This window comes from Mytilus trossulus, chromosome 6 (assembly GCF_036588685.1).
Source record: "Mytilus trossulus isolate FHL-02 chromosome 6, PNRI_Mtr1.1.1.hap1, whole genome shotgun sequence".
Lineage (NCBI taxonomy): Eukaryota > Metazoa > Mollusca > Bivalvia > Mytilida > Mytilidae > Mytilus > Mytilus trossulus.
Genome location: NC_086378.1, coordinates 20,596,678 through 20,819,530, shown reverse-complemented (window position 1 = coordinate 20,819,530; position 222,853 = coordinate 20,596,678). Strand labels below are relative to the sequence as shown.

Genomic DNA, 222,853 nt, shown 5'->3' with positions numbered 1-222,853 from the left:
GATACCCATGATTTGACGTACGTTCAGCCAAGAGGTAATTACTATTTTAAAAATTCAGATACTTTTCATAAATTAAAGCCATGTTGCGTTAATATTTTCGACTGTTTGAATACAAATGCTACAAGTGAATCAACACCTATCATTGCTTCTTGAAAACACAACAAAAGGAAAAAGGAGCATGTGTATGACATGTAATATGTTAATCACGACGCCTGATTTCACCAGTAATTTAACAGGGGCCAGCTGAAGGACGCCTCCGGGTGCTGGAATTTCTCGCTACATTGAAGACCTGTTGGTGACCTTCTGCTTTTGTTTTTTTCTTTGGTCGGGTTGTTGTCTCTTTGACACATTCCCCATTTCCATTCTCAATTTTATACTAAATCTTTCGAGCCTCTGGACTGTTTCACGGACAATGTTGTCGTGTACGGAATCGAATGTACTTTGTGTGGACTACTTTATATTGGTGAAACTCGACAAACTTTACGTAAAAGGATGAATCAACACCGGTCTGATAATAAAGATCCGCAAATCAGGGTTCTTTATAACCATTTTAATCAACCGGACCATGATCCTTCTTTATCTATGAAAGTACGCATCATCGAGAAAATTTATCACCACACAAATAGCCCTGTACTTAGTACTCCTTTCCGAAAAGATATTGAAAATTTCTGAATAAGGGAACTAGGTACAGCCATGCCATATGGCTGCAATGATAATGTCAAAGGAGTAGGAAATTTGTCAAGTCCAGCCTACAGTGATATTAATGTAATGAGTTTATTTAATACTACCTTACGAAACCAACGTAGTCTTGGGCAAAAATGTTACCATCGGCCTAATGTAAAAAAGTCTTCCAAATCTAGATCGCCTTCTGGAACCTTTAATGACATTCTTTCTCATCTTCATCATCCGTTAGGGTTACATTACATTAGAACTATTCTTTTCTCACTGCCTGTTAATTTTCTAAAATGTTTGAGAGATTATGCACTTGACAAAGGAGGCACCAATACATTTTCTCCAATATACAGACTTGTCGATATAATTTGTGAGGTAGCTCTTTTCCGTCTATTTAAACCAGTAAGATCGGAACCTTAACATGAGGATAAGGGGAAATTCCTTCCTGTTTACTTTACCAATAGAGGAATTGATGCAATCAACATCAGCAACGTTCTACATCACAAAGAGGTAACATCTAAAATTCCTATTTATTTTCAAAACTAGTCTGTTTCTATTGTATCCTACAGTTACACTTAAACCATTGCACCCAAAATATTTAACTATAAACAAGTATTACAGGACCTTGATTAGAACAATATCTTAAAAAAAAACCTGACATGTGACTGTTCGCACTCGCCTTACAATTACAGCCCCTTGGCCATGTTATTACTGGGGATCTAAACATAACTCAACATTAAAATATCCGAAAGGTGATTTCTCATGGTCTTAAGTTTAGAGAACCCCAACACATCAATTGGAACCATAACTTCAAAATAATAATGGATTCCATTGAGGACTACGCCAGAGAATGGGCTAAACGAGAAGAAGTTCAACTGGATATTTGTCAGAATGGGTCAAAACAATCAGGTCTCTGGTAAATTGTCGCATTCAGAAGTTGAAAAACTGCGTGATTGATCGATCTTAAGTCCGTTTTCAGTGACAAAGAGGCTGTAAAATGTCTATCATATCTTCAAGATAAGTATGATGTTGTTCCTGCGGACAAAGCTTCAAATAATATTGTCTTTATATGTAAATCGTATTACTACGAGTGTCTTATAAAAGAATAAGGAATAAATGAGCACTCAGGTAATCCCACATACAAAGACATATCATTTGACAAGGATGTGATTTTGGCGAATCATAAGTCGTTCATGGCTTCAATGAACATTGCATTTAACAACAAATCGAAGGACTTATCTTGTTTGTATTGGATACCTAAACTTCACAAAATTCCGTACAAACAACGATACATTACCGGCTGATATGCATGTTCTACTAAAGAATTGTCCATTAGATTGACTAAAATTCTGTCCGCCGTGAAAGAGGGTCTTTAGATATACTGTGAAACTGTTTACTCGCGTAGTGGTATTAACCATATATGAATTCTTAAAAACTCTAAAGAACTTCTGGATAATTTTAAATCTCGGTCTTTTTCTGAAATAAGTTCTATCAAAACTTTTGATTTTTCAACCTTGTATAAACCCATGTGAAATTGAAAAACTGTCTAAAAGAAATAATCGACAATGCTTTTCATCATAAAAATGGTAGCATACGCTATAAATTTATCACTTTGGGATACCATAAAGCATATTTTGTTAATAGGGAACAAAAGGGTAAAACATACTACACAGAGGAACAAGTGATCAGTTTGTTGGAGTTTCTTATTGACAACATATTTGTTGAATTTATAGGTAGACTTTTTCAAAAAATTGTCGGCATTTCTATGAGAACAAACTGTGAGCCTCTCCTTGCCGACCTATTCTTATTTTCATATGAATCGGAGTTCCTTTAGACACTTGTCAAAAACAAGAGAGATCAAAGAAGCCAGGTTATTGAATTTCACTTACAGATATATTGATGATGTTCTTTCCTTGAACAATTTGAACTTTTCTGATTGGGTTCCATTAGTATATACACCAGAACTAGAAATTAAAGAGACAACAGACACGGCTTCCTCCGCCTCAGTTTTAGGCTAATACCTCTAATTTGACATACACAGTCATCTCAGTACCAGAATCTATGACGAAGGACGATTTTAATTTTGATATTATCAATTTCCCCCCACCATAGTAGCATTATACCAACTTCACCTGCATATGGAATATACATTTCCCAACTTATTCGGCATTCAAGAGCCTGCAGCTCCTACTCAGACTTTGTAAAACGTCACCAGTGTCTGATTAGAAAGTTGATGAACCAGGGGTTTGTCTCGTCGTTTTTCTAAAATAAATTCATCGGAAGGTACCAAGAACTTTTTGATAAATATTCCGTATCAACTTCACAAATAATACAAGATGGTCTTGAAGTATAGATTTTGTGTTCTGACATTGGTTATCATCTTAAAAACGTGTTATTGTATCTGTCTTTAATTATATTACTTTTACTTTTAGGTCAGGTTTTTTTAGATATTCATTTGACGTGACTCTGTGCTAATCTGTAATCTGTAATATATATTCTGCCAATGTAGGCACACCTCTTCCGAGTATTGGTTTTTCACATCATGAATAAAAATATCTTCCACCAATATCACTATACACTATTTACATTGTTCATCATATTCTTGACGATAAAATTTGACTTAATGTCAATATCATCAAATCATTAAATATTTTAAAATCTAAAATATTTATCTAAAGATATCACTGTTTAAGAGTAGACAACCAATTGACACTTAGGATTCATAAAATGTTACTTTCTTTTCTTTTTCTTTATATCATCTAATTGCAACAGTCTATATCTTTCACAATGGAGATTGTAACATAATCGCCTACATTTTGGATCTATAATGTTCTGTATCACTTTAAAAACTTTTTCATTTCTTAACATTGTCATGTAATTAAAGGGATCTATGATCAGTTGTAAAATGTCAAAATGTTCACCTTTCATATTAAAAGCAGCTAGTTCTTCACTACAGGAATTAATTAAATCTTCCAAAATTGGTTTTCTGATATCTTCTAAACTTTTACACGTTAATAAGAAATGTGGTAAAGTTTCTTCTGTTTCATTACACAGTTTTCATATAGACAGTTCTGTATTACTTTTAAACTTGGCTCTAACTGTTTGCAGAATGTAACTCCCAGTAGCTATTTTCAATTTTGTAGGAATTCTAATAATTTCCCTTGAATTCATAGTATTTGTATTTGCAATAGGATGACATTGTCCTGGTTTATATATCAACGATAAGTATCTTAAACTGGTATAAAGTTTTGCTTGATTCAGTATCTTCTCAATCCAGAATTTTTGAACTTTGGAAGTTATTTCCCTTTTCCATTGGTATTTACTAATTGGATTAACTAAGTATTGTGCAGGATCATTAAGTTCATATTTCAAAAATATTTTCCTCAGTAAACTAAACCAACTATTACTATTAATAGATTTAACATTTAATTGTCTTTCCGCTAGTTGCCATTCAATAGAATTTTTTCCTTGTCTAGTAATATTTCCATAAAAAGTTAAAATTTTTACATCTATTTGAGCTTCTACAGGTAACATCCCAGAAATCATATATATAGCAGGATCTGCTACTGTTTTTGGTAAAGATAACAATTGTTTCAAGAACTTCTTAAATTGGATATTTAAAGTTTCTAAACATCTTCCTCTAGGGATTACTATTTCCAATCCATAAAACATTATCGGTATAATATAAGTATTCATTATTGACATTGAAGTTTGTGGATCTAGTCCATTTTCGCCATAAAGTCCAACCCCCATTAAACTATATAGTGTCCTTCTTGCTTTCTTTAAATTCTCATCTATTGTTGCTTTACATGAATCATCGTCTGTACGACATATTCCTATATGTGTTGCTTTATTAGAAGTTGGAAGAACAGACTTGCCTAAATTCCAAAAATTTTCATTTACTTTCTCATGGTGACGTGATTTAGACTGTATAACACAACTTTTTGCTGGTTGTAGTAAGTATGCCTCACGTTTACTAAAATCAAAGGCCATATCAATTAAAATTTGCGTTTCATTCGGACAGTTACTAAGAATGGCTAAATCTTCTGCGCAAGTAGGAGCACAACAAGAAATCGATCCAATTTTGCCTCCATATCCTGAATCAGCTAAAATGTCTAAAAGTGTATTTATATAGATTTTGTACAAGTCTGCACTAAGAGCCCCTCCTTGTCTTACGCCTTGTTCTATTCTAAAAGTGTCCGATATTTGATTATTCCATTTAACACAAGAAACAGCATTTTTATATAGATTATCAATAATTAAAATAGATTGTTCCGGAATTTTCATTTGATATAATCTTCTGATAAGCCCAGCATGTCTATCAGCATCGAATGCAGATTTTGCATCAAGCATAGTTATTATTATTTGATCATTTAACTCGATACATTCCTTGTGATATTCTTCTATAATAAAAGAGCAGTTTAATGGTGCTGTTCTTTTAGTAAAGCCACGTTGTAATGGATTTTGATATTTTATAATGTCAGGATTAATTCTGATCTTTAAAACAGCCTCAATGAGTTTGGATAATGTTGGAGTAATTGTTATTCCACGATAATTTTTACTGTCTTTACAACTTCCTTTATTCTTAAAGAACGGAATTACTATCCCTAATTTCTGTTCGTCTGGTATATAACAAAGTCTAAAAGTACTATCCAAGAGTTCTTTAAGGTGATAAATAAGAGATTGTCCTCCATATAATAAGTTTTCAGTTGAAACTCCAAATATATCTGGTGATTTATTTAAATTTAATAACTTCAAAGCTTCTACTATTTCATTTTCAGTAATACTTTGGTGCTGAAACATAGCTCTACAAATGTCAATTATATCAATATATTCTTGTTCGATCTTTTGTTGATATTTGTTATCAAAATGTTCATGAATAGAATTTTTTGTTAAATTTTCAAAATGATGTTTCCATCCACTTAGAATGTTGTTTTCTGTACTATACACTGTGTCTCCTACAGATAGTTTATCTATATGATTACTTAATCTTCCCCTCTGTTTTTTAATAAGTCTATAAAATGAATTTTTGTTTTTGATATTTGCTTCCATTATTTTTTCTCTTTCATCGATTCTATTCATCGCAACTGCCTTGCGACAGTGTTTACGTAAATTATAAGTTGTCTCTTTTTTCTGAATATAAAGTTCATTCCTTGGATCTTCCGACCGCCCATTAATCTTCCATTGATAAAAAGCCTTTTTTTTCATTGCAATTGCGCCAGAAATATCTTCATTCATTACTTTTAATTTTGGTTTTCTATATCTTTTTCGAGGAGTTGGACAACAACTTTTTGCTGAATTGAAGAGTAAACTGTTCATATTTTGAAAAGCAATATCCACTTCATATTTATTTTCTAAAGATGATGAAAAATTATCTAATCCATTTTCAACTAAAGTTTTATATGCGTCTTTATCTATTTTTTTCCATGGAGTTTTTCCAGAGGGTAAAATATTTGAATTTGAACATTTCAGTTTTTCTTTAGCATTGATGATATATTTCAATTTTGCTTTAACAGGAAAATGATCAGACACGTTAGTAGCTACATTGTCCATTGTTTCCATACTGATCACATTCTCTTTAAAATCTTGTTTAAAAAGTAAAAAGTCAATAGTTGAAGTTCCTTTACCACTACAATTTACAAAAGTAATACCATTTTCTTCAGTATATAAACTATTTTCATTCAAAAAGTCTACTAAATATTTGTTTCTTCTCGTATCTATTTTACTTAAAATATTTTCGTTAAAATCGCCACCAATTATAATAGAGTGAGAGTCGCTATAACTTTGAATGATTTCATGTAGTTGGTCTATACAGTTATAAAATTCTAATGAGTCAGATGGTGTTCCTTTACATGGTAAATAAACAGATACTAGGAGTAGCTTTGAAGATCCTAAAAGTTCAACACAGCAAATTCTATCGTTTCCAATATCTAACGGATTAATAAAATTGTCAAGGTCTTTTCTCCATAAAATTCCTGTTCCCCCATAACCACGAGGTAAATTGGTTGGATTTATTGGATCTTTATCATCGACCGCTTTTCCAATTCCACAAATATTTTGATGAAGTTCATTAAGTAAATTCAGTTGAAAATTAAACAGCCAATGTTCTTGAATTAAAAATATATCTGTTGATTTAAAAAGTTCATCAAAAAACATACCGCATGTTTGTATATTTTTACAATTAAAAGTTAAAATATTAAGTTCTTTCTTTTTATCATCCTCTCTACTTTCATGATTTAATTGTTCCATTATGTCGGTTGGACACTGAGGCTTGTTTTCCATAAAAAATTATTTCCATGTAAAGTTTTGGCAATGTTATTACTTTGGAAATATAAATTTTGTCCCAAATAGTTCCTAGGTTGATTACTTTGTGAATCACAATTTGTCCTTACTTGGTTGTCTGACGCTAATACATCAATAAGATTCGAATGAGTAACAGTTTGAGTATTGTCCGGAGACGTATCTTGAAACCATTGATTTTCATAATCACATCTACTTTCTGAATCACTATGACTCTCATTTACAGTTCCATAATTATTTATATAATATGAGTTGTGATGATCATAATAATATGGATATTGATGATAATAATTTTGGTAATCCCAATTATGTTGAGAATATTGATTTTCTGAGTTATCTTTCACATTTTGTTGATAAACATGATTTTGTGTATCCTTTAATTTATCATTGCTTTCAGTAATATTGTCAGATAATTTATCCAATTCATTTTCAATCTTGTCCACAATAAATTTTGTGACTTTATTCCTTACTTGTACCAGTAAATCTTCACTATTATCCCTATGACTATTTAAATTTCCAGATTCTGATTTTTCATTACGCAGGGAAGAGTTATTTTGATTTTCTTCCAATATAATAATTTTCCTATTCATTGTTTTTATGGTTTGTTCTAACTCTAAATTTCGGGCTTCAAGTTGGTGAAGATAATCAAGAAGCTTGGTTTTCTCTTTAAGTTTTTTATTCACTGACAACTCTTTTAATTTCAGACTTTCTTCTTTTTTCTTTAATTTTAGTTCTAATTGACGCAATTCTTTCTGTTTCAACACACTATTTTCATTATCCTTATCTTGATTTTCTTTAGATTTATCAGTAATGTTTTTGTCTACACAGACTAAAGTTGGACGAGGTGAATTAACCTTCTTTACTGAAGTTTCAATATTCAAATGCAAATTTTCAGAATTTTGACTATGTGTTGCTTCACATCCTAGACATATTTTATTTTCTTTTCCCATACATTTTATGTGATAAGATTGATCACAGAATTCACAAATTTGTTCATCAGTATTTAACAACTCTAAACATAAGGCACAAGACCTTGGAAATTCCTCCAATAAAAGAGATTGAGCAAAAGTTACTTTGGGTATTACTTGATCTTTATCTATATGTTTTACTGAAGTATCGGATTCTATTTCATTTCCTTCTAAAAAAGATTCTTCATTAATCATGTTGACCAAAGGTAAGTTGATACTATCACATACTTAAGTATGAGTGGGAGAATTCACAGATGATACTTGTTTATCATCTATGGAGTCTATATCACAAATTGAACATATATAATGGTTTGTATCAGAATTATTCTCTAAAATGTTAATCATTTCACTTTTTAGTTTTTCGCAATTATAGTGTATCCAATGTTCACCCCTATTACACCAGACACTTCTAGATAAGCAATTTCTAGTACATTTAGGGCATACTTTAGGGTCCTTAATGTCATTACTACCAGCGGCAGCATTTGTAACAGCTTTAGATTGACTAATCTTTGTATTATCCACTACAACTGACGGATTATGACCGTTATTAATTGATGATAATAAAAAATCACATTGCTCTTTAATTTTGGTGTTGAGATGTTTATAGTCTACATCATTACTCATATGCGATGCAATTTTAGAAAGTTCATCTATGAATGACATAAATTGTTTCCCATTCACTTCAATACGACATGTTGTATTAAAAATGTTCACCCTATACAACTGCTTTGACGGATTACTAACGTCGGCAAATGAAATTGACCTCTCTGATAATTTCTTTGATAAATCGAACCTTTCATGTACTGTTAGTTTTAAACTTTGGTTTGAGCTAAAATACTGGTCGAAGCATGTATTGAATTGCAAAAATGCAGCCGATTAAAAATGTATGATTAAATTCCCCCTTTTCAAAGTTGCTTGAATATCAATGTCTCTATTTGCAGCTTCCTTAATTTTATTCAAAGTTCTTTTCTCATTTAATACATAATTCTTAGTAGTTTGAATACTCTTGCTGGGTGTATATATTTTAGTTGGAACTAATTCTCTACTTGACCTTCTCGACATTTTGAATTTACTGTTGGTTGTATCTACTCAAAAACAGTGATTTGGAAAAAATGTTTAAATAAAACAATTGTCTTTCTTAAAACTGTTCACTATATATTAAAAGTGTTCTATGTTTAAAAGGTAAAAGGACTGTTAATTAAAAACTTCTTTAAAATTTCTTCATAAAACCAAGATGGCGACTATGAATCGGCTATTTCTTTGTCTCGTGTATCTCATTTTCTTTCGAGAAATGGCAGTAAATGTATTTTCACTTTGCTAAAACATCATTCAGGGTTCTCATTGGCAATACAGGAAATAAAAGTTCACATTAAAACACTATCAAGTCTGTAAAAATCTGTAAAATCTGTAAAACTGGCTCTCAATAAATTACACAACCACCACCTTCAACCACCACACGTTTGTTTTTTTAAACGTTTGTTTGTAGAATTAATGCATACCATCATACTTTGAACGACAATATCATTTTATTTATTAATACTAATTATTCTGTTAAGTCTGTTTTTTGTGATATACTTTTGACGTGACTCTGTACTTATGTCCCGTCGAACCAAACAATTATTTTATTTATTATTATTACTTTTACTGTTAAGTCTGTTTTTTGTTATATCTACTTTATGTGACTCTTCGTTTATGTATGCCGTCATACATTGAACGACAAAATTATTTAATGTCTACCTGTGCGATTTTCAAACGCGCAATTTTACACCAGAACTGAAAACCTCCCATCCTTTATGGATAGATTTTACTTAGATAAATAAAATCGTATAATATAAGCAAAATGAGGATGTTAAATTTGATGCATGCCTTTTTTTTGTGCTTTCTCGTAACATTTGTTGTTTTTATAATGATTAAGATGATAACACAATGTTGACTGCTTTACCCCTATTTTTAACATTTTTACTTTTTGTGTCTGCTTGTTTTGTTCACGTATCGTTGACAATATAATGGAATTTGATGCGACTGTCATACAAGTGAGAGGTTTAGCTAGCTATAAAACAAGGTTTAATCCACCATTTTCTACATAAGAAAATGCCTGTACTAAGTCAGGAATATGACAGTTGTTATCCATTCGTTTGATGTGTTTAAACTTTTGATTTTGCCATTTAATTTGGGACTTTCTTTTTTGAATTTTCCTCGGAGTTCAATATTTTTGTGTTTTTACTTTTTCTACTAAGATTTCATGGTCTTTTACCTATGTAATAATGCATTTGTTCTGGTAGGTAGAATTAATGGTATGTGAAATGTCCTATGGTAAATACTATACTCTTACTACGTGTGTATTATGTCGGAAATAAACTCAAGAAATAAGCTGACATAATATTTTTCAAGTACAATGTAGTGAATTTACTCCAAAATAATAACAGATAACAATACTGGAAAAAAAACTATACCATCGGAACCAAAACTAAAGTATACTTGTGAAATTATAAACTAATACAAGCGAAAATCTTGGTTCACTTACTTAGGGAAATGGAAACATACAGTTGAATCTTCAGGTAAATTTAATTTCAGATATTTTAGTCTATCAAACTTTACTAAACTATCTTATCCTCATAAATACTCATGAATACATGTGTTTTTGTTGAATATACTTGGTTTTCTACATCAAACTTTTAATTGCTTTAGCATTATTGCATGAAGCACTATTTGTAATTTTGGAGATTTTTCAGGTTAGAATGTACACAGTATTATTTAGTTAGACCTTATTATTATTAAGATTCGGACTCACTCACTGGTATTAAAGAGATAATCGTAACTGCATTTACGATTATCCCAATATGGCGACGGCAGATATAGGTAAAATCTTTACAGTCATTTTTCTCAAATGTAGCATGTTTTTGTCAATAGTTTCTCAGCTGTAAGGTTTTTCTATACCATTACGTCATATTTGAATCGTAACGGTCGGTGCACTGGAATTGGCTAAGCGCTTTGAAAATTGCCGTTGAAAAATTCGGGATGATAATCTATGGATTTTTTCTTGTTTGATAATCGTCATTCCTTTATTGGATAATAGTAACTGAAAATGATTAATGTGTCTTTCAGCATTTCAATGGTATTTTGTGTGTTAGAATGCAAACGTCCAGTTAAATGATGACATTAACGGAAAATAAAAATAAATGAAGAAACTTTCAGTTTAATATCGAAGACAAATTTACTTATAAATCTCAATTTTGGACGTTTGTCAACAAAACCGTGATTTTTTATCCCAGCCACTTTAAAAAAAGTGTGTTAGATCTTTACAAGTGAGTTTTTGTACAGTCAGTACATGCATTTACATTTAACATTTTTAAGCAAAGAAACATACTATTTTAAGAGGGACTAATAAGCTGTTGATTCCTGAAGGATTCAAAATAACCAAAAATATCATGTCCCTAAACGCCTTATTCAACATTCATTCTCAATGTTTGCAAGAGATACAAACATAAGGGTGTTACAAAAGATTTTAGGCTTTCATAACGGCAGTTTAAATGTTGGAAAAAAAGAGCACATCATATGGACCAGAGTGATACCGTATTTTTGTTAATGTCCACTACGAAACGGTTCAAATCTGTTTGAGTATCTAGTTTTAAAATTATGAAAAAAATACCAGTATACAGCTTAGTACGTGCGTTAATGAATATACTCATTCTTGTTACTATTGCAATTTAGGGATTGTGGGGGGAAAATTAAAACATGTGAAAATGTCCACTGACTACAAAACGGTCACATACGAAACAAGTATTGGTGATTTTGTATTTGTTCAATTATATTCGTGCAAAACAAATAACAAGGTTTAGTTTCATGTAAGTTTCAGTATGTTTTCAACATATAATATGATCAAACTGTCTATGGCGAATACTTAACCTCCTGCAATAAATGATTTAAATCAATATTTTCTACATTTACTATGTTTTTATTCAGGATAAATCAATGTTTTTTAACAGTCTTAACCACAAATCTGATGTAGGGTGACACATGCGTTTCGCCCGACAATTATTGCCATATATCATAACTTCCTCTAAAACTGCCTTATCGCTCATTCCCATATTTTGTGAGATTCCTAGTTTTTTAACATAGTTCGTGTTTTTCCCATTTCCAAATTCCTCGAAGCTTGTGGAACCTTCCAATTTTATGATATTATAGTATGGAGCTATTTTCATTAGAACTATTATTAATATATGCTTAAAAAGAAATGTCATAAGATGTTGAAACGTGATTAATCCATCACCATAATACAATCATGTGCTATCATATATACGTTTTTAGTGTCACTTACAATAAAACACTATCCAGTTACGATTATTTTCTAAATTTTCAATACCATAATTACGATTATCTTTTTTTCCGAGTTACGATTATCATCCCGAATTTTTCAACGGCAGTTACGATTATCTCTTTAATACCAGTGTCACTTGAGAAACTTGTGTAGACTTAAAAAACACGTATTTTTTAATAAAAACAAATTTTCATCGAAAAAAAAAACCAAGATTATCACAATTTCAAGGTGAAAATTGGAAAAGATACGTGCAAGGAAAAAATAAGCCGAGTATGGCAAGCTATAGGATATCTAAAAGTTTAAACATAGACATGGTAGACGCGCTCTGTTGGATGGATCATGTTTCAGCAATGTGAGAGGCGTCTTTTGTCCCGAAGGTGAAAAATGAAGATTCAAGCAACCTGATTTTTAAATAACCACAATAGTTTTGTGTGTAGATGTATTCCATTAATGTAATGTTACCTGAAACTACTTTAGTTTAGCATTTAAATAACTAAGTGCCATATATTGGAGGAATCGCATAGTTACTTAATTTGAATTGAAACAACACCGGATAATCAATCATAAGAGTAAAACGATTAAATGCCCAAGAAGGAAAAATGAAATTTCGACGAAAATAAGCTTGTCAAAAAAAGCGCGTCAGACGCATTCGATAAAAAACGTGTTTTTCCCTCATTTTTTAGCAGCGGTACTACCGGAAATAAATATCCAACATCAGCATACCTATGATTTTCAATTGTCACAATGACAGAAATCATCATTCAATTCCATACGTACTTGAATGCATAATGATTGTTATCACTTTTTCCAAGCGTTTTGCCTGTTTGGTTTTTTTTTTTTAATTTTAAGCCATGGCGTTGTCAATTTATATTTAATATATGAGTTTTACTGTCCTTCTGGTATCTTTCGTCCCTCTTTTATGAAAAGTTTTTCTTGCATTTGTTCAGTTTGGCAGACAACTGACATTTAAGACTCTAGTCAACTATAAATTGTTCTATTTATATTCGCTCTCATTTTCATGAGCGACATTTTAACAATTAAATGATAAATCATACAATTCACATTTAACTCGGATTGGGCAGTTTAAAACAAAATTTTATCATTTGCAAGTGTGTTATGCACTATTTGTAAGGTCCTATGAATTGCAGATAAGGTGATTGATGTATTTTTACATTATAAAACTGATAACCAGATAATATCAAACAAAACAATCGTTGGGTCACGAAGTGTTCACATGTCTAACAACGTAACAGGGTGAGGGAAGAAGGGAATTAGGGAAGTAATTTGTGCCAAATTGGGAAAAGCTACAAGTAAATGAGATATCAGACTGTAAATTTGTTATAAATTATGGGATTCCAATATTCGCGGAAGTCTTGGGTGAAGTTATTCCACGAGAAATCATAGATATAAAGACTATTATATTTTTGAGTTGTAACAAAATCAGTAAACGAGGTCTGTGTCGTCAAATGTCCAGCACTTCGGTTTTATGAAGGTAAGTAAAATTATGATATTTTATGATCTTTCATTAGAAAATGATATGAGGTTAATAGACAGAAGCTAACATTTTCCCGAGATTTTATTTTGTTATCGTTTCTGTTATCAAGCTATCGTTACTTCGCCTATATTTTTGCAAAAATTCTTCGGTTGTTTTAAATTTTTCAAATTCAAATGATTGCATAACTTAAATATGATCCGTAAAATGTGCTGAGTTTCAAATATCTTTTTGATGTTTATTCTATATATAGTCCTGTCCCTGGAAAACTTTTATGGTGGCATTTTTTCAAATATAATCTATAAATGCTATTTCTATTTCATTTGAGTACTAGAATCATAAATTAAATGACTGGCTGCTGCTTGATATGTATTTATTATAGACTCTGCTCAAAAGTTTAGACGAGGAGGGCTCAAGATGACCGCCCTTCTGGTATCTTTCGTCCCTTTTTTATACCAGTACAAACAGGAATTGACGTTCGTTACTCAAATCGATGTCCGAATTTGATATCACAATAAAATAACTTCCAATTCGACGTCCAATGTGTTGGCTTCTGTAATCGACGTCAATTTTATTGATTTGCCGCAACGACTCCATAACGCTAGTAAATAACGTCGTTGATGTTTTTAACAATGCACCATGACAGTGTTACATAATGAAGGCTATGTTTTGGAGAGAAGAAAGTAATAAGAGATTCAAACGCCGATACATTTCGGCCGATATGTAATTAGTGATATTCTTTTATGGAAATGTCGTTTTACATTGTTTTGGTTGATTCTTTGGAAAGATATGTAATTAACTTTGTTGTTCCCTCTGATACGTTATTAAGTCATTTTTATTCGAAATGTATAAGAACGATTAGGTTCTTAAACCAGCAAAAATTAAAATCACTGATCACAAAAATACTGAACTCCGAGGAAAATTCAAAACGGAAAGTCCCTAATCAAATGCAAAGTCGAAATCTCAAACACATCAAACGAATGGACAATAACTGCTTTAGTCCTGACTTTGTCCAGAAATTTTCTCAGGTGAAAAATGGGGGTTAAACCTTATTTTAAAGGTAGCTTAACCTCTCGCTTGTATTACAGTCGTATCTGATTCTATTATATTCCCAACGATGTGTGAACAAAACAAAACTACATAACAGGTTAAAAGTCAACTTTGTGTTATTATCTTAATCCCTATAAAACAATCAAATATGTAAACAAACATTTATCATGGCCCAATTGCGGGATAAATAAGTACAGATCCACGTCATATGTAACAATGTAACAAAAAGGCAAATAGACTCAGCGTTTTGACAAACGATAGAAATGATATGAATGAAGATCAATTTAATCGTAATTATGCTGCGTCGGATATAAATCAACCTTCTGCAAATGAATATTAATAGATCTGTTACCTGTTCCTTTATATCTTTAGCTGTTTGTAAATTGCATTCAAACCAGACTAAAATTCAACTTTTATTTCGAATTTCAATATTTTAAAATCAATCAAAATGTTTCTATTCTATTTGCACGATGCAATGTAATAATAAACAAATCTTTCAATTGTTCAAATAGATGGATCTGCATGTTTCATATCTCTATCAAAAATTGAAACTATTTTCCGGTCCTTTGGAACAATTAATTCTAGTTTTAAAATATAAAAAAAAAGTTTGGGGTCTTTAGTAAGTTTTCAGGTGTTTAAATTATAAGACATACATAATTATGCCCCGGACCATATGAGTATTTGGACCATATGCGTATGGTCATGAACATGGTCGGGGTAATTTAAACTTTTACAGTTTATTTTTAATACTTCTAAACTCTTCATGTGGTATGACCATTTATTAAAAAGACGATACCATATGGGTAATGTTATTATAATATTATAATAAAAAGATTAGCTAAATAAAAATATTAGTTTCAAATAGTTAATTTTACTTACTCATCAAAACTATATTAAACACATTTTTAAACAGATGTTCATTACTGATTGTCATTATCAATTTGTTATTACGAGAGAATGGCAATTAATATGTCGACTTTAAGTAATAAATTCCAAAAATGACTTAATGAACTGCGACACAGCTGAGAAGTCACTGGAAAGTACCATAGTTTATTTCATTTGTTTTGTGAATATGGTGTGTTGCAGTCATATTGTAGTACGATATTTGAAATCTAGAGCTTCTTAAAAACATATCGGAATGTCCTAGACCTCGGTATCACTGTACGCAGCTACAAAAAGGCTAGCTTTTCACTCGCATACAAAAGGTGTTTTGAATAAAAAGGATCGTGCACAACCAAAACTTGTAAATGCAAAAAAGCTATGATACCGTGTGGAAGTAAATGTCACCCAAGCGTAAATGCAAGAATGTTATTAGCGATGAAAACTAACTATGACATCAATATTTAATTTTAACGTCACGGTAGTATTCGAATGACATAAAAATAAAACATCGAGTGTATTACCATCATTGTTTTTTTAGATACAGTTTTTTTTATTTTTGAAACTTTCATAATGTAATTTAAAACAAAATACTTATATGGTCCAAATACTCATATGGTCCGGCCCGTTAATAACCAAACGAGTATTATACTCATATGGTCCGACCATACGCGTACGGTCGGTCCATACGCATATGGTCGGACCATATGAGTATACGCATATGGTCATGACCATACGCGTATGGTTCAAATACTCATATGGTCCGGAACAAATACATTGTTTGACAAATTCTAAAGCGTCGCTTCTGTTATTGCATGTCATTCAAATAATTTTTGTTTAATTAAAAATGGATAGCTATGTCTTTTTTCGATTAAATTCAATACTGCATAAAGAATAATTGAGAGTTGTACATGTGCTGACCTAATGTTCAATATTTTTTTTCAATGAAAAGACGTATATAGTTTTTTTCTATCTTGTTTCAAGAATGATGCATTGAATAACGCATAAATAAGTCATGTAAAAAAAGAGTGACCAAAGATACCAGAGAGACAGTCAAATTCATAAATTGAAAATAAACTGACAACGTCTGGCTTAAAATAAAGGAAGAAAAACAGCCAAACACTTAAACAATAGAACACATAACACAACATAGAAAACAAGAGAATAAGCAAATCAAACCCAACCAAAAACAAGGGGTGATCTCAGGTGCTCTGGATGGTTAAGCAGATCCTGCTCCACATGTGGCACCTGTCGTGTTGCTTATGTTATAACAAATCCGGTAAAGTCTTATTCGGTAGGTCACATTCATGAAAGGGAAGGGGATTGTAGTTACGACGTATGGAACATATCCGATATCATCAGTGAAACCGTTATTGCATAACGGTAAGCCAACTCGTGATTGCGTTCGTACAATATACTTACGGGTAATTTCAACTTCACCATTTGGAACTCTGGGTTTAATTTCTTGTGAGCAGCAATCCCCTATAAAGAAAATCATGATAGGAAATGCAAGCACGGGAATATCGTATCAATAAGGAGATATATCCTCCGTATGCAGGCGCTGCTGGAATGTTGCTAAACAAAAATGGAAAGTTCACAATTCGGAAGCTAAAATCATCTCTTTTGTCGTTAAAATTTTGTTTTCAACCGAACCTCATTGTCACTTTCTAGATGAAAGTCAAGATATGAGGCAGACATGAGTGTATCTGTAGTATCCTTTATCTAAGGATATTATTAACTTATCGTCTTTTTCTTAAGAAGTTCCCGTATGAAGACAGCCTTATTAAAGAAACAAGTCGGCAAGTAGAGTGGCACAATTTGTGCCCATTGGTATTCCGACAGTCTGTTGAAAAACGCGTCCTCCAAACGTAACAAATATGCTGTCAAGTAAAAAATCTAGCAACTCGATAATGTAAGTTTTACAGAATTTTTAGTTTGAATCAGAGTGATTCTCTACAAAGTAGGATTTATCTCTCCCCAAGACAAGATACTTCGACTTTCGCCATTCCTTTTAATAAAACAAAGTACAAATATAATACCAGTTCTTTCAATTTGTCTTTTAGTTTGGAATGAGGAACCCTTGAGTAAAGTAAAATGTATTGCAACTATTCTGTTTATTTGGGTCGCAATGGTTGGCAGAATATAATATTTGTTTGGTTTTTCGGTTGTTTGGTTTGTAAAGTGTAGACATAAATAACGTTTTGTTCGCTTGCCTTGTCTCTCTCTCTCTCTCTCTCTCTCTCTCTCTCTCTCTCTCTCTCTCTTTGTGATTACCTTTGAAGCCTGTTCGGTAAAAAAAATTCAAAGCCAAAATAATAAAACATTATTAACTGAAGAATTTCGGTAAACTTAAAGAATTAAAAGTGAATATTTCAATTCTTTTTGAAACTTGAATTCAGATCAAATCTGATTTCTGCATAAGTGAAATGATACATTTTGAACATATTTTATATAAAAAAAAAACAAGTAGTAGTAGCATTCAGCAATTTCAAAGTTATATAGCTTACACAACAATAATTGAGATTTATTCCCTGAAATTGTTTTAATCCATTGTTAACCAATTTGGTGAAGAGAAGAGTCTTATCTTTTTATAGTTGATTTGATTTTATATGCGTTTAAACGTGTTTTTAACTTGGTATGTACGAATTTGTGTATATCTTTTAACATGTAAAGCGCCTAAAGCAATTTTAATGTTATATAATGTGCTATAACATGCGTTATAATATTAATAATAATAAAAATTTGAAACTTTTTTTTGACAGTTTTCTATCAACTCATGATGTTTCGTGTGACTAAAGAAGACAGAGCAGCCGGGATGAGTATCCTTCAGAGAGAAAGAGAGAAAAAACGGCAAAGAATAACGAATAAACAAGAATCTAGATTAAATAAATTAAGAAAAAATAATGAGCGTATTGATAGCGAAGACAGTGATGACAAAATAAAATATAAACACACCATGAGACGTAAGCGTAGAAGGGCGTTGGTAGTTAGTGATAGTGAAAGTGAAAATGATATATCAAAAACCAAAAGAAACAAAAGAAACAAAGATCAAAATAATAAATATGGTAGTGGTAAATATAGTACTAGAGGTAGTAAAAAAGAAGAAGAAGAAGAAGAAGAAGAAAAAGAAGAAGAAAAAGAAGAAGAACAAGAACAAGAACAAGAAGAACAAGAAGAACAAGAACAAGAACAAGAACAAGAAGGAGAAGAAGAACAAGAAGAAGAAGAACAAGAACAAGAACAAGAACAAGAGCAAGAACGAGAAGAACGAGAAGAACAAGAAGAACAAGAACAAGAACAACAACAACAAGAACAACAAGAACAACATGTAAAAGAAAAAGATTTTCCAGTGGAGATGTCAATTTTTAAATTAAATGTACATAAGATTAATGGGCTTTCACATATTAAGTCAGAGAAACAGTTACTGAAGAAACTTGTCAAAGCAGTAACTAAAATGGGATGTGTCGACCACAAACCAGTGATTTACAATAAGTGTAAACCTTTTTTAAGAACTTATTTCTACTACAAAACAGAGAGTGCGAAAAATTATACAGCATTTTCAATCAATAGAGATTGCAAGTTGAAAGACAGTTTAGCGTTTTTGCCTGGTTCTCGGAACCCCGGAAATATTCTTACTTATTATAGGTTAAAGATGGAAAACAATGCACTTCCAGAAGTGTATTTTCTTTGCAATGGCTATGGATATCATGCAATTCTGCATTTATGTGACACTACATTTAGGGCAAAAATAGCAAAAAAATACATAGATGGCAAAAGAATTAAAGAAATCGAGACTACTAACATAGCAGGACCTGATGTTACTACAAAAATTACATATAAAAGTAATTTCAACATCGATTGTCATTCTGAGTCATTTCTAGAAAAAGTTGTGAATTCTCTTGCAGGATATTTAAAGACAGACACAGATCTTTATAAAGTAATTCAGTCAAAAGATGGCCAAGATGTATTGATGAAAATAGGACTGAATTATGTCAGAGTGTGTTAACGAATGACAGTCGTTACATATGCGAAAATCCTTGAATTGTTTTCTAGACAAACAGCGCTAGACAGTAGTGAGAACAATGCATATGCTTTAGAAGCTTTAGACTATGTGCAACGTGTATCCAATCAAACAGAAACTGGGGAATTAAACGAACGGTTCGATAGGGAAATTGTAAATATGATAGCAGACAAAACCCTATCAGATAGACATTATCTAAGTCATCGATTTGCAAGAGACTGGGAAATAGCCTCAAAGGTCACTTTAAATGAACAATTTTTTGATAGTTCTGTTAAGGATGACCCAGAAGACTGTGAAAAAATGAATGAAATAGAAACATGGAACAGTGCACCGACTCTTCAGATGGTAATACAGGCTCTTTATCGACACTTTCCACATATTAATAAATTAATGGAAGCGTTGCGTCTTAAAAGAATAAAGCTTGAATTCTTCAATCAAAATTGGCAGAAACAGAAACATAATTTGCAAGATTTTGTACATGGTTACATGGCTAATAAAAATGTAAAATATTATAAAATTTCTCAAAAATGGTTTTTCCTATCAGGAAAGTATAGTCAAATTATAGACAAAATCTTTCAAAGATTCTTAAAATGCAATCCCCTAATGGAATTTAATTTCGAAAATCAGTACACAGGATCAGACATTCTGATGTTTCCATGGTGTTTGTCAAATGAAATTGCCCACTTTGAACTAACTGATTTGACAACTGTATTTGCCATAGATGAAGAAAGCGCCGAACGAATTGCCGACATTCTTTGTTGTTCTTTGGCAGCTGTTGACAAGAATAGTTTTCAACTGACTCGAGGCAGTTGTCGTTTGTCCTGTTTATCACCTTTTCATGAAAAACTAAGCAGACAGTTATTAAAAACACGTTCAGGAAAAAGAAAAAGAAAAACATTGTCTACACCGGACGATGATGAGTCTACTACAGTTTCCAGAATTCTTTTTCAGCTGTATAACAAAGAAGAGATACCTGGAAATTTAAAAGACATTCTAACAGAAAAAATCATTTGTTGTGAACGAGAGGATGAACAGGAAGGAACTTTCAATATCATGAATCCAGTCCTCACAAAGAAAATGCTCGGTAAGATTAAAAGAATAGAATTGAACTTATCAGAAAGAAAATTAGTGAATTTCTTAATAAGTAAGTGCCCATTGAGAGAGGAGGAATACAATGACCTTTACCTTCAAGGCGAACAGTTTTCTAAACTTGGCTTGACATATTTACCTGGAGATAGAATATTATGTAACAATACAAAATTATTTGACGTTTTAGCTTTTGATGGAAATAATTCACAGACTTTTCTGTTTCATATCAAAAAAGATCTTGACTATCAAACTAGGGAGGCATGTTCACAGATACGAAATGCAGCTGAACTATTATGGCATGATTTTATAAGAGGCCAAGATAATAGCGTGCAGTTGTTTTGGGATAAAGCATCTACTTCATCAACTAGCGACAACCCATCTTTGATATTTTTAAAAGAAAAAATGGAAAAACTTGGCAAAGATAAATATATACAAATGTTTTCTGAAGATATGAAAATCACTTTTGTATTTGCATTCATGACACTGAGAGGAAAAACAAAGAAAGAAATGATTGTCAGAAAAGTGGTGACTAAAAAAGATTGCGAAGATAATGATTTTCCTGTTCGCGTTCTTCGATATTTAAAGAAAAAAAATATATTGGAAACTAATGGTTGTATTTCTGAACATTTCACTAGAATGACACCAAAAGAGTTTCAAAATTTAGCCATGCACATACCAAAGGTTGACGAAGAAAAAGCCCGACAGCTTTACAGTTTTTTGTTAGAATATGAATACAACTTATCAACAAATACAAAACTAGAGCTACTAACCCTCGATTCTCACTTTTCACGATATCAGATTGGAGGAACAAGGCATTTTGATCTTAAGATAATGCAACTACCTTCAAAGTAGAAAAAACAGTCAGAGACTGCATGTTATATTAGTTTTGATAGATCGACTTACTTTTCCTGAAATTTTCCTTTACATGTAAAATTTGTAATACATTTGTTATACCCATTTTGTTTTTTTTTAGTTTTAAAAGGGAAAACTCAAATGTTTTACTGAAATTTAACATGCACACAGGCAGATTTTTTACCTTTCCCAAAAATAATTATGTCCAATATCATAATTTTGGTCTGGAATAGATTTCCACCATGGATACTGAATAATGCGTGTAACGGTGGCATTTGTTGTTTCATTTATTGCTCCAAACGGATACAAAATTCGTTTACAGTAGATTTTGATCACTCAAGTTTGAAAAACATTGAATATACAAATACAATTTCAAATTTTAGTTCTACACCCGTTAAACGTTGTCTACCAATTATTTTTGTTTCAATTAAAACCAAATTTTATAACAAATGCAGCTGATGTGAAACGAATCCAACACATCCGTGCATATGACAAGCATAAAATGCATTTTTTTCTATATTATGATTTCGGTTACTAGAATAAAATTTAGAATGGAAATGGGAAATGTGTCAAAGAGACAACAACCCGACCATAGAAAAAACAAAAGCAGAAGGTCAACAACAGGTCTTTAATGTAGCGAGAAATTCCCGCACCCGGAGGCGTCCATCAGCTGGCCCCCAAACAAATATATACTAGTTCAGTGATAATGAACACCATACTAATTTCTAAATTGTACACAAGAAACTAAAATTAAAATAATACAAGACTAACAAAGGCCAGAGGCTCCTGGCTCGGGGTTAAACATGTTTATTAGATCTCAACCCTCCCCCTATACATCTAGCCAATGTAGAAAAGATAACGCATAACAATACGCACATTAAAAAAATCAGTTCAAGAGAAGTCCAAGTCTGATGTTAGAAGATGTAACTAAAGAAAATAAACAAAATGACAATAATACATAAATAACAACAGACTACTAGCAGTTACCTGACATGCCAGCTCCAGACTTCAATTAAACTGATTGAAGGATTATGATTTCATCATATGAATATCAGGCACAATCCTTCCCGTTAGTTAGCTATATATAGAAGCCTATATCAAAAATGGAGTTTGCAGTCATCATGTGAAAGTTAGAAATTAAAATATTATGTTGTGGACATACGTGTTTGAATTTAATAAAAATTATTACAGACACTTGCAATTTCTGGAGATTTGTGTTACATAATTTAACGCTCAATTCAAATAGCAAGGCGAAAACTCTAATAAACAAGTATCCTTTAGTGTCCACTAAGACTTCCAAAATCTATAAGCCTGGTGAACATTTTAACTATAATATATACAATTGAGAATAAAAATGGGTAATATGTCAAATAGAGACCACCCACACAAAGTCCAGACAACAGCCAAAGGTCACTGTCTAATGGGTCTTCAACGCAGCGAGAAAATCTCGCATCCAGAGTTGGTCCTAAGCTGGCCCCTAAATAAAATTATGTACTAGTTCAGTGAAAATGAACGCTACAAAACATATAACTGAACTTAAATTTAAAAACATACAAGACTAACAAAGGCCAGAAAATTTTGACTTTGGATAGTCGCCAAAATCCGGCGGGGTTAAATAACGTTCCTCTAGCCAATGTAGAATAAAGAAACATATAGCAATGATCACTGTAAAACTCAGTTCAAAAGAAGTCCTTGACCTATGTCAGAATAGGTAACAAACGAAAATAAACAAAATGACAATGATACAATAAATTAATAAAGGATGTTAGCTCTAGACCTCAATTAGAGCTCAATTTATGTCTCTGTTGTGTCGTAGTTCTCTTATATTTGATACGTATCCCTCAGTTTTAGTTTGCAACCCTGATTTGTTTTTCGATATCGACTTATGAATTTTGAACAGCGGTATACTACTTTTGCCTTTATTTAAACTGATTGTAAGATTATGAATGAAAATCAAGTACAATCCCTCCTGTTAGGTGTTTATTATTATACCATCATAGAACATAACCCTCTGGTTTTAGAATAAATGCGTTTATTTCCGATGCAAAACCCTATTTAAAGTCATCAATAGTGTATCCTTGTTCAAATGTTCAAAACTCATAAATCGATTGAGAGAAAAATAAGTCAGGGTTACAAACTCAATACGCAATCCTTAATGACCTGACAACTGTATCGTAACGTTATATCCCTTCTGAATATGTTGGTAGGTTTTGAAGGTGAAAGCCGACATATTTGTACTTTGTTAAGAATATTCCATTAAATGTTTTTTTCTGAAAATTTAACATAGAGATTAATATGTTGTATTCTAAGCTTTGCCCACGTAAATCTTATGGTTTACTTGATGCAAATTGAGCAAATGATTGTAGCGGTTGCCATACTATTTTTTGAATTACAACTTCATCCTGACAATACCTGACTTCTGTACAATCCAGGTATCCTAACTTTAGATAAAGGCACACATGCACAAGAGTGGAGGGGTTATACCAGGTTAATGTGCTTACAATCTATCCCCACTTGTGTAACTAGATGTACTATCTATAAAGTAAACCTACACGTTTTAGATACTACCAGACTATTCATAAATCGAAGAAAGAAAGAAAAAACGACAAGAAGTTGGAATGTAGGTTCAAAATGTAAGGGAAGTGAAAGGTTAGAAGTTCATGGGTTTGGTTCCATGCTATATTTAAATTTATCAAGCGTCTTTATGATTGCCATTATGTACGATAAACTAGAAATCACATTTCTTCCGAATGTACTTAATCATTTTTCAAATTTAAGCAGTGCTGAATATCAAATATAAAATTCATATTTGTCGTATGATTCGTGCAATTTAGCATTATATTTTTTTCAACCACTTGCTCAACATAGGAACAGAAGTGACGACGCCTCTTAACGCACGAATGATGTTATTAATTTTAAAAAAAACCATCCGCTAGTGTATTGTTTATATTCTAGTTCTTTTTTACAAAGCATTATTTGCTCGTTCATAAAACAAACAAAAATTGTATCTACCATTTTTCATTTTATGAAACAAAGTTGAAATTACTCGTTTAATTTGTTTAAACGTAAGTAGTAAGAAACGTGCGTCATTAAAGGTTATTAAGTCAAGTATTTGGAAGTTTATTCGCTCTATACTTTAACTCTTAAAAACATTTTTATTGTTTGCATTTGTCTTTCATCTTTATCAATGTTAACCTTTGGTAAAGGAGGTTTCGCCACAGCTAATGGGTAGGGGCAGTCACTGCTTACCTTTATGGATCGCTTGCGAATATCTCACATTTGTTTGATTTTGGTTTAAACATTTAATTCAGTGTTTTGTGTTTTTGTCATTCATAGTCGGTTCCGACATGTATGACATGTATCGCGCTGATTTGACTAGAGATTTAAAATGTTGTTATTTTCTAAATCACAGTGTTTATAGGACTTTACATATAAGTTTTATATGTATATTGGGGTTTTTTTTATTGTTAAACCACATGTGTCAGATGGATTTTCTTGTGACAAAGCCTTACTTTTACTTTTAGTGAGGCAAATTATTTGAGGCATCGTAGTCGACACCTCAATGCGGTTCAAAGATCGCGGTGCAAATATAAAGACGTTAAGTGAAAATTATTCATACAGTTAAAATTGAAAATGGAAAGTGGATAATGTGAAACAGACAACAACCCGACCAAAGAGCAGATAACAGCCGAAGTGCCCAGCACCCGGAGGTGGGCCTCAGTATATTCAAGACATTAACAAATTAACAATAATCCAATAGATATTTTCTGTAGAGTAGTTTGACCAGAAGAAGAGCACGAACTTTAACTCTAACTGAAATGTTATTCAGTTTAGTGAATGTCTACTTTTTTTGTTTAAATGCTTTTTGATCGAGTTAATCCATTTCAATTATTTTTTAATGTAGAAATGTTACAGTAATGTTTCATTTAGGGATAAATGTTGGTGCTAGTTACAATGCGTAAACCCGCTGGTTTATTGTGCACCTGTCCAAAGGCAGGAACTTGTTGTTCAGTGGTTGTAATATGTTGGCGTGGTTCAAAGTCGTTCTCCTTTTTCTATATAGCTTAAACCGTTGGGTTTTCCGATTTAAATTGGTTTACATAAGTAATTTTGATACCCGTTATAGATTGCTGTTTGGTGTAACCCATATATCAGTGTCCTAAATGCCTATTATTGTTAACTTTTTATACATTATTTATTGGATTGAGAGTTGTCTCATTGACACTGATACTACATCTATTATATATAAAGTTATTTATATATGACTTTATTTATATAAAAGGGTAACAATGCTGTATTGCAATGTGTCCACTATGGATGAAATTGTTTTCCAAAATTCAGAACAAGCAAAAGGCTGATGATTGCAATCTCCCTACATCGGATTTAATGCTGTGAATTCATTATACAACAAGACGAAAGCCAATTCAAACCAACAATTTAAACAAATTTGAGAGAGAAAAGAAAAGTTTAAAAAAAACTGAACTCCGAAGAAAATCAATACAGAAAGTCCCTTATATGGAAAAATCAAAAATAACTCAAACTCATCAAATGAATGGACAACAACTGTCATATTCCTGACTTTGTACAGTCATTATCTTTTAGTATAAAATGATGGATTAAATTTGATTTCATAGTCAGCTAAACCTCTCAATTTCATGACAGTCGAATCAAATTCCATGATATTGACAACGCTGTGTGAATAAAACAAACAGACATACATGTAATAGGTTTTAATATCAGCAATAGCGGTTAGCAGTATACATTGTGTTAATATCTTAATCACTATAAAAACAAGCAAATATGTAAACAAGCATTGGCAACATTAAACAATGACGGGATTTATAAGTACAGAGTCACGCCATATGTATCAAAGAAACACAAAATGGCACATAGACAAAGCATATTACCAAAATTAAATATAACAATACAAAATTATCATAGAACAATAACACAATGACGGAATGTATAAGAACAGAGCCACGTCATACGTATCAAAGAATCACAAAGAGGCATACTTTTCTAACCCCGCCGCATTTTTGCGAGTCAGGAGCCTCTGGCCTTTGTTAGTCTTGTATTATTTTAATTTTAGTTTCTTGTGTACAATTTGGAAATTAGTATGGCGTTCATTATCACTGAACAAGCTGAAGGACGCCTCCGGTGCGGGAATTTCTCGCTACATTGAAGACATGTTGGTGACCTTCTGCTGTTATTTTTTTATTTGGTCGGGTTGTTGTCTCTTTGACACATTCCCCATTTCCATTCTCAATTTTTATATCGTAAACAAGGCATAATTAGCAAAAATGAAATATAACTATACAAAATTATCATAGAACAGTAACACACTGACGGGATGCATCAGTACAGAACCACATCATATGTGAATAAGAAACACATAAAGGAGGTATAGTAAAAGCAGTATTTATATAGATAATGAATAAATTTTAAAGTCTAGACGATATTTAGTCAAAACTAATATTCTCGTTTTAATCGAATATAAAGATTGAATGTGTAGTTATGTAGTTATTTCCCTTCTATAGCTCACATATAAAATATGCAAATATTGTATACCATTTCAAAGATTAAATTCACGTTTATCTACCTTTATATAGATTTGAAACGTGTAACCTGATATGCCTGCCTGGTCCGGAAGAGTTGGTTTATCCTATATTGAATATCACTATTTCTACTTCCAGCTCAGAATTTGACCAAGTCAATTTATTTTTTAATATTACTTATTGTGCATCATGGATCGGTTTGATTTTCGAGGTTTCTTTTATATCTTAGTTGGAAAAAGACTGTTAAAAATCGAAACGACTGCACCATATCATGATATATAAAAAACAGGTAGTAAACGCTTCAAAATGCTTGGCCTTATTGTGAAACGTTCAAATTGAATGCAGGCACTTAGGAGCAGTGTGACACCTTTATTACTTTCTGTGTTACGGATAATTTCAATTGAATTTGTTTCAGGATTCTGTCAGCCATTTCTTTTGACTCTTCATATAACTGTATAACAAGAAAGGCATATCTGTAAAAGTATAAATGACGTCGTTTGTGGTACCATGAAGAAATGTGTTGACGTTAAGCAGGGTGAATCAAATCATTTGTTGAGAAATATTTGAACTATAAAGATTTGCATAAATTAGCGCCTGATGATATTTCCGGTAGTTATTTTGATTTTTTTTTTAAATAATTTAATTCTGGCAGATACTTTTATCTTGGGAGAAGGCGAATGTAAAAGGTCACTGGAACAGTATATATTTTGTATGAGCATTGTTAAATGGTGTGCACACATATACAGGGTAAAGTAATAATATATTTTGTAAGAAAATGGTCATAAAGTCACAAATACAAAAGGTCACATAGATATATTCGAAACACATTCAAATGTTGGATGTATGATTTTACTCAATCATATTTTGTAACTTTTATCATTTGACTTTTTTTCTTGTGTGTTTTTTTTTCTGTTTAATTATAGCGTAGATATCCAAAAGAGGCAAGTATAAATCTATATTCTATTCGAACGAATCCATGCTGAGTGGGATGTAAAAGTAAAATGAAATCGGTTCCACGTCCGGGAAATGGGGACGTTTAAATCCAGTAAGATATAAAAGTTGATTCCAACCCTCTATATGCGCGTAATACAGTGCATTAACTTTCTAATGCTTCTGTAGTTTTTCTGTTACAAGGTTAAATATATGTTCATTTTCAACCTTTCCTCTATTTCCAGGGGCAACTGAATTCCCCATCCACCATTGCATCTATGTGACTGCCATACAAGGGAGAGATTAGGCTAGCTATAAAACCTGGTTTATAGCTTGCTGTCAGATGTGAGCGAAGGCTCAGTGTTGAAGACCGTTCTTTGACCTATTGTGGTTTTCTTTTACAAATTGTGACGGAGAGTTGTCTCATTTGCACTGAAACCACATCTTCTCATATCTAATTAATCCACCATTTCCCACATCAGGAAATTTCTTTACCAAATGAAGAATATGACAGTTGTTTTCCTTTTATTCGATGTTTTTCACTTTTGATTTTGCCGTTTGATAAAGGACTTTCCGTTTTGAATTTTCCTTAAAGTTCGATATTGTTTGATGCTCCTTTTGTTCAAGACTGCACAATCGGCAATCCTCGGATCAATCTGTAACTCTTCGTTCCTCCGTTAGATACGGAATCGGCCGAGTTATGACGAATACAACACTTTATCTTACCTTCTATCAATTTTTATGAATATGATTGGTTAAAAGCGTCCTCGTGGAAACTGTATATATTTGATATTAGGTTAGTTGGGAGGCGGGGCTTATTTCATACACGGTTAATAGTGGAGTTACGTGCCTTTATATTCCATATAAGGTAATAAGGAGGCGGGGCTTATTTCATACACGGTAAGTAGTGGTGTTAAGTTCCTTTAGAAAAAACAAAAGAGTGCTGAGAAAAAAATATTAAACGTTTCGACAGACGAAGAAAGTAATGATAAAGTGAAATAAATTCATAGAACACATTTAAATCTAACAAGTTGTCATTGTTGGCATCTGTTTTTGTAGGATCGAAGGAAGTAGTTGCTAAATCATGTTAATGCTAATTGTACTGGATACTTGCTTATTTTGATATGTCACTAGTCTAAATTTTACACTTTAAGATAGTCGGTAAGATAAATTCGTTACATAGTGTGCTAGTGACGTAATTCGGTATATATGGGGTCAGTAAATTCCATATGGGATGGGAGCGAAGTACTGTATTAGGTCACTAGCACACTATGTAAATAATAGTACTAGTCATGCCAATAAAAAACACAACGTTATATCGAGCATTCAATTAGGTTTCCAAGATAAAGGTTTATGAAAAAGAGTCGAACAATAAAAAGACGCAAAAAGACAGGTGCATGGTTCTAGAAGTATGAAACATTTAAAAAAAAACTGATACAAATAGATTTATCTTCTTTATATATAAATTAAGTGTATACTGTGGATTCATTTATTTTCGTGAGTATCAATTTTCGTGGATAGAGGAAAACTTGCATTTTCCTGGATATTTGAGTTCGTGGTTTAGCAGTCTCTGTATACAAAGCCTATATGATATTTGTAATTCGTTGAATATTTGATTTCGTGCTTAACCTGTACCAACGAAACCCACGAAAAGTGGTATCCAACGAATAAAAATGAATCCACAGTTTTTCTACTCGTTTTTGTCGTATACAAAATTGAATGTTTACCTGCACAAAATGTTATATTGTTATTTCCCTTTAATATGCAAATATCGTATACCATTGCATAGATTAACTTCGCATTTATCTACCTTTATATAGATTGAAAACGTGTAACATGATATGCCTGGTCCGGAAGAGTTGGGTTATCCAATATTGAATATTACTATATCTACTTCCAGCTCAAAATTTGACCAAGCCCATTCTTTTTGTTCTTTGAATATACAATCATCCTCTCATGAAATGCAATCTTGTTTCAATAGCTCTATATTTGTGTAATCTATGAATAGACTTAAGATTTTCAATATTATACACATTAAATACTTTTTGAGACCGGGAGATGGGGTTAAAATATATTCAATAGTTTTGTAAAATTTTCTTTTATCATATTTCAACATATTTCCCCTTATATTTATTGCATCTTCCATTTCCTTAGTAAACATTGACATTGTAATCGACAACATGGATAAATTACGTTTAATTTAAAAAAAAAACAACAAAAAACAAACAAACAAAAAAAACATTTGACACAGTATTTTTTATTTGTTTCAAAATCAACAAAATATTGTGTAGCAAACATATAGGAAAAACAATACAAAATCTAACGATTTTATGTAACACGTTGAATATAGTTTATAGTTTTTTAATAACGAATCCTTTACCCTAGTACTAAATAGATATACGAAGATGTGGTATGAGAACCAATGAAAAGACGCTCCATTCAAGTCACAATTTATACAAGTAAACAATTAGAGGTCAAAATATAGTCTTCACCGCGGAGCCTTGTCTCAGACCGAGCAGCAAGCTATACAGGTCCAAATGATGACTAGTATAAAACCAATGAAACGGGAAAACGGAAAAACACGTATGAACAACATCAACAAAAGACAACTACTGAACATCATATTGCTGAATTAGGATGGGTGCAAACAAATGCAATGTTTCTGATAAGAGTACCAACCTGCACCCTTATCAGAAACAATAGTGAAACATCACAACATAGAAAGACACACTATAAGATAGCATTTGAAATGACTCGACTCAATAAAAAGATACATTAAAAAAGTGAACATACACTGAACGAATACATTTAAGCTATGATACAATGTAAATTCAAAATCAATAAAATAATGATGAATAAATACAGGCAACAGTAGTATACCGCTGTGAGATGTTAAACAATTTAAAAATTGTTCAACAATAACCTCAAACAAAAAGCCTCCAAATACAAAAATATACACAGGTAAATGAAAATAATTGTGTCCGTTTTTGGTGATATCCATTTGACGTGACTCTGTAGTTATTCATCTTGTCATTGTGTTATTGCTCTATGATAATGTTTGTATTCTTGTCATACATTTTGCTAATGTAATTTGTCTTTATGCTCTTTTGTGTTTCTATGATACCAATGATGCGGCTCTGTACTTTAATATCCCGCCATTGTGGGATTGTGCCATGGTTAAATTTTCATATTTAGTCTCTTGATTGGCCACAGTTGATTCTGAATAAATCCTGCAATTATTTATTTTCTGCAGTTTTGTATGATATTACTTATATATTGTGTAAGAGGATACTTTACATATTATTTAATTACACACATAAGTCCTTAAAATGAATAATTATGAGATGAGTGCAGTTGTAAATTTCAATTTTAATTGTTGAAAAGTTGAAATGTCTCGGTTTTCTGTCTTATGATCACCTACTGATGGTCTGTGCAGGGAAAAAGTAAATTAAGAAAATACTGAACTCCGAGGAATATTCAATCGGAAAGTCCCCAATAACATTGCAAAATCAAATGACAAAACACATCAAACGAATGGATAACAACTGTCATTTTCCTGACATGGTACAGGCATTTTCAAATGTAAAAATTTAATGTAGGATTGAACCTGGGTTTATAGCGCTAAACCTCTCAATGCTTAGTCCGTTTCTGTGTGTGTTACATTTTAATGTTGTGTCGTTGTTCTCCTCTTATATTTAATACGTTTCCCTCAGTTTTGGTTTGTTGCCCCGATTTGGTTTTTGTCCATGAATATATGAGTTTTGAACAGCGGTATACTACTGTTGCCTTTATTTATTGTACGACAGTTGCTTCAAATTCCATTATGTTGACAAAGATGCGTGAACAAAATGTCACAAATATGGACACAACAACAACAAGAACCCCACCAAAAACAGGGGTGATCTTAGGTTCTGCTCTACATATGGCACCTGTCGTGTTGCGTTGGAAATAGAGATCATATTTCCTGGAAGGAACATGTCAAACATTTAGCAGTCAGGTTCTGCTCTTCATATGCACCTGTCGTGTTGCGTTGGAAATTAAGATCATTTTTCCTGTCCTGGAAGGAACATGTCAAACATTTAGCAATAAGGTTCTGCTTTACATATGCACCTGTAGTGTTGCGTTTGAAATATAGATCATTTTTCCTGTCCTGGAAGGAACATGTTAAACATTTAGCAGTCAGGTTCTGCTCTTCATATGCACCTGTCGTGTTGCGTTTGAAATATAGATCATTTTTCCTGTCCTGGAAGGAACATGTCAAACATTTAGCAGTCAGGTTCTGCTTTACATATGGTACCTGTCGTGTTACGTTTGAAATATAGATCATTTTTCCTGTCCTGGAATTGTTAAACATTTAGCAGTTACGTTCTGCTCTGGTTTGAAAATTAAAACAAAATCTTTACAGTTTTCTACATAAGAAAATGCCTGTACCAAGTCAGGCATATGAGATTTTTTGTAAAATTAAGAATGGAAATAGGGAATGTGTCAAAGAGACAACAACACCCAACCATAGAACGGACAACAGCAGAAGATCACCAATATGTCTTTAATGCAGCAAATATGTATAATACTAGTTCAGTTATAATGTCCATTTGTTTGATGTGTTTAAGCTTTCAGTTTTGATTTTTCCTTGGAGTTCAGTTTTTTTGCGATTTTACATTTTACTGAAGGAAGACCATGTTTTTGTTTAGCTTAATTTTTAAAATCTGGGGCTCTCACATGTAATGGTCCCTGTTGATAAATAATCATTTGAATTGCTATGGTGTTTTCTCCCGTCTTGGATGATTTAAAAGTGGGTTTATTAAACAACATTAAAGGGAAACTTCGCAAAAAAATCAAAAATTGATATTATGTCCATTCTGTATAAAAAGGCTCAAATTTATAGATATTAAAGTTTTATTCCGCTAGATAAGAGATCAACATCGATTTTAAATTTTGAGTATCAATTTTCTACGCTCCGCCATTTTGTAACCTTCTACGATTATAATCACGATATGTCTATAAAACACAAAGGACCAAAACTACAGTAACCGATGTAGTCGTAATTGCGTGTCGATATCTTGTCAATCGTACGATTGTTTTATCTGACTAACTATAACTTGATACGGAAAATGTTCTTATTTTGTTTAAATCAGTGACCATTATTATATATCTGTTATTTTTAAACTGTTAATATTGGAATTAGTTAAACAGTCAAAGTTCAAATAATAAATAAGTGTTCCGTGAAAATTGTTTTCAAAAATCTAATTCGTTCATAATTCTTTAAAGTAATAAACTTTATTCAAATAAATTCGGATCTTTCCTCATCTGATCACCAGCATGGCTAAAGGTATTACTCCCAAAGGTATTGTGAGGGGTGTGAGGACTCAGGTGACACGTCCAGGTATTCAAGCGATTTCCTGTCGGGCTTGCAAGTTCATGCATCGTTTCACTTCTGTAGGTATTGATCAGTGTACACGGCAGACTTATAACTTTCAATTTTGAACTATCAGGTGTATAATACACATCTCTGTCTTGTGTCTCCGAAAGTGATATGATGCCAATAACTTAACTCGTACGCTTGTTTATAAATAACATTTCTGGTGTAAAGAATATTATTTATGAAAATATAAAAAATACCACAAAAAAAAAGATTTGAAGAAATAAAAATCTATATACATATTTTTTCCGAGGGTTAATTTGGGGAAATGTAATTTGTCAATAGTAAAGGACAGACTGGAACATACCAAAAATATTGATTTAAAAAATGTACGCACTTGTCGATGTTGGCTTATACGCCTGGATAGAAAGTTACGGAACTATAGTGCAATAATGAATTTAAAATATATACATGTATCAGACTATATTGTATACCAAGAGAACCAGTTTGATTTAAATACAGGTCGATATATATCTTGCTTTGGTTCATCGAAGTTATGAACATAGTAAAATCCCAGTTTTAAATATCAATTAGATTGTTCTCGAATAAAGGAAGAAATTCGTCATCATCACAATTGTACTTTATATACATGGCTATCTTGAAAAATTAACTGAAAAAACACCAAACATATGTTTATGTATATTTAGTATAAGTTTATTATTATTACTTATATATTTATAGCTAACAGCTACAAGCTTATGAATAATTATTGTAAACATACTATTATTATGTTTCCTGTTCGCGTAAGTCATTATTCCCCTATCGTACCTCATTATTATTTTTTTGTTGTACAAATTACGAAGATTTGTATCCTATCATGTTTTACAAGTAGTCTTATATAAACCATAATGGTTTTTTTACTACTGTTTGTTTTTGTGTCGTTTTTCATTGGTGTCGCCTGGGATTTTTTCCCAACTTTTTGTTTTGCTAGGTCCCTTGGTAGTTACGACTACGATTTCCTTTTATCATGAATGATATGTAATACACAATATATGTTTGAAGAAATATAAAGTGTGTTTTGCATCTCATCAAATGTTTTGACAAAAAGCAACATGCAATCAATCTTATGTTACAGTGTGTTGAGAATGCCACTATCTGCATGATAAAATTATATATTACTATGAAGAAAAGTAACGAAAGGATAATTTAAAAGATAGTTACGTTCCCACCGATTAAATATATAAATTGTTTGCAATGCTTTCGTTAGAAGTGGAGTATATATTCTATCAAAATATTTTCATTCAATGCTGGAAGTTGAGTTAGTACAATAATTTGCTCATATTTGAAAACTTTTCAATGAATCCAAATTGTTCTTTCAAATATTTAGAAACCAGAAAAACAAGTCAGATACTCTCATCTTTACATGTAAACTAAGTTGATTACAAGTTAAGATATCCTTTTTTCATTTAACCATACAGCTATAATTGACAATATATACGGGGAATGTGTCACAGGGCTGAAAATATTCCAAGGCCACCAATGGGTGTTCAACGCAACAAGAAAATCCAGCAACCGTAGACGGGCTCCGGCTGGCCTCTATACAATAATAAATACAAGTTCAGCCTCCGAACTGTATGTTCTTACGATTTTAATAACTTATATTCAACACTGAGAATAAACTCATAAAAAATAAGAATGTGATATTATTCGAGATAAAATATATAACAATACAGTAGAAGAGAGGGGCAAATGATATCAAAGGGACATTTAATCTCATAGCTCGAAAATAAGCTGACAACTCCATGGATAGAAAATTATTTTTTTTAAAAACCAGACAAACAACATTACACAAGACACAACATAGAAAACTAAAGACTAAGCAACATAAAAACACTACAATTTTTGTGACAACATATCATTTACAAAAAAAATATGTATTTACAAAAACATCAGACGAATCTTAATTGCTTTAGCAACAACATTGCTTATAATAATATAAGAAGGTATATAAAGATTATATATGCATAGCCCATGAAAATTTCAAGGTTAAACATTATCTCTTATACTTTGGTTTTATTTATTTTTGTGGATACCAATTTTCGTGGATGATGGACAATTCGTGGACATTTAATTTTGTGGTTTAGCCGAAGTATGCATACAAGCTTTTAACAAAATTACATTGTTGAACATTTAATTTTTTGGTTCACCTGTACACACGGTATCCACGAAAATTGGTATCGAATGCATAATAATGAATCCACGTTGCTACAAATTCGCTATGACATGTACGAGACAATTACAATTTAATCTAAAGAAGAAAAAAATTAATTATGCAGATATTATGTTTTATGACGCATACTTTTGTACAACATTTAAACTGATACATAATTGATGATCTCAATTTCAATGCCGCCTTTGAATATTTATACATAGTTATTGGATAAGTTTTTTGATTCAGCTCAGTGAAAAAGAAAAATGCCTTCGTGCATTTTGACATGAATAATAATCTTTTGGCAATACAATCTAAGTGTGTATAACAAGACACATCTGCACAAACACACAATTATCTTCAATATTGTTCCTTTTACAAAACTGACAAACACAGGCATATTCAGGCATTGACTTTCGAAATAAGATATACTCAGTTACGGGCACCCAACTTTTTCGAAAGATAACAACATTTCTTTTGTCCGTATTTACAGATAAGTTTAGCTAACACTTTTTGCAAAGCATCGGGATACTTTAGTGTCATAACGGTTTCGTTAACAAAATATATCAAATATATGAAATAACCAGTATCCACTTGCGGATCACCAATTACATCGTTAATGAATAATAAGAATAAGAGCGGAGAGCGGAGTTGTCCTGTTTCACACCAAGAAAATTATCACAGAAACACATCAGATAAAACTATTGCATTGAAAGATTATCATTAAACTATGCTAATGTATATCCATTACTTTTAGATTCATTACGTCCTACCACAAGATCAGGTACAATCTGACTCAACGTAATCACCGAGTCGTCATGCAGAGGTCTGGATGTCTCTAATCGAAGCGTTACATCCTTCTCCGATGAAGAAAATACAGTGTTGTTAAAGCCTTCCGAAGATGTATTTGTGTTAATGGATTTCTTTTCTTTCCTCCCTTTATGTGACATTGCAAATATTAATCGATCTTTGAAAATTGAATCGTCTCTTCTTATATATGTAAATGTTTTGAGACATCGTTTCAAATCGGTTGGAAGTTCTCCCTCGGGAATATTTTCCATTAAAACGACCACCATGTGCCGTTTTCGTTCTATAATACTTTGCTGAAAAGCTTCATGAAATTCATACATGCAAAAGTGGCTTTGTAAGAAATGTTTTGATAAAATAATCACTGTATGCCTGCTTGATTCCACACTGTCTATAACATTGTCAAAAATTGTCTTCCCAGGAACAAAGTCTCTATGGTGAAGACAAAACATGAACTGATGGTAACCGTCGGATTGTGATGATGCCTCTAGTTCTTTAAACGTCTTAGAAACCCATTCTTCGTCTTGACTACTGTACGATACAAATGCATCATAAGTTTTGTTCTCCGAAACTTCTGCTGGTTGACACGGAAGTATGATATGAAATCTGGTATACGTCAAAATAAATATTTCTTTTCTGAATTTTGTCAAAAGTATAATGATAACAATAAGAATTAGTATGCAAATGCTTAGAACTATTATAGGGGCTGGTGATGATGCACTGAACATTGGGCATGATATATCAGACTTAGTTATCTCTGAAAGTTTTCTACCTGTCAGTATGTCCGGTAAGTTGCAGGTCATATTTTTAAGATAATCATATCGATGCAGTCCCATTGATTCCCATTTTGTATCATCATGTATTATTTCCAACAATTCAATCATATGATCTGAACATTCACAATGTATCGGATTATATCTAATATCGACGTCTACATTCGGTAGGCTACCGAGGAGTTCCAAATCTTCTTGTGATAATTCGGTTATGTTATTGTATCTTAAATCTATTTTTATTTTGAAAGAACTCCACGTGTAGGCTGACGGATCCAAGTCAAGGGTTGATATGAAATTGTAAGAGAGATCTAATAATTTCATCTCTGGAAAGAATCTCCACCAAATTTTAAATTCTTTGGCGATTTCACTTTGTCCAGTGTTTGACAAATTATAAAATGTCAGCTTCGGAAATGTTGACAGTTCAGTTTGAATAGAGAGAAGATACCTTGACTTAGTGCTGCTTGTACTCAGATCAATTTGTTCAAGCTCACTGAACGTACATCTGTGGTCAAGCTCGCGAGTCTTTGCAATCATGTTACTTCCGGCTCCTATGACATCATCATTTGAATTTTCCGAATGACCATCTTTTAGCAATTTTATTTCTTCAAGATTATATTCCAAAGTAACATTTGTATATATAAGAGTTTGTAAAGTTTTATCATTGCCGCAATTGTAATCTTCAGTAACCTCTCTGAAATTGAATAATAATGACATCAAATCTTTAAGTCCACAAAGAATTATAGATTCGGATATGTCCATGACCCGAAGATGATCCGGAATTGTTTCGATATAGGGATTTCCATAGTCCGTAAAAAATCCAGTTATAGTACAACTTTTTACCCTGACAAAATCGATATTCTTCGCTTTGAGTGGCCAAGGCAATACAATCTTTGAAAAGTTAACACATTTCAAATCAAATTGGAATTCATAATTCGAGTTTACGATCCATCTCCTAATGGCAGCGAAGTCCCATAATCCAGAATGTTTCTTGTCAATTAAACAATAACAAAAGTAAATTCCATTCGTCTCTGTTATTGAACAAGTATCATTCAAACTTTCGGGTAGAATACTTGTTCCACTATTTCCAACCGTTTCAGTTTCATTCATAACATCTAGGTTTAGGAAATCAATCAGCGAATCTTGTCCAAGTAAATTATCTGTGATATTTTCCTGAGAGAGTCCATTGCAAATTAGAAAGACAGTAAATACTAAACAAACAATCATTACCGTCCCCATTTTGAACACTTATGTTAATGTGTACGATAGATGTTAATTGTGATTTATTATTTCCCATTATTACAATATACTCTAGTCATAACGGGACCGCAAATACAAAAATATGAATCATACCTGTTTCGTGTAGATCAGAATTCATATTGATGATTGCATTATTTAATCACATGACATGTAATGAATTAGTTAACTCGGTTTCGATGAAATAAATTAAATACTAAATTCCGTTTTGATAGCTGTGCATGTAATTCCGAAATGTTTCTATATAACAAATATAAAAAAGAAGTTATCGTATGTTTGTCAATGAGACAGCTCTCCACAAGAGACCAAATAACACAGAAATGAACAGTTATAGGTAACTGTACGTCACAAAAACATCGTGTATATCATGACATTGTAATTCGTCCACCTACACGAAAACGACAAACACAAATACTAGAATAGATAAAGGCAACAGTATTTTATCGATGTTCAAAAGTCATAAATCGATTGAGAGAAAACTTATAACACAGTATTTTGGAAATAAATTGCACTTTTGACTGTGATTGAAAATAAATAGTAAGGATAGATAGATATAGAAAAATTAAAATAAATAACTTCCAAAAAATTGCTCTGGATACTGTTTTTTTTTTCATAAACAGGCTTCGGTCAAAATTTCATAAAATTCCATGAAAGTTTGACAGAGTTTTTTGTGATTGACTGATTCTGAATGTTAATTGTAAAAAAAAAAAGTAACCACAGACTGAACCAGAATGTCATCTGTAATTGGTCATAAACAAGCTTATGTTCGAATTTCAAAACATTCCATGAAAGTTTGACAAATTTATTTGTGTCTAAAAAAATCTTTGACCGCAGCATGTACTTTAATGTTGGTGACGCCGAAAGACTATGATCATTTAATACATCATTTCCAAAAACATAATACTGACAGATTATACAGTCAAGTGTGTCAGAGATCCGTTTACCTGTCTTACTTTCCGTATACCTGTCTTACTAAGTCTATAAATATTACAAACATTAAGTCAACATGAAAAATAATTTAATACTTTTTTACTTTCATTTTTATTCTCTTTTTTTTTTCTACATTAGTCAAACATAGTGGGAGACAAAGATACAGCCAAATATGTATGTAATTTTAAAGAATTGAAAAAGGGAGGCGAAGGATACCAAAGGGAAAGTTTAAACTCATAAGACGAAAACATGCTTGAAACGGAATAGCTTATTAAATGATAAAAAAAAAAAACAGTAAACAAATCAACATAGAAAACCAAAGATCGAGTAACACAGACCCCACCAAAAACAAGGGGTGATCTCAGGTGCTCCGAAGTATATACAGATCCTGCTATACATTTGAAACTGCAGATTTCAGGGGGAAAAATATAACTAAAAAAATCAAGTGTTTGCTTTATCATTTTTCGGTTTGCAGGAGACGGTCAGAACCTTGATATATTTTACAATTCAATATAACAATTAATCTGTTGTATAGTTGTCAATGGTTCATACTTTCATATAAATATAATCCTGGTACTTTTGTTAACTATGTCCTTATAAATATATATGTAATTATTTCTGTGTATCTTACATTAATTTGTAAGATCCTTGACTATAGATAATTTAGCTGATCTGTAAAAATAACATCTGCATGTCTTATATATCATGTACTGTAGTACGATACTAGATTAAAACTGACTTGGAAAGGTAACACCCGGTCACCGAAATCTTCATTTTCATGAAGCCCAGGTGGTCGTATGGTCTAGCGCGCCGGTTACAGTACAGGCGATTTGGCGTCACGACATCTCAGTATCATTGGTTCGAATCCCGGCGACTGGAACAAAAGATTTGCGAAATCAAATTTACAGATCTAACATTTTGGAAAGTACATAACGTTAAAAGGCTTTTTATAAAATGCCAAAACATACCTAGTCGTTTTCTAAAATGACCGAAATTCTAATGAAAAATCAACAAACTGCCTTTTCCTTTTTAGGCAAACTGTACGAATATGCAATACATGAATAGATGATAAAAAAAATATCATGTAGAGCAAATAAATTGAGTAAAATAAAGTTTATTCTTACTGCAAATGTAGCCTGCAGTTAAATTTTGATATTTTTAATGTTCACTATATATAAATGCGTTTTGTTTAAATATAATTTTTTCACATTTTTGGTCTTTTGGAAAATGTTGATTGTGCTGTTTTTAGACCCTTCTACAACGAAATTTGTTTGACATGCACACGTATAAAAATTGCGGTTTTTATCCAACGCAATCATAGGTTTGAACGTAGTTTTCAATTTAGACTCGAATATATTTTTTGTTTGGGCATGTATCATATTTTCCCTCCGGTTTATATGATCCGTTCATCCTATATTGTCTCTTAACATTCAAGAGTCAATCTTAAATTGAAAGTAAATTATATGGCCTTCCAAATACTGTTTCGATCCCTAACATCACTGAAGAGACATATATTGTCGAAATCTAGATCTGGTGTACTAAAGAAATATTGACACCGAATGTTTGTGGCACAACATCGTAGCCACAAGTTAACAAAAAAAAATTTCTGTGACGTATTAAATTTATATTCAGATCCATTTTGTTACATCTTGTGATCAATTTTATTTGGCAATCGTCAATGGCAGTCAGCAGGGTTTAAGAACATCAGTTGTTCGACCTGTTAGTCAAATGCGTTTTGTTTAAATATACTTTTTTCACATTTTTGGTCTTTTGGAAAATGTTGTTTGTGCTTTTTTTAGACCCTTCTACAACGAAATTTGTTTGACATGCACACGTATAAAAATTGCGGTTTTTATCCAATGCAATCATAGGTTTGAACGTAGTTTTCAATTTAGACTCGTATATATATATATATATATATTTATAAGTACGTCTGAGTCAGTGACAACTCTACAACAGGTAAGCAGCTAGATTAAAACTGACGTGGAAAGGTAACACATGCCCACCGGAAGCTTTACTTTTGTGAAGCCCAGGTGGTCGTGTGGTCTAGCGGGACGGCTGCAGTGCAGGCGATTTGGTGTCACGATATCACAGTAGCATGGGTTCGAATCCCGGCGAGGGAAGAACCAAAAATTTTCGAAAGCAAATTTACAGATCTTACATTGTTGGGTTGATGTTTAGACGAGTTGTATATATATATTTATATAAAAAAAAAAAAAATTTGCCAAAGCAAATTTACAGATCTAACATTGTTGGGTTGATGTTTAGACGAGTTGTATATACATTATGTACACAGCCATGTATCACCATCATTGATGGCGATCCGATGGATACATCTGTTGTAGGGTTGTCACTGACTCAGACGTACTTATGAATATAATTATTTTCTGTGACTGTATCTTACATTAATTTGTAGGATCCTTTACTATAGATAATTTAGCTGATCTGTAACAATAACATCTTCATGCCTTATATATCATGTACTGTAGTACGCAGCTAGATTAAAACTGACGTGGAAAGGTAACACATGCCCACCAAAAGCTCTTTTTTGAGAGCCAAGGTGGTCGTGTGGTCTAGCGGGACGGCTGCAGTGCAGGCGATTTGGTGTCATGATATCACAGTAGCATGGGTTCGAATCCCGGCGAGGGAAGAACCAAAAATTTGCGAAAGCAAATTTACAGATCTAACATTGTTGGGTTGATGTTTAGACGAGTTGTATATTTATATATATATATATATATACAACTAGAATTCCGTATAGAAAAAAACAACTGTGCTCTGTATTTCCGAGAGACATTAAATGACCTTCTCTTTACAAGGACAGAAAGGCACATTGTTCTTATTGTTATGTTTATTGAAAATGTTGATTCTAATGAAAAATATGTAATTTTGAACAGAGAAAAACCTGAAACTATTTTGAACGAAATCACAAGATTAAAAGAAAAGAACGTCCTTTGGATATTTGACATATGCAAATAAAAAAAAAGGTTTCAAGCAGCCTGAATCTTTCAGTTTGCAATATATGCAAAAGTAAAAAATCTAATGCACCCAAGGAAAAGTATTATAAGGAGGTTGAGTAAAATAACTACAATATCACATTCTGCAATCAATCGACAATGCATTATTATTCTTGTTCCGTTTTTTTGCATTTTATTATATATTTTGTAAAGGTGTGACGGTTGTCCTCTGGACATTGAATGTAACAACAAATAAACGTCAGCTTCAGTGCTTATGTTAACTATGAATAATACAATATCAGTACCTTTAACCGTTAAATTGAATTCTTATCAATTATAAAATAAACTTATCTGTTTGCCATGTCCACTCGTTTTATTTGTGTGTATATTTCTTTCTGTTTTATTCTTTGATGCGTTTTGTAAAATACACTACAATTTTATCAGACATTGTATAGATTGCCTGGGAAAAATTAGTCAATTCATAATATGCCTGAATCACGCAGACATTTTTTTCTTCTTAGTTAAACAAGGAAGCTATAAACAAAGAGTTACAAATGGTAAATGTAAAGTCATTTACGGATGCCATTACGTGACAGTCTTGGTATCTGTGCCACATATGACAACACATATGTTCCCATCGTCATAAACACGATCCCGTACTCTTAACCCCGCTGGTGATATCACAATAAGTTGTATGTGATATCACCACATTCTATGTTGTGTCATGTGTACTATTGTTTTTCTGTTTGTCTTTTTCATTTTTAGCCATGGCGTTGTCAGTTTGTTTTAGATTTACGAGTTTGACTGTCCCTTTGGTATCTTTCGTCCCTTTTTTTGTACTTATCACGAGCTACATCATGAATGCCATTAGTAAAACAACTTACCCTTCCAGAATACCTCCTGATAACACCTCCAGTTTTGGGGAATTATTTGTTGAGTCTTTGTATTGTCATCGACTTTTAAGTTTTAAATGTCACATTGGTATCTTATGTCTGTTCTTATTGAAATACGAACAATAATGTCATATCATATTTAGATTATAACATTGACGATTGATAATGGAACTACCATGTGTCATTAAAATTAAAGGAGGGGTAACGTTTTATCCTGAAAAAAATATTCTGATCCACAATTTCAGGGAACAAAAATATTGTGGTTAAGCAGATGACAACATAAAATATATAATGAATCCAGATTTTCCACTTTACCTAATGGTTTTAAATATTTTTATAATAAACTACTAAAACATTGTTGCTCCTTCAAATAGTTTGTCCACGAGCATCACTGAAGAGACATGAATTGTCGAAATGCGCATCTGGTGCAAGAAAATTGGTACCGTTAATTTTATTACTACCACTGGGTCGATGCCTCTGCTGGTGGACTATTAGTCCACGAGGGTATCACCAGCCCAGTAGCCAGTACTTCGGTACTGGCATGAAAATACGGATTTTTGGCGTTAATAAAATTTGCTGTTACAAAATATTAGAAATGGTTATAAATTAAGGAATGTATCTCCCTCATGCAAAGCTCTGATTCCTTTCACGGATTTGGCTATACTTTTCAGACCTTTTGGATTATAGCTCTTCATCTTTTATATAAGCTTTGGATTTCAAATATTTTGGCCACGAGCATCACTGAAGAGACATGTATTGTCGAAATGCGCATCTGGTGCAAGAAAATTGGTACCGTTAATTTTATTACAACAAAGCATCTTTTTGATTTTTCTGTAGGTGACTTCTTCGACAGCAAAGAACCATAATCCACCTAAGAAGACGATATGATAAACTAATTAAGTTATACTTAATATTGCTTCTCTGAGTGTCTCTGAATATATGAATATATGATTATCTTCAACTTGTTTTGTTTCTATTTTATTTCAATAAATTCACGTGGTTTCTAAAGTTTGATTATATTTTATGTGCAGTGTTTCTTTCAATCAAAGATATGAACGAACAATGACCTTCCCCCAGCTGATTTATGATTTTATGTATGTTGGAATCAACCTCGTGCTATTAATCAAACCTCTCATGTAAACAGACCAAGAACGACTGATGAAGAAATTTCAATTAAAATAGAAATAATAATTATAATTATTATTCAATGTCAAAAATCAAAATAAATAAAAAATGAAAATATTTAAAATATACATCGCAAAATAAAAACACAATAAAATTAAAATACAAACATAAATATTGTAAAAAAAATGGCGTGGTTTCAACAGTTTAATTATATTTTATAAAAGGGATGGGCGATTAAAAACTATAGACATAGACAAACATACTTTATTTTGATAAAAAAGAAACTGAAAAAAAACACACTCAACACTAGTAAGGATTATACAGTATATGTTGCGCGTCTGGCGTACTAAATTATAATCCTGGTATCTTTGATAACTACAAATCTATATAGAAACCTGCAAGGACAAGCTAAAAAAGTATAAAGTTCACTGATCATCCTCATCATAAAAACTAATACAAGGTTCTGTTTATTCATATTTAGAGAGCGAAAACATAACAAATACAGAAAGTAAAAAAAATGTGCATAATGATGTATTGTCTTGTAATACGTCAATTATAAAATCTTATAAAACTAAATCAATGTGTTATTTAAGATAAAAGAAATTACGAAAAATAATTTCCAGATCTTATTATTATTTTGTAACATATTTGATAATGTCTGAGAAATGCAAAAAAATATATAGTTGAAAGGTGTAATGCTTATCAAGTTAAGGAAAATCATGATATTCTCATATGTTGTCGCAGAGACACGTATCTATATGTCTATGGTTGTCGTTATTTTATTATTATTTTTTTTTTTTTTTTTTTTTTTGGGGGGGGGGGGGTAAATAATGGTTATAGTGTATAACGGCATTAATGCCCCTGTCTTATCAGTAGAAAAGTTGTATCGAAGACCAATAAGTCTCATAACCATCAGTGCTTGAATTGTGCGTCGTGTGAAAGTTTCATAAAATAACTCAAAATAGACATTATGCATTATTGAAAATAAAATTCTATTTTTCCCCCACTCCTGTTTTATTTCAAACTATCCAAAGGCTTCTGTCAAATGATATATCATAGGTTTTTTTTGTGACATTCTTTACCTGTGGTAATATTCATGTACTGTGTGACGTGCATTTTTATGAGTAAGTAATTATTTTCTCGGAATTTAAACAGGATTTTAAAAGAACTTTGACTCTAAAATACGAAGTTAAATAGCACAGAGAATGTAAAATACCGGAACTATTTGCCAAATACAGCTAATGTAATCTATTCGCGAGGTGGAAAATCCTTCGAATTTCGAAATTTTCATATTTTGTAACCAATTAATTTATAATTATGACCATATCAATGATAATTCATGCCAACACAAAAGTGCTGACTACTTGGCTGATACTACTTGCACAGTGCATTTTATCTATTAGTTTATTATACAAGGTTTAAACTTAGTGTCCCCTCTATTGCGATGGGGGCATACAAAAGAATATCACAATCAAAAATTATATTCACTTGCGAGAGCGCGTTGTTAAATATTATTATTTTAGCGATATCATCATAATAGGTACAATTTTAGATTCACAAAAATTATACATTTAGTTTTATTTTGCCATTTTATACTAGAACAGTGCATGTTTTCTCAGTGCTCCAACTATTGATTAAGTGGTCAATTATTAGCATTGGTCAGTTCAAAGTCAGTTGTTTATATTTAGCATAATAAATTGCAACACATACGTTAAATCTTGTTGGTTGTTTGTTTGATGTACAGTTGCAAATAGTTCATGCAAATTAATAGGATACATAAAGATATGAATAGATCATTTTGTTCAGTTGAATTCATTGTTTACAGAGTAATAACATAAACGGTACCATTTTTTCTGCTCCAGATGCGAATTTCGACAATACATGTCTCTTCAGTGATGCTCACGGCCAAAATATGTGAAATCCAAAGCTTATATAAAAGATGAAGACCTATAATCCAAAAGTTCCAAAAAGTATAGCCAAATCCGTGAAAGGAATCAGAGCTTTGCATGAGGGAGATACATTACTTAATTTAAAATAATTTCTAACATTTTGTAACAGCAAATTTAATAACACAAAAAATCCGTATTTTCAGTAAATTATTCTTTTGCAGTAATAAATTGCAGTGATGACTATATGTTTTAATAATGTATCAGGGATTCGGATTAATATTTATTTAACATGTGATATATTGTCTAAAAACTGAAACCCCCCTCCTTCATGATCCAAAACGTTAAAACTGAAATTTCTAAAAATCGAGAGGGAGCATACATCCAAAGATATTTTAAACAATTCACCAAAGTTTTATGGAAAATCGTGAAATCAGATTGTAGTTAATGTTTGGCATGTTTACGACTACATACGGTCAGACAACAGTATACCATAATTCGGCCCGTCTAAGACACAGGAGTTTAGAAAATTAAAGCTGAAATCTTGAATCTTTTCTTTTTAAGTTTGTCTGATGTTTTTTTGAGAGTTAAAAAGTACTACTGTAAATGAAAATGTTAATCTGGCCGGGGTAAAGTAATTGCAGGAAACATTAAAAAAAAAAGAATTCTTTGATTAATTAAGTGACTTAATACACTGACGACTGCAATTGAAGGGATGAACAAGGGGGTATTCCCACTTGCCTACCCCTTACCATCTTTTGGGAGGTTGAATCATTAATTAGAGAAGTTCTCGGGTTTCAATTTTCCTTTGTTTACCACCCTCGTCATCTGGTCCCGCTCAACTCTCAATTCCCTCGTCAGCTGGTCCCCGCTCAACTCTCAATTCCCTCCAATCTAACTCTCACTCCTTCCCAGACTTCAATTCCATGATCGTGTAGACAAATCTGAAATCGTCAATCGTTATTTTTAAAGTTTGTCTGATGTTTGGTTGAGATGTTAAAGTAGTCAATGAAACTGTTAGTCTGGCCGGGCTAAAGTTAGTGCAGGAAATCTGAAAAATAAATAATAAAGTGACTTTGAAATCTTTGACGGAACGGGGGTTTTGGGGAATGGAAACCTACTTTTTCATGGACGATCAATGCATTTAAATGAGACATATGGTTGGACCCCATACCCCCTCCCCCCCAAAAAAAAGAACCCCACTATTTCCTGGGTTGGGAAAAATTGTCTCATAATGTACCATGATATTTGTATTCTTAAATTTTCAAAACTTTTAGGAATTTTGGTCCTTAATGCTCTTCAATTTCGTACTTTATTTGGCCTTTTTTACTTTATTGGATTCGAGCATCACTGATGAGTCTTTTAGTGTAAACATATTTTATTAATTATATTCAGGTACATACATAGGCATTTACATAATAATACATGTGAAATAATTAATAGGATCCAGAAACAAGCGCTTAGCTTATATTAATCCGTTTCCTAATAAGAACATTTCATATTGTAATACTCAAGGAGTAAAATGTTATAAAAAATAACAATGTTACACTAGATGGAAAGAAAAAACATATAATAAGGTTGTGACACACAAGAAAGAAGAAAAAAATAAACATAGGAAATTCAATAATAAAGTGTATGTTTCTGAACGGACACAATTATTTAAGATATAAGTATTACTTGTTGAACAAGATGTGTGCTATCATATGACAAATCTTTTACTACGGAGTATAAATGTTTGAACTGCCAATAATATTTCAATGTTTTGTTCGTAGCTGAAGTCCGTTGAACCGTGTAGTAAGATTTTTTCCAACAAAAAATGTATTATATTGATATTATAAAAACGCTGTTCACGCATAATGTGAAAACGGGGGCAGTGCAACAAGTAGTGCGCTGTCGTTTCTATAGCACCACATAAACAAAGTGACGAATCCACTATATTTTTAACAAACAGATGATAATTTAGAGAACTTCATTCCATACGAAGTCTTGAGTGATAAATTTGACCCAATCGCTTACCAATGTAAAAATAATTTGGAGGTTTAATCGCCCGAGACTGGACACAGTTCCTGAATGCCCCCACAGAAGTGCTGGTCTTAGCATTCTCAGGGAGGAGATTCCATGAACGAACAGTTGCCAGTAAAAAATAATTTGAATGCAGGGCTGTTCTTGTTCGAACAGGGGGGATTAGGGACGAGTTTCTCGTATTATGACTATGTATGGTTGCATGGGACTATGGATAAATTAACCTGTGGGCCTCCCTTCGATCTTTAAGCCTTTCCCAACCCATTTCGAGATATAATCTCTCTAGGGATACCAACCTAGTACCCCCAGTTACGATCCTGGTAGCCTCTGTTTGCACTTTTTCAATCTTATCAATCAAAAGTTGATGAGTCTTTTGTAGACGAAACGCGCGTCTGGCGTTTACTAAATTTAGTCCTGGTATCTATGATGAGTTTATATACAGAAAATATATACTGGTAAAATTCATGGCCAAAGATTGTTTTGAATATAAATATGAATACCAGGATGGAAAGCTTATATAAAGAAGATGTGGTGATTCTCAAATTGAGGGGGTAATGTGTGAAAATCGTGTCTGCATATGTCATAGGAAAGTTTCGAAAAATGTTTTCAGAACTGGAGAGAAACCCTATTGCAGCTTATATTTAAAACCATTCCATATTAATGGTTAAAAATTGTGCACAAGTTGAAACCATTTCCAAGCAATATTTTGTACATGTTAAAATTTGTACAATGCAAAAATACAAGTTATAACATGTACAAAATATTGCTTGGACATGTTTTTAGCTTGTACAAAATTTTAAACCAAAAATGATTTTATCATCACAACACATGCCATTAACATCAATAATATTCAATCATTTTGTTTTTGTTATTGTCCATTCATGTTAGTCTGATATCTTTTTGATACAGTTAATGACCAGTTTAATAGGATATTTTTATAATTACTTCATACCTTAACGACTTTTAAAATACACATGTAGTAAATAAACATTATTCGGTATTCTTACCTGGAAATTAAACAGAAGGAGACTTAGAAGCAATAGTTGAAGCAAGTTCTGTATCCAATAATAATGATCGTGAAGACCATTTTACCGAAACAGAACATAATACCGACACAGAAATTGAAACTGACAAAATAAGGTCAGAGACGGACATTAATACTGACACAAACACTAAAACTGATGGTGAATTAAATCGTCAAAATTCAGCAGACAACAATGAACAACAATTGAATAAGAAACAGAAACAATGGTAATTGAATGAATTGATGTGATGCTAACATGGTTGGTGAGGAAGTTTCAGGATGACATCTACTGGTAAACTACCCCGAAAGAGGGCACTTCCTGGTGGGGATATCATTGCTGTCAATACCAGTGAGGGTTTTATTTAAAATAGTAAATATTGACATCAAGTGTGCACGAAAGACGGACCTTTCTGGGCAGCAGTTACAGGCTGATGCCTTGCATGATAAAAACTGAAAAATTCTCTCCCAAGGTGATAACGTAAACATTCCTATTCCGTCCATTGATATGGGTCATGCCGATGAGATAAACAGAACAGGCGTTGTGATGAATATGAATGAAAAAAATTTTTTTCGTTCATTTTTTTACATAAATAAGGCCGTTAGTTTTCTCGCTTGAATTGTTTAACATTGTCTTATCGGGGCCTTTTATAGCTGACTATATGCGGGATGGGCTCTGTTCATTGTTGAAGGCCGTACGGTGACCTATAATTGTTAATGTTTGTGTCATTTTGGTCTTTTGTGGATAGTTGTCTCATTGGCAATCATACCACATCTTCTTTTGTATATGGCAACTATAAAATAAGGACTAAAGACTTAGTTTGACAAATAACAAGATACTTGAGTAGAAACCAGGTTTAATTTCTTGCAAATACAACTTGAAATTTTATTATAAAAAAATAGTTTACATCAATAAACTATACAACTTTGTGTTCTAATGATTTGGATTCCATTACTTTAACAACGAGATCAATATCAGAAAAAGAATAAGATTTGGTCGAATTCAAGATTTATAATAATACAGTACATGTTCTGTCGGACATTCGACCATTACAAAAATATATATACCATTAACTATGCTAATGTATTTCCATTACTTTTAGATTCATTATGTCCAACAACGAGATCTGGAACAATCTGGCTCAACGTTATCACTGAGTCGTCATGCCGAGGTCTGGATGTCTCTAATCGAAGTGTTACATCCTTCTCAGATGAAGAAAATACAGGGTTGTCAAGGCCGTCGGTAACTGTATTTTTATTATTGGATTTCGCTTTTCCCCTCCCTTTATGCGACATTGCAAATATCAATCGATCTTTGAAAATCGAATCGTCTCTTCTAATATATGTAAATGTTTTGAGACATCTTTTTAAATCGGTTGGAAGTTCTCCCTCAGGAATATTTTCCATTAAAACGACCACCATGTGACGTTTTCGTTCTATAATACTTTGCTGAAAAGCTTCATGAAATTCATACATGCAATAGTGGCTTTGTAAGAAATGTTTTGATAAAATAATCACTGTATGTCTACTTGATTCCACACTGTCTATGACATTGTCAAAAATTGTCTTCCCAGGAACAAAGTCTCTATGGTGCAGACAAAACCGGAACTGATGGTAACCGTCGGACTGAGATGAGACCTCTAATTCGTTAAACGTCTTAGAAACCCATTCTTCGTCTTGACTACTGTAAGACACAAATGCATCGTAAGTTTTGTTCTCCGAAACTTCTGCTGGTTGACAAGGAAGTATGATATGAAATCTGGTATACGTCAAAATAAATATTTCTTTTCTGAATTTTGTCAAAAGTATAATGATAACAATAAGGATTAGTATACAGATGCTCAGAACTATTATAAGGGCTGGTGATGATGCACTAAACATTGGGCATAATATATCAGACTTAGTTATATCTGAAAGTTTTCTACCTTTCAGTATATCCGGTAAGTTGCAGGTCATATTTTTAAGATAATCATATCGATGCAGTCCCATTGCTTCCCACTTTGTATCATCGTGTATTATTTCCAACAATTCAATCATATGATCTGAACATTCACAATGTATCGGATTATATCTAATATCGACGTTTACATTCGATAAGCTACCGAGAAGTTCCAAATCTTCTTGTGCTAATTCGGTTATGTTATTGTATCTTAAATCTATTTTTATTTTGAAAGAACTCCACGTGAAGGCTGATGGATCCAAATCTATGGTTGATATGATATTGTAAGACAGATCTAATAATTCCATTTTTGGAAAGAATCTCCACCACATTTTAAATTCTTTCGTGATTTCAGTTTGTCCGGTGTTTGACAAATTAAAAAATGTCACTTTCGGAAATGTTGATAGTTCAATCAGAATTGAGAGGAAATATCTTGACCTAGTAGTGCTCGAACTGATGTCAATTCCTATAAGCTCGTTGTACGAGCATCTGTGGTCAAGCTCGCGAATATTCGCAATCATATTACTTCCGGCGTCTATGATTTCGTCTTCTGAATTTTTCTGATTTACCGTCTTCAAGAAAAGTCATTTCGTCCATATCATATATATCAGTAACATTGGTATATATGAGAGTTTGTAAAGTTTTGTCATTGCCGCAGTTGTAATCTTCTGTAACCTCTCTGAAATTGGTTACCACTGACACAACATGAGAACGATGGAGTTGGATATGTCCATGACTCGTAGATGATCCGAAATGGTTTCGATATAGGGATTTCCATAGTCCGTAAAAAATCCAGTTATAGTACAACTTTTTACCCTGACAAAATCGATATTCTTGGCTTTGATTGGCCACGGCAATGCAATCTTTGAGAAGTTAACGCATTTCAAATCAAATTGGAATTCATAATTCGAGTTTACGATCCATTTTCTGATGGCAGCGAAGTCCCATAATCCAGAATGTTTCTTGTCAATTAAACAATAACAATAATAAGTCCCAATCGTCTCTGTTATTGTACAAGTTTCATTCAAACTTTCGGGTAGAATACTATTTCCATTATTTCCAACCGTTTCATTTTCATTCACGAAATCTTGTTTTGAGAATTCAATCATCGAATCTTGTCCAAGTAAATCATCTGTACTATTTTCCTGAGAGTGTCCATGGTAAATTAGATAGACAGTAAATACAAAACAAACAATTATTACCGTCCTCATGTTGAACACTTATGTTAATGCGTACGATATATGTTAATTGTGATGTATTATTTCCCATTATAAAAATAATAGTCATGATGGGACCACAAACAAATATGAATCACTCTTGTTTCGTTGAAATAAATAAAATTTTAAATTCCGATATATTATAACTGTGCATGGTATTTCCTAAATTTATCTTACAAAAACTCCTTAAAGAATATCGTGGTATATCGTGACCCTTTAATTCGACCACCTACACAAAAACGTCGAACAAAGACTCATTTTTACTAGTATAACACTATACAATTATTGACTTTTGATAAGGTTGATTCAATGATTTAACAATCCAAGAGATATGACATTAACCGATGTTGAATGTCATATCTCTTTGGTTGTTAAATCATAGTATCAACCGAAATCAAAAGTCAACAGTTATTTTTCTCATTTGAATTGTTTTATATTGTCATTTCGAGGCCTTTTATAGCAGACTATGCGCTATAAGCTTTGCTCATTGTCGAACGCTGTACGGTGACCTGTAGTTGTTAATTTTTGTGTCTTGTGGAGAGTTGTCTCATTGGCATTCATACCACATCTCTTTTTTTTTATAATTGGTTTATTATATGACTTTTTATCCTTTACGAATTATCTAGTATTTGCTCAGATACACACTGCATTTAAAACTAATCCTGATTAATTTACTAAATATATCATCTGCTTTTGCCAATTTTCTAAATTTGAATATTTTATTAAATTTACTAAAAAAAAAATACACAAAAACAAAAAGAGGATAAAAATTAGACCGAAAACAAGAAGAAGAAAAAATCGAGAATTTACATGGCGGAGAAAAAAAAACATCTTTGGCGTTGCCCTGGAACATCTGCATTTTGGTACAAGGACGTTGTTCCAAATCTTATATTAACCTCTCGTGAGTCTGCGGTGAATATAATGATTAATCAAAGAGGATTTCTGATGCTTTTAGACAATTAGAATACAGAAAATTAATAGTCACATAATATAATGTTTTAGAAATAGAGTGCACTTTCCACTTCGATTTGAAAGAAAACGTAAGTTTAAATGTACATCCTTGGAAACAATTATCAATGTTGTCGTTATTTTTATCAAGAATTGAGGGAATACCCATTTAACTTCAAGGAGGGGGTACGTTTTTTTTTGGTTTTTTTTTGTATCGGAGTCCGATTTTTTCGCGCAGACTTTTATTTACAATTATTTTACAATGCCTGGAATCATAACATTGTTATTTTCATCTGCTTGAAACAAGTTATTAAATAAAACTGGAAATCAACATCAAGATTAGAAAACTTGCACTATTTCTTACCGCTTAATTTCATAAGGCAGGCTTTGGTCAAAATTTCATAAAATTCCAGGATCGTCTGACAGAGTTATTCATGATTTAAAAACTTTAACATTGGAATGAATTTGAATGTAGACTGTTAAAAAAAGAAAAAAATCTTTTACCTCAGACTGAACCAGAAATTTTTCCTTCATTCTTTTACTTAAATAATGCCGTTAATTTTTGTTTTACATTGTCATTTGTTGGCCCTGTATAGCTGACTTTGTGTTATGTGCTTTGATCATTGTTGGAGGCCGTATGGTGAAATATAGTTGTTAATTTTTGTGTCAAGTCGGTCCCTGGTGGAGAGTTGTCTCATTGACAATCATACCACATCTTCTTTTTTATATTATGTTCGAATTTCCGTGAAAGTTTGACAGAGTTATTGGTGTCTAAAACAATTTAACCACAGCATGTACCTAAAGCATGTTCTTAAAAACCAAAAACATCATTCTGACAGATTATATTGTTAAGTGTGTCAGAGATCTGTATACCTGGTTTACTTAGTCTTTGAATATCAAAAACATTACATCTAAAGGCAAAAGGCAAAAAGATAATTATACCTTTTACTTTGATTTTAATTTGTTTAATCTTTTTAAATTAGGTGGGACAAATAGTAGGATATACGGATAGAGTCATCGTGTATGTCCTTTCATACAATTGGAAAAGTCGAAAATATTCTGACAATGCCATAACTAATTAAAAGATGAGACAAAAAAACAAACAACAGTAAACAAATCAACATAGAAAACAACAAGCACCACGAAGTCCACTAAAAACTAGAGGTGATCTTAGATGATCTGGAAGGATATATAATAGATCATGTTTCTCATGTGAAACTGCATATTTTAGGAATAAAATAAATACAAAAAAATCAAACATTTTTCTTATCTTTTTCGGTTTGCTTGAAAGTTTTAAAATCTTGATACATTCTACAATTAAATATGTATATGCTATAGACATTTCCTAAAATTAAGGCATTTTTTACACTGCCTTTAGCTGACAGGCGTTTTATAAAATGTCTAAAAATATCAAGTCATTTTCATAAATGACTGAAATTTAAATAAAAATTCCACAAATTGCCTGTTCCGTTTCAGGCAAAATGTATAAATATGAAAGTCATGAAAGCATGACAAAAATATCGTGCAGAGCAAAAATACGTTGAGTAAAATAAAGCTTATTCTTAATGACAATGTGGCATGCTGTGACATTTTAAGTTTTTATAGTTTAAATGTCGACTTTACATATGTAACACTCCCAAACGTATCCGCCCCCAAAGAAACGTGTCTGACTCCCCCAAACGTGTCCGTAATATTAAATATCCCCCAAGCGTGTCCGTAATATTAAATATCCCCCAAGCGTGTCCGTAATATTAAATATCCCCCAAGCGTGTCCGTAATTGTTATTCGCCAAAGCGTGTCCACTATAAAACGCCAGAATGTCTCAGGTCTTTTAGCTCTAATGTAGTCATACACAGCTTAGTACTGATTTTATAAAAAACATAAAATGTATAAGAACATCAAGAATATTTTTACATGTTACATGTGCTATTTTCTGTTTGACTCTCCGTACTTTCATAGCTAGACCGGCCAACGATCCAGAAAAAGGTACGACTTCAAGCGATTGAAATTCTACTTTTGGCCAAATTTCGGGGGAAAATGTGACATCTTTTCCCATCTTTTTGCAATATTTTATAACCAAATAAATGCAGATTGCTGCATTGCTGCCATCGATACACCCAAAAGATATTATATTTTCCATTTTATATATTGGATATAAAATCTATGGAAGATTCTCATTACATACATATGCTCATAAATGACAAAAACATTAAGCTTAATATTGCAAGAGAGCAATGAAAATTGGATGGTAAAATTTATGACAGAAAATTTTAATATTTTTTTCTAACTGTTTCTTGCTACGCAATACATGTATGTCCTAAATGAAATCGAAAACGTATGCGGAAGTGGACACAGGTGATAAAGTGGTCATTAATTAGCATTAGCTAGTTCAATGCCGGTGTCCTATAGCCATTCTTCCCCCATGCCAATTTTTCCGGGGGGAAAAACTGGATCGATCCAATATTTCCCCGCGGAAAAATTGGCATGATCCAACTTTTCCCCCTGAACGTTATAAGGTGTACTTGTTCTGGCCATATTTATATTTGTTTTAACCAATAACTACATTTTTAAACTTGTTTTAATGACTGCATGCAATAATACTATATCTATCAGTCATCAAATTACCAAATATGAGAGTACAAGGATAAAGGCTGTGGATTTTCTATAAAAATCTTGATTTATTTGCCACAAAGTCCTCTTTTTCTATTAAATGCAATGGAACAGTAAACAATAATGCTTTGCATCAACTTTCCCCTTGGAATATGTACAAAATGGTCTATCTCTATTATTCATTATATCTGTAGTTTTGATACAATTAAGGTTTGAAAAATTCGTACAAAATGGCTACAGAAGGGTACATAAACCTTAAAATATTATTATAACTATCAAAATACAAATAGCTAACAGCTAAACCCATTTGAATAATTATTCTAAATAGATTATGTTTGCTGTTTATGTAAGTCTATAATCTTTTATTGCATCTCATAAATTGTGTGTTGTACTAAATATTTGGATAATAACATGTTCCCATGTAGTTCTGAGCACATGAGTTTTTTTTAGAACTGTTGTTTTTCTTTTTGTCAAATTGGTTGTTCTGCTTTTTTCGACTTACGTTTTTGATAGTTGGCGGCATTTAGTTTGGTAATACGTACTCCCTCGTTTTTATGTACAACGATTTCCTTTACTAAAAAGTATATGCAAAATAAAAATTAAGAAACTGTGTACTTTACATCTCATTAACAATATCGCAATCTGCATCATATAGTTTTGTTTGTACTGTATTCCTGTCACGTAATGTTGTCATTTAAGCTGTAGCCTTAATATTGCCCTAAAAGCAGGAGGTCTAGCTTGTCAAATAACCAGATTTAACACACTATTTTTCCGTAAAATTAATGTCCTGTATCAAGTAAAGAATATGGCTGTTTTTATCTCTTAGTTCGTTTGTATGTGTGTTGCATTGTCGTCTGTTTTGTTACAGTTCAGTGTTTCTGTTGTTCCATTATTTTCTGATTATAATTGATGTGATTCCCTCGGTTTTAGTTTGTAACCCGGATTTTCTCGATCGATTTATATCTTCTTTTTAACAGCGGTATACAACTGTTGATGATATGGTAAAAAAAAAAGAAAGGTAAAAATGTCGGTTATTTTTCATATTCAAACTAATATTATAACAATATAAGTTCAGGTATATTATATTTTTATTACAAAAAAATATATATACATCAATAAACTATACAACTTTGTGTTCTTATGATTTGGATTCCATAATTTTTTTAAACGAGATCAATATCTGAAAAGAATAAGATTTGATCGAATTCAAGATTTATAACAATACTGAAAAAGTTTTGTAGGTCATAATATCATTTACAAAAATATGTATATGTTGTGTACAAGATGTCAATTTGTATAAATTATAATTTGTACAGGGTTTTTGTACAAGTTATAACTTTTATGACACACACCTTCTTGCACCAGGTGATACAGGTTTAACTAAAATGTACCAGTTTAATTTTTCAACTTAATATGTTTATTAATTTTTCTCTTTATACCATATTCATATCCATAAAAAATCTTTATGTGGTCTCTTAATGTTTTTGTATCAATGCTCAGTATTAGACTGTATCATGTAGTTGTGAAATATGACAGAAAATGCAAAACAATAAACAGTGCGCTTGTATCATCCATTTGTGTTAAATTCATAAAACACTGATAAATTGTACAAAAAATATTTACCAATTATAATTTGTACAATATTACAACTTGTACACAACATATACACCATTAAACTATGCTATTGTGTATCCATTACTTTTAGATTCATTATGTCCCACCACGAGATCAGGTACGATCTGACTCAACGTTATCACTGAGTCGTCATGCCGAGGTCTGGATGTCTCTAATCGAAGTGTTACATCCTTCTCAGATGAAGAAAATACAGGGTTGTCAAGGCCGTCGGTAACTTTATTTTTATTATGGGATTTCGCGTCTTTTCTCCCTTTATGCGACATTGCAAATATTAATCGATCTTTGAAAATCGAATCGTCTCTTCTAATATATGTAAATGTTTTGAGACATCGTTTTAAATCGGTTGGAAGTTCTCCCTCGGGAATATTTTCCATTAAAACGACCACCATGTGACGTTTTCGTTCTATAATACTTTGCTGAAAAGCTTCATGAAATTCATACATGCAATAGTGGCTTTGTAAGAAATGTTTTGATAAAATAATCACTGTATGCCTGCTTGATTCCACACTGTCTATAACATTGTCAAAGATTGTCTTCCCAGGAACAAAGTCTCTATGGTGAAGACAAAAGCGGAACTGATGGTAACCGTCGGATTGTGATGATGCCTCTAATTCTTTAAATGTCTTAGAAACCCATTCTTCGTCTTGACTACTGTACGATACAAATGCATCATAAGTTTTGTTCTCCGAAACTTCGGCTGGTTGACACGGAAGTATGATATGAAATCTCGTATACGTCAAAATAAATATTTCTTTTCTGAATTTTGTCAAAAGTATAATGATAACAATAAGAATTAGTATGCAGATGCTTAGAACTATTATAGGGACCGGTGATGATGCACCGAACATTGGGCATAATATATCATATTTAGTTATCTCTGAAAGTTTTTTACCTTTCAGTATATCCGGTAAGTTGCAGGTCATATTTTTAAGATAATTATATCGATGCAGTCCCATTGCTTCCCATTTTGTATCATCATGTATTATTTCCAACAATTCAATCATATGATCTGAACATTCACAATGTATCGGATTATATCTAATATCGACGTTTACATTCGATAAGCTACCGAGGAGTTCCAAATCTTCTTGTGCTAATTCGGTTATGTTATTGTATCTTAAATCTATTTTTATTTTAAAAGTACTCCACGTGTAGGCTGATGGATCCAAATCTATGGTTGATATGATATTGTAAGAGAGATCTAATAATTCCAATTTTGGAAAGAATCTCCACCAAGTTTGGAATTCTTTCGTGATTTGATCTTGTCCGGTATTAGACAAATTATAAAATGTCAGCTTTGGAAATGTTGATAGTTCAGTTTGAATGGAGAGGAAATATCTTGACTTAGTAGTGCTTATACTCTGGTCAATTTCTTTAAGCTCGTTGAACGAACATCTGTGGTCAAGCTCGCGAGTATTCGCAATCATGTTACTTCCGGCGCCTATGATTTCGTCTTCTGATTTTTCTGATTTACCTTCTTCAAGGAAATTTATTTCGTCCATATTATATATGTAAGTAACATTTGTGTATATGAGAGTTTGTAAAGTTTTGTCATTGCCGCAGTTGTAATCTTCGGTAACTTCTTTGAAATTGGTTACCAATGTCACCAAGTCTTGTAGTCCAATCAGAACGATGGAGTTGGATATGTCCATGACTCGAAGATGATCCGGAATGGTTTCGATATAGGGATTTCCATAGTCCGTAAAAAATCCAGTTATAGTACAACTTTTCACTCTGACAAAATCGATATTCTTGGCTTTGATTGGCCAAGGCAATGCAATCTTTGAGAAGTTAACACATATCAAATCAAATTGGAATTCATAACTCGAGTTTAAGACCCATTTCCTAATGGCAGTGAAGTCCCATAATCCAGAATGGTTATTGTCAATTAAACAATAACAATGATAAGTCCCATTCATCTCTGTTATTGTACAAGTCTCATTCATACTTTCGGGTAGAATACTATTCCCATTATTTCCAACCGTTTCATTTTCGCTTGTGAAATCTTGTTTTAAGATATCCATCATCGCATCTTGTAACGTTTCTGTACTATTTTCCTGAGAGTGTCCATGGTTAATTAAATAGACAGTAAACAAAAAACAAACAAGCATTAAAGTCCTCATTTTGAATTGTTATGTTAATGTGTACGATAGATTATATATTATTTTCTATTTTAACAGTTTACTCCTGTCATGATAGGACCACAAAACAATATGAATCATTACTTTTTGTTTAGATCGGAATCCATATTTATGTTTGTATGATTTAATCACATCACACACATGTTATGAATTAGTTAACTCGGTTTCGACGAGTTAAATACAAAAAAATAATTCCGTTCGCATTACAACTGTTTATGTAGATTCCAAATGTTCCCATTTAACAGATAGTCCTCAAAGAACATAGTTTATGTTATGACACTTTAATTCGACCGCATACCACAAAACGGTAAAACAATCGTACATTTTTACTAGAATAACACAATGTTTTAGAGATTAAATGCATTTTTCCACTGCGATTTGAAAGAAAAAGTAAGGATAAATGTACATCCTTGGAAACAATTATCCATATTGTCGTCACGTAGTTTGTGTTCTGCCTTAGTGTGACATTATTTTGTAGCCGGAGGTTAATGTACGAGGGCCTTGACGGGATTACAGAAAAGTGAATACTGGCCATCAAAGAAAAAATAGACAAGAATGGGCAGAACGAATTAAAGAATGGAGAACAATAATGAGCTAAAGTATAAAAAAGAAGAAGTAATTTACCATAATATTTGAGAATGACAAAAATAGCGTGAAGGTTTCAGTTTATTGACATGAAGACCCCCAAATCCACACCCTCATGTAATACATCATGTCCAAAACATAACTATGACAGATTTTATAGATAAGTATGTCAGAGATCCGTCTACCTTTTCCTTGTTTACCTGGTCTTTCAAAAATTAAAATGATAAAAACCAAAAGGCAAAATAATTTTATACTTTTAACCTTGATTTTAATTTGTAAAATCTTTTTAAAATACTTTTACTTAGAATAGTACTTAAACTATATATTTATATATGTCATGTATGTTTACAAGGTCTAAATTGAAAACAACGTTCAAACCTAGGATTGCTTTGGATAAAAACAACAATTTTATTATGTGTGCATGCAAAACAAATTTCTTGGTAGAGGGGTTTAAATACAGCACAAACAACATTTTTCAAATGACAAAAAAAGTGAAATAGTATATTGTAACAAAACGCATCAATATTGACAAGCAGGTCGAATAACTGGTGTTCATAAACCCAACTGACAAGCATTGACAATTGCTAAATAAACTATGTATATATATATACATTGATACCACACGACTTGCGCCATCCTACAGTTGAAGAGCTTTTAGAGGAGACCGCATGATCAGCTCTCACAAAATAGTATTTTAATTTTAGTTTCTTGTGTACAATTTGGAAATTAGTATGGCGTTCATTATCACTGAACTAGTATATATTTGTTTAGGGGCCAGCTGAAGGACGCCTCTGGGTGCGGGAATTTCTCGCTACATTGATAGAATAGAATAGAATAGAATATTTTTATTACCAAATTAGGGCCCCAGGAGGGCATATGATACAGACAATATTATTATAAACAATAACATATGCAATACACACACAGTAAAAGATATATAACAAGTGTTATGAAAATAATAAAATAAAATAATATACCACAGAAAATACACTCAACAAAATAGTAGCAATGTATTATTATTCAATGAATTCTATGTTGAAATTGACTCAAGTGCACCCGGTAAGTGTAATGGTCACTATCTTCACTTTAAAAAGACAAACATGAGGCATTAGTAGTTTGTGCGGAGAAATGTCAATATAAAAAAATACAATACAAAAAGAACCCAATAAAAAACAAAGCAATTAAGCATTCCCACATTTGACTATGAGGTATACTGCAAATAACAAAGTATATTTAATAAAGGATATTTAATATGACTTATCTGCAGAAAGCACCAAGAGTCGGTGCTTAAAGGGGAGTCCCTACTTGTACTTTATGCAGATGAGTCAAGCTCCTTAATTATTGAAAATATATTTTAAAAACATATTTCTAAGATTATAGATTCTGTGTCCAGCCAGCAAAGATCATCAAGGGACGGTGCCAAAGAATTTGAAATTCTTCTTATGATCTGTGCAGGCTTAACAGGGTATCCAAATTCATATTAAAGAGTTATAATGAATTAGTTATTGCAGATTAAGTTTTACTTTAATTCTTAGTATCTTCTATATATTTGTAAAATGCAAATAGTACATTGGGATCCTCATTATTCATTATCCAAATTAATTTGTTATCAATATTTAAATTTTGAAACTTTGGACATGATTTTAATATATATTTTGCATCAATTCCTCTCTTTTTAAAAAATTTGTAAGGGTTCCGCGGAACCCAGTGTCTCGCCTACTTTTGCTGTAAATCACAGACTCAACAAAAATGAGGAAAAAAATCAATAAAATTATCCTCTTGATACTATCTTATGATTGTAAGAAGCTTCTGTCCAAGTTTGTTAAAAATCTAGGATAGTTAATGAATGTAATAAATGTTTTGAAAACTTTAATTGCAGACTGTATGTAATGTTAACTGGAAGAAAATCTAAGTCCATTTAAAAGTAAAATACGAAAAAAATGGATTTATTTTTTTACAAAATTTACTTCTGGATAATATCTTATGATCATAAACAAGCTTCTGTCCAAGTTTGGTACAAACCAAGGATAGTTTAAGAAAGTTATTAAAATTTTAAAAACTTTAACCACAGAGTGAATGTAATGTTTCCCCGCAGAAAAAAACTAAGTCCATTTATAAGTAAAATACGGAAAAATGGAATTTTATTTTTACAAAATTTACTTCTGGATACTATCTTATGATTATAAACAAGCTTCTGTCCAAGTTTGGTAGAAATCCAGTATAGTTTAAGAAAGCTATTAAAATTTCAAAAACTTTTACCACAGAGTGAATATTTGTGGACGCCGCCGACGACGACGACACCGACGACGACGGAAAGTATGATCGCTTAGTCTCGCTTTTTCGACTTAAGTCGAAGGCTCGACAATAAATGAGTGTAACATTTAAATAAAAAATGAACTTCATCCTCAACCTCACCTGAGGTGCACCTGAAACAAATTCGGTTTTGTAGAAGAGTACCCTGGTATCTACCAGATTCAATTTGCAATTTGTGAGCAGATATTCTTAATATAGTAATACATTTCCTTTGCTCAAAAATATGATATAAATATAGTTGCGACCTATTCTAATATCGAACTTGGACTTCTTTTAAATTGAGTTTTAAGGTGCGTATCACTGTGTGCTTGTATATTCCATATTAGCACGAGGTATAGGAAGTGGATTGATATCTCACAAAACATGTTAAACCCCGCAGCATGTATGCGTCCATCTTAAGTCAGAAACCTCTATATAACCTTTGATAGTCTTGTATGTCTTTATTTTCATGTTTAGTTCATTGATATGTTTCGGAGTGTAGAGTGGCTTCCTTTTTGCTGACTTAGAACACATAATTTTTCAGTGGCAAGCTAAAGCTGATGTACCATTGGTGGCAATGTACTCCTTTTCTGTCCTTTGTTCGGGTCATTGTCTCTTTGGTACATTCCCCGTTTCCATTCTCAATTCTTTGCGATAGACACATTGGAACAAAATAATAACATCAGATATTACGAAGCTTAGTCAGGAGGACAAACATAATCATTTACACATTTGATATAGAGTGGGGTGCTCATTTTCGCCATATCTTTCCATGTTTTCTATATATATGTTCAGGTCTATATGTTTTTGAAGTATACTGATATTTCTATATAAAGATAACTTCAAATGCAAAACATTCATAAGCTTGAAAACATGTTTGTTTGAAAATAATCATCTGTAAAATTAGATTAAAGGGTGCTTGAAATTTCCTGAAGTTTTGTCAATGGGTGGCACATATTCGCCGTTTTTACACATCTATTTAAAACCAAATAAATGCAGCTTTTTATAATATTTATCAAATAAATTTCATTAAAGATGAACAGCAGACATTTCAAAGGTGTAAAAAAAAACAGAAATATAGGCCAATCAGTCAAAAAATTACTAAGAAAAAAATCTTTGAAAATCCTGCTTTACATTCAGAAAATTGACAGAAAATTGGTGTCCGATTTTCGCACTTTTGCAGTTAGTGCTATAATTTTGTTAACGTTTAAAAAATAACCATATTTGTTATAAAATTATAATTTCTTCCATTTCAGCCATCCTTTGAAGTGTTTTTACCTCAAAATCATAAAACGGCGAAAGTGTGTCCCCGGAGAATATGGGCCTCCCACTCTACATAGAAAGTCAGAAGTTCTTAAGAACATGTTTACAATTGCAGGACATAGATGTGTTTGCGTAATTTTTTTTATATATATCCTGTGTTCTTGTTAGGGTTTATATTTTTAAAAACATACTGACATTTTTAAGTGGATGCGTCAATTTTAAAGAAAATGAAAATGAAAATAAGAAAGCTAAGGGGCAATACAAAACCAGTCGAAGATATGGATAATATTATTGCAAAAATAAAACGAAAAAAGACATAAGTGCAAATGTTTGCATCTGTCCTAAGTCAGGAATCTGATGTACAGTAGTTGTCGTTTGTTTATGTTATTTATACGTGTTTCTCACTTCTTATTTTCATATAGATTAGACCGTTGGTTTTCCCGGTTTACATGTAGTAATTTTGGGGCCCTTTATAGCTTTTTGTTCGGTGTGAGCAAAGGCTCCGTGTTGAAGGCCGTACATTGACCTATATAATGGTTTACTTTTATAAATTGTTATTTGTATGGAGAGTTGTCTCATTGGCACTCACACCATATCTTCCTATATCTGTATACAGTCAATAAATAGATATAGAAATAGTCCATGTCCTCAAAGACTTTGTAGTAACTGCAAAGTTCTCGATGATGAATCCCATTTCTTGTTGATATGTAAAATAAATGATGATTTAAAACATAGATATAGGAAGATGTGGTTTGAGTGCCAATGAGACGTACAATTCTCCATCCAAGACACAATTTGAAAAAGTAAACCTTTATAGGTCAAGGTATGTCTTTTTTAATGATTTAAAAACTCAATACATTTTTTTTTTATATATAATAAAATGAAATATATACCAAATCCAACCACTAGTGAGCAAGTGAAATATTTAGGATCCTTATCAAACGGTATATGGAACTGAGGACAGGGGGTATTTGAGGTCATTTGTTGTGTTGTTTTGTTTTATTTTATTTTTTATGTTTATGTAAATGTAAATGTCGTCATTATATTGTTGTTATCACATGTCATTGTCATGCCTTTGGCCCTCTTATGGGTGTAATTTGTGCTAAATAAAGTAAAGAAAACACATGAGAGAAATCCAAAGACGAAGATTCGAAATGCCGATGCTGATATATAAATGAAGGATACATTCAGGGTAAATAACCAATATTGCATATCTATCTTAAAATGCAATATTGAAAAATATATGACACCATCATGCTAATTACGACGACACATTCGATCACTACATATATCATAAAATTGATGTTTATAACGTTCGTAACAAGGAAATGTTATAAACAACGTTATGTCTGTAATAGAAAAACAAAGGATGTGCCTTTCAAAATAATTTCATCCGTCATACATAATGAAATCCATTGAAATAATTGATTATTTATACATTGATTACGTTGAACTTCATAGAAATCGAAATTGTAGGAATGATTAACTGTGGGAAAACACACCGGTAAAAAGTATTAGCCACACACGGATCTTTTTGCAAGGTACAGGTTGTGCAAACTTGTTTGAATTTGTATAAATTATATACATGTACCTGGTAAATCCGATTTTGTGTGAAAAGAAAGGAAACCAATAGTTATATTCATTCAACAAGTTAAAAAAAAATAAGACACTGTAGATCTTAAGAGTGAGCTTATAATGTTGTTTAAAAAGGAGTGAGCTTTCCAAAATAAACTAAGGAAATTTCAACGGGGGTTACATAATTAAAGAGGATAATTTTAATATTACCCGCATTCCTTTATAATTTGGATAATTGGATTTTTCTTCCCTTTCTTTTTGGTACCTTTAATGACTAAGTTGAAAGAAATTGTGACAAACAAAACGTGTTGTGTTTTCGAGGATTTATATAGTTAGTATACAAATCCTTGGGTTTTTTCATTCTATAAAAAAACCAGTCAGGCTAAAATAAGACAGAACCCTCTGACAACCTTTGTGTGTATTAAAATAAAAAATGCAAAGAAATGGCTGCAGTCTTTAAGATTATCATATTTCAATAAACATCAGACCGACTGTAGTTAATTTCGTAACCAGGCGGAAAATAATTTAGTTTCTTAACCGGACGTAGAAATGGCTATTTTGCCGGAACAGCTTGAGCAATATACTGAATATTTATTTTGTCGTTTCTTTGCAAAGAGTGAAATTTGATATATTTACTTTTGAAAAGCACTACGAAAATTTGCACTGTCAATATATACATCCGGAATCAAATAATTAAAGATATATCAGTAGTTAAATAAGAAAAAGTAAGTAAGTAAAACTTTATTTGGATTCGGCATATTGACAAACAATACAAACATAAGCTCTAATGAGCTTTTCATCGAATATAAAAACATATGCAATAACAAATAAAACAAGGCATGCAGCATGCAATAAATAATAATAGCTAGTTGAAGCACATACAATAATTATTATCAATCGTTTGACAGCATTTATTAGTCAAAGTGTAAATAGCTATTAAGAATTTATACCCAGAAAAAAAATATTGAGTATCCATTTGTTGCAATGAAATTATATCTAAAAGAGTAAACAGATTGGTTTTTTAACTGTATGCAGGAAGCAGTATATCTTACAATAGTTTTGCCCTTTTGCTGGTTTGAACTGAGCTCACGGTTTTAATCAGAGCCGGCGAAACCATTTTGCTATTTTGCCGTCGGCAAAATAGCAACTGCTTTAAATTCATCACCCATAGGTTATGATGACATCAGTAACGTTAGAATTTCTTTCCCGAAGGAAGATATGACAAAAATCAACATCTAGTTCAATTCATTTGTATGAAATATTGTTTTAAACTAAAAATCAACATCCGACCCATTGGTTTAATGCAAATTTAAAAAAAATTAAAAAATTGTATGACGTATAGTTGTAAATATGTGTAAACATTTTATTTGACATCGATCGTTTCATGACCTTTCATCTTCTAACATGGCCGTTTCTGTGAAATATCGTTCTTATTTATTTTCGGTTATAAGATGGATTTGTCAAGAAAATTACCTTCAACAAAAAGAGCGACGTAATGCGGAAGGAAATTTTAATCAAAACAAAAAGTTGATTTCCTCCTAGAATAAGCTGTTTCAATCAAATCTTAAGGGATTAATTGGATGTATTTATAAAAATCTAACATGGACATTTCAGAACCAACCAAAAACCTTCCAACCGTGTTAGCAGATAAACTTTCAAGTCATCTTACCTGTCCGATTTGTGGGCGATTATACTCAGAACCTGTAATAAGCATTAAATGTGGTCATACGTTTTGTAAGAAATGCGCTTTCTCTGCTTCAAATTGCCCTGTCGATGGTAACCAATGTGACACCACACAGCTTGTAGTAAACAGGTTTGTATATATTTTCCAGCGTTGGGACAACGGCCAAATGCCTCGAAATTGCCCTTTTGTGGGGACGATATCTTATAATAATAGAGGCAGGCATTACCTGCGAATGGGGACGAAGTCTGCATTATTTGTTTTTTATTCAAACATGTTGATAAAAGAAACGTAAATACCATAACATTTCTGATATCAGTTCTGTTGTAAGGGAGTTAGTTGTGACGTTATTTAAGTTATGACGTCATATTCAATGTAAACAAAGAAACGCTGTTATCAGGTAACATTTTTTTGTTCATTTCAAACAATTATTAAAATGATTGGGTGTTGAATTCCTTCCTATATTTCATGTATTTGATGATATGTTGATAAATATATACATTTTATTTAAAGTCTCATGCCAACAAGACCGGAACAGGAAGTAGATCTGAGTAAAAAAGTTAATGATTTTGAGTTCATTAGTAGAATGAAAATTTCGGGAAAATTTTCCCAGATTTTTTTTTAACATGTTTAATTATATTTTTTTTTATTGATTTTTCTACCGTAATTGGGGACTTTGTCCCCACATAACTCTGATAAAATAAACAACAGATTTGCAGTTTGGCATTTACTAGTTACTAACAAAATATAAAGTGACGCAGTGTGAAGTCAAACTTGGATACAATGTTACTTCCGAGACGTTGCTGGTCCCGCGGTCTTCTCGACAACCTTATTGATCTCACTCATACACTTCATTGCTATTTGGACATCTGTGCTGCTTGACCCCAGTTGGAGATTACTCTTACGTCCCAGGACCCAAGTTTCCCTTGGTCACTGTGTAAACAGTTTTTAACACTGTTTAAACTTCTTAAATATGAGGGAAAAAAGTGTACATGTACATTTGATGTACATGTAGGTTAAATTTACGTAAATGAAGAGCTTATGATAGTGAAAACTTGAGGTCCAATTTATAAGGGATTGTGCTGGGCTTGGCCAAAGTCGCAAATTAAGATTACTAATTTCTTATGGCGAAAAAATTACAGCTGCAGGCAATATTTCTAGGGCCAAAATTTTTATTTCTTGACGAAAACAGTAGTACATGTATCTGAACTAGTATATATTTGTTTAGGGGCCAGCTGAAGGACACCCCCGGGTGAGGGAATTTCTCGCTACATTGAAGACCTGTTAGTGACCTTCTGCTGTTGTTTTTTCTATGGTCGGGTTGTTGTCTCTTTGACACATTCCCGATTTCCATTCTCAATTTTATATACATGTACGGTATACATGTATATTGCTTCATAAAAATTGGTAATAGTAGACTAAAAGAGGTACACAATTTTACCTGTCAATAAGTTTATGACTTTGTTTATTTCCAAAATTAGGTAATTAACAGTTTATTATTACAGGGTTCTAACTAAGGCAAGTCCATGAGTCCTGGACTCATCAAAATCTGTCTGGACTCACCATTTTCAGAACTGGTTAGTCCACATATGTATTAAGATTGAAATATTTTGTTTAAACTCAACACAGTCAAACACAAATATCCTCATTTTATAGCAAAAGTTAAAAGTAATCTGAATGTAATGTCATTTCATTGCTCTGTTAGGCCATGGAGACTTACATTAAATTGCAATAAAATATCTTATTCTTGCTGTTGGACTCACGATGGCCAAACATGAGGAGTCCCTGGACTTGCCTTCAAAAATCCTTAGCGAGAACCCTGAGTTACAACAGGTGTCATAATCTGTTGTTACAGGTTACCTGTTTATTGGATTTGTCATTCATGATTTTCAACATTAATTCTTTCAAATAGAGACAGTCAGTCGGCATTTGCCAGTTCATATGAAGCAATTTTCATACAACAGCACAATTTTCAACATTTACCATACATGCCATACATGTTGTTTCATGAAGAAAATGTAATTGACAAAAAATCAATACACTAATAAACTAAAACAAAAATCTTTTACTTGTATTCCTCATAAGTAGTAAATTTAGAGACATGTAATTAATTCGTATTTTCTTGCCCTCACTTTTTACTGAATATGCAATCTATTTTTCTGACATCATACATGTACATGTTAAAAGATGTGATGATAAGGTAAATTCCACCCTGTTATGCCGTAATGAACAGATTTTTATTCAAGAAGGTTTATAATTCTTTACATATACCGTAAATTAGAAAATTTTGGCGTCAGGATATTTTGGCGTTTTTCTCTCTAAAAGCATGTGTTTTATTTTGGTGTGTGTAATTTTGGTGCTTTTATAGAAATTCACTAAACCAAATCTCAATGAAAATAAAATTCTTCCTCAATCAAAGAAAAAATTATGTTACCCTTGAAAATTAATAAATCCACAAAATTAATAAAAAAAAGTATTCATTTACTCAATTGCAAGAATTGTTCCTTGTGTTTTTTTAACTAATATAATTTAATCATTTGGCAATAGCCTTCATATGAAATTAATATATTTGGGAAAATAGTTAGAGCTTTCTTATTTCTGGAAAAAAAGTACATGATGCATAAACTGAAAATGTAATTTCCAGGCCTGAAAAATTACACATTTTATGTAAACAAGTTTATCCGGTTTACCTATCTAAAGTACATGTACATGTAACATTATTTTTGCAACAGTCAACACTGCATGCCACAATTAAATAAAAAAAGTTGTTTTGACAGGTAATTTGACAGCGAACTAATATGATTATTTTTGTAATAAATCATTGACACAAAATTGAAATATTCTGTAGTCATTCTTCTCTATGCTATTGTCATTAATAGTTTTTATGTTACATCTGAGTATGAAATATATGTATTTTATTAATGTCATTTATAAATTAGAAAATTGTTGACTAAGAGTTAATTTTCAAAAATCGTTAGTCTGCTTTATATCAAATTTTAAAACATCAATTATTATTTTTGTAATCTTTGGTAGATAAAATCATATTTTAGAACAAATCACTAACATTTAAGGATAAGGAGAAATAGTTTTGAACTTTTTTTATATTGATAGATCGATAATATAAAATAGAAGATGTGGTATGATTGCCAATGAGACAACTGTCTACAAGAAACCAAAATGACACAGACATTAACAACTATAGGTCACGGTATGGCCTTTAATCATGAGCAAAGCCCATTCCGCATAGTCAGCTATAAAAGGCCCCAATAAGACAATGTAAAACAATTCAAACGAGAAAACTAACGCCCTTATTTATATAAAGATAAGACAATTAAATACCATCAGTCTAACTTATTAAAGAAAGACAGACTGGGCCTAAAATAAAATATTGTTTGTTCCTAATCCCGACCGACCCTGCAAAAACAGTGCTACATATACTCATAAAATTTTATTGTCAAAACTAAGTCGAAAATTGTTTATTCATTTCTGATTTTCAGGCTTGCAGCATCATCCAATACTATGATACTATTCAGGCTTTTTGGAAAAAATTAAATTATTTCCCTACCTACTGTACCTACCCACACCTTGCTTGGCAGGGTCGGGATTGGGGAAACAAACAATATATTAATTTAGGCCCTGCACCATGGTACTAAGAAAAAGTCAAATAGTCAAACAACAATCATGAAAAAGCTGCAGGGAAAATTAAAGATTGTGCAACACCCAAACCCACATTAAGGTGGTACCTAACACTACAGGGAGATAACTCTGTAAAATCAGCAGAACGTTTTAATGACGTCGTGTTGTTAGGGGAATATTAAGCTTCTCAATGACCAAAATAAGTTTTTGTCAAACTGCTATATAACCAGTGTAATTTTTCTGATTAAACGGTTGGTTCAATTTTTTTTAAATTCTTATATTTTTGTCAAAAGTTCAAAGTAAGTACTTTGTCAAAATTTTAAGAAAATTAAACGAGCCAAATTAATTTTAGTTCAGGTGTTAGGTACCACCTTAAACAAAGTGAACTAAGCTTGATATGCGGTATGGGCTGTGCTCATTGTTGAAGGCCTTACAGTGACCTATAGTTGTTAATTTCTGTGTCATTTTGGACTCTTGTGGAGAGTTGTCTCATTGGCAATCATATCACATCTTTTTTATAAGGTGCTATGAAAGCGTAAACAATTCCTGCTACACTAGTCATGCTAGTGGCACCAGTCTTGTTTTACTTATATTCCAGTTTTAGGGTGAAGATTTTTAAATTTATGTTCTTGTGTATATTAGACAGTCAGCTTTGAAATATTGTGATTATTGTTTTAGATAAAAGATTATGATAGGGAAGTTAAGTTAATAACTGTTTTCACATTTTAGATTAGTTGTTGGCCAGATAGAAGACCTACTGATTTTTTGTCAATATGGAGTAATGAAACAAAATGGAGACTTTGTTTCTGATCCAAGTGGATGCCAAGAAAAAATCCAAATTGGTAATGTATAATTTTTATGAAATTTTATGACAGTCAAATTTGATTTATATTAATAAAATGATAATTGTATCACTATGCCTTTGATATTTACATGTGTTCCAGCATGTTTATATTGTAAGCATTTTTTGCACATGTGTATTAATCATGCAACGTATAATGCATAAGTATACAGTAAAAACAGAAGTGTAAGAACATTTACTGTGTTTTATGGTTCTGAAAAGGAGAGGGGTTTTTAGGAGGTGTGCTCATTAATGAAAGACTTAAATTCAGCGTACCTTTCATTGAAGTACTGAAACTTATATTAATTTTCAAAGATAGAGTTTCGATTATGAATCACAATCTTACCAGTATAACATGTACTGGGAACATTTCTCAAAAGTACAATCAGAAGGATAATAGAGGCTGTGGAGGGAGATCATCATTCATTTCTATATTTGATCATTTTTATGCCATTTTTCTCTCTATTCATTATACATGTATTTTGTTGCCTAGTATTCTGTAATTTTACCCAATATTCTCAATTTTTGTCCATTTTTTTCTATTCTTTTGCCCTTTGATTTGAACTTTTTGCCCATTGTTCTCTGATCTGTAAACCCCAATGAGACCCTCATAATACATGTATCTTTTTGAAGGTAATGTAGATATATTGACCATGAATTACTTTCTATTCATTTACAGGTAAGAGAAGTGAACATGAATCTCAATGTTCATTTGCACCTTTACCCTGCCCTAATAGTGAGGTTCACTGTGGGAGATTTCGTAAATCAGAGTTAGAATCTCATACAGAAGTTTGTCCTTATCTACCTTGTAGTCATGGAATCAAAGGTAAGAATTTATTATTAAGTTTTCAATGAAAAAGAAAAAATCAGTTCTGAAACTTCAGTTGCAGTTTCTTTTGAAATTTCTGTCGAATTACAATCCTTTCAGTAGCTAGTTTTTGTAGATGTATACAATATTTGGTGATAGATATAGGAAGATGTGGTGTGAGTGCCAATGAGACAACTCTCCATCCAAGTAACAATTTAAAAAGTAAACCATTATAGGTTAAAGTACGGCCTTCAACACGGAGCCTTGGCTCACACCAAACAACAAGCTATAAAGGGCCCCAAATTTACTAGTGTAAAACCATTCAAACGGGAAAACCAACGGTTTAATTTATATAAACAAAACGATAGGCATGGCACTTTTAGAAAAATACGAAAAAGGGGTAAGTGTACATGTGGAGGAAACCAAAGTCTTCAGGAGGTTTAACAACAACCTAAGACTAGTAAATAACTATGTCATGAAAATGAAGTCCCAAATACTTTCTTTTGTATTTAGATTTTGTCAGTTGACTAACAGACAGCCTCTTATCTTTGCAAATTACAAATTTTCTTGGTGTAGTGAAGGGAAGACCAAGACAAAAATCAGTTGGTTAGCAAATAGCAATAGATATACAATATAACAATTATGAATAGAAAATACAAATCTTTTCCAAAATAAACTTTGCTTGCTTGCCTACTGTTCTGACTTAATGATTAAAGGGCTGATTGTACACATATACGAATAATATATTGTAGATCAATTATCATTTACCCAAATTTACTAGTGTAAAACCATTCAAACGGGAAAACCAACGGTCTAATTTATATAAACAAAACGATAGACATGGCACTTTTAGAAAAATACGAAAAAGGGGTAAGTGTACATGTGGAGGAAACCAAAGTCTTCAGGGGGTTTAACAACAACCTAAGACTAGTAAATAACTATGTCATGAAAATGAAGTCCCAAATACTTTCTTTTGTATTTAGATTTTGTCAGTTGACTAACAGACAGCCTCTTATCTTTGCAAATTATAAATTTTCTAGGTGTAATGAAGGGAAGACCAAGACAAAAATCAGTTGGTTAGCAAATAGCAATAGATATACAATATAACAATTATGAATAGAAAATACAAATCTTTTCCAAAATTAACTTTGCTTGCTTGCCTACTGTTCTGACTTAATGATTAAAGGGCTGATTGTACACATATACGAATAATATATTGTAGATCAATTATCATTTACCAACTTTTAACTCTGTGTTTTATTTCAGGATGTGAGTTTACGGGTACAAAAGACCAAATATCAGAACACTTGAATCACTGTGGTTATAGAGGATTACAGAATAGTGTTAGCATTAAAGATTTTAATCTACAGGTATGAATTTGAGAAATATACAGGTCTATTCCTGTTTAGACCACAAACTCACTGTAACAAAACAAATATACATGTGAAACTTTGTATGCTTACACATTTTGGAGTGAGCAAGCTACATGTACCTTGGGGTCAGGTGTAGTTTTATTAGGATTGATAGACATTTTATTTTTTTCTAACACCATTCTTAAATTTGATCTAAACCATTTTCAATGCTGTCCTTGATGGTATTTAGACATAATAAAATGGGCATATATGAAAAACATAAACATTTTTAGCCTTACCACTATCGTTGACAGTCTTCACGCTGAGTGGCAGCCCTGGCAGCCCATGCTTGTAAAATTGCTCACGAGCCTGTAAAAATTATATCTACAGGCCAACAGAATTTAACTACAAAATTTCAAAAATTGAGCTCTGGACCTGTAGATTTAAAAGTTCATCGTGAAGACTGTCGTTGTGTGCCTGGCCCAAGTCAACTATATAGTTGTTGAAGGCCATAGTGTTGTCTATATTTGCTAACTCCCACCTCATTTGAACTCTAGTGTCTCATTGTATTGGCAATTATACCACATCTATAGCATAATCAAATATTACAGTTGCATAATTTTATTTTCAGACCAGACTTTTAGAAGAAAATAATAAGGAACTAAGAGATCATGTAAATGTATTAGAGAACAAAGTGGTACTGTTAGAGGGAAGTAAAACATCTATACAAACACAGCTAGAAACTTGTGTCAGGTAACTTTTACAATATGACACCTTTAATGTATATGTTGTACTGTTAGAGGGAAGTAAAACATCTATACAAACACAGCTAGAAACTTGTGTCAGGTAACTTTTACAATAGGACACCTTTAATGTAAATATTGATATGTTTCAAACTCAAAAAAATTTTGGGACCCTATTATGCAGAAATTTTTTGGGGGTTTTCGGTCATAGGACAGTTAAAAGAGGAGTTATATGTAGATAGAACTTATGAAAAATTTATGAATGTAAATCTATTGATAAATCTTCTGAATAGAGTAATACATAAACAACACATATTTCGATACAGAATGTACTCAAAATTGTCCAAAATCTTCTCTTCGGGTCTAGGCAGAAACAAACTTCTCTATTAGTTTGTCAATATTCGCTGTGAAATCCCGATGAATATGCAGTAATGCTAGTAACTGTCGTTGTTTATTGTTGATCATACATTTGTTTTCAACATATGTAGTACACTGAAAGATCCCCATGGTAGCACTCGCGAGATGTTATAAGCCATCGTACGTGTTCGGCATCGAACGACCTCCCAATTGAATTCGTTAAAATAACATACCAGGTCAGTTTTGTATGTCTCAGACAATGTTGAGATTTGTTCGTTTGTTATATTTCTAACCTATTGCCTACAACAATAACAAGCAGATACACATGTACAGCGCAAAGAAGCAGTTTTCTGATAATACTAGACGCGACTCCACTCTCCAGTTCCCATTATCATATGGTCTATGAACTCAAAAATTAATGTGACTTTCCAATACTGTTTTGGCGTGTTTGCAGGGTGATTGGCCCCCGGTAGTCTGATGACCACATCGCCTCGGTATATTTTCAACGATATCGAAAGGTTCTGATAATTCTAATAAAATTGAGAAAGGAAATGGTGAATGTGTCAAAGTGACAACCACCTGATCATAGAGCAGACATCAGCCGAAAGCCACCAATGGGTCTTCAATGTAGCGAGAATTCCGGCACCCGTAGGTGTCCTTCAGCTGGCCACTAAAAATATGCATACTAGTACAGTGATAATCGACCTCATAATAAACTCCAAATTATACACAAGAAACTAAAATTAAAAATCATACAAGACTAACAAAGGCCAGGGGCTCCTGACTTGGGACAGGCGCAAAATTGCGGCGAGGTTAAACATGTTTATGAGATCTCAACCCTCCCCCTATACCTCTAGCCAATGTATAAAAGTAAACGCATAACAATACGCAATTTGTACATCTCATTCCAAACTGAGGAACAGTTCACTGTAAAATGTGCTCCAAAACTACATGTCTATTCCAAATTCAAATCTTCTAAAAGATACAAGTTATATCGGATATGTTCCTTACGTCGTAACTACAATCCCTTTCCCTTTCATGAATGTGACCTACCAAATTAGACTATTTACCGGATTTGTAATCACAACAGCAACACGACGGGTGCCACTTGTGGAGCAGGATCTGCTTACCCTTCCGGAGCACCTGAGATCACCCCTAGTTTTTGGTGGGGTTCGTGTTGTTTATTCTTTAGTTTTCTATGTTGTGTCATGTGTACTATCGTTTTTCTGTTTGTCTTTTTCATTTTTAGCCATGGCGTTGTCAGTTTGTTTTAGATTTATGAGTTTGACTGTCCCTTTGGTATCTTTTGTCCCTCTTTTACTGTCTGATTTTGTCATAATCTCCAATAAAACATTAATTTTGAAATCAAATGCCGTTAATTAATGATATTTCATCAATTAAAAAAGTGACAACATACAATGTAGGTGTTTCCTTTAACATTCAATATATAAATTTTTATTTTGCAATTTTTTTTTTGGCATGTCGAATCAATGTGCACGCAACTGCGTGTTAGCCTATAGGGAGCTACGCGCCTGTATGTTATATACTTATACTTACATGCATGACACGGATTATGTTCTTCTAATATATGTGTTGATGGTATGATACTAAACCCCTAACGGGAAGGATTGTGCCTGATGAAATCATAATCTTTCAGTCAGTTTAATTGAAGTCTGGAGCTGGCATGTCAGTTAACTGCTAGTAGTCTGTTGTTGTTTATGTATTATTGTCATTTTGTTTATTTTCTTTGGTTACATCTTCTGACATCAGACTCGGACTTCTCTTGAACTGAATTTTAATGTGCATGTTGTTATGCGTTTACTTTTCTACATTGGTTAGAGGTATTAGGGGACGGTTGAGATCTCACAAACATGTTTATCCCCGCGGCATTTTTGCGCCTGTCCCAAGTCAGGAGCCTCTGGCCTTTGTTAGTCTTGTATTATTTTAATTTTAGTTTCTTGTGTACAATTTGGAAATTAGTATGGCGTTCATTATCACTGAACTAGTATATATTTGTTTAGGGGCCAGCTGAAGGACGGCTCTGGGTGCGGGAATTTCTTGCTACATTGAAGACCTGTTGGTGACCCTCTGCTGTTGTTTTTTTATTTGGTCGGGTTGTTGTCTCTTTGACACATTCCCCATTTCCATTCTCAATTTTATAAGATTCACAGAGGAGGGTAAAGTCTTCTAAGTTCATATTTTTGTTTCTTTTTTTCAGAGAAATTACATCATTACAATCAAAATATGACAACCTACAGTCCACTCTTGACCAGCTGATGTCTGGAAGGAATAGAAGATCAATAACTTCCCCGGGAAATACAGGAGATTACAGTCTTAGGTCAAGGTCAAACAGTTCTAGTAATTTAAGTAAGTCATTTTATATACAAGACTTAGTAAATCAAATAAGTAATGTCATAAATTTTCTATTTTTATTTTTGATTTCTTTGATTATATACAAAACACCAACATGTTTTGCCTGAAAATACTCTTTTCATCAAATTTGATTCAATGCTAAAGTGATTGAAAAGCTTGAAAAGGCCTAATCTGATTGACACCACACACTTAAACTTTGTAGGGGCAAAAGACAAGAACGATGCTTAGTTGACTTTTCTCTTTTGCACAAAGATTATTTTTATCAGGAGAGAAACTGGTTTAACCCTTTCCTCCATGGATACTTTTTATTAAAATACTTGATTTGCATAGGATTTTTTCAATAAAAAAAAAATCAGCAGGTTTAAATTATTAATGCATTGCCAAAATAAATATTTCATCAATGAAATTCCAGTCATAGATTCTCATGAATATCCTCTTGCTATTAAATACAACTTTTATTAAGTCTGATGAAGTTTTTTCATAGGTGAGACGTTTCAAGCGAGGGACTACGCAGGCGTCAAAAGGCGTCATTATGGAGTAAAGGGGGTGGCGTCAAAAGGCGTCATTATGGAGGAAAGGGTTAACAAAATTGGATATTGCTTGATATCAACTCTTAGTATTTGATTTCAGAGATAATTATAAACTTGACAAAGGCAAATTTTTTAAAAATTAAATAACTAGAAAAGTTGATATCAAGTGTAATCCACTAAAATATTCAATCTTGTTATGGAACCTGTATATTTTTGCTCAATCAATTTTTATACGCCCGGGACGGGACGAATTATGGTATATCGTTGTCCGTCCGTCTTTCGTACCGTCCGTCCGTCCGTCCGTCCGTCCGTCTGTCCGTCTGTCGTCCACACTTTGGACAATAACTCAAAAACACTTTCATCAATTTCCATGAAACTTAAGTGAATTGTTTATATCTATTGAAGTAAACTCCCTTTCAGTTTTTTTTAATTTCAGATTTTAAGTTTTGGATTTATGGGGCTTTATTCATAAAAAAGAGGGGATTTTCAACACTTCAGACAATAACTCAAAAAGGATTTCACCAATGTCCATGGAACTTTGGTGAATTGTTTATATCTATTGACGTAAGCTCCCTTTCGTTTATTTTAAATTTCAGATTTTAAGTTTTGGATTTATAGGGCTTTATTTATAAAAAAGGGGGGATTTTCAACACTTCGGACAATAACTCAAAAAGGCTTTCACCAATGTCCATGAAACTTTGGTGAATTGTTTATATCTATTGATGTAAGCTCCCTTTCAATTTTTATAAATTTCAGATTTTAAGTTTTAGATTTATGGGGCTTTATTCATAAAAAAAGAGGGATTTTTAACACTTTGGACAATAACTCTAAAAGGCTTTCACCAATGTCCATGAAACTTTGGTGAATTGTTTATATCTATTGATGTAACAAATAATACTTAATAAATTCTGATGAAGACATTAAATTTGTAAAATCTTTAGTTCAATTTAAAACATTAAATTTCTTGTAAAAATAGGTTCCATGAATTTTTATGGTATACCAAAGCGCAGCCCTTTATTGTCTTATAATCTTATTCATGTTTTGTGATAGTTGAAATAAAATGGTCATACATTTGCAAATATTTTTTTAAAAATTAAGTTTTGACACATTTACATTTTTGACACATACATTTGTACATTTTCATTTGTAAGTTTATGTGGTTTGAATGTTCCAAAATCACTTTACATAAAAATCTTTTTTCATATATAGTTGTTTTCCATTTAACTCATGTGACATCCAACTACATCATTCTATTGCAAAATCACTATTTTATTTGCAAGTTTGACCTTCTCAGTTTAATAAACAAAGGGAGATAACTTGAAGCTACAAATTCTTAATGTAAGTTTGTTTTTCACTGCTGAAATAGCTCAAAGACAGAAAGGTGAGCTGTCCATTGTGTTTCAGTATATTATGATGTATGCTTTAATTTTTGTCGAGCCTTCGACTTAAGTCGAAAAAGCGAGACTAAGCGATCCTACTTTCCGTCGGCGTCGGCGTCGTCGTCGGCGGCGTCCACAAATATTCACTCTGTGGTTAAAGTTTTTGAAATTTTAATAACTTTCTTAAACTACACTGGATTTCTACCAAACTTGGACAGAAGCTTGTGTATGATCATAAGATAGTATCCAGAAGAAAAGTTGTAAAAATAAAATTCCATTTTTTCCGTATTTTACTTATAAATGGACTTAGTTTTTTCTGCGGGGAAACATTACATTCACTCTGTGGTTAAAGTTTTTAGAATTTTAATAACTTTCTTAAACTATCCTTTGTTTGAACCAAACTTGGACAAAAGCTTGTTTATGATCATAAGATAGTATCCAGAAGTAAATTTTGTAAAAAAATAAATCCATTATTTCCGTATTTTACTTTTAAATGGACTTAGTTTTTCTACAGAGAAACATCACATTTACTCTGTGGTTAAAGTTTTAAAAAATTTAATAACTTTCTTAAACTAGCTGGGTTTGTACCAAACTTGGACAGAAGCTTATTTATGATCATAAGATAGTATCCAGAAGTAAATTTTGTTAAAAGATATTTCCATTTTTTCTGTATTTTACTTTTAAAGGGACTTACATTTTCTTCCAGTTAACATAACATACAGTCTGCAGTTTAAGTTTTCAAAACATTAATTAGATTCATTAACTATCCTACATTTTTACCAAACTTGGACAGATGCTTCTTACAATCAAAAGGAATATTTTTAATGATTTTTTTTCCTCCTTTATGTTGAGCCTGCGATTTACAGCAAAAGTAGGCCAGACACTGGGTTCCGCGGAACCCTTACAAATTTTTTATACAATTTTTGATCATTCTAGGATATGAAAGGCCTAGTTCATTTGGTAATTTACTGAATTTGTTATAAGCCTTTCTTTCGCAATGTTTAAATACTTTAAATACTTTATTTCTCAGAATATATATTTATGTATCTTTTTTGAAAAATTGTCACGAGTCAAATAAGCATGAACTTTTTAAAACTCTGGGTATTCATTTGATACTATATTTGTTTCATTCAGAATTTTGCTATATGTATATTTTCAATTCTTTATTTCAAGAAATACTACATATAGCTGATACTGCTTGGACTTTCTCTAAATTTACTTAGTCAAGTTCTGTTGCATGATGTTAAAGTGTGAATAAGATAATACAAAGCATAAAAGTGAAAATAGTCAGCATTATTGATAAATAATATATTGGCATTTGAATGATACCCTTCCAAAAAATGTAAAAATAATTAAAATTCAAAGAATAAAACATCCTCCTAGTCTACTACTTTAATGTGAGCATGGATAAAAGATATTTGGAGACTAATCTAGCAAATTTCCCTACATTTTATCAGTGGCATGTGATGAATGATGGTATTATTTTCTTCTTCAGGTGGCACTAAACGAAGTCCCTCCAGTTCTATCAGAGAAGAACACTGGCAGATGCCCTTTGTATTTAAATGTATAGGTACTTTGAAGTAAGTCTAAAGATAACTGTATAACTTGGACATATGTTGTGATGAATTTGTTCATTAAAAACAACAACAAATAAATTGTCCCATATGAATATGAAATACTTCCACAGTATTAAAGATATAATCAAATAAATGTGGTATTCTTGCAAATGAGACAATAACTATCCACTATAATCAAATAGAACACTTTCATATGACCATCGTTGGACTCCTAGATCACAATTATTAGACACATCCTCTGTGGTTGGACATCCTGGCACTCTGTCAATTACGAGTGACCATAAGAAGTTAAATCAAATAAATGATCGGTGCAATTTAGGGGGAAATTTACTATTTTACGATGATCTAGTCATGTATAGAAAGCATTTAAACAAATCACTTTTCATAAAAATTGTAATGAATAAAATCTTGAATTTACTTATTTACATTGCTCTTGCTTGTCTGAGTACCAGAATGTCTAACCACAGAGAGGGTAATCTGTCAAAAATATAAATTCAGAAGTCAAAAGTAGTAATATGAAAATGGACTTATTAACATGATGTAAGCAACTATAGACCACCAAAAGGCATTCAGAAATGAGCAAAACCCATACTGTATCGTCAGATATTATAACACAGTGACCTAGAATGGGGATGACTTGCCAGACTTTAGATTTTCTAGTGAGAAATATAAAAATAAGAAGATGTGGTATGATTACCAATGAGAAAACACTCCTCAAGAGACCTAATGACACAAAAACTACAGGTCATAACTGAATAGAAGTTATAAGAAACAAGAATGTGTCCATAGTACATGGATGCCCCACTCACACTATCGTTTTCTATGTTCAGTGGACTGTAAGATGGGGCATAAAAATGATAAGATAATGAAAGGATTTGATAATGGTTAAGTTTTGTTTTCATTTTTGACAGAGGTCATAAAGATATAGTATGGTGCCTTGCTACTAAACGATATAAAGTATTTAGCTCTGGATCTGATAGTACTATTAAAGTTTGGGACATGGAAAACTTAGCTAAAGGTTGTATCAAAACCATGGAAGGCCATACAGGAACAGTGAGTATTTGTCTTAAAGACGTCTCTAATTACTGACTACTGCAGATTCAATACGTTGTATTATTTATTGGAATATAAGTTTTGGGGGATTTCAAAGGTAAACCTGAAACACAGGATTACTGGTATGTGCAATTTGTCAAAATCATACAATCAACTATACACTGAAATAGAGAAATCCTTTAATCCATAAAAATGTAATTCTCTTTAAAATCAAATTATCATATGTCTTTCCTTCGTATGTTTTAAAGACAAGCTAGATCATTTTAGAGTATATATTTATTCTTCTATGCCATTGCATTGTTTGGGTAACATTTGTTATATATACATCGAAATATCATAGTTGTCTTTGTTATTTAAGGTACATTCAATGGCAGTTCATGAAGACAGTTTATATTCAGCTGGAGACGATAGATCTATTAGGGTGTGGAATGCTAAGACATTTGAGGAAGAAAAATGTGTTGAAGTATGGAATATACATAGATTACCAAACTTTAAATAAATATAAGTGTCCACCTTGTTTTTCATAGAGCCAAAATTTAGCGAAAAATATTGATTTGAATAGATTTTCACTTTATAGAAATTCAACTGCAGTTTTCCATTTTGAATCAACACTACAGTAAAGGGACACCACCCATTAGTTCTAATTTAGATATCAATTTAGCAGTTATGTCATGAAATATGTGTCATTCAATTCAACCTTTGTTAAAACAGTGGTTTCTGCGGAAAGCCAAAACATGCTCTCTATTAATCTTATTAAGATATCTATTTACTGAATGCTGTATTATTAAAAGATCCAAATCAAATCATTTTATTGGTGTAACATCCAAATATTGGATTATCTACATTCAAGGCTTGAGTTATCTTTAACTAACATATTTAGAGCCCATATCCATGAGAATGATTGTAGGAACTGATCTGATTTGTTTATTTTCAGAATGCTCATGATAATATTATAAGTGCTATGATAGTAGCCGGAGAGTATTTATTCACCTCAACATTTTCATTAATAAAGGTAATTATTATAAACTATAATTCTACTTATTACCTTATGCTTAGAATGGTGTGTTGGTTGATGTTATAGTATTTGTGACTATTTCTGAATATTTGAAGCCCTCAGGTAGGACGGTCTCATTCATTAGCAGTTCTTACTGCTGATTCATTATTTTTGTTTGGTATAAATTTGGTGTGTCTGAATCTCGACCATTAAGAATCAGTGGCGGATCCAGGAATTTTCATAAGTGGGGGCCCACTGACTGACCTAAGAGGGGGCCCGCTCCAGTCAGGCTTCAGTGATTTTCTATATAAGCAACCAAATTTTTTCCGAAAAAGGGGGGCCTCTGGGAATGTCTAACAAAAACATTTGAAAGTCAAGGATGTATAAAAAACTGAATAAGATTTGAGCTAAATGAGACCAAAAGGGATGTAAAAAGAATAGCCATTATAAAAATAAGAAGATTGAGTATAGTTGCCAATGAGACAACTCTTTACCTGAGAGCACATGACTTAAAAGATAACAACTATAGGTCAATGTATGATCTTCAACAATAAACAAACCAATATTCATCATTCTTTTAGCCCATAAAAACTCTTATTTCTTATGCAGCAAAAATACTGCAATCTGATTGGTTGACTATCCCGGTGTAAATAACACCCCACCCTCGTTCACCCGGGTATAAATAAAATTTTGACAAAATTAAAAAAAAAAAAAAATTTGACAAAAAAATTTAAAAAATAAAATTTTGCAAAAATAAAGAGAACAAATGAAATTAAGACTAAAAATAAAGAGAAGAAAATGTTAAAAAAAAACAAAAAAATTTTTTTTTGGAAATGCAAAAGAACAGAAAAAAATTCTGAAAAAATAAAGTAAAAAAGTATTTGACAATGTGCAGCAACATGGACATTGAAAAAATATTAAGCTGGAAATTTTTCATTACCATTTTGATAATTTTACATCCTGGTTTCAAAATGAGTAAAGGAATTGTTCATAAGAAATCAATTCGTTATCTAAGTGTAATCAGGGGTGTACGGAATTTTACATCGTTGTTGAAATTCATACACCCATTCGGCTGCGCCTCAGGGTGTATGAATTTTCAACAACGGTGTAAAATTCTGTACACCCCTGATTACACCAAGATAATATTCTCTTTTTGAGAGATGTATTTAACCTCTGCTGTTATACATGTTATACTTATATTATTATAAATTTCATGTTTTTCTCTCATTTATTGTTGTAAATGAAAGATTGGAAGATTTTAAAGTATATTATGCTTATTTAAATAAACTTGTTTAGTTAAATCTTTTTTTATACACTTTTAATGCAAATACAATCGAATAAATGGTAATGACGGTATAAATTGTATGTAGAAGAAAGAAGGCTGATCTGCAGATTAAGATTACCCAAAAATCATACATTTGTCTTTCAATAGGTCTGGGAAATCAGAAGTCTAACATTTAAAACAGTTATATCTGGATTACACCATTGGGTTAGAGCTCTAGCTTTATCTATGTCTAAGGTAAGAAAACATCATAGATATAAAAAAGAAAATGTGGTTTGATGGCCAATGAGACAATTCTCTATAAAAAAGAAGATGTGGTTGGCCAATGAGACAATTCTCTATAAAAAAGAAGATGTGGTTGGCCAATGAGACAATTCTCCACAAGATACCGAATGACACAGAAATTAACAACTGTAGTTCTTTGTATGGCCTAATTTATCTACAAAAAATGAACAAAACATATATGTTACACATCAGTCAACAACATCCATGAATTTCAGACTCCTGACATGTTTGAGCAAAACAATTTCTATAAGTATTTAGTTCAATAATTATGCAGGTTGAACATAAGGCATTTAACTTATTTGGAGATTTTTCCTGTGTTTTTATTTTTTGTGAATTCCTTTGTCTCAATGTAATTTTCAGCAACAGATTTTTCTAGGTCTTACTTTCTGAAATGTTTGAATCAAGATTACAACGATAATATAGAAATCCAAATTAAGTCTATTTTCTAGACTATATTCAAAAAGAACAAATGGGGAAACGTTATGCCAATGAAACAGCAAGCAAATAACAAAAATGTCTCAGAATTAGAAGAGGGGCGTTAAAGAAGGGGGGAGGTATCTGCATGGAAAAACTCAAAATAAAATTGCCATTTCACAATGAACGAGCAATCAATTTTTTTTTCGACACCATGATCATTTTTCAAAATTCATGAAACATGGTGAATAAGAACCTTTTCACGACTGCACGTGAAATAAAAATAGCCAAACATGTTGCACGAAAATAGCCCTTTACCACCTACATATAAAGGGCAACATACAGTCTTCAAAAAATTTACCAGTATGTATATAATATGTCATGATCTAAATCATTTCTGGTCTATAAAAATTGTGAATAAATTAAACAGAAAATGTCTTTCAATTTTCAGTTTTAATTCCTTATTATATGTATTCTTTGTATTGTTTTAGGACAGTTTATTTAGTGGATCTCATACACTATTGACATATGGAATACAGTAGAACCATTTAATCTGAGTATTCTTTGTATTGTTTTAGGACAGTTTATTTAGTGGATCTCATAACACTATAGATATATGGAATACAGTAGAACCATTTAATCTGAAGGGGAAAATTGACCATACATTTGGATCAGTCTATTCCATTACTGTAACACCAAAATATGTTGTGGCTGGTAAGATTAAAGATTGAAATTTATATTATATAATTTTTGTGTTAGTTAAATAAAAGACTTTAAAGGAATTTTATACATTAAAGACCATACTTGAAATTTACAAGTCAAACTTGAGGTCTGTATTTATCTTTATGTTGAAAATAAACAATTTTATAACAAAATATTGCAGTTTAAAATTCACATGAACCTATGCTGTAATGAAATTTAATCTTCGTCTATTTTTTTTTCAAAGTTGTATATTAAACTTAAAGATAAATGTCTTCAAATGGTTATGATATAATAATTATTGAATTGATGCTGTCTGTTTGCAATTTTATCAAATATTGTTAGAAAAAATTAAAACTATGATTAAGTGTTGTTAATAACCAAAAATAATGTTTATGAAAGATAATATTAATCAAGGGGAGATAATGAGATCACTTGGAAAGTTGTTTCCCTTGCTATCACTTGGAAATAGGGATTTGATCATGTTGAAAAATCTCCACAATGCTAGGGATTGGGGTATGTATATTTGATTGTACTTGTCAGACATCATCAAGGGGAGATAATCGAAATTGTTAAATTTAAAATATTATGTGGATGAAGTGGAGTTTAGATAATTATGTGAAACTTGATAGTGTTCAAATACTTGTAAATTAATATGTGCTGCATCTCCACAAGGCTAGGGATTGTAACTGTATTTGATTGTACTTGTCAGACATCATCAAGGGGAGATAATCGAAATTGTTTAATTTTAAAATATTTTGTGGATGAAGTGGAGTTAAATAATTACAGTTAACTCTCGTTGTCTCGAACTCGGTTGACTCGAAATTTCGGATGAGTCAAAGTTTTCGCGTGGTCCAGAACTTTGTTATATATAAATGTATGTATTTCGACTCCTGATGAGTCGAAATTGGATGAGTCGAAATTTCGGTTGAGTCCAACTAAATTTACAGTCCCAAGGTTATCAAAAGCATTCAAAATTCATTATTTATCTCAAACTGATACAAATATGTCAAAACATGACCTCCGGGATTTAAATAGATTTAAGAGTTAATCTGACAATACATGTGTAATTATATTGCCGGTCACTGTAATTGATTTATGACATGCTATTTCATCGAGTGTTTACCTTAGATTATCTTTTATAGAATTTTCATAAATAATTAATGATACATGTAATGTTCATGAAAAGGTATTTAAAATGTTTACAAAACAATTAATCGTGATTTACACTAATGAGAGATTTGGGGTGTATAAAGTGAGGATTAAGACTTTCGTAGATGATCACCTAAACTACTCAATCGGCGTCTTTAATCTTGTTGTATTTTCTATTGAAAAGAAAGAGAAATCTTAATTTTCTAAAACCTCTTCTATCGAGAATAAACATTTTTGTCAATTTTTAATGACCTAGTAAATTACTCTAAGATCGATTGGAAATTACTCTTTCCAATAAAGGCCATAGGAAAAATTGGAAACTGAAACACTAAATAAGAAAAGATAATTTTATTATAATAATGAAAGACCATCGATCTGATACCAGAACATGAACCCGGATTTATTTTAGCTTTACCAAGCTAAGCAAGAGTTGTGTCCCTTTGTATATGAAACTTCCGATTCTCTTTTGAGTCGAACTAAGTGTATCTCGAAATAATTCTTTGAACCGACTGACTTCAGGATAACGGGAGTCGACTGCCTGTGAAATTTATACTGTTTAAAAATTTATCATTGGGTAATTAATGTTTTTTACATAGTTGAATTTTTGAATATAAAAATTGTCTGATTAAAACTGAAGTTTTTAGCTGGATAGGGTTATCCTTAAAGTGTTACAAATAAGATAAAAAGGAAGATTATAACTTTATTTCAATATTATTTCTATACAGGGACATACAATAGATTAATTCAAGTTTTTGATGTACCCACGTACGAACATGTATCCACATTAAAGGGCCATATATCTACCGTAACCAGTTTGGCCATTTCCTACTCGGGAAGATTTCTTATCTCTGGTTCTGCTGATTTGAAAGTTATGGTGAGAGGTCAAAAATAAATGTTGTTAAAGGCGTATGAAAGAAATGCTACAGCTTTAGGTTACATAACAGACATTTTTCTTTGCCTGGTTTTGCCTATTATGTATGGATGTTGAAAAAACTTCGGTTGCTAACTGTTATTTTCACCAATTGTTCTGCATTAATGGACCAATATAAGATTATAATATTTTTGAGTCATTGAGGACAATTTTGAATGAAAATTTTAATCAAAAATCTGTTGGACAACAGTTATTGGCAAAACAGAATCTATTTCGTTATGAGATTGTAAGCTGTAGCAATTCTTTCATGCATAAGTTGACCACTAGTAAGATACTTAGTTTTACAACACCTACTAGAAATGTAGCAATCTTTGATTTTTTTCCCAAAGTTTCATTTTGGAAGACTTTTTGAAATGCCAAAAAAATTTCAACAACTTTTCTATAGGTGTTAAAACTAGATATCAGATTGTTGTGGTCTTTTAATTTATTAAGTAGCTATATAAATATTTATATTGTATTTTTGTATTTTTGGTTTTTCCCAAGGCACATATAACCAGAGTATACAGCTGTTTTGTTGTGATAGTTATCAGCATATGCAGACTTTGTCAGGACACATAGGAACCATTCACAGCCTAATTACCTCCCTTTCTGGGCGCTTCCTTTTCTCGGCATCTGTTGATAAAAGCATACAGGTGAATGTTTATTCTATATATAGATATACCAACAGGTTATTTATGTAATATGCTTTTTCACAACAGAATAATTTTAGAATTTCTATCTCTTTTTCATCATCAGTCCAAGAGAATTCAAAATTGTCCTTTCTCAAAGCTGCATGTGTTAATAATTTAACAGCTTATTCAATCAGCTTGTGCTAGATTTAAAAAAAATTGTCGACTACTATTACAGAGCAAATTTTCTTTGCTTTAATACCAAGCAACAACAAAATATTAACAAATGATCATTTAATGAAATTCAAAAGAAAAGATGAAAATTTTAGTGTTTTTAATCTAGGAATCATATAAAATGAGGAAAAGATGATTCTTCTACTGTTGATTCTGTATTATTTATATGATGCCAATTTTTGTGGATGAGATGAATAATGAAATTATATTTTCAATGAAGTGCAAGTTTTCTATTAGTTTACATGTACACATTGGCAAGACCATGTAATCCAAAGTTCCAAACATCCTCAAAAATTGGTTTCAATGAAGAAATCCACAATAATCATATAATCATTAATTTTGATATGAATAATCAAACAACCACTTTTACTTTTCTACATTGGTTAGAGGTATAGGGGGAGGGTTGAGATCTCACAAAAATGTTTAACCCTGCCGCAATTTTGCACCTGTCCCAAGTCAGGAGCCTCTAGCCTTTGTTAGTCTTGTATTATTTTAATTTTAGTTTCTTGTGTACAATTTGGAAATTAGTATGGCGTTCATTATCACTGGACTAGTATATATTTCTTTAGGGGCCAGCTGAAGGACGCCTCCGGGTGCGGGAATTTCTCGCTACATTGAAGACCTGTTGGTGACCTTCTGCTGTTGTTTTTTCTATGGTCGGGTTGTTGTCTCTTTGACACATTCCCCATTTCCATTCTCAATTTTACTCCTAATATAAAGCATGTCAATCTTGCAAAGCCTCAATTTTAATGATGCTGTTATAAAAGAGTACCTGTAAATGTATTTTTTTCATGATTTGGGGAGGGATGAAAGAGGATGCATGTTATACATAAATGCGTAGTATACACTGCCAAATACAGTAAATCATTTTGCAATGTTCATTTGTTTTCGCTTGATGTTGTTTATTATGTTATTCACTATAATAGCAATGTACGTTGCAATATCATGACACCAAGGAAAGAGTATAGAGTATGGATAAGGAATGAGATTTTAGATTTATATTTTATTAGGATATATTTTGAGACATTGTTTATTTAATCAGATATTTATTGTATTAATTCTACAATGAAGATTTATGTTTCTTGTAATGGAATAAAATGTCTTTGAATATTATGATATTTGAAAGAGCTTTATCCTGTTTAATGCTGTCATTGTAACACATTAATTCACGATTGGAGGTAGCATCATCGATGTTTGGATGCAACATCATCGATAATGACTTGAAAACACCTATTGTTGTATGATGTCAGAGGAGTGAAATAATTTCTTTATTACACCTCTGAAAGTATTTATTCTTAAAACAAACTTATAACATGTGATAATGTGACTGAAATGATAAATCCCTGTTTTATAAGCACATTTAAGATTTAAAGTTTTCCTTATTTTAGGTTTGGGATTTAGAGAACATGCTTCCTATACAGACATTACAGCGACATGATGGTAGTGTTAATACAGTGATAGTAGTAGGAGATTTTATGTTATCAGGGTCAGAGGATAAAGAAATAAAGGTATCAGTCAAATGACTATTTTCTAATTATTGACCTTTGAGTCTGCAGTATATATTTCAACATCAAGTAAGAGCAACGGAAATCAGTAAAATGTAGCTTATAATTTCTTATAATTTCTACTGTAATCTGATGATTTTATTGTTGATATGAAATATAAAACACCCAAAAGTGCACTAACTGTAAGCTTCATTTTATTTCTTTTAGTAGCTCTTACTGGACAGAGTTCTAGAATGTCCTACTACAGGGTAGATAATCTGTCGAAAAATTACATACTCCAGATTTAAAAGTCGTTAGTGTGAAAATTGTCTATTAGACAGTCATCTACATTACCCATCTGTTTAAAACTAGTTTTCTTGTTATTTGTTTATGGCTAATACAAGACAACTAGATATTATACCTGCAATCATTAGTTTGATTTGCCCCACTGAGTTCCTCATCTGTCACACATGCATCCTTCCCTAATTCTGAAATATGCAGGTTTGTCTGGCTTTGTTATGCTTGTAGATATTGAGAAGATTTTTTTTGTTTTTAGTGATGTACAAAAGTATCAGATCAAGTATCACTGTATCACATACAGTTTATGTGAGTTTATACATGTATTTCAATCAACAGAGAAGATATTTTTTTGGTCAGGCAAATTAATCAATGAGTGATAGATTTCTCCTAGAAGAAATTTAAATGTCCAAGTGAATAAACTACACAGAAAACAATAGCTATTGTATTGATTAAATGGGACAGGTAAACTTGCAAAAGTTTAAATACCTTGGTAAAGAGCAGACAACTCTGTGGAAAACTTTCATTTGGTTCGCTATAAGTTTTATATTTTTATTACAGGTTTACAGATACTTCCAGATGCAGATGGGATTTGCATTGCAGGGTGTTACATAAGGGATGTTTGGAATATAACCTTATGTTTGGTGCTGTGATATTGTTCTTTGTATGATAGTATATTGAGTATCACATGACAGATTGGATCTTAATAAAGTTACTAGTCATTACGATTATGCAATAAAAAATTATAGTCACATGACTTTGACTTCTAAAGAACAACAAAAAAATTGATGCAAGGGCTGTATAGTCAGTCATGGTCGTTAAATACTTCCATCGTCATCATGGTTGCATTTGTTGTAATATCACTGAAAAAAAATGTTTCCATTTGCAATTATAGTTTGAATGGTGTGTGTTTTAAATTGAAAATCCTTTTTAAAACTTAGTCATCATCATAAATTAGAAAAAATTTCCTAAATTTATTGTTGGAAAAATTACCAATGAAGACTAAAAACTTATTTTGGTTGTTATCAGTTTTGCCTTGGCATTGTCAGTTTGTGTTTTTCGCTTATGAATTTTATATTCCTTTTTTATTTTTTATGCTTTTTTAAAAACTCTTCAAAACAGAAGTATATATCTTATTAGGATTTGGTTACAGCATATTGATTGAATTATAATTGAAAAATGATTATTTATAGATTAACATTCAATCTATCTATCAAAACTTATATCAGATACTAGTGCTAGTGTATGGAGGCAAGTTTAAGAATTTTTATGTCCTTGCCATGTTGTAGGGCATTATTTTTTTCTGGTCTGTGCATCTGTCTCTTTAGCCATTTGTTTTCCATTCGTCCATCATATATCGTTTAGATTTTTATCAATGCAGTTAACCATGAAAATGTGGTCAAGTCAACTTGAAACTCAGTTCACATGTTCATTTATATGATAATGATATGAAATTATAAAATTGAATGCCAAAAACAGTATTGACCCTAATTTCCATGTTAACGGAAGAAAGACATGTGATAGTAAGAAACCAGTACATTCTCAAGTTAAAGTTATTGATTTCAACTTGAGGCTTAGTACACATATGCAATATAATGGGAACTTTTTTTGTGCAAAATTATAGATTATAGAAATTATAGATTTTGCCCAGATTTCATAGGTTAATGAACAAAGAAAATGATGGAGGACAGTTGGGCATGGTACCCTATAGCTATAGACACCAGCTCAATAAGAAGCATTATCGCGTGGTGACCCCCTATGAGACCGTAGGGGGTTAGTAAGTTTCATAGAGGGTTTGTGACGCGGTAATGGTGACGTCATCTATTAATATTGTTGTGTTTCGTTGTTTATTTTACAACAAAACGCAGCAGAAAAAGTCTAGCGTGCCATAAATTTGTTATACGGTTAACTACTGACCCCCTACGGATCCATAAAGGGTGAATAAAATCCATGTGGGACTTGGCCTCCAGCCTCACCCCCTATGGATTTTACTTACCCTCTATGAATCTGTAGGGGGTCAGTAACGAACCATATAACTTATATTGGAATGTTGGGCATTTACCACATAACTGTTGCAAATAATGATATACAGATTGTGACCAATATTTTTGCAAGTGGTTAGTTCATTTAATATGTTTGCTTAGAGCTATTTAACTTTAATTCTGATACCACTTCAAAGAATTTTTATTATGAGGCATTACATTCTGTGTTCATATAGAAGTGCAGACAAATCAATGAGTTGTGTGCTTTTTAATTTTTTGTTAAATACTGTATACAGTATTTGAAATAAAAAATTGAATAAAGTCAGAGAGAAATAGTATTTTTTATTTTAATTTCTAAAGAAATAAAAGGATGATCCTAGCATTGTTTTTAGATTGGTTTTAGATAATAGGAACATGTTGACATGGACCCTGTGAATTTTATAACATTATATAAATATATATATAAATGATTTTTAAAATGATCTTGACAATGCTTTTAGTGATTGAATAATTGAATTGTGTGAATTATATTCCTTTGCTCAACCATGCCCAGTATTTAGTGTTAGTAAATACAAATGTATAAAACAAAGTTGTCTCATATACATTGATATAGAAAATACAACAAAGGAGATAAACAGATCATCCATTTAGTCCCAACTTATCAATTTGTTATTAGCCTGAATATGCATGCCTTATTCTCCACTATATTTCACCACTTAAAAAATACAAGTGTAATTTTCTTCCATTTCATAGAGTTTTTCAAAGTAGTATTTCGCTTCCAAGCCTTTTTTAAAAATCTATTTAGAACGACTCAGTTGTTAACAGTTTCATAGGTAGTAAATTTATTTTTTAATATTTTCTAATTAAATTTCTACCTTTGAAGTAATTTATTTGTTGTCCCATAAGGCAATCTTTCTGCAACAGTTTTTAGGAATTATACAATTATTTTTCATAAGATGCTCAATCATGTTTAGAAAGTGATTACTTGTTATGCAGTTTTGTATAAATAATTATTTGTACATATTGATGTACTTTGAGGTTCCTATTTGGTGAATAATTTATACTATATACATGTATCTAGTTTTAGAATCTTCATATGACATTATATTTTTTTGTTTGACCAATTATTTGTAATTGCAAGGCAATTCATTTTTATCATGTATTATTAAGCTTTTATATATTATGAAGTTTAACATTGTTATCAATAAAACTGTTTATTTGACTTATGGTATTATCAAGTCTGCCAACTGAAAATGCTAACACAACAGAATTTTAGGTCTTGGGCACAAGATTTCTGAAATGAGTGAAAACCATACATTAGTATTGGTTCATCCATGAAGCTTTTATTTTCTCTTACTCAAAGTTTCTTATTAGATTCAACATATCCATTAAGGAACTATATATATCACTAAGAAAACAAGTGTCCCAGAATGCAAGACATAAGGATTACAACCCAGCTGCTACAGCAGCATTAAATATATGTATAAAGCTATATATTTCAGGAGAAAGAAGACTAGAATGCTTCATAATCTGTATGGTATGAGGTTTCTGTCTGTCATTGAAGCATATATCAATTATCCTGGACTTCATTTTCATGGTTAAATAAAAGTGTTTTGTCTTGTGAAAAACTCAATTATATTGAGTAATAGGATAATTACAATGTCTATTTGGTAAATTGTATCGTTGCAAGGTCTACTTGCTAGACAGGAATCACCTAACCTTTATCTGATTTCATATGGTCACGTCTGTAAAACTCGATAGCTTATTATAGCATTACAGCAATAGGTCAATTATACTTGGTGTGTGTAAAATTGTCCTTGACCCCATTTTCATTGTTGAGGGTAAATTTTATGTGGTTCGGACCATTTTTCATATACATTAAGCAATAGGTCAACTCTATTTGGTATGTGAAAACGTTTTGACCTAATTTTCATAGTCCATGAACATGTCCAACTGGCAGGTGGCTTCTGACTTTGGCTCACTGGTCAGTGTTAGTTTTCATTATCTAGCTCTTGCTTATAGTATACAGGGGCAGATCCAGCCATTTTAAAAAGGGGGGGTCCCAACCCAGAGTAAAGGGGGGGTCCAACTATATGCTCCCATTCAAATGCATTGATCGTCCAAAAAAAAAGGGAGGGTTTCAACCCCAGACCCCCCCTCCCCTGGATCCGCTAATGGTATATGAGCAATAGCTAGACTATATTTCGTGTATAGAATGATTACAAGATGAACTAGCCAGATGCGTAAGTGTTGTCTTACCTTGACTTTGTTTTCACATTTCATTGGTCAAGTTCATTTTTGTGGTTCCTAGTCATAAGAACATGTGGCATGAGTGCCTATGTTTTTATGATACCATAAGCAATAGATCAGCTGTACTTGGTGTGAGGCATGATTGCTGTTTTAATCTGACCATAATTTGTACATTTAACAATTTTAATTTATTGAAGCTTGGTTTTTGGGCAATGGCAGGAGTGTTCATGTGTTCTGGAAGGGTTCATCGAACCTTATTTTTATGGTTTGGTCTATGATCAATTTTCATTAATAGGTGTATACTTTCAAATAGGCAATGTGTACATGTGATTATGGTATGAAGTTCAATCAGAATATATGTAAAGCAGACTACACTTTGGCTCGTGTACTCTGGTCTTAAGACAAATATCTCAGTTTATTACACTGACACAAGTTTCCGTATCAGCAATTTGGTAATCCTACACATCTTGTCCTTAGATATGGTTGTAGGGTTGTTTTTATTGTTACACCATTTTTTGGTTGTACCTGAAGACATAGCGATCCTACATTCCTTCATCGGCATCCAAAAATATTCACTCTGTGGTTAAATTGTTCTAATAACTTTCTATAACTATCCCGGATTTCTATTTAACTTGGAAAGAAGCTTGTTTATGATGATAAAATAATAATCAGAAGTAAATTTTGTAACAAAATAAATTCTGTTTATCGGTATTTTACTTATAAATTGACTTATTTTTATCAAACTTGGACAGAAGCTTCTGACAATCAAAAGGAAGTATCTAGAGAATTTTTTTGTGTATATTTTCCCCCTTTTTAGCTCACCTGGCCCGAAGGGCCAAGTGAGCTTTTCTCATCACTTGGCGTCCGTCGTCCGTCGTCGTCCGTCGTCGTCCGTCGTCGTCCGTCGTCGTTAACTTTTACAAAGATCTTCTCCTCTGAAACTACTTGGCCAAATTAATCCAAACTTGGCCACAATCATCATTGGGGTATCTAGTTTAAAAAATGTGTGGCGTGACCCGGTCAACCAACCAAGATGGCCGCCACGGCTAAAAATAGAACATAGGGGTAAAATGCAGTTTTTGGCTTATAACTCAAAAACCAAAGCATTTAGAGCAAATCTGACATGGGGTAAAAATGTTTATCAGGTCAAGATCTATCTGCCCTGAAATTTTCAGATGAATCGGTCAATCGGTTGTTGGGTTGCTGCCCCTGAATTGGTAATTTTGAAGAAATTTTGCTGTTTTTGGTTATTATCTTGAATATTATTATAGTTAGAGATAAACTGTAAACAGCAATAATGTTCAGCAAAGTAAGATCTACAAATAAGTCAACATGACCAAAATGGTCAGTTGACCCGTTTAGGAGTTATTGCCCTTTATAGTCAATTTTTAACCATTTTTCGTTAATTAAAGTAATCTTTTACAAAAATCTTCTCCTCTGAAACTACTTGGCCAAATTAATCCAAACTTGGCCACAATCATCTTTGGGGTATCTAGTTTAAAAAATGTGTGGCGTGACCTGGTCAACCAACCAAGATGGCCGCCACGGCTAAAAATAGAACAAAGGGGTAAAATGCAGTTTTTGGCTTATAACTTAAAAACCAAAGCATTTTGAGGAAATCTGACACGGGATAAAAATGTTTATCAGGTCAAGAACTATCTGCCCTGAAATTTTCAGATGAATCGGTCAATCGGTTGTTGGGTTGCTGCCCCTGAATTGGTAATTTTGAGGAAATTTTGCTGTTTTTGGTTATTATCTTGAATATTATTATAGATAGAGATAAATTGTAACCAGCAATAATGTTCAGCAAAGTAAGATCTACAAATAAGTCAACATGACCAAAATGGTCAGTTGACCCCTTTAGGAGTTATTGCCCTTTATAGTCAATCTTTAACCATTTTTCATAAATCTAAGTAATCTTTTACAAAATCTCCACTGAAACTACTAGGCCACAATCATCTTTGGGGTATCTAGTTTGAAAAATGTGTCCGATGACCTGGCCATTCAACCAAGATGGCCGCCACGGCTAAAAATAGAACATAGGGGTAAAATGCAGTTTTTTACTTATAACTATGAAACCAAAGCATCTAGAGCAAATCTGACAAGAAGTTAAATTGTTAATCAAGTCAATATCTATCTGCCCTGAATTTTTCAGATGAATTGGACAACTGGTTGTTGGGTTGCTGCCCTCCAATTGGTAATTTTTAAAGAAATTTTGCCGTTTTTGGTTATCATGAATACTATTATAGATAGAGATAAACTGTAAACAGCAATAATGTTCAGCAAAGTAAGATCTACAAATAAGTCAACATGACCTAAATGGTCAATTGACCCCTTAAGGAGTTATTGCCCTTTATAGTCAATTTTTAACAATTTTCATTAATGTGGTAAATTTATGTAAATTTTTACCAAATATAGTTCTCTGTTACTAATGGGCAAAGTTCATGATAGATATAATTGTAAGAAGCAAAATCGTTCAGTAAAGTAAGAACTTCAAACACATCACCATCACCAAAATACAATTTTGTCATGAATCCATTTGTGTCCTTTGTTTAATATGCACATAGACAAAGGTGAGCGACACAGGCTCTTTAGAGCCTCTAGTTTGTTGAGCCTGTGACAACCAGGAATACCAGCAAGTCGGAACTCTTACAAATTTTTATATATTATGGCAGCCAGTTTTTACTGTTAGAGGAAGCTGTAATTCCACCCTAGATCTACTTACCTTCTGCAGATCAGGTGCCTTCCACAGTCAGGGGCGTTACTTTAACAAGTTATTTTTTTAAATTACTTATATAAGTAATTTTTTATTTTAAAAATAATAAAATTACTTAATAGAGTTATTTTAATTTGCAATAGAAACATAGACTAAATTTAGTTTTAATGATTTTAAACAACATTTTATATCATAAAATAGAGACTTTTTCAGATTTGAGAGGAGTATAGAGATAAAAGGTTACTTTGAAAATAATGACAAAAATATTACTTGAATAAGTTATTTTAAACATTTTTGAAAAAAATTGAAATTACACTTATCTAAGGCACATATGTAATTGATTTAGGTTACAAATTATAAATAACTTCAGGTCTTAATTAATTCACAAGTATCTATCTATTTATATCAGTCTACCTTCAAGATTTTAGAGGAAAATGATAATTTAATAGTCCCAAGAGACCAATCTTTGACCCAGAAGCGTCGGTATGAAAGATAAGTGCGTCGGAAAGTTAATTAGTGTTTCTGAAGAATTAGTTTTTATATATCAAGGGAAAAATAACAAGATAACTGTGAAAATTATTTAAAGCTAGTAAAATCTGTATTCTTGGACACCTATAAAAATAATATTTTGAAAAAATAACTTATATACGTTATATTTAAATTAGCCTCGTTTTCAACATTACTTGTATAGGTAATTTAAATTGTTACTTGTTTAAGTAATGCCCCCGACTGTTCCAGATGCTGAATTCGTAAAGCTAAATTAGATGCATCTTAGTAAATCTTGTATTGATAATTTTTAGTTTTAGTACCAACATGACCAATCTTTTGAAGTTTCAGAACATGTTATGAGCAAGAGGCTGTTGAGTGAAAGCAAACATTTTTTGTTTTTTATATTTATTTTTGTCCTGGCATTTTTCAATATCACAAGGACCATAACTCTTGAATGGGAAAGTGAAAATTGTCAACATCAAAGTTAACCTCCATTTTGTCATGTCAGATCGGTAACAACAAAGTAAAATTTAAAAGGATTTGGTTTAGTGGTTCTTGAGAAATGAAGACAGTGTTTGGCAACCTCCAACCTGTTATACATCCTAAAATCAATAACTGATTTTTTTCCTTTGAAAATCTGGTTAAAAATTATATTAGCATTTACCTAAAAAAGCCAAGTTCTTTTTTTGGGTTTTTTAAAACAATTATGACACTGTATTTGGATGCTGTCTCAGTGAAATAACTCAAATCTTTGTAGTATATTGTAAGCTTAAAGAAAGAATTAAAGAATTGTTTGTGTATTTCCTTTTTTTAATTGTCCATAAAATTTATACATCTTTGGTATAAAATCAAAACAATTATAAACATCTTAAGTCAGTTTTTCCTCAATAAAAACATCTTTCTTTTAAAAGATAAAATGAAACTAATCAGTTATCTTCTTTTTCACATGATAACAAACTTATTGAAACAGAAATATCCATCTTAACATGAAAAACCCTCATCCTAGTTCATATTTCCTTGCGATTGGTTAGTTCTTCTTATTCTATGAAAAGATTATAAAAATGATTATGTTGAAAGAAAATTTTTAGATGCTGACATAAAATTATCACAGAAATAAGCTCTTACATTTGAAACCTGAGCTATTTCAAAAAGGTCTTGATAAAATGAAGTTATAAATTTCATGTGCAAGGAAATATGGATAAGGAACTAGCTTTTTCTCTTTAAACATATGATATTTAACATCACAATTTTGATTGAGGTATCACATATACATGTATTTTGGATTTCTTTATCAGACACAACCAAGACATAAAATAACATATTTCATTTGGAAAAAAAACAACAAACAAAAATGTTAAAAAAAAAGCACACATGTTTATGTATAAAAAAAATGCATGAAGTTTGATTTAATGGCATCAAAAGGAACCATCAATGGGCAAGATGTATCTTATCTTAACTATTTTCTAAACCAATCTGAAGGCTAAAAAAATTTTAAATAAAATTGTGCAAAAATCCTATGACCCAAATCATAAATTCATCTTAGTTGTACAGTATAATATAAACAACATCCAGAAATAGAATCGAGACAATAAAATAAATCAATTTACAATATACTGAGAGTTTAAAAGTGAGCTACGAATTAGACTAAATCTACATTATACTAACACTACACAACAGAGGTTTTCTACAATACTGCATTATACCCTAGCATCTAAAATTTTTTCAATTAAGTATCTTTTATACATTTATAAAACAAACATTAGTAGCTTCCGCTAGTCTTGAATCACATTGAATACTAGCAACTTATAATTTTTTCAATTAAGTATCTTTTATACATTTATAAAACAAACATTAGTAGCTTCGACTAGTCTTGAATCACATTGAATTCTAAACAAAAAAATATTTCTTTCAACAAATCACAACCTAAGTAATCTTCCTACCTCTCTTATTCACATGATCATATCATTCTATTTATTGAATAATTGTGACTTGACAAACACTGGAATAACTTTTATTCAATAATAATGAAACGCATCTTAGCACCACACAAGTTTTGCATCTATTAAGTATCCTTTAAACATTCATAAAACATGCAATATTAATTTCTACTCTAAAAATAAGATTTACTAGTCTTGGATCACATTGAAGAAAAGATGAGCAGTCTTCATGATTATTTTTTATTGCTAACAAAAGTCTTGACCAATTTTTTGAGAATGCTCCAAACAGGTCCCTGATTAAGTGAAATCAATATGAAAGTTTAAAATATCCCCTTGCCTCAACAGGTTCTAAAAGAGAAGTTAATATTCCATGACATTCAGACAATAAAAAAAACTTGACAAAAAACATGCACACCCAATTAGTAGTAGATATCACATAACAGTAGCAATGATTAAGACTAGATGCTACTGGTTAAAACACACTTTTTGGAACATAATAATTCTTTATATTTTCAAAGCACTAATGGTTATTACAAAATGATTTGAACACAATCTGTGGACTAGAAAACATTGTTTATATATAAAGCACCGGTTACATAATATAGTTTTAGAAAAAGATCTGATTTTGATCAAATGTATATATCCTTATGTATGACATCCAGGTACTTATGGTATTTTTCATACTCATAACATACATAAAATATATTCATTCATACTTTTTAAAAAAAATCCCAAATAATGAAAATGGTAAAATTTTCATTCTTAGATTTTCAGCACTGAATTGTAAGCACAAGATAAATATCCTTTAACTGCACTATTGGTTTACAATAAAAAGGTACACAACTTGCATGACTTGTAAATTGTTACAATACAAAAACATGACTTATTTAATTGTTTCCGTACAAAACCATGACTTGTATAATTGTAACCATACAAAAACCATGACTTGTTTAATTGTTACCATACAAAACCATGACTTGTGTAATTGTTTCCACACAAAACCATATCATTCATTTTCAGTTGTTACCATACAAACAATCATATGTTAAGTTTTAAGCATTCTTGTCCCAAGCTTCTGTGTACTTATGACAACACAACATTCAATCCGAGTGATTTGACAAACTTCAGTGTACATTTTTCTGACAACACAACTTTCAGTCAGAGTCGGAATCACTTATCGTTATCACGACTGGTTTGTCTGAAATAGATATTAACAAAATATCAATACAGCAAAGTATGACCTCAGTCAAAATTAACATTTAATAGTACTACACAATTGTTTGATACCAAATTTATGCACAACTAGTTAAAATAAATAATTTGACTCTCTTGCTAAAACTTCTTAAAAATATTTTGTTGAGGCCCAGATTCATATTCTACATAATTTGTTGCAGTCTTTTATTCCATTGTTCAAATAAGTGGACATTGGGTCGGTAACTGCACTGTGCAGGATTTTTTCCCTATGTTCTATTCATACAATATATTGTTTGCCCATTGGTGGCCTTTGCTTGTTTTTTCTTTTTTTACTCTTTGGTCGGCTTGTTGTCTCTTGACACATTCCCCATTTCCATTCTCTATTTTACATGAAGAAAATGAGGAGGTTTCTACACACAAAGAAATGGTTTAACACCATCATGTATGGTGCGTACACCAAGTCAGTCAATCAACATCTCTTTTTGTTTGTTGCTTTTTTCTTTAAAGAAATGGTGGTTGTTGTTGCCTTTGTGGCTTTCCAACATTCATAATGGCCTTTTAAAGTATAATATAATATCAATAATAAAATAAAACTTTTAATCAAGTGTGGCCTTCCAATTGTTTTACTACCCTTGTGTAGACAAAACATGTGTTTGGCTCATGAAAAGCCCAAAACAGGCTATAATTTGAACTTGGAATTATTTTTAATTATGGAATTTGCATAATTTCTTGTGTTTAATTTTTTTTTAATTAATTCCATGTTTATTTGGTATTATAATCTTTTGAGTGGTTAATAACACTTTCCATACAATATATTTTGATTAGATTGTGTTGTGTGAGGCACAGTACATTCTATTGATAATATACTATTTTCTTTGTAATAGAAAGTGTTGTGCGCAGCACAGAACATTTCAGTACAGAATAAACATGGAATTTATTAAAAATTTCAATAAGGGCTATTCCAGAAAAAAATGTATGGGGGGGTTGGAAGGCACATTGTATTAATAATACATGGGTGATGGGTATCAGAGCAACTTTTCACACGATAATGCACTCTAATTCTCAATTACAATTGTCTGGGTGGTGGGTGCTGACAAAAACTGCCTTCCAACCCACCCATACATTTTTTTCTGGAAAAGCCCGAACAAGAAATCAAGCAAATTCCATAATTAAAAATAATTCCAAGTTCAAATAATAGCCTGTTCCAGCATCTTGATGATTTTTTTTTACATATCTATTAGTCAATAGATCTTTTCCCTGTAAAAATATTTGACACATTAGTTAAAACTATTACCCTAGAAACTATTTGTTATATAAGCCTATGCCAATAATTTGCACATGTGCTAAGATATAGCTTTTAAAAAATAAGAGAAAAGAGAAAAGTGGTCCGACAGCATTCATATGTTTTGGAGATTTAGTGTGACAACCAATTTCACTGAACTAGTACACAATTTTATTAAGGGGCCAGCTAAGGACCACCTTCAGGTACAGGATTTTCTGCTTTGAAGCCCCATTGGTGGCCTTCAGCTATTGTTTGCTCTTTGGTCAGGTTGTTGTCTTTTTAACATATTCCATATTTCCATTCTCAATTTTATAGTTTGGAGATTGATCAAAACCTAATTTTTTCACCTTTCTGCCTTACCTTTTTGAGGTCTTCTTCTCTTTGGAGGTCCCGATTCCTCACTTGCTTCAGTCTTTATCCGTATAGGGGTACTAAAGACAACAGATGTTGAGATATTAGGATTTAAAGATGACCTTGAACCTTGACTACCGTCACTCTGCTTTCTTTTCCCCAGTCTCCAAACATTTCCTCTTATGTCATTAATTGCCTTTTCATGTGAGGAAATGTATTCTTGGGATTGTGTTGTATGTAAAAGTTTGTCATGGTTTGTTTCATGTAATCGTGAGTTTTGTGAACTTCCAACAGCAGATGTGGCTGGATTCACATTTCTAGAAGTCTTTAAATTTGTGACATTGGTTGTAGATGGTAATTTATTAATACCAGAACTCACTTGAGAAGTCTTTTGAGAACTGTATGACTTTGGCACAGCAGACGACGGAATCATATTTTTTTTTTGACACGTTCTTGTTGTCTGCACTGATGGAGTTAGTGGTCTTTGCCCACTTACCGTGACAGGAATTTCTGAAGTATTTGCACCAGTTGAATGATCAGTATATTTCACAAACTTTTGTGATGTTGACCTTGACATATGTTGACCAGTATGTAAAGGCTGTGTACTCATTTGAGCTGGAACCATAAGTCTTGGAACATTAGTACTCAGATAAGGACGACCTTGAACAGGAGGCAAGGACACACTAGTTGTCACAGGTGCATCATTTCCAGGAATTAATGGATGACGAGATGAAATGCATGAAGGTACAAAATCAGATGGTTGAGAGGCACTGTGAAAAGGGAAAGTGGGTGAATTAATGCACGATGTTGGTACAACAGGCTGTCCAATAGATGGTTGTGACACAAGATTAGTACCAGCATGTTGTTGTCCACTCTCAGGTGATTGAAATGAGCTAGGATGTCTTGGCCTATGTGTTTGTGAGACTGATGATACAGGTATAGATTTCGGTGTCCTGTGTCCAGTAACATGATTTTCTCCAAGATTTCTTAATCTAACAACTGTAGAAGACAATACTGGAAGTGTTGATTCTGTACAAAGAGAAGTCATATTTAGAAGTTGTAAGCAGTGTATACAGACATATTGAGGCAAAAGCTTTTTTTTCTTCTCATATACATGTATGTAAAATGTGTATTATCTTCACATAATTGCTATATACTTATTTGCCTTACAATGCTTATTCAATTATTTATGTATTTCTTGTGCATTGTGTAGAAATTCATTGTATGAAGAAATTGGTTAATATGTGTCTCAATTTCTTTCTTGATGGTTTATATCATGACACTCACTAATAAAATAAAAGTTTACATGAAAGTATAGAAAGAACAAAATTATCACTGGCTGACCTTTATAGAGATAATTATTCTATCAAATCTTGCAAAAAACATGTATAAATTTGATCATCACAAGTTTGTGCATTTTTCCTTTGATCTTTTTTTGTGATAATTTTTCATATCATTCTATTCGCTTGAGATGGAAAATTATCGCTAAGCAGGAACCTGGCGTTGCTAATGAAATTGACATCATAGGTAAAGTAGCAATAAACAGATTATCATTGGTCATCTCAACTCAATCGCCTTTCTCGCTTTTGCCGTTCCTGCTCAAGTCAGAAAATCAATCAAGTTGAGATGATCAACGATAATCTATAATTATTTTCTGTATCAACATATCATTCAGTATTAATATAACCAACCTAATTATATTTAATATCTCCCAATTTCTGAGGAAGCCCAGAATCAGTTCCTCCATTTCAAACAGAATACAAAGATTTAAAGCAATCCACTCTTGAATTTACAGTATTATAACAAAGTCAATGTAGAACGTTCTTTGAGATATTATTGTGTCTGGGAGACAAAAACGATGCCCCTACAGATTTAAAGTGTTATCTTAAAATATTAAATGTATGCTTAATGTTTATTTTAACAGGAATCACCAATTAAAAGGTCAACACATTTTTTACTTAAATAGTGGTAGTGTGCTTTTTTCCTTTGAAATATTATAACATTTAACCCACAGTTAGGAGTCTTAAAAATGTGCCTCTTGGTTTCTTAATGCAAATTTACCTGCAATAACCTTTGCCAATGAAATAAGTAGCAATAATTACCTGCTATCTGAGGTACCAATGAAACTGGTCCATGTCCTCCATCAACAGACCTTCTTCCAGGTGTAGGGACTAATGGCACTTCACTCACGCTGTTGCTTCCTGGTTTACATTTTCTCCCTTGTGTGTAAGTATTGGTTGGGTTCTGGTTACCTGTTTGCTTCCTGTAGGTCACATGACCATGCTTCCCAGGTAAAACAGAAACAAACTTAGGTGTCTTATTTCCTGACTGCTGATTCTGTACAATGGTCCCATGCTTTTGTGCAACTGGGGTATTTGGCTGTTCAACAACTACTTGTGTTGGTCTTGAATTTGATGTATTCATCATGAAATTATAAGATTCATTCCCATGAGTAAGTTTATCCTTGCTATTATGCTGAACTTGATTATTTTGAGAAATATTTGCCCGAGAAATAGAGCTATTTTGTGGTAATCCAAACCGACTTCCTACAGAAGAACATGCTTGTTTGTCAACATTAGTAGTTCTTGTAACTGTACTTGTTATTGGAATTCTATGTATTGCCCTTCTATCACAATCTGGTATTTCTACTGCAGAATTACGTCTCACTGTTTTCCCTGGTATACCAGTACTCATAGCTGGACTGGTAATATTCATTACTTGACCTAGTTGTTGCCCTGGACCACTTCTTTTAGATGCTATATTTGTCCCAGAACACCCAGGTAATTCTACAACTCTGTTGGCATAAGGTGATTGTTGACTTTCTGAAGGTACCATCCTATTAACATCTGTCATTATTGAAGATCCATGAATTGTCTCCCTTGTGCTAGCTGCTGACCTGACAGGCAACTGTACACCAGCAGTCCGACATAAACTTGACATTACTAAAGAGGCCTCAGTGATTTCTACAAAAATATTTTAAAAGCACTGTTATTCATCTATATAAACATCTGAAACAACTTTTTAAAAGATTTTAAAAAATGATAAAAGTTGTGCAAGTTTATTAATTGCATTATAAACTAGAGGCTCTAAAGAGCCTGTGTCGCTCACCTTGGTCTATGTGCATATCAAACAAAGGACACAGATGGATTCATGACAAAATTGTGTTTGGTGTTGGTTATGTGTTTGTAGATCTTATTTTAATGAACAATCTTGCTGCTTACGATTATCTCCATCTATAATCAGTGGCGGATCCAGCACTTTCCATAAGGGTGGCCCTCTGACTGACCTAAGGGGCCAGTCATGCTTCCATGATTCCCTATATAAGTAACCAAAAAATTTTACCCACAAAAGGGGGGGGGGGGGCCCGGGCCCCTCACTGGATTCGCCTATGATAATAAACTTTGCCCAGTAGTTACAGTGGAAAATGTTAGTAAAAATTTACAAATTTTATGAAAATTGATAAAAGTTTACTATGAGTCTATGAAGGACAATAAACTCATTACGGGGTCAAATGACCATTCCGGTAATGTTGACTTATTTGTAAATCTTACTTTGCTGAACATTATTGCTGTTTACAGTTTATCTCTATCTATAATAATATTCAAGATAATAACCAAAAACAGCAAATTTCCTTAAAATTACCAATTCAGGGGCAGCAACCCAACAACGGGTTGTCTGATTCATCTGAAAATTTCAGGGCAGATAGATTTTGACCTCATAAACAATTTTACTCCATTCCAGATTTGCTCTAAATGCTTTGGTTTTTAAGTTAAAAGCCAAAACCTACATTTTAACCCCTCTGTTCAATTTTTTGCCATGGTGGCCACTTTGGTTGGTTGGCCGGGTCACCGGACACATTTTTTAAACTAGATACCCAAATGATGATTTTGGCCAAGTAGTTTAAAAGGAGAAGATTTTTTTAATAAGTAACAATGTCAGACGACGGATGCAAAGTGATGAGAAAAACTCACTTGGCCCTTTATGAAATAATCTGTGAAATTATTATCTATAACACAACTTAATATATGTACTGGTACAGTCAACAATGAATTTACACAACTTAATATATATAATGGTACGGTCAGCAATGAATTTGCACAACTTAATATATATAATGGTACAGTCAGCAATGAATTTACACAACTTAATATATATAATGGTACGGTCAGCAATGAATTTACACAACTTAATATATATAATGGTACAGTCAGCAATGAATTTACACAACTTAATATATATAATGGAACGGTCAGCAATGAATTTGCACAACTTAATATATGTAATGGTACGGTCAGCAATGAATTTACACAACTTATTCGCACAACTTAATATATATAATGGTACGGTCAGAAATGAATTTGCACAACTTAATATATGTAATGGGACTGTCAGCAATGAATTTACACAACTTAATATATGTAATGGTACGGTCAGCAATGAATTTACACAACTTAATATATATAATGGTACGGTCAGCAATGAATTTACACAACTTAATATATGTAATGGTACGGTCAGCAATGAATTTACACAACTTAATATATATAATGGTACGGTCAGCAATGAATTTACACAACTTATTCGCACAACTTAATATATATAATGGTACGGTCAGAAATGAATTTGCACAACTTAATATATGTAATGGTACGGTCAGCAATGAATTTACACAACTTATTCGCACAACTTAATATATATAATGGTACGGTCAGAAATGAATTTGCACAACTTAATATATGTAATGGTACGGTCAGCAATGAATTTACACAACTTAATATATATAATGGTACGGTCAGCAATGAATTTACACAACTTAATATATGTAATGGTACGGTCAGCAATGAATTTACACAACTTAATATATGTAATGGTACGGTCAGCAATGAATTTACACAACTTAATATATATAATGGTACGGTCAGCAATGAATTTACACAACTTAATATATATAATGGTACGGTCAGCAATGAATTTACACAACTTAATATATATAATGGTACGGTCAGCAATGAATTTACACAACTTAATATATGTAATGGTACTGTCAGCAATGAATTTACACAACTTATTCGCACAACTTAATATATATAATGGTACGGTCAGCAATGAATTTACACAACTTAATATATATAATGGTACAGTCAGCAATGAATTTACACAACTTAATATATATAATGGTACGGTCAGCAATGAATTTACACAACTTAATATATATAATGGTACGGTCAGCAATGAATTTACACAACTTAATATATATAATGGTACGGTCAGCAATGAATTTACACAACTTAATATATGTAATGGTACTGTCAGCAATGAATTTACACAACTTATTCGCACAACTTAATATATATAATGGTACGGTCAGCAATGAATTTACACAACTTAATATATGTAATGGTACTGTCAGCAATGAATTTACACAACTTATTCGCACAACTTAATATATATAATGGTACGGTCAGCAATGAATTTACACAACTTAATATATATAATGGTACAGTCAGCAATGAATTTACACAACTTAATATATGTAATGGTACGGTCAGCAATGAATTTACACAACTTAATATATATAATGGTACGGTCAGCAATGAATTTACACAACTTAATATATGTAATGGTACGGTCAGCAATGAATTTACACAACTTAATATATGTAATGGTACGGTCAGCAATGAATTTACACAACTTAATATATGTAATGGTACGGTCAGCAATGAATTTACACAACTTAATATATGTAATGGTACGGTCAGCAATGAATTTACACAACTTAATATATATAATGGTACGGTCAGCAATGAATTTACACAACTTAATATATGTAATGGTACGGTCAGCAATGAATTTACACAACTTAATATATGTAATGGTACGGTCAGCAATGAATTTACACAACTTAATATATGTAATGGTACGGTCAGCAATGAATTTACACAACTTAATATATATAATGGTACGGTCAGCAATGAATTTACACAACTTAATATATGTAATGGTACGGTCAGCAATGAATTTACACAACTTAATATATGTAATGGTACGGTCAGCAATGAATTTACACAACTTAATATATATAATGGTACTGTCAGCAATGAATTTACACAACTTAATATATGTAATGGTAATGTCAGCAAACAATGAATTTACACAACTTAATATATATAATGGTACTGTCAGCAATGAATTTACACAACTTAATATATGTAATGGTACGGTCAGCAATGAATTTACACAACTTAATATATGTAATGGTACGGTCAGCAATGAATTTACACAACTTAATATATGTAATGGTACGGTCAGCAATGAATTTACACAACTTAATATATGTAATGGTACGGTCAGCAATGAATTTACACAACTTAATATATGTAATGGTACTGTCAGCAATGAATTTACACAACTTAATATATGTAATGGTACGGTCAGCAATGAATTTACACAACTTAATATATGTAATGGTACGGTCAGCAATGAATTTACACAACTTAATATATGTAATGGTACGGTCAGCAATGAATTTACACAACTTAATATATATAATGGTACGGTCAGCAATGAATTTACACAACTTAATATATGTAATGGTACGGTCAGCAATGAATTTACACAACTTAATATATATAATGGTACGGTCAGCAATGAATTTACACAACTTAATATATGTACTGGTACAGTCAGCAATGAATTTACACAACTTAATATATATAATGGTACGGTCAGCAATGAATTTACACAACTTATTCGCACAACTTAATATATATAATGGTACGGTCAGCAATGAATTTACACAACTTAATATATGTAATGGTACGGTCAGCAATGAATTTACACAACTTAATATATATAATGGTACGGTCAGCAATGAATTTACACAACTTATTCGCACAACTTAATATATATAATGGTACGGTCAGAAATGAATTTGCACAACTTAATATATGTAATGGGACTGTCAGCAATGAACTTGCACAACTTAATATATATAATGGGACGGTCAGCAATGAATTTGCACAACTTAATATATGTAATGGGACTGTCAGCAATGAATTTGCACAACTTAATATATGTAATGGGACTGTCAGCAATGAATTTGCACAACTTAATATATGTAATGGGACTGTCAGCAAGAATTTGCACAACTTAATATATGTAATGGGACTGTCAGCAATGAATTTGCACAACTTAATATATGTAATGGGACTGTCAGCAATGAATTTGCACAACTTAATATATGTAATGGGACTGTCAGCAAGAATTTGCACAACTTAATATATGTAATGGGACTGTCAGCAATGAATTTGCACAACTCAATATATATAATGGTACGGTCAGCAATGAATTAGCTGATTTACATTTGGCTAAAGATGCCTCATCACCTCCTATTTTTCATAACATATTTTTACATTTATTTGTACTAGATTTTTAGTAACATTTATAACATACTTTCAATTGCAAAAAACAGTGAAAACACAGCTATAAATGTGAAAATCAATGACTAACCTTTAAATAGAGTACTTTTGAGCTGTTTGGAGGCCTCACAAGAATTCCACAGGGGTTCAAACACTGCTTGTAAGTTTAAACACAATGTAGAACATACTTCTTTGACCTTGCCAATTACATCATTCTAATAAAAGACAAGAAAAAAGTACCAATTACTGAACTTTGATCTTCCAATGTTTCTTCCAGTTAACTTACCAATTTAGGCCACACCAATTTGATTCCTTGTTCGACGGACCCGCCCGCACCTACTTTTTTCAAAACAGATTTTTTTAATTTTTATTATATTCCCGCTTCCCGCATCCGGAAATGAAATCATGTCCATTTCCCGCACCGTTGTTTTGTTAATATTATAAAGAGATCTCAACATTTGTTTTATAAAATCACAGTCCAGCCTTTATGTAATGATTTTAAACCTATCAGCACCCCACAACACTGTAAATATCTGCGAGAATATTTGTTTCAGCATGAAACCAATTTATTCTATATAAATAGAAATACCAGTACAGAACAAAACGTTGGTTTCTTTCCCCCTAACTTATATTCCCTATAAATAAAATGTTCGTTGTTAAAATAAAGTACAAAGAACTTCTGAAGGATTTGCCTTCAACTGCAATTATAATGTATGGTGACGGTCATACCCGCTGCAGGTTTGTGCACCTGTCCTGGTTGATTGAGAGACCTGTCGTGCAGCAGTTATCGTTTGTTGATGTGGTTCATTTGACATTTTCCCGTTTGGAAATATAATTTAGATCGTTGGTTTCTCTGTTCGAATTGTGTACAATACTAAGTTGTGGTCCCTATAGCTTGCTGGTTGGTCTTGATCAAAGCACTGTGTAAAAGGCCGTATTTGACCTATGTTTGTTATTATCAGGTTGGGACCAACCCTCCCTCAGACAAGGGCCTTGAAGGGGTAATTTTACCATGTTTACTGTTCAGTCTGTTGTAGAAAAGAAAATAGAAATACTAAGGATTTGTACAGTGCTACTATACAAACCTTTGACAACTTAGAATTTTTTACTCAAAAAGAGGAGAAATACATTATATTTTAATCAACTTTTCTGAAAGAGGGATGGGTCCACTTATTTTGAATAATATTAAACTGTTAAAGACAAAGTAAATGTGTTAACATGGTTAAAGTTCAGGAATATTACAAAATTCTTGAACATGTTTTGACTATTTAATACCAAATATTATAGTTCTTTGGGAAAATATAAGCCCTTTTGTACTTAAAGTGTTTTTACAAAAAAAATATATTTCATTAAACTTTAATATTTTGACCCCTCAGAAAAGGGATATTCATTATATTAAGGGGTCATATAAGGGGTTGTTCTGAACCTGATAATGACTTGGATGGAGAATTGTCTCATTGTCAGTCACACATATATAGACCAGATTTAATTATTCAATTATTTCTTGTTGAACAGGGGAAAAAATACTTCATAAATTGAAGAAATGTCAAGGTACAAGTGATAAATCAAGTTTTAATATAGTCAAAACCTAATATTTTATATTTACCAAAAAAAATTATAATTGCTCGCCTTTACTTTTTAAGCTTCGCCTTAAAAATTTGCAAATTAAATATTTTTTTATTAAAATTTTCAAATCGCTCGCTCGCCCCAATTTTTGGAGTCCAAAAATCCGTAGAACAAGAAATTAAATTGGTGTGGCCTTATCATTAGTTTTTTTTTTTTATCAACTATAGATGTATTTAATTGAGGTTTAGCAATTTGTGATTTTACTCCTTGATTTTTTTTTTACTTCAATACAGGTTAAAATATTTTGCCCCATTAGACCCATTTTTCTTTTCACATCAGACTTCATTAGCTTACAAAACATTTTTGCAAAAGGTCGTTTATCAAAATTTTAGCAGATTGTTAATTTCGTTTCCTTAGATTTGAGACCAAAATGATACCAATGTAAATATAAGGTAAACGTTCCTAGTTGATCTTTTCCTTCCTTTTAGCCTATTTTGTTCTTTAACTAATGCTCTTCTGACTTAAAGTATCAATTTGAAATTCTAGATTTTTTTAATAGCAACAAAGTACATCCTTAAATACATTACCATTATTTTTCGTTCACCTAAATATGACAATTTCATGAAATCTATTCATATGTATGAGATATAGTTTAAGCTGGTAAATTGATAAATAAACAACCGAAAACAGAAATTTTATTAAATAATTTCTAAATTAAGCTTTACATAAATATCTAGCAGCAAAGGCGTTATTCTATAAGCAGTTTGGCTGTTTTCTGTATACCCCATCAATTCTATCATTTACATACAGAAACATTAATTACATATACCTCATATGTTCTTCTAAAGACATATACTGTGGATTCATATATTTTCGTGGGTACCAATTTTCGTGGACTGAGGAAAGCTAGCATGTTCATGGATATTAATTTTGTGGTTCTATCACAATCCTATGAAAAGTTTGTCATTCGTGGACATTTAATTTCATGGTTAACCTGTACCCACGAAATCCACGAAAATTGGTATCCAATGACTAATAATGAATCCACAGTATAGCTGTTAACAAGAGTGCACCAGCTGAAATGCCTTGCTTTACAACTCTTAATCAAATTTAATATTCAATGTCTTAAAGGTAAAGGTTTCAAAACTGGGATCAAATATATCATAAATTCCACAATATCAATGTTAAAAGAGGTACCAAAGTCACCGTCTGATATTTTCCATAATGATACTTTGGCGTATGTCCAGTTCACTGTGACATAGTAAATCAGACACAGACTTAAATCAAGAAATACTTAACATAAGACACACTGACTCATGAAAAGTCAGGTGAACTTATAGATTGAATATTAAGATTTTAGTATAAAAGAACTGAAAATCTTCTGGATTTCAACCACATCAGTTTAAGACAGAAACTTGGTGCACACAAGGGTCAGATACATGTTGTAGGTTATTTGTTAAAACAAACTTTTGCGGGATTCCCTTTCCTATCCAGTCTTTGTTTTTAACTATAATTCATTGGCATAATGATGATTTAAGCTAGTAATAGAGATTCACACTGAACGTACTCCTTTTGATAGAGCAGCACTTACCATTAACTGTTCCAATTGAGCTAGTAATGTACTTGAAGCACTCTGGAACATGTTAGGTCGTTCATTATCAACTCCACCCTCCATTTTGTTCTTCATACGTTGGAAAAGTCCTTTCCCACTGTCATTCTTACAATCTTCATATGTTGTTTTAAGGTGATCCTATAAATATAACATTTTCCCAATTTATATATAACAATTAACTCGATCCTTTGTCATATTTTGAAAATTTCACTCCATGGTGTCCAGTTATTTTTCAAAAAGTTTATAGTGGATATTTCTATTCTTACAACAAAATGGAGCCAACAAAAGAAGTACTCCACCTTTTATCATTTATCCAGTCATACATTGTGCTATCACTTTTGTGCTTTTGTACATGTGCTATCAATTTTGTGTGTTAAGTATGTGAATGGTGTTTTATTGGGGATAATAAATAGTTTCATCTTTTATTTTACATTTCAGCTTGTATACAAAAAACATATAAGGTTTCATTGTACTGCTAAGAACAATTTTGTGGATTCAATCATTTTATATGTAGGCCTCTTTCCTTTCTGTTTAGTCAAAAGCAAACCTTTGAAGATCATTCTTGTTGTTTGCACTGAATTTGATTCATATACATACTTAGTATAAACATTATTTTACCTGAATTGTTGGTGGAAACATCCTGTTCATATCTCTCTGTCTTTCTATAACAAACTCTCTTACCTGAATAGTTGGTGGAAACATCCTGTTCATATCTCTCTGTCTTTCTATAACAAACTCTCTTACCTGAATAGTTGGTGGAAACATCCTGTTCATATCCCTCTGTCTTCCTATTACAAACTCTCTTACCTGAATAGTTGGTGGAAACATCCTGTTCATATCTCTCTGTCTTTCTATTACAAACTCTCTTACCTGAATAGTTGGTGGAAACATCCTGTTCATATCCCTCTGTCTTTCTATTACAAACTCTCTTACCTGAATAGTTGGTGGAAACATCCTGTTCATATCTCTCTGCCTTTCTATTACAAACTCTCTTACCTGAATAGTTGGTGGAAACATCCTGTTCATATCTCTCTGTCTTTCTATAACAAACTCTCTTACCTGAATAGTTGGTGGAAACATCCTGTTCATATCTCTCTGCCTTTCTATGACAAACTCTCTTACCTGAATAGTTGGAGAAAACATCCTGTTCATATCTCTCTGTCTTTCTATGACATACTCTCTTACCTGAATAGTTGGTGGAAACATCCTGTTCATATTTCTCTGTCTTTCTATAACAAACTCTCTTACCTGAATAGTTGGTGGAAACATCCTGTTCATATCTCTCTGTCTTTCTATTACAAACTCTCTTACCTGAATAGTTGGTGGAAACATCCTGTTCATATCCCTCTGTCTTTCTATTACAAACTCTCTTACCTGAATAGTTGGTGGAAACATCCTGTTCATATCTCTCTGCCTTTCTATTACAAACTCTCTTACCTGAATAGTTGGTGGAAACATCCTGTTCATATCTCTCTGTCTTTCTATAACAAACTCTCTTACCTGAATAGTTGGAGGAAACATCCTGTTCATATCTCTCTGTCTTTCTATAACAAACTCTCTTACCTGAATAGTTGGTGGAAACATCCTGTTCATATCTCTCTGTCTTTCTATAACAAACTCTCTTACCTCAATAGTTGGTGGAAACATCCTGTTCATATCTCTCTGCCTTTCTATAACAAACTCTCTTACCTGAATAGTTGGTGGAAACATCCTGTTCATATCTCTCTGTCTTTCTATAACAAACTCTCTTACCTGAACAGTTGGTGGAAACATCCTGTTCATATCTCTCTGTCTTTCTATAGCAAACTCTCTTACCTGAATAGTTGGTGGAAACATCCTGTTCATATCCCTCTGTCTTTCTATAACAAACTCTCTTACCTGAATAGTTGGTGGAAACATCCTGTTCATATCTCTCTGTCTTTCTATAACAAACTCTCTTACCTGAATAGTTGGTGGAAACATCCTGTTCATATCTCTCTGTCTTTCTATAACAAACTCTCTTACCTGAATAGTTGGTGGAAACATCCTGTTCATATCTCTCTGTCTTTCTATAACAAACTCTCTTACCTGAATAGTTGGTGGAAACATCCTGTTCATATCCCTCTGTCTTTCTATAACAAACTCTCTTACCTGAATAGTTGGTGGAAACATCCTGCTCATATCTCTCTGCCTTTCTATTACAAACTCTCTTACCTGAATAGTTGGTGGAAACATCCTGTTCATATTCCTCTGTCTTTCTATAACAAACTCTCTTACCTGATTAGTTGGTGGAAACATCCTGTTCATATCCCTCTGTCTTTCTATAACAAACTCTCTTACCTGAATAGTTGGTTGAAACATCCTGTTCATATCCCTCTGTCTTTCTATAACAAACTCTCTTACCTGAATAGTTGGTGGAAACATCCTGTTCATATCTCTCTGTCTTTCTATAACAAACTCTCTTACCTGAATAGTTGGTGGAAACATCCTGTTCATATCTCTCTGTCTTTCTATAACAAACTCTCTTACCTGAATAGTTGGTGGAAACATCCTGTTCATATCCCTCTGTCTTTCTATAACAAACTCTTTTACCTGAATAGTTGGTGGAAACATCCTGTTCATATCCCTGTCTTTCTATAACAAACTCTCTTACCTGAATAGTTAGTGGAAACATCCTGTTCATATCTCTCTGTCTTTCTATAACAAACTCTCTTACCTGAATAGTTGGTGGAAACATCCTGTTCATATCTCTCTGCCTTTCTATAACAAACTCTCTTACCTGAATAGTTGGTGGAAACATCCTGTTCATATCCCTCTGCCTTTCTATAACAAACTCTCTTACCTGAATAGTTGGTGGAAACATCCTGTTCATATCTCTCTGTCTTTCTATTACAAACTCTCTTACCTGAATAGTTGGTGGAAACATCCTGTTCATATCTCTCTGCCTTTCTATAACAAACTCTCTTACCTGAATAGTTGGTGGAAACATCCTGTTCATATCCCTCTGTCTTTCTATAACAAACTCTCTTACCTGAATAGTTGGTGGAAACATCCTGTTCATATCCCTCTGCCTTTCTATTACAAACTCTCTTACCTGAATAGTTGGAGGAAACATCCTGTTCATATCTCTCTGTCTTTCTATAACAAACTCTCTTACCTGAATAGTTGGTGGAAACATCCTGTTCATATCTCTCTGTCTTTCTATTACAAACTCTCTTACCTGAATAGTTGGTGGAAACATCCTGTTCATATCTCTCTGTCTTTCTATTACAAACTCTCTTACCTGAATAGTTGGTGGAAACATCCTGTTCATATCTCTCTGTCTTTCTATTACAAACTCTCTTACCTGAATAGTTGGTGGAAACATCCTGTTCATATCTCTCTGTCTTTCTATAACAAACTCTCTTACCTGAATAGTTGGTGGAAACATCCTGTTCATATCTCTCTGCCTTTCTATAACAAACTCTCTTACCTGAATAGTTGGTGGAAACATCCTGTTCATATCTCTCTGCCTTTCTATAACAAACTCTCTTACCTGAATAGTTGGAGAAAACATCCTGTTCATATCTCTCTGTCTTTCTATTACAAACTCTCTTACCTGAATTGTTGGTGGAAACATCCTGTTCATATCTCTCTGCCTTTCTATTACAAACTCTCTTACCTGAATAGTTGGTGGAAACATCCTGTTCATATCTCTCTGTCTTTCTATTACAAACTCTCTTACCTGAATAGTTGGTGGAAACATCCTGTTCATATCTCTCTGCCTTTCTATAACAAACTCTCTTACCTGAATAGTTGGTGGAAACATCCTGTTCATATCTCTCTGTCTTTCTATAACAAACTCTCTTACCTGAATAGTTGGTGGAAACATCCTGTTCATATCTCTCTGCCTTTCTATAACAAACTCTCTTACCTGAATAGTTGGTGGAAACATCCTGTTCATATCTCTCTGTCTTTCTATAACAAACTCTCTTACCTGAATAGTTGGTGGAAACATCCTGTTCATATCCCTCTGTCTTTCTATAACAAACTCTCTTACCTGAATAGTTGGTGGAAACATCCTGATCATATCTCTCTGTCTTTCTATAACAAACTCTCTTACCTGAATAGTTGGTGGAAACATCCTCTTCATATCCCTCTGTCTTTCTATAACAAACTCTCTTACCTGAATAGTTGGTGGAAACATCCTGTTCATATCTCTCTGCCTTTCTATTACAAACTCTCTTACCTGAATAGTTGGTGGAAACATCCTGTTCATATCCCTCTGTCTTTCTATAACAAACTCTCTTACCTGAATAGTTGGTGGAAACATCCTGTTCATATCCCTCTGTCTTTCTATAACAAACTCTCTTACCTGAATAGTTGGTGGAAACATCCTGTTCATATCCCTCTGTCTTTCTATAACAAACTCTCTTACCTGAATAGTTGGTGGAAACATCCTGTTCATATCTCTCTGTCTTTCTATAACAAACTCTGTTACCTGAATAGTTGGTGGAAACACCCTGTTCATATCTCTCTGCCTTTCTTTAACAAACTCACTTACCTGAATAGTTGGTGGAAACATCCTGTTCATATCCCTCTGTCTTTCTATAACAAACTCTCTTACCTGAATAGTTGGTGGAAACATCCTGTTCATATCCCTCTGTCTTTCTATAACAAACTCTCTTACCTGAATAGTTGGTGGAAACATCCTGTTCATATCTCTCTGCCTTTCTATAACAAACTCTCTTACCTGAATTGTTGGTGGAAACATCCTGTTCATATCTCTCTGCCTTTCTATTACAAACTCTCTTACCTGAATAGTTGGTGGAAACATCCTGTTCATATCTGTCTGCCTTTCTATAACAAACTCTCTTACCTGAATTGTTGGTGGAAACATCCTGTTCATATCTCTCTGCCTTTCTATAACAAACTCTCTTACCTGAATAGTTGGTGGAAACATCCTGTTCATATCTCTCTGCCTTTCTATTACAAACTCTCTTACCTGAATAGTTGGTGGAAACATCCTGTTCATATCCCTCTGTCTTTCTATAACAAACTCTCTTACATGAATAGTTGGTGGAAACATCCTGTTCATATCTCTCTGTCTTTCTATTACAAACTCTCTTACCTGAATAGTTGGAGGAAACATCCTGTTCATATCTCTCTGTCTTTCTATAACAAACTCTTTTACCTGAATAGTTGGTGGAAACATCCTGTTCATATCTCTCTGTCTTTCTATTACAAACTCTCTTACCTGAATAGTTGGTGGAAACATCCTGTTCATATCTCTCTGCCTTTCTATAACAAACTCTCTTACCTGAATAGTTGGTGGAAACATCCTGTTCATATCTCTCTGTCTTTCTATAACAAACTCTCTTACCTGAATAGTTGGTGGAAACATCCTGTTCATATCTCTCTGTCTTTCTATAGCAAACTCTCTTACCTGAATAGTTGGTGGAAACATCCTGGTCATATCCCTCTGTCTTTCTTTAACAAACTCTCTTACCTGAATAGTTGGTGGAAACATCCTGTTCATATCCCTCTGTCTTTCTATAACAAACTCTCTTACCTGAATAGTTGGTGGAAACATCCTGTTCATATCTCTCTGTCTTTCTATAACAAACTCTCTTACCTCAATAGTTGGTGGAAACATCCTGTTCATATCCCTCTGTCTTTCTATAACAAACTCTCTTACCTGAATAGTTGGTGGAAACATCCTGTTCATATCTCTCTGCCTTTCTATTACAAACTCTCTTACCTGAATAGTTGGTGGAAACATCCTGTTCATATCCCTCTGTCTTTCTATAACAAACTCTTTTACCTCAATAGTTGGTGGAAACATCCTGTTCATATCCCTCTGTCTTTCTATAACAAACTCTCTTACCTGAATAGTTGGTGGAAACATCCTGTTCATATCCCTCTGTATTTCTATAACAAACTCTCTTACCTGAATATTTGGTGGAAACATCCTGTTCATATCTCTCTGCCTTTCTATTACAAACTCTCTTACCTGAATAGTTGGTGGAAACATCCTGTTCATATCTCTCTGTCTTTCTATTACAAACTCTCTTACCTGAATAGTTGGTGGAAACATCCTGTTCATATCCCTCTGTCTTTCTATAACAAACTCTCTTACCTGAATAGTTGGTGGAAACATCCTGTTCATATCTCTCTGCCTTTCTATTACAAACTCTCTTACCTGAATAGTTGGTGGAAACATCCTGTTCATATCTCTCTGCCTTTCTATAACAAACTCTCTTACCTGAATTGTTGGTGGAAACATCCTGTTCATATCTCTCTGCCTTTTTATAACAAACTCTCTTACCTGAATAGTTGGTGGAAACATCCTGTTCATATCTCTCTGCCTTTCTATTACAAACTCTCTTACCTGAATAGTTGGTGGAAACATCCTGTTCATATCCCTCTGTCTTTCTATAACAAACTCTCTTACCTGAATAGTTGGTGGAAACATCCTGTTCATATCTCTCTGCCTTTCTATTACAAACTCTCTTACCTGAATAGTTGGAGGAAACATCCTGTTCATATCTCTCTGTCTTTCTATAACAAACTCTTTTACCTGAATAGTTGGTGGAAACATCCTGTTCATATCTCTCTGTCTTTCTATTACAAACTCTCTTACCTGAATAGTTGGTTGAAACATCCTGTTCATATCTCTCTGCCTTTCTATAACAAACTCTCTTACCTGAATAGTTGGTGGAAACATCCTGTTCATATCTCTCTGTCTTTCTATAACAAACTCTCTTACCTGAATAGTTGGTGGAAACATCCTGTTCATATCTCTCTGTCTTTCTATAGCAAACTCTCTTACCTGAATAGTTGGTGGAAACATCCTGGTCATATCCCTCTGTCTTTCTTTAACAAACTCTCTTACCTGAATAGTTGGTGGAAACATCCTGTTCATATCCCTCTGTCTTTCTATAACAAACTCTCTTACCTGAATAGTTGGTGGAAACATCCTGTTCATATCTCTCTGCCTTTCTATTACAAACTCTCTTACCTGAATAGTTGGTGGAAACATCCTGTTCATATCCCTCGGTCTTTCTATAACAAACTCTTTTACCTCAATAGTTGGTGGAAACATCCTGTTCATATCCCTCTGTCTTTCTATAACAAACTCTCTTACCTGAATAGTTGGTGGAAACATCCTGTTCATATCCCTCTGTATTTCTATAACAAACTCTCTTACCTGAATAGTTGGTGGAAACATCCTGTTCATATCCCTCTGTATTTCTATAACAAACTCTCTTTACCTGAATATTTGGTGGAAACATCCTGTTCATATCTCTCTGCCTTTCTATTACAAACTCTCTTACCTGAATAGTTGGTGGAAACATCCTGTTCATATCTCTCTGTCTTTCTATTACAAACTCTCTTACCTGAATAGTTGGTGGAAACATCCTGTTCATATCTTTTTGTCTTTCTATTACAAACTCTCTTACCTGAATAGTTGGTGGAAACATCCTGTTCATATCTCTCTGTCTTTCTATTACAAACTCTCTTACCTGAATAGTTGGTGGAAACATCCTGTTCATATCTCTCTGTCTTTCTATTACAAACTCTCTTACCTGAATAGTTGGTGGAAACATCCTGTTCATATCTCTCTGTCTTTCTATTACAAACTCTCTTACCTGAATAGTTGGTGGAAACATCCTGTTCATATCTCTCTGTCTTTCTATTACAAACTCTCTTACCTGAATAGTTGGTGGAAACATCCTGTTCATATCTCTCTGTCTTTCTATTACAAACTCTCTTACCTGAATATTTGGTGGAAACATCCTGTTCATATCTCTCCGTCTTTCTATAACAAACTCTCTTACCTTAATAGTTGGAGGAAATATCCTGTTCATATCTCTCTGTCTTTCTATAACAAACTCTTGTAAATTCCTAATCATTTCTGTCAACTAAAATGAAAGATTATTCATAAAGAAAAAATATACATTTGCAATTCTATTAATTAAAATAGAAGAGTATTTGTAAATAAAATTAAAAAAAACTTACCAAAATATTTCCTAGATATGATACCTGCTAATTTGATACAACTGCACACACAATATCATTGATTTACCATGACCGATCCCCTAGGACCTAATTATCAGAAACTGACATTTTTAACTAAGCAAAAAGTTTCAAAAAGAGGGGTTGGTATCAAGCCATCATAAGGCATCCTAGATAACAATATGAACAAGTGAAACTGCGAGCTACTGCTCACTGATGATACCCCCGCCGCATGTGGATAATATTAATAGTGTAAAAATATGCAAGTGTTCGGTAAACAGGAAGTTGTCGAGTGATGAATCTGAAAACGCATCACACGGTAAAGCTGACTTATATAAATCTTGAAACCAAATTTCAGAAATCCTTGTATTGTAGTTCCTGAGAAAAATGTGACGAAAATTTTCAACTTGGCTATCATGTGTAAAATCATACAAGTGTTCGGTAAACAGGAAGTTGTCAAGTGATTAATCTGAAAACGGATCACACGGTATAGCTGACTTAGATAAACCCTGAAACCAAATTTCAGAAATCCTTGTATTGTAGTTCCTGAGAAAAATGCGACAAAAATATTCATGGGACGGACGGACTGACAGAGGTAAAACAGTACCCCCCCTTTTTTAAAGCGGGGGTATAATAATAATAAATCCTTCCTAACTGAAATGGATTTAGTGCACTGACAGATATATATATATCAACAAGTCTAAATTGAAAACAATGTTCAAAGCTAAGCTAAATCTGCAATTTTTATATGTGTGCATGCAAAACAAATTTCTTGGTAGAGGGGTTTAAATACAGCACAAACAAAATTTTCCAAAAGACAAAAAAAGGGAAAAAGAATATTTTAACAAATTACATTCTACTAGCAGGTCAAACAAAGGATGTTCTCAAACCCTGCTGACTGGCGATTGCCAAATAAACAAATCACCAGACATGACAAAATGAATCTTAATTGTTAATTGTACATGTATATGTTCCCTCCGTGGATATATTGGTACTATTAATTGTACATTCAGCTGTTGATTGGGTTAATAGTATTGTTCTTAGTTATGCTTAACCCTTTCCTCCATAATGACGCTCTTTGACGCCACCCCCTTTCCTCCATAATGACGCCTTTTGACACCTGTGTAGTACCTCAGTTGAAACGCTTTGAATACAAAATGTCTTCATCAAACTTAAAAAAATTAGTATCCAATATGAAAAGGACTTTCATAAGAATATCTGACTTGAATTTCATTGATGAAATATTCGTTTTCACAATGCATTTATACTTCAAACTTGATGAATTGTTTTTATTGAAAAAATCCTATGTGAATCAAGTAAGTGAGAAAAAAAATTCCATGGAGGAGACGTTAAAAGAAAAAATATACTATTATATAAATACTTTTTAATAATACTGAAATGCTAATAAAGCAGTATTTGTAAATATTACCTTTGTTCCAGAAATCAAATGGAATTGTCTTTGTGCTGTATCCAATTGATTTCTTGATACATTACAAGACATCAGTTCTACACAAAGTTTGCCAGTGAAGGACCGTAATGTACTCAGTATTCTCAGCTTGTATCTCTCAAGAAGGTTCCACAAATCAACACTAAAATTGGATAAAACTTAACATAAAAACGCACAATGGTGACCTCATGCCAACTACAGCCTTGAATTTCAACTTTAACATAAAATTTCAAGTTGGCCTTAATTTGGTTTTTATATCATGCTAATGAATCAATTTCAAAAGCCTTAGTTCTTTTCCAACATAAAGCTCTTCATTAAGAGAACACTTGTTGCTTCAAAATCAGCATATTTTGGATAAATTGTCAAAATACAAGGATTTTATGCATTTTTTTCTCATCGTAAAGGATGAGGAAACCTTTGACCGCAACCTATGATCCAAAATGTTCCATAACCATAAACTGGCAATGATGATATTGAATCTGCACACAAAAAAATGCATTCTTAAGAATAAAATATTTCATCATTTTTATGTGAAATGTGCAAAAAATTAAGTTTTTTTGGCTTGCTCAAAAATAATTAATGAAACAACTAGATTGAGATGAGTACAAGCTTCCAGAAAGGGGTGATAAAAAATTGAGAATCCTCTGTTAGTCTATACTGAAAAAGCAGAAATTTTGAATGAGGTTTTACATTCGTTTATTTCGTGGAAAGAATATATCGACAAATAAAAAAAAACATCAAATTTTCACCTGCATATAATTATCACTTCAATTTTTTGGAAACCACGAAATAAAAAAAAAAACATGAAAATTTCACCTACATACAATTAATCACTTCAATTTTTTGGAAACCACGAAATTAAATCCCCATGAAAGTTAAAGTTTCTACAGTATCTATGACTTAAATTTAAAATACCAACGTTATGTTTTGTTTTTAAATAAACAATAGAAGCATCTTCAAACATAATAATTACACTTATTTGATATGGTTCTCACCTAAAGAATTTGGTCCATACTATACTTATGCTCGTAGTTAGTGGTTCTGCTAAATTTTCGTTGAAGTCGATCAAGCCTGCAGTGGGTGATTGAAAATTACCATATCTACGTACTGTTGCTTTGTAAGTAGAGAAACATAACCCTCCTTTGTTTTTATCTTCTTTTTTTACCTAAAATAAATATTTAAAACTAGAAAAAGACAAAGGTTAGCCTTATTATCATTGAAATCTTATGTCCAGTATTTGTCGTTTGTTCATATGGTTCTCGTTTTTTGTTTGTTTATAAAGATGCAAGTCAAGAATACATCAGCAATATTTTATACTCACTGCACATAACTAAAAATTATTCTTATATTCCATTGTTATTATTAACAATAGAAACAAATGTTTTAATTTCATTATCAAAATTGTAGCTCAAATCCCTCTTTAAAAGTTCATGCATTTGAAATTGAAATCTTTATTCAAATGATATGCATTTTCTGTCTATATATCATGGTAAACTTACAGCTGAGCCCCAACCTTTACAGGTTTCTATTGCACTGTTGACAGCAACCTCTACACCTCTGTTTAATCGTGCTGCTATACTACTGTCTAGTTCATGGCCAACATCTTGTTGTAGGCTTTCTAGTATGGGAGATAACTCTTCATGTAACCTTGAGGAAAAATCTTCTACTGCTGATTGTACTGTAAACCTGTCGTTTTTGTTCTAAAAAACACATAAATAAAATCGTAGTTATACATTGTATCAAGCCCTATTGGAAAAATTACAGGAATAGAAAAAATTCAAAAGCATATCAAAAACTTAAATGGGAAGTGGTATATGAATATTTTTTTTTTCTATACTAAAAGCAAAAGGTAAGCCATTCATTGTTACGACGACCCATCATACATACATTACATACACTGAAATTTTTAAATATCACCAAAAACATTGTCATTATGGCTTACTTGTGTCCAATCCATTTTACTTTGAGTAAATAAAATATGTTCAAACAAAACACTGTCATAACAAACTATTTTAGAAATACAGATTATATATACTGAAATCTAAAACATCATCAAAGACACTGTCATAGCAAACTAGTTTATAATTATTTACAGTTTAATAAAAAGAATACATACTGTAAGACCATTTTCTGTTAAGTAGTTTTGTATGTCATAGATAAAAACTGCCAGATTCTGTATGAGTCTTTTTGTGGCTTCTTCTCTCTTCTGATTAGAGATCTGTCTAATGAACTGTCTGACTGCTGGGATCTCTGTATCCTCAGCATCATCAAATACCTGAAATCATAATCATGATTAGAAATGGGTCTAATGAACTGTCTGACTGCTGGAATCTCTGTATCCTCAGCATCATCAAATACCTGAAATCATAATCATGATTAGAAATCTGTCTAATGAACTGTCTGACTGCTGGGATCTCTGTATCCTCAGCATCATTAAATACCTGAAATCATAATCATGATTAGAAATCTGTCTAATGATCTGTCTGACTGCTGGGATCTCTGTATCCTCAGCATCATTAAATACCTGAAATCAAAATCATGATTAGAAATCTGTCTAATGAACTGTCTGACTGCTGGGATCTCTGTATCCTCAGCATCATTAAATACCTGAAATCAAAATCATGATTAGAAATCTGTCTAATGAACTGTCTGACTGCTGGGATCTCTGTATCCTCAGCATCATTAAATACCTGAAATCAAAATCATGATTAGAAATCTGTCTAATGAACTGTCTGACTGCTGGGATCTCTGTATCCTCAGCATCATTAAATACCTGAAATCAAAATCATGATTAGAAATCTGTCTAATGAACTGTCTGACTGCTTGGATCTCTGTATCCTCAGCATCATTAAATACCTGAAATCAAAATCATGATTAGAACTGTCTGACTGCTTGGATCTCTGTATCCTCAGCATCATCAAATACCTGAAATCATAATCATGATTAGAAATCTGTCTAATGAACTGTCTGACTGCTGGAACCTCTGTATCCTCAGCATCATCAAATACCTGAAATCATAATCATGATTAGAAATCTGTCTAATGAACTGTCGGACTGCTGGGATCTCTGTATCCTTAGCATCATTAAATACCTGAAATCATAATCATGAATAGAAATCTGTCTGATGAATTGTCTGACTGCTGGAATCTCTGTATTCTCAGCATCGTCTATTACATATATATATATATATATTTGCATACCTGTCAACCTGTGATGATGAAAATGCAGGTCATTACCTGCATTGAAGAATCAAATCTCAGGTCATAACGGGTACAAACTTTTTCGAGCAGAATTTCAGTATTAATGGTACATTTTCTTATAATGTATATCAAAGATACCAAAACAACAATGCATGTTCGCTTGGTTAAGTCATTTTAAATTCTATTAATTATTATTTTATTGCACTTTTAAAGATTTGTTATACATTTGAATAACACAGTATTATGTTGTTTCCTTTTTGAGATTATGAAACACATCAATTTATTATTCAAATTTAATTTCAAAAGGTTTGACACTACTGACTATGTAGATTTCAAATATACCATCTTTCAGTTTAAAATATATATATGGAAGTGTTTAACGACCTTGACTGGCCTTTCAGCCCTCGCACGGTCGGCTCGGTGCCCGAAGGCGTTTGGTGAGCTTTAAATGATTTGATGCCATGGGTCAGGAACAAGTAGTGGAGGTCGCAATATGTAGGCCGCCATCTTGGTTTTGGTGAGTTGATTTTTCTTTGTTTACTATTTTGATGTTTTTCTTCACTAACGGCTGCTTTCAGGGCCAGTTTGGTCAGCTTGGCAGCCCGCTAGCCTCGATGAAGGAGTACTGGCAGATGAATCGTGGACGTAGTTTTAAAGATGACAGGAAGCGTTATCAGGACCAAAGCCGTGAGGCAGTAAAATGAAGGTCGTATCACCCAACAGCCTAGGATACAGCCCTCGGACGTTAATAGGCATGACACTCCCCATAATAGACAATGGTTTTGGAGGCATGTTAACGCGGGTACGCCAACTACTACGTCTCTCTGTACGGCATGGATTGGTTTCTGTCATCTTAGTAGTATGTCGTTGACCATCTAGCAATAAACCCTCATCGAAGATAGCGGGTAAAGGAGAGCTGACCCAGCACGTCCGTTCAGCTGTAAGGACTGAGACGTGACTGTATTCATGATGGATTGTCAGTTTAAAAGGAAATTAGACTATGATAAAATATAGTACATGTAATACAGTTAAAGGAAGTATAAATGTAAAATATAATTTTCAACTTTTTTTTTTTAAATTGTATAAAGGTATAAAAATAATGATAAGTTATTTTTCAATATGTATTTGAATTTAATATTTTGATTATTAAATCTTTTTCACCCATAAAACGTAAATATAAGGAATAATTTTGAATGGTGACAAATAAGGGGAAGTAAATCTTGGTTGAAATATTTTTGCAAACCAATAGTGCAATTTATTTACGACCTAAAGCTAGGGTAATTGGTGTTAATTAACAGTGTGTTTGACACCAAAGCTGTCAAGTGAAGCCATGCACTTAATGGGTCACTTAACTTGACAGTTTACATAGCTAGATGAACTTTCTGTTTATGGAAGAATTACGAATTTGCTGGTATTTCGACTATATTACTTATAAAATCAATCTCAAGGCTAAGAAATAAGGGTCATTTTTGGAATCCCCGGGTTATTTCAATGACCCAGCGGGTGATCCGGGTGATCCCTCAGAATTGTGAAAATCTCGGGTCACATCCACAGAATACGGGTCAATTGACAGCTATGTATTTGATGGTTGCATAGAATCTGCTGAACTCACTTTGGACAAATATGTCCTTTGCTGCAAGGAGCATTTCTATGATGTTAATCCAAACGTTTTCCAAACAAGTAAAAATATTATTGCAAAGTTGCGCACTTAAATACTTCTTATAACTAATATTTTATGATCCTTTAAATTCAAACGTGTAAGGGTATAACATCATAATGTCAGATTCCATGTCAGACGCAATTTTCTGCACAGTTTATATTAGAGCCGACATCAAAAGATCGATGTAGGATAAAAAACTTCAATCAAATAGTTTGGGGGTGGGGGGTTAAAATTCTGCAAGTTTTGATTGTCTAAAATCGATTTTTACATATATCCCTATTGGTAAATCAATTTTTCCCAAATTAAATTAGGAAGGGGGGTGTGGGGGTCAGTGAAAAAACTATGTGAATTAAGTTTTTTATCCTACATTGAACTTTTGATGTTGTCCCTTACCAAATCTTCATTTCAGATTGCTACCATCAAAAGGTGACGGCTATTTTCAATTTAAAATGATGTAGAAATACCTAAACATACATTCTGCTGTCTATGTAGACAGAATTATAATTTGATTGGAATTGGTCATATTCAGACTTCACCATTTCATGATATTACTGAAATAGAATCTAAATACTACTAACTTTCTAATTTTTTTTCTTCTTTATTTTGAATAAAGCAGATTTCCATATTTGCATTTATCAAATTTAAAAAAAAAAAAAACATACCGTAGGTGGTCCATCATCTGTTAGTCTGTTGTTTAATTTTTGGTATTCAGATGAGCTGACACAGAAGACCTGTAGATTGTCACATGACCTTGTTAAATCATTATCATCTTCATCACTGACATAGTCATCCTCCTCATCTTCCTCTATTTCTTCTTGGGTCATCTTGGCTTTTCTCTTCATTTCCTGAATTTACCAACAAAAAAAAGTACACTTGTACAACTTGATATGAACAAGGGATGAGCAAAAAATAGTCAAATTACTGTGGATTCATTTATTTTCGTGGGTATCAATTTTCGTGGATTGCTAAAAACTTGCATATTCGTGGATATTTGTTTTCATGGTTTTGCCAATCTCTGTATACAAGGTCTATTAAAAATATGATATTCGTTGAACATTTTCATTCATGGTTCACCTGTACCAACGAAACCCACGAAAATTGGTATCCAACGAATAATAATGAATCCACAGTAATCCAATATCAATTAATTTTCATTGGAACAACCACAAATTATTTGTTGACGATTGAGACAAGAATAGGGCATAATGGGATACCTATTTCTTAAAGGAGAAGGAAACCCAAATTTTTTTTTTAGCTCAGTTGAAAGAATTATTGTTAATAATAAGGTTTACTGTTTAAAGTTATTCAAAATTATGCTCAGAAACGTCAAACCCGTTAGTTTAAATATAAAAATTTTAAATTTCCCGCCAATTACTGGAGATCGACATTTTGAGGAGCTCTTCTGTATTGGAGAGTACAGAAGTTGAAATTTGCCACGTCATCCCTACTGTTCCGGTCTAACCAGAAGCAACCATATTCATCAAATTTTTCTTTCAACAATACGATATTATGCCGTCTTGTCAAGCTATCAATTGTGTAAATGAAAGAGGAAAGTGTGGGAAGAGCTTTTTTGAAATACCAGATCCGTTAAAATCTAGCGAGAAACGTAAACTCTGCAAACTTTGGATAGATCATTTGCGCAATGATAAACTGAAAATCGAAACTTTTGTGTGGAGTAAAGGCAGAGTTGTTTGTGAGGAACATTTTGAACAAGATTGTTTTGAAAGGAATCTGATGGCTGAATCCCTGGGGTTTAAATCTGGAAGACTCACACTGAAGCCTGGAGCAGTTCCAACCTTAGTAAAACCTGGCCCTGGTGTAGCTGATCGTCAAAAGGAAAGGACTTCTACCAAAATATTTCAGGAGAAGAGACGGAAGGCACAGGTAATTATGAGAATTTACTTGTTTTTCTGTCAGTCTTGTTTCACATGCTTATGGTCCTACAGATAAAATATAGCATTATAGGGGAAAGACTATAGTGCACACAGGACACATGAACACATATGTGGAGGATACAAAAAAGGGGGAGGCTGAGTACTGAATTTCTACACTCGGGATGTTGTACTTTAGGGGATATTTGTAAGCATATCACATAACTTTGTAACTGTACATATATATATATACACCAATTATGAATTATTTTTTATGACCCAATGATGTCACCTGAAAGTTAAAGAGGGGCGAAAGATACCAAAGGGACATTCAAACTCATAAGTAAAAATAAACTGACAAAGCCATGCCTAAAAAGGAAACAGACAAAGAGTACACTAAACACAACATAGAAAACTAAACGAATCCCACCAAAAAGTGGGGGTGATCTCGTGAAAGGGCAGGGGCGGATCCAGCCATTTTAAAAAGAGGGTTCCTAACCCCAGACAAAGGGGCGGTTCCAACTATATGTCCCCATTCAAATTCATTGATCATCCTGAAAAAAGGGGGGTTCCAACCCCCGGACAACCCCCCCCCCCCCCCCCCCCCCTGGATCCGCCATCGAAGTTCACACTTAAAATTTTCATAAAATCCTGTGTCACACACAACACATTATTTAGCGTCTCTCTCAGGGGCGGATGCAGGAATTTTCGAAAGGGGGGTGCTAACCCAGGGCACCCAGGGCAAAGGGGGGGTGCGCACCCCCCCCTGGATCCGCCACTGTCTTTGACGGACAGAGTGGAGCGGTTATAGACCTGCTTTCCCCGTTGGTGACACAGTTACAAAGATTTCTTAACCCTCTTGCTGCCACACGGACATATGTGTCCATCACTGATAGCTTGCCACACGATCACATATGTCCTTTTCAATGACAAAATCACTGGTTTTAATTTTTATGATTACAAAGCTGTTTCTGAAATAAACTTCCTCATAAATGATATAAAGTAAAATTTGAATATGTAATGTAGCAATTTCTTAATTTGTGTACTTTTTTAAAACAAATCAAATTGTCTGAATTGTAATTTTAAAGACGTCACATTGTGCATTTTGAATTTTGAAAATGAAACAAAATACTGTGAACGTCCTAAACTACATGTATTGTGGCGTACGTAACGTTGTTTGAAATTTGAATCTGGCAAAAAGAGGGTTAAACACAGAAAAATGTGATGCTGACTATATGTTTACATTCTTTGTTTATTTATGATTCGGTTAAAACTAGCTACATTTTGTAGTTAAGACAGGTTTCACTGTAAAATGCAGTAAACACAACATGTTTTGGGGCTCACAATATCTACTCAATGCTATGTGAAGCATTGAAACACATTGTAAATCAGGTACAATGTATCTTGGTGAAAAAAAATAATTTGTGAAATACATGTGATGCATCTAATTAGCTTTTATTGATTTCTATCATGTTTTGTATATATATGTTAAAAAAAGTTGTTTCATGTACTGTACATAAAGTCGTAAGTGTACACTGCATGAAGTGTTAAGTACAGGAACACTTTTTCTTTATTTTTGTAAAAAAAAAAGCTTTTTGATTATTTCAGCTCAGAAGTAGTGTAACTGCCTTTGTAAACACCAAGGAAAAAAGTTCCAACAAAAGGACATTGTCAGAAAGTACAGACAGTAAAGCAACAAAACCAAAGAAGTTCAAAAGTTCAACTGCAGTTCATCCTCAACAGTCAGATGATATTTCATTTGAGGTAATTTGTGTATATTTTATTAATATTTTCATCGCGGCCTACTTATCGTCCAACTGGGGTTAGTATAGTCTGTTGAGTTTACTCGACTGACAATCAAACCCCTCGAGTTTTACCTTTTGAACCTACCCGAGTTAATTCGACATCAACCCTGGGTTGTGGTACAGTGGCGGATCCAGGGGGGGTTCCGGAGGTGCGCACCCCCCCTTTATTTTTGTCGATCAATGCATTTGTATCGGGACATATGTTTTGCACCCCCCCCTTTGCCCTGGGTTAGCACCCCCCCTTTCAAAAATTCCTGCATCCGCCCCTGTGGTAGGATTAGTAGAGTTTCAAAAGGGTGTCAAAAATAAAAATAAAGAAGATTATGCTACAATGACAGACTTTGTTTTTAAATGCAGCATAAAAAAACGGTTAGTAAAAGAAATTTATTTTTCAACTGTATTTTGTCATTTATAGACATTTTTCATGTGTAAAGACTGTCAGTAATGACTTTGTTTAATAATATAAAAAAAAACTAAATTTGGTTACTTCGTTTAGTTTTCTAAGAATGAAATGAAAATTTATTACGAAATGTCATATATACGACAACTAATGCAGTAATGGATAGGCTTTTCGTGAATTTATTACTACCGTACATGAAATATGTTGCTAATTTAAATTAAACGCTTGATAAAAATCGAAAATCTACAGACCGGTTCACTGAGTTTCTGTGAAATTTAATGCAGGAACAATTTAAGAAGGGTAAATTCTAATTAGTTCCTGAGTTATGTTATAATTATATATGTGCATAGTTGTTAATACAACGAAAATTATTATTTAGCGTCCATTTTTAGAGTTAACTCGATGAAAGTTTTCACTTCGATTCGGTAGAGGTACGCACATGCGCATTAACACTTTGCTACCTGAGTTGGGCGAATCAAAGTAGGCCCTGGACATCTAAATATATCAACCAAGAGCTCCTGTCTCCCTTCATGATAAAGGAGATTTATGTTCACAAACTGATTTCAATAATTGTAGAGTCACCTATATGACTAAATAATTAAAATATAATATCGACTCAAAAACAACAGTATTTTTTGTGAGAGGAGGTTAATGAATTATCATAACTTCTTGTGGTAACATGAACATGTAGTCATATACATTTGTACTTGTATATATTTTCTGGGTCAAATATCATTTCTTTTAATCATGTTATATGGCATATATTTAATCATATATGACAGTATACATGTAACAGCAATTGTATTCTGTCTTGTCTCACAATGATTATGATTTGGGCCTATAATTGCTATAAGTACTGATAAATAAAAAAGACAATAAAATATTTGCTACATTTATATGAGTAACATTGCATTATATGTAACTCTGTGAATTATGCCTTTGATACAACAAATCACAAACAGCAATTAATTCAAACCATTCAAATAGCCTAAGATTGTAGGGTAATATAGGTTTATAATATATATTAAATTTAAGGGTAAGGTAGCTTTAGTGATTAAATGTATCTACTGTAACTTCTTACAATGAAGATACATGTAATATATGACATATACATGTATTTTTTAACAGTTAAAGTCTTCTTCAGGTAATCATGGCTAAGAAAATTTTAATCAGTACATAGTATAAATTAATGTTTCGTGGTCTGCTGAAGCCTGCCTCTGGATGCTGGATTTCTCACGTTGAAGACCCATTGGTGGCATTGAGTTGTTATGTAAATTTTGGTCGGGTTGTTGTCTCTTTGACACATTCTCTGTTTCCATCCTTTATTCTATGTATGTCAATATTGCAATTTGGCCAAATATTAATATAATATGTATGTTTCCTATTACATGCTGAAAATAAATTTTATTTTAAAAAACTTTTTTACATCGTCATAATCTGGGAAAATCCCATTTCCATTATTATCAAGATTCCTACCAGAATTATGCCATAAAAAACCTGTAATTTAATCATTATAGTTCAGATTCCATAAAATCCAAGAATTAAAATATGATAAAATATTCAATACATAACTGAAAAACACTGATAATTTACTCATGCACTATAGCCATTAGTGAATTCATGTGTTGTTTGGTCCCCCATTGCATATTTTTCTATCTGAATCCTTGCAAGGTTCTCATTTCTGTCAGTTTTCATATTGACCTCAAACTCATTTCATGGGTCAGTGAACAAGGTGAAGTTTTCTAGGTCAAGTCTATCTCAGATACTATAAGCAATAGGTCTTTTATATTTGGCATGTTTGGTGTATGGAATGATTGTAAGGTGTACATGTCCAACTGACATGTGTCATCTGGCCTTGAACTTATTGTCATGGTTCATTGCAATTGGTCAATGCTTAATTTCTCTGATTTGTACTATTTGTGGTGTATGGAATATTGTATGGTGTGTATGTCTGTCTGGTAGGTGTCAGTTGAACTTTCATGGTTCATTGGTCAAATTTCAATTTCTTTATGAGGTCTGTTTCTGAGATACTTTTAGCAATAGGTTAACTAAATGGTGTATGGAATGATTGTATGGCCTACATATAAAAAAGAAGATATGGTATGATTGCCAATGAGACAACTCTCCACAAGAGACCAAAATGACACAGAAATTAACAACCATAGGTCACCGTAAAGCCTTCAACCATGAGCACAGCTCATACCGCATAGTCAGCTATAAAAGGCCCTGAAATGACAATGTAAAACAATTCAAACAAGAAAACTAACGGCCTTATTTATATAAAAAAAGGAAAGAAAAACAAATATGTAACACATAAACAAACGACAACCACGTACATGTCTGTCTGAAAGAGTTTATCTCACATTGAACTCGTGTAAAAAGTGTGTCAACTCTAGTTTTTCTGTAGGGGCATTAAATGTATGCTGATTAAAAAAAATAACATGATTTTATTTTATTTATTGTAGAATGTTCCTGTTCATGCTGAACAACATGATAAATTACCTTTATTGACCATACCAGAAATTCTTCCTTGTGGACATCCATGTGAAGTATGCAGAAAAATTAAAGGAGATGAAAATGTATTGGTTTTTGATCATAGCTACTCAAAATCTAAAGCAGAGGTAGATACGTCTTCAGAAATTCAACATGCCAGTTCTAGTGAAACACCTGCTAAAAAAGACAAACCAATCTTCATTTCTTCTACTCCTTTAAAAACTGATTTTCAAAAATGTGCAGTAGAACCAATTTTTACTCCTGTACATATTTTGGATGAGTCATTTGTAAGTTTGACACAAGAGGATGATCCAGAAGATGTTGATTACAGTCTAAGTGTTGACCAGGTAGAGTCCGATTCAGACAATTTTGAAAATGACATTTCAACATGCTACACCGAAGAGCAGAAGTTAATTAAAGAAAACAAATTTATTGTATTTGAAAGTGCAATTGACACTTTAATCAACAAATTAAAATGCAACATTTGTGAATGTCCGGTTGATCCAGATGACATTGTTAAAGACTTGTCCAATGGAACTGTAATAACCATCACTGCCAATTGTACCAGTGGACACATAGTTGTAAAATGGAGTTCACAACCATTCCTTGGCAAGATGCCAGTTGGAAATTTATTAGTTAGTGCTGCAACATTATTCTGTGGTCAAACATACAGCCACATATCACAGTTTGCAGAATTTTGTAACTTACAATATATTTCACACACCACCTACAACAAAATTCAAAGACAATATTTAATGCCTGTTGTTCAACACACGTGGTCCTTACTGCAAGAAGTAGAGTTAAAGAAAATCAAAGAACAAAATCGCCAGATACGGCTAGCAGGTGATGGAAGGTGTGATTCACCAGGTTTTAGTGCAAAGTATTGCACTTATTCTCTACTTGATATTGAAACCCAACGCATTATTACATTTGTTGTTGTCAAGGTTACTGAAACTGGGTCATCTTCAAAAATGGAAGTTGAAGGTTTTCGAAGATGCATGACTCTTCTGCTTGACATGGGGTTCAGGATTGAGGTGTTAGCTACGGATCGGCATGTTCAGATAAGAAGCATCATGAAGAAGGAATTTCCGGAAGTGCAACATCAGTTTGATGTTTGGCACTTGTGCAAATCGATTAAAAAAAAGCTAACATTGAAGGCTAAAGGGAAAGGTTGCGAAGATTTAAACCATTGGATGAAATCTATTTGTAATCATTTGTGGTGGTGTGCCAGTAATTGTGGTGGAGATAAGGACATTTTGGAAGAAAGCTGGATTTCCATTGTAAATCATACTGTTGATATACACTCTTTTGAGGGTAAATTCTTCAAGCAATGTGCTCACACACCAATTGAACCTGAAGTGTCTGACACTAAAAAATGGCTTGTAAAAGATTCAAAAGCCCATAAGGCATTAAAGGAAGTAGTGTTGGACAAGCGTTTGAGAAAGGACATTCGTCAGCTAAATGAATTTTGTCATACAGGAAATTTAGAAGTTTTTCACAGTCTGTTGCTGAAATATACACCAAAACGCCAGGAATTCGATAATGATCAAATGTGGACACGTACTGCTTTGGCGGTAATTGATCATAATCTTAACCAAAATCGTGGTCAAAAGGTCAACAAAGATGGTGAAAAAGCATACAAATTGGTTTGTCCAAAGGCAACTGGGCAATGGGTGGCAAAGCCAGTGTTTAATAACAAAAATTATCAGTGGGTATTTGCTATGATCGAAAACGTGTTGGTTCAAAAAGAAACAATGACACTGCCAGTAAAGGAAAGGGCACAGGAAGGAAATATTGCTCCTTTGCCTGTTCCCTCAAAATCTGCATTGATTCAGAAACATTTTTCTCGATTTGAAAAATCCAGTTGAATATTTTTCTTGATATAAATATGAAACAACCATTTTACTGGGGGTATTTTTTTGTATCATGCAAGCATCTTTTTTCCCAGCACTGTACATTTGTACAAACATGATAAATTTGTCATTCAGTTCATACATGCAGCATGGTATGAAATCATATAATGTTCTGGTGAGGGTTTTTTTTTTTGGAATGATTGATTTAATTTTTGGTGTTTAATGTCACTTTCAACAATGAATAATGAATATTTCAGTTTTATTATGAATATAAGGATTAACTTGACCTTGAGTTTCATACCAGAGGGTTTGGTTAAAGTAATTTGATAATAGATATATACTGTTCATGTACATGATGTATGTTAATGTGATTACAATGATCATTATATACATGTTTTTCTTTAAAAAAATAAATTTATGCCTTCCCAAATGACATACATACATTTTGTACTTACGAATTTCCATATTTTCTATTTCATTTTGGCTTTATCAAATACTTGCATATAATTTAAGCAGAACATGATTTGCAGTACAGGATGCAACCCTCTGGCGCACCTTGAAAAGTCGTAAGGTTGTAAGTCCCTGGCGTGGATGTAATATGCTCGTAAACTTGGCCTGCTGCAAATCATATCTTGCATATAGTTTGGTTGTTAGGTGAAAGGGGGGGGGGGGGGGAGTTTGATTGTATGTATGTTTTTTGGTGAATTATATCATTAGTATATTCAGTTGTTTTCTTCAATCTCTACACAGCTTAAAGGATAACTACATTTTGTTTATGTAATGATTATGATGATTGTTTGGTGTACATAGTGATCCGGCGGCGGCATTAGCTAACTTCTTAAAAGCTTTATATTTTAGAAGGCGGAAGACTTCATACTTTGTATATAGATGCCTCATGTTACGAACTTTCTGTCAGTCACATGTCCAATGTCCTTGACCTCATTTTCATGGTTCAGTGACTACTTGAAAAAAAAGTTAAGATTTTTTGTAATGTTAAATTCTCTCTTATTATAAGTAATAGGATAACTATATTTGGTATGTGCGTACCTTGCAAGGTCCTCATGCCTGTCAGACAGTTTTCACTGGACCTCGACCTCATTTCATGGATCAGTGAACAAGGTTAAGTTTTGGTGTTCAAGTCCATATTTCAGATACTGTAAGCAGTAGGTCTAGTATATTCAGTGTATGGAAGGACTGTGAGGTGTACATGTCCAACTGGCAGGTGTCATCTGACCTTGACCTCATTTTCATGGTTCAGTGGTTATAGTTAAGTTTTTGTGTTTTGGTCGGTTTTTCTTATACTACATTTGTACTATATGCAATAGGTCTACTATATTTGGTGAATGGAATGATTGTAAGGTGTACATGTCTAGCTGACAGGTGTCATCTGACCTTGACCTCATTTTTATGGTTCAGGGGTCAAAGTTAAGTTTTTGAGTTTTTGGTCTTTTTTTCTAATACTATATGCAATAGGTCAACTATATTTGGTGTATGGAAATATTTTATTATCTATATGTCAGTCATGCAGGTTTTATTTGACCTTGACCTCATTGTCATTGCTCAGAGTAATAAAGCTTTATATTTAGGACTCAACATAATATCAATGATAAGTAAAGAAGGCGAGACATTTCAGCGTGTGCACTCTTGTATGAATAGAGACATTGGTTTTAGACCACTAAAAGTAAAAAAACACATATGAACTACACCAACAAAAGACTACCACTAAACAACAGGCTCCGGACAGGTGCATATATAAATGCAGTAGTTTTTAATAATTATTCAAAGGCAACAGTTTATACAAGTTTATATAATTAACAATATATTATTAGCTTCATACAAAACTATCACATTCATGTATAATTTTTGTGTTTCTTTGCAAATCCTTTGTCATTATGATTTTAAAACATTTCAACAAAACAGTTCTCTCACATCTATAGCAGCTTGAAATCCTGTATAATCATTGTTGTTCTCTGGGAAGGAATCTCTAATGTCTTTGACAACACAAGAAGGAATTACCACCCTTCTTCCTTTTCCAAGTTTTTCTCCTTTAAGCATCCAACAAATGAATTGTCTGTAAGCAACAAGACGGGATTGTCTGTAATAAAATATACAAATGAAAATGAAAGCATCAAATATATGATAGATTTTGGAAAAAATGGATTTATCCAAATTTCAACAGAACTGACAATAATGCATGTAGTTTAATTTATTTCACATGGTCACCAAAGATGAGAAAAGATATATATAGTAACCACTTTACTTCATCTGTCATTCTATCTGTCCAAAAGACATTGGGCATTAATTATGAAAAAGTCTCCCAACATTGAGCATTTGACGACTAGGCAAACAGCAGTCCTCAAAATAAAACATTGAAAACAAGACTGCAACCAGAAACCACTTAACTCGGGGAAAGGCAGGCTGATTCTGCTCAAGAGGTGGTGCTTGATATATGTCTTATATATTAGTACAAATTTGTTGATTTCAGGAAGTCATATTCAAAGAAGAATAGAAAGGGATTGTGGTTATGACATTCAAAAATACATTTTATTAATTTCTGTGTCATTTTGGTCTCTTGTGGAGAGTTGTCTCATGGCAGTCATACAGCATCTTTTTTATATAGTATCATTCCACTTAAAGACACTCGAAAAATCGGAGCAAATATTATATTTTCTTTTCAATAGAATGAAAGTTATGCTGACATTAATAATAGTCACATTCGGTGTATACAGTTCCAAGTTCAGTTGACCCACTCTGACTCATGGTTCCTGTTAAAGTTTGCATTTGTTGGTGAAAACTTTGAAAAAAAAAAGAAAAAAAAAATAGATTTTTTTGTAATTCACTTTTTTTTTTGTCTCATAGTGAGAGAACAATTTCAATTTATAGTAGGCAGTGTTCAAACTCATTATTAATCGACGTGTACTTAATGGGAAATGACAATATTAAAATTTTTGAAGGACCACCTCACCCTACCCCCCCCCCCCCCCCCCCAATATTTTTTTAAATAAATTGTCTCTGTGTCTATTATTTGTGCAGACAACCAGATATAAGTTAGTTTGAAAGGAAACCTTTTTATTTAATTCTGGTTAATAAAACTTTTAAAATGTCCAAAAATTCACCTGTTGCTCAATTCTTCCGGCGCTCGGCCTTGCTGTCCCTTGTACATCATCATCTGAATGTAAGCCAGTGCTAATACATCGGAATTTAAAATTAAGGTGTCATAACTATGGTGCATGGTAATGCAGTTGTGGTCTTCCAAGTTCGGTAGCACCAAATCTGATACCCTACAACAAACATTTTCTTCAAGGGACGGCATTTCCTGACAGTTCCCACACTCGCACCATTCATCCAATGTCTGAACTACAGCTTCAGAAGATGCTAATGCAGCTCTATTTCGATCTTCAAGTTCTTGAACAGTGAGCTCAGGTTCGAAGTTGTAAGCAACAAGACCCATCTGATTTTGGATATTTCCGTTTTCCATCGCGGTACGTGTGTAAATAGAATTAGTTTTGCAAAGTTTCAGATGCTGGAACAGGTAAACCGGAACCGTAGGAGTGACGTCAGGGCTAAAACAATAATGGCTGCCTACATGGAGGCGGGAATTTCAAAATTGATAATTGTAAAATATTGATTTATTTCATAACGGTACACTTTTTTAATACAAACGTTGTTAAAAATATATTTATATAATAATTTTCTATTAATTTATCCAAATTTTTTTTTTTGGTTTCCTTCTCCTTTAAGTAAATATTTTCAAACAGAAAGGGTCTATTCAGCAGATATGAAAATCCCTCACATTGTAAAACTTAACAGTTTAAATTTCCAGACAACCATTCTAACACTCCTTTGTACAGAAGTTTAGTAAAGTGTAATTACTTATTTAAAAGCACATTGGGTCTAATAAAAATAAAACATCACTTTAATACATGGTACAACTCAACATTATAAACCACTATACCAAATATCAAAATCATTCCTTCAGCAGCTAAGTAACATATAACTTATTACCAAATATCAAAATCATTCCTTCAGCAGCTAAGTAACATATAACTTATTACCAAGTATCAAAATCATTCCTTCAGCAGCTAAGTAACGTATTTATAACACTTATGTCCAAACATGTTCGGGCCTAAAATAAAATATTGTTTGTTTCCCCAATCCCGACCAACCCGGAAAAATCGCAGCGACCGGATTAATTTTATTGCCGATTTTGTGTAGAATTTTTTTTTATCAAAATTCATGTGGTGGTGCGGTGCTCCTATGAAATGGAAAAATCAAAACATAAGACATAAGAAGGAGACGCTGTTCTTCAAAGCGCCTTTGAAATCGGCATTGTTGAAAACTCCTTGATGACGCGACTTGGCTTTCTTCTTCCACGTGGTCTCGGGTCTTTACGATATTCAGAACAATATTCTCTAGACTGTTCTTATATTACCATGGACGCCGTTCTGTCAGTTTTTGTTGCCGTTTATTATTAATAAATACAGAATTCGGCTGGAAACTTTAAGAAAGACTTGGTAACAAATGTATTGCGCACATTTTCGAAGAAGGAAAGGTTCGAAAACATATGTGAGGACGTGATAGCCGATTTAAAATTGACTGAGGAGGAGGAGGATGCTCGTGACAAAAAACACATCTGTGTATCTAAAAAAGTGGTTCTACAGAAATATTTAGTCCACACTACGATGATGACATGAAACTGGCACTAGACTTTAATAAAGACTTTTTGTTTATGTAATTTATACAGGTTTCTCGTTTTTTTATATAGATTAGACCGTTGGTTTTCCCCTTTGAATGGTTTTACACATGTAATTTTGGGGCCCTTTATTCAACAATTCAACATTCGTTTGATGTGTTTGGACTTTTGATTTTGCCTTTTGTTTTTGGATTTTCCTTTTTGAATTTTCCTCGGAGTTCAGTATTTTTGTGTTTTTACTTTTTATACAAGCCTTTATATATATAGCTTGCTAGGTGTGAGCCATTAGGCTCCATGTTGAAGGCTGTACCTTGACCTACAACTGTTTACCTTTATAAATTGTTATTTGGATAGAGAGTTGCCTCATTGGCACTCATACCACATCTTCCTATACATATTTAAAATTTTGAAATTTTGCATTGACATTAATATTGATGGGACCTCTAAAGAAAAAGAAGCCTCCTCCTCAAATGTTGTCAACACCTTTGACAAAATTATGGGAGCCAGTCAAGCTGTCAACAAACTTTCTAAGGGAAAAGAAGAAGCTATTAACAAGTTAACAGGTATGTATAATAAGTGACCGTCCCAACATCTATTTCTTGCAAGCAAAGGTAGACTTTTTTAGGATAAGGAGAGTCTCCCCACCTTTGTTTGCATTCTTTTTCTTGCAATTTTTTAAACCCTTTACCTAAATTCCCTAATGATTTCCTTATGCCCTTAATAATTTAACCTGAGGCCTGAAAGCAATTGATTTAAATTAATCATTTGGTCCCTAATAAAAGCAGATCACTCCACACTAGTCTTGTTAAAGCAGACAGTCCATGCATACTTCTCTAAATAGAAGGCTGCCACAATGGTAACTGTTCGAGAATCAAGAGCATTCGACAGACTGCTAACCAAGTATGACTACTGTTGTTGATCTGTTATCACACCTGAAGGAATGCTTTTATAGTATTCCCAAAAGATTTTCTTATCATTTTTAATGTATAATAACATGGTCTTGCATAGCATGATTTTGTTACCCAACATTGAATGAAATTTCCACATCGAACATACACTCTCAGTTGATTATATTTTATATTCATGTTCCATTGAGTTATTCAGTGTTTGATATGGGTTCAATGTTCAAATCCTTTTTCAGTGGAAAATTGCATACTTCAATGAACGGTATAAACTTCATTCTACTAGAACACTCTGATGTTGAACTTGGACAGATTTCTGACAGATTATACTGCTTAATATAATAAACAGAAGGCTCAGTATTTTAGACATTTCCTTCATCGAAAATTCCCAATATATATATATATATATACAAAGTACTCTAGGATATTATTTTTTTATTTATTAAAGATCTCTTGTTCTTTATTTCAGGTGATGCTGTTGAAGGCGTGTTGAATGTGCACCTACAGATAGACTGTGACGAACACATGTTGAATTCACGTATTATGACTACTGTGGCACAGCCCAATTTATGTACCTTCTGTGCAGCTGTGGGGGCAACAAAGACTGTGTCATTATTGGAAAATTACCACCCAAAAGAAACCCAATTAAATAAACTATTTCAAATTATACATAGAGTTTTATTTGATAAATCTGACATGAGGAAACTGATAGCTTAATACACCCTAGAATTTAAAATACAGCCCTATAATGATGGTTTGTAATTTCCTATTTACAAGTACAAAAAAAAAAAATTACCAAAAAAATAAAATAATTTACCTACCTACCTACCCTCACCTGACTTGATAGGGTCGGGTTTGGGGAAACAAACAATTATTTATTTTTGGCCTCAGTGTTGCTTTTTTTCCAAGGACATAATCCCAGGTAAAAAGTTTATTTTTATTGTCATGTTGAAAAAGGTCTTTTTTTCTCTTTGTTCATAAATGCAAAAAATGTGCCAAAATTATATTAGAGGAATGATACACAAGTTAATACTAAAATGTTTCAAGATATAAATTATTTAAGGAATGACTGTAATATTTTTTCTGTCTATGAAGAAATAACATAAAAAATTTGGTGCACACTGAATAACACGTGTAGCGGGTTATTTAACAGTATGCACCAATTTTTTTATGTTATTTCGAATAGACAGAAAAAATATTACAGTCATTTCTTATAATTTAATTCTAAATTCCTTTTTAAACCGTAGAAAAGCATGAAAAAACATTGATGACGTCACGGTCAAATGCTCATAACAAAATAACGTCAGCCAATCAGAAGAAGCGTTACATCAAAATTAAATTTTTAATATAAATATGCACATTTCCAAACATTTATATTGATAGATCTGTGGTATATACAGTATTAAACTATTGATACATACCCTTGATAGATCTGTGGTATATACAATATTAAACTATTGATACATACCCTAACTCCAGCTTTATATACAGTATTAAACTATTGATACATACCCTAACTCCAGCTTTATAATCCTTCTTAATGGCATTCCTTGCAAAGATAGTTCTAGCTTTAGCACAGATCATATTAATCATTTTTCTTTTGTGGTTCATCTCAATTATCAATTGATTATTTTGTGACTGGATGTTGTCCACTTTCATTCTCTTAGCATCCACAGCCTGCTGTTTCAATGATAACTTTACACTTTTTCTCTGTAGATCTGACGTCAATTCTTCTAACTGTTCATTTTCTTCCTATGAAAAAATAAACTCCTATTCATTTGCAAAAAGAAAGCATTTATCTTACATTGTAATATTTATCTTACATTGTAATATTTATCTTACATTGAAATATTTATCTTACTATGTAATATTTATCTCACAATGTAATATTTATCTTACATTGTAATATTTATCTAACAATGTAATATTTATCTTACAATGTAATATTTATCTCACATTGTAACATATATCTTAAATTGTAACATAAATTTATTTTACATTGTAACATTTATCTTGAATTGTTAAAATGATCTTTCTTTACAACATTTATCTTATGTTGTATCATGGATAACTACTTACTTTATATCAGATATTTGTTTCAAAATAGTATTATTAGAGTGGAAATTCTGGGGTTTGCTGAGGGTGGTAAAGGGGGGTGCTTGCACGAAAATAACGTAAAATAAGATATAATTTCATGTTGAACGTGAAAAAAATTCTGTAATGAACATTGCACGAAAAATAAATATTTTTATGTGAAATTTTTGTGACTGAGTCACTGTCTTCTTGTATATATTAACTCTTTGTTTTACTTGATATTCCCCATTTAGTATACACATTTATAATATAATTGATTTACAGCTTTTAAAAAAGTATTTATCATCGATCCCTGCCAAGTGTTCGAATTTTATTTGAAAAATACCGAGCACGCAAAATAAGACTTTGAAAATTTCGATGCACGTAAAATTAAATAAGCAGAACACGTTGAATGAGGCACCCGTCTTGCATGACTGAACGCCAAATAAATCAAAGCCTGAAAGGCTGTAAAAGCAATTGCTGTCATGTTTATGTTTTGGGGACCTTTTTTTTTCATCCACATATATTTAAGAATTAAACATGACAGGAGTGTTGTCTAGTGAGAATTAAGAAGGTTTTAACTTTATATCAATTAAAGACTTTAGCAGAAAGTCATTTTTAATATGTTTTATATTTCACAAGGAGACAACACATTTACCAGGCTAAAGTTGGGGTCAAATATACATGTGCTGAAACATATAACTCCAAGAGAAATTATTATGGATTATCCCCTAGTAGTGTTTGTAACAATAATTTCCTTTATTGATTTAATTTTCATAATTAATTTAAATTTAACACTTCAGTTAAAACATTACAACTTTCCAGACGCAAATGTTGAAAAACGGGAAAGAAACAAAATATTTTACGCATCATGTAAATGTAACGGAATTTGATGAGACTGTTATTAAAGTGAGAGGGTTAGCGCTATAGAACCAGGTTTAATCCACCATTTTCTACATTTGAAAATGCCTGTACCAAGTCATGAATATGACAGTTCTTGTCCATTCGTTTTTGATGCGTTTTGTTTTTTGATTTTGCCATGTGATTATGGACTTTCCAAATTGATTTTCCTCTGAGTTCAGTATTTTTGTGATTTTACTTTTTACAAGACATAAACATGTAAAAAATAAATATATATTTCAGCTGACTAAAAATATTTTCATAATGTTACTTTGTCATCATTTCTTAAAAACTAAGTCCCAAACATTATTGCTCAGTTGATATGTGTCATCCTCATGTGGTACGAGATTACTATAATTCTCATGCAATCCCGAAAAGAGGGGCCATCACAGACAAACATGACATAAAATCGTCATTATACAAACAAGAACAAACAGCTCTAAGTTGCTTTGATATTTATCCAATTTTCAGGAAACATTGTGAAAATGATCTTCAATATTTAGAAAACATGTGAAATAAAATTGCAAACACGGTGGACCGTCGAGGGTCAACAAACGTAGTAGACTCATCCATTGGAAAGACCAGGATAATGGTTTCATCATTTGTCATTCATACCCAGTTTTGAATATGATATCCAAAAAGGTTGTACTTTTTTTAATCTATGAAACTAGAAAATTCCAAATTGTAAATATCTCTTCATCTGGACTTGGCATCTATCACGTTTGGACGGGTCCATTTCATTAGTAAGGTGATCGATAAATCTTACGGAATTATGACAAAAAAGGAAAACAAACTTATTGTTATGTGTTTTTAACAAGGGTTTCGTTCCTCTAAATTATTTGCGCAAACAAATCAACAAAATAGGTCAGTTAACTTTGTCTATTTTTAGATTACAGGTAATCATTTGACACTACGTATAACCTGATAACCTGTGTAGTGATTTTGATTTTACGATAAATTTATGAATGAACGACAATTTTATGAATGAACAAGAGCACCTGACCTCTTTCTTAAAAAACACCAATTAAACATATAAAACCATATATTATAAAAGATAATTCAGTCAAATTTTCAATACTAAATCAACAACTGAAATGATTCCATATTTTGTTGAAACATCGTACGAACGGAAAACGGAATCGCAGGTATAAAAATGCATTTTTTTCACTCGGACGTCTATGTTTTTTGATAGTCAAACGGTTGTCCCCCTAAATACAAAAATACATCTACAAGAACGTATGCTGAAACTTCTTAAATCCACTAACGTTTTTCAAAAGTTTCAAGCTATGTATTGCATTAGAAAACATACATAGGTGTTTAAGAATGACAGACCAGGAGCCTGTTTAACAAAATACTATGGCTTGATCTGGGCGGAGTCTCTGATCTGGGTCACAAAGATGGCCATACGCGACGGCATGAAAGCAATTGCTTTAAAAAGTAAAAACACGTTGAACCACCCACTTAGCAGTATTTTTAATTTAATCTTATGACATTTTGTCTAGCTGTTAATAATCATGCTACATTTTACACTGTCTACAGGAAAATGACTACTTTCAACTTGGAAATGTTCTTTAATAAAAAAAAAAAGAAAGTTGCCAATTTACTTCCCATTCAATTTAAAGGGGTGAAAAATATTAAGTTCTACATTAAATAAATTTTCCATTCCTTAAGCTTAGAACCATTCAGAGCTGCCACAATTCAGATTGAGAAAAAAGCATACATGGTTTTTCAAAATTGACAGGGTAACAATACTTATTCTTCTCATTTCTATAACTTGTGACAATAAATTCATTTTGATTGGGGTTTTTTTTGCACTTGATCATGATATTATTTTACTTACTTGTGTATCAACAAGTGAAACTAGCTCTGTTATCTCACTGATATCTTTCTCTAGTTCATCAACAGCATTGGTCAGTGTACTAATGTCCACCAATAACCATTGTATTTCTTCCTTTAAACTTCTCTCTGTCTGTTTTAACTCGTCCATCTTGATCATCATCAAATTCAAATTCTCCTCAATAGAGTCAGTTTGTTCATCCAATTCCAACTCTCTATAAGAAGATAAGATAAAGGTAAATAAATGATTCATTATATATATATAATTAAGATTATATGTAGCATTCTGAAAACTCCTCTACAAGATCTCTTGTTTTGGGTTGTGTTATGTAGTGTTATGTAATGTTTTGTGCTTGTTTGGGAAAGAGAGGTTGTATTGTTAAATTTGAGGCTTATTTGATAATTTTCCATTGACCCCATCCACATATGTTAGTCTTATAATAAGTTCTGAAATGCACATCCCCCTAGAAACCCAAAATTATGCTAACTTTTCATTGTTGATATAAATTACACATTTGTCTAAATAACATAAATAGTTAGGACAATATCAACACTGGATCAACCCCTAATTGGTCTGGCACTTATAGGATTATTGTCTACCATATACATGGTTTGGGTATAATTTTTACCTTATGAGTTCTGAAGGCTGCAGTACATCATTCTTGGTACATATAAATGCTACGTTTCCATATTGTCCATCCATGAGTAGCTGTCGACGGAAGTTGTCCCCTAGTAATTCTTTGGCTGTTTTACTTGTGGAAGCTCTATGGACCTCAGCCACCACCAGAATTACAGAACAGTTTTTCAAGTACTACAAAAACAAGAATGTGTCCACAGTACTCAGATGCCCCACTCGCACTATCATTTTATATGTTTAGTGGATCGTGAAATTGGAGTAAATTCTCTAATTTGGCATTAAAATTAGAATGATCTTATCAAAGGGAACATGTATACTATGTTTCAAGTTGATTTGACTTCTACTTCATCAAAAACTACCTTGACCAAAAACTTTAACCTGAACTTCGCACTATCATTTTCTATGTTCAGTGGACCATGAAGTTGGGTAAAAACTATAATTTGGCATTTAAATTAGAAAGATCATATCATAGGGTAAATGTATACTAAGTTTCAAGTTGATTGGACTTCAACTTCATCAAAAACTACCTCGACCAAAAACTTTAACCTGGAGCGGGACAGACGGATGAACGAACGGACAGACCGACGAACGAACGGACAGACAGACAAACAAACAGATGCACAGACCAGAAAACATAATGCCCCTCTACTATTGTAGGTGGGGCATAAAAAATAGCAATTTTTAGTTTGTGAATCTTATCCATATTATTAAGTTATTTTAGAACAACAAGTGTCAATTTCTAACCGTACAAACTGACAAAGTTGAGTGTGTGATTGGCTGGCTGTAAGGAAACTATATATATAAACATGTAATACTACAGGGAAGCTCATTTCAAGAATGATTTCAGATAGAAATTCTGAAAATGAATGAAATGTGTCCGTGTCCATGGGACACAGACACTACAGGGAGGGTATAAGTAATCCCAACTTCAATGATATTCATTATGTCAATTTTCTAAGATGAGAATTCATCAGTTATTACTTACACAGAAAACTACAGTAAAACTGGTTTATAAAGAATTTCTGGGGACAAGAAGTATAACTTCGCTTGTATAAACCTAATTCCTGATATTGATTTAACAAATAAGTTTATACAATGTAAACTTATTTATTCATCTTTGCCAAAAATGTTAAAAATCGCAAAAATTGTATAAAACAGTAATATGAATCAACAGTATTCAAATGTATATTAAATTGAGAATGGAAATGAGGAATGTGTCAAAAAGACAATAACCAAACCAAAGAGCAATTAACAGGCAAAAGCCAACAGTTGGTATATAACTGTCCTCTTGGCATGGATACCTGAGAAAATAGACAGTCTAAGAAAGGTATCATTTGAGTTGAGGATATATTTACAGGTACTATGTACAGTAGTGGAGTAGGAAGAGAGTGACTTGACCACAGTTTTTTTCCTTTTAAAATGGAGGTTACCAGTATAATAGGTTTGACTGTAGTTATAACTTACATCTTTAGCTATCCTATCTCTGGCAGCATTAGAATCCCTAACACCTGGCAAGTCTGCCAATGTAATAATAGAAGTTATAACTTACATCTTTAGCTATCCTATCTCTGGCAGCATTAGAATCCCTGACACCTGGCAAGTCTACCAATGTAATAATAGAAGTTATAACTTACATCTTTAGCTATCCTATCTCTGGCAGCATTAGAATCCCTAACACCTGGCAAGTCTACCAATGTAATAATAGAAGTTACAACTTACATCTTTAGCTATCCTATCTCTGGCAGCATTAGAATCCCTAACACCTGGCAGGTCTACCAATGTAATAATAGAAGTTACAACTTACATCTTTAGCTATCCTATCTCTGGCAGCATTAGAATCCCTGACACCTGGTAAGTCTACCAATGTAATAATAGAAGTTACAACTTACATCTTTAGCTATCCTATCTCTGGCAGCATTAGAATCCCTGACACCTGGCAAGTCTACCAATGTAATAATAGAAGTTACAACTTACATCTTTAGCTATCCTATCTCTGGCAGCATTAGAATCCCTGACACCTGGCAAGTCTACCAATGTAATAATAGAAGTTACAACTTACATCTTTAGCTATCCTATCTCTGGCAGCATTAGAATCCCTAACACCTGGCAAGTCTACCAATGTAATAATAGAAGTTACAACTTACATCTTTAGCTATCCTATCTCTGGCAGCATTAGAATCCCTGACACCTGGTAAGTCTACCAATGTAATAATAGAAGTTATAACTTACATCTTTAGCTATCCTATCTCTGGCAGCATTAGAATCCCTAACACCTGGCAAGTCTACCAATGTAATAATAGAAGTTACAACTTACATCTTTAGCTATCCTATCTCTGGCAGCATTAGAATCCCTGACACCTGGCAAGTCTACCAATGTAATAATAGAAGTTACAACTTACATCTTTAGCTATCCTATCTCTGGCAGCATTAGAATCCCTAACACCTGGCAAGTCTACCAATGTAATAATAGAAGTGACAACTTACATCTTTAGCTATCCTATCTCTGGCAGCATTAGAATCCCTAACACCTGGCAAGTCTACCAATGTAATAATAGAAGTTACAACTTACATCTTTAGCTATCCTATCTCTGGCAGCATTAGAATCCCTAACACCTGGCAAGTCTACCAATGTAATAATAGAAGTTACAACTTACATCTTTAGCTATCCTATCTCTGGCAGCATTAGAATCCCTGACACCTGGCAAGTCTACCAATGTAATAATAGAAGTTACAACTTACATCTTTAGCTATCCTATCTCTGGCAGCATTAGAATCCCTAACACCTGGCAAGTCTACCAATGTAATAATAGAAGTTACAACTTACATCTTTAGCTATCCTATCTCTGGCAGCATTAGAATCCCTAACACCTGGCAAGTCTACCAATGTAATAATAGAAGTTACAACTTACATCTTTAGCTATCCTATCTCTGGCAGCATTAGAATCCCTAACACCTGGCAAGTCTACCAATGTAATAATAGAAGTTACAACTTAAATCTTTAGCTATCCTATCTCTGGCAGCATTAGAATCCCTAACACCTGGCAAGTCTACCAATGTAATAATAGAAGTTACAACTTACATCTTTAGCTATCCTATCTCTGGCAGCATTAGAATCCCTAACACCTGGCAAGTCTACCAATGTAATAATAGAAGTTACAACTTACATCTTTAGCTATCCTATCTCTGGCAGCATTAGAATCCCTGACACCTGGCAAGTCTACCAATGTAATAATAGAAGTTACAACTTACATCTTTAGCTATCCTATCTCTGGCAGCATTAGAATCCCTAACACCTGGCAAGTCTACCAATGTAATAATAGAAGTTATAACTTACATCTTTAGCAATCCTATCTCTGGCAGCATTAGAGTCCCTAACACCTGGCAAGTCTACCAATGTAATAATAGAAGTTACAACTTACATCTTTAGCTATCCTATCTCTGGCAGCATTAGAATCCCTAACACCTGGCAAGTCTACCAATGTAATAGTAGAAGTTACAACTTACATCTTTAGCTATCCTATCTCTGGCAGCATTAGAATCCCTGACACCTGGCAAGTCTACCAATGTAATAATAGAAGTTACAACTTACATCTTTAGCTATCCTATCTCTGGCAGCATTAGAATCCCTAACACCTGGCAAGTCTGCCAATGTAATAATAGAAGTTACAACTTACATCTTTAGCTATCCTATCTCTGGCAGCATTAGAATCCCTAACACCTGGCAAAAGTCTACCAATGTAATAATAGAAGTTACAACTTACATCTTTAGCTATCCTATCTCTGGCAGCATTAGAATCCCTAACACCTGGCAAGTCTACCAATGTAATAATAGAAGTTACAACTTACATCTTTAGCTATCCTATCTCTGGCAGCATTAGAATCCCTAACACCTGGCAAGTCTACCAATGTAATAATAGAAGTTACAACTTACATCTTTAGCTATCCTATCTCTGGCAGCATTAGAATCCCTAACACCTGGCAAGTCTACCAATGTAATAATAGAAGTTACAACTTACATCTTTAGCTATCCTATCTCTGGCAGCATTAGAATCCCTAACACCTGGCAAGTCTACCAATGTAATAATAGAAGTTACAACTTACATCTTTAACTATCCTATCTCTGGCAGCATTAGAATCCCTGACACCTGGCAAGTCTGCCAATGTAATAATAGAAGTTACAACTTACATCTTTAGCTATCCTATCTCTGGCAGCATTAGAATCCCTAACACCTGGCAAGTCTACCAATGTAATAATAGAAGTTACAACTTACATCTTTAGCTATCCTATCTCTGGCAGCATTAGAATCCCTAACACCTGGCAAGTCTACCAATGTAATAATAGAAGTTACAACTTACATCTTTAGCTATCCTATCTCTGGCAGCATTAGAATCCCTAACACCTGGCAAGTCTACCAATGTAATAATAGAAGTTACAACTTACATCTTTAGCTATCCTATCTCTGGCAGCATTAGAATCCCTAACACCTGGCAAGTCTACCAATGTAATAATAGAAGTTACAACTTACATCTTTAGCTATCCTATCTCTGGCAGCATTAGAATCCCTGACACCTGGTAAGTCTACCAATGTAATAATAGAAGTTACAACTTACATCTTTAGCTATCCTATCTCTGGCAGCATTAGAATCCCTAACACCTGGTAAGTCTACCAATGTAATAATAGAAGTTATAACTTACATCTTTAGCTATCCTATCTCTGGCAGCATTAGAATCCCTAACACCTGGCAAGTCTACCAATGTAATAATAGAAGTTACAACTTACATCTTTAGCTATCCTGTCTCTGGCAGCATTAGAATCCCTGACACCTGGCAAGTCTACCGATGTAATAATAGAAGTTATAACTTACATCTTTAGCTATCCTATCTCTGGCAGCATTAGAATCCCTAACACCTGGCAAGTCTACCAATGTAATAATAGAAGTTACAACTTACATCTTTAGCTAAATAATCTCTGGCAGCATTAGAATCCCTAACACCTGGCAAGTCTACCAATGTAATAATAGAAGTTACAACTTACATCTTTAGCTAAATAATCTCTGGCAGCATTAGAATCCCTAACACCTGGTAAGTCTACCAATGTAATAATAGAAGTTATAACTTACATCTTTAGCTATCCTATCTCTGGCAGCATTAGAATCCCTAACACCTGGCAAGTCTACCAATGTAATAATAGAAGTTACAACTTACATCTTTAGCTAAATAATCTCTGGCAGCATTAGAATCCCTAACACCTGGCAAGTCTACCAATGTAATAATAGAAGTTACAACTTACATCTTTAGCTATCCTATCTCTGGCAGCATTAGAATCCCTAACACCTGGCAAGTCTACCAATGTAATAATAGAAGTTACAACTTACATCTTTAGCTATCCTATCTCTGGCAGCATTAGAATCCCTAACACCTGGCAAGTCTACCAATGTAATAATAGAAGTTACAACTTACATCTTTAGCTATCCTATCTCTGGCAGCATTAGAATCCCTAACACCTGGCAAGTCTACCAATGTAATAATAGAAGTTACAACTTACATCTTTAGCTATCCTATCTCTGGCAGCATAAGAATCCCTAACACCTGGCAAGTCTACCAATGTAATAATAGAAGTTACAACTTACATCTTTAGCTATCCTATCTCTGGCAGCATTAGAATCCCTAACACCTGGCAAGTCTACCAATGTAATAATAGAAGTTACAACTTACATCTTTAGCTATCCTATCTCTGGCAGCATTAGAATCCCTAACACCTGGCAAGTCTACCAATGTAATAATAGAAGTTACAACTTACATCTTTAGCTATCCTATCTCTGGCAGCATTAGAATCCCTAACACCTGGCAAGTCTACCAATGTAATAATAGAAGTTACAACTTACATCTTTAGCTATCCTATCTCTGGCAGCATTAGAATCCCTGACACCTGGCAAGTCTGCCAATGTAATAATAGAAGTTACAACTTACATCTTTAGCTATCCTATCTCTGGCAGCATTAGAATCCCTAACACCTGGCAAGTCTACCAATGTAATAATAGAAGTTACAACTTACATCTTTAGCTATCCTATCTCTGGCAGCATTAGAATCCCTAACACCTGGCAAGTCTACCAATGTAATAATAGAAGTTACAACTTACATCTTTAGCTATCCTATCTCTGGCAGCATTAGAATCCCTAACACCTGGCAAGTCTACCAATGTAATAATAGAAGTTACAACTTACATCTTTAGCTATCCTATCTCTGGCAGCATTAGAATCCCTAACACCTGGCAAGTCTACCAATGTAATAATAGAAGTTACAACTTACATCTTTAGCTATCCTATCTCTGGCAGCATTAGAATCCCTGACACCTGGTAAGTCTACCAATGTAATAATAGAAGTTACAACTTACATCTTTAGCTATCCTATCTCTGGCAGCATTAGAATCCCTAACACCTGGTAAGTCTACCAATGTAATAATAGAAGTTATAACTTACATCTTTAGCTATCCTATCTCTGGCAGCATTAGAATCCCTAACACCTGGCAAGTCTACCAATGTAATAATAGAAGTTATAACTTACATCTTTAGCTATCCTATCTCTGGCAGCATTAGAATCCCTAACACCTGGCAAGTCTACCAATGTAATAATAGAAGTTACAACTTACATCTTTAGCTATCCTATCTCTGGCAGCATTAGAATCCCTAACACCTGGCAAGTCTACCAATGTAATAATAGAAGTTACAACTTACATCTTTAGCTATCCTGTCTCTGGCAGCATTAGAATCCCTGACACCTGGCAAGTCTACCGATGTAATAATAGAAGTTATAACTTACATCTTTAGCTATCCTATCTCTGGCAGCATTAGAATCCCTAACACCTGGCAAGTCTACCAATGTAATAATAGAAGTTACAACTTACATCTTTAGCTAAATAATCTCTGGCAGCATTAGAATCCCTAACACCTGGCAAGTCTACCAATGTAATAATAGAAGTTACAACTTACATCTTTAGCTAAATAATCTCTGGCAGCATTAGAATCCCTAACACCTGGTAAGTCTACCAATGTAATAATAGAAGTTACAACTTACATCTTTAGCTATCCTATCTCTGGCAGCATTAGAATCCCTAACACCTGGCAAGTCTACCAATGTAATAATAGAAGTTACAACTTACATCTTTAGCTATCCTATCTCTGGCAGCATTAGAATCCCTAACACCTGGCAAGTCTACCAATGTAATAATAGAAGTTACAACTTACATCTTTAGCTATCCTATCTCTGGCAGCATTAGAATCCCTAACACCTGGCAAGTCTACCAATGTAATAATAGAAGTTACAACTTACATCTTTAGCTATCCTATCTCTGGCAGCATTAGAATCCCTGACACCTGGTAAGTCTACCAATGTAATAATAGAAGTTACAACTTACATCTTTAGCTATCCTATCTCTGGCAGCATTAGAATCCCTAACACCTGGTAAGTCTACCAATGTAATAATAGAAGTTATAACTTACATCTTTAGCTATCCTATCTCTGGCAGCATTAGAATCCCTAACACCTGGCAAGTCTACCAATGTAATAATAGAAGTTATAACTTACATCTTTAGCTATCCTATCTCTGGCAGCATTAGAATCCCTAACACCTGGCAAGTCTACCAATGTAATAATAGAAGTTACAACTTACATCTTTAGCTATCCTATCTCTGGCAGCATTAGAATCCCTAACACCTGGCAAGTCTACCAATGTAATAATAGAAGTTACAACTTACATCTTTAGCTATCCTGTCTCTGGCAGCATTAGAATCCCTGACACCTGGCAAGTCTACCGATGTAATAATAGAAGTTATAACTTACATCTTTAGCTATCCTATCTCTGGCAGCATTAGAATCCCTAACACCTGGCAAGTCTACCAATGTAATAATAGAAGTTACAACTTACATCTTTAGCTAAATAATCTCTGGCAGCATTAGAATCCCTAACACCTGGCAAGTCTACCAATGTAATAATAGAAGTTACAACTTACATCTTTAGCTAAATAATCTCTGGCAGCATTAGAATCCCTAACACCTGGTAAGTCTACCAATGTAATAATAGAAGTTACAACTTACATCTTTAGCTATCCTATCTCTGGCAGCATTAGAATCCCTAACACCTGGCAAGTCTACCAATGTAATAATAGAAGTTACAACTTACATCTTTAGCTATCCTATCTCTGGCAGCATTAGAATCCCTAACACCTGGCAAGTCTACCAATGTAATAATAGAAGTTACAACTTACATCTTTAGCTATCCTATCTCTGGCAGCATTAGAATCCCTGACACCTGGCAAGTCTGCCAATGTAATAATAGAAGTTACAACTTACATCTTTAGCTATCCTATCTCTGGCAGCATTAGAATCCCTAACACCTGGCAAGTCTACCAATGTAATAATAGAAGTTACAACTTACATCTTTAGCTATCCTATCTCTGGCAGCATTAGAATCCCTAACACCTGGCAAGTCTACCAATGTAATAATAGAAGTTACAACTTACATCTTTAGCTATCCTATCTCTGGCAGCATTAGAATCCCTAACACCTGGCAAGTCTACCAATGTAATAATAGAAGTTACAACTTACATCTTTAGCTATCCTATCTCTGGCAGCATTAGAATCCCTAACACCTGGCAAGTCTACCAATGTAATAATAGAAGTTACAACTTACATCTTTAGCTATCCTATCTCTGGCAGCATTAGAATCCCTGACACCTGGTAAGTCTACCAATGTAATAATAGAAGTTACAACTTACATCTTTAGCTATCCTATCTCTGGCAGCATTAGAATCCCTAACACCTGGCAAGTCTACCAATGTAATAATAGAAGTTACAACTTACATCTTTAGCTATCCTATCTCTGACAGCATTAGAATCCCTAACACCTGGCAAGTCTACCAATGTAATAATAGAAGTTATAACTTTCATCTTTAGCTATCCTATCTCTGGCAGCATTAGAATCCCTAACACCTGGCAAGTCTACCAATGTAATAATAGAAGTTACAACTTACATCTTTAGCTAAATAATCTCTGGCAGCATTAGAATCCCTAACACCTGGCAAGTCTACCAATGTAATAATAGAAGTTACAACTTACATCTTTAGCTATCCTGTCTCTGGCAGCATTAGAATCCCTAACACCTGGCAAGTCTACCAATGTAATAATAGAAGTTACAACTTACATCTTAAGCTATCCTATCTCTGGCAGCATTAGAATCCCTAACACCTGGCAAGTCTACCGATGTAATAATAGAAGTTACAACTTACATCTTTAGCTAAATAATCTCTGGCAGCATTAGAATCCCTAACACCTGGCAAGTCTACCGATGTAATAATAGAAGTTACAACTTACATCTTTAGCTATCCTATCTCTGGCAGCATTAGAATCCCTGACACCTGGCAAGTCTACCAATGTAATAATAGAAGTTACAACTTACATCTTTAGCTATCCTATCTCTGGCAGCATTAGAATCCCTAACACCTGGCAAGTCTACCAATGTAATAATAGAAGTTATAACTTACATCTTTAACTATCCTATCTCTGGCAGCATTAGAATCCCTAACACCTGGCAAGTCTACCAATGTAATAATAGAAGTTACAACTTACATCTTTAGCTATCCTATCTCTGGCAGCATTAGAATCCCTGACACCTGGCAAGTCTACCAATGTAATAATAGAAGTTACAACTTACATCTTTAGCTATCCTATCTCTGGCAGCATTAGAATCCCTAACACCTGGCAAGTCTACCAATGTAATAATAGAAGTTACAACTTATATCTTTAGCTATCCTATCTCTGGCAGCATTAGAATCCCTGACACCTGGCAAGTCTACCAATGTAATAATAGAAGTTACAACTTACATCTTTAGCTATCCTATCTCTGGCAGCATTAGAATCCCTGACACCTGGCAAGTCTACCAATGTAATAATAGAAGTTACAACTTACATCTTTAGCTATCCTATCTCTGGCAGCATTAGAATCCCTGACACCTGGCAAGTCTACCAATGTAATAATAGAAGTTACAACTTACATCTTTAGCTATCCTATCTCTGGCAGCATTAGAATCCCTGACACCTGGCAAGTCTACCAATGTAATAATAGAAGTTACAACTTACATCTTTAGCTATCCTATCTCTGGCAGCATTAGAATCCCTGACACCTGGCAAGTCTACCAATGTAATAATAGAAGTTACAACTTACATCTTTAGCTATCCTATCTCTGGCAGCATTAGAATCCCTAACACCTGGCAAGTCTACCAATGTAATAATAGAAGTTATAACTTACATCTTTAGCTATCCTATCTCTGGCAGCATTAGAATCCCTAACACCTGGCAAGTCTACCAATGTACAACCATTACTACAGACTGAACAATGTGGTATACGTATCGTTACCGATTTAATAATAGGCCAGTACTGTCCGCCGTTCTTTGATGATGTATTCTCTATATATTTGTCAATCTTATTTCGGAAAGTTGATGACTGAAAAGTGAAATAGTAGATAAATTATTCTTTAACAAATCTGGCTTTTATAACACTTTCTTTTTTTCTTTTTTTTGGAAGTATATGTATAAATACTTTGAATTTTGAAGTGAAAAATTTGTGACGATTTTCTCAACAAAAAAGTTCATATTGTGTTCAAATTAAATATATTGTGGATTATCGATTTTGTGTGTAAAGATAAACCACAAATTTAAATATATCAATTTTTCACGGTTTTTTAGATCTACATAAAATAATACCAATGAAAATAAATAAATCCACAGTAAGTTTATTGAAAATAATGAAAATTTAAAATATTAGTAACAAAAAGTAAGTTTCAGACTGAACTGCAATGTGCTCACTACAACTTACGACTGAAAAGTACTACAACTTAACAAAACATCACTATCAAGTAGCTTACCAAATACATAGTCAATCCATTTAGAAGTACTTCAGAAAATTGTGAAAGAAATATATATTTTGGAAGAACAGATGGAACGCATAGATGCCAACCCCCTTTTGACCCATTGAAGGCATTCAGTAACAAACTATCAAATTTTCCGTATTATTGAAAAGTTTTCAGTAATCTTTCAAAAACATGCATTTACCAATAAAAAATACTAACAAGTGATTGCAAACAGATGTGCACTAACATGTTTCATTAAACATGTTATCTGTAGTTTGTATTCTATTCATTAATTGTTTAAATGTTCTCGACTCGTACATTTTCATTTTGTCAAGGAGAATTAGAGAAAGGGGGAAAGCTACTCATAAAATGCAAGTTTCCCTCTTTGGAAGTCAGTTAGTTAAACAACAATAGGTCGATAACTCCCGAGAAACCGGAAGCATTACATTGGCATTTACTAAATACTGGACCAAGACGAAAAAGCAATGATAAAAATCCGCATTTTACACAATTGAACGGCGATGATTGGGAATCCGTAACTATTCGACTTTGACCGTAATAGCGTAGTTTTGATAGCAAAATCGGAAAAATTACGGGAAAATGGTAATGGTTGGCATCTATGGGAACGATGCACAAGATGAATGCAATATAGTCACTCACTATAGCCTTGAGTGGGGTCTAACGTTTCAAAAAGTATAACTTCGTTGCAATGTTTTTATCATTGCCAAAAATGTCACAGGGTTATGATCACAATAATTCAAACTTGCATTTTTGAAATTTTTTATGTAAATTAAATAGGGTTTTTCTCAATATCGCAAAATTAACAATAGTATAACTTACACATCTTGACTTAACAGTTTCAATCTTCCCTAGACATCTTGTCACAGGAGTTGGTCTGGACAACTGTTCAAAAGTTTCAAACTTTCCATACACAGCTCTCATCTTCAGAAAAGCTACTCCTGCTTCTGTTTCTGGGTCAGGTTTGACTTTCTTTATTTTTCCATTTTTATCTGTCAAGTCTTTTTTCAATAGTTGGAGTTCATTCTCCCATTCCTAAAATTGAATATTAATATTTTCAAAAACCTTAAAGTATTAGAAGTTCACTTTTTATATAAAAAAACTGCAAATTTCTCCACTTCGTTTGTTCCTCATTTCATTACCTACTTGTATCTATCGTTTATGTCAGTTATCCAACTGTACAGTAGTAACTGGTTGGATGGATTCAACAATATGGTTTGAGTTTTTGGTAAACCTTAAATAATTTAACCATCAAAGCAAGAATACATTGTGATTTTTTTATTATTTTTTTACCTACTTAAAGAATCCAATATCTATTTAAAGTGAAAATAATATATCTTTTTAAATTTCAAGATCATTTGAAATAAGAAGAGCTTAATGTTAAAGAAGAAAGAATAAGAATGTGTCCATAGTACACAGATGTCCCACTCACATGATAATTTTCTATGTCCAGTGAACCGCCATATTGGATCTTAAACTTCAGTTTTGCATAAAAATAGAAAGACCATATCATAGTGAACATGTGTACTATGTTTCAAGTTGATTGAATTTTAACTTAATCAAAATCTAACTTGACCAAAAACTATAAAACTTTATCCTAAAGTGGGACAGACAGACACACAGACCAAAAAACACTTTTTAAAGGGAAAATGTTTACCTCTATAGAGAGAAATTCAATATCAGCTTCAAACAGATCACTGTCATTGTTACTCTCTATCTTGACAACCACAGCTGTACAGGCCTGTGTACCTGATGTAGGTAATACATTGTAATGGTCTATAATGGCATTCATCAGACTGGACTTCCCTGCACCCGTTGTTCCTACCACAGCCACTGTAACCTTGGGCAAACATAGCCTACTCTCAAGCTCAGTTAATTCTTGCCTAAAATAAATAAGCATTTGAAATAACACTATTTCAATAAGCACTTTAGAGTGAGACACTTTTATCTTAGACAAACAAAGTTAACTCTAAAATTAAAAGCAAACTAAATATTATTGTTGTATACATATACACATTCATGGATCTACAATCTGTCGATACCTGTTTATGACGTCCTAACAATAAATCCATTGGATGTTGGATATGTACAGATTAATAATTTAGTCTTCGATGCATGACTTTTTTTAATAGTTGTAAGTAGCTTTGAACTAGCTTTCGGTAACTGGGAGTACTCTTAGATCAGTACTTAGTGTCTTTTTTTTTGTGAGAATATACCTTAACCAGCCACATCCACTTTGCGTTTTTGTTAGATGTATTTCTATTTGTTACTGTCTGATGAGCTAAGCCTTTTTCAACTGATTTTTATAGTTCGTTCTTCTGTTGTACTGTTACCCCACTGTCCCAGGTTAGGGGGAGGATTGGGATCCCGCTAACTTGTTAACCCCACCCCCCCCTCACATTATGTATGTATGTGTCTGCCAAGTCAGGAGCCTGTAATTCAAGGTTGTTGTTTGTTGATGTATTACACATTTGTTTTTCCTCCATTTTCTGTACATAGATAAGGCGGTTATTTTCTCTTTTTCTCTTTTGACTTGCTTTACATTTGTCATTTAGGGGCCTTTTATAGCCGGCAATGTGGTATGGGCTTTGCTCATTGTTGAAGGCAGTAAAGTGACCTATAGTTGTTAATTTCTGTGTCATTTGGTCTCTTGTGGATAGTTGTCTCATTGGCAATCGACCACATCTTCTTTTTTATATCTCAAGATCTTTCAGTTCTTGCCTAAAATTTATATGCATTTGAAATTCAATTTATATTTTAATCAGCACTGTACAACAGACTTTAAAACAGTGTTGTTTAACTGGTATTGTTGTAAAAGATTAAACAACAAACAAGAATGTGTCCCCAGTACACAAATGCCCCACTTGGACTATCATTTTCTATGTTCAGTGGACCTTGCAATTGGGGTCAGAACTCTAATTTGGCATTAAAATTAGAAAGATCACATCATAAGGAACATGTATAATAAGTTTCAGGTTGATTGGACTTCAACTTCATCAAAAACTACTTCTACAAAAAACTTCAACCTGAAGCGGACCAACAAATGAAAGAACGGGCAGACGAACAGACGGACGAATGAACAGACCAGAAAACATAATGCCCCTCTACTATTGTAGGTCAGGCATAAAAACAAGAATTATTGACTGTTAACATAGAGATATGTCTTGCATACATGTAATATTGATTGTAAATGTTTTAATTAAAAACTTAACATGAAAACTATGCAAAACTTTCAAAGTAAATCAACCAGGATTGAAGTTGCATGGCCAAATAATAATGTGGAAAGAAGAAATGCTAATGCTAAGGCAACTGTATACCAAATATTATTGATTTAATATTATTTGGCGGTTCATCTTACAGTTTTTTTTTTAAGCCGGACGGCCATTAAAACATCATCAGGGAAAGATCACGGTGCTTTTTTTTTTTTTTAAATTTCCACGCAAACTGATATAGCTCCGAAGATTTTACACATTGATATAATCCCAAACCTAAACCTGCAAGCTTTGCAAATATTTCAAAGTAGACATCAAACCAAAACCATGCAATTCTAGTAAATCTGTGTATGTATCATAAAAATACAAGTACTTTCACGGTGAACTTCAAAGTATACTTACTTCCAAACTTCAACTCTTTGTTGGTTTTTCATTTTCTTCTCCTTTGACAAAGATTTCCTCAACTTTAATACTACTTCCTTGCACCTGTATAGAAAAAACAAACATTAATAGTATATAAATGGTTTTTTTTAATTTCTGAAAAAAAAATCGGATATCTCTAAAATACTTGCTAGTGTACCATATGCTAATTTTGTTCTTATATCTTAATTTTTTCAGAATGATTACAGATTTGTGTGTACCAATTTTCCTGGATTTTGCAAAAAAAAAAAAAATTTTAATTTGTTGTTTTAAACAGTTTTGCATTAATGAACCTTTTACTTTGTTCAACACTTTAACATGTGGTTCTCTTTTAACTACAAACATTAGAAACCCATGGAAAATCATAATGCATTTTGCAGTAAATACAAAACAATTATTTTTTTCCTATTTATTTTAGCAATTTAATAGTTTGTTTATCATTGTTTATATTATATATATATGGTGTAGCATTCTATTGTTTTCATTGGATATGACGATCATGTGTTTCATTAGTTATTTTACATATATGAAGCCTTGTCTCTATTTTTACGTATATTGACACTATGTTTCTTTTTATTGGTGGTCAATATAAAGAAATCTGTTGCTAAATTTAGATTTATGACGTCATAACAACCATGGAACATGCTGCTGCAGTTTTAAAAAAATGCAATTTTATCATAAGAAGATATCAAGAATTTTATGTTAAATGCAGCCTCTGAGAATACAAGGAAGCTAACGCAACAAGCTATAAAGTTGTTCAAAAAATATTGGTATTTCTAATTTGCAAAATACAATTTAAGAATACACAGAAGGAACATTAAGCTCCATTTTCCTTATACATAATTTACATATATGTAATATAAAAATTAAGGACTTTCACTCAGTTAATAAGTGATATATGGACCTGTTTGATTATATTGACACTCGGACAAGTCTTTGGTCAATTTAATCTGAACAGGTCCTTATATAATGTATTAACCTCGCCAACAGTCCATAATTGATAAATATTGACCATACATATATTAGGCCACTCCCATCCCAAAACAGTATTTCCATTTATCCCTTTTTTTACTCCTTAAAATATTTTATTTATATTTTAATGGTCATTATCAAATTTTTGAAGAAATATTAGTGATAACCCATAGAGGAAATATCCAGAACATATCATACCTATCTAAATCCCCAGACATGGCAGGTGTTGGAGGTCTTATTCGACTTGGACCAGCTTCTTGTCCATCATTTTCGTTCACTTTTAATGGCATTGCTGCTTTTGGAAGTGATAACCTCATCTTCTTGGCCCTAAGTTTTTCTAGTAAATCTTTAGCTTTTCTTTTAGGCATAATCTCTTCTGGTGATTTTATTTCCTCTTTAATATTTTGTGGGTATGAAGAAGTCAATGAGTTTCTATTCCTTTCATATAAAACATCAATACTTTTGTCATTATAACCCTCATTTTGGCCTTGTTGGAAATTTCCCTCATCTTCTTGGTAATCTATAGAGCTACCTTCCCAACTTTGACCATAATTTATCCTGTTGGAGATGTCTTGGCTTGTCCTATGATGTCCAAGTACATTTTCTTTATTTGCAGCACTATAATTGGTAGAGTCTTCCATTCTCTCCTCTACATGGTATGGATCCCTTACTTCATCATCAATAGTAGGCATGGTCAAACTATTACTACCATCCATTCTCTCTTCTACATGGTATGGATCATTATCCCTAACTTCATCATCAAGAGCAGGCATGGTCAAACTATTACTACCATCCATTCTCTCTTCTACATGGTATGGATCATTATCCCTTACTTCATCATTAAGAGCAGGCATGGTCAAACTATTACTACTAAACTGTAATGACAGGGGAGTTCCACTGTCAATATCATTGTCCTCTTCATCTGAACTTGGATTGAAATCACCAGCAAAATTTCCCCTCACATTTTCTATATGAACTGTTGGACCACTTTCATCATCATAATACAATACCGTTTCATCACTTCTTGAAATATTGGGAGTACCAGTCTCTATACTTGTCACATGTTGATGATTCAATGATTTCTCTTGTAATTTCCTCTCCAAGTTTTGCAGCCTCCTCAATGAATCCTTTTCAAACTCATTTGGTGTGGACGTTTCCATTCCATTTTTTAAATAATCACATTCAGAATTATTGTGTAGATTATCTGTGCTCTTTTCTTCTGGTTCTGACAGGAAACCATACTTTACACCTGGGACTGGTTCCCTTTCCATTTCATAAGTAGGAGATAGTTGTCTATCAACAGATGGATAATCATCCCCAGTGTGAGACTGTCCACTGAGTGACCTCTGATCTTCATGAAGGTCACTATAACAAACAGTTTCATTTTCAAGAAAATTAACAATATTACCAATGTCTTGATTGTCCTCATCGTCAGTAGCGACATCTTCAAATGTACATTGTATATCGAGCTGATCAATTTCCTTCACAGGAGATATTTCTCCATCGGTATGGTCATCGTCTATGCCAGCCTCATTTTCATCATAAGATGTTGCAGAAGTTGGTGTCTGATCTGATGGAACCAGGCCTGGTAATCTTTCCAAACAGATGCTCTCATCTTCAGTCACTGAATCGGTTACGACAGTATTTGAAAATGAGAGTTCAGATATTTGGTCGTCTGGTAGTATCATTTGTTGACACGGTTGTGTATTACAGTCTGTACTCTCCTCACTATGAATGTTATCTATGTCACTAATACTTGACTGTGTTCCCTGTACTGTATCCTGTTGTTAAAATAAATAAAATAATAAAACACAATATTCAACGGAGGAAATTACAAAAACCTAGCAAACAGTGTTTTCCTTAGCTTATGGCACAAAATATAATGTTACTTTTTAATATTTGTCATTTTTATCCTCTGTTGGGATGGAAGGGGACTGCCTCAATAAGGATTATCAGTATCTCTTTCAATTACATTTTTTGTGAATCAAATTGAGATGTTAAACCAGAACGAATAAAAAGGTTTACAGTGCAAATTCTCATCTAGTTAATTGAGATTAAAACTATTTATGTTATAATTTTTTTTAAAAGGAGATATGTTATGAGTGCCAATAAGATAACTATCTAATAGCATGAATAGAGAAGAACAGGATCATGCATTATTACCTGGGTTTTTTTTCGGTTTGTATCATGATTTTGTTTTACTATCAACAGACAGACAGACAGACAGACAGACAGACAGAGACAGAGACAGAGACAGACAGACAGACAGACAGACAGCACCTAATGAAACAAGAGGCTCTCAAGAGCCTGAATCGCTCACCTTAATTCTTTTGGTTAAATCTCTCATCAATGATTATTTTGGCTTTTCAATTTATTTAAATGTTCTTTGGATCGTCCTATTTTCTTCAAAAGCAAAAAAAACCTCATGTTCTCCTATGTTCTATTTTAGTCATAGGAGCTATGTTTCTTTACATACAAGGAAATAAAATATAAAATTTATACTAGATACTCTGAAACTCATTTAGCCTAAGTTTGGCTGAAATTGATACAGCAGTTTCAAAGGAGAAGATTTTTTAAAGTAAGTCAACATGATGAACTAATTGTAAAAAAGAGTTTAAAGGGCAATAACTCCTTAAGGGTCAACTGACAATTTTGGTCAAGTTGACTTATTTGTAGATCTTACTTTGTTGAACATTATTGCTGTTTACAGTTTATCTCTATCTATAATAATATTCAAGATAATAACCAAAAACAGCAAAATTTTCTTAAAATTATCAATTCAGGGGCAGCAACCCAACAACAGAATGACTGATTCATCTGAAAATTTCAGGGCAGATAGATCTTGACCTGATAAACAATATAACCCCATGTCAGATTTGCTCTAAATTATATGGTTTTTGAGTTATAAGCCAAAAACTGCATTTGACCCCTATGTTCTATTTTTAGCAATGGCCACCAGGTTTGTTGATAGATCAAAACTTCGGATACAATTTATAAACTAGATCCCTAAGGAACATTCAGTTAAACTTTGAAGTATTTGGCCTAGTAGTTTCAGGAGAAGATTTTTGTAAAAGATTACTAAGATTTACGAAAAATGGTTAAAAATTGACTATAAAGGGCAATAACTCCTAAAGGGGTCAACTGACCATTTCGGTCGTGTTGACTTATTTGTAAATCTTACTTTGCTGAACATTATTGCTGTTTACAGTTTATCTCTATCTATAATAATATTCAAGATAATAACCAAAAACAGCAAAATTTCCTTAAAATTACCAATTCAGGGGCAGCAACCCAACAACGGATTGTCTGATTCATCTGAAAATTTCAGGGCAGATAGATCTTGACCTGATAAACAATATTACCCCATGTCAGATTTGCTCTAAATGCTTTGGTTTTTGAGTTATAAGCCAAAAACTGAATTTGACCCCTATGTTCTATTTTTAGCAATGGCTACCATGTTTGTAGATAGATCAAAACTTCGGATACAATTTATAAACTAGATACCCTAAGGAACATTCAGTTAAAGTTTGGAAGTATTTGGCCCAGTAGTTTCAGAGAAGATTCTTGAAATAGTTTACGACGACAGACGACGGCGGACGCAAAGTGATGGCATAAGCTCACTTGGCCCTTCGGGCCGGGTGAGCTAAAAACCTGATGTTTGTTGATGTCGTTCACAAGTGTTTCCTCGTTTCTTTTTTTTTTAAGATTAGACCTTTGGTTTTCCTGTTTAATTGGTTTTACACTAGTCATTTATTGGGTCCTTTAAATCTTGCTGTTCAGTGTGAACCACGTCTCCCTGTTTAAGACTTTGACCTGTTATGTTTTGATTTTTTTTTACAAATTATGACTAGAATAGAGTTATCTCATTGGCTCTCATATCACATCTTCTTATATCTATATACATATCTTTATTAATCTTAAATTTAAATCATTAATCTAGGTAATATTCTAACTTAAAAGATTTAATATAACTGTATACAGTACCTTTTCTGTAGTATGTGTTTCTTGACTACACCATTCCAATCCATCAGAACAATCTGTAAATACACATATTTTAGTGGCATTAATGATGTGTACCTGCTTTAATTACTTTTCTTGTAATTGAGTTAAACTTCAGGTATATGTATATGCCTTAAGGATGTACTTAGATGAGGTTTTGAAATTTGTGTCAAATGTTTAGACTCCTTGGTGTTTTTCCATACAATACAATGTAAATTTTTTGACCCATAACACCCATTTATTTTTTCATATAAGACATAACAGCCAATGAAAGGTCATTTACCAAAATTTTACAAGATTCTTGATTTCTTTCTTTTGTTTTGAGACCCAAATAATACCAATGCAAATAATTTGGATTCGTTTATTTTCGTGGATACCAATTTTCGTGGATTGAGGAAAACTTATATGTTCGTGGATATTTAATTTAGTGGTTTTGTAGAAATCTGCATACAAGCCTACAGAAAATTAGGTATTCGTTGAACATTTAATTTCGTAGTTTGTCTGTTCCCACGAATCCATGAAAATTGGTTTCCAACGAATAATAATGAATCCACAGTACAAGGTAAAAGTGCATGTCAGCCTCCCCCCCCCCTGACATATTTTAAATATCAAATATCTCAAAAAGGAGATCCATGACCTATCAATAGTTTTAGCTTATCTTTATCCTTAATTGATGCTCTACCAGCTTATAGTATCAATTTTTTTTTAATTTCTTAATTTCTTAATTCCTAAGTACATCCTTAAAGTACAACTAATACAAAATAAGTTTTAAGATATCAATAAAGGGATGCTATTATTTTCAGCCATGCCTACTGAACAAAAGACTTCAACAAGTAGAATCTTTATATGACAATATATATTACTGTATTTTTTTAGTGACATGTATTTTTTTTTTTTTTTACCCATACAAATTAGTACATGTACCCAAAAATAATATTACATTTATTGTATTGCTATTCTATGCACATTTAAAACTTGTTTGTTTAAGCTCTAACTGAAGTGAATTAAGGAAAAGATGATCTGTTAGTGTATTAGCCAAGATTACTGCTTCAGAATAATATTCCAGGCTCTTATACATAACATTACACACAACTATTTGTTTCTTTAACAAATCAAATAAAATACTGATCTTCAAGCAGTATTTTCTTCACAAAATGTTCAAATTGAAGATTATTTTTCTATCACAACATATTCAATCAAATCAAAATGAATTTATACTCTAAAAATAATTGGTTTATGTATACCCCTCTAAAATTTACAGGGTAATTTTCCAAGTTAACAATTTGCCCTCTGTATAATGAATCATTTTTTTGGAAAAAAAATTATAGCTATATTTGCAACTAAAATCTTAAAGAATGTTAAATAGGGTCATAGAGGGTCAAAATACAATCCGACTCTTGTTTCCCAGGGTTCAATTTATACTTGACAAGATATATACCTTTTTGACTCGTGTAGTCTGTAAGACTACTACTCTCTGCAGTTGCCACTTCATAACTTGGTTCATCATCGTGCCCTTCATTCTGTTCAGTTTTGACTATTGGTGACCTTGACACCATCTCAGATTCTGAATCATCATCAGTACAAATTTCAATCAAATCACTCAACCTTTGTTTATCTTTAGTCATTTTTTTCTTTTTGCTGGGAGTATCTTTTTTCTTTTCAGGTGTCTGGCAAGTTTTAGGACTTTGATATAATTTCCTTTTTCTCCCTTCTCCCTTCCCTGAAAACTCTCCATCACGAACAGGTGTTTTCTCTTTTTCAGAACTGGTATCTGTCTTTTTCTTCCTGGATGGTCTTTTATTGTGGTTTTCATCTGGTTCTTCATGAATTTTTATTGGGGATTTTTGCTTTTTAGGGCTTGGATCTTTCTTTTTCTTTCTTAAACTTTTTTTTCTTGGACTTTCTTCACCTGCATCAAGTTTTTTCAACTCGAGTTTTAATTTTGATGGGGTTGACTCTCTAGATTTGACTGGTGTAATACACCGTTGAATAGGTGGTGTATTATTTTCCAGACTAGAACTGTCTGAGGAGACATGAAATACAGCCTTTATCTGCTCATTATCTTTAACTGGTGTGGATGGCATCCTGATTATCAATTTCTTACATTTCTTATCAATGAAGTCATCAACCTTATCCGTAACATCTATGCCACTTTCTAATCCAGAATCATCTCCTGACTTTTCCTCTTTAACGATTGGATGTTTTGCTGGACTGGCTCTTAGAAATTCAACTTCTGGCAGGGAATCAGAATCCTCATTACATAAGTCAGCACTTGGTGTTACAGGAGCTGTACAAACAAACTCTACAGAGCTCTCTCTACTTCTACTCTCTGATTTAAGTATGCTACCATCAGATGAAATATCAAAGTCTGGTAGTGTATATGTACTATAATTAGTCTTGTCATCTCCACAGTTACCAGATGTAAAGCGTACACTTTCAATCTCATCTGTACCCGATTCAGACTTCAAACGATTCATAAAACTCGTAAAGATTTTCGTTACTTTTCCTGCTAGATGATCTCCTGTATCAGTGTCATCCTCCTTCAAATCGACAGGGCTTTTATCATCAACTTCCAGCTCAGACTTGTTGGGGGTATCCCTTATAATGTCTTCAAAGTCAGATTTACTGTTTTCAGTGCTGTCTGAAATAGTAATTTTATTTTCATTGGAAACTTCAACGTCTTCTGTTACTTTTTCATCAGAATCATATTGACTAGAATCATCATTGCCTCCTGGACTAATTTCTCCATTGTCTACCTGGAGATCAACTTGTTCATCCAAACCATCCTTGCCTACTTGACTAGTTTCATCATTGCCTGTTGGAGTAGTATCATCATTGCCTGCTTGACTAGTTTCATCATTGCCTGCTTGACTAGTTTCATCATTGCCTGCTTGACTAGTTTCATCATTGTCTATTTGACTAGTTTCATCATTGTCTACTTGACTAGTTTCACCATTGTCTGCTCGACTAGTTTCATCATTGTCTACTTGACTAGTTTCATCATTGTCTGCTTGACTAGTTTCATCATTGTCTACCTGGAGATCAACTTGTTCATCCAAACCATCCTTGCCTACTTGACTAGTTTCATCGTTGCCTGTTGGAGTAGTATCATCATTGCCTGCTTGACTAGTTTCATCATTGCCTGCTCGACTAGTTTCATCATTGCCTGTTGGAGTAGTATCATCATTGCCTGCTTGACTAGTATCATCCTTGCCTGCTTGACTAGTTTCATCATTGCCTGCTTGACTAGTTTCATCATTGTCTGCTTGAATAGTTTCATCATTGTCTGCTTGACTAGTTTCATCATTGCCTGCTTGACTAGTTTCATCATTGCCTGCTTGACTAGTTTCATCATTGCCTGCTTGGTGATCAAATTGTTCATCAGAATCATCCATGACCTTTTGGCTAGTATTATCATTGCCTGCTGGAGTAGTATCATCATTGCCTGCTTGACTAGTTTCATCATTGCCTGCTTGACTAGTTTCATCATTGTCTACTTGACTAGTATAATCATTGCCTGCTTGACTAGTTTCATCATTGCCTGTTGGAGTAGTTTCCTCATTGCCTGCCTGACTAGTTTCATCATTGCCTGTTGAAGTAGTTTCATCATTGCCTGCTTGACTAGTTTCATCATTGCCTGTTGGAGTAGTTTCATCATTGCCTGCTTGACTAGTTTCATCATTGCCTGCTTGGAGATCAACTTGTTCATCCGAATCATCCTTGACTGCTTGACTAGTATCATCCTTGCCTGCTGGACTAGTATCCTCTTTGCCTACTGGAGTAGTTTCATCATTGCCAGCTTGGACATCAACTTGTTCATCAGAATCATCCATGCCTACTTGAATAGTATCACTGTTGCCTGCTTGACTAGTATCAGCATTGCCTTCTTGACTAGTATCATCATTGCCTGCTTGACTAGTATCCACTTTGCCTGCTGGACTAGTATCCACTTTGCCTGCTGGACTAGTATCCTCTTTGCCTACTTGGAGATCAACTTGTTCATCAGAATCATATTGACTAGTATCATCCTTGCCTGTGTTAAGATCTATCATCAATTTTTCACTATCCTCTAAATCAGAGATGTTACTAAAGTCAAAGACAAATGAATCTTCACCAACAACTGGTAATTCTTCTCTGATTTTGCTTTTATCTTTTTTCTCTGGTAAACCACTATCTTGATTGTTTTCCACAGTATCTTGTCCATGTTTGGTTTGAGAGCCATCTTCCAAAATTTCTGTGCTAAAGTCATCTACTAGTTCCTTCAATACTGCAGATGATTTGTTTTGGTCCAGGTCAAATTGATCATTTCCATTTTTCTTGTCAGAATGTTTTTCTTCCATAATCTGCATTGACCTGTCTCCTACATCCTCGCCAATATTGTTCTCTACAAAGTCTTCTTGGTGGTTGTCAAATAAGCTAGCAGAATCCTCAGTATTGAGGGCATCCAATACAATAGTCTCTTGAATACTTGTTTCATCCATATCAGGTTGACAATATTTAGGCGACTCATTTCTATTCAGATTGCCCACTTTATCAAATTCACTTTCTGTTCTACATATAGATTTATCAGTATTTTCTAAACATGAAATTGATGTTTCTTTGAATGCTTGTTCGACATTAACTCTATTTATGATATCATCACTAAGCTGTTGGACCTCACTTCCTTCAGTGGTGTCATTACTTTTAATTTCATCAATATTAACAAGAGTGTCCTCAAACACATTACCATAACTAACATTACTAACTACAATTGATTCATTAAGTTCACCATGATTGACAATCTTTACTGATTCTTTTGGTTCTTCAACAACTGATTCACTAAGTTCACCATGATTGACAATCGTTACTGATTCTTCTGGTTCTTTAAAAACTGATTCACCAAGTTCACCATGATTGCCAATCGTTACTGATTCTTCTGGTTCTTCAACAACTGATTCACCAAGTTCACCATGATTGACAATTGTTTTTGATTCTTCTGGTTCTTCAACAACTGATTCACCAAGTTCACCGTGATTGACAATCGTTTCTGATTCTTCTGGTTCTTCAACAACCGATTCATCAACTTCATCATGATTGACAATTGTTACTGATTCTTCTGGTTTTTTCACAACTGATTCACCAAGTTTACCATGATAGATAATTGTTACTGATTCCTCTGGTTCTTCAACAACTGATTCACCAAGTTCACCATGATTGACAATCGTTTCTGATTCTTCTGGTTCTTCAACAACCGATTCATCAACTTCACCATGATTGACAATTGTTACTGATTCTTCTGGTTTTTCCACAACTGATTCACCAAGTTCACCATGATTGATAATTGTTACTGATTCTTCTGGTTCTTCAACAACTGATTCACCAAGTTCACCATGATTGACAATTATAACTGATTCTTCTGGTTCTTCAACAACTGATTCACCAAGTTCACCAAGATTGACAATTGTTTCTGTTTCTTCTAGTTCTTCAACAACTGATTCAACAAGTTCATCATGATTGACAATTGTTACTGATTCTTCTGGTTTTTCCACAACTGATTCACCAAGTTTACCATGAGTGACAATCGTTTCTGAATCTTCTGGTTCTTCAACAACTGATTCACCAAGTTCACCATGATTGACAATCGTTTCTGATTCTTCTGGTTCTTCAACAACCGATTCATCAAGTTTACCATGATTGACAATTATTACGGATTCCTCTGGTTCTTCAACAACTGATTCACCAAGTTCACCATGATTGACAATTGTTTCTGATTCTTCTAGTTCTTCAACAACTGATTCACCAAGTTCATCATGATTGACAATTGTTACTGATTCTTCTGGTTTTTCCACAACTGATTCACCAAGTTTACCATGATTGACAATTGTTACTGATTTTTCTGGTTTTTCCACAACTGATTCACCAAGTTTACTATGATAGATAATTGTTTCTGATTCTTCTAGTTCTTCAACAACTGATTCACCAAGTTCATCATGATTGACAATTGTTACTGATTCTTCTGGTTTTTCCACAACTGATTCACCAAGTTTACCATGATTGATAATTGTTACTGATTCCTCTGGTTCTTCAACAACTGATTCACCAAGTTCACCATGATTGACAATCCTTACTGATTCTTCTGGTTCTTCAACAACTGATTCACCAAGTTCACCATGATTGGCGATTATTACTGATTCTTCTGGTTCTTCAACAACTGATTCACCAAGTTCACCATGATTGACAATCGTTACTGATTCTTCTGGTTCTTCAACAACTGATTCACCGAGTTCACAATGATTGACAATCGTTACTGATTCTTCTGGTTCTTCAACAACTGATTCACCATTTTCATCATGATTGACAATTGTTACTGATTCTTCTGGTTTTTTCACAACTGATTCACCAAGTTTACCATGATAGATAATTGTTACTGATTCCTCTGGTTCTTCAACAACTGATTCACCAAGTTCACCATGTTTGACAATTGTTACTGATTCCTCTGGTTCTTCAACAACCGATTCACTGAGTTCACCATGATTGACAATTGTTTCTGATTCCAACTGCTCTGTTGTCTCAGATGCATCAGAATATGGTTGTGTAGCTATAAGATCTGGACCATATGTTGTCATACTATCTTGAGTCTCTCCAAACTCCTTTATTTCATTCATCATAGATTGGGTTGCTGTCAATATTTCCTCTTCATCTTTTTTCTCCACATCATTTAATTCAGTCTGTGTTGCTATGAGATCTTGGTGAAGATCAGTGACCCGAATATCGCTATCTTCATTCTCCTCCACTTCTGTTTGAGTTTGTAGTAGGTCTTCATCACTTGTTCCATTGCCATCAATATCCACAACGTTATTTGTTTCTGTCTGGTCGTGTTCATCTTCTATAAAAACCTCCATTTGTTCCTCAAGCTTTACCGAATCATGATCTTCTAATTCTTGTACAATAATTATTTCATTATCAGCTATCTTGACACAATCAACATCATCAGTAATAATAGCTGTATTGCTTCCCACTTTGTCATCAGTAATAATAGCTGTATTGCTTCCCACTTTGTCATTTATCATCAAGCTACAACATTCTTTATTGGGTAATTCATCTGCTAGATTATTACTTGTACATTCTTTCATTTTTTCGTCTCTTATGGTCTCATTGTTACTGTCCTTTTTTGATTCACTGGTTCGGTCCACAGGTTGAGTTTGCTCTTTTGTTCTGTTGCTAAAATCTACTATGTTTTTAATGATGCATTCCTGGTCATGATTCTGTGGTTCCTCTCTACAAATGTGAGTTTCCTGTTGTACTAGATCAGTGACAGTTGATCCATCTGAATCAATGTGTGTGTCTATTTTTCTGGAGACATTATCCTCTTCTGTTTGGTGATCCCTGCCTATTTTACTACAGACTTTACCATTTTCTGTTGGGTGGTCCCTGTCTAGCCCAGCATTGATACTTTCATCCAGATTATGTTGACCAAAGATGACAATTTCATAACCAGGATGGCTGTCAGATTCCTCATCACTTTCATAACCAGGATGGCTGTCAGATTCCTCATCACTTTCATAACCAGGATGGCTGTCAGATTCCTCATCACTTTCATAACCAGGATGGCTGTCAGATTCCTCATCACTTTCATGAACAGCAACCTCAGCTTGTTCAAATTCAATGGAGTTTATGTTTCCATCTGTTAACTTTTTTATATTTGGTCCATTTTGCAAATCTTTAGAAGCAGAACATGAAACATCTTCGTCCAATTGTTCAGACCTAGCCTTCCATGTAGCACTAACAAGGTCTTTGATTTCATCATTCTTGGTTTCATGCACACTATACTTGATTTGCTGTTTTTTCAGAATTTTTACAGCATCGAAGTTTGAAGTGGTTTCATTATTTCTATGAAAAAAATTCTTCACATATCCTTTAATCAAGTTTTTCTTCAAGGTCACCTGATCAAACGACCTTTTCTTGATATAATCTCTAATCTTGAAAAAATTTGCAACAGTATCATTAATATCCATAATAACCTTCTTGTTATTCCCTGGGCATATACTTTCAAACTCTGGTGGTACTTTTCTTTTCCTTCCAATTGTATTATCTTTATTTGTTTGTCTGGTAGTTTCTGCTGGAGACTTGACAGCTACTGTAGAAATATTATCTGAACATTCTGGAAGACTTTCCATAGAGTTAATTTCCACAGATGTCCCAGCCTGATTACTTGTATATTCTTTCATGAAGTATCTTTCAGATTGGATTTTTGTTTTGCTCTGTGTGTCTTCTTTGGGTTTATGACCATTTTCAATTCCATCAATCTGTAGATCTTCATTGTTCTCTCTTCCTAAATCTTTATCTTTTGATGTGGTATCCTGACTTGGTGTTCTTTGTTCTGTAACAGATCTAGATTCTTCAAGTTCGTTACTTGACTTATCAACAATTTCAAGATCTATTTTGTTTTCTGAACTTATTATTTTTGGATCTTCATTATCTGATTCAATCCGACTTTCGTCTTTTTCTGTTCCATTATCAAAATCAAATTTCCCTTCTAAATTTTCTTTGTTGACTTCATTATTTCTTTTAATAGTTTCCATGTAAGTAGATATGACAGAAATGTCTTCTCCTTTGTCTTCACAATCTGTTATCTTCAAGGTTTCAATATGTTGATCTTTAATTTGTTCAGCCATTTCATAAACTTCATTCAACAAATAATCAACCTTTTTATTTGTATCAATACTTTCTTGCTTTTCGTGATGTTCACTATCCTTTTCTTCATAAACTTCAATTTCTTCCCTATTTTTCTTTCTACAATCTTCATCGTGTACTACAGTTTTTTCTTGTTTTCCATTTAATTCTATAAATTCTTGATTTTTCTGATCTTCACTTTCAAGGTCTTGTGTTTTATCAACTTCTCCTCTTCCTTTTTCCTCAAGAACTTCAAAATTGTCTAGTGTTCCATCAATTTTTTGTGTTCCACCAGTTTCTTCCCTTATTTTTTCCATATGATCTCCAATTTCTTCACTTTTTTGCTTTTCATGAACTTCAATACTGTCTTGTTTTCCATCAATTTCTACAAATTCATGATTTTTATAATCTACTATTTCTTCGCTCTCCTGTGTTTTATGAACTTCAACACTGTTAAGTGTTCCATTATTTTCTTCACTGTTATGAGTTCCATTATTTTCTTCACTGTTAAGTGTTCCATTATTTTCTTCACTGTTATGTGTTCCATTATTTTCTTCACTGTTAAGTGTTCCATTATTTTCTTCACTGTTATGTGTTCCAGTATTTTCTTCACTGTTATGTGTTCCATTATTTTCTTCACTGTTATGTGTTCCATTATTTTCTTCACTGTTATGTGTTCCATTATTTTCTTCACTATCTTTTTCCTCATGATGTCCAACATTGTCCTGTGCTCCATTAATTTCTATGCTTTCTTTTTCTTTGTGGTCCTCTTTTTCTTCACTTTTTTCCTTTTTAAGATCTTCATCATAAACGACTATACAATCTTGATTTTCATGATCTTCACTTTGTTTTTTATCAATTTGTTCACTTTCTTTTGCTTCAATAACTTCAATAATGTCTTGTGTTCTATCAATTTCTTGACTTTCTTGATTTTCAAGGACTTTAAAACTTTCATTTGTAACACATTCTTGCTTTTCATGATCTACACTCTCTTGTTTTTCATCTTCAATACATTCTTCTTTTCTGTTTGGGGTTTCAATAAAAGCCACAACATTTTGTTCAACTTCATAATATTCAAGGATTTCTTGGTCATGTTCAATACTTTGTGAAATACTATCATAATCTTTTCTGTTTGTTGTTTCAACAGTTAGAAAATCTTCCACAACATCATCTGTATTTCCAGAGGATTCGACACATTCTTCAATGACATCATCCACCGAACATTCTAAACCATCATCACACTCCTCTTCAACATTTCCATCATCATCGTCTTGGAAGTTTTCTCTACTTCCACTGTCTTCAATATCTTTTGGATTCTCATCATTTGCAAAACTATCTAGACTTTCATCCATGGCATTTCTTTCTTGGTTGTAACCTTGATTTTCAACCTCCATGAAACCTTCCAGATTTTCATGAACTTCTGAAATATTCTGATTTTCCTCATTTTCCTGTATTACTGGATTTTCATTAACTTCAATAGTTTCAATGTTCCTATCATCTTCAACATTTTCGAATTTTTCATTATCTTCATCTTTCTCTTCAAATTTGTTATCCTCCTTTTCATCACAAATAACATGATCTCCATCATCTTCTATATCATCAGCACTTTCTTCTGAAAATATAATGTCTTCAGGGCTTTCATTTACAGAAGATACATTACTTTCTTCATCTTCTCTTATTTTCATTTTTAGAACTGTAATTTCATCCTCTTTATCCTCATCAGTTTCTTCATGTCCTTCGTGTCCACTTTCTTCTGAAAATGAAATATCTTCAGGGTTTTCATTTACTGAGGATTCTCTTGTTTCTTCTTCTTCTTCTCTGATTTTCATTTTTAGAACTGTTATTTCATCCTCTTTACCCTCCTCAGATTCATCTACACTTTCCTCTTGGTCTCCATCTACACTTTTCTCAAGGTCTCCATCTACACTTTCCTCTTGGTCTTCATCTACACTTTCCTCTTGGTCTTCATCTACACTTTCCTCTTGGTCTTTAACTACACTTTCCTCTTGGTCTTCATCTACACTTTCCTCAAGGTTTCCATCAACACTTTCCTCTTGGTCTTTATCTACACTTTCCTCTTGGTCTCCATCTACACTTTCCTCAAGGTCTCCATCTACACTTTCCTCTTGGTCTTTATCTACACTTTCCTCTTGGTCTCCATCTACACTTTCCTCTTGGTCTTTATCTACACTTTCCTCTTGGTCTTCATCTACACTTTCCTCTTGGTCTCCATCCACACTTTCCTCTTGATTTTCATCTACATTTTTTCCTTGGTTTTCATCTACAATTTTCTCTTGGTTTTCATCTACACTTATCTCTTGGTTATCATCTACACTTATCTCTTGGTTTTCATCTACACTTTTCTTTTGGTTTTCATCTACACTTATCTCTTGGTTTTCATCTTCACGTATCTCTTGGTTTTCATCTGCACTTTCCTCTTGGTTTTCATCTACACTTATCTCTTTGTTTTCATCTGCACTTATCTCTTGGTTTTCATCTACACTTTTCTTTTGGTTTTCATCTACACTTATCTCTTGGTTTTCATCCTCACGTATCTCTTGGTTTTCATCTGCACTTTCCTCTTGGTTTTCATCTACACTTATCTCTTTGTTTTCATCTGCACTTTCCTCTTGTTTTTTTTCTACACTTTCCTCATGGTCTTCATCTTCACTTTCCAACTCTGAAACATCTAAATCTATAAACGATGGTTCATCATAATTGTCAGAGTTGGTCTCTACAGCACTAGATCTGTCTTCATTATAATAGTCAGCATGGCTGTCCACAGTATTAGACCTGTCTAAATCATTGTACTCAATGCTGCAACTCTCAACACTATTTGTATCTCTAAGGGTAATATCTCCATCAACATCATCTATTCCCTTCACTTCTCTGACATCATCATCATCATCAGTATTTTCTCCAACAATTCCAACATCATCTACATTTTCTTCTTCACCATCTTGGTCAGAGTTGTCATCAGATCTGACAATTTCATCGTCATTTTCTACTTTGTCATTATTTTGGCTGTCGTCATTCTCACAGATGTCTACTAGACTGTAGTCTATACTACTGCTGTAGACTATTGAGAATTCCCCATTGTCATCTGTGTTGGCTACTTCCTTATTCTTATTTGAATCCTCTATTGGAATGTCACTCTCAATTTTGTCCTTTCCATCAATGCTACCTTCTAATTGGTCATCTCCATCCTCCTCACCTTTGTTGTCATTCTCAGAAATGGTGAGATCATCATTATCTTCGTCAAAACTTGTATCAAACATTTCTGATACACTCAAGTCATTATATTCATTGTCTTCATCATCTGCAGTACTTTCATGTTTTCTGTTTTCTTCCACAAATTCTATATTCTGGTCAATGCTATTTACATCTGGGTGATCTTCAACAGAATTAGAAGAATGATCTTGAGCTTCTTCACCAGAATTTCCTTGTTCTTCTTTACCAGAATTTCCTTGTTCTTCTTTACCAGAATTATTAGATTGACCTTGATATTCTTTGCCAGAATTAGCAGATTGACCTTGATGTTGATCATCAAAATTAGCAGAATGACCTTGTCTTTTTTCATCAGAATTAGCTGGATGACTTTTATGTTCAGCTTCAGAATTAGCCGAATCACCAACTTCTCCAAGACTATCATCATCTTGAGTTCTTTTGTTATTCAAGTTTTCCACACTTTCCACAACTTGTCCATTGTTACTTTCTTGAATAGATTCAATAGAAATATCAAGTTCCTTTCTGTTTGCCTCTTCATCATTTCCAATCATTTGGTTTTGATTTACCTCCCCTGAGGACATATCAGTAGAAACAATTCTACCCTCCAAGCAAGGCACACCACTGGTGTTCCCATTCAATGAAACAGTTTCCAAACCCTGGTCTTTTCTCAAACTAGTTTCTGTCTCAAAGCTATTGTCATTTTTCATTGAACTGGTTCCTATTTTATCCTCATCTCTAACATAAATAACTTCAGTTACATTAATACTATTGTTGTTAAGTGAATTTTCATCCATAGCAATGGTGGGTAGGTCATTGTTACTTGTGAAATTGCTGTTAGTTAATGAGTTATCCACATACATGCCTTCAGTAGACATTTCTGTGTGACAGGGCCTATTACAAATAATTCCTGGTGTTACGTTTGTAGAGTTGTTGATTGTTTGTCTTTGAACAGAGGTTGTCATTGGCACTTCAGTGTTGTACCCTCTTGGCATACAAGCACTATTGTTTATACTGTCTATGATTGTCAAAGTTCTCTGAAAATACAAATATTGAAATTAGTTCCATGTAAGTATTAAAATATCATTTCTTTTATTTAACTTTTTTAAGATATAAAAATGATTTAAACTATGCATACTATAGAAGAATTCATTTTTATTTCAAGGGATAACAATTTTTGTGGATTCAGTGTGTATAGGTAAAACACAAATTTTAATGTGCAACATACAAATTTGCTATAGGTTTGTATGCAGATTTTCTCAAAATTATGAAATCAAATATCCAAGAAACTATAATTTTTGTAATTCAATCCAAACTAGAGGCTCCAAAGAGCCTGTGTCGCTCACCTTGGTCTATGTGAATATTAAACAAAGGAAGCAGATGGATTCATGACAAAATTGTGTTTTGGTGATGGTGATGTGTTTGTAAATCTTACTTTACCCAACAATGGGTTGTCAGATTCATCTGAAAATTATAGGGCAGATAGATCTTGATCTGATTAATAATTTTACCCCAAGTTGGATTTGCTCTAAATGCTTTGGTTTTTGAGTTATAAGCCAAAAACTGCTTTTTACCCCTATGTTCTATTTTTAGCTGTGGCGGCCATCTTGATTTGATAGTCGGGTCACCGGACACGTTTTTAAAACAAGATACCCCAAAGATGATGATTGCTAAGTCTGGATTAATTTGGCCCAGTAGTTTCAGAGGAGAAGATTTTTGTAAAAGATAACTAAGATTTACGAAAAATGGTTAAAAATTGACTATAAAGGGCAATAACTCCTAAACGGGTCAACTGACCATTTCGGTCATGTTGACTTATTTGTAAATCCTACTTTACTAAACATTATTGCTGTTTACAGTTTATCTCTATCTATAATAATATTCAAGATAATAACCAAAAACTGCAAGATTTCCACAAAATTACCAATTCAGGGGCAGCAACCCAACAACTGGTTGACCGATTCATCTGAAAATTTCAGGGCAGATAGATCTTGACCTGATAAACATCTTTACCCCATGTCAGATTTCCTCTAAATGCTTTGGTTTTTGAGTTATAAGCCAAAAACTGCAGTTTACCCCTATGTTCTATTTTTAGCCGTGGTGGCCATCTTGGTTGGTTGACCGGGTCACGCCACACATTTTTTAAACTAGATACCCCAATGATGATTGTGGCCAAGTTTAGTTCAATTTGGCCCAGTAGTTTCAGAGGAGAAGATTTTTGTAAAAGATAACTAAGATTTACGAAAAATGGTTAAAAATTGACTATAAAGGGCAATAACTCCTAAATGGGTCAACTGACCATTTCGGTCATGTTGACTTATTTGTAAATCCTACTTTACTAAACATTATTGCTGTTTACAGTTTATCTCTATCTATAATAATATTCAAGATAATAACCAAAAACTGCAAAATTTCCACAAAATTACCAATTCAGGGGCAGCAACCCAACAACGGGTTGACCGATTCATCTGAAAATTTCAGGGCAGATAGATCTTGACCTGATAAACATTTTTACCGCATGTCAGATTTCCTCTAAATGCTTTGGTTTTTGAGTTATAAGCCAAAAACTGCATTTTACCCGTATGTTCTATTTTTAGCCGTGGCGGCCATCTTGGTTGGTTGACCGGGTCACGCCACACATTTTTTAAACTAGATACCCCAATGATGATTGTGGCCAAGTTTGGTTTAATTTGGCCCAGTAGTTTCAGAGGAGAAGATTTTTGTAAAAGTTAACAACGACGACGGACGACGGACGACGGACGACGGACGCAAAGTGATGGGAAAAGCTCACTTGGCCCTTCGGGCCAGGTGAGCTAAAAAATTGAATGTCAATAAAAACTAGAGGCTCTCAAGAGCCTGTGTCGCTCACCTGTTACTGTATTTACTGATGTCGGTCATCTTGGTTGGTAGGTCATTAGACACCCTAGTTATGATTGTGGCCAAGTTTGGTTAAATTTGGCCCATAGTTTAAGAAAAGAAGATTTTTGTACAAGTTACAAAAAATGACGAAAAGTTGTTAGAAATTGACTATTAAGGGCAATAACTCCTTAAGGTGTTGACTGACAATTTCGGTCATGTTGACTTATTTGTAGGTCTTACTTTGCTGAACATTATTGCTGTTTACAGTTTATCTCTATCTTTTATAGTATTCAAGATAATAACCAAAAACTGCAAAATTTCCTTAAAATTACCAATTTTAGGGCAGCAACCCAACAACAAGTTGTCGGATTCATCGGATAATTTGTGAGGGAATAGATCTTATTCTAATGGACATTTAAATCTTAAAGATTTGCCCTAAAATGTCTTGGTTTCAAAGATATAAATCAAAAACTACATTTTACCACTATGTTCTAATTTTAGCCATGTCGGCCATTTTGTTTGGAGGCGGGGTCATCAGACACATTTTCTAAACTATATACCACAATGATAATTGTGGCCAAGTTTGGTTATATTTGGCCATGCAGTTTCAGAGAAGAAGATTTTTGTACAAGTTACAAAAACATGACGAAAAGTTGTTAAAAATTGACTATTAAGGGCAATAACTCCTTAAGGGGTTGACTGACAATTTTGGTCATGTTGACTTATTTGTAGGTCTTACTTTGCTGAACATTATTGCTGTTTACAGTTTATATCTATCTATTATAGTATTCAAGATAATAACCAAAAACTGCAAAATTTCCTTAAAATATCCAATTCAGGGGCAGCAACCCAACAACAGGTTTTCTGATTCATCTGAAAATTTCAGGGCAGATAGATCTTGACCTGATCAACAATTTTACCCCATGTCAGATTTGCTCTAAATGTTATGGTTTCAAAGATATAAGCCAAAATATACATTTTACCCCTGTGTTCTATTTTTAGCCATGGCGGCCATCTTGGTTGGATGGCGAGGTCACCGGACACATTTTTTAAACTAGATACCCCAAGGATGATTGTGGCCAAGTTTGGTTAGATTTGGCCCAGTAGTTTCAGAGGAGAAGATTTTTGTAAAAGTTTACGGACGACGGACGACGGACGACGGACGACGGACGCCAAGTGATGAGAAAAGCTCACTTGACCTTTCAGGTCAGGTGAGCTAATAAGTGAATCCACGGTAGCTTATATAACAGTACAAAACAAGAGCAGATATTTTACAAGTATTAAGAGTTAAAAAAACAAACATTACAAGAAAGCAAATTTACAAAGCACTGTGTTAAGTCATCATCTCTAGTCTCATTTTTATTTCGTATCTGAAATACTATTAGTTCAACAAATCCTGAATATGCATGAAATCTAGACTTTAAGCATGCATCAATTATTCAATTATCAGTACATATGTTTCCTATTTAATTAAGTCAATTCTTTAATAAATCTGATTATACACATGCATTTTTAAATCTTCAGAAAATCTGTATGTACATATATGTATGTATCCTGTTATTTTTTTTTTACACTATATTTTTTTCTCTTCATATAGGCAATATAAAGTATGTTCTTCTTTTAATGAGGAAATTTTCATATTTTTGTATGTATGGCAAATACACAGGCCATTTATTTCCTTCAAATTGTTTCACATTTTGTCATGCTTTCAAGACTTTAAAATTTTACTTTAGGGTATGTGTTTTGCTCATTATTGAATCCCAATTTTGGAGACCAATATGTCTTCATACCAAATCTAAATATTTTCGTATATAACTTGTTGATATCCTAATTAACTTACTGATCCCATGGCTGTCTGTCGCCTTTGGTTTTGCAGTCCACAATTGCATTTCTCAAACTAAAAATTTCAAAAGAATAATTTATTTAAACCAGTCATTTGTCCTTTCAAGGTACTGAGGTAATAAAAATACTACCTGTATAAAACAAGTGTTTGTTTGTGTTTTGTGACAGAAACCAAATTATTACGAACTTGTATATTTGTAGATTCAATGAACATAACCATTTTGCTTCTTGTGGAATGAAACCTGTAATAGACTATTTTCATATCACAGACTTTTTACTCTTGAATTAACATATTTACAAAATGTTACCTGTGCTGTGTCGACATTATGGACTCCGTCAAGTAAAAGCAACATAAAGAAGAACATGAATTACAATCAAGCTTTTAATTGGTATAGTTTTTGGGGAAATTAACTGATAATCTGAAAAGAGTAACTTTCAACCCAAATTGCACCAATTACATATTTGATTTTACCTCTATTGGTTGCTCCTATTTGACCGACTACCATGTAATAAAAAAAGGTCACCTGTCAGAAAAATTTATAATTGGGAGTCAAAATTTGGTAATCTGAAAAAGTCATTTGCTAAAACTTTTCTCTTTATTATCTATATTATTATCCTGCCAATCAAGCAAGGGAAACTATCATGAATACATTCATTGAATACATTCATTAAATACACACATGGAAGGACAGACAAAAGGATGGACAAATCAAAGATTATTTTACTTCTGATTTTTTTTAATGTTTGTGTTTTGTGGGAATAAACATGAACAGGCTGCAACAAATAAATAAATAATTGTCTTTAAATATTTTTTTGACATCATCATGGTATATACTCACTATAAATTGGTATTCTGAATCAGGTTGTCGAAGTCTTGTACCAATGGCCAGACTCTCACCATTATGGTGACCAAAGGTTACTCTGTCACCTTCATTTAACTGAGTGCTATCTGGAAAAAAATAACACAAGGGTTAAAAGTCATAAATAACTCCTGTGATATAATTATATATAAAAATAAGAAGATTTGGTATGATTGCCAATGACGTAAGTCTCCATCAGAGACCAAATGACACAGAAACTAACAACTGTACATGTAGGTCAATGTATAGTCTCAATAATGAGTAAAACCCATACCACTATATTTACAGTACCCTTCAAGAGTACCAACTCTCCCACACCCTACACCAAGGAAAATGTCGGAGTTACTCCGAAAAACTCTGATATTCCTCCCAAAATGTTGGGAGGAATTTGGGAGTAATCTCTACCAAAATCAGGTAAATGTTTATTGTGATAGCAAGCTCACTCTCTACACAGAGGAATTAATTGCCCTTATCCTACTTTGATCTCTACCTGCACAGACTGAATGGGTAATTGGATTACCTGACAGGTAAAGGTTGAAGTAATAAAGAATTATATTTCCGGTCTACTGTATCAGTTTAAGTGTCAAAAAGGTGTGTAATTTTAAATGTCCTTTATACTAATTAAATTTAATTTGTGGTAATAATAAGTCAAAATATTTTCGTATTTTTGTGAGCCAATCTAAAAATATCTTTACCTTTATGTACTTGCTTTAAAAAAACTAGAGGCTCTAAAGAGCCTGTGTCGCTCACCTTTGTATATGTGAATATTAAACAAAGGAAGCAGATGAATTCATGACAAAATTGTGTTTTGTTGATGGTGATGTGTTTTTAAATCTTACTTTACTAAACAGTATTGCTGCTTACAATTATCTCTATCTATAATGAACTTGGCCCAGAAGTATCAGTGGAAATGTTAATTAAAAATTGACTATAAAGGACAATAACTCCTTAGGGGGTCAATCGACCATTTCGGTCATGTTGACTTATTTATAGATCCTACTTTGCTGAACATTATTGATGTTTACAGTTTATCTTTATCAATAATAATATTCAAGATAATAACCAAAAACAGCAAAATTTCCTTAAAATTTCCGATTCACGGGCAGCAACCCAACAACAGGTTGTCAGATTCATCTGACAATAACAGGGCAGATAGATATTGATCTGATAAGCAATTTCACCCCAAGTCAGATTGCTCTAAATGCTTTGGTTTTTGAGTTATAAGGCAAAAACTGCATTTTACCCCTATGTTCTATTTTTAGCCTTTGTGGCCATCTTGGTTGGTTGACCTGGTCACGCCACACATTTTTTAACTAGATACCCCAAAGATGATTGTTGCCAAGTTTGGATTAATTTGGCCCAGTAGTTTCAGAGGAGAAGATTTTTGTAAAGATAACTAAGATTTACGAAAAAATGGTTAAAAATTGACTATAAAGGGCAATAACTCCTAAACGGGTCAAGGTGAGCTAAAAAAGGATTATAAAATATAGTGGAATATATCAAAAACCAAATATTCTACTTCAAAGTTAAAGTCTTTATCTAAAAATTATGTGTCTAAAAGTTTTGTATATATGCAAGTAAAAGGGAAAATTTATTCACCATTCATTAGGCATAATAAATAGCCCCGTAATAATTGTGTAAGTCTACGGCATTTTCTTTTTACGATTATCTAATTGCTGGAATGAATAGAAGATTTAAAAGCAAAAAGTTGTTGTTAATTCTGTCAATTGCATTTAAGTTTTATAAAAAATGAAAACTACTTAATTTTGTCCTCGATGTCTTCACCAGTAAATTAATATTTTATTTATGAAATGAACATACTTGACGTGTAAAAATAACCGGAAACTTTCGCTAAATTAATCTGAGCAGTTTAAGAAAATCATAAAAATTATGTGTCTGAAAGTTTTGTATGTTCAAGTAAACAGGGAAATATTATTCACCATTCGTTATGCTTGCTAATGACGGCATTTTCGTTTTACGATTTGTTGGCAGTTCTGTAGGATAATAATTCATTTTGGTATCGTCAGGAATACTTCTACAGCTGCATTAATTCGTCTAAGTAAAATATTTATTTTCGCGTATAATGAATGTTAATTTGTGTATTTTAAACAAAAGATTTAAAAATCAATTATTTTCCGTGCGAAGACAATTCCACGATGCACATCTCAGTTTGGATTGAACTTGAACTTGACTTACTTAACAATGTTAAATGCTAAAAATAGTAAACATAAATTTAATCCTCAGCAAGAGTTTTTTAAAGGGCGGGAAATAATATCGCGTACCAGTAAACTCAGGTGACCTTTCTAGACGACCTTGGGAAAATTCCATTCAAGGTTTCTAAAGTTGCAGAACGACATTTTTGTGCAATCGTATTGAGGCTCCAGAAGGTCCTTTTACAATTGATTAATAGGAATTTAAAAAATAATTCTTATCCGAATAAACGAGAACAAATCTTCAACTATTTGAATTTTAATGTTTTAACTTTCAAAAAAGAAATTAGACCTGAACATTAGTTTTACGTCCATGGTCATTAATATAAATTCACGGTTGATGATGTATTAATTGGAATTATGATGGAAATTGTCCGGGGTGATTAATTGTATTCAAATGACAATAATAAGATAAATAAATGCCAATTGTAGGCGGTTGGGAAATTTTGAAAATAAAATGATGACTGATTTAACTGGAATAGAATATTATGATGGGCAATAATGAAGTTTGATAAATTTTATTAATAATTAAAGGATTAGTGACCTATAGGATAGTGATAAGCGGATTACTTATCATCACAACTTTTAACATCTTTTGTAAACGTAAAATGATTGAGCGTCATAAACTTGTCAAACACATGGAGACCGGTAGAATTATAGTACTTTAATGTGAAAATATTTTTACACTTTCCAAATTTAAATGACGAAATTGATACAAATACTTTCGTCAATTTGAAAACCGTTCCGTAAATTACGAAAATGATGATCACTATCAATATCACTTGAAATTATTTCCTTTGTTCAACAGAGTTGTCATTTTACAGTTTCTTTTCGTAATTTGAATTATTCAAGTCTGTATAAATGTACCGAGGTGGTGAAACATAATATTTTACATTGCTCAATAAATTAAGTTTACTTGATGATCCGATGAATCGGGTTACCGAAAAAACAACATGATTTTATTAGCCAGTTGATTTTTAAATAATGAACAATAAATGCGACGATATTGCTTATTGTTTGAATAAGTTATAAAAGAAACTAATTGTGGCAAAATCGTCCTTGTTGAAAGAACACAATGTATGACCTGACTGGACTGTAATAGAAACACAAAATAACAAGTATTTTCTTCATACTTTTTCGTATGTACGTTTTAATTTAAAGATAATGGCATAAGACAAAAACATATAAAATAATAATTATCTTATTCTAAATGATATTGTCACATCTTTATTTGTCAAAGAAAGGAAAACATTTGTTCAATTTATAATACCGTGATTTTAAAGCACACCTGTGCAACCAAGATCGATTAAATGTTAAAAGGTAAATTATCTGGGTAATCCAATTATGTTGTCACACGTCGTTAATTTGAAGTACATCCGATGGGCAATAAACCAATTAACAGCCACACGGTGTTGGGAGAGAATCTTTGGAGGATTTTAGGAGTGAAATCCGCGGTACTCGGTGTGGAAATCGGAGAAAAAACATTTAGAATAGATATTTTTGAAGGGTACTGTAGGATCAGATCTATTGAGTTCAAACAGAGGATGCATATATGTTCTTTTTTAAATACATTATGGCATTCACGTGAAAAAATATAAAACATTAATTTTCAGCATTTGGATGTATCAGTTTTGTTTTCATAAAAAATTGTCATATTCTGTATTGCCTGTCTAGGTCAGGAAGCTGTAATTCAATAGTTGTCCTTAGATGCTGTACATCATATTTTTTTTTTTATTTCTTTGAACCCAAATCTGGCTTATTTCCCTTTTGCAAGGTTTTCCATTGTTCATTACTTGGCCTTTTACAGCTTTCTATGCAGCATTTGTTTTGCTTGTGTAGAAGGCCATAAATTCACCTCTTGTTGATTACTTTTAAGTCAATTGATCTCTAAAAGGATAGTTGTCTCTTTGGAAAAAAATACCACATCTGAATATTATGTACATATTATTCAACTGCTAACTATATTAAATAAATCCAAAAATGTTTTGAGAAACAAAAATTATAACATACCTCCAATTTTCAAGTTGTTGACAAAAACCCCATTACGACTGTCATCATACAGAATATGTCTGTTATCTTGTTTAACAACCCTGGCATGTATCCTGGATATATACAACTTCCTGTTTCTATTTGCAGAATCTATGATAAAATCCACCCCTGAATCTCTACCTCGTCCAATTATACTGACAGAGTTGGTAAAGCTGTAATATACATATATTGTACATGTATTATATTACTGAAAATACATATATTGTACATGTTTTATATTACTGAAAATACATATATTGTACATGTATATTACTGAAAATACATATATTGTACATGCATCATATTACTTAAAATACATATTGTACATGTATTATATTACTGAAAATACATATATTGTATTATTAAATGATATGAGCAAATAAGCCCTAATACGGATAAATCAGCATGTGCAATACTTAAAACGTTCCACTGTCGATATAAATCAAGATTTAATATTGCTCTTCGAACAGGGCCAATACGGAAAAAAACAGGGCCAATACAGAAAAAAGCGGGAAAAAAGCTGTATTAGCCCTAGGGCTCATACAGGACGTTCACTTCCGGTTTTCAATTTTCTTACGCCATTACTTAACTTTGGAAGTATCGTTATGCATAAAAACATTTGTATAATATTTTTTAATTAAAGTCATAAAATAAACAGGTTAAATGATGTGCAATGTTTTGTAACGTCTTAAAGTTTTGAAACGGAAAAAACAGGGCCAATACAGAAAAAAGCGGGGAAAAAGCTGTATTGGCCCATGGGCTAATACGGGACGTTCACTTCCGGTTTTTAATTCTGTTATAATCATTTAATAAAAGTGTTATGAACTGGCTGTTTCTGTATTGGCACTGGTATAGATTCTCGGTCAGCTGTATTGGCCCTCGACCCTACGGGTCTCGAGGCCAATACAGCAAACCTTGAATCTATACCAGTGCCAATACAGAAACAGCCAGTTCATAACACTATATTACTGAAAATACATATACTGTACATGTATCATATTACTGAAAATACAGATATTGTACATGTATTATATTACTGAAAATACAGATATTGTATGTATACATGTATTATAATTCTGAAAATACAGATATTTTTTTTATTTTTTTTGTATAATCGAAAGATAGGTTTTGCAAAAGATCATTTTCCCATTTCAAATTTTGAAAATATTATTCAGCATTTCTTGAAATCAAAAATTTTAACCTTGCATTTTGTGTTAACTTTTTAATATACCTACTTTTAGTAAACGTTAAATATACATTTGTACTCCAATCCCATTAATATAAAAGTTTTAGCTTTAATTTAAAAAGAAAAACCATGCACCTCTTTGCCTAATGTTACTTAAATATGACAAAGTTCAACCATCTGTCATTTGTGGAAAATATTTAATATAAAAATTCTTGCTTATATGAGCTGTTAGCCTTACATGTATATACCACATACAACTGTGCCCATTTGGAATGGAAGATAGACAGGGGTAGATTAATATGTCCCTAATATTTTGAAGGGAAGACATATGTTTTATTATTTAAAAGATACTTTTAACAGGTGATCTCAAGTGGTTCAGCTTTCATTTACATTGTAATACCAAAAATACCCTAATATTTTACTTAAATTGACTTAGTTTCAGCTATGTGTAAGTTTCAGCTATGTGTAAGTTTCAGCTATGTGTAAGTTTCAGCTATGTGTAAGTTTCAGCTATGTGTAAGTTTCAGCTATGTGTAAATTTCAGCTATGTGTAAGTTTTAGCTATGTGATTTCAGCTATGTCAGTATGTGTAAGTTTCAGCTATGTGATTTCAGCTATGTGTAAGAACTATTGTGATTAAAATATGTACATGTACACATGTACTACATTCTTGTACCTTTTTTTTCTAACCAGGTCTGAATTAGTGATTCTATACCATAAAAAAATCTTTTTGCTCTTGATGAAATACCCAGGAGGCTTAATCAGGCTAAGCAAGGTTAAAAGATAACAATCTTTTCTGCATAGTCTTGTCAGTCTTGAAGATTGCAACTCCAGTATATCTAACAGGTTCAGATATATCAGAGTTTATAGATACCAAATTAATCTGCATTGTGATAGTTTATATAAACATCTAGAGATCTATACACAATTTACAGAATTTGTATTCTCCTGTTGCAATGAATGGAAGCTAGTCATGATCGATTCGTGTTCTAATGTACATGGATGTATTTAGTGGGCAGGTAATAACTTCAAACATACTTTTAGTTGCATTTGACATTAAAAAGAGTTTTGAATCTACTGAATATTTTATACATACTCCATGTGATCCACAGCTATTGGCAGTGTTTTAGGTGGACCAATTCTACGAAGGTGGAAAATTCTGACGTCTCCCATATTCTTGCAGCTATGATATATCTTCTCTAATTACATCTTTTTGAACTGAAATGAAAACATGGGATATCTTGAGACAAAAACTTATGAACAGTTATGAGGAAAACTTGGAAAATTTCCGATAATTGAAAAAGCAGTTATTTTAACAGTTTATGGAATGCTGAGGTTGACATGATCTGATGCCTAGGGCAATGAGACATGACTGAAGGTACATTGCAATAAACAATCACCATGGAAATGAGATGTACCAATGCTAATACAACTGCATACCAAATACCATTGACTTATTATAAAAGGTTCCCTTTAAGTAAACATAAACACAAACTAATACATATAAACTAATAAAATTAGACCACAACTCATTAACTCAGGGAACAGGGTCAAACTAGATACCATTGAGATGGGAGCCATCTCTGCGGGCCCCACTGTCAATAACATGGGGTAAATAAGTTGTGTGGATAATCAGGTATGAAGCATTATTTGAAGTTATTACATACTCTCATGTGTGATTTTATTCTAAGATTTTAAGTTAAAACTGATAAATATTCTCAACTTACTTTCATTGTATAATAGTGATATGACTGCATGATGTGAACTCATTGTTGACTACTCTAAGGTGACTTCTGGATATATGGATTGATGTTTGAACAATATGTTTTAAGGTGCTGCCCAATTGATATTTGTCACATATTTTTAGAATTATGCCTTCAATATATTATGACCCACCAAGTATAATTATAAAGTATGAAAAATTAACCATTCTCGAGAGGTAGAGGGGACACAATTTGTTAAGAACAACGAACAGATGGACAGACCGACGGACTGACCTTTGACCTAGGATGCATACATTGTGACACATTCTCTGGTGTTGGTTAATATATATGTTAAGTTGAAAATGGTTGTCAGGTATAAAGTATGAAATAATAACAGCTGTCCTCTCAAAATAGTGTGAATCAAATTTGTTAGCGATGGACAGACCAACAGACAGACAGACCTTTGACCTAGGAAGTTGTACATACATCATGACACACCCTCTGGGTTGGTTAAAATGGATGTCAAGTATAATATTTGAAATCATAACTGTTCTCAAGATATAAAGCGGACACGATCTTCACCACAGGACATGGGTTGTCAACTGAAACCAAAGTTTTTGACCTTGACCTTTGACCTAGGAAGTTGTACATACATCATGACACACCCTCTGGTGTTGGTTAAGAAACATGTTAAGTATTAAGTATAAAATCATAACGGTTATCTAGATATGGAGCGGACACGATCTTCACCACAGGACACGGGGTTGTCAACTGAAACCAGTTTTTTACCTTGACCTTTAACCTAGGAAGTTGTTCATACATCATGACACACCCTCTGGTGGTGGTTAATAAACATGTAAAGTAGAAAGTATGAAATCATAATGGTTCTCTAGATATGGAGCAGACAAAGTGTTACGGACGGACGGACAGACGGACAGGCTGACAGACTGATCACTATAGGGTGACCCGACTTTGGGGGGGCCCTAATAATCTCTATGGTATTGAGATGTGCCAATGCTAACACAACTGCATACCAAATATCATTGACCTACCACTAGTGGTTCCCCATAAACTGACCTAATCACAAACTAATACATGTAAACAGAGCAAAGTAGGGATAAACAAGTACCTGGCCACGTCCACTGTGTTCTTTTTTTTGTTTTTAGATGATCACTTCAATAACATTGAACGGAGATGAAGAGAAATTACCGATTTTGGAGACAATGATTAATAATAGCAAAAATTCAATTTACAATGGAGTTCCAATATATAGTGTTCTTGGAAATAAAAATAAACTGTTATCACAGGAAAATGTCTCACTTTTTTGTAATTTGATTATGCAAATGTTGGCTTTTAAATAGCAATACTTATCAAGTTAAATAAGTTAGGCAAATATTCAAAGTCAATGAACCTATCTTGTCTGACATGACTGAGGTACTAAGCTTAGCAAACTTCATATAAATGAGATGTGCAACTGCATACCAAATATCATATATATTATACCCGATTTTGTCGATTTCCAGAATAAAAATAAAATTGACTTTTCATGCTTTTTTATTCTCGCTGACCCTAACAAATGCATTATCCCTGAAAAATAATTAAAATAACCTTTTTTATGAAATGAAATGCATTAATCACTAACAGAAGTGGTGAAAATTTATGTTGTGAAAAAATGAAACTTCCAGTTAAAAATAGACAAATCAATTATTAATGACCTTGAAATGTCGTTTGCACAAATAATTTTGCAGAACGAAACCTGTGTTTAAAATCAATTACACAATAAGTTCATTTCCCTTATTTGTCACCAGTCCGTCAGATGCATGTTCTCATAGAAATAGACTTGTCCAAATGTGGACAAGTGGAAGTTCAAGACATCAAGTCAAAGTACTGAATTTTAACAAATCATTTCATATTTTCTTGTTTCATAGATAATAAAAAAATATCGTCCATTTGGATAAAAAAAAAACGGGAATGAATGACAACAGATTATTTAACCTGATATTCTCGTTTTTCCAGTGGATGAGTCTATTACGTTTTTGACACGTGTGTTAAAACTTATTTTGGTACGATGTTTTTACATTTTATTTTATTTATCAGTTTTTGTGCTTATTATTATTCACCAAGTTTTGATTACGAGCTTCAGACGTTCATCTGTTGTTCTTGTTTGCGAAATGACGATTTTTTTTCCGTCTTTCAGTGATCGGGAAGGACGTGCGCCCTGCGCCTATAGCGCATATTCACAAGAAATGGCGCATAGAGTGACAAATGTAAGCGCCCACGTGGCGCACGATATGTTTCACATCGTTTCGAAACGTTTAGATATCGTCAAATAGTTTTCCGATCGTGTTCCGTGCCGCCATGTGTGTGAATAACTGTATAATGTTCCTCCAATCATAGGAGCACCTATAAATTTTTAGGACGTCTCGGGTGTTTTCCTATGGTAATAGAACCATGCGGTTTAACGTCTCGGGTGTTTTCCTATGGTAATAATAGAACCATGCGGTTTAACTGATAACCCCAAAAACCCCAAAAACGCAATTAACCATCATTCATGATATAATTTTTTATAAACAACTTTACATTTGTGAAATTTGGCTATTACAGACGAGATTTAACTCTAATAATAATCTTTTAATCTTTTAATTTAGTTTAGCTTGCTATTATTTAGATTGAAAACCCCTGAACCCTTTTTATGAATATAGTTTTTGTCTCCATAAAAGGCGCTTAACTGTCCTTGTCATTTTTTGGTCTTTGGCTCGTTTTGACATGTAAACATGACTTCAGCGAATTATTGTTTTGTTCTATCAATTAATGGTACTTTCTACTGTTATTCTTGTCATCTTGATGAAGTAATAATAATAATACAAGAAGTGCAGAGGACATTCCTGAAATCTCCTCTAATACGGAACGTCTGGAATGAGTATGGTATCGACGAAGACCCAAATTTAATGTTAAAAAAAACATTAACATGAACAAGCCAAGGCAACAGTAACAGTTTAAACATTGTAAATAAAGGTTTATCTTTAATATTGTCCGTTTTGAAAGAAGTTATTGTATATTCATTGAAATTACAGAATCACAGGAACAATATTATTTAAAATCATAAAGGTAAACTTGTACCAACACCTCTTTTTCAAAACATGAGAAAAATAATGATACTTTTTATTTTTTTTAAAGAAGTCAATTCGAATGGCCCACTCATTTGACAACATGGCCCATTATTTTTTTAAATGGCCCATTGAATTTATTTTTGGGGGGCCCTGGGCCCATAGTGAAAAAAACCTTCCAGATCACTGTCTTTGACCGTGTACCCCCCTTTTTACGGGAAATTATTCCACAAAAAATAATGTCATTCGATTTTTACAGCTGAGCAATAATATTTCATCAAACTAAAATTTAAGAATGATGACAAAATAGTATGACAAACATATTATAAGAAAGGTGAAATATATTTTTATTTTGTTTATCAGGTTTCTGTCTTGAAAGATTTTTTTTTATTTTTTTTCCTGACGGACCGACCCAACTTTTTCATGGAGAAAATCTGTAAACCAACAAATTAAAAAACCATGGCCTAAGGACTACACCTTTTTGGGTTTTTTTTAAATAACAACAAAGCATTCAAGTTTATTTTAGTATCAAAATATTGAGTTCTTGAAGGATATTTCCATTTTATTTGATTTTGACATAAATATTTGTGAACTGAAATATTTTGAGTTCTGTGAAAAATATCCAGTTTCTTTTTTCTTTTTCTTTTTTCATATATATGTTATAGTTTTAAATTTTAGTGTTGCTATTTCATAGCTGTCATATGTTTGGCTCTTTTACTTTTCTCATTTACTGTATTTGATTGGCAAACCTGGAATTAGAGCCTTATCCGTTTCCGAAATTTGATCTGGTTTTAGTATTTTCTTCATTTCCTGTTTACTTATGGCAGCCATTGTTGGGAAAACAGTAATATTTATTCTGCCGTAAGCGACAATACTACAATTTTCTAAATTTACCAGTTTTTATGATAAAAACCTGGATACAACAGTTATGGGTGGTGTTCAGTACTTCATTACTCTATTTTAAAAATTGAAGCCAAATAGTATCATGGCCAATTTCTGTTTGTTTATGTTATCCATGCCCACCGTCATTTTACACCAAATTTATGAAATTTTGGAAGCCTCTTTGAATAATTCTTTAGAAAATAATCTTTGGAAATTTACCCCTTTTCATTGCTTCGTGAAAAATCAATATGAGTACAACTTGTGACTTCATAATGAAACGCAGAAACGTAAAATTTTCAACAGAATGGCTTATACCCTATCTAGTCAATGTATTAGTTATAGTTTATCGTGATATTGGTCAATAAATCTGAATTTGAAATTTACGCTAAAAAAGGGGGCCATTTTAGGACCTTTTTGAACATACTCCTTTCACACCAAATACCATTGACCTAGCTAACATGAACATTTCATCTTTTAACCAGATGCTCCGCAGGGCGTAGCTTTATACGACCGCAGAGGTTGAACCCTGAACGGTTGGGGCAAGTATGGACACAACATTCAAGCTGGATTCAGCTCTAAATTTGGATTGTGATTAAATAGTTGACACAGCATAGGTTTCTGACACAGAATGAATGTATTCAAATGAACTTAAAAATTTTTGTTTTCTCTTAGAGCAATTCAATATGCTGTTGAATATTAATCCTCTCAAAAAAATGTTTGAAGAAATTTTCTTTTTATTAATGAAATTTCAAATGAGAAAAATTGAACCCAATTTTTTAATCACATCCCCCTTTCCCTTATTCCAAAACTAATTTCAATTAAAATATTCTAATGGAGTTTGCAACAATTACTACTCATTTAAATACATCATAAAATATTAAGATGTAAAAAAACTGCTTGTTATCACTGAATGGTAAAGATTATTTAAATTTATCAGTTGGTAGTAAAAAGTGAATATACATTGTATATTGTATATAACAAAGATTTAAGTTGATTCTGGACAAAGAAAGATAACTCCAATTAAAAACCAGATGCTCCGCAGGGCGTAGCTTTATACGACCGCAGAGGTTGAACCCTGAACAGTTGGGGCAAGTATGGACACAACATTCAAGCTGGATTCCGCTCTAAATTTGGATTGTGATTAAATAGTTGACACAGCATAGGTTTCTGACACAGAATGAATGTATTCAAATGAACTTCAAATTTTTGTTTTCTCTTAGAGCAATTCACTATGCTGTTGAATATTAATCCTCTCAAAAAAATGTTTGAAGAAATTTTCTTTTTATTTATGAAATTTCAAATGAGAAAAATTGAACCCAATTTTTTAATCACATCCCCCTTTCCCTTATTCCAAAACTAATTTCAATTAAAATATTCTAATGGAGTTTGCAACAATTACTACTCATTTAAATACATCATAAAATATTAAGATGTAAAAAAACTGCTTGTTATCACTGAATGGTAAAGATTATTTAAATTTATCAGTTGGTAGTAAAAAGTGAATATACATTGTATATTGTATATAACAAAGATTTAAGTTGATTCTGGACAAAGAAAGATAACTCCAATTAAAAAAAATACTTGCAGATATTTCTTGCTTACTTTACTGGACAAAGAAAGATAACTCTTAATTAAAAAAAAATTTGCTATTTCACAATATTGTGAAATTAGATAGTTCTTGCCATTGCACAATACTGTGCAATTGAAAAGACTTGCTATTGCACAATACTAAATATAATAATTTTAGATCCTGATTTGGACCAACTTGAAAACTGGGCCCAAAATCAAAAATATAAGTACATGTTTAGATTCAGCATATCAAAGAGGCCCAAGAATTTGATTTTTGTTAAAATCAAACTTAGTTTAATTTTGGACCCTTTGCACTTTAATTTAGACCAATTTTAAAACTGGACCAAAAATTAAGAATCTACATACACAGTTAGATTTGGCATATCAAAGAACCCCAATTATTCAATTTTTGATGAAATCAAACAATGTTTAATTTTGGACCTCGATTTGGGCCAACTTGAAAACTGGGCCAATAATCAAAAATCTAAGTACATTTTTAGATTCAGCATATCAAAGAACCCCAAGGTTTCAATTTTTGTTAAAATCAAACTAAGTTTAATTTTGGACCCTTTGGACCTTAATGTAGACCAATTTGAAAACGGGACCAAAAATTAAGAATCTACAAACACATTTAGATTCGGCATATTAAAGAACCCCAATTATTCAATTTTGATGAAATAAAACAAAGTTTAATTTTGGACCCTTTGGGCCCCTTTTTCCTTAACTGTTGGGACCAAAACTCCTAAAATCAATACCAACCTTCCTTTTATAGTCATTAACCTTGTGTTTAAATTTCATAGATTTCTATTTACTTATACTAACACTATGGTGCGAAAACCAAGAAAAATGCTTATTTGGGTTCCTTTTTGGACCCTAATTCCTAAACTGTTGGGACCGAAACTCCTAAAATCAATACCAACCTTCCTTTTGTGGTCATAAACATTGTGTTTAAATTTCATTGATTTCTATTTACTTTAACTAAAGTTATTGTGCGAAAACCAAGAATAATGCTTATTTGAGCCCTTTTTTGGCCCCTAATTCCTAAACTGTTGAAACCAAAACTCCCAAAATCAATCCCAACCTTTCTTTTGTGGTCATAAACCTTGTGTCAAAATTTCATAGATTTCTATTAACTTAAACTAAAGTTATAGTGCGAAAACCAAGAAAATGCTTATTTGGGCCCTTTTTGGCCCCTAATTCCTAAAATATTGGGACCAAAACTCCCAAAATCAATACCAGCCTTCCTTTTATGGTCATAAACCTTGTGTTAAAATTTCATAGATTTCTATTCACTTTTACTAAAGTTAGAGTGCGAAAACTAAAAGTATTCGGACGACGACGACGACGACGACGACGACGCCAACGTGATAGCAATATACGACGAAAATTTTTTCAAAATTTGCGGTCGTATAAAAATTCTTGCAGATATTTCTTGCTTACTATACTGGACAAAGAAAGATAACTCTTAATTAAAAAAAAATTTGCTATTTCACAATATTGTGAAATTAGATATTTCTTGCCACTGCACTGTGCAAGTGAAAAGACTTGCTATTGCACAATACTTAATATAATAATTTTAGATCCTGATTTGGACCAACTTGAAAACTGGGCCCATAATCAAAAATCTAAGTACATGTTTAGATTCAGCATATCAAAGAGGCCTAAGAATTTAATTTTTGTTAAAATCAAACTTAGTTTAATTTTGGACCCTTTGCACTTTAATTTAGACCAATTTTAAAACTGGACCAAAAATTAAGAATCTACATACACAGTTAGATTTGGCATATCAAAGAACCCCAATTATTCAATTTTTGATTTTGGACCTCGATTTGGGCCAACTTGAAAACTGGGCCAATAATCAAAAATCTAAGTAACATTTTTAGATTCAGCATATCAAAGAATCCCAAGGTTTCAATTTTTGTTAAAATCAAACTAAGTTTAATTTTGGACCCTTTGGACCTTAATGTAGACCAATTTGAAAACGGGACCAAAAATTAAGAATCTACATACACAGTTAGATTCGGCATATTAAAGAACCCCAATTATTCAATTTTGATGAAATCAAACAAAGTTTAATTTTGGACCCTTTGGGCCCCTTTTTCCTTAACTGTTGGGACCAACACTCCCAAAATCAATACCAACCTTCCTTTTATAGTCATAAACCTTGTGTTTAAATTTCATAGATTTCTATTTACTTATACTAACGCTATGGTGTGAAAACCAAGAATAATGCTTATTTGGGCCCTTTTTGGGCCCCTAATTCCTAAACTGTTGAAACCAAAACTCACAAAATCAATCCCAACCTTTCTTTTGTGGTCATAAACCTTGTGTCAAAATTTCATAGATTTCTATTAACTTAAACTAAAGTTATAGTGCGAAAACCAAGAAAATGCTTATTTGGGCCCTTTTTGGCCCCTAATTCCTAAAATGTTGGGACCAAAACTCCCAAAATCAATACCAGCCTTCCTTTTGTGGTCATAAACCTTGTGTTAAATTTCATAGATTTCTATTCACTTTTACTAAAGTTAGAGTGCGAAAACTAAAAGTATTCGGACGACAACGACGACAACGACGACGACGACGCCAAAGTGATAGCAATATACGACGAAAATTTTTTCAAAATTTGCAGTCGTATAAAAACTGATTTAATCACAAACTTATACATATAAAAAAGCAAAAGATTCAAAGTCAATAGACAATGAATAAAGAGGCAGGGCCAAGTAATCACCATGGAAATGACATATAGTGTTAATGCTGATACAACTGAATACCAATGGTTCCCTCAGAACTGTTCTAATCACAAACTAATAAATGTTAACAAAGCAAAATGTTCATGACATAGGGGCAAAGCCAAAAATCTCCAATGGAAATGAGATATATATACCAATGCTTATACAACTGTATATTAACTATCATCGATCTACCACTAGACTTGTAGAGCTAAAAATGTATACATATAACCAGACAATTTAACATTACAATGTAGATGAATGGAAAATGGTTTTGGGCAGGAAAAGTGATGCAATTATTAAAGTGAATTCTGCTATTAAGCAGTATGCAATTAAGTGGAGTTGACTGCATTTACTTTTAAACTTGTATAGTGATTCAATATAATAATTGCTTCTGATATTTGGCATGAAACTATGTTGTTTTACGTCTTATTTTGTACTCCTTTAAAAAAGGTGATGCTGATAGCTAGTGTATATCAATATAATAGCATGTGTTTTTGACTTTTAAAACTATTGTCTTTTAACTGGATTAAAATTATTTTTTTAATCTAAATTTTCATAAGATTAGAATTTACTGAAATGTAATTAAATAATGCATTCAATCACCTATCTTGATCAAGGTCCTATCAGGTGTGTCAATCTACCTGTACAAGTGATTAGCCATCTTTAGCCGATATCCCCATGGGTTTTAAAACTGTAACAAGTCATTTCTGCTAGTAGTCTTTTGTTATTTATGTATTATTGTCATTTTGTTTATTTTCTTTGGTTACATCTTCTGACATCAGAATCGGACTTCTTGAACTGAATTTTAATGTGCGTATTGTTATGCATTTACTTTTCTACATTGGTTAGAGGTATAGGGGTAGGGTTGAGATCTCACAAACATGTTTAACCCCCCCGCATTTTTGCGCCTGTCCCAAGTCAGGAGCCTCTGGCCTTTGTTAGTCTTGTATTATTTTAATTTTAGTTTCTTGTGTACAATTTGGAAATTAGTATGGTGTTCATTATTACTGAACTAGTATATATTTGTTTAGGGGCCAGCTGAAGGACGCCTCCGGGTGCGGGAATTTCTCGCTACATTGAAGACCTGGCTGTTGGAGACCTTCTGCTGTTGTTTTTTATTTGGTCGGGTTGTTGTCTCTTTGACACATTCCCCATTTCCATTCTCAATTTTAATTGATAATAATTGCTAAGAAAATGGCTACAACAGGAGAACAAAAATAAATTTTGACAATAGCGGGCCTTTGGCAGGGACAATTTAACAATGGCACAGGTCATTTAACCGTGGCAGAAGATATTTAAACAATGGTAGTGCCCCTCCTGTCATCATAAAACAGGTCATAGAGATAGCTGATACTGATTGGGGTGATGGCCAATGTATTTCAAAGCTATCAGCAGCCAACAATTTAAAGGATTTAGACAGACAATATAATAAATGGAAACATTAACATTCTTGCAAATCTACAAACAGAAAACTTTTTTATGCAGAGCCATAGATATTCCCTAGATGATGTACAAAATGGATGACATGAAACAGGATTTGTAAAGTACAATGCACATCTTTGCATTTTTCAACTATGAAACAAAATTGATCAGACAAATATCAAAATCTGTAAAATTTTATGGACCTGAATTTTATTTATAATAACAAGAAATTCTGGTCTGTCAAGTTTGATATGCAGAAGACTCTTCTTTGAAAATTCTGAGAAAACATTTTCAAGTTAAAAGTATGTTCACCTCAAATGGAATCTTATCTTAATTTATTATTTCTTTTGGATATTTTGGGAAATATTTTGCATCAATAAAATTACAAAAGGTACAATGTAGTACTTAACTGCGTAAAAATGTCAGGCTGGCAATGAAAATTTCATGTCAAAATTGGGTGTCAAAATTTGCTATAAAAGTCCAGACAGAATAAAACAGCATCAGCGTTATAACGTCGTAGGAAGGGGAGGGGTCACAGAATTTATTTTAAATAGCCTTTCAAGGCGTCATTATTATTTGGCCCTATTCTAGATTCTCAATCAGCTGTACTTGACCTCAATTCTTCAAGTCTTGGGTACAATATGACCTCAAATCTATCACAGGGCAAATACAGAAACAGCCAGTTAATAGCGCTATATGTCTCTACCAACACCAATTATTGTTGTGTCATATGGTTTTGTATGTCATATGTTTTTGTATCATACATATTTCATCAGTTGCAATTTCAATCACGTATATTGTGGCATGTTTTTTGGTTCCTATATTTGCAACCACAAAAACACTACAACTTGACAAGTTTAAAACATATTCAATGTCGCTTCAAAAGACATTAGAACTGACATAATAAGCCATTTTTTTTAATGTCAAAATATGCATTACTAGAATAGTTGTTGTAAAGTACAGCTATGTCATTTGCCTGTCAGACACTGAATCTTCAAGACATGCATAGATGCCAACCCCCTTTTCACACAATCAGTAACAAACTATCAAATTTTCTGTATTTTTGAAAAGTTTTCAATAATCATTCATGAACGTGCATTTACCAATAAAATTTACTGACGAGTGGTTGCAAAGTGATGTGCACTAAAATTTGTTGTTCTCGACTTGTACATTTTCGTTTTGTCAAGGAGAAGTAGAGAAAGGGGGAAAGCTACTTCATAAAATGCAAATTTCCCTCTTCGGAAGTCAAGTAGTTACCCAACAATAGGTTGATAACTCCTGAGAAACCAGAAGCATTACATTGGCGTTTTCTAAATACCGGACCAGGACGGAAAAATAATGATAAATAAAAATTTTAAAAAATGATTGCAAATTGAACGGCGATGATTGGAAATCCGTAACTATTCAACTTTGACCGTAATAGCGTATTTTTTATTGCAAAATCGGAAAAAAAAAGAAAAAAATCGTAATGGTTGGCATCTATGGACATGCAAGTGTCATGTGTTTTTTTGGTAGTTTTTATTACAAACCAGTGAGTTAAAATTAACAGGGTTCATGAAATGTATGTAAAATTGTTGTTCAAAACTCCATTTATTCAATAATCTACTGACAATTCTTTTTATAAATCTAAATACATAAAGATGAAAACAGTCTAAGCTTTGTAACCGGAGACCATGAATTTCATTACAAAATTGCTTGTCTCGACTAGGACTTGAACCCGGGACCTCTGTGTTACAAGGCAGCGCGCTAACCGACTGAGCTAAAGAAGTACTCCCTCAGCTCAACTGCTTACGGCTGACTAAGTATCTACTAAGTTTTTCTAAGGGAAGCAATCCCTTCACACTTCCCCACCTCAAGAGTCATTACATGTATACTCTATAATGATGATATTTTCATCTTTTTTATATTTATATTTTAACCTGGCTAGGTAATTCTTCTAATCATGGGTTATTATTGTTGGGCGCCAATGTAACCAGAGAACACAAATTTCATTACAAAATTGCTTGTCTCGACCAGGACTCGAACCCGGGACCCTTGTGTTACAAGGTAGCCCGCTACCGACTGAGCTAAAGAAGTACTCCCTTAGCTCAAACGCTTATGGCTGACTAAGTATGTAATCTACTACGTTTTTCTAAGGGAAGCAATCCCGTCACAGCTTTTTACATTTAAATCACAAATTTTGAAAACTACATTTAAAAATTCAAAAAAGTAATGTCTTTTGTAGAAACCCAGTGCGAATCTGAAATTTTTTTACAAAGTTACAATTTATGCACATGAAACATCAACCAAAAACTATTTACCACTTAAGTTTTAGTACTGAAAAGAATTAAATTACAGAACATGACTTCAGAAAATACTAATTTCCTGATTTTAGGCTTAAATTAAAATGTTGATTGTTTGCCCTTTACTGACCGACCCTATAAATTCGTTGCGCCTGAAAATCTTTCATTTGTATTTACCAGCAAGATTTTATTTTATTTTATTTTTTGTTCCTACCAAAAATCTTATATTTGTATATTATCTTTAACGTATAAGGTCCAGCCCGTTTGGTATCACCTGAGCATTTGACATGAACACTTGCATTTGAAGTTTCAAAGCATTTGTTTGAAATCGATGTTCAGCATGTGAACGCTTCCTGAAATCATGATATGACGAACGCTACTCTGTACCTTTATATTTATAGAGCAGGGTTCATTTATAAATAAGTTCGTTTGATACAAAATTATCAACGTGTGTACAAACTAATTTGTGAACGGACACATGTTGTATTCTTTGTAGGGATGGCCTTTTGTGATCCGCAGATCGGGATGATTATGTTAACGATGCCGCTATATTATTTATATCTGATTTGAATCAGGCTTAAATTAAAATATTGTTTGTTTGCAGTTTACCGACCGACCCTTGAAAAACCTCCCGACTGTGAAAACTTTATTGCTTTAAATTTGAAGAAATTTTTTTTAATACCTCTATTGACGCGATCCGGAACTTTGGGTCCTTTCCGGTAATGATTTAAAGTCTGGGTCAATTACGCATTTCAAGTTCCGTTTTTCTTAGCTTCCCGTCAAGTGTTCATGTGACCATTAAATGATAAAGCACATGGAAATTGTTTACAGGTATCCATGAAGTCACGGAGGAGTACTCTACGCTGTTGTCTCGTGTCAATTTTAAGACAAATAACAAACAAAAAAGTTTATTAGTAAACTGTTTATACAGATTCAGGCACATGTAATCATGTGTGATGATATCATTGACGATGATGCAGCGGATATTCATAACTGACACGATAACCATTCTGTCTCAAACAAATCGGGTTCAGATTCTGTGGAGCCTGACTTTATGGAACCAATTTCAGTGGTTAAATAATTCGACAGCAGCTTGAAGTTAAGCATATTTTCTACAAATCGTTGTGTAAAGACGACAAAGATGAAACCACTCCTCCGTGACTTAAATCTTCATGGATATCTGTAAACCCGCCTGTACGGAGGAAGGGCTCATTTGAAATGTTAATGGATATAGATCATGCCAAATCAATAAGAAGCAACCCTAACTACACAAAGATGTAGAGAAAATGAATGGTTAGCTTGAAAAATAAATATACTCTCTCCATATTAAATCTATCTTCGATTGCAATGAGTATGCTCCTTTATGATAAGGGGGGCTGCCCCACTCATTGCAATTATTCTCTTTCTTACAATATTAAATATATCCAAACTGTGTGGCCTGTGTGAATTCAATTAAAACATGTCCTTAGGAGCTATGCTGCCAAATTTTTATGCATTAAAAACATTTCAGTACAGACCATTTACTTTTAATGGGGTGCTATGGATTTCACCCCAAACTTTAGATTTCTCTGGTTTTTATTAAATCCTGGCAAAAATATAACCTTATCATATATAATTAAATATTGTTAGAAATATGAAAACAGCCTGATGTCTTAATACTTTTTTTCAATTTAGGAAGATTCAATGGTAATTTTTTTTTTTTTATTAAAAATACACTCTTTAATAAGTGTCTTATAAATCTATAATATATACATTTTTCTGATGAAAATACTCTACTCATGAGAACATTCTAGTCAAGAAGCATACATGTCTGAATATATTTCTTTAATCAAAGAGCTGAATAGCTCTGAGGGGAAAGACGGCCCTTGTTTCTATTTAATTATGTTTTTGGAAAGGGTATCTTTTGATAGTTTTCAAATGAAGAATTAACCAGATGCTTCGCAGGGCGTAGCTTTATACGACCGCAGAGGTTGAACCCTGAACGGTTGGGGCAAGTATGGACACAACATTCAAGCTGGATTCAGCTCTAAATTTGGATTGTGATTAAATAGTTGACACAGCATAGGTTTCTGACACAGAATGAATGTGTTCTAATGAACTTAAAATTTTTGTTTTCTCTTAGAGCAATTCACTATGCTGTTCAATATTAATCCTCTCAAAATAATGTTTGAAGAAATTTTCTTTTTATTTATGAAATTTCAAATGAGAAAAATTCAACCCAATTTTTTAATCACATCCCCCTTTCCCTTATTCCAAAACTAATCTCAATTAAAATATTCTAATGGAGTTTGCAACAATAACTACTCATTTAAATACATCATAAAATAAACTGTAAATAAAATGTAAAAAAACTGCTTGTTATCACTGAATGGTAAAGATTATTTAAATTTATCAGTTGGTAGTAAAAAGTGAATATACATTGTATATTGTATATAACAAAGATTTAAGTTGATTCTGGACAAAGAAAGATAACTTCAATTAAAAAATTCTTGCAATAAGATATTTCTTGCTTACTATTTTGGACAAAGAAAGATAACTCTAATTATTTATTTTTTTGCTATTTCACAATATTGTGAAATTAGATATTTCTTGCCATTGCACAATACTGTGCAATTGAAAAGACTTGCTATTCCACAATACTTAATATAATAATTTTAGATCCTGATTTGGACCAACTTGAAAACTTACAGGGCCCATAATCAAAAATCTAAGTACATGTTTAGATTCAGCATATCAAAGAAGCCCAGGAATTTAATTTTTGTTAAAATCAAACTTAGTTTAATTTTGGACTCTTTGGACCTTAATGTAGGCCAATTTGAAAACGGGACCAAAAATGAAGAATCTACATACACAGTTAGATTTGGCATATCAAAGAACCCCATTTATTCAATTTTTGATGAAATTAAAAAAGTTTAATTTTGGACCCCGATTTGGGCCAACTTGAAAACTGGGCCAATAATAAAAAATCTAAGTTCATTTTTAGATTCAGCATATCAAAGAACCCCAAGGATTCAATTTTTGTTAAAATCAAACTAAGTTTAATTTTGGACCCTTTGGACCTTAATGTAAACCAATTTGAAAACAGGACCAAAAGTTAAGAATCTACATACACAGTTAGATTCGGCATATCAAAGAACCCCAATTATTCAATTTTGATGAAATCAAACAAAGTTTAATTTTGGACCCTTTGGGCCCCTTTTTCCTAAACTGTTTGGACCAAAACTCCCAAAATCAATACCAACTTTCCTTTTATGGTCATTAACCTTGTGTTTAAATTTCATAGATTTCTATTTACTTATACTAACGCTATGGTGCGAAAACCAAGAAAAATGCTTATTTGGGTCCCTTTTTGGCCCCTAATTCCTAAACTGTTGGGACCTAAACTCCTAAAATCAATACCAATCTTCCTTTTGTGGTCATAAACATCATGTTTAAATTTCATTGATTTCTATTTACTTAAACTAAAGTTATTGTGCGAAAACCCAGAATAATGCTTATTTGGGACCTTTTTTGGCCCCTAATTCCTAAAAAGTTAAATCCAAAACTCCCAAAATCAATCCCAACCTTTCTTTTGTGGTCATCAACCTTGTGTCAAAATTTCATATATTTCTATTAACTTAAACTAAAGTTATAGTGCGAAAACTAAGAAAATGCTTATTTGGGCCCTTTTTGGCCCCTAATTCCTAAAATGTTGGGACCAAAACTCCCAAAATCTATACCAACCTTCCTTTTAAGGTCATAAACCTTGTGTTAAAATTTCATAGATTTCTATTCACTTTTACTAAAGTTAGAGTGCGAAAACTAAAAGTATTCGGACGACGACGACGACGACGACGCCAACGTGATAGCAATATACGACGAAAATTTTTTCAAAATTTGCGGTCGTATAAAAAGAGAACAGCTAGAACATGTAGAAAGGTTGACAATATTGAAATCAATTGTTGTTTATGTAATTTCATTTCCTTAGTTTAGGATTCAATTTGGACCAATGGAAGAGATCTGCATCTTCTAAATCTAAACATTTGATTAAAGTTGATAGCTAATTATCTAAAACTCAACTGAATTCTGTCATTTCACAACAACTACAATATTTTTTGAAATCTTGATTGTGTACCACTGAACTGCAGGCTAGGGCCATTTCCCATTTTTTGTGACAGTACTCTTGAATTTTTAAGTTTTTTCTTTAGAAAGTGTGGACTGAAAAATCTATTCAGTTTTAAATTTCCATTGTTAAAGTTCTGAGTTACAACTCTCATCACAGGGAAACAGGTACTAATGAAAAAACAATATGAGTGATGTAAACTGTGTGAAGCTTGTTTCCATATCTTAATTTTGAAATATTTGTAAATAATAAATATGTTTAAACTACAAAATGCTAATTTTTATTAATTTTTTTTTACCATTACAATGATTATGTAGGTACACAAAAATTTAGTTTTAATAGAAGACTACTAATCCAATGAAATGTCACATTTGAAGTGTTAAATACATTAACTTTTATTTTAGTGGATAATTACTCATCAATTGAGGTGCTCCTGAATTGGAGGAAGATTCTCAGAATTTTTACAGAAAAAAGTGGTCTCACCAATTAGCGAAAAGAAGAATTTTACCGACAAGAAGCGACAAGAAGAATATTTTTTTCTTGTCGCTAAATAGTCTTATTGACGCTTCTTGTCGCCTCTTGACGCTTCTTGTCTCTAATTAGTGAGACCCGAAAAAAGTAATAAAATCGTTTCTTTCCCCCCTCTCATGTAACCCCACGATCTTTGTTTATTTTGAAAGTTAACTGTTGTTGACCTACAAATTAAAGTATTGCATGTTGATGTTTAAATCATCTACAGTAAACAATATTATGTTTAGATTTAACAAATACAAATTTGTAATTAGTGCACGATCTCTAAGAATGATTTAAATAACCAGTGAACTGGTGAAGGACATCCCTGCTTCTTCCAAGAATGACGTCACTATAAAATACAATGTAGGTTGGATATATTTAGAATATCTCGTCATACTAATTTTTCCGGATTGTAAAATAAACGTAAAAAGTGTAAAGGAGAGTTCAAGATACGATAATTTCGTGAGAAACAGATGGGAAATGTGTAAAGAAGTGTTTAAAGTCAAACTATTCATTTCTGGGTCTCCTTCTCTTCAGTCTAAGTAAGATTTGTTGGGGGGTTTTCCACACCATAACATGTATAAAAACAAAATGAATGATGTGAGGGAGTGTCACTCTGGTCAATCCCATAGGGGAATTTGATGGCTTGAAGCCGTCTTTCCCCAAAAAACAGTTTTAGTCATAATGACATTCCTTGTTTATAAGTGTTCCAGTATTTAATAATTATATCATATTCTATGTCATAAATTGGATAATGACACTATGTTAAAGTTTCAGTTTTGGTTAAAAAGTTTTTTTATCTGAAAATGCCTGTTCATTTGATGTTGGTTTTCAGCATGTCCAGTGTTTGTTGTTTTAAAATGGGTTTTTATACGACCGCAAATTTTGAAAAAATTTTCGTCGTATATTGCTATCACGTTGGCGTCGTCGTCGTCGTCGTCGTCGTCGTCGTCGTCGTCGTCGTCGTCGTCGTCGTCGTCCGAATACTTTTAGTTTTCGCACTCTAACTTTAGTAAAAGTGAATATAAATCTATAAAATTTTATCACAAGGTTTATGACCACAAAAGGAAGGTTGGTATTGATTTTGGGAGTTTTGGTCCCAACATTTTAGGAATTAGGGGCCAAAAAGGGCCCAAATAAGCATTTTCTTGGTTTTCGCACTATAACTTTAGTTTAAGTTAATATAAATCTATGAAATTTTGACAAAAGGTTTATGACCACAAAAGAAAGGTTGGGATTGATTTTGGGAGTTTTGGTCACAACAGTTTAGGAATTAGGGGCCAAAAAGGGACCCAAATAAGCATTTTTCTTGGTTTTCGCACCATAACTTTAGTATAAGTAAATAGAAATCTATGAAATTTAAACACAAGGTTTATGACCATAAAAGGAAGGTTGGTAATGATTTTGGGAGTTTTGGTCCCAACAGTTTAGGAACAAGGGGCCCAAAGGGTCCAAAATGAAACTTTGTTTGATTTCATCAAAATTGAATAATTGGGGTTCTTTGATATGCCGAATCTAACTGTGTATGTAGATTTTTAACTTTTGTCCCTTTTTCAAATTGGTCTACATTAAGGTCCAAAGGGTCCAAAATTAAACTTCGTTTGATTTTGACAAAAAATTAATCGTTTGGGTTCTTTGATATGCTGAATCTAAAAATGTACTTAGATTCTTGATTATCGGCCCAGTTTTCAAGTTGGTCCAAATCGGGGTCCAAAATTAAACTTTGTTTGATTGCATCAAAAATTGAATAAATGGGGTTCTTTGATATGCCAAATCTAACTGTGTATGTAGATTCCTCATTTTTGGTCTTGTTTTCAAATTGGTCTACATTAAAGTCCAAAGGGTCCAAAATTAAACTTAGTTTGATTTTAACAAAAATTGAAATCTTGGGGTTCTTTGATATGCTGAATCCAAACATGTACTTAGATTTTTGATTATGGGCCCAGTATTCAAGTTGGTCCAAATCAGGATCTAAAATTATTATATTAAGTTTTGTGCAATAGCAAGTCTTTTCAATTGCACAGTATTGCGCAATGGCAAGAAATATCTTATTGCAAAATATTGTGAAATAGCAATTTTGTTTTTAATAAGAGTTATCTTTCTTTGTCCAGAATAGTAAGCTAGAAATATCTAATTGTAAGAATTTTTTTTATTTGGAGTTATCTTTCTTTGTCCAGAATCAACTTAAATCTTAATGTATATTCACTTTTTACTACCAACTGATAAATTAAAATAATCTTTACCATTCAGTGATAACAAGCAGTTTTTTTACATCTTAATATTTTATGATGTATTTAAATGAGTAGTTATTGTTGCAAACTCCATTAGAAATTTTAATTGAGATTAGTTTTGGAATAAGGGAAAGGGGGATGTGATTAAAAAAATTGGGTTCAATTTTCTCATTTGAAATTTCATAAATAAAAAGAAAATTTCTTCAAACATTTTTTTAAGAGGATTAATATTCAACAGCATAGTGAATTGCTCTAAGAGAAAACAAAAAAATTAAGTTCATTAGAACACATTAATTCTGTGTCAGAAACCTATGCTGTGTCAACTATTTAATCACAATCCAAATTTAGAGCTGAATCCAGCTTGAATGTTGTGTCCATACTTGTCCCAACCGTTCAGGGTTCAACATCTGCGGTCGTATAAAGCTACGCCCTGCGGAGCATCTGGTTTTTCTTCACAAGAAACTTGGTTTAGTGTAACTGCTGTTTTAAACTGTATTTTGGCTGATAAAATAAAATATTTTTCCAACCTACCGACCCTTCAGTCTGAAGGTACAGTCGGAAAACTGCAAACAAACATATTTTTAAGGTTGGCCTCAAAAGTGACAAAACCCTGTAAAGTGGAGAATATCTGGCAGTAAAATCGCCAAGTTGTCCATACAGATCATTTATAAATGCGATGTAAAATATGTGACAATTGTCAGAGTTTTTAGTCTTGTAGCATTTTTATTGGAAACAAAGGCACACACGATGTTTTTTAACACTCTAGGGACTTTTTCTACTAGTTATGTATGCCTGTCTGGACATATCTTATCAGTACAAAGTTATCTTTTACAGAAAATATTTAGGTAAGCATACAAGGTGCGTACGTAGTACAGAATATAAGTGCAAGTTCAAACTCTTCAAAGTTACAGGCATATAAACGTTAAAGATATGCGGCACAGCTCTATATTTTGATATTTTAAACAAATAGTACTGTGCATATGAATTAGCTTCACATTCTACATGAATTTTTTTTTTAAACTAATAGTTCCAGAAAACTTATTTGCAAAAAAAACTGGACACAAATGACATTATGCAGAGTTTGTATCTATAAAATAAAATATGCCTACCCATGACAAATAATATACAGAGAGCCAAGTTATTTTTTTGGGGAAAAAAATAAAATATTTTACCTACCTACCTACCCTGTTTCAAAACATAGGGTCGGAAAAGGGCAAACAAACAATATTTTAATTTAGGCCTTATAGTTATTTCCTGTTCGTGCACTGATCAAGTTTTTACTTCATATGAAAACATTTGACGCCGTTTTTGGACCTACGAAAATCAAAAAATAATTGAAAACAGTAAAAAATCATATACATGTATGGACACTATTTTCTTCCCCTTGCCAATATTTTCATGCTATTGACAGAACCGTCTAGTGCCTGTGATTAAGCCTTGACAAAACAATCTAAATACCTAAAAACATTCCACATAATTAAATAATAATAATAATATTATAATAATAATAATATAAGGCCAAATAAAATAATATGTGTGTTTCCTGTTTCCTCTTTGAAAAAAATTGGGTAGGTAGGTAGGGATTTTTTTTTATTTTACCATTTTTTTTTACATTGAGTCTATGGGAGAGAAATCCTGACTTTAACAGTGCTTATTGAAAAATGACCAAAAAAACTTTAGGGTAGGCTATTTCTAAGCTTAAAATATAGGGTAGGTAGGGAAACAGGAAACACACATGCTTTTTTATTTGGCCTAATAATAATGATAATAATAATATAATAATAATATTTTGAAAATATTAAAACATGCTTTTTAAATTTGAGTACTCTCGTGAAAACCGTATGCAGTGAAAACTGTTATTAGTAGAGTACACGACTTGGGCACTGAATAAAAACTCAATGGTTTTCATATTATGCAGAGAAAACTGTTTTTATTATGAATACACATCAGTCATCAGTCGTCATACGGAATACACATCACACAACACACAATGCAGAAGTGGGACCAAATATTTCAATTATGACTTCAACAGTTCAAATACCTAGCCTACTAAACGGTCAATTTTGGTGAAGTAAACAAGTATTGCCAAGTGCAATGTAGACCAGAGCTTATACATTGATGCACTGGAAACAAATATGAACATTTGCAAAAACGATCACAATAATGGCGGGAAAATAACAACAAATGATGATGCATAAAAAGAAACATTTCACTTTCAGCCTCACGCTAAACAGCTAAATAAAAAAATTCACATATTTCATACCTTCATAATTGATAAAACCATGATCTTCTAATCATAAATTTTGTTAAAGATCTCGATTTCATGTTTCTGTTATCTGATATCATGTTTTTTCTGCCGCCAAGAGTAAAATCTTTCGGAACTTCTCTGCTTCTGAAACTGAAACCGAAAGTACATTACGTAATCCGACACGCACATGTATGACTTTCCGAAAATGACTATTGACCTCTAGTCTTCTCGGCCCGACTACTGCATATTAAATTAAATCGATATGTCAATGAATATTTCAGTGATCCCGAACATAATTTTAATGTAACAAGTGTGGACACAGATCAGTATGGATGTCGTGGATGGTAGTGGAGAAAACTAGTTTCGTTTTCAATGTCACAGTTATAATTAAAAGAAAAATATACTAACAAAAGGCGTTATGTTAAAGGCCGTATGATGATTTGTTGTATATATGAACAACATATATACTAACAAAAGGCGTTATGTTAAAGGCCGTATGATGATTTGTTGTATATATGAACAACAGTTGGGATTGAATTATAGTTCATGCTAAATCTTCGTAATTTTATTTTATTTAAAGTACATTAACACTGGTATTAAAGAGATAATCGTAACTGGAATTACGATTATTCCAATATGGCGACGGCAGATATAAGTAAAAATCTTTACAGTATTTTTTCTCAAATGTAGCATGTTTTTGTCAATAGTTACTCAATTGCAAGGTTTTTCTATACCATAACATCATATCAGAATCGTAACGGTGCACTGGAATTGTCCGTTGAAGCGCTTTGAAAATTGCAGTTGAAAAATTCGGGATGATAATCGTAACTCTATGGATTTTTTCTTGTTTGGTAATCGTAATTTCTTTAAAGGATAAAAGTAACTGAAAAATAATAAATGTGTTTTCCAGCATTGCAATGGTATTTTGTGTGTTAAAACGCAAATGTCCAGTTAATTGATGACATAAACTTGTCTGCAAGGACAGATAATAATTGAGGATTATTTAATATTATGTGTAGTAATTTTATCTGGGGATTAGCCATCTGGGGTGGACAATATTGTTCATTATGAGTGTACGGAAACTTTATCTCCCGCCTGAGGCCAATGTGTGCTATGGTCAAACATGGAAGTATTATATTGACAGGAACTCCAACGAAAAATTAGCACATTCCCATCCCACTGAGTTTTAAAAAAAATTAAAGCTTCCGACTCAGTTTGTCAAGTACGTGATAACTCCTTTGTTGGTATCTGTGATGCCGCCTTCGCCTGTTCTTTTAAGATCTTTTAACTGAAGCTGGTCTTATCACGTGATTTGGTATCGATTGTCTTATCTACCTACCAATGTGAATAAACACGGAAACTCCCGTGCTTATTGTGAATCGCCACATGAATAGAGACACCTGTTTCCGTAGACTTGCTACATGTCTTTTTTTTTCATTTTATTTTTAATTTTGCCCCTTTAATAGTTTTACTGCTATAACTAGGAGATTACAATATACTGACATCTGCAGGAGGAAGGGCAATCAGTAGGCTGGCATTTATCAGTAAACATATAAATTAGTAAGAGAGAAATAATAGAAAGGGAAGTGTAGCAAGTCTACTGTTTCCGTTCAATAAATGAAGAACAAAGCTGAAAAGATCGAAAAAATCGGTCCACATTTAACGGAATAACATAAGAAAATTAACCGTTGAATTCGGAAAGAGGGCAAGCTTATTTTAAGTTTTGTTGAGTACCTTTTAATCACTGGAACTTGGAAATCGAGAAATATCCGATTATGAAAATACATGTTTCTGAAGAAGAGTGTTTGCAGAAAATAATGGGATGCGCGTGTAGTGTGCCCGATAATGCCAGATAACTCAAATTTTAAGTTAAAGATTGTAAACTTTTACCGAGTGTAACACAAATAATTATAGGTTTCTCTATCGTAAAATACCGTAAAATATTATTAACTTATTTATCAAATATGTTTTAAAGACTAAAAGAGGTTAATATAATTTCACGCATGTGATGACCTCTACATAGCAATGTCAGGTAACGAGACATGCAAATTACTTGTTACACCTTTTATGATAATTCCAAAGTTGTAAACAAACCTTAACATTCAACCTAGTCCGAGATTACTCTGACGTCTGACAGATTTATTTTTACGGATAACTTTAAATATTTTTGGATGCATTTAAGAACGATCACCATGCATGATGGACCCTAAGCAGTTATTTTTTTTTTTATCATGGAAACCAAATTAGAATTTATTTATGTGTTAAAGCTTAACAGTTCTAAAACATCTTACGCGGTATGCTAAGCAATTTATGTTCTGTTTCTTGTTTAATTGCATGAAATATTTGCCATTGGATTTTCAGTAAACAATAAATCAAAATATTGGATATTTTTTATATCAAAGCTCTTTCAACTTTCGGATTAAATTTTTGTTGGAAATTTTTCATTAAACACTTCATTAAAATATTTGTCAAAGTTAGCAGTAAAACGCGATGATAATTCCTAATAAAAACTTTTCCGTTTACTTTACATGAGAATTTTATGATTTGCAAGCCTAACATGTATACAGGCGCGGATCCAGAGGGGGGTTCCGGGGGTTCGAACCCCCTTTTTTTTGAACGATCAATGTATTTGAATGGGGACATGTAATTGGAACATCCCTTTGTCCTGGGTTAGGACCCCCCTTTTAAAATCTCTGGATCCGCCCCTGTGTATATAACAGTTACGCGTGTTTAGCCAACGGCCCTCTCATGAATGAAAATCTTACTATTTTAAAATTGATTGCAACTTAAACTGAAATGTTTATGGCTTGTGAGTATTTTTACTCTTCAGTTGTTTTTTTGTTTGTTTTTTATTTGGTGTAAACAGTCGCGGGGATTTCTTTTCTTTTCTTTTTATTGGTTTTTAAGCAGCAATACCCGAAAAAACTGACATATTTGTCATTCCGTGGAGGCTCTTCCGTGACATGGTCGGTAACTGTCATTTCATTTATCAGTTCGGCATGTTCCGTAATTACGATCATTCACGAGGTTCCAAAAATTTGATCGGAACCCATGCATCCATAAGACGACATGTTGAGTTAATTAACAGATACTTAACGATTTTGCGGCATCGTACTATAAACGTTTGAAGTCCACTTGTTGGATTTCCTGTCAATATAATACTTCCATGCTGGGAGGGACAATTAAGATCAGAGTATTGCATAAACTTGGACATGCAGTCATTCAGCTAATTTCTCTGAAAGAAAAAAAAACATCATTTATTTGAAACTTGGAAAATATTTTGTAACTTTTTCCAAAAACACACCCATCTTCCACTCTTTTTAATGACAGTTTTGATAATTATTTTCACATCATTTTTGCCGTGACAACACAGTTTCATGAGTCCATGTGTGTTCTTTTGGGTTCTAACAATTTTAGCGACAAACAGATGACCAAGATGTATAAACGCTTATATATTCATCCAATAACTATCTCAGAAGGGAATTCTTAGCCAAAAACTAAAACTCTTATGGAGGGGATGTAATACACGGATATCTTTTGGATAAAAATTGATTCCCTTTGATTGGAAACATACTTTGATACCATTTCTTTTTAAATAGACATAGAAAGATATGGTTACAGGTATGACGGTGCCAATGAGAAAACTCTTCATCCAAGTCATAATTTGTAAAATTATTTGAACCCGAATTGAACTGTTTATAGATTCTTGGATATTAAAAGTAGATATTTGATAATGATGTTAAGATGTCAACTGCAGTCCTGATGTTTTTTTCAGTCATTATTGATTTCTGTACACAAAAATGATGCATTTATTCTTTTTTACTGGATTCGACATGTTGCTACACAACGAACACATCATGTTTAATTGTTAATTCACTCAAAATACCAGGAACTCTATCATCATGATATTTTTTGTCTCCGAACAGCTCGTTTTGAAGCTTTGTTTTGACAGCTGATGCAGCAGCCGACATTGGGACTTTCTGGCTTCCGGTTGACTGACAAAATTTCTTAATGCACTGTTTTCGTTTATTTAAGACGGACATTTTGCTACATGCTTGACATGCCCTGTCTGACAAAATTGGAATGACTGAATCTGGACCAATTATCTTTTTCCAATTTGTAAAATCTTTCTGGAGTAAAACATAATTCAATTGTCTGCTTATTTCTTCAATAAAAGCGTATGTTTATTATTTTTGAGTGTGTACATCAGTAACCAATTGACATATGGTCTTATTTTCAATAAAAATATTTCAACTATACAGGTTTTTTTGGGTAAGGTCCCATTGGTACTTTTAGAGAAAGGTACGAAGCTTTAATATGTTTCAAGGAAATAAAAAGCGAGACTTTTTTATCTATAAATAAACCTTCGTGCTACATTCATCTAGACTAACATGCTATTTACCAAGACCAGAAATTAAGATACGAATCGGGCAAACTAATCAATTCTTTAAAAGGACTTATTCTAAAAGGTTACAACTAAATCAGCACTGCAGTTAAATTGTTTAGTATTGTTTTTATTGGTACGAATATTGATTTTGTTATCAGTAAATTAAAACTATATGAAATACCATTTTTACACACATGTGCACATTCACGGTTCAACAACCTGTCAATACATAGATCTATATTGTGGCATTGCACAAGGTCATGTTTTTCTCTATATATACTGTTTATGACGTCTTTCAAAAATCCATTGAATGTTGAATGTATACTACTTAAAATCTTTTAGCCTTGTATATATATGTATGTATCGGCTACAGTGCAGGCGATTAGGTGTCACGTTACCTCAGTAGCATGGGTTCGAATCCTGGCGAGGGAAGAAAAAAAAAAAAAATGTGAAAGCAAATTTACAGATCTAACATTGTTGGGTTAATGTTTAGACGAGTTGTATATACATAATGTACACAGCCATGTATCACCATCACTGTAGTTGATCCGATGGATAAATATGTTGTAGAGTTGTCACTGGCTCAGACGTACTTATATATATATATAGATCTAACATTGTTGGGTTGATGTTTAGACGAGTTGTATATACATTATGTACACAGCCATGTATCACCATCATTGATGGCGATCCGATGGATACATCTGTTGTAGGGTTGTCACTGACTCAGACGTACTTATGAATATAATTATTTTCTGTGACTGTATCTTACATTAATTTGTAGGATCCTTTACTATAGATAATTTAGCTGATCTGTAACAATAACATCTTCATGCCTTATATATCATGTACTGTAGTACGCCGCTAGATTAAAACTGACGTGGAAAGGTAACATATGGCCACCGAAGCTCTTTTTTTGAGAGCCCAGGTGGTCGTGTGGTCTAGCGGGACGGCTGCAGTGCAGGCGATTTGGTGTCACGATATCACAGTAGCATGGGTTCGAATCCCGGCGAGGGAAGAACCAAAAATTTGCGAAAGCAAATTTACAGATCTAACATTGTTGGGTTGATGTTTAGACGAGTTGTATATATATATATATATATAGGGTGCTATAAACAGTTTCGTATAAAAAACTAGGGGTTATTCCCCGACTAAAAATAACCATGGAGGGAAACCCCTGTTTATTAACTCAATTGGTGCAAAAGTATCATGTTTTTTGTGTTTGATTGTAAAAAATAGTTAATTAGCTTTCAATTAAAACAGGTTGAATGATAAAAATATTTTTAAAAATTAAATTAACTTTACATGCTTTGAGGGGAGACAACTTTGTAAACATCCTGTTTTTTTGGCAGTGAAAATTGAAAACTTATTTGCAGCCACTGTAGCTCTTTTCGGAGCAGGAAACCGTACCCTGAAACAAGATTTTTTTGAAAGGCCAGGTAAAAACCTACAAATTTCATACAGTTTTGATTATGAAAAATGTGCATGGATCATGTCTTCATGTCTGTGCACATGACCTGGTTTCAAGTTTTTTTCTGTCAAAATTAGAGCTTTTTTCCCCCATGTTCATTGGATGGAATGTTTTTAATATATTAAAAGTACACATTATTTTTATTTCATTATAAACTAGAGAACATTCTGATTCCAGTGATATCAAGTTTTATACAAGTATCTTTATTAATCAGTCCACCACTAAGGGTCACTTATGCATGGTCCCTAAAAATGTGACGTCATAGAAAAAAACTGTTGATTGCACCCTTAAAGGGACAAACATACATTATAGTGATGTTTTAGCATAGAAAAGTGCATGCGAATGGAGTAAAATAATTCTGAAAAATATTGTACGGCATGTATACTTTAATTTAAAAGCATCAGTTTGGTATATTTAATGCAAATATTACAGATTTGTACATAGCAACCAGAAATAAGAAAACCAGACTCTGCGCCAATATTGATGTTTTTTGCATCTTTTTGCGACGTCATGATATTTTATTTAATCTCTCATATATTTGAAACCATAGGTTGCACATTTAAAGTGTAGATATTTTCTACTTTGACCTTTACTACTGATCAGTGTGACATAAATCTTAATTCATTATATTATATATTTGTCCTTTTTATAGTCTTAAAGGTACATGTGCCATTCCTAAGAAAAACACTTTTTCCATATTTTTCTCAACTCAGCTATAACTTAGTTCACATAATACTAGGGACAAAATATATTTCAAGTAACTTTAGTCATGCTTATTTCATAGTTTTTATTCTATTTATTCAAAAGAAACCCTATTTTATGAATTATTTTCTTTGTAAAACTGATGAAAATGAGATACAGGAAATGTTTGGAATTAGCTGGTTTAACTGTTTGCCACTGGCCAATATGTCAGTACTACACGACATGAGAAAAGAGCTGTATTATCACTATTCGTGGTCACAATCCTTAAAGTAAGACATCATTTTAATCGGTATAGTGTACAGATTCAGAAAAGCTAAGAAATTTTAATATATTGAATATAAAGTTTTGCCTTAAGGGTGCTATAAACAGTTTCGTATAAAAAACTAGGGGTTATTCCCCGACTAAAAATAACCATGGAGGGAAACCCCTGTTTATTAACTCAATTGGTGCAAAAGTATCATGTTTTTTGTGTTTGATTGTAAAAAATAGTTAATTAGCTTTCAATTAAAACAGGTTGAATGATAAAAATATTTTTAAAAATTAAATTAACTTTACATGCTTTGAGGGGAGACAACTTTGTAAACATCCTGTTTTTTTGGCAGTGAAAATTGAAAACTTATTTGCAGCCACTGTAGCTCTTTTCGGAGCAGGAAACCGTACCCTGAAACAAGATTTTTTTGAAAGGCCAGGTAAAAACCTACAAATTTCATACAGTTTTGATTATGAAAAATGTGCATGGATCATGTCTTCATGTCTGTGCACATGACCTGGTTTCAAGTTTTTTTCTGTCAAAATTAGAGCTTTTTTCCCCCATGTTCATTGGATGGAATGTTTTTAATATATTAAAAGTACACATTATTTTTATTTCATTATAAACTAGAGAACATTCTGATTCCAGTGATATCAAGTTTTATACAAGTATCTTTATTAATCAGTCCACCACTAAGGGTCACTTATGCATGGTCCCTAAAAATGTGACGTCATAGAAAAAAACTGTTGATTGCACCCTTAAAGGGACAAACATACATTATAGTGATGTTTTAGCATAGAAAAGTGCATGCGAATGGAGTAAAATAATTCTGAAAAATATTGTACGGCATGTATACTTTAATTTAAAAGCATCAGTTTGGTATATTTAATGCAAATATTACAGATTTGTACATAGCAACCAGAAATAAGAAAACCAGACTCTGCGCCAATATTGATGTTTTTTGCATCTTTTTGCGACGTCATGATATTTTATTTAATCTCTCATATATTTGAAACCATAGGTTGCACATTTAAAGTGTAGATATTTTCTACTTTGACCTTTACTACTGATCAGTGTGACATAAATCTTAATTCATTATATTATATATTTGTCCTTTTTATAGTCTTAAAGGTACATGTGCCATTCCTAAGAAAAACACTTTTTCCATATTTTTCTCAACTCAGCTATAACTTAGTTCACATAATACTAGGGACAAAATATATTTCAAGTAACTTTAGTCATGCTTATTTCATAGTTTTTATTCTATTTATTCAAAAGAAACCCTATTTTATGAATTATTTTCTTTGTAAAACTGATGAAAATGAGATACAGGAAATGTTTGGAATTAGCTGGTTTAACTGTTTGCCACTGGCCAATATGTCAGTACTACACGACATGAGAAAAGAGCTGTATTATCACTATTCGTGGTCACAATCCTTAAAGTAAGACATCATTTTAATCGGTATAGTGTACAGATTCAGAAAAGCTAAGAAATTTTAATATATTGAATATAAAGTTTTGCCTTAAGGGTGCTATAAACAGTTTCGTATAAAAAACTAGGGGTTATTCCCCGACTAAAAATAACCATGGAGGGAAACCCCTGTTTATTAACTCAATTGGTGCAAAAGTATCATGTTTTTTGTGTTTGATTGTAAAAAATAGTTAATTAGCTTTCAATTAAAACAGGTTGAATGATAAAAATATTTTTAAAAATTAAATTAACTTTACATGCTTTGAGGGGAGACAACTTTGTAAACATCCTGTTTTTTTGGCAGTGAAAATTGAAAACTTATTTGCAGCCACTGTAGCTCTTTTCGGAGCAGGAAACCGTACCCTGAAACAAGATTTTTTTGAAAGGCCAGGTAAAAACCTACAAATTTCATACAGTTTTGATTATGAAAAATGTGCATGGATCATGTCTTCATGTCTGTGCACATGACCTGGTTTCAAGTTTTTTTCTGTCAAAATTAGAGCTTTTTTCCCCCATGTTCATTGGATGGAATGTTTTTAATATATTAAAAGTACACATTATTTTTATTTCATTATAAACTAGAGAACATTCTGATTCCAGTGATATCAAGTTTTATACAAGTATCTTTATTAATCAGTCCACCACTAAGGGTCACTTATGCATGGTCCCTAAAAATGTGACGTCATAGAAAAAAACTGTTGATTGCACCCTTAAAGGGACAAACATACATTATAGTGATGTTTTAGCATAGAAAAGTGCATGCGAATGGAGTAAAATAATTCTGAAAAATATTGTACGGCATGTATACTTTAATTTAAAAGCATCAGTTTGGTATATTTAATGCAAATATTACAGATTTGTACATAGCAACCAGAAATAAGAAAACCAGACTCTGCGCCAATATTGATGTTTTTTGCATCTTTTTGCGACGTCATGATATTTTATTTAATCTCTCATATATTTGAAACCATAGGTTGCACATTTAAAGTGTAGATATTTTCTACTTTGACCTTTACTACTGATCAGTGTGACATAAATCTTAATTCATTATATTATATATTTGTCCTTTTTATAGTCTTAAAGGTACATGTGCCATTCCTAAGAAAAACACTTTTTCCATATTTTTCTCAACTCAGCTATAACTTAGTTCACATAATACTAGGGACAAAATATATTTCAAGTAACTTTAGTCATGCTTATTTCATAGTTTTTATTCTATTTATTCAAAAGAAACCCTATTTTATGAATTATTTTCTTTGTAAAACTGATGAAAATGAGATACAGGAAATGTTTGGAATTAGCTGGTTTAACTGTTTGCCACTGGCCAATATGTCAGTACTACACGACATGAGAAAAGAGCTGTATTATCACTATTCGTGGTCACAATCCTTAAAGTAAGACATCATTTTAATCGGTATAGTGTACAGATTCAGAAAAGCTAAGAAATTTTAATATATTGAATATAAAGTTTTGCCTTAAGGGTGCTATAAACAGTTTCGTATAAAAAACTAGGGGTTATTCCCCGACTAAAAATAACCATGGAGGGAAACCCCTGTTTATTAACTCAATTGGTGCAAAAGTATCATGTTTTTTGTGTTTGATTGTAAAAAATAGTTAATTAGCTTTCAATTAAAACAGGTTGAATGATAAAAATATTTTTAAAAATTAAATTAACTTTACATGCTTTGAGGGGAGACAACTTTGTAAACATCCTGTTTTTTTGGCAGTGAAAATTGAAAACTTATTTGCAGCCACTGTAGCTCTTTTCGGAGCAGGAAACCGTACCCTGAAACAAGATTTTTTTGAAAGGCCAGGTAAAAACCTACAAATTTCATACAGTTTTGATTATGAAAAATGTGCATGGATCATGTCTTCATGTCTGTGCACATGACCTGGTTTCAAGTTTTTTTCTGTCAAAATTAGAGCTTTTTTCCCCCATGTTCATTGGATGGAATGTTTTTAATATATTAAAAGTACACATTATTTTTATTTCATTATAAACTAGAGAACATTCTGATTCCAGTGATATCAAGTTTTATACAAGTATCTTTATTAATCAGTCCACCACTAAGGGTCACTTATGCATGGTCCCTAAAAATGTGACGTCATAGAAAAAAACTGTTGATTGCACCCTTAAAGGGACAAACATACATTATAGTGATGTTTTAGCATAGAAAAGTGCATGCGAATGGAGTAAAATAATTCTGAAAAATATTGTACGGCATGTATACTTTAATTTAAAAGCATCAGTTTGGTATATTTAATGCAAATATTACAGATTTGTACATAGCAACCAGAAATAAGAAAACCAGACTCTGCGCCAATATTGATGTTTTTTGCATCTTTTTGCGACGTCATGATATTTTATTTAATCTCTCATATATTTGAAACCATAGGTTGCACATTTAAAGTGTAGATATTTTCTACTTTGACCTTTACTACTGATCAGTGTGACATAAATCTTAATTCATTATATTATATATTTGTCCTTTTTATAGTCTTAAAGGTACATGTGCCATTCCTAAGAAAAACACTTTTTCCATATTTTTCTCAACTCAGCTATAACTTAG

At 32.8% G+C, this 222,853-nt stretch overlaps 8 protein-coding genes across 13 annotated transcripts; 3 read left to right on the top strand and 5 right to left on the bottom strand.

The window, feature by feature from the left end:
- The first annotated feature begins 8,133 nt into the window (after window positions 1-8,133).
- LOC134722404 (UPF0746 protein DDB_G0281095-like) lies at window positions 8,134-19,685 on the top strand. Its single transcript, XM_063586023.1, has 3 exons — window positions 8,134-8,146; window positions 18,442-18,681; window positions 18,814-19,685. Exons 1-3 carry the CDS (start codon window positions 8,134-8,136, stop codon window positions 19,683-19,685), a joined length of 1,125 nt encoding a protein of 374 aa, XP_063442093.1.
- Window positions 19,686-36,422: 16,737 nt separating this feature from the next.
- On the bottom strand, window positions 36,423-38,510 carry LOC134722403 (toll-like receptor 4). Its single transcript, XM_063586022.1, has one exon. It carries the CDS (start codon window positions 38,508-38,510, stop codon window positions 36,423-36,425), a length of 2,088 nt encoding a protein of 695 aa, XP_063442092.1.
- An 11,741-nt stretch (window positions 38,511-50,251) lies between these two features.
- Window positions 50,252-52,512, bottom strand: LOC134722402 (protein toll-like). Its single transcript, XM_063586021.1, has 2 exons — window positions 52,002-52,512; window positions 50,252-51,878 (listed from the first exon to the last, which is right to left on the bottom strand). Exons 1-2 carry the CDS (start codon window positions 52,510-52,512, stop codon window positions 50,437-50,439), a joined length of 1,953 nt encoding a protein of 650 aa, XP_063442091.1. The 3' UTR covers window positions 50,252-50,436.
- Window positions 52,513-57,752: 5,240 nt separating this feature from the next.
- Window positions 57,753-59,735, bottom strand: LOC134722401 (protein toll-like). The gene has a single exon (XM_063586020.1). It carries the CDS (start codon window positions 59,733-59,735, stop codon window positions 57,753-57,755), a length of 1,983 nt encoding a protein of 660 aa, XP_063442090.1.
- A 7,285-nt stretch (window positions 59,736-67,020) lies between these two features.
- On the top strand, window positions 67,021-93,481 carry LOC134720916 (E3 ubiquitin-protein ligase TRAF7-like). 6 transcript variants are annotated; one of them, XM_063583482.1, is made up of 16 exons: window positions 67,021-67,380; window positions 71,614-71,726; window positions 72,405-72,551; window positions 73,800-73,903; window positions 74,517-74,638; window positions 77,204-77,352; window positions 80,204-80,227; window positions 80,763-80,847; window positions 81,756-81,897; window positions 82,256-82,360; window positions 82,832-82,909; window positions 84,324-84,410; window positions 85,451-85,588; window positions 88,128-88,286; window positions 89,885-90,004; window positions 90,839-93,481. In XM_063583482.1, exons 1-16 carry the CDS (start codon window positions 67,169-67,171, stop codon window positions 90,890-90,892), a joined length of 1,839 nt encoding a protein of 612 aa, XP_063439552.1. In that variant the 5' UTR covers window positions 67,021-67,168; the 3' UTR covers window positions 90,893-93,481. The 6 variants fall into 6 exon arrangements, with proteins under 6 accessions (XP_063439552.1, XP_063439554.1, XP_063439553.1 ...); XM_063583484.1 differs by having other exon boundaries at window positions 67,022-67,380; window positions 85,451-85,586; window positions 88,138-88,286; XM_063583483.1 differs by lacking the exon at window positions 88,128-88,286 and adding an exon at window positions 87,449-87,597 and having other exon boundaries at window positions 67,022-67,380; window positions 85,451-85,586.
- A 6,896-nt stretch (window positions 93,482-100,377) lies between these two features.
- On the bottom strand, window positions 100,378-212,141 carry LOC134722400 (uncharacterized). The gene is made up of 28 exons (XM_063586019.1): window positions 212,018-212,141; window positions 190,308-190,429; window positions 188,008-188,198; window positions 183,767-183,876; window positions 182,926-182,982; window positions 167,788-179,263; window positions 166,335-166,387; window positions 162,549-164,131; window positions 161,361-161,444; window positions 159,404-159,629; window positions 158,569-158,781; window positions 157,128-157,322; window positions 146,814-146,995; window positions 146,189-146,399; window positions 142,888-143,127; window positions 128,021-128,203; window positions 124,615-124,773; window positions 123,998-124,198; window positions 123,494-123,663; window positions 122,481-122,640; window positions 120,370-120,957; window positions 115,707-120,242; window positions 114,575-115,645; window positions 113,054-113,212; window positions 109,988-110,111; window positions 104,581-105,441; window positions 102,488-103,507; window positions 100,378-100,849 (listed from the first exon to the last, which is right to left on the bottom strand). The coding sequence occupies exons 2-28, from the start codon at window positions 190,382-190,384 to the stop codon at window positions 100,806-100,808; spliced, it is 24,174 nt and encodes an 8,057-aa protein (XP_063442089.1). The 5' UTR covers window positions 190,385-190,429; window positions 212,018-212,141; the 3' UTR covers window positions 100,378-100,805.
- LOC134720914 (uncharacterized) lies at window positions 128,704-135,829 on the top strand. The gene is made up of 3 exons (XM_063583479.1): window positions 128,704-129,242; window positions 130,838-130,993; window positions 133,900-135,829. Exons 1-3 carry the CDS (start codon window positions 128,868-128,870, stop codon window positions 135,793-135,795), a joined length of 2,427 nt encoding a protein of 808 aa, XP_063439549.1. The 5' UTR covers window positions 128,704-128,867; the 3' UTR covers window positions 135,796-135,829.
- Window positions 137,569-139,503, bottom strand: LOC134720915 (P2X purinoceptor 7-like). Its single transcript, XM_063583480.1, has 2 exons — window positions 138,897-139,503; window positions 137,569-137,875 (listed from the first exon to the last, which is right to left on the bottom strand). The coding sequence occupies exons 1-2, from the start codon at window positions 139,256-139,258 to the stop codon at window positions 137,689-137,691; spliced, it is 549 nt and encodes a 182-aa protein (XP_063439550.1). The 5' UTR covers window positions 139,259-139,503; the 3' UTR covers window positions 137,569-137,688.
- Window positions 212,142-222,853: the final 10,712 nt, after the last annotated feature.

Excerpts from the sequence above, each read along its gene's own strand:
- LOC134722402 (XM_063586021.1), bottom strand. The coding sequence starts at position 52,512 with ATGAGGACGGTAATAATTGTTTGTTTTGTATTTACTGTCTATCTAATT. Across the intron at positions 51,879-52,001 it reads CTCCATCGTTCTCATGTTGT|TGAAGACGGTAAATCAGAAA; the intron begins GTCAGTGGTAAC and ends AATGACTTTTCT.
- LOC134722404 (XM_063586023.1), top strand. Across the intron at positions 18,682-18,813 it reads GGTAGTTAGTGATAGTGAAA|AAAAAGAAGAAGAACAAGAA; the intron begins GTGAAAATGATA and ends AAAAAGAAGAAG.
- LOC134720916 (XM_063583482.1), top strand. The coding sequence starts at position 67,169 with ATGGACATTTCAGAACCAACCAAAAACCTTCCAACCGTGTTAGCAGAT. Across the intron at positions 80,228-80,762 it reads TGAAAGGCCTAGTTCATTTG|GTGGCACTAAACGAAGTCCC; the intron begins GTAATTTACTGA and ends TTTCTTCTTCAG. Across the intron at positions 80,848-81,755 it reads AAATGTATAGGTACTTTGAA|AGGTCATAAAGATATAGTAT; the intron begins GTAAGTCTAAAG and ends CATTTTTGACAG.
- LOC134722400 (XM_063586019.1), bottom strand. The coding sequence starts at position 190,384 with ATGGGAGACGTCAGAATTTTCCACCTTCGTAGAATTGGTCCACCTAAA. Across the intron at positions 188,199-190,307 it reads ATAGCTGTGGATCACATGGA|CTTTACCAACTCTGTCAGTA; the intron begins GTATGTATAAAA and ends TGTATATTACAG. Across the intron at positions 183,877-188,007 it reads CAACAACTTGAAAATTGGAG|ATAGCACTCAGTTAAATGAA; the intron begins GTATGTTATAAT and ends ATTTTTTTCCAG.
- LOC134722401 (XM_063586020.1), bottom strand. The coding sequence starts at position 59,735 with ATGGATATCTTAAAACAAGATTTCACAAGCGAAAATGAAACGGTTGGA.
- LOC134720915 (XM_063583480.1), bottom strand. The coding sequence starts at position 139,258 with ATGGAAAACGGAAATATCCAAAATCAGATGGGTCTTGTTGCTTACAAC. Across the intron at positions 137,876-138,896 it reads CCGGAAGAATTGAGCAACAG|ACAATCCCGTCTTGTTGCTT; the intron begins GTGAATTTTTGG and ends ATTTTATTACAG.
- LOC134722403 (XM_063586022.1), bottom strand. The coding sequence starts at position 38,510 with ATGGGGACGGTAATGATTGTTTGTTTAGTATTTACTGTCTTTCTAATT.
- LOC134720914 (XM_063583479.1), top strand. The coding sequence starts at position 128,868 with ATGCCGTCTTGTCAAGCTATCAATTGTGTAAATGAAAGAGGAAAGTGT. Across the intron at positions 129,243-130,837 it reads AGAAGAGACGGAAGGCACAG|CTCAGAAGTAGTGTAACTGC; the intron begins GTAATTATGAGA and ends TGATTATTTCAG. Across the intron at positions 130,994-133,899 it reads CAGATGATATTTCATTTGAG|AATGTTCCTGTTCATGCTGA; the intron begins GTAATTTGTGTA and ends TATTTATTGTAG.